Source organism: Lampetra planeri, chromosome 3, assembly GCF_965212315.1.
Source record: "Lampetra planeri chromosome 3, kcLamPlan1.2.h2, whole genome shotgun sequence".
Lineage (NCBI taxonomy): Eukaryota > Metazoa > Chordata > Hyperoartia > Petromyzontiformes > Petromyzontidae > Lampetra > Lampetra planeri.
This window is the reverse complement of record NC_136109.1, coordinates 15669422-15934066: the sequence shown is the minus strand read 5'-3', so window position 1 is coordinate 15934066 and position 264645 is coordinate 15669422. Positions and strand designations below refer to the sequence as shown.

The 264645-nt window shown below is 42.6% G+C and overlaps 1 protein-coding gene across 3 annotated transcripts; it reads left to right on the top strand.

Annotated features, from left to right (window-relative positions):
- The first annotated feature begins 23518 nt into the window (after positions 1–23518).
- SNCAIP (synuclein alpha interacting protein) lies at positions 23519–247129 on the top strand. Of its 3 annotated transcripts, none has more exons than XM_078621816.1 (13): positions 23519–23922; positions 127599–127697; positions 142827–143038; positions 177768–177846; positions 197394–198460; positions 209412–209591; positions 218530–218643; positions 221073–221198; positions 222310–222479; positions 224838–224933; positions 225272–226145; positions 226624–226691; positions 242856–247129. In XM_078621816.1, the coding sequence occupies exons 3-13, from the start codon at positions 142979–142981 to the stop codon at positions 242944–242946; spliced, it is 2925 nt and encodes a 974-aa protein (XP_078477942.1). In that variant the 5' UTR covers positions 23519–23922; positions 127599–127697; positions 142827–142978; the 3' UTR covers positions 242947–247129. The 3 variants fall into 3 exon arrangements, with proteins under 3 accessions (XP_078477942.1, XP_078477952.1, XP_078477959.1); XM_078621826.1 differs by having other exon boundaries at positions 142809–143038; XM_078621833.1 differs by lacking the exon at positions 226624–226691.
- The last annotated feature ends 17516 nt before the right edge of the window (positions 247130–264645 follow it).

Below are 264645 nucleotides of genomic sequence, written 5' to 3'. Positions count from 1 at the left end.
ATCACCCGGTGTCATCGAACAGCCCAAGAAGATGATATCACAACTGCAGGTCACCTCTATAGACATCTTTACACAATGGGGGGCCACCTTCCAATGCCTTTTTAAAAAACATGTTTGTTCTGTGTTCATGAAACCAGATCTGGAAGAAGCCAATTTCCTTGAAAAGCCAAATGATTGTTTTATTGCACATGGTGTGATTATGGGTGGCTGCCCAGATTCGAACCCAGTGTTCAGCATCCCTGAACTATCATTCACACTGCAGTGTTCTTACCATGTGGAACAACGTTAGCGGCTTGTTTTCCTCACTAGGCTTTGTTGTACAGGTTTCTCCTGCTTTATGTGGGAGATAATGCCCAAGAAAAGTGCTCACAAAGCAAAACTGCACAAAATGTAGTCCCATGTCCAACCGGATGCGTGTGGATTCAAACTGCGTATAGCAAATCTTGGGTAGAAATCGGTTAGCCGCATGTACACGGAATCGCACAAACTGCCCCCATGTAAAGCGAGGGAAACCTGTATTTAAAAATTGCCAATGAAAATTAAGTTTACATAAACAATTATTTAAGATTGCCATATATTAAGCATACATCTACTATATATTAAGCATTCATTTTGTTGTAACTGTTTGGTGTTTAGATGTATGCTTAATATGTATAGTGAAAACAGCAGTACATATACATTGAGTGCTATTGATGTTTAATAATGAGCTGCTCAACCTGTGTTCCCATTTAACTCCTTATTGGCTTTCCTTCATATTAAACTACAGGAAAGTGGAGTATTTTGAACATGTCCATTAAATATCCTTTTGGTAAATTGAATTAAATGTCTGACATGGACAAATAGTAAATCAATGTCTAATGTAATTGACGATGCTTTTCAAAGGCTTTGTAATATACAAAGTGTGTAGAAATTGGTCAGTTGTAAATATCTATATATGAAGATATTTAAAAAATGCTCGCAGAGTGTAAGTACAGAGCAATACATTTGCTTGCGTTATGCCCTATACATGATTTATTAATACAAAGGCTTGGTATATAAAGATGTTAAAATGTACAAACAGACATGTCGGGTCAGTGATTTGCTGCTCAAATGAGCATTTAAGTGGTGCTCATCCCTTTACGTTTCTGAGCCAGTGGTGGAAATTCCTTAAACCTATGCCAGGGCGAGTCTAAGATATAGTACAACCACTGTTAACTTCCCTACAAAGTGGTAGTATTTTGTCGAGCCTGGAGCGATGATGGGCTGAATCAACCCCCAAACCGGGGTTTGGACTTGGAGCCAAGCCACTCACTATCCCGCGGAACCACCTTGTTGTTTATTATAGTACTTTAGTAGCCCAGGCATCTTTAAAGTTCCTATACGAAAGTATACAAATATGTAGCTTGCGAAGAAACATAGTTTGGAGTTTATATTTGTCAAAACACTTGTACTGTTCTTCAGTGTAGGAATAAGAAGAATAACTCCCCGAGAGCCTCACAGAGTCTCAAGACTTAGGAGGGGTCCTGATTTGGGATGTTTTGCCAATCGCATTCATGAGTATTTACCACGTGGGAGGAAACTGGAAACCCCATGCATGCAAGGTTTGACACTCGGCACTACCAGCTCCTGACCACGTCATTGTTACAGGACTGCAGCGCCTGATAAGCCGTGTGGGTCATCCAAATACCTACCGGGCCTAACTCTGCCCAGCTTTTAAGGTGTGGTGAAAATTTGTGCATTTCAGTTTTTCCTTTCATGTTTTTTGTTTGTTCCCAGCATATACTCAACCGTATGCCAATATTTGGCTTTCAAGCTCTTTTTAAATCCTTTATATTAAGTTCGCTTGCTTGCTTGCGTGCTTGCATGCTTGCTTACGACCGTGCAAATCTTTCGGTCGTTTTTTAACCCACTTCCCGTGATCCAATCGAGCTGACATTTTCCACACAGACTCGTTGTGCGTGACAATTAATTTTCGTGAAAAATGTTTTCTAAAATTTTACACTGTTTAGGGAAACATTTTTTTATATTTAATTACCAATTGCTTAATGGTGGCAGACAATCATCTGACCCAGAGCTGGCAGCCATCTCAAGCCAGAGGACGAGAGGACTCTAGCCGCCACGCATATAAAGGATTTATAGTGAAAAACTTTGTTTTTACGGGTTAATTTTTTCTTTTTACAAGATATGGGGATTAAGTTTTACGATTTGTTGGACAGTCAGTTTCTGCTATAACGCGTGTTTTCATAATGCGAATTGGATAACATAATGAACGTATTAGGGAACATTTTTATAACGCGGATGCAAATTGGACAATGCGATTGAGTGAACGGAGCTACGTCACGCGAGTAGGAATAAGCGGTCGTTACGGCTGCCTTGGCATAGCATCGCACAAGGCATTGGGATACTGCTGGATGCTTCTCGATGCTGCCCACACGCCTCAGTCTTTGTGCAGCCTGCATACGCATCTGGCGTGTTATCGTGGACTGCTTTACCCCATATTATTTGTCGTCTCGCTTTTTGCATACAACCTTGTTGATTTTCATTACAATGAGTGGCTTAGTGACTAACACTGTAACATACCTTTTTCACTCATTTAATGTTTTATTTATTTAATTAACGAATTATATTATTGAACTAAAACAGTAATTATAAAATAACAGACAAATCAACAATAATATAACATGAAAAATGTCAGTAATCGTTGGTGTTTTCGAAATCTACTAACCCCTAACCCCTTAATTCTTCCCATTTAATTAATGGTTATTATAACGCGAATTTTCCAGAACAGACTTTATTTGGATTAATCACCGCGAGACGCAATATACAAATGGTAGTACTGTATACTTGGGTTCGAAAATATAAAGTTCAACGTAGTGGGCTCAATACAAATTTTAGCATTCCATATTTTCTAGTAAAAAGCTTAGACCGCTATTGGTGGGGTTTATTCTTTTCACTTCGCTTTTTAACCCCTTCTTGAGCATCATGCGAATTTGCATGTACGTCTTTCACAACCAGCTGTATCACGTGTGCCTTTATGCATTCATACATTACATGCATGTGGACGGTGGATACGTTTCAGATGTCATTTTTCGGATATGGGATTTTATTTTTAGATGTAATTTCAGATTGTATTTAGGATTTTTAAATTTTAATTAATGACATTTTGACAACGTTCAAGTTAACTATTGCATTTGTTTCATGGTTAACATTTTTGCAATACAAGTAGAATTTTACGTGAATATTTCTTATTTTAGTAATTTAACCCAAAGTGACACCACGGGACATAATTTGTACTTGACATTTTTTCGACGTTTTGTGTTTTCATTGATTCAAATGATCACATTTCACGCATAAGCATTTAAAAGGTATGAAAAGCAAAAACATTTCAAATGCCAAGAATACTCAGTAATATCTAAAATTGGGCCTCAAATTCCAATATCTGCAAAATGTCATTTTAAACTAATTCCTTATGCATATGCACATGTACTATATTGATGAATAATCAATGTAAATTGGTTATCACAGTTGGCTATGTACGGTGCGAAAGAAGTTCAACATGTTAATTGAAACCACAAATATAGTGACACTGAGCTCCACAAACATAAATTAATTATTACTGTATAGGGGATAAAGAAGACCATGTACTCTGAAAAACAATACATCTGTCAATACACAGCAATGTTTTCAGTTGGGGTGTAGATCTGCGTTTCATTGTGGTATGGAAAAGGATTATCCTTATAGATTTTTCAGACCCAAGCTCTGTCAAACACTGGATTATCAGCGGAAGATCTCTTATCCTCGTGGCATGTGACATGCTGTGAATAATCCTCATTAAAGAGTCGCCGCTTGAGCAAGGACCGGAGAGAGACGCTGCCCCGCTATACTCTCGCCCTAACGGGAAAGGAGAGAAGTGTTCACCATGTCATATATAAAGCCAATAAGAGTAGCAGTTGCTATAGAGACAACTGTATGCCTGAATACGGCTCTCGCAACTTGAGGACAGCACGGACATGCGTTAGGCCGTCAAAAAATACACTGGTCAAAAAAAAAATTCTGGCCTGGACTTTTGCAGCTGTTTTAGACTAATTTCAGGGTGCTGATTCCAAATCTCATCTCAGATTTGCTCTATCACATCTCATCTTTATGCTATCGGCATACCCCATTTTCATTGATTTTACCCGAAATTAACTCTGTCACTTATGATTGCAAGTTGTTGCGAGTCAGTGACTGCTTTAGTGTTAAAATATGGTGTTGTATTTTTAGGATAGTGTGTTTATAATATCATTTTATGCAGATATCCACATTTATTTAATATTTTTTTTCTGCAGTTTTAATTGAAAATGCAATATTTGATATCTCAAAAACCTGATGTGATAGACAAAACTGATACCAGATTTGGAACCAGCACCCCAAAATTACCTTAAACGCGTTGGAATACCTTATGCCAGAAAAAGTGTGTTGACCAGTGATATATACACGTTCCAAAAGTGTAATTGCAAGAATGCACTGTTACTTACGGAGAATAGGAAAACGTATGCCGAAGGACCCTGGGTGTGCAACCCGGAGGGAAACATTACGGACAGACGCGGCTGGTGTGCTTCTGTGGCATGTCCCCCTGCGTCACCAAGCTGTGGGCAGAGACGAGTGCAGACATCCACACTCACTACTCAGGAGGCAGAGCCACTGACGCTGGGTGTGCATTTCAAACTCACTTGTCATGGGCGAGGCTGACATTAGGTCTCTCTTGTCTTCTTTGTCTAAGGGCTGGTCCGTGACTCCAGCTTCCTCCATCCCATCCGGAACCACATCTTCATCTCGAAAACACCGCACTCCTGACTTGGGTATCTTGAGCCACAACTGGGGGAGGAGAGTCCAGGTGGCTTCCTCTTACCTGCCTCAAAAATGTCGGGGTTTTTTTTGGTGACGCCATCACCGGCTCGGCTTTAACATCGTGGCCTGGCTAATTAGGTACAGACACTGAATCCATGAAACCACAGTAGCATCGTACCAATTCAGGTGCAGTACCGTTTTGTTTTTAGTCTTGTTGTCCTTTGTCCCTTTGTAGATATAAGAGCTGTTTTCGCCATGAGTATAGAGCGCAGTGGCTTTTGGCTAACCATCGAAGAGACGCTCACTGCATCACAGGTTTTCAGATGCGCTTCTGCGGCCGTCTGGAACATTCACCCTTCCGATATTATGAAGCCATTGGAGCTCTGCACTTTAAAATCTAGATTCATAACGAATTTCTTTCAAATTGCTTCCTTTTATTTTGTTGTCCTTCCCCCCCCCACGCATCTGATTAGCACGGTTGGATACATACGGTGCAAAAGAAGTTTAACATTCTGTCTTGTCGTGTTTGAATTGTGACCCTGCAAAGACATCTTCAACTCATAAGTAGAATTGCATCATGTTCCGCATCAACTGGAGCAGTGTTCCAAGGGCAAAGGGGCTGTTACTGACTATAAATATCCCACTCCTACCTGTGAATGATTATCTCCATGTGCAGCAGTATTAAAAAAAACTGTATCTGTTCTGTCGTTCACAGCGAGAGTGATGTCTCTACAAATACTGTGCAGTGCTGTACTACATATGAATTTGCTTTTGCATCTCTGTGAGTGTTTCTAAGTAGCCACGTATGGTTATAACCATATTGTTAACGTCGCACGAAGACATGTTGTATATGAATGAGTATGTATGTTATCGTATACACACATAATTAATTTTAAAAACCTCACCACATCGGTCATTAACACCATCTACAAAGAGAAAAGCATAATTGCCTAAAGTTTCAGGCAGTTGCAGGAGATAGGTTGAATATATTTGACTTGCCTCTAGTAAATCACACTTTACACTAATGACAATTGTGATGATTTTTTTTCTATACATAAATGCAACATAAACTGTCCATGTTCAAAACACTCAATATAAATACGTTGATAGGTTCATAATAAGTAGGATTTCCATGCCATTTATCGACCCAGGAAAGCCACACTGAGTCTAATTTTTTTTCAGGAGAGTCCTGCATTGCATTGCTCGGTCAATACCGTTAATCATGGGGTTGGCATATGGAAGAAAACCGAAGTACCTGGAGACACCCCACACGCATCAGGGGACAACACGCAACACAATCATCTCCTGGCCACCTTGTAGCCCCATACCCACAACACCTTGCCTCACCCATCTCAAGCACTAACCGGGCTTCTCTGTCTTGTGTAGCTTCTGAGACTCGACAAGATCGGGCACAGTTTAACATCATTCGCGGGCCATACAAAATGATCAACTTAAAAATTAGCCTGTTATATTTGGTCAAACATTTCATTAACTCGCCCCTAATGTGATGGCTGGAACTGCTTCTCTTTGGTGAGGCGTGTGATGTTAGCTGGTATTGATGACGTTGCTACTCGCAACTGCTTTTCCAGGTTTGCTCATAGATTTATTGAATTTCGAGTCTTGCCTGCGGTTGCCTTGGCAGGGCCAGACCAAATGATTTCGCGGGCCTTACACGGCCCGCGGGCCGGACGTTCCCCACCCCTGGGCTACACGGAGCGTAAGACATTGGCGTGCTTTGGGGTTGCCTTGCCCGCTGACAAAATCCTACAGCTGTAGGCTGCCCTGTGGCTGAGGGCTCCCGCAGGTGATATACACGGGATGTTGACAACTGTACTTGTATTGAGATGCCCTTAAAATCTAAATTGTATTGTGGTGTCATTGCAATTGAGAGTATTTGGCTGCTGTACATTTCCAGCATGATAAGCCACTTCGTTGAGCCATCATTTGTGGCCAGGTCGCTTCTGAAAAATAACTATATAGCTCAGTGGGCCTTAGCTGGCATTTTTGTTTGTTTAAAATGAAAAAAAGGATTGAAAAAAAAAACAGTTTTTATTTTGTACCGACTCTGGACGTTCACATATCCGACCTTTTCACATTTTCCCAAATACCACACAGAGTCCAGGGCAAGTCGGATACGCGGCGTTGCACTGTAGAGGAACATGGAGAGTATTCACTGCCGCTACCGTCAGCATGTGCGCGGTTTATCTATCCTCGCTTCGCTGACAGAACACCGCGGTTTTATTTGTGGCCTGTGGCCGGGCATGGTATATTTATGACGGCTTCTGAGCGTGAAACCTATGCCGTGGACTGTAACGCCTTTCTGGAAGGCTGCTTGGTCAGAGAACTTCGGCGTATTAGATAGAGTGAAGCATTGTTAAATTTACAAAAAATTAGATATTTATAAACTTTACTGGCGAATTGCCCGATGATGCTGGATGCAATTACCAGCGAAACGTCGTACTCAAATTGTAAATGTTGTGGTTTCACGCTTCAACACACCGGTGGGCTAAAGCAGTGAACTATTTGTCTTTTGTCAACGTGACACTTTTTTACTGATTGGCCGTGTCGGGTGGTGGAGGGTTACGACACATTTATAAATAACGCGATCTCAACCCAAAAACGTTGATTATGAATAATATTGGTCGCGAAAGCCTACGTGTTAAACTGATCAGTGTAATTTATTACCATTTTGCAAATCTAATGCTGCATGCATGTACGTTTTCACAGCCGTTTGCCGCAATCCACTGCTGGATGAGTACCCTATCCATGCCATGCGGGACCCCCGGATTAATTGTCTATACTTCACCACGCTGGTCATTGCAGGTAGGTGAAGGTGGAGCATAGAAGTATAGTACAATGCCTTCTGCTGCTCCCACGTAGCCCTGGAGTCTATAACGACCTTCTGTGCACGGTGGGGTTGCCCATTCACACACACTATCCAGGCTCAACGCCGCTTCGCTTCTGAGATTTGATGAACATGCGTGCATTCAGAGTGGGTCGGTCATAGGCCATATCTTGTGTGTGCATTCGTTACTCAACCTTCTATTATGCGGCCCGCGTGATGCTGTAGCAAAACGCCAGTTTGGTGTTTGGGACTCGGCACCTCCTCGTTCGGGCGTCATTGTTCATACCACTTGATTAGAAGCCAACGACGGCGGTTGTCACGGAGAGTCTCACCCTCACCATACGAAGGACACATATTTGCAGTGTGTTGATGTGGCTTTCTCACGGCTCGATGTACGAGAAATGCTCTTAAAGGCTGCTCTTTTTGGGATAGCCGTGGCGAGCGCTGCTCCTTTATCACTCGCGACGTTTCGCCTCCCACGCTGGAGGCATTTTTACTGCCTGAAGATGGAGACATCGCACTGCCTGAAGATGCCTCCATCATGGGAGGCGAAACGTCGCGTAGGAGACAGGAACAACGCTTGCCACGGCTATCCCAAAAAGAGCAGCTCTTAAGAGCAATTTCCTCCAAAGTTCATGTTGATATGTCAATTCAAACTTCTTGACTCTAGCACTTGGCTCTTTTAAATGTAACTAGTTATAATTCGCAGCCCGGCACTATTTGTTTATGGACGGTGAAGGCTTCCCATACTCTTTGGACAATGGCCATCATCACTGCTGGTCTTCAGCTAATGGTCGGAATTGCTGGTGTCTATGCCAATACGCAATCTCGTCTCGCTGTTATATTTTGTATATATATATAATTTATTCCAAGCTTGATAGTGGAGTCATGCCGTGAGGCGATTTAAAACAAATCATCCAGATCTCTCACAATTAGTAGAGAAACATCAAACACCGTCCCAGGGGGATGGACCCCTACAAATATGGCATCATTAAACTAATTTTGAATCCATTTAAATAGCCACCACCTAGAATAGAGTAAGAGGTGAAGGTGCAGCCCTGCAATTGCTTGCCCCACAGCCCGATGAAGGGCCTCCACTAGAGAAAGCTCTGAAGTGCCCCTCTCGATGGGAAGTTTGGCCTACTCCTCCAGGTTTGTTAGGCATCTTGGACGATGGTGGCGGTACCCGCACTTTACCCCACCGCGCCCGCGACCTGTGATGTACCTGTTTATACCGCTGGTGGACAGAGGCGAGGGGTTCAAGAGATGTGTGTACCCATTGCTGTAACTGCCGCGTCTGACGACTACCTCTGGATTCTAAGCCCGGTGTGCTAATCCGTCGCAAACAACAACGTCACCGCCCGATATCGGACGGTGTACCCTCGCGTAAATGACGTCGCATGTCAAAGCAACATTTTCGGATTCTCAATCTGGTATATGACAAGTGAAACATGAATGTAATTGTGATTTTGTGTGTGTGCAGTCACTGGTGGCGGCGCTACGGTCGCCTAACGGCGTGCAGTGGCCCAGATCTGAACTGGTGATCTCGGCAGTGTTGGTTCAGTGCTCTGACAAGGGGCATTAGCACTCTGAGCTATTTAGCCACGTCTAGAACAGCCCCGGTCTATCCCTAAGCACTATTGACTTCCCATCAAGTGGGTGCTCTCCTGATGGCACTTGTCCATCCCAACGGGTTGCTTGGCTAAAGTTGACAATGACAGTCATCTCGTCGACCGTGTCCCTTCACCGGCTCGTTTATTTTGTGTGTGTGTGTGCGTGCGGGCGCATGTGTATCAGTTCAATTCTGACTAAAGTAAGTGATGACTAAAATTAAAATACCGTACGATAATATAAATAACAGCGGTCAATATGCAATTATGGTGGAGCACACGGGGTGATCAATTTATAGATACCCCACGAGCTTAGCTTGTGACATTGTTAAAGTTGTTTTTTTCAAAGCTTCGACATGCCTCCCATCTGTTTCGATACATTTATTAAATCTTTTAACACTCTTCCTGTCAGATACGGAGCCATCACTCTACAACATTCAGTCACCTGTTGCGAAGAGAGCCGTTACAAATCAGTGGGGTATCTATAAACGAATCACGCTATTTATCATCACAATAGGGAGTAAATATGTTTTTTTTCTTGATCCACGAAGGAATGCTCTCATGGCACTGGAACTCAGAACGAGTGCTGCGCCATAGTTTTACTGAAGTGTCCCTGTTAAAATAAACGTGTCTATGTTTCTTCCTTACAAGCAACGACATCAATGAATGTGCATTTGGCTTTATTCCCCACTCGATATGTTCCGGGAATGCTGCACGGCGAGCTTGGAGTAGGGATTATTTATCGGTAAGCAACTGAATGAATGTGCAGTGGCGGGAGGTTCCTGCAGTGGGCCACATATTGGTTTCAGAGTGAAACACGTGGCTTGTGTTCCGTTACAACGGTATCAGGAACCTAATCGCAAATTGGCTGGAGATTACACAGAAGAGGGCTGAGATCCTTGCTAAGTTTCGCTGGTGCAGAAGCGTTACTTCATGGTCAGAGGACACCTTATTTGAGTCTCCCCTCGTAATATCCCTTATATACGCCGAGCACCAAGATTATTTTAGGAGGGTCCTGCATCATGATCATTGGCCAATGGCAGTAATAAACATTAAATGGCATGTGGTATAAAACCACAGCCCTGGAAAGGGCGCTGTATAAATCCGAAAAAGAATAGAAAGCATATGCAGTAAAACCTTGGATTGCGAGCATAATTCGTTCCGGAAACGTGTTTGTAATCCAAAGCACTCGTATATCAAAGCATTCGTATATCAGTTGTGATCACGTGACGCTCGGCAGACAAAGCGTATACACGTACTACTCGTATTGCAAGACCTCGCTCGTTTATCAAATTAATATTTATTTTAAAAAATTGCTCATCTTGCAAAACACTCGCAGACCAAGTTACTCGCAATCCAAGGTTTTACTGTATTCATAAAAATGGGGTTAGGTATCATTCAAAGCTCCGCGCTGGTGGATTCAAGGAACCATCGATGTAATGCCATTCCATAGCCACCTCGCAGCTGAAGCCTCCAACGCCTCGCATTCCTCGGCAGCCTCCGGTCGAAGTACTAACCAGGCTCAACTTTGCTGGGTCTCGGCAGCTCATCATCTGGTTAAGTAAAGGATGTTGATACACACAACGACTGGGATCTCATTGCAGTTCCAACTGGAGACCACAAGTTATAACATACTCTAAATTAAATATACTTTATTAATACATATAACTAGGATAACCGGTAATACCCACTCATAGATTTATATAAAAAAAAACAAAGCAAGTGGTTCCGGTTGATTTTAGCAGTCAATGCACGGATTTGCAACACAGTATATGGATAAATAAAAGATAAAGGTGCAGTCCAATAAATTGCTTGCTCGCGACATTGCTGTTGGAAGGACCTCCGCTAGAGGGAGCTCTCGAGGGTGTTGGGTCTCCCTCCACTCGACCACGTGACCTGCCAATCAACTTGTGGTGCGCACATTTATACCGCCTGGGTGGACAGAGGCGAGGGGGGGCAGTCAAGGAACGTGGCTCTCATGTTGACACTGCCGCGCCAGGAAATGCAATCTAAAAGGCGACCTCTGGATTGCAAGTCCAGTGTGATAACCATAACACAGCGGCAGCTCCCTTCCTTTCTCAGCTAAGAAAGTAAACAGTGTGCCGTGTATTTATTGGTCGACATGTCTGCAGTAAATGGCGGTGCTGCGGTGGCGAGATGTTAGCTACCTCGCGCGGTATATAGGAGGTCGTGGGTTCAATCCCAGCCCTGACGCCTGCTGTATATTTGGAGTTTGCGGTGTCTCTCTCTCCCCGGAATGTTAACTACCTCGCCCGGTATACAGGAGGTCGTGGGTTCGATCCCAACCCTGACGCCTGCTGTATATTTGGAGTTTTTCGTGTGTCTCTCCTCGTGGTCGCATGGATATTTCCCTGGGTCCTCCGTTTTTTTCTCCACATTTAGAAACATGCGTTTAGCATATTTGGCTGCTATAAATTTCCACATGATAAGCCACTTACGTTGAGCTCTCATTTGTGGCCAGGTCGCTTCTGAAAAAGAGCTTTTTAGCTCAGTGGGCCTTATCTGGTGAAATAAACCTATTACCGTAATGTTCACGTATTTTCATGCGGTTACCAGTACAAAAACTAAAAAAATTACAATCCTGACATATTTGTTTTCAGTATGAGAAAAAAAGTATCAGAAAAACTTAAAATTGCCTACTTGTCAATGAATGTACCGCCTCTTTATGGATCAATGTGATTATTGTAGGTTGCATCAGTGGCTGAAATAAGGTTCCCCAAAAATCATAGATGACCTTTATTGGTAACCAGGTAAAAGGTCGTTGAGAGAGGTGTTTCAAGAGACACCTTGGCAAACCTCCCACAACTGGATGCCAAGGTACAGCCCTGCAATTTCTTCTTCACGCCACTGCTGACGGAAGGGCCTCCACTCGGGAGCCCTTCCCCATGCTGAACAGACGTCTTGTGGTGGAAGTGGGAGCACCCACACTTGGCCCCACCTCATGCGACCTGCCCTACTGCTGGGTAGGCAGTGGCTGGGAGGACGGGAGGGTTGAGTAAGGGGGGAGGGATGAAATTAATAAAAGTGCCCATAGTTTTAGGTGCCGCGCAGGGAGATCAAATCCAACTGGCGATCTCTGGATTTGCAAGTCCAATATGGCTATAGCCTGCGTGTAAGGACTGTACAGGGAAATGTATGAGCAGCAAAATAATCCACAGCTTCATGGGAATGCGTCGATCCTCGCCATACATTGACCAGCCACTTCATTGAGCTAACATTTATGATAGCCAGGTCCCTTCTGAAAGAGAGCTATGCAGCTCAGTGGGTGCCTTTTACCGGATCTATACAAATAAATTACCTAGTTGCTTTTGTATCTACTCCACATGCGTTCACGGCGTCGCCGTCTGGCTGCGCGTGTGCACGCCGCTGATGCTGCTCGTGTCTTGTCGGGCCCCACACGACCCTCCTCCACCCCCCGGGAAGTACGAGAAGGAGGTTGAGGTGGACAGTTTAACACGTAGGCTTTCGCGACCAATATTATTGATAATCAACGTTTTTGGGTTTAGATCGCGTTATTTATAAATGTGTCGTAACCCTCCACCACCCGACACGGGCCAATCAGTAAAAAAGTGTCACGTTGACAAAAGACAAATTAGTTCACTGCTTTAGCCCACCGGTGTGTTGAAGCGCGAAACCACAACATTTACAATTTGAGTAGCACGACGTTTCGCTGGTAATTGCATCCAGCATCATCGGGCAATTCGCCAGAATGGTGAGGCTCTGCTGTGTCTCCCGTTCTTATATAGAGCAGCAGCAGGGTGACGTCATCATTAACTCATTAACTCATCAGGTGCAAAGATTTGAGGGGGGAGTTATTGAGGTGGACAATGAGGAGGTGGTGGTATGTTCGGCGCGCAGGCGACGCAAGCCCGCCTGCAGGAGGCGCCCACACGCCGCCCGCATCTCCGTGTTCACGACGACGAGGGCCGCCGGCGAGAGGACCACGTGCAGGCGCTGCAGTGACGCCGACGCCAGCGCCTGGCACCCCGCGCCGTTGTCACCACGCAGCATCTTGAGCACGGCGGCTGCAACGAACGGCACGTTATGGGGGGCGAGTGGGTGGGTGAGTGGGTAAGGACGATGCAGATTCATTGCGAATGCGCTTGGTAGCGAAGCAAGAGGACCCCTTCCCCGAGCCTCGGGGGCAATTCAGGAGCTAGTACCGCCACCACTGCAAAAGTCGTCATTGCTTTGCTTCGGTTCCAACGATTCGGCTACCCATTCGGGTGACTGCCACCCAACTCTGGGAAGGGGCACGCCGGGCACCCTTTACCCATGGCCACCGGTTGGCAGTGGCCATCGACTGAATGTATTTAAGCAGACAACCCATTGAGATGCATTGCATTGTATGGAATTACAAATTCGGTGAACAATAAGTATAGCTCTGCCTTGTAAGATAAACAAAAGTATTGTATTTTTATGGTAGGGTGTCATTCAGTTTCAGTTTCATTTATTTGGTATAGCCCTGTGAGCCATTCGGCTCTTGAATCGGGTGCAACCGCAACAAACAAAAACCAAGAAAACATCTTAAAGTGACCATGCACAATTGCCTCATTTGAGGCAATGCCACTTCTTCGGAGCGCGATTCGCACGGTTGGTTACGTACGGTGCGAAAAAGGTTCAACACAGGTACATACATTCGCGATTGTGCACCGCTGCCAATGTAGACCCTTCGTTCGTGTGTTTACCTGGACACCTTTGCCAAGGTGCAGCCCTGCAGTGGCTTGCCCACGCCATTGCTGGCAGAAGGGAGTTCTAGAGCTCGGGAGGGAGGGCGAGCTCTCTTGTGACCGGGCGTCGACAACCTACGGCTCCGTGGCCCTTTAAGGGCTGCCTCGGGACACCGTCGTTTACTAAGGAAACCACCCTCTTGTATTCACCACTTGCAACGCGGCTCTTGAAATATCGATTTTGTTGTTGTTGTTTGTTACCGAATTCGCAAAAAATGCCTCTTCTCGTTATTTTGGTTGCCGACCCCATTCCTTGCTCTCGACTCGAGGTCAATCACAATTCAGCTCGTGAGAATTAATGAGGGAGGGGAGGGTCCACAGTTTTCCCACGACACGGAATTGCCTCCGACTACTTGCTCTCGACTCGAGAAGGTACAATCATCATTGGCCTACTCGTCCACGCTGGCCAGACAACGTTGTAAGAGGTGAATATACTCACAATGTACGCCCACCACACACGACCCGTGCTGTACCCATCGACTCCGGTGGATGGACAGAGGTGGGGACATTTAAGAAACTTGCCCCCGTTGTTTTAACTGCTACGCTGGGAGATATAGGGACTAATTTATTATTCTATTACTGAAGTGCATTTTTAAAATTTAGTTGTAATTTTCAAAAGTGAAAATTGCTCCGCGACACGCACACAATTTACACAATACACCTTCTTGTGAATGAGATGCATTGTACGTATTCATTATAACAGATACCATCGCCGTGATTGGAACCTTCTGCCATTAAGCCCCTGGGATTGAAAGCACTTAACCACTGTTATCATTAAACACTGCCTCGCAACCGAACACCATGAATAACGTGTTTGGGCAATGTCCCGTTTATCCGGAATTAAAATGTTGACAGCTTAAAAACAATGACATATGAACACACAACTGGTGCGTCATCTAGTCCAGGGGTCAGCAACCTACGACTCTGTGTGCACATGCGGCTCCTTTAAAAATATATCCTGCACATACGGCTCTTTAATGACTGCTTCGTGACGTTATTTATTAAGGACTATCTGGCATTCACATGCATTGCAGCTCTATTACCGAATTCAAAGAAAATGGCTCTTCTTGTTATTTTGGTTTGCCGACGATCAGTATTTGCAACAATGAAGCTGCTCCAAATGTCAGCGTTCTAAAGGCTCTGCTGCAGACAGCGCGATGTTAAATATACCCATTTTATTTGCAGCTGTGACAACACGGTGCATTTTTAATATGAGATATGTGCATATTGCGGTGCAGTATATCAAAAAATACGTAATAATGCAAAGCTTTTCTACATTGCACCATATCAATCTTTTTTAATGAACAAAGTTTTGGCACATACGCGGTGCAAACGTTATCTCGCGTATGAGTACCACTACACACGCACGTGTGTGTGTGTGATGGTTATAACTTACCGGATAGCAACTGTCTTGAATAGATGGAATCGCCAGAACGGATACTTATACGGGTCATGAACCTTGCAATAATCAAACATTCCCCCATTGCATGCCTGCTGCATGTTGTACCATACATACGGAGTGGGGGGGGGGGGTCACGACACCCCCCCTCCCTTACAAGCTGCTGTCAATCAAAATGCAGCAAACTCGCCGTTACAAAATCACGTGCGAATTAATGCGAGGGGTCCACAGTTTTCCCCAGTCTGTGGCTTATTCACGACCCAGAATTGCCTCCCGTATTATTTACCCATATCCTGATTTTGTTTTAATTATTACAGTACATACAACGCTGTAATATATTAAAGCACAATCCTCCACGGGCCTCTACGAAATACAGCCACACAGCAAGCGCATACTACATGCTTTAGCAGCGCAGCCATGGAGAATACTGGCGGAGGAATGATGTAAGCCATTCCTCCCTCCTGCTGTTGGAAATTTTAATCCAAGCCACGCTCTTGCGGCAAAACAGCTGATTTGTGAGCCATTCATCAGGCTCGCAACATCAATCCGTCCAGTCACACTGGGGCAGCATTACACTCGCTGATGTACAGCGCCGAATCTGCTCCAACGCACCGCGTGTATGTTACAGCTCGCCGTGGGAGCTGGACAACTTAATGATGTTTTAAACAAGCCTACTCACAAACCCCTCTCATTTATGCAAATCAGCCCTGAACGACCATATCAGCCTCAATGCGTCTGATTCTTAGTTAGAGCTCGTAAGGTAAGCAGGCGTGTGCCGGGTTTGCACTTGGTTTGGAATACCAGGTGCTGAAGAATTGTACTGTTAGGTGACCAGGTGATGCATGTACAGCAAAGGATTATTGAATCCATCTTTGTGGAGCTTTGGGGAGTTACCCCCTCTGGACACTCCAGTTTCTGCCACTTGCAGCCAAACACTGATTAATGGAAATGTCCAATGCTGGCTCCACATGAAAGAGTCTTCTGACTCGAGACGATTGTCTGGCTAAATAAGGTACATTGCATTATTATTTTGCATGCAATCGAGTCAACAAGGTAGCATATCTAGCAGTGGATGGATGGGGGACCGAGGTTACTGTTATTACGAGAGTGGAGCCGCGGTCACAGTGGTTACTGCGCCACGCTATGAACCCGGCCACTCGAGTTCCATTCCTAACCACGGTCTTATTGTTCCGTACATAGTTCAAGTACCGTACACCACATTTTCCAAGATATGAATAATAATGATTGACAGTCTATTTTCCATCCACTGCTGGATAAAGGCCCACCACGCCGTGTTGGAAGACGGTCGCTTGTGTTGTGATCGTAACGTCGTGGTTTCTTTTATATTATTTTTGAACCTAACTACGTGACTTTAGCGAAAGACCCAAAGAATATGGTTATGAGGGTGTTTGACCATACTGCATCATGCTGGTTAGTGTGGGTAAGCGATATTTGGCAGGAGGTGGGGGGCTAGAGTCGCTTCAATAGCTATCACGCGCCACTGATGTTTTTCCATGACCCTGAATCGAACTCGAGTCAATGGTTTGTATCGCACGACATGACGCAACTACTGCGTTCACAGCCCCACCAATTAATATTACATTGCGCGAAGAGTGGACAAATAAAACGTCAACACTAATCTTTAACTGTCGCGTACCACCGCCTTATTTTGTCCTTGTTAAATATCTGCATAAAACGCTGCAACATGCATCGTGTATTACATTTTTATCTTGCACAAATAGTCCCGTTCCCAGGCCCTCGCCGTCGTGCGCGTGTCTTTGTCTTCACCCTTCTAAAACCCTCTCAACATTTGCGTGTGCTCTCCCCCGCGAGGTGCCCTGATTTGCTGTTGATTTTGGCCACCAAGAAGTAATTAAGCCAAGGAATTACACGCACGTGGACGCGCATGTTTACTCTGAGCATCCAATCAACACTGGCGAGGAGGGCAAGTTCTGCCAGCAGCGAGCAAATGTGCAGGTTAGACTTGGAACGGCGCACGGAGGAGGAGGGGGGGTTGCGTAGGCCGGAACCAATGTCAGTAGAACTTGTCCCTCCAGGAATTATGTTGACTCACTACGCCCTCCTTTTGTTCTGTCGAGTCAATTTGAAAAAAAAATCGCGGTTTTTTTTTGTTCCCCGCGTTACGGATCTGTTTGTTCTCCGTGTTAAGGATCCGTTGGTTCCCCACGTTACGGATCCGTTGGTTCCCCGTGTTACGGATCCGTTGGTTCCCCACGTTACGGATGCGTTTGTCACCCACATTACGGATGTGTTTGTCCCCCACGTTACGGATTCGTTGGTTCCCCACGTTACGGATGCGTTGGTTCCCCGCGTTACAGATCCGTTGGTTCCCCGCGTTACAGATCCGTTGGTTCCCCGCGTTACGGATGCGTTGGTTCCCCACGTTACGGATGCGTTGGTTCCCCGCGTTACGGATGCGTTTGTCCCCCACGTTACGGATGCGTTGGTTCCCCGTGTTACGGATCCGTTGGTTCCCCACGTTACGGATCCGTTGGTTCCCCGCGTTACGGATCCGTTGGTTCCCCACGTTACGGATCCGTTGGTTCCCCGCGTTACGGATGCGTTTGTCCCCCACGTTACGGAAGCGTTGGTTCCCCGCGTTACGGATCCGGTTGGCGTTGTAGCGCACTGCACGGACACACATCGAGCAACGATTGCATTTACATTGATCGCACCCAATGATTAAAAATGTTTTTTTACAAAAATAACGGCAATTATAATGACGAACCACATTATTTACACGTATCCGCTTCGCGTGTTCGGAAGACTCGTGATAAATAAATAAAAACGTCCTCCATTGGGATATTGAATAAGTTGGAAGAAACAAGAAAACTCAAGACAGAATCGATGTGAACGAGGGGTTAACACTATCCTGGCCACATCGCAAACCAGAGCCGACGACACCCCTCAGTCAAGCCTTGATGGCCACCTATCCAAGCACTCGCAGGGCTCTGTCCGGCTTATATTCGGAAATCCGACGAGATCGGGCGTACTGCGGATGGTGATTCGACCGCATGCACTCGGCTGTCTTTGTCTCCGCCACAGCCTTTGTTGACCCAGACCCCGATCAGGTACTCATCCTAGGCTAAGTAGACATAGGTGAGACCCAGATCACATTAGGATGCGAATTGCTACGGACATGTGCGTGACCAGGATCAATCATGGGTCGTTCGCACACAGTGACCCACACACGCGCGCGCGCGACACGCAAGACGCACATTCCCCTCCTATAGCCACACAGACTGCTGGAGCAAATGCTATTAGCGAGCACCTATGAAGACCGGTACAAAATGAGGTTGGTGTGGTGACGCACACGCAACGAAGGATCCCTCTTATATAGCGTGTTGGGGCAAGTGCTGTTGGCGAGCACCTATGAAGACCTGCACGGCACACGAGGGGGTGGGTGGCCAGCAGCACGCCCGACCGCCTTTGTCTCCCCAGTGACGATATTTACACACCGCACCAGGTACTCATTTGAGGCTGAGTCGACCTAGGGGAGGCCCAGGACCGCTTCAGATAATCGGTGGTGGCCGTGAGCGGCAAACAAACACACGCGTACACACAAACGGTGACATACCCACGTGCGGTGCCAGTCCCGCACTCGCAACAAACACTAATGAAGCGAAAAACATTCCGACTGCGGAATAGCACACGCACGCACGGCTCCCCAGCACAACAAGATGTGCACGCGGGGCAGGGCCACATTCTCTGCCCCAGGGCGCCGCGTGCCCATGCACACGCACGTTACTCCCCGCTCGCATCCTGCAATGGGGTGGAAACCTTCCGTCAATTGTCGCCCACCGCCTCCGCACGGCCCCCTCCGTGCCAAGCGCCTCGTGAAGGCGCGCCTGCCGAGCACCTGGCACGTGTCCAACGAGCAGGATGACGAAATTGGCAACGAACATCTTGGTGATGGCGAGCTCCCGGCACGGCTTGCAGGAGCCGTGCACGCTGGCGCCGCTCCTGCGCACCTTGTGCACGATGTGAGAGTAGCAGTAGAACACCGCTAGGAGCATCAGGCCGGTGCGCGCGGGGGACTCGGCACGCAGCAGCGCGTCCTGCGCTGCGAGCGTGTCGCAGGTGCGCTCCGCGGGGTCGTACGCCACCTTGCTCCTGCCCAGGTGCACGTTGAGCAGCATCACGGAGGGCACCACCACCCAGACGACGGCGGTGCGCGCCACGATGAAGCAGGCGGTGTCCACCAGCGCGACCTCGTGCACGATCTTGAGGTACAGGGTCATGGCGATGCTGTGCGAGTGGTAGAACGCCACGTACTCGCAGCCCTGGTCGACGAGGCGCGTGGCCGCGCAGCCCGCCAGCCCGAAGCGCCAGCGGGCACCCGTGCGGTAGTAGTCCACGTGCATGGGCCACACGGACATTGCGGTGAAGTTGGCGGCGACGATGCTGAGCAGGTGGGCGAGTATGCCCGGCTTGACGCGACTGACCAGCACGCTGTAAAGTAACAGGCAGTTGCCGCTCACTCCCGCGAGGAACGAGATCGCTTCATAGGTGAGCACCACGCCCCTGGCTCCCAGGACGCAGCAGCGAGCGTGCGGGGTGCAGTTACTGAGGAGTTGGGCAGTGGAGTCGTTCATGGTTCGTTTGGAGCCCGTGGCCCTTTTTCTGGCTGCCACTGTCCGTTATTTCTGTGTACGGCGGCTGGTTGATGCTGCTGCACCTGCGACGTGTAATATTATACACGATGTGCCCCGGTCTCTCGTGGATACGGTGACGATATCGGTGGAGCACATCCACACGGCTCGCCCTCTCGCTCCCTCGCTGCACACGCAGCAAGGGTGCTTGAACCCACCGTGTTGCATAGTAAATCATGTTTGTGCAGGTGCGCGTTGAACAGGCCGCCCACCCCCCCCCAAAAAAACAACAACACGCGCATAAGTTGCATGGGCTCCTTTCTCTGGATCTCCGCTCCCATACCTACCACTACCTACCACTGCACATTAACAACTGCGTAATTGTGTGTCATTTTCCTGGAGGCAATTTCAATGTTCAAGGTTGCATGCGCGTTGCAGAGGCAGATGCGCAGAGAGAGGCGAAAATGGTGTTTTTGCTAAGCCCAAGAGCTTAACAAAGCGTCAACGCTTTACTTAACCTCACCTATGGTGGTGTCTCCCCAAGCAAGCCACGCCGGGTGCTTGAGAGCCATCACTCAATCTATGTGTGTTCTCACATGACAATTAAATAAAAGACATCAATCCGTTTTGACAGCTGCGAGCCGTTTACTAGTCAATCCGATTAAAGGGCAATTTAAAAATTCACATTGCTCCTTCGGTCAAGTTAACCATCGAGCACAAACCTAATGAGTGCTTTGTGTCCTTGCATTTCACGCTATCGTATTTCACAGCACTAATGTTATAAAGGTATTTAACATGATTATGCGTAGCGGAGGATCCACCTACTCCTATATGAAATCTAAATCCCAGTACTTAAGCCTATGCGCCTTTGAGATCGCGCAATTACGCAGGGGCGATTATTGGAGCAATCTTTGCCATTGGGTCCTGTTGAACGCTTTACATTTTTTATATTTTTTCAGTGCCACAGTGCAGCTTTTGTAAGCTTTCAGAGGGATAACGCCTCTTTAAACGTGTTACTCCTGGCTCCGCTAAGCATAATTGCTGTTCGTGTTTGATATAAATAAACCAGACCGTGGTGTGTCGCTTAAACGCCGTCAAAATATAGGCCGTTGGTCATTGTATTCTATACGATCAGCGCTCGCATCGAGTCGACGGTTCGATCTCTGTTGCTGACGCGTCGTTTTCGTGTTTTTGGCAAGAAGGTTGGTGTCACATCCCAAAATATGAGAATTATACCCAAAACTGAAAGCTGAAAAGACAACCGTTTGTAACCTAATTATTTCCCCCTGTATTTCAAGAGATATTGAATCTCAGTGAGTTTTGGTTAAGAACATTTGTTTTACTTTAGCTTCTTTTAATTTCATAAAAATTCAACCTCTGCTCACCTCGCCGGGTGACGCTGTTTCCAGAACACTCGACTCACGACAAGCTGGTGGCGAGGTTGGAGGCCAACTCAGCCCATCAATCTTCAACAAGTTCCACTTCAAGATCTCGTTGCCCTCTGGCTGGGTAGCCTGACCCACGCCTGAGGAACTTGTTATTTCCATTGCTTAGCTGGGGACCGCCAACATAAATTAGTGCCAACCCATTACAGTACTTGTTAACTTCGGGAGACAACGGTGATTTGAACGCCACGTCGGCGATGCGTTCCTGAAATGTCAAAGCGATTTACAGGGTAGGTGGAGGCGAAGGCTGAGGCAACGGATACGAGAAAGGACGAACGATGCTTTCAGCGACATAAGTGTGGGGGCCGAGGCGACGCAAATGAGGTCGCGGTATTAATAAAGCGACGACGTATTTGCGAAACGACGAAATATGGGGAGAGGTAAATTGGGGTATTGCTGTATTAATGCAAATTATTTTCCCATGATACACCCAAAAGCCGGCAGTGGCTTTGTGTGGTAGGCATCCGGAGTGCTATAATAAAGGGGTGATGCTCAGCAATGGAATTTCCTGGCCACATCGCAGCCCCAATCCTACAACACCTGGCAAGCCTTGGCGACCGCTCGTCCATGTACTTAACCAGCCACTACATGCTTAGCTTCTGAGATCTGAGAAAAAATAAGTGACATATTAGCCTACACTGTATATTTTATTGCACTACCCTTATAACACAACATACTAAGAGGAAAGACATTTGTAATCACAGATGGGTAGAATGTAATATAATTACTGTACACAAATGCACATCCACACATTCCCCCCATTAACGTTCAATAATACCCCATTAACATCACAATTTTTGGAGCCATCAAATTGCGCCTGGAATTTGTTTAATGGCACGTGTTATTTAGCTTTATAGGCACACCTCTCCTTCTCAAAACTTATTGACCACCTTCGTGAGTTTCAAAAAAATGCAATTGGCCAAAATCGATTGTTTCAGCTGCGCCTAGCTCCGAGCTGGGAGCCCAGGGGTGGTAGGGGTTGGTGGTTATGGGGTTGGTGGTTATGGGGTTGGTGGTTATGGGGTTGGTGGTAGGGGAATGGTTCACGGTCGATTGTGGTGTGGTGATGGTAATGGAGATGGAAATGAGATGTTGTGGTTGAAGTAAAGGTGGTGGTTTTTGAGTTTGGTTGCTTGGGATGGTGGTGGTTTTGGTTTTGGTTGCCTGGTGGTGGTTTGGGGGTTGTAGTTGAGATGAGCAAGGTGGTCGTGGTGGTTTGGGAGTTGTGGTTGGCATACTCGTGGTGGTGGTGGTTCGGGGTCGTGGTTAGTATTAGCGTAGTCGTGGTTTTGGGGTTTTGGTTGGAATGAGCGTGGTGGTGGTTCGGGAGTTGTGGTTGGGATGAAAATAATGGTTGTTGTTGAGGGTGATAGAATGAGGGTGATAGTTTGGGTTTGTGGTTAGCCTGAAGGTTGGCAGTTGTCCTGTGGTGGGTTGCAGTTGTGGTAGATGGGGTTTTAGTGGTTGGTGTGGGGGGAGGGACGGTTCGAATTTGGTGTAGCGGAAGAAGGGGTCTGGGGGTTTGAGTTGAGGTGGTTGGTGTTGTGGTAGTTTGAATGGGGGGGGGGGGGGTTAGAATGGGGGTGGTGGTTTGCATGTGAAGGAGGTGGTGATTGAGGTTGGTGTTTGGGGTTGTGATGATGGTTGGTGTGGTGGGAGGAGAGGTCATTATAATGGAAGTTGTGATTGCTGTTAGAAGTTTGGTTTGGTGGTTGTGGTTGTAGTGGTTGGAACGGAGGTTAGAATGGGGGCGGTGGTTGAGGTTAGTGGCTGAGGCTTGTTATGTTGGGTTTGGGTTGTGGTGCTCGGGATGGTGGAGAGGCAGTGGTTAGAATTGGGACGGTGGTTGTTGGAGTTCGTGGCTGCGCGTGGTTATATCGGGTTGTGTTGGTGGTGGTGGGGGGGGGGTGTGTGGACGTGGTTGCGCTGATTGGGATGCGGGGGGAGTTGGGTTCCTTGTGCCGCGTGTATTGGTCAGATGTCGATCCCGTACGGTCCGGTGCGTGGCGCTTTCCGCAGTCACTTTGCATACCATCCCCAGCAGCGCACCACAGCGCCTCGTTCACACACACACATACACACCGACCGACACACCGACACACACACACGCGCGCGATCTGAAGACGAGCTAGCGGCACCATCCGTGGCGCGAGCGAAGCAGCGGAGCTCCGGAGCGCGCCGTGTGTTTGTCGGGAGGCATCAGAGGAGGAGGAAGGGAGGGAGGAGGGAGAGAGGGAGGAATCATCATCCTCAACTCACGCTCCCCGCACGGGACGTGGCATCAGCCGGACACTACAGCGGTAGCCAGTAGCGGCGGCAGCAGCTCGCACAGAGCAGCACATCGAGACGCAGAGAGCAGCAGCAGCAGGGGTTGGTGGTAGCGAGGAAGACGGCGTCGAGAAAACACGGCCGGCTGACAGCGTGCGCTCAGACCACAGCGACCGAACATCGTGAGTCTCTCTCTTTCTCTCTCTCCCCTTTGCTATCTCAGCGGCTCTGTTTTGTTGTTGTTGTTGTTCTTTAAAGAAGGCTGGTTGTGTCGCGTCGGTTTGTTGAGGATGGGAGGGAGATGTTTGCCGCAGACTGCGCGTCTCTTGCCGTGCGGTGTGGGACTCCGCGTGCAACTCTGCCGTGTGACTCCGCTTCACTGTGGTGCTGTGCCACTGTGTGTCACTGTGTGTGTGTCACTGTGTGTGTGCCACTGTGTGACTGCTGTGTGACTGTGTGTGAGGCTGTGTCTGTGTCACTGTGTGTGACTGTGTCTGTGTGTGTGTCACTGTGTGTCTGTGTGTGTCACTGTGTGTGTGTCACTGTGCTGTGTGACTGTGTGTGTGTCTGTGTGTGTCTGTGTGTCTGTGACTGTGTCTGTGACTGTGTCTGTGTGTATGAGACTGTGTGTGTGTCTGTGTCACTGTGTGTGTCACTGTGTCTCTGTGTGGTGTCACTGTGTCCGTGTGTGTGTGTCAATGTGTCTGTGTGTGTGTCACTGCGTGTGACTGTGTGTGTCACTGTGTGTGTCACTGTGTGTGTGACTGTGTGTCACTGTGTCTGTGTGTGACTGTGTGTGTGTCTGTGTGTGTGACCCTCCCCGCCGTGTGGCTGCGCTGGAACTCGTCCCCTGAAGCGGCAGCGCAGCCACGCGACGCTCGCTGCGCTGCCGAATCTTCGCCTCCTCCTCCTCCTCCCCTCGTTCTTCTCGCTGCCTCTCTGGCCGTGGCGAGCACCAGAGCTGCCCCCTCTCTGGCCGTAACGAGCCCCCCAGGGTTCACGGGCGGACAGAGCCCCCCAACCCGTCCATGCCCGTGTGTGTGTGCGTGCCTCTAAGAGACGCGACGTCTCATCAGGTGCCACGACGCTCGCCAAAAGTCCCCGTTCCTTGAATCGAGACGCGCAAAGCCGCAAAGCCCCCGGCGGGTGCCGCTCTCCCTCTCCGCCCCGGCGCTCGCGAGAGGCGCCCCGCGCTGCGTTCACGCAGCCCTCGCCACGTGCGCAGGGCTCGGCAGGGAGCGATGAAGGTGGCGGTGGTGGTGGTGGTGGTGCCGCTGTTGAAGGTGGTGGTAGTGAAGGTGGTGGTGGTGCCACTGACGCTGTTGAAGGTGGTGGTGGTGAAGGTGGTGGTGGTGAAGGTGGTGGTGGTGAAGGTGGTGGTGGTGAAGGTGGTGGTGGTGAAGGTGGTGGTGGTGAAGGTGGTGGTGGTGAAGGTGGTGGTGGTGAAGGTGGTGGTGGTGCCACTGCCGCTGTTGAAGGTGGTGGTGAAGGTGGTGGTGGTGAAGGTGGTGGTGGTGCCACTGCCGCTGTTGGTGGTGGTGGTGAAGGTGGTGCCGCTGTTGAAGGTGGTGGTGGTGGTGGTGAAGCTGGTGGTGGTGCCACTGCCGCTGTTGAAGGGGGTGGTGGTGAAGGTGGTGGTGGTGAAGGTGGTGGTGCCACTGCCGCTGTTGCTGTTGTTGCAGCCGCTGGCTAAACGCTGCAGCCGGCGTGCTTATTGCAGGTTACTGTGTGTTGTGTGTATTGTGTAACATAATACACACACCACGGTGAAACCTGTGTGTGTGTGTTGTGTAACACACAACACACACACACACAGTGTAACCTGTGTGTGTGTGTGTGTAACACACACACACACACAGTGTAACCTGTGTGTGTAACACACAACACACACACACACAGTGTAACCTGTGTGTGTAACACACAACACACACACACACAGTGTAACCTGTGTGTGTGTAATTCACAATACACACACACAGTGTAACCTGTGTGTGTAATTCACAACACACACACACACAGTGTAACCTGTGTGTGTAACACACAACACACACACACACACTGTAACCTGTGTGTGTAACACACAACACACACACACACAGTGTAACCTGTGTGTGTAACACACAACACACACACACACAGTGTAACCTGTGTGTGTAACACACAACACACACACACACACTGTAACCTGTGTGTGTAACACACAACACACACACACACAGTGTAACCTGTGTGTGTAACACACAACACACACACACACAGTGTAACCTGTGTGTGTAACACACAACACACACACAGTGTAACCTGTGTGTGTAACACACAACACACACACAGTGTAACCTGTGTGTGTAATTCACAACACACACACACACACAGTGTAACCTGTGTGTGTAACACACAACACACACACAGTGTAACCTGTGTGTGTAACACACAACACACACACACACAGTGTAACCTGTGTGTGTAACACACAACACACACACACACACTGTAACCTGTGTGTGTAATTCACAACACAACACACACACACAGTGTAACCTGTGTGTGTAACACACAACACACACACACACAGTGTAACCTGTGTGTGTGTAATTCACAACACACACACACAGTGTAACCTGTGTGTGTAACACACAACACACACACACACAGTGTAACCTGTGTGTGTGTGTGTAACACACAACACACACACACACAGTGTAACCTGTGTGTGTAATTCACAACACACACACACAGTGTAACCTGTGTGTGTAATTCACAACACACACACACACAGTGTAACCTGTGTGTGTGTGTGTAATTCACAACACACACACACACAGTGTAACCTGTGTGTGTGTGTGTAATTCACAACACACACACACACAGTGTAACCTGTGTGTGTGTAATTCACAACACACACACAGTGTAACCTGTGTGTGTGTAATTCACAACACACACACAGTGTAACCTGTGTGTGTAATTCACAACACACACACACACAGTGTAACCTGTGTGTGTGTGTGTAATTCACAACACACACACACACAGTGTAACCTGTGTGTGTGTAATTCACAACACACACACAGTGTAACCTGTGTGTGTAACACACAACACACACACACACTGTAACCTGTGTGTGTAACACACAACACACACACACACTGTAACCTGTGTGTGTAACACACAACACACACACACACTGTAACCTGTGTGTGTAACACACAACACACACACACACTGTAACCTGTGTGTGTAATTCACAACACACACACACACTGTAACCTGTGTGTGTAACACACAACACACACACACACTGTAACCTGTGTGTGTAACACACAACACACACACACAGTGTAACCTGTGTGTGTAACACACAACACACACACTGTAACCTGTGTGTGTAATTCACAACACACACACACACAGTGTAACCTGTGTGTGTAACACACAACACACACAGTGTAACCTGTGTGTGTAATTCACAACACACACACACACTGTAACCTGTGTGTGTAATTCACAACACACACACACACTGTAACCTGTGTGTGTAACACACAACACACACACACACAGTGTAACCTGTGTGTGTAACACACAACACACACACTGTAACCTGTGTGTGTAACTCACAACACACACACACACAGTGTAACCTGTGTGTGTAATTCACAACACACACACACACTGTAACCTGTGTGTGTAATTCACAACACACACACACAGTGTAACCTGTGTGTGTAACACACAACACACACACACACTGTAACCTGTGTGTGTAACACACAACACACACACACACTGTAACCTGTGTGTGTAACACACAACACACACACACACAGTGTAACCTGTGTGTGTGTGTGTAATTCACAACACACACACACACAGTGTAACCTGTGTGTGTGTAATTCACAACACACACACAGTGTAACCTGTGTGTGTGTAATTCACAACACACACACACACAGTGTAACCTGTGTGTGTAACACACAACACACACACACACTGTAACCTGTGTGTGTAACACACAACACACACACACAGTGTAACCTGTGGGGAGCGGTGGTGTAGCGGTTAGCGCGCTGCGCTATGAACCCGGCGACCCAGGGTTCGATTCCTGGCTCGAGGCCAACACCTGTGACGATTATCTAAACCGGTCCTGGGCCTCTCCCCTAGGTCGACTCAGCCTGAAATGAGTACCTGGTGCGGTGTGTAAACATCGCCACTGGGGAGACAAAGGCGGTCGGGCGTGGTGTTGGCCACCCACCCCCTCGTGTACCGTTCCGGGCTTCATAGGTGCTCGCTAACAGCGCTTGCCCCTGCAGTCTGTTAAGGCTATAGGGGGGGAATCTTTGTCTTTGTATTGTGTAAGGGAATGTTAAGGCTGTTTTAATCTCCACAGCTGCTGGTGCATCACGGCTCCATTGCAGCGGTTCGAATGCTGACCAACACACACAAAGTTGGGGGGTTCTGGGCGCTGCAGAGCCCACGTTGAATCGTCCAACCTTCCGCACGCCACACATTGTGTGGCTGCTTTTGTTGTTGTTATTATTGTTGGGCAGCAGTGGCTTCTCAACATCGTTGCTGTCTTACCTTGCCATACACCTCCTCATATCCATCTTTGTTCGCGCAGTCCAGGTGCCAGTTGTCAACCACCGCATTGGGTGGTTGACAATGTGTTTGTCTTGCAAGTTGGTAGACGTGGAAATCATTCTTGACGCTGGTTTGCAGTCATCGGCTTGCAGGGAAGATGTAAGCTATACCCCCCCGGGTTGAGTTTTATAATTATTAATATTTAATTGGTTTGTTGCCAATACTTTGTTTTCCATACATAGTGCGACTAAGTCGTACAATTTCGTTCTTTTTTTTATAGCTTGCAACGTCCAAGTCTGATATATGACCGCTGGCGTTGGGAGTTTTCCTGCGTGAGTTGATTTTTTTTTATCCAAATGTGTTGCGTTATATAAATATATGCTTGAAATATCTGATAAAATATTTAGCCCAATCTAAGGAAATACTGTACAGTATTCCAATATAAACTGCACAGTACAAGTCTGCACAATGTACATTGTATTAAACAAATGTAGAAAAATATATAGAAAAAACAACCTTTTCGTTTATTGTTGCATAATTCTAAAGGTTAGCAGAAGTCTCCCAAGGAAAAAAAAATAACCAGGAGAAAGAAAATATTCTCTGCACATGATATATTGTAATGGTTGGCCAGTGTTTTAGTAATACTACAGTACGTATTCTCCGTGCACACAACTGTTTTGGAAGAACAGCCATAGACTCATGAAGGACTGCGGCTGAAATTTTAATTGGCTTACAATTTTTCTTTTGCAATGTTTATTCCCCTTGCATTCTCAGCTTCTTTTAATCGAATTGAATTCCAAGTATCATTCTCACTTTGCCTTAAATCTCGTGATGCCACCAGCAGTTGCTGTGCTCACTGCAGGGAATTCTCCGTGTTCACAAAGTGAATGTACATTCCTTTTCTCTAATGGCCACGACTATTTTTTGTTTGATTTAATAAATCAAGTACACAAGTAGAAACTCGAATGCATGTTAAAATAACCCTGCCAGTGGTCCATGTTCCCTAATTGAATTTACCACAATCACACAGATAAAAAAAAACATTTTCAAAATGTTAATTTTACATAGCAGAACAATAATAATCAGGACTGCATTTAGGGATTTATATACTTCTGCTGGAATGTCAAAGCATATCTTTGGCTCTATCTTTTATAGGATCGGCTATATGGCACACACACACATGGGGTGCATTATTCATGGCCCATATTTGCATAGTAAGAGGATTTTTATTGAATTTTATTTTCTCCAGTAATTTATATGGATCGTATGACTTGCATTGGTGAGTAAAAGCACATTATTTCCTACAGGTTCCTGTTTTCATATGTACATGTAATAAGCCAATACTTGTAGTTGCCTGTAAAATTTTATTTACCATTTAGTGATTTTGATAACTACCATGGTAACATTGCCAACTCAAGGATGAATGTGCACTTTACATACACTGTATAACCTTATCTATAGGTTTCACTATTGCACGGTATTTTACGTAGACCTTTCATTTCGCTCTTTATGCAAATATATCGCATTGAGCTGTGAGCTATTGCTGTCACTTGACAGTACAGTTCATACAAATGTGCTGTGGGGACATTTGCAATTAAGGTTTAATGATTTTTTTCTTAGTTGAGTTATTGGGTGAAACAGATGATGGTATCAATCAAAGCACGACATTTATAAACACAATCAACAGTAGACTCATATATATACTCTATGTTGATATGTTCTTTGATTTAATTCAGATGGAGTTAGTCTTTATGGGTACATTTAAAAAAAAGCATTGTGTAGGACCTTTATGTCGCAGAATGGCTTGCTTCAGTGTAAGGTTATTATTAATAAAGTCCATAGAGTGGTGCAATGACCAACGTGCTTATGACACTTGTTTAGCAAATAGCACCACAAATGTTGCACGATATGCAAATGTCATGCAACATTTTTGGACGCAAAATGTTAACTTTTGCAGTCGAAGGCAGCTAATTGGTAAACAGTATTATAAAAAAAAGAATCAAAATACATACTCTCGTTCGCTTGCACTAATACTCGAGCTAGTAAATCGTGAAACAATAAAATGATGGTCAGACGATTTCTGCGTTGAATTACAGCCTCTTACCAAATTATCTTGGAACGCACCTAAATATCATCACAGCTTGGAAGCTAAGCAGGCTTGAGCCTGAGCAGTCCTTCTGGCTGGTGACCACCAATGGGCCGTATGTTCGAGACTGCGGGGCTACGTGGTGGACAGCGGAGGGCAGTACAGGAAAAAACCGATTGTACTATACTTCTATGCTCCCACTTCAATGCTCCCTGCCTTTACCCCTGCGCTGAACAGCATGGTGAAGTATGGACAATTTCCCACCCGCATGGTGTGCGGAAGCCCGCGTTCCAGTGTTGGGTTAATCTCGGTACAGTCCAATATTAAGAGTATGTAATATTGGGCTGTAGTACCTTGCCGACATCACTGTAGTTTATTGTATTGCTGCAGGCAGTTAAAAACCAAACACATTTGTACTTAGGTATAATTTAAAAAAAAACTTACAGTATGATGTAATATGCATAGGATGCAAACCAGCAATTTTCACTCATCTGTCATGAACCTTTTCACCTCCCAACCTCAGAATGTAACAGGCACGCACAGTATTCAAGGGGAAGAGAGGGGCATTGACTTCTTGTTCGCACCACAGTCACAGCACCTTGCAGCCACGAGTTTACGAGCTTAATAGCAATAATCGTTTACAGCCGTTTGTCAATCCATTGCTGGATGAAGGCCTCGCCTCGGCGTGGGGGTTGTTTGAACATACTTCACTCAGGATCAGTACGGGTTGGTGTTGGTTTGTTTGCGGGGAGGGGGGGCACTCATATTATGACCCTGAAAAATGTTTGCAAAAGATGACATTCGCTATACAATAGTGTAGTGCTATGTGACATTTTCCTCACGGGCGTTCAATAAAGAGATGCTGCCATTGTGTAACGCTTAGCACACTCGTCTTTTAATCCAAATGTCCTGCCAGTTTGATCTCCCTGAGCAGCAGAGGGTAAGTTTCTTAAATCCCTTACACCAGTGGTCCACCAACGGTTGATCGGCAGATTGCATGTGGTTTGATAAAATGTGGGTAATCCCACCTCTTTCATGGAAGAGTAGGCCAAATACCTTCTATTGGGGTTCTCTAGAGCTCACTCTAGTGGAGGCCATCCCACTAGCAGTAGCATGGGCAAGAAATTGCATGGCTGCACCTTTACCTTTAACATACAATAAAACGTGATCATGCAAAATACAAATTAGGGTTGTCTTTAAACAAATATCCCGTACATCAGCAGCCTCTTCGCAACAGTAAATATTGCTGCAATACTCTGATGATAAACACCATTCTGCAGCAGCACTCAATAGTAGCACCAGTGCACATGTGTTGTTTATACCAGAGATGGCAATGACTTTGGCTGCAGCTCTCGGAGGCCGCTCCTGTAATCCCCTTGGTGGTTTTGGTGTGAGAGTGTCTCTACTTTTGGGAAGAAGAGCACTGTATACAATTTCCAGGTGTGCCTACGTAAACTAAAACAACTGTGCAGTGGTCACATGTGTGACAACCTTCAAGAAGCTTGCCCACACGGATGACGTAATGCTCACATCCTTCTCAGGAGGTGTTGATGTCTGAAAATGTATTTATTGTGCTGGTTTCATACTGTTGTCATTAAATTGTTATAGCCGCCGGTAAAACCAAACTATTCACAGTCGAGCACCTTATACAACAAAGTACAGCACCCGAGTTCAATGCAGCATATTTTCCACACTACAGGTACAGGTGCTGTATTTAAAATACAGCGGTAGTACCGTATACTGATTGTATATATTTCATCATCAGTGGAAGCTATTTATACAGCATCTCGGCCAGTCAAGTGTTCAGAAAAAAAAGAAATGAAAGGACAGATCCGCAGATTTGGTGTAATTTTTTTTTTTACAAAACAGCGTTTTGCAACAAATTGCGAGAACAATTTGGATTTTTTTGGTTCTCTCCGTACTCTAAAGCATTTCTTGTACACGGCACTGGAAAGTAACAACATAATTTGCAGGTGAAAGCATTGATGAATGATAGTGGGGATGCCAACAATTGTTTAGCACAGCACTTGCTGGGGGGCGCCAGGCAGTCACCAGCTACATTGCATAGGGGGCCCGAAGTAAATAATACGTTATAAAGCAATGTGTAATTGAAATGGCTTCAGGCAGACTTCACAAGCACCATGAGCCAAGGCCCTTTCCTGGCAATATAAAGACCCCCAGGCACTCTCAAAGGTTATGCCACTTGTAATGACCTTTCGCTTGGAAGTCCGATACATTTTTTATTGGATTCCCCCCCCCCCCTCTTTGTCTTTAAAAAAAGACAAGGGCATTATGTCACAAAGAAGTTTACAAAAAAGCAGCTTGTAAATAAATATGCCTTGAGCACAGTCATTTCTGTCAAAGACAATTTATGCAACAGACGACAGGCACATCACATGCACGCTTTGGAGTACAATACACTTCACGTGGCCTAACACATTCCATAAAACACCCAGCAGCTGACAGATAAGGCTGACATGTCCATGACCCCTGAGATAGAAATCCATGGACTTGTTTACAGGAAATTAACCCTGTTCATTTATTTTCTATGAAAAGCTGCACAGTGTTTGCTTTTTCTTAGAATTAGATTACGCTGAATTAATTTAGAATGAGATGGGGGAAGGAAAGAGGTTTACTCAGATTTCAAATATTATGGACAGTTTTGTACATTGTTAGAGGCCTGGTTTAGGCTTCAATCTGTCGAGGTTTAACAACCAAGCCCATGTTTTTTCCACATTTGTCTGTGAAAATGCATTCACATTACTTCAGTTTGTCACATCCGGTACAGAATATTTTGAAACACTGGATAGAGTCCCAGGTTAACTAAATGTAGCTTTCAAATTGGCTTTTCTCTGGGAACATAGGCAAAAAAGTGAACCACAGAAGGAATTTTATAAACACGTAAAAATAAGTGAAAATGAAAAGACTTGCATTTTGTAAATAAAATAGCTATTTTCCACGTACGCTTGTTAACTTAGTTCAAACAGTTTCCTGCAGGCTGAGCCAAGCCTGTAGTGAATGTGTTTCAGGAAAATTGCAGCAGAAATCTATGGCCATGTGTGCACGAATGTTGAACTTTGTTCGCACCGTACGTAGCCCACTGTGCTAAGCCGAGGTGCATCTTCGAAGTTTATTTTATAAACATGCATCAGAAAAATACGTTTTTGTACACTTTTCTTCAGCTGTTTGACTTTGTGTAATACCTTAAGGATGATAAAGGCAATCGAAGTTACAATTTTCTGAAATATAATGTTAATTTATGATACTGAAATTGGATATTCCCATATTGCTTTGCCAAGGCAAACATTTGTGAATGTTGAAAACTTATTTATTTTTGATCTAGACAATGTGATAAGGTGTGATCACTCATGATGGTCTCAACTAACTAAATGTGGTCTCATTCGATATAGATCTGGTATATGCTGGGCTTCATTTCAGCTGGAACTATACGGGGGTAGAACTCCAGAAATGAGTTATCTGGATCCAGGGCACCCTAGAAAATGTTCCATACGATATTAAGTCCTGGGTATATTCAGAGGCACTGGCTATTTATGACTTTAAATACATTACAAGCATACGGATTGTTTGTCACAGTTGTTAAGTGGAAGCCGGCGACAGAGAGAGTCGATATTACATCCCCTTCCCATATCTGTCTCTCCACATAACAAAACTACAAGTATTCCTTACACAACATAATGGCCCCACGGCCTTCTGAGAGTTCCGTCATTTCAGCAGTATTGATTCAGCACAAGCAATCGCTGTACCGGTTTTGACACATTGTCTAATTTTCTGAGTGAGGCTTGCTTTAATCAATGCTGGTGACTTCAGGGCGGCTTAAACACAGCAAGTTGGCACAGCAGGGAGCACAGGTGGTGCATCTGTCAGTCATCACAGTAACCCAAAACACCTGGGTCTGTCCCATGACCCATCAGTCATGAACCTTCAACATTTCATGTGGACTCAAAGTGCACCTAACCTGGCACAAGAACTGTGGTAATATCACTGCCACTGAGTGGCGATTGGCAGCTGTTGTAGGCAAGGATAAGGGTCCTAGTTTGATTTTTAAAAAATATTATGTAATGCATAACACAAAATAAGAATTTGCGTCGTTGTAGAGAATATGAATAACACGTTAAAATGAGTGTCGTTATGGATGTATGATGGAGATACTCTGTCTGCTTTTATATTTTGTTTCTTATATTCTCCACAATGACCATTACGATTATTTTGTGTTGGAGTAGATATTGTAGGTGAGAGGTGACAAGCTTTTGAGTTGAGTAGGGGATATGTGAAGGTGTTTAAGTAGATGTGGGGCGAGAGCTCCGAAGATGAGCTGTGCAAGGATATCAAGTGTGAATGAAATTGTTCTGTCCTGCGATGAAAAAGGTGGTCCCCGGTAAGAATTAATTTGAACGCTTTCCAACTGATGCTGAAATCATTAAATATTTAGCTACATTATTCTGCCTGTCTTGTCGTGGTGGGGCGATAATAATTTTCGTAAAGGTGATCCAAATTTAACAAGATTTTTGTACAAAATCTGTGTTACTATTAGAGACTTACCATACAGAAAACAAGGGTAAATTGAACCAAAGATTGCACAAAACGCAGAAATAAAACTTTAAATATAAAAAGCCTTTTTCTCACTGGATCATACGGTGGGTTCAAATCTATGCAAGTATATTACTTACCGACACCCTTGGTAATAGCTGTTGTGTAGAGACAAGGAGGGAGGTAACTCAAAGACGACGACGACGATTATGAGAATGTCTGCGAGTGTGGAGTCATTCGGGCCAAAAGCTTCACGCTGCATTCGAACAGAGCCAAATATTTACTGGGTCTCTATTATGATTTTGACAAAAGTAATTCTGTCTGGAATGAACTTGTGCTTTACTCAGCAGCACAAGCTGTTATGAAGCGAAGCGTTATCTCATTATCGTGTAAACAAAAATATATTTCTTTGATGCTACCTTGACCAAATGACAATAAGTGTTGTGATTGTTTTCCCAAGTACTGTACATTTACGGATTCAGTTTTCACGAGGTACTTAAAACAAATTATCTTATTATCTGAGGGGTTCTTTACGACATTATACCAACTGTTTTTTTTAATAGTTAAAAGTAATCAAACTATTTTTGTCCTAACCCAAAATGTCTTGGAAAATCACTTGTGATTGATGAAGCTGTTTCAACTTGTTGGGCCTCCAGCGATTCGTTACTTTCACTTTGTGATTTAGAGCATACGATGAATGGAGAGTACTGTCATCTGCGAAGGCCTGTGTGAGATAGTGGGCATGAGATAATAACAGATACGGCGGAATAAATGCTTGAGGGACAGTAGAGTTTATAGATAATGTGTCAGATTAGTTACTTTTTACTACTGCAGATGCTGTAATGACTATCCAAGTGACAATAGAGTTATAAGCTTTGTGACTGAAGGTCAACATCAGCTTGGCTTAGTAACGTACACTGCCAAACACAATGAAAAGCATCAGCGAGGTATCAAGTGCGATGATCATCACATATATATTTGCTAACTTCTGAAAACGAGAACTCAAAGGTGAGTCACGCATTCCAGCGGATAAGCAGTCGAGCGTGCCTGATGAAAACCACACCGGTGGTCACCCAACAGGGACAAATGCATCCAAGGGTTTCATTAGTTTTTTTTTTGCATCCATAATTCATGCATTCCTTTACACAACATTTACATCGCAGCAATTTGGTAAGACTTTCCTAGATGCAAGGAGTCTCCCATTTTTTTTAAGAACCGGTAGGATTCTAGAAAATGTCCCGGAACAGCGACACAGTGGACGTAGCGCAATTGCCTACTTACACCACCACCCTCTAGAAAGGCCCCTTCTAGAGGGTGTTTGGCCTACTCCTCCACGGTGGCCGGATGTCTTGGAAGAGGTGGGAGTACCCACACTTGACCCCACCGTCGGTGACCCGCTGATTGACTAACCCATGTACCGTATTCTGCTGGATGGACAGAGGCATGGGGATATTTAAGAACAGGCAACCAAGTCCAGTGCGCTGACCATTATACCACGGAGGTTATCGTTTGTGCAGGTAGTAGAAGAAACCTGGAGATAACTCATGGATACATACAGGACGGTATTTTAAGTACTATTCAAGGACTGTTAAACCATAATAATAGGGTTTTTCCCCTTACAAGGATTCATGTCTGCATTAACCACAATACTTGCAGTCAAATGCAAACAAAAACACACTATGATAATATATGCATTGTCCTTGAAACTGATTGGTCCACACCAAGGGACGGCTTTCTTTCGAGCCTCGACCCAATTGGTGCTCGACCAGAGGACGCCAAAAGGCGTACAGCTCAAAGACAATGCACTATCAAAGTAATGAGGGCTCGGGGTGAGCATCTACATTTGGTACTGGCAAAGGAGGTCTAATGACTGTTAAACCAATCAGGGCCGGATTACCTTGGTCTAACATGGCAGGGTAAGTACTGTATGGCACGTCGTATCTTACGTACTGTCGTTGGTGAAGGGAGTTGCTCTTAGGCAGAGTTTTGTACTGCTTTAGAACTCTCGACTTTTGTTCAACAGAGGAGCCAAAAATACAACGTTTTGCGTTTGTCTTGGCGTCGTAAGTTACCGAACAACTTTCCAGTGCTGTGCGGTGAAACGTTTTTTTTTACAAAAAGTTGCTGGAGACAGCCTTGGCAGGTGACCAGGAAATGTGAGAACCAATTGGACATGATGCTGCCCTCTCGAATTTGAGATTCATAAAATCGTGCCTGTAAGCTTAACCAGGGCTGTCATTGATCTTTCCAGGTCAAATCAAAAGTACTGTCGACTGTGTCTAATTCTACCAAATACGCTGACACCCCAACCTCCATCTAACAAGCCAGGGCCGGCACTAGGGAAACGCAGGAGAGGGCCATGCATGATCATAGTAACGTACCAATGTGCCCCGACGAGGAAAGTTTTCCATCCGTGTGTGTTACCCGTCAATGGCACGCGAATGAGAAACATGATCTTTAATAATGAAAATGGAATTAAAAGGGGTAAAAAAAAGTGTGCAAAGAAGCACGGGGGAGATGCACGCTTGGAATTATATTGAGAGACACAGAGAGGAACACGTGTGTGTGAGAGAGCATAGGCAGGTTAAGGGATCATTCAGGCAGCTGTGAATAGTAGTGAGTGGTGCTTGGACAGGACACATCGCGGCCGGAAGGGATGATGCCCAATGGTAAACAATAAGGATGGAGCGGCAGCCAAGGCATTGAAAACGTCCGAGATGACGTCCACCGTAGAGGTGGACCGACATAATTGGTTTGTGTGCAGGCCTTAGGTGTTTGATTAATATCACGGAATCGTGAGAGATGGCGGTGGCTTTGGTGACAGCTTCATCCAGCAGTGGATTAAATAGAGTCGATGATGACAAATAACGTTGGCTTTTGATCCGGATACTGTAATGAGATGACTTCACACAGCATGTGATGTCATGAACTGACTTGCCGACATCATCACCATGAGAAAAAAAAGGGTGTTTTTTTTATTTAGGCTGCAGTTTTATTTCTGTGTTTTTGTGCAATGTTTTGTTTAATTTGCCATTGTTTACCCAAGGGTAATTCCCTAATAGCAACAAAACATTGTTTACGATAATCTTGTTACATTTGGATCATATTCTACATAAGGAGCCATCCATTTAGTACGAACGCATGGAGCGGGGGGGGGGTTAACCCAAATGCGTACGCTTGCGTATGGGGGGGTCTACTGACAATGTGCGCATAGGGAACGGGGGGGGGGGGTGAAGCCTCGATAATAATTTGTCTACATTGGCCTTCAAATGAGTTAGATAGTCCGGCGGTGTGGACTATCTGTTTGCTTAAACACATTAATATTATTAATCCTTCATCGTTTCTGCGTGGATTAAATATCGGCCGTTCTATAGAATTTGGCGGGGGGGGGGTGCGTCAGGCGTACGTACTCAGGCGGGGGGTCAAAAGTCCGCGTGCGTATAGGGAGGGGTCAAGTTTTGACAGATTTTTTGCGTACGTACTGAATGGATGGCCCCTAAATGATGATCGGCCCCTCCACCACAGACAGGTAGAAGAATATAGATGATATATTTAATGGTTTAAGCATTAGTTGGAAAGCGTCAGATTGATTGATTTTTTTTAATGAGTGGCCCTAAATTGTGACAAATTATCTTATTGCCGGGTGTGTAAATTTATACATCTCTACATTTCGCCAGTAGTGTATGCCAACAATGTACATTTAAGTGAAACTAACCCCCCCGCCCCCCCCCCCAAAAAACCCTCACATGTTACTGTGTACGAAAATGGATGGTAGGTCCTAAAAGCAATCAAGCAACATGAATGGGGAAAGATCAGAGTTTTCTTAGACGAGATAGCGGCGGTAGGGTGATAATGATCACGCAGCTTCTCTGAAGCCTCATAGAAGACACCAGCCTGGGAAATAGCGGTTGTATTTTTACTGTGGAGGTAAAACCGCGAGTTAAAGGTTTATATCAATCACGAAAATTTTTTTAGAACATGGGGGGGAGAAAAGGTTTTCCTGAGGAAGGCGTGCACCAAGAAAAATGTCCATCTTCCTTCCACTATTGTCTGTTTGATGTAGCCCCATTTGCGCTCCTGTCGTCACAGCTATTTTCGTCATAATGGACCCCTGCTGTGAGTGTTATACTGGCGCTGGTCTGGGAAGGCCTCTATTCTCCCACCCGCACAAATTAAATGAAAACTCTGAATTCCAATGACGTTCTGATAAGCCGATATGTTACAATGCCAGTGCCGCAAAAATGTCAGAGAGAGAGAAAAAAGAGTGACTTTTCATTTTTTTTAAATTCATGAATAATAACTAAAAAATATATGTAGAGATACATAAAAATGTGGAAACTTTTTTCCGGTTGAGTGGCTGCCTCAGCTTGATGTTCTCTTTGCTGGTGGGAACAGCTAATGTGCTTAAGCTGCATGTGTCGCGTGTATGATTGGCACTCCACAATGATGCTGCGGTAAAATACGCATCGTGCTTCCAGCTTCCTTTTCACGAGAACAATACGCATGTGATCTGCATATAAATTACAAAAGCACGTGGCCCTGAAAACAAGAGAATTAAGACGTATCACGTAAAACCCCATTTTGATTTTATGTTAATTTCACGCTGTCCACTTTGCAGAGATTAACTCCAGTGAAGCACGTCTGCTCTTATGCAGGACATGTTTTTATTACATTGATGGCTCTCAAATAAAGTGGGCTATCGAAGCACCAGTTTACCAACTTCACTCTTATTATCTTGCAGCATTCGTGTGTGCGGGTCAGCTGACATTAATGTTGAAATGTTTTAACGGCTATCATTTTAAACACCGGCTAAATATACTTTGGGCTTGTTGGAAGTTGGAGTCATAACACTGATGTATATTGATATTTGATAATCCTGGCTGGTATGTAATAAGTCCTGTCGTTTTCTTGCTCCGGATGGGTTTTTTAGCGTGCAAATTTTGACTTTTCTCAGTTATACTCGGGCGTTATTGCACATTATGCATTTATTTTCTAACGCCATGGAAGCATCCATGCATGTGCTTGTTTCGCTTTGCCCGTGAATGTTCACGCACATCTGAGCACAATCACTTATCCAACAGTCGTTGGGGTCACGGCCCTGTGTGTGACTGCTGTGAGCCCTCCACGTGTTCACCCTTTGTGGTACCACTATTTAATTCAAAAAAAATCCTTAACTCAGTGTCAATTAATCACCTGCTGTTATTTTGTGTAATCAAATGCTACGTTTAGCGATGTTAACCGATACCTTTTAAATGTCTCCCAGCTTATTAATAATAAACTCTCATTCTCTTCTGTTGCCCCCGTGGTATGTAACTCCATTCCCCAATTTATCCATGCTGTTGACTCCCCTACCCCTGTTCACGAATATACTCAAGAACTTCATTCTTTGCCTCTGCCTATGACTGACTGCCTCTCTCTCTTAAGTAAATAAGCCCCCTGTTTTTCTAAAGTGCACCGAGATGCGGTTGCATTTACGCGCTATATAAACCCACATTGTATTCTATTGTAATGCTCCTTAATAATAATAATACCACGCTTGTATTCAAAGCCTTACCATAACCTCAATCTGAAAGCCATCATTGTGTGTATACTCTTTGAAACACTGAAAATATCTCCGGCCGTGGGCCATGTTCTAAGTTTTGTCTGTGAATCCCTGACTTCTAAAACTCCTCCCAGGGATGCTCAGAGACAGTTACTTATTTGGGCACAAACTTAACAAGTACAGTACTGTCAAAAAACAAAGGTGGATAATATAATAAAATAATGAACATTTGTGGACATTTAAAAAACATTATGAATGTTATTGTAGAACCAAACCATGGTTGTAGTAGATTGTCTAAACACGCTGTGTTACTGTTATTCAACTGGTCACTGCAACACCTGTTTCACATAACATACTGCAATCATTGCTGAACCACAGGGAATGTTTGCTCGCAAATTATTGGAATGGTAATAAATATGCAGCATTTACAAATTCAATTGCCGACTGTGCGTTTCAGGAGAACTCTGTTAGTTTTTAAAAGAAGGAATATTTATAACCTTCATTTGATTGTTCCCAGGCCAGGGTGTGTACGCAAAGGAATGATCCATAACATGTCTTGCCATTGGGCACGCAAAAGGCACAAATAATGGGTGCCTTGTGCACAAAATAACTTGGGAGAGATTTGATGCTTGCGCTTATCTGACGTTTTTTTTACTTGGCCTGCAGGTGGCCGCGTTTAAGTATTCAAAGGGTCGTTATTTTGCAACAGGTGTGGTTGGATGTGCGTGGGCATTCGTGTGAGATGCTTGTTTTGCTGTTCACCTATCAAAGGGCCTTTTTAATGTATCTTTTAAGTCGCGTAATCTCTGGGGCCACGCAAGTCTCTCATGGCTTCCATGTGTTTGCAGTCACGTGGTGGGTATTTCATCCCTTTCTCCACTCACCGCCGGGAGCTTTGTCTGACCAGCAACTGCCATTCCCATTGACCACGGCAGGCGTGAGAACTGTGCATATCCTTGGGAATGCGCATCAATTTTCCACGTGTCAACTTTGAGGATTATTTATGTCACATTGCTACCTATCATGGGGCCCTTATATCACTTTTGACTTATCAGATTGTATTTATTATAAATGTACTACCCTTTTTATTGTACGGCTCTCTATATCTTAACACTGAATATATATGTATATGTTTAAATAACTTTAGCAGCCATTTAGCCATATATGTATAATTTTTTTTTTAAATATCCTTTGATCTCGCTCATGAATGTTGAATGCTTCAGCAAAAGCATTACATTCCTGTGCAGTCAAATACATCACCAAACACGTGGAACTGCTAAAAGTACTGCGTAGCAAACGATTTTTATTTGTCCCTCAAAAGCCCTTTTGGGCATTCACTTGCTAAGCAGTGCATGTTTTTTTTTCCCAGAGAGATAGCCCAAGACAAATGGTGCAGTCACCACGGTGATTGGGTCAGCCCACTCCTCTGTCCACAAATGCCAGGGTCATCGATTGGGGTCGGGTCATGTGACTGGCCTCAATTGATCCTGCAGACTGTCCTGGTCATCGAGGAATCTGTTGGGTGTCTGCCGTAGTAAGCACGACCTTTTGTTTGGTTGCAGTTGATTGCGTCCAATTTTTAAGTTGCAGTGTCACTCTTTGCCACAGTCTATTTATTGAGATTTTTGTTGCAGAATTCTTGGGCATTCCTCAATGGCTCATATATGATAAATGTGTGCGGGGGCATCTAACTGCTTTGTGGTGAATTATTGACGATGAAGAAGAATGTTGTGCAATTTCCCACCTGACATTCAGAGCTGTTTTGTTTTCATACCATTGCAGATGTTTCGAGCTGGGCATTTCTTGAGCTGCTATTTGTTTCAAACAATGCCAAATGTAAAATAAAGCTGGGGGGGTTCCTTGATGTAAAAAGAATCTAACCAAACGTTCAAACACTAAAGTATGGCATTTAGGCCCAACATTATTGAAACATGATAGCAGAAATCACTGGAGATTTCAATGTTCTCTACAGCGCTAGCAGACTTGAGTATTTAACTTGACAGATTAATTATTTAACTGGCGTAATATTTTTTCTCTCTCTCTCATGACTTTGCTGGAGTTTTTTTTTTGCCAGCAGTGACCCAGAAACTAAATTGCAGAGAATTAAAATAGAAGCACTGAAATTAACCTTACACAGATTTTTGTGGATGTCTGCAAGTATGTGTAAATCCTGCGACTGAATTTTGTCATCTAAAGGATTGAATCAGTATTTGTTTGCATTTTTTACTCCCTGAAATATAATGGATTTGAAATTGGCTTCAACTTTGAGGTGGCAAACGGTAGTTCAACATTATCACTACAGACTGGTTGAGCAGCTGTATGCGAAGCTGATGACACAAGGGAAGACGTTGATGGGTATTTTTGGCAATACGACTGCCACATACCTCCTGACCTCTGAATTAGCAATGCGCTGCATTGTCCCAAGCGATAAGGCACACATTTATACCAGTGCAAACTCGTGCAAGATGTGTACTGCTCAAACTGCAAATTTAGACACATTTCTTGCTTGCATTAGTTTAATTTGTATTTTTAGCTATTTCACAACATAACTACCAGTGTAACATTTATTACAGAATGGGGTACCATAATTTATGTTTGGCCCATTCCAGCAATGTAGTGTATTAGAATGATAAGAACCAATTTTGCTAGTCTGGCCTTTTTTTAAAATCAAGTGTAAGTACTATTAATCATCTAATGGGTCTTTTGGGACATGCATACTTGAATACATTTCAGGCCAGTGGTTCAGCTATTTTTTAATTTACTGCAACATTAAGAATGATCAGCATTCCACTGGCGAGATGCCCACGTGCTAAATGTGTGCTCTGCGAGTAAATATTACACATTTGGAGAAGTCCTCGTGTTGTACAAGCATTTCAGATGAGTATTCCCCAGAGAGCCGGGGTGACATATTGACATATGGCGGGGTATTTTGCGTCTTCCACGAGGCTGACCTGTGTATGTACTCTTAATCTCCTTACGACAGCTGGGCTGTAATTGGCCAGAAGGTTGGTTAAGCCTCGGTTAGGAGACGTTCATCCTGGCTGTAATGAGGTCGGTGTTCCCAGATTAATTGCTTGGCTTGCAAGATTAAAGCACCTACAGTTTAAACTCCAAAAGTGAAGCATTTCATTTTAAGTTCACCGCTTATGAGTTGGATATTTTTTTTTAATATGCGTCGTCTATTTTACACGTGAAATCATATGTGTGTCCCGTAGGCTAAGTTTTAGGAAAAGTGGCTTAGGTGTCGTCAATTTTAATCCTCTTGCTGACAACGTTTATTTTCCTGTTTAAGCATTTTTTTATAATTCAATGTCAGTTTCAGCTGGACAACACGAGGCCTTGGCTGATGTACAATCAAGTAAGGAAGTGCTTCTGCGTTTATAATCCTACCAGAATTCAGTGTTTGCCAGTTTTCTGCACTCACATGTACATTTGTATTGTCATAGTGTATTTATTATATTCGTTTGTTGTGTTCCAAAAATGTAGTTTATACAACATTATTTTGTTCGATGCTAAGTTGTGGTTTTTGCTATTACTTGTAAAGGGTTCCAATAACTGATGTTTTTTTTTGCCTTGGCTCTAAACTAGCAGGTGCTCCAATTTGCAACTTGATCCATACAAGCGCCAATGTAGAAATATTTTGATAATATGTATATAAAGTGCACGTACTGGATTGATACATTTAATAGTGAAATTCTTTAAATATCCCAGCCTTTTGATATGTTTCTAACTAACCATTCTATGTATTCTTTTTTAAATTACGTGTACACCATTTCATATCCATACATATGTATGCATTATTCAAATAGTACATGTGTAAAGTAAAGTAGCCTGTGTGTTTGTTTTTTCAAAATCTCGGGAATGATTACCCATTTTTTTTACATTAATCGAGGGCATTTCACCTAAATAGTGTCACTATGCTCACATTTGTGTGAAATGGGTGTATTTAAAACTGAATTAAAACTAGTTTAGACATTTTAATTCACTTCTCACTTCTGTGATTTATCTAAATTCATCAATGAAATGCATTTAATATACCGTTCCAGACTAGATTTGATTCCAAATTAAGTTTTCCCTTCATATTACACCATTGGCTTCTGAATTCAGTCTCGCATCAGTGCTCCGACGTCCCTCACCATTTTCGTTCGCCCCGCAGCCACCCGTGCTGTCGACACCTCGCCTCTGTCTACGTCCAGGCTCCAAGGCCTTCCGCTTCTCTATTGCCTGTTACTGACTATCTCTTTTCCAAGAATATGCTCTTATATATATGTTACAGTCCACGTTATGCACCTGTAATACTGTTGTTGTACAGCATCTGGAGATGATGCAGTTATATTCATAGGTGGGACAAAGTCATTGTTATGCAAGTCCAAGTCGAGTCGCAAGTCATCAAATTCATGACTCGAGTCTGACTCGAGTCCAAGTCACATGACTCGAGTCCACACCTCTGGTTATATTTAGAATCTATATAAATAGGAATTGTATCGTCTTATAATACAGAGCTCAGAAATCGCTTTTATAAACACCGCCGGGAAAGTTATTAAGACATTTTACACAAGTACAAATATAAATTTTCCCGGCAAACCATTGCAAATATAATCCCGTAGGTTTTTGTAATCTTTCAAAGATACAAAACATAGCCGAGGCTTCATGAGTCAAGCTAATCACTGGCATATCAATGCCTGCATTGACATGCCTTGTCAGCATGTTGACATTTGGGTGTGTTCAGAGCAGAGGAAGGAAGGCTTACCTAGTGACGCCGTGACCAAATGTCAGTGGCATATGAAGCAAGTGTTGTCTCGGAAAACAACTGATGTGTAATTGACACCTATATTTTTGAGTTGCATGATGGGAATGGCAGTCGCATTAAAGAGAGGCATTGGTTGTGTAACCTCTGTGGCGTCTTGGCACATCCTACCAAAATTCTGGCCAAAAGCTGGCTAAGTCCCTCAGAACAATAAACTGGAAGTCAGTTGAATCGTTGCCAAGAGTAAAAAAAACGCTTGTTAGCTTCACAAGGTTTAATACCGCATTCACTATTTTTGGCAAGTGTTTTTTTTTACGGAAAGTACAATACGTTGTTGTTCGTCACATTTGTATTGCCATGAATTTTCAAAATGATGAAGCATCTCAAGATTTTATTGAGGAGTTTGTTCTGTGTTTGAATGTTGGCCCAATTCCTTGTTCCGATTATTTTTACACGTGGAAGGAAATCAGGTAATAACGTGCATAATACAGCACAGGGGGTTGTGAGAAAGGAATCAAGAGATGTTTTGTGTGAGCACGGTAGAATGTGATGTCTAAATAAGCAACTGTTCAAAAATGGAGATATCATCCATAATAGAGGTTTTTTGGGTTAGATCACGTTAATATAAATGTGTCGTTAAACCCGCCACCACCGACACAGCCAATTAGCAAGGTTTGTCACGTAAGCAAAACATGCCAATTTGTTACTAGTTCAGCACACCGGTGTGTGGAGAGTAGACCCACAACATTTACAATTACAAAAAGCCTCATCAGGCAAAAGCCGGATCTAACCCAAAAAAACACTATTATGGATAATATTGGTCACGAAAGCCCTGCTTCAGCAGTTTTCTTGCTGTGGTTGCCTCACCTGATGACGATTGCTTGTGTTGCGATCGAAACGTCGTGATCTATTATTTGTTCTACCTATGCGACTTTACCGAAAGAACCAAAGAGTATGAATTCCTGCAGTCACGAAAGCTTCAAATCAAGCCCGGAGATGTCAACCTTTGTATTATAAGATGCTTATTTGAGCCTGGAGTCACGTCCGTTTACTGATTTGGCCAAATAGTTTGTCTCAAATAAGCAATTTGGAAAACACATTCTCTGGCCTTTGGCTAAAGATGCTTGGACTTTCAGGGAAGTATAGGGTAAGCAACTTAGAAGTTGAAGAGAGAACATGGCCACGAAGTGTGCAGGATGGGGGTGGGCCGATTTAATTGAGAGAGGCATTGCAGTGGCACCCAGAGGATGACAATCAGGGAGAGACATATGTCCAGATATCAGCACCTTGTAAACGCAGGCCACGAAGGTCAGGGGGTGTTCTCATGATGACCTCTTGACTTTGAAGGAAGGCAGAGTGCCTCGAGAAACCCAAGCATATGAGGCTATCGCTTTTAAATGCCACACAGATATTCTGTTGGAAGCTTTCTTGATGTACTGCCACATACAGACACCTGCGTATCCTGCAGGTAGGCATCTTGTGCACATCACAGTTCCATATGCGCATTATTCGCCTAGGCTTTTACTCATTGCATGTGTGTGTGTGAGGGGTAGTGGGGAGCGGTAGTGCAGTGGTTAACACGCTGCGCTATGAACCCGGTGATCCGGGTTCTATTCCCGTTCACGGCCAATACCGGTGACGATTATCTGTACCGGTCCTTGGCCTCCCCTAGATCGACTCAGCCTCAAAATAAATACCCGGTACAATGTATAAACATTAACACTGGGGAGACAAAGGGGGGGTCGGGCATGGTGCTGGCCACCCACCCCACCGTGTGCCGTTCCGGCCTTCATAGATGCTCGCAAACAGCACTTGCCCCAACGGTATGCTAAGGCTATACGGGTGATCTTTGTATTTGGTGTAGCAGCCCCGCAATCTCTTGCTGACGCCACTGCTGGTGGAAGGGCCTCCAGTAGAGGGCGCTCTAGAGAGCGCTTCTAGAGAGTAATTTGGCCTATTCTTCTAGGTGGGAGCACCCACAATTTATACCACCACCACGTGTGATCTGCTAATCAACCAACTGTGCTGTACCTACTTATACTGCTGGATTGACAGAGGCGGGCGGATTCAAGGACTTGCATTTATTTGTACTGCCGTGCCGGGAGATACGACTGACAATCTCTGGATTGCAAGCGCAGTGTGCTAACCATTATACCGTGGCAGCATCGAGAAGTAAATGAGTAGAGTATGTATTAACCGTTTGCTGCTGTCGTATAGAGCACTTTTTCCCAATATGAAGACACAATGAAGCGTCACTTCGCAGTGATTTTGAATATAGCGTTATAACCAATGTAGGTTTTCTAAATTTGTCATTGCAAATATATGTGTAGTGTACTTATATTTCATGTCAGAAATTCACCCGTTACGGTATACAGATGCACAATGAGAGCAAAATAATAAATAGTGCATGATACTAATGCTTACACTTTTAAAGGTCACGTATAAAGTGTAATAGCCCTTTGTGACATGAGATGTAATTTCCCTTTGTGGTCATAAAATTAAGGTGATTTTAATTCCATTCAGCATGTGAAAGTTTGAGGAATTTAAATAGTGCACTGTAATGGTATTTTACCAGCAAATCAAAGTGTTTTTCTTACCTTAGAAGTATTCTTTGCAGTGCCAGCAAAAGTGACAGTCATGTGCAGCTTTCAAAAAAAATCCATGCTGCTCTAGAAGGGACACTGGTGACAATTGATTTATATTTAACATTGACACATTCCATTTCATTGATGGAAAGGACAAGTGACATTTTGAACAAATGCACTTTACAGTTGTAACTATGAGCCACGCGATACATTGTTGATTTATTTTGAAGTGCAATAGAGTACTGCATTTTAGTGAAATTCATCTATTGTGGCATCCGATATGTCAGTGTGGATTTATTTTTGTTAACTCGTAACCAGTAGAACTATTAAACCTACATTGCAAGAAATATGTTCAGTGTGTGCTCACACTTCGAGACATGTTTACTACCAATTACAACTCTCTTTAGTACTTCTTTGTGGGGCATTTAACATAAACGGCATCATGACCGTCAAAGGAAGGGCATTTAGAGACATTCCCACTACTTTGTAATGCAATTGTCACAGTTGATTGGAATTTATGTTGAACTTCTTTTGCACCGTACGCAGGTAACCATATGTGCAAATCGGAGGTGTGGGGGAATGGATTTCGTGTATAATTATCAAAACAAACTCTGTAAACTTGTTTTAAAATCGAGGTGTTTATTGGTGTCATTTGGGGACAGCATTAATATGCTTGATATAGCCTCAGGCAGGCCCGCCCAGACGGCAGGGCAAAGGGAGTAATTTGCCCTGGGCCTCACACCAAAGAGGACCCTCACAAGGGGCCTGGTTTTTGTTGTTGTTGTTGCTAATGCGTGAGGAGAGGCCCCCACGTGGCATTCTGCCCCAAGGCATCCAGGATACTCCGGGCGGTTCTGGTTTCCTCACGGTACGTTTCAAAATCTCTGAGCTTAAATTGAACGACAAGCCAGTAATGTATTCACAAGTATGCCTTTCATATGATTTATAACGTTAGAAATGTAATGGAAAAAAGCTGATCCCACATCGCCATGGAAGGGATGTTGTGTTTAAAAAATATTGTGGGATGTCCCTTCTAGGGAGATTTTTTGTTTGTGTTCAGCACCCAATCACCATCAATCATAGGCATCGTTAGTCACCAGCTTATGAGAACATTTTGAAGCGGTGTTAACAGCTAGATATTTTAACATTTGTACCCCAATATGAATGTAAATCGATTGCATGAGTAACGTAACTAAATCTGACAAACTTCAAAGCCTGTGCAAAATCCTTGATACGTAAATTTTTCATTGCATGGTTTTTCACATCATGTCCCTATATACATGCATGAGCATCATTTCCACTTCAGATCAGATCAATTATGTCTTGTTGCTTGCAGATGAAGGATAGTAAGATGCTGCGAGAAAGAGAGAGAATATTCAAAGATAAATCATAAGGGTGGATAGAAATATACGGGAGAGCGAGTGGTGAAATAACAAGCAAGTAAACACATTACCACGTAAATACACCAGTGTAAACATTTATATTGAAAGTTTGTGTGTAGGTTGTGTCATTTTAAGCATCAATGACAGTCTCTTTGGGTGTGCGAATACATAGGTCTCTGACCTTCAGGATAAATCTGGAATTGAGCGTTTGTCTGTTCAGTTGAGCCCGTGGGTCCGATTAGACATTAATCTCCTGTTTGTGTGCCTTATCACACCCGCCTGGAGGAAAGCACTCTGATGCTGCACATGGCCTTGTCTTTTAAAGGCTGGTGGCGAGCTATTGAGTGGGAGGTTTCTGGCAGTCTACCCAGCCGCCATGCACGGGAGCTCCCACCAGCATAACGTGAAGTCGAATTCCCGCAGTACAGTACTGTAAAGTCTAACGTACAGTCCTCAGAACTCCCCCCAAGTAAGACTCGCGGACTCTCCACGTTAATGTATACACAGCACCGAATACCATGGGCCCTCTACACCCACATCGGGCGTCGCAGTGGTGATATATTAACTACCTCACCTGGTATACAGGAGGTTCGTGGGTTCGATCCCGACCCTGATGCCTGTTGTATATTTGGAATTTTGCAGTGCCTTTCTCCCCTTGGCTGCGTGTGATTTTTCTCCGGGTCCTCCAGTTTTTACCTCCACATTTATAATCAACCTGTGTTTCTAGTATGTGGCTACTACTCATTTCGACGTGATAAGCCACTTCGTTCGGCGATCATTTGTGGCCAGGTCACATCTGAAAAAGAGCTATATAGTAGCTCAGTGGGCCTTACCTGGTAACATGAAAAATAGTTTTTTGTTTATATGAAGGCCTGCAGAGCCAACTAAAATACCTTGTGGCATAAACGGTTTCCTTTCTCAATTAAATCAGCTCATATGATTAAGCCACAATGTTTAGAAAGCCCATACTCTACTGCGTACATGTTGCCCATCACAGTGCAATATATTGTATACACACACACACATCCCTTACTGTAGTGTGCCAAGTGGGGCACGACACGCTTTTATGTGCTCATTTGGGACATGCTGCATGAAAATAAGCAAATCGTGTTAAATTTTCACAGTTAGCATTGATTTTAATTGCAAATGAAGATGTATAAATGTATATTTAAAACTGACGTGCTTTCGAGTAATATATATATTTTTTGAGTTTACCGATGTGCAAATGTTATAACAAGTATGATTATCTTATTTATGTATTCAGTTGCTCCACCAAAAAAAATTACAAAAATCATTGAATACCCATTGCTCAGCAGTATTCACCGCTATGTTCCTCGAGACTTGGCAACCAGATCAATGGCATCTTTTCTCTAAAACTTACTGCGTAGTATGATGAATTATGACAGCATCGTATTTCAAACAAAGTCGATGCTCAATGTTAAACCTAAGTATTTATTTATGTTCTACCTTCCTGTACAAAGTGCTATAATGCTCGCATAAGGTTTCAATCAGCATACATTGAATTATACAGGACGGACCAACTGCACTCTACCTCCCAGATTTTTTAAACATGTGCTGTACTGCTCGTGTGTGGATTTGCGTGGCTTACGTGAAACTCAACGTTACCGTCGTGTTTCACTTACACAACTATTTAAATATATAAGGCATGAGCTGAAACCCAAAATATGATTGTAATTTTATATTGTGTGCTGTGCTGTGTGACCAGCTGCTAAAGAATGTTTTTATATAGCAAGCCTGGCCCATTTCTGATTAAGGAATTAATGTTTTGTAACATGTCATTACTGCTAATTGTCTATATAGCTTGTATTAAAGTATGTGTAGTGGCTAGAAAATAAAGAGTTCTGCTCCATAAGCCTCTTGCTAAGCAAAAAAACCCCACATAGAAACGGTTTTATAATTTAAACAGCAAATTTGTGAACAGCAGTACAACAAGCGCCGCTTATGAGGCATCGTTACGGTCCCAATGACGGACTGCTTTAAAATACGACAAATGATTACGAGGCGCTTGTCAATATGAGCACAATTGTATTGTTATAAACAATATGCATTTGTCAAGCGTGTGGGGAAGGCCTGGTATTGTCCTCTTAGGTTCTCATGGTTTTTAAATAGACGGCTGACCTCTGAACTTCCTCTGGGTCCACGCTGAGAAGCCAGAGGGCCCTGTGCTTGGCCTCTCCCATTGTTTGAGGCAAGTCTACATCACCCTGCGGGTGTTTTTTTGTATCATTGTTGACTTAAAACGGATCACAGAACTTGTACAAAGCCTTTCTTTATTTGATACAAAAAGTACGATCAAGAAACATTGTACACATTAACAAAAACGGCTTAAAGCGGTGATCTCGATTACCGTATTGTGTCGGTCGTGGCGGCGAGTACAAATTGCTCCATGTGATTGCAAATACCGTGGCGTAAAGATCTTTGAGAGGGTGCTGCACGTTTTAAATGTTCCCAAATAATTATATTAGCCTCTTTGTACACAGTGCTGTATTTGAAAAAGGAGAAAAAAAAATAGAGACTATTTTCTGATGTCGAGGCTGCTGCGTGCACACCTGATTAGTGTCTACATAAACCGCCCCCCTGCTTTTACAAAGGGGTGGCTTTAACGTTATAGTTGTTGTGGTATGTGTTTTTTGTATGTTGCATTGACCATCGCCACTGAAATACAGTACCGTGTGTACACTGAATTCGTATCTGGAACTGAAATACAGTACCGTGTGTACACTGAATTCGGATCTGGAAGGACACGCATTGTGTTAAAGTGAGCCCTGTGGTGAAATTAGAATTGGTAAACAGGCCCGTGGCAGCTGGGATTGACTGCAGCCCGGGCTATCGTGCACATTGCATGCATCAAGGTTTGTGTGTGTGCGTGTATAGAGACCCGTATTGAGTTTCCCCAAACCACCCCTTAAAAGTTTTGTTGAACCCATGCCAGGTTCACAAAACACACACACACAAGGTGTAACTTTCACGCAAAAAAGGGGGCCTTGTTCAGGATAATGGCAAATCGTGTCTGTGCGGCTAATGAATCTCTGGTGAACTGAACACCTGCAAAATCTCATCAGACACAGAATGCACGATGCATCAGGCCAAAATTTCACACCCATTAGTACACCACTCAAGAGCAAGACATGGTTTAGACGTATTCCCACTGGCCTAATTAAATATTCAGCGGTCTTCATGCTTAATTGCTTAGTTTTGATTTACGGTTCCCACTAATTATTCATGAAAATGTTTAACTGCATCACAACATGGCTGCCTTTTGGATGAGATTGTCTTTGCTCTTTATTTATTTATTCATTTGTAGTGAGCTGTTTGTCACGATGCATTGTGTTCGGTTATGATAAACACATTTCACAATGGCCATTCTTTATTTGGAATTATTTAGAACAAGACCACTTTGAGTTCAGCTTCACATGACTTGTTTAATGTTAGTGCACCTCCAAACAAACAGATACTCCCACTGGGAGCACCGGGAATTTCGAGCGGGTGTCTGCTCTCAGTAAACCTTGCTCTGTATGGAATTTCATGGAATTTATTCTGCAGCAATGTACTGTGTTCTGCCTCATTTCAGCCAAGGGTAGCTTAATTAAATATTATTTGCTAATCAAATCCGTCGAGATTCATGACGGAAACATTAATTTAGAGATTACATGTACAGGTTGTAGATGTCCTGTGTATGGCACAATTAATAATTTTAAATTAGTTTAAAATAGAAAAATTCACTGGAGCATACCACGGTATATTGAGAGACATGAAAGGCTAGGCAGGAGGCAAAGTGGCTCAGTGAATTTGCCTTCCCCCAAGTAAAGCACAGTCGTGAAAAAATTCCCAGGCTTTGACGATGTCACGGACCCAGATAGCTCTGCACAAGATAGCTGGATTCCAAACACAGGACATCAATGGATTAATCCCGCCACGGAAATGTCTCCATTTACGTATTGCAGTCATTGAGACATGTGTTGTGTAGTAGATAGTACTGTAGTCTCTGAATTAGAAGACGCACTTTCACCCTTTATTTTAAAGCAAAAGTTGGGAGTGCATCTTATCCTCTGGTAAGCATGTGTGTGTGTGGTGAGATTTATATAGCTTTATTGACAACGGTTACAAATTTAGGGTCTGTATTTTCAGAGATCTTATAATTTGGAGAATTTGGCATGTAGAGCTTATGTGGTGAGAGCCAACAATGACTTTCGATATACTTGAAAATATATATAAGTGACTTGAAGTATTTTTTAAAAATAAAGCTTTCTGCGTTAAAGTATAATTCCTCTTATCCGCAGCCCCGTTAGTCAAGACTTTAATATCGTTATTATCAGTGGGGTCCGCAAAAACAAGCATTATCCCCACTACATTTTCAAGGTCGCACTCATTACACACAAAGTGCTTGCCACAAATGAACAACAATACCTTGCTGATCTCGTTAAGGAGCATAAACCATCACGCAAACTCTGGTCACGATCACAGCGGCTTTTGGCTAACCATCGAACAAAGATGGTCACTGCATCGCGCGCTTTCAGATTTGCTTCTGCATCCATCTTCCTTCCGATATTAGAAAGCCACTGGAGCTATGCGCTTTCAAATCTAGATTGAAAGCTCATTTCTTTAGAACTGCTTTTTGTGTTTAGTTTGTCGTCCTTCTCCCATACCTCCGATTAGCACGGTTAACTACGTACGGTTCGAAAGGCGTTCAACATACACACATACATACTATTCTTCCTATTATCTGCGTTTATCCGTATTTCCCCCTCTATCCTGAATTGCAGAAACAGCTTCGCGAATAGGTGGAGTTTTATTCACGGTTTTCTTTTCGCGGATACACCCGTGGATAATAGGATCGGTTTTGTCCATCCCCCACGACACCGGATAAGAGGATTTCTACTGCAGTTGTGGCATCGACATGTTAACTACCACGCCTGGTATACAGGAAGTCGTGGGTTTCGATTCCAACCCTGATGCTTGTATATTTGGAGTTTGCATGTTCTCCCCGTGGTCGCGTGGATTTTTCTCCGGGTCCCTCCACATTTATAAACAAGCATGTCGAGTATTTTGCTGCTTAAATGTGCATGTGATAAGCCACTTCGTTGAGTTATCATTTGTGGCCAAATCACTTCTGAACAAGAGTTAAAAGCTCAGTGTGGCTTTCCTGGTAAAACTAAAATGATTTAGTTTCGTTGAACATTGCCTGACCCAAACCCATGTTCACATTACACTTATAAAAAAAAAAATCCAACCACCACATGGCAGCTCAACCTCAACCAACATCACCTCACCTCGACCAACGTTTCAGGCAATGACCCTTTCCCAAAGCAAAACATCTTTGGTGGCTAAACATCTTTGTGTGCAGGTCCTTAAATCGGTGTGCACTGTTAAAATGGCATGCCTTTGTCGAATTATAAATTCTGGCATGCTTTTACGTTTGCCTTATTGCCTTCACCTTTAAGTTCCTGTGCATCCCTCCGAAATAAAGGGCACGCTGTAACGCCTATCTCATATACTGTGGCACTCCCCACCCCTCGCTCGTATCCACACAACTGAAATAAAAGCGGAGTGTAGAGTACCTCTTTGCCAGAGAAGAGGAAAACAAGGAATTCTTTGTGTTACTGAAGGTCCCATGCTTGCTTGCTCCAGAGGCTGCTAGGCATCCATGAATTGCTGGCCAACTCTGGAGGGAAATGACGGCATTATTGGGGCCTCGCTGCAAGTTTTAACTGAAAGATCACTCAACCAGCGAGTGAAAGCCCACCTCCTTTAGTCCCTACCCTTCCCACGCCGCCACATTCGCACGCGGGAGTTTAGCCGCAAGGGCCGGTGGTAGCTTCACTGTCGGCTTGAGTTTTCAATGAATAGGAAGGCAAGTCCATCACTACAAGATAGATTCACATCTGGGCGTGTACTATAAAAATCAGTATCATTGGATTACTTGCAACCATTTTGTTAATACATTTTAAAAACTGTTTTGTCATAGGCTATCAGTATAAATATGTTGCTAATATACAACTGATAAACCTCGGATACGTTGCTAGCTTCGTAATCCATTCAGTGCCGTGCCACTTGCGTGGCCATGGACACAGCGTCTCATCCTTGTGCAGTTTTGGTTCCTGAGGGAAACCCAGAATGTAGAACAACTAGAAATATTTGAACGCTTACAAACTATTTATGAGGCCTTTTGATACATCAAGAGCAGTACCCCGACAATAAAAACTAAAATCTCAGTCGCAAAATGAATCTCTCTCGTATACGCAGATATAGGGAGCGCTGTTCTCAGATTCCTTCGTTCACATTTATTCACGGGAAAGATAAAAAAAAAACCTCTTCCAATCCACGCAGACACCCACGGATAACAAGAGTGCGGATGATATGGTCCTGGGTCGGAGACGAGCTTGACTGTACTGTGTCATGCAAATTTGGAAACGTTGCAAATGAACCATGTGGAAATAGGTGTTATACCATTACATGTTTTTGTCCTCTCGAGATCAGATCACACTCAAAGAAACGAAGCTGCATTTTTAGAAAGGGTTGCTGACTTTTGTTTATGTATATCTCCGGAAATTTCTCATCCTTTGGACATTCATCTCCTCGAGCTGCGTGAGCAGAACGACAAACGTCTATCAAGAAATACATTTGAACACGAATGAAACAGCGGCAGTGGAAATACTGGGTGAGAAGACGACACCTCCCTTGCTGTTATTTCTCTGAGCGGAATCAGAATATTTATTTAGAGTGGAGGAATCTGATGAAGTGTCGAGGGCAGGTGGAGTGTATCAAAGCAAGCGTGCGCACACGGGCTGCCTAAAATAGGGCCGAGTTTGTTGGCAGGCTTTACTCTGGTCTGCGGCGTCTGAGTGGTGTGCCTTGTATACACTCGTGAAAGATTGCCATGTCATGGCTCTGACGAGCGTCGTCTTGGCTTTTAAACTTGAAAGGGCGACGTTGTCGGGAGTGCTAGGTCGTGGCCCAAGGATAAGAGGTGGTGAGTTCATTTTCACAACAATTTAACGTATTCTTGGTTCATTCGGTAAAGTCACTTAGAAGGGAAATAATACAATAATAATAAAAACGTCGTGAGAATGTAATTGTTTAATATTTTTTTTATTTTATTATTTCCCTTCTACGTGACTTTACCGAAAGAACCAAGAATATGAATCCCTGCAGTCACGAAAGCTTTAAATCAACAATTTAACATTTCTCTTCTTGGTTCTTTCGGTAAAGTCATCACGTAGAAGGGAAGTAATAAAATAATAAAAATAAAACATAATAAAATAATTTTCACGACGTTTCGGCCACAACGCAAGCAGCCGTCCTCAGGTGAAGACCAGATCTGTCGGGGAGACAGCGTCTGAAGATGAATCCCTGCAGTCACGAAAGCTTTAAATCAACAATTTAACATTTGTAAATTGTTTAAGATTATACGGTACTCAGCTCGGGACTGTTTACTCTGCACACACTTCCAGTGTAAGAGCATTCTCTGTCTGTGGCACTTGGTGTGAGCCCCTTTTGCAGTCTGAACATTTCTATTTGACTTGGATGAAATTAAAAATTGCACTTTTGTCCACGGTGGCGAGATGTTAACTCGCCTGGTATTCAAGAGGTCGTGGGTTCAATCCCGACCCTGACGCCTGTATATTTGAAGTTTGCATGTTATCCCTGTGGTCGCATGGATTTTTCTCCGGGTCCACCGATTTTTCCCTCCACATTTATAAACATGAGTTTCAGAGTATTTGGCTGCTATAAATGTCCACGTGATAAGCCAATTCGTTGATCGATCATTTGTGGCCAGGTTGCTTCTAAAAAGGAGCTATATAGTTCAGTGGGTCTTACCTGATAAAATACAAAAAATATAAAAGAAAGTTTAGTTTAGATACAAAGAGAACACACGTGTTTTGTTGCTGTAAGGTCTGGCTTATTTACATATTATTGTGTGGTCAATTTTGAAAGCAGTAATACAGAAGCTGAGTGACAGATAAGCTTGTAGAGAAGCAGAAAACTCCTCTTGTGACAACAATATCTCAACATTAATTCATCACGAAACTCCTTTTATCCGCGAATAAAAAAAAGGGTAACAGCATTGTTACTTCCATTATGCTAAATGTTACTTTCTGTTATCCATTTATGTTATCTACGGTCGGCTATACCGTTGCTATTGTACAAAATGTTGAGGAAAGGGGCATGCCAGCAGTGGTGACTGACGTCATCACCATCATCATCATCGTAATTCACAGTGACTTGAGGATGGCAGGATCGCTGCTACACAGAGGTAAGAGCGTTTGAGGGATGGCGACGGTTTCGAAAGCCCTTTGTCCAGCAGTAGATAGATCATGGGCACTGATGAGGAATCTCTCGTCCATCTTGTTTTTTGACTGAATTCACTGCTTGGAAGCTGCACAGCAGCGTTCGTACACCCAACTTAAGATAACTAATACACTTAAAACCAAAACATCACACCTGAAATCATTCCTTATTGATGTGTTCAAAAGAATGGCAGCATATGCAGCTGTCGTCGAAATGTAATAATAATTCCCCTGATGGACGGCAGATTACGTCTTTCAAAGCAGCAGCTGCCTGATGGCCAACCTTTCTGTTCTGTGGTCACACGGGAGGCCTCTGCACTTTGAATGGTGGCTCGAAGCTAAGACCGTATTGCGCTATTGGAAGAGAAACGGCCCGTGAGCTTGCAAGTCGAGTTGCTGGTCCCAGTCTGCTGTTTTGTGATGGGGAGGAGCAGCCACTTGCGGCCTGCTCCATCCATACCCGACGAAGGTTAGAGCCATTACTCGATAGTCTCGTGGCCACTTGGCAGGAACAGCTTCTGTTGTCGCACAGTCGCATGAAGGTGTTGCCACTGTCATACTGGGAAGTGTGACTCGATTCTAAAGGTTACACTTTCGTCGCCGTTATTATGTTTGTGTGACACAGTCATGCCTCATGGAGCACGCAGACATTTAACGCCGTGATGGAAAATGGTCTCCGTCAATCATGGTCTCTGGTGGTGGCTGTTTTTTTTTATTAAATACTGTACAGTACGCCGCTGAACATTATGAGAAAGCTCTCAGTACGCCTGTGGGGTGGGTTTGAAGACACCTGAGGATGAATAAAACGTTATTGTGCACTGGTCTACGAAAGAGAATATTGTGTGCCAGAGCACTCATTGAATGTGTTTTCCAATTTACTAGAAATGATAGCAGTGCAACACACAAAATGCAAAGGCCACATTGTAATATGCAGCCGATTTCATGGTACGCTTCATCGGTTATGAAATGTAAAAAAAATGAAAAGTCATTTTTCGAGGTCGTGGCTGTATCACATTCCTTTGCTCCAAGATGGGCTCTCTGCAGGCTTCACGGAAGCGGTGACCTTACTGATTTAATTGCGTTAGAAAAGAGCATTGCGATTGATTTAGGCTTGCAAATCAATTGTAAACAAGCAAATTAGCATTTGAAGCACTCTGTTTGTATTAAAAAAGATAGAATTACAAAGCATATTAGAGTATTTAAATTTTCATAGATTTTATTTATTTATTGTAAATGCTCAGTAATCTGTAGAATACAGGCTGTCTGTAATAGGTATCAATTATTATTAGATAGCAAGTTGAGCCATATGTTTAGACTATTCGAAAGTATCCCTTATACATTTCAGTTTTTCAAAGCGAAAAGCTTGAATGATCCTCAACAGCACGTAACAAGGACAATTCCAATCGGCCACACGTGACAATGTTGGCGAGTGCTCCGCGACTCTCAAATCTCAGCTTGGGGTATGTCGCCAACACCATGGCAGGCATGGTGACAGTTTCGAGGGATGAACCACATGCGATCAGATCATCTTGCTGCCAAGTGTGTGTGGTATGTGTATAGCTTCATCAGACCAGCTCAAACTGCCGTATAATTGTAATTCATTCAGAATGATATTGTAGACAACAGGGTTTGGCAGTGTACAGAATCCTCTTGAGAGTGGTGGTAAGAGCCCTGAACAGCTCAGTGACACAGGGCAGACTTGTAGAACCGTGCAGACTTGTAGAAATGCGCAGACGAGTTGCTAAAATGGCTTTTGAAAACTAATTTGTATTCAAATAGGGAATCTCACATTCAGAATTTAACCCACTGTTTCAGAATATAAGTATGCACATATATAAATAATTGTACACTGTCTACAGAGGCACCGATTCACATTCATTAAGCTCGTGATGCACGCATCGAATCACGGTTGGCGGATGTTGCATGCACTGCAATGGGTTCCATGCAACCTCTGAAGCCACTAGTGGCCGCTATATTTTCCAGAAAGTTTAGGAAATAATAAATGTTTGAATTGAATGCCGACCATGGGTCACGGTAAATCATAATAAAGTTTTTTTTGGTTTAGATCGCGTCAATATAAATGTGCCGTTAACCCACCACCACCCGACACAGCCAATTAGTAAGGTTTGTCACTTAAACAACATGTCCCAATTAGTTACTACTTCAGCACACATATGTGTTGGAGAGTAAACCCACAACCTTTACAATTTGAGTACAACGTTTCGCTGGTGATTACATCCAGCTTCAGGCGATTTTCCAGAAATGTGAAGAAGTCTTCATTCGGTAATTGATTGAAATGGGAGGGGGGCTGATTCGTTACACCCCTCATGCAGTATATAGTGTTGCCAGTGACGTACAACCACAATTAACAAACAAATCAACACATTCGCCAATAACACTGTGGCCTTAAAAAGAAAATAATAAATGGGTCACATTTTGGGCAATGGTTCTTCTACATGGCACATAATTTGTTTAATGCTCTGTGAATGTACGTGCTATGAAGAACGGCCATTGTCTGAAATGTCACCTCATATATTTTTCATTCTTAAGGCCACAGTGTTATTGACAAAACGTGTTCATTTTTTTGTGTGTACGCGAAAATGAGACAAGATTAAAACAATGTATTGTTTTCATCATAATTAGTCATGCAAAGTTAAGTTGAATGAGCGATTAAATCAGCTTGTGTGCAGGTGCTATGTGGATGATCACGTTGCTATGTCTTGGAGAGGCATTCATCCAGCAGTGGATTGATCATGGCTGCTGATAATCATGATGATAATTGCAAGCAATAAACTTTGTTAAAGGCGACAGCTCCCAGTATTGTTAATGCATTGATTACATTAAATTAGTAGTGCATTTCCCTTGAGACCTGAGTGACATCGAGATATTTAGAAAGAATCCAGGATAAAATGCCAAACTTTTCCCTTGTTACTTGGTCGTAGAGTACTTGAAGAGGCCAGCCTGTGAGTTACATTTTTATTTCTTTACATGCATAGCCTGTAGACCACAGACCAACTATTCCTGGTGTCACGAGGAGTGAGAAGGCTGAGTCTATCTCCACGTTTGCCACCGTGTGTGATGAACGAGGCGAAAATGTAATGCATTGTCTCATGATTCTTCGGAAGCCACGCGACCTGGCCAAGGGCCCATTTTCAGTCTAAGGTATTATGCCAAGTTCCAGTTATACATACCTTTATATAAATAATAGCCTCACTGGTCAGCCAGGAATACTAAATAAATAAATTGCCGAATTTTTGCAGCGTCTCTTCGTGGCTTCGGAAGATTGATGGAAGAAAAACCCAATTCCTACCGTTAACTTAAACTATTTTTTCTCTGCACCCCAAGTTTTCCCATACCACCTTGGGTTAAAAACAACACGGAAAAAATGGCAGCAGCACATTTTTTGGTGCGAGCACGATACTAAAATTCACACACAGTAGTAAGTATGTCAGACCCTATGTTCACAGGGTGAAAGTATGCTCTGTAAATCATGCTCAACCCCGCCGGAGATGGACGGTCTTCCACTTTGAAGGATTTTTTTTTATAACCTTTTCTTTCCTGCTGGCCAAATTGCACATTAGAGGGGGTACATCCACATTTTCATCATCAGCAGCAGCAGCAGCATCAGCAGCCAAGGTCAATGCACTGCTGAATGAAAGCATCCCCGTGCCGTTGCCATTCCCATATGGTCTCACGAAGTCACGATCCGTCTCACTGCTGCACATGAACTGATCTCGTCGCTCTGTCTCTACGCCGTTGGCCTCTTGGGTCTGTTTTCTTCTTTGGCACCCGTCTTGTCCGCTGACCAGCTTTCCTTCGAGTAATGTGTCCTGCCCGAGCATGCATCTCTTTGTCAGAATCCATGTTCATGATCAATATATAGTGCACAGATTAACCTATTAAAAAGTATTTTTAAGCAGATTAGTATGTTGTTGTTCATTCAGTTTTCCAAAAGGACTCCTTCCAGCTGTTATTCAAATCTTTATCAATTTGTTTCCCAATCTGCATTCAATAATTACCCGAGGTGTACATATTCTGCTGTGCTTTCCATTCATTTCTCTACAACATTTATTTTCGTTTGTTTCTCAAATTCGTTTCACATGACTTTTTGTTTTCCGCATATTTATCTTGAGCAGAACTTGGCAGCCTCTCTTTTTAAAGTTTTTCAACTGCCATATTTTTATTCCATGGTACATTTGCATTTATCTAACATATATTACAGTGTGCGCTTTACCACTGTATGCATAATGCAATCAAAAGTAGCAGCAAATATGTTTTGGTTGACAGGAAATATAACTGCATTTCGCTTTTGTATCCCATAATGCTGTTTATCTATTTGATATTTTAGATAATAGCACTTTCTTCTTGGCTTTGCTCAGTATATGAGTGATTAATACCTGGGCAGGTGGCACTCTGTTCTGAGTACCTGGTTCGAAGTTTCCGAGTTCAAATCCCAGTTTGGTGGTTGATTCCTCCTTAACCTTCTTCGACTACAGCTCTGTCGGATGTAGTTGTCCCATGGAAAATGTGGCCCTGGCCATGGGAACGTGGATTTTTGGACCACTGGCTCAGAGATATCAATGCTTATTCCAGCAGGAAGACACGCTGACGTTGACTTCTAGTTACATGCAACGTTTCAGTTGACCTTGCATTCACCTTACCTTTTATGTGCAGTCGATAATTACGAGGCTGATATACAGCATTGCATAAGCAAGTGCTGGATACCAAATCACAATTAGCATCAAATGAATTATTTACCATAGTCATCCGATATATTTTCGTAGTAGCACAACTTCTAGTACATGTTGTACTCGATTTTGTGGAAGTAAAAAAAACATCTGCAGTTTTTTAATGTATAGCTTTCTAAGTAAACATTTTCTTTGCCAAAAAATATGACTCTGTGTTTACACCTAATAGCCTGCACTTCCTCAGCAAAATGTAAAAAAAAAATCTCAAATACTCTATTATTAATTGTTTAAAAAATAATCCAACATGTTTTCAAGGCTGGGTAAAGTTTTATTCAATTTCACACAGTTATAGAGTATTTTTGCCATAACTGATAATGTTGCCTTGTTTATATATTACAATATTTATTTGTATTACATTTTATCTACTGTATAATATAATATCAAGTAAATTATGTTCTCTTTTTTAATTAGTTGTATATTTGAGACAAAAGGATATCTAGGTGTCCACTACATCTTCCTTAAACATCTTGAAGACTCCAGCACAATTCTATCCATACTCTGGCATTCCCTCTCATCTCTCGTAGTCCATACTGTGTAAGGGCTATCTTCCTCTCAAATCATCTTGCAGTCTTCCACAAGGCGCTGTCCTCATTCATCTTCTCTTTCTGTCTACCTTCTTTCTCCCTCTCTCTCAGAATAGTAGCTCTAATATCAATACTAATGACAACCATTGGAACACATTACTCCACAGACCCCAGCTCACTATCCATTTTATGAAGTCTGTCTCTTGACTTTGCTTCATTCTGGATTTTTGTTTACACTTTACAATTAAATGCACCAACAATAGGAAGCCTTTCTTTTTCAAAAGTCAGCTGTCTGTTAAGATGCAAGTCCTCATAATGTTCCTGCTAAAAACTCAAACTCTCAGAGCATTAGAAAACTTTCCGTCATCAATGATCCTGCACTCAATTCCTCTCAACTTTGCAGGACCTCCACCTGTGCAACATCACCTTCGCTACGTCTCTTCTTACCTTTCTCCTCTATAACCTCCCCCAATCCCTCATCCCTCAGCCTCCCAGCACCACATCACCCGATAAACGACTGCCAGTTTTCTCAACACTCACACCCACAAAAAAAAACAACATCAATACAATGCTCATATCCCTCTACTGGCTCAAAATCCAATCTTGGATCAATTACAAGGCCACCCTCACTCTCTTCAAGGTCCTTCGTGGACCTTGAAGAGAATGTAGTCGAGTCGTTTTTTTCCCTTCCAGCCTCGTACCCTCCACTCACGCAAGACAACGTCCCCACCGAAAAGCATCTCTTTGTATAGTTCACAAGATGCACTAATAATAATTATTAAGCCCTTATTTTCACATTATTTTGCAGTGTAGTCAAATGTTGAGTTATTTATACGTTAATAGTAAATGCTTTATAATTCTAAACTGTTTGGTATTTTTACTACCTATAAGTTTTATTAAATTTTGCTCTCGAACCTAAAATAGGGGATTGTGGCTACAACACTGGCACAGAATGGCTTACTCTTGCACAAAAAATGTGCCACAATAGCTTTGATACCTACTTGACTAATTTACTACAGTACAGCATCAGCAGATGTCATTGGGAATCAGTCGAAGAACTCGTGCTCACTCTTAGTGTCGCATTCAAGATGATTGCTAGGCTATGCAGCCACCGACTGCAATCATTTTCAACATCAGCAGCCATTGTCCATCTATTCCTGAATGAAGGCCTTCCTATGCCATCACCGTCCCTCACGGTCCCGTGAAGCCAGAATCCACGTCAACTCCTGCGCATTCATCGATTTCATTGTTCCATCTCCACGATGGTCATTCTCCCGGGGATAGCCTCTGTCTTCTTTTGGCTGCCGTTCTGTCGCCAGTTATTGTCCAATGGCCATCATCCCTGCTCAAGTGCACTTCTTTCTCAGCAGTCAATACGATGTCTGCTGATGATTACCATTTGTTCCCTGACCCCATGTGTTCAGCTATCTGTCCTTCAGTGTAATTCTAAGTGTGCTTCTCTTCCGTGCTTCTTTGAGCGTGGTTCTGATCTTGGTCAAGCATATACACTTATAATTGTTTTTAGCACTGCAGTACAATCCATGCGTGTCTCCAGCACACAGATGAACAGCGTGCTTAATTAGTGTTGAATTGTTGACCATGTAAGCAAGGAGTGAGTTTTCTGCATGCGAATGCTCTAATTGGGTCTGGGTGGAAGGCCAAGGTGTAATTGAATCAATTCCAAAGGGAAAAATGTACTTCTTATATTTAACCATTTGAGATGTTAAGCTTCAATTATACCAACAGCTCTTATCTTCAATCATACACAATTATTATTTAGCACATCTCTGTCACACAAACCTGCCAGGACCTCTGCAAATAACGCACTAACAACCGATAAGCATTTTCTAAGCACACACTATCGGAAATACCTCAGGGGCAGAGGCTGCCTTCCTCTGGCTGCAGTGGAGGTACCAACAAAGTGTAATTGTTCTCAGCTGTCTGAAATGTTAAGCTTGGAATGTTTTCTTTTCTATTTTTCGTATGGTGCAAAGGCTGGCTGCAAGTTTAATTGTCGCATGGTCTAATGCTTCAGAGTTCATTTCCTGCATGTTATAGGAGATAAACTTTCCAAACCCACAAGCGAGCGCAAAGGATGCTTTATATGATTGGAAAAGTCACTCCCAAGCCTGCCGCAATCACAGAAATGACGCAGGACCTACAACTATATATAAAAAAAAAGTTGTTTTTGCATGAGTTATCTCGTGACGTAAATGTAACTAATCATCTCACAAATAATGACTATTCACGGGTGAATTCTAATTGCCTTTATTTTAAAAACGTCAACAACCACATTTGATCAGAACGTCTCTGTATTGTGGAGGTATTGGCGAGCTTTGTGCCATGTAACAGCCAAGGTTGGAATATCCAGCCAGTAGTCCACAAAGCAATTGTGTTTATTGACTTTATAATTTATATTAAACGAATTCTCCGTAAATTACATTGTTTATTAACACAATACTGTATTTTACTTGCACTGTAGGATAGTAGTTTTTTTTGTTTGCATTCAGGCCACAAGTATTGTGGTTAATGCAGACATGATTCCTTGTAAAAGGTTTCAGTTTGGAGTTTTAACATCTTAAAACCTGTTTTGTTGCCAGAAAAAAGGGGAACACCTATTCTGAAATTTTGGTCCTGGCAAAGGAGGTCCCATGATATAGGAGTTCCACTTTAGCACACACAACTTGCTTGGTTTCTGAGAAGGAAAGACTGACATTTGGAAGTTCTTCATATTTAAAAATTGTCTTCCGTGTGTCTGAGCATGTGGCTGTGTGTGTTTATTTTTCTATAGCTTACAGTCAACTCTGTTTAATATCACAAAATAAGCAAACGCAGTAGATAGGCTGCTATGCACGAATGCATTTGCACCTGCAATATTAACAGCTGATTAAATCTTGCCATGTGGCACACAATTTAATATAAATATTTGGGTAAAAAAATCTACACAAATAAAGTAAGATACATTTTATCCAGCATATGGAAATTTAAGATAGTTTTCAGATGGAAAACTACATTTCTCAAAAGAGATCTGGGGATCTGACTGCGTGATAGTGCAGCATTGTAATACTTCAATTTCGTCTTGATTTACCAACGAGCATAACCACCAACTCCACGTAATTAAATTTGCATAATTCGACCAGGATAAATGTTAAAATTTAGAAATTATTCCGTGGAAAATGTTTAGTGCTAATGCACGTTGCCACTCACTCTTCTGAAAGATTAAAATTAACCCATGACTCCTTTTCAACGTTTTTTAAAATATTGTTTTCAGCGATTTATATGCACCCTTCTTTATTATATCAGCCCCGGGGGCATGTGTTAGATTAAACATAACAACACGCCATGTGGCTGACGCATTATAATTCAGCAGCAGTGTGCATTTACTTGAAATTAGTTGGAATGACACATGACTGTGAAAGGTGATTATTGTTCTTTATGGTGCCGCTTCATTTTTGTAATTCAGCAGCTGTTTGAGAGCTGTTCAAATGCAAAAAAAAACTTGCATGAAAAGTAATTTTCATGATTGATGATTTAACACAGTTGGCTTTGATTAAATATTTAAAGGGGGGGGCGGTGGAAATAGTGTATTCTTGTAGATCGATAGACTTATTTCTCGGAAAGATTACATTCAGTGGACGAAAGTGTCAATGCAGCGCATAGGTGTTGTTCCGATAGACACGAATTATAACCCACTGAGCAGCTGCCGAAGGTTTCCACAAAGGTAGATTGACTCCAGGTCAGCAGGGGTGGAAACCTGATCGCGGTGCTGACTGCTGCATCACAAGCGCAGCGTCGTCGTCGTGGAGTGCGACATCCGTCGCCAAGATCATTAAGCCCATTTTTCCCTTCAACTTGCTCACACAAAAAACTCCAAATCCCACGACGCTTTCGCCAAGAATAAGCAGCTGCTGTATGTTGGAGTCCCGACCAAATGAAAGTCCCGCGATTGGTTTTCCCCTCCACATTCAGAAACATGGTGATAAAAAGTCCGGTGTGAAAGTCAGTCGTAGGTAGTATTCCCGCACTGTGTATTTGAATTTACTCCATGAAAAGGTAAAGAGACGTAGAAGGGAAATAATAAAATAATAAAAATAAAAAATAATAAAATCATTCTCACGACGTTTTGGCCACAACGCAAGCAGCCGTCCTCAGGTGAAGAACAGGTCTGTCGGAAAGACAGTGTCTGACACTTTATTATTTCCCTTTTACGTGACTTTACCGAAAGAACCAAGAAGATGAATCCCTGCAGTCACGAAAGCTTTAAATCGAAAGGTAAAGAGAGGTGGCTGAGTGGCTCAGGGGTCAGAACACTGAAGCCAGCACTGCCGGGTAATCCTGGGTTAGAATGCAAGTTTCAGCCGACCGCGTTAAACTGGGTTTCCAAGTGCCGCGAATTGATGGCCTCAGCCCAGTCACAACTAAGCTAAAAACTAAACAAATTTTTTTTTTTACCAGGTAAGGCCCAGTGAGCCATAAAGCTCTTTTTCAGAAGAGACTCGCTAACACAGTACATGCCCAAAGACTGCATGGATAAATGGGGTATGCGTATGTGCGCGTGTACGGCCGGGCCATGCATGTGTGAAGGCGTGTGTTTGAGAGCAAGTGTGTGAACACTTGTCCCATGTGTAATCTAAATCAGATCAAACCAAACCGTGATATGCAGTCTCAGCACCGTGCATAAAAGACACCGCAATTATTTAATACATTGGCCTTGGTTGACTGCCAGAAGGATGGTGCTTTATTTTAGCAGCAACTGAGTCTGTTATATTTGTTCGGCCAAAAAACAAATATTACGTATCTGACAACTTCTATGTGCATTCTGAATAGATAAAATAGTACATGTACCTACTGCAAATAATCTTGAAATATATCAGATACTTGAAGCCAAACCAAGCCTGTATATGATCATACATAATTTCCTTCCACAATTTCGTGTGTGTTTAAAAAAAATGCATTTGATTTGTGTTAACATCACGTCACGAGATAAAGTTAAAAAAATTCGTAACTTTCACAAAGCAGTGCACCACCACACATGAAGAAGATATTACAGAACTACAATTGAAATCCCTTCATGCTGTGCTTCGACATCCACTCTGCTGCAGAGAAATGCTCTTTGCATGGCAGTCTAAGATTTTTTTTATATTCAAAGCTGGAATTTTGACATATGAAAGTGGTGGTATTCTTTGTGCAGTGGGAAGATGTTAACTACCTAGCCTGGTATACAGGAGGTCGTGGGTTCGATCCTGACCCTGACGCTTGTATATTTGGAGTTTGCCATGTGGATTTTTCTTCAGGTCCTCTAGTTTTCCCCTCCACATTCAGAAGCATGCGTTTGTGGCCAGATCGCTTCTGAAAAATAGCTATTTATCTCAGTGGGGCCTTACCTGATACATTTTAATTAAAAAAAATAACATCTACCAATTACCATGAGTACGCATCACCAGAAATCAAAGCCAGGATGCCAAGATTGCTTTACAGTTTGCGTCTCATGTTACTCACCGCTCTCCCCCCCCGTAACCATACACCAGGAATGGAGCGGTTCACCCCCCACCCACCCCTGCCCTGGAAATTCGATTCCAGAATTTATTGTTTAGAAAAAAATCCCGATGGTCAGTCGTAGAAGCTCTTGTGGCTACAGGGGTGACGTGAACCCCATGCTAACAGTGCATTCATATTAGGCACTTTGATTCGTATGAACGATGTTCCATGCATGTGTATTGCGTGTTTCTCTACCCTTACCACCGATACACATACCTTTGATTTACAGGCCCGTACACACTTTATCTGCGAGCGAAATCTTTCTTACAATGCACGCCGTTACGTCCTATCTCCTTACTCTATTTGGCCTTTGTATTAATGGCCGTGATAATTTCAAGAAAAGCAGCACCACATTTTGATGGCTGATTATAAACTAAGCAGCCACGAGTACACCAGGAATACATTACAGCAACCATAACGGGTGCTTATTTCTACAAGTGCCTTTCAATTCATGGGCATACGTGTGATTTATGGGCTCGGTTACTTGGTTTACTGTTAACATTTGAACTGGAAAGTCTGAGCTCCAGACTACAACCAGATCGGCTTGCTCTCCCTCACCCACATTCCCAACAGTGTGAACATTTTTTCCCTAAAGTTTCGTTTTTTTTTCTCTCTCTCCCTCACCGTGCCCCTTAACCATCTTGCCCGTGCCCCTTCTGCCAAATCGGAGTGTTTTCTCACTTGCAATAAATTGAGCTGGTTAAGATGTTTGACCCCCTTGATCCTGAGCTCTGCAATCCTAGCCAAGGCAGTCATAATCCCAGTGGCGAGTGCTGGCATGTCGCAGCTTTGGCTGCCCTGCTTTCGGCTGACAGATGTGAGGGGTGTTGAGACTCCGTATTGTGCTTGTGCAGGCCGTCTGTGGCATTTTTTTCTGGGGTTCCTTTCATGGAGGAGAGCCGTACAATATTTCCTCACTGCCATTTTATGTAATGCTACACTCTGTTTGTTGTTGTTGTTGTTACTCAGAGCCTATGGGGCTGTGTAACTGTCCAGGGTGGTTGCTCCTGTCAGCTGTTGCAGTCTTTTATTTACGTGTGCTCCTGCGTGTTTTCTGTGATTTAACTTCGCTATTGATCTCTGACTTTTGGGATCAACGGAGAAGTGTGCTTCTCCTGTTAAACAGTGGTCCATGTTCAGAAACCAAAGTGTTAGCGCTAAAAAGCTAAAGGAGTAATGTTTTCTCTGTCAGAGAAGTTCAAAAGTAGGTTTAACTACTGTATCTGTAATATATGGGCATATTTATTTAGTTTTACTTAACTTTCTCCTAAGTGTTTTTTTAATGTAAAAAATCACTATTTCAAGCGTGTGAATGTCATTAATCAGAATAATGTATATATACAAAAGCCAGGGTAGGGTATAAAGGGCATAAATACTTGCATTTACAGGGTTTTTTTCTGCAAAAGGTTACAATTTCACCCAATTCTTTTTTTTACTCAACATGTGCTTTTTATGTAAACTTCAATGCCGGCAATTTTTGGTAATTCCCACAGCTTAATGTCTCGTGGCTTAAATGTTGGTAGCTTGATATTCATCGTGAGCTTCTTTAAAACCTGCGGTCGTCAAAATATGTACTTAACAAACCACGAATACTTAGACGACCACAGTCATAACTTCAGGCCCATCACGGATGAAAGAATTGGCTCATGGCGTGATTAGTGCATGGACACACCTATTACTGTGGACCATAAATTGCATATTTGATTTGGCACATTTGGAAGTTTAGTAATAATTTGCTATTTTAGGTTTTATTTTTAAAAAAAATCTACGAGAACGTTTGCCAGAAAAAGTTGAATAAAAGTATAGAATTATGGGTTAACGTTTTTCCGTAGCAATGACAGTAATACTAATTTATAGCCATTAGTTAATCCACTCCTGAATTAAGGCCTCCGCATGTCATTTTGGTCATGGGGTGTTGTTTGGCCAGAGTGGGGAGTAGTTGTGTGTTGGTTAGCGCACTGCGCAACGAACCTAGCAACCCAAGTTCGATTCCCACTCACGACCAATAACGGTGGTGCTTAGCCTCCCGTAGATCGACTCAGCCTTAAATGAGTACCTGGTACAATGTGTAAGCATCAGCACTGGGGCGACAAAGACGGCACCAGGAATGCTGTTGATCACCCACCCCAGTCGTGTGCCATTCCGGCCTTCACAGATGCTTGCCAACAGCTCTTGCGCCAACACTAACTAACACTTCACCGTGCTAGTTAGTGCTGGTTAGTTGGTTGGTGAATAGGAGAGGGCCCAGGACCAATTCATTTATCGTCATTGGTGAGTGATATCAGGTATCTGAAAAAGTCTTGGGCCTACCTTCATGAGCTCACACTGACCAGTGTGGTGAAATTTCAACAAACAATCTGAGTCATTGACACGACGTAGAGACTAGAGAAGAATTTATCGAGCAGTGGATTGACATAGGCCTGTACATTATTTGATCATTATTATTATTATGTCGTTGTCTTTTAGTTATTCAAGCATAGATTTTAATTGCACGACATTTCATGTAAAGGTCTGTCAATGAAAAACAATCATATACAGCATATTTTGTTACCATTTACTATATGTGCTAATGAAAATCTATTCCCGATAAAAAATTCGGTTGATAATGTAATTCAATAGCAAAATCAGCTATCTTTAGCAAAACAACACTAAGCTTAACAAATTCATTGGCGATGCTACATTGGCATTGGTGCACAATCACAATTAACAAATAAACTCAACACACTCGTCAACAAAACATATTCTAACAAAATGTATGTAATAAAATATATATATATATAATCAACGGGCCATTGCCCGAAACGTCGATGATTATACAATTTATTTTAATGCAGTGTCGTTGACAAGTATCAATTGTAAAGCTTAAGAAAGAGTCGAGTGACATTTGCAGCCAGTATAGCCCGTGCTCGATTCCCTTCACGCATCAGTGTTGTAAGAAGTTTGTGCCGTGCATCATGTCTTATGCGCTTGGCTGTGCCACGCAGCAATGAGGGTAGGTAGCATTGAGTTCTGTGCCAGTGAACCCATCATTAAATCGCAAGAATGATTAATCTCGTCTGCTGCTTCTTTATCACAACCACAGTTTGAAAGGAGAGCTTACAAATTTTTTATTATAATTTTAAAAAATACATGTCGTTTGTGCATTTACACACGTTCTCTTGTAATGTTTATGTCCTATGTAGGGTAAAAAGGATCGTGTATCTGGGAGGTATTCTCATGTTAGGCTTATCCATATAAAATGCTAGATTAGATATGTGAATGTTGCAGTGTGGAATTTCGGATCATATTTTTAAAAATGTTTTTTTTGCTACGAAAATTTTGATCAAATTTTCTATTCAAGGTTATGTTTTATTTATTACATTATTTTCTTGAGGAATTAAAAGGGCAAGCTTAAGTGAGCTGGCAGTTACCCTTATCTGGACGACATGGCCACGAAAATCTGCATTTACAAAAAGGCCGAATTGATGACGTTGCAGATAGAATAATTTTAACTACCGCATTCTGATATCCGTTAATGACAAACACGCTTGTATGACACCATGTAATAGTAGCTACAATACTATTACACAAATTGGAGGCATGAAAAGTGTTTCTAAGCTCTGAGGTGGATTTTTCTGGCTGTGGAGTTGGGTTGGTGATCGGTGAAAGTAGGATGATCTATTTTAAACATGGGTGGAAAGGGTTAGAGGTTTGCTTGGCTTTTGGATGAAACGAACTCTCCGGTTTGCTTGAGATGAAAATAAACTACAATGTGGTATGTGTGAGAATAAATATTGGAGAGAGAAACATTTATAGGCAAAAGCCAATTAATAAAAATTGGCAAAAGCTTATGAATTTAAACGTAATTTTGTTTAAGCCTGGATGTGAACACGTGGAAGGAATCGGCAGCAGATACAACCAAGTGGAAAGAGTTCATCTTCTTGGTTCTTTCGGTAAAGTCACCACGTAGAAGGGAAGTAATAAAATAATAAAAATAAAACATAATAAAATAATTCTCACGACGTTTCGGCCACAACGCAAGCAGCCGTCCTCAGGTGGAGACCAGGTCTGTCGGGGAGACAGCGTCTGAATGAACACCACCAGGCTTGGCAGCGTATATTTAAGCTGGGTTGGGAGGGGGGGAAAGGGCGCTTCGACAAAATAATTTGCATATCAAGGGGAATTTAGCATATTTATTCCCCTTGATATGCATAATATTTTGTCGAAGCGCCCTTTCCCCCCCTCCCAACCCAGCTTATATATATGCTCCAAGCAGAGGTGTGGACTCGAGTCATGTGACTTGGACTCGAGTCAGACTCGAGTCATGAATTTGATGACTTGCGACTCGACTTGGACTTGCATAACAATGACTTTGTCCCACCTATGAGATGTGGACTCGAGTCATGTGACTTGGACTCGAGTCAGACTCGAGTCATGAATTTGATGACTTGCGACTCGACTTGGACTTGCATAACAATGACTTTGTCCCACCTCTGGCTCCAAGCTCGTGTGCTGTTTCATTCAGACGCTGTCTCCCCGACAGACCCGGTTTTCACCTGAGGACGGCTGCTTGCGTTGTGGCCGAAACGTCGTGATAATTATTTTATAATGTTTTATTTTTATTATTTTATTATTTCCCTTCTACGTGACTTTACCGAAAGAACCAAGAAGATGAATCCTGCAGTCACGAAAGCTTTAAATCGAAAAATGGAAAGAGTTCAGTCAATAGAGGTAGCAGAATGAAAGGTTTGACCTCGAATGTAAAGGAGATTCACATGCAATGTTGACAGGATGTGATTACTCGGTATGCGTGTCACAGTTCATCAAATCATTCATTAAATTTGCTTCTTTACGCTGATTATACGTGCATCAGATTGTACGCGCAAAATGATTATCAACAGTTTATGGAAATTACACAGAGATTAGTCGGTAATAGGGAGAACAAGACCGTGCATTCGACATAGAACAAATAAGAGATATGACAAAGCAGACAGCACACATTAGAATGAAATGATCTCTCTTAGAATTTAATCGCAATCACAGATGATTGTCCAATTTGATTGGATCGTGTGGGCGGTGGACAGGGGGTGAATTTTCCCCTGCGTAATAAATCAGTCAATCCGAGATTTGTTTCACGTGACATGTTCAGCAAACCACTGAAACGGAAGCGTGGATTACACAAAAAGAAATGAAACCAAATTGAACTCAACAAAAGAGAAAATAAATGTTTTTAGTCCGCTCTGAAAAGCACTGATTGTCACGGCTGGGCGGATTTCAGAGACTGTCCCAGACCACCGGGGCTGCAGATGAAAAGCTCCGTTCTGCTGGCCTAAGCCGAGTGGTTCTCACACACAGCGGCAACAGCAGGTCCATAGCAGATGAGCATAGGTTTCGTCATGGCACGTATGGGTGCTTGGCATCACTCAGGTAGATTGGTTGACTGGTTATCACTGCTATGAAAGCTAGTACTGCGACCTTGAACTGGACTCTCTAATAAACTGCTACCGAGTGCAACTCCTTGCCAAGATTTGAAGAGCTCGCGAGAAGTGGAGCCAGGCAAACGACCCTGGCGAGGAGCATGTTTTGTAGGCTGAATGCTGCAGCAAAGGTTGTGAGGAGGGCACTGGAGCCAGATGAAATTAAAGGGTTAAATTACGTAGGGTAACAACAACAACAAAAAACAGTGAGTGGATTACCCACCCCTATTGGACATCTGTGAAAAAGAGGTTCATAGCTCATCGGAATCGTTCAGTATGAATTAAGATTCTGATTCTGTAATTAATCAAGCATAGTTTTGGAAATTCGCGATGTTATCATAGTACGTAATGGTGGTTAACAACGCTGGTGTGATCTCCTGTGCAGCAGTTAGTTATAACAATGGTGCAAGGTTCGTAAATCCCCCCTGCCTCTGCCCTCCCAGAGGTACAAATGGGTACAACACAGTCGATATGCAGGTCGTGTGTGGTGGGGGAAAAGTGTGGGTTACTCACACCTCTTCTAAGTTGTCTGGCCAGCATTGAAGAGTAGAAATAGCCTCCAGAGGTGCTCTCTTGAGCTCCCCCTCAAGCAGTACCGTCTCCAACAGCGGCGATGTGCGCAAGTAATTTCAGGGGTGCACCTTTGCAAGTCAGTTGTACCTGAGGGTTGTGTGATGCATTCTCATACATGGGTGCGGATAGGCAGTGCATTACCGCCATTTAGGATAGCTGGAGTTTGAAGGTGAGGGGTTTGAAAAGAGGAAAGAGTTGCAATGGTAAGTATAAGAGATTAAGAACACAGATTTGCAAGGGTTTCAGCAGCAGATAAACTAAATGGAAGGAGTAAGAGATATAGGGAGAGAGGGCTCTGATTTGGCAAGTATACCAAGGTGGACGCTGTTAAATTTCGATTTAAAGCTTTCGTGACTGCAGGGATTCATCTTCTTGGTTCTTTCGGTAAAGTCACGTAGAATGGAAATTATAAAATAATAAAAATAAAACATTATAAAATAATTCTCACTAAGACTTTACCGAAAGAACCAAGAAGGTGGACGCTGTTCTTTGCGAGCTTGATATCTGCGTTTGGCAAGAGCACACTGGGAGTTAGATTGTTATTGAGAGCTGATATTGTGACGATAAGAACGACTTCCATTTTGGGTACATGTACTTGAAGAAGCTTTGAGCTAAGATAAGACAAGATAGCATCAATGCACGTTGATAGAACACACAGTGAGTCGTGGACCCTCGAGCTGATGTATACAGCATGAATTGTTGAGTGTCTTCAGCAAGCGAATGAGGGTAGATGCTGAAGCTGGATATAGGTTTGGCCAGTGGGAAGAACTATTTAGAAAGATATATGCTATTAAATATTTTTACAACGCTTTTTATGTAAAGGATAGTGTAATAAGAATGGATCTTCTGTTTAAAAGGAGAGAGCTGAGAATTAATCTGTGCAGATAACTGCAGATAATCGGCTTCTGAAAGGATGGCATTCTTTGTATGGAGACACAAAAGCAAAGGGATTAGTGGCAAGCATTTAACCCGGAGAGAAGTGTGCCAATCTCAAAGGCGTTTTAGGAGGATAGTGTACTCGATAGCATCATAGGCCAAGGTGAAGGCTATTAGAGAAAGGTTCGTCAAGATTTGAGGGGAGAAAGATGTTGTTGACCACATCTAGACAGAGAGGTAGAGTGTCATGTCGACCGTGGAGTGAGATATGCTTGTAGAACTATGCAGATATTATTTTTCGGGATTTTTTTTCTTCTCCTGAAAACGTTTGTAACGTCGTCCAGCGAAGATCTCTTCAAGGTAGAGGCGCCAGCGGTCATCTTGAGAGCAAGAGGGACATGGCGAGGAGATGTTGAGAGCTTAACAGGCCACGATGCAGGTGGATAAGGATAGACAGTAAAGGGGTTCTTGAGGAGGCTATGACGGAATAATTTTGGAGAGTTTTAAGCAGAGGTGACAAGAGCCAGTGATGACAAGTCTGCTTCTGTTTTTTTGCCGTACACTTTTGGAGAAACAAGAACCGTTCCCTCAGATTGAGAGAAGTATGGTTTTCGGATACAGGCGTTGTTTGTGTCGAAAATTGATTTGAGTTCTAGCATCAGTCGTTGATTTTTTAACACAGATTTGTTCTTTGCAAGAGGTCACTGGGGCAAAGAAAGCTTGCATATTCCAGCAGGCGAAGAGGAAGGTGCCAAGAGAGTATGGGTCGTAACGGTTGAAGAGGTAATTTCCAAATGGTATAAACGGGTGGCACTGTGAAAGGTATAGAGTGAAGGCGCAGCCTTGCAATTGCTTGCTCAAGCCACTTGTGGTGGATGAATCTCCACGAGAGAGAGAGAGAGAGAGCCCTGGAGACGTTCTAGAGTGTTTTTGCTCTCCCCTTCCACCCTGACCAAATGTGTCACAAGAGGTGTGAGTACCCACACTTTCACCCCACCACACGCGACCTGCCGATCGACTAATTGTGCTGTAGCCATGGATACTGCTGGATTTACAGAGGCAGGGGGTGTTAAAGAAACCTGCCTATTTCTTCAACTGCTGTACCAGACTCTACTCTTTGGTTCTTTCGGTAAAGTCACGTAGGTTCAAAATAAATTAAATCACGACGTTCCGGGCGCAACACAAGTGCCCATCATCAGGTGGAAACAACCACAGCAATAAACAATTGCTGAAGTGGGCAAAAGGAGGCTGCTTGTGACACGAGGCTATATATACGTAAGAGGAGAAAACGTACCCAGCGACCTCGTGGATTGCAAATGCAGTGTGCTCACTACAGCATTGCACCGTGGCAGCATCTGCAGTGGCACTGTCATGCGCAACAGATGGGGTTGTTTATTTCACCTGTAAAGATGGGGTCGAGTAAGAGTGTGTGTGCAACAAGAGAGAAGTGAAAGAGCGAGATGCACGATGAAAAAACTGAAGGTGGTGGGGGGGGGTGGAATTGGGAAGTGAGGGGAGTGAGTTTGGAGTCTAGAGTGCAAGGACAGGCCTCAGAGGAAGGAGGGCAAGCCACTTACTGATGGAGTAAGAATCAAAATCTTTATTTACACTGGAGGAATTCGATGAGCTATAAAGCAGGTCAGAGTTACAACAACAAACAATACGAAAAACACGATAGGAGTATGGGAAAGGTAAACAAGTCACGAGTTTTATTTTATTTTTTATCAGGTAAGGCCCACTGAACTGTATATTTTTCAGAAGCGACCTGGTCACAAATGATAGCTCAACGAAGTGACTTATTACGTGGACATTTATAGCTGCCAAATAATCGAAATAATCTAAATACATGTTTCTAAATGTGGAGAGAAAAACCGGAGGACCCGGAGAAAAAAAAAATCTACGCGACCACGGGGAGAACATGCAAACCCCAGTCTGGGCAGTAGAGTAAGAGTTTGGGCAGGACAATGGCAGCAGTGGCATGAACGGTGGCAGGTCATTTGCTAAGTCTTGAGGGAGTGAGCAGACAACCAGAGACATCAAAAACACATGGAAATCCGAGAGAGGAAACGGAACAGATAAAGCAAATAAAATCTGGAAAATCAATGAGAGAACATAACGGACTTATTTGAACAAAACATATAACTTTACGTCAATTAAGTAGCAAGCAAGCACCAGGCATTATCTAATGGGTTAAAATACTGTGCCTTGTCAATGTGGCATGAATTGGGGTGATGAAAAGAAACCGTTTTTTAATTCACCACTTTATCAGGCTTCGATATAGCCTCACTTGAGGTAAAATTATCAAATTAATGCACCTGAATCCTCCAAATGACAAGTGAATGTATATAGCCTTGAATAAATATCAAACGTATCGTATAATGATTAATCCAATTCAGTTACATGGCTATCGTAAGCATTCCGTTTTGATTTTCGAATAAATAATTCAAAACTAGTTTGGGTGTTTGTTAAACTATTTCAGACACAAGTGCATGACGTTCATTAAAGCGTGCTACTATTTCCACACTCTTATATTGGTAATGAGTAAAGTATTTAGCGGAAAACACAGACCACTTCAGGGGGATCCATGGCACATTACGAGTGATTTATGCCCTCCAAGCTGAGTATGATACATTGAGGTGTGTGTGTGTCATCTTGTAACGCTTTTTCTGCGCAATCGTCGGTGACCAGCATATGACCACAAAACATGCGTACACAACAGCCCTTTCAGATTGAGAAATTATTTTCTCACTCCTCTACCCCGTGAGTGCACAAGCGAGCTGTTTGCTCGGGGTATCGATACGGTACATTAGACCGGTGGTTCTTAACACCAAGCCTCGAGGTCCAACTCATTACTACTTTGAAAAATCAACAAACGGGAGTTTACGAATATCGCAGCCCATTGCAAGCAACGTGAGATCCTCCAACATGGAAAATAAGTGGTGCCTTTGATGAACAATGAGACATTAGACGGTTATTGAATGTTCTCCTCTGTTCTGAAATGGCCTTTCAGAACGTTCCAATGCTGTTCAAGACTCTCTTCACTTTTATGCTTAAAGAAAATACTTTCTATACAGTGTATAACTTAAGGCCCCCCCATGCCGTGCTGGTTACGGGGTTGTTTGACCGTACTTCACCACACTGGTCATTATGTGAAGATGGGGCAGGGTGGAACTGGTTATGAAATCAATTTTCCATTGATGTGAGCTGTGGCAAGGAATCAAACTAGGATCTCCAGGTTCATGGGGCAGTGTGTTTACCACTATACTGCTGTTACACTGCTTTATCATTGATTTTTGTCAAACTTGTCTTTTTCTCAGTCTCATATATGTTGTGTTATCTGATATTTTTCTTATCTCAGTCTCGTGATATTTAAACGTGCCACGTTTTTACAACATTAAGCGATACATTTGTATTGTGATGCCACGTGACATAAACCCATAACATAAAACTCATTTAACCATGTGTCGTTAAGGTAACTTTGTCATTACTCCTACGCATCAAAATAATTACAATCGTAGGAACATTTCACATTCATAATGTGTCTACGTTTTTTTATTATTTCAATGAAAACACATTCCTGCGGAGGGAGCTGGTAGTAACGTTGGGTTGCTCGGTCAATGGCCAGGGTCAACGGCGGCGTGGTGTATTCCGCAAATATGCCCGACTGTAAGGGCGGGCACAAGCCGGCGTGAGTAGGTTAAACGTTGATATAAGGGCACCACGGGGTGACCAGCCCCTCCCCACCCAGCCCCTCCCCACCGTCCCCACCCAGCCCCACCCTCCCCCCACCCAGCCCCACCCTCCCCATCCAGCCCCTCCCCACCCAGCCCCTCCCCACCCTCCCCTCTCCACCCAGCCCCACCCCTCCCATTTTTGGATGCACGACGGACGGACAGAATAATCCCCTGTGGGCTGGTGTAACCAAGAGGTTACTACCAGTATAAAGGATAGCCTGAGTAAAACTTCAGAGGGAACGAGTGCTAGAGGATGTGTAAGTGGGCACACCCATGGATTTCATTCCAGGCTTAGTGAGGGCTCTGCAAAGAGCGCACTTGTACAGGGTATTTCAGAATGCATTAAGTTGTGCTCCGGGACACCGTATAAATAAACCATTTTAGAATAAAAAAAACAATTAAAATGTGTAAAGCACTTTTGTTGGCCATTCTGTATGGTGAGAAACTATTTAAGGAAGCAAGACCTGTCACATGTGGAGTCTGATGTCTCTGGAGGTCATTCCTCAATAAGGAGCTCTTGCAACAGCCCAGCTTTGAATTATTTGGTTCTACCAAAGAATGAGGACGTGTTGTGTACATGAAATTTTAAACGTTGTGCCTTGTGGAAAAGTAGATCTTGTTAAATCATGCGGTCCAGAGTTGATTCGCTGCCGAAGGGTCTCTTATCTGCCTATTCCCATTTTGCAGATACGCTATTAAAACGAGTGTCCCTTTTTAAAGAAATGCAGTAAGGGTGATTATTAAAACACTATACATAGGAATAACCAATATATTTCGATTTAAAGCTTTCGTGACTGCAGGGATTCATCTTCTTGGTACTTTTGGTAAAGTCACGTAGAAGGGAAATAATAAAAATTAAAATTAAACATAATAAAATACAATTCTCACGACGTTTCGGCCACAACGCAAGAAGCCGTCCTCAGGTGTCTTTCCGACAGCGCTGTCTTTCCGGCAGACCTGTTCTTCACCTGAGGACGGCTGCTTGCGTTGTGGCCGAAACGTCGTGAGAATTGTATTTTATTCTGTTTTATTTTTATTATTTTATTATTTCCCTTTTACGTGACTTTACCGAAAGAACCAAGAAGATGAACCAATACATTATTAAAGTATTTAATAACTAATCCATTGATAAATTATTAATAGTTTAGTTAACAATTACCATAATTGTTTTTAACTAGTCATTCCTAAGTCCTCATTTATTATGGTATATCATACAAAGAGTGTTTTTGCAGTCCGCTGGTGATTGAAGGCCTCCCCGCACCATGTCGGTGCTGGGGGTTGTTTGATCATACTGTTGGAGACTTGGGGGGCCTCCTTGACGGTTAATCATCGTCCGGGGCAAGAGCCTTGGGCAATGATTGACTGGTAAGGAGGGCAGATGAGGGAATAAATTGAGAGTGAGAGCAGTGGGGAGGTCCGAGTGAAGAGTTGCTGGAGCGTGTGCTACCTGCTGTATGACCAGCTGCGTTACCTGGGGGTTATCAATAAAGAGACCTTTGCTAAACACTGCGTTAGCCGAATCCCTTCAATACTTCACCACGCTGCTAAGTGCGTCTTGCTAAAAGGACCCCTCGGGACTGGTTCTTGGATGTCAGTCACTAGGCAGTTATGTCAGCCGTGGTCAGGAATCATCCCTGCGCCACTGGCATGAACCGAGTGATATTGGTCAAATTCCTGGTCATGAGTCACATTCGTGGCGAGTGAACATCTTATCTGATCATCGATACCCCCCTCCCTACCCTTTACCGACCAACGTGGTGAAGTATTCTCGAACATCCTGTGACTGGCACGGCGTGAGGAGATCTTCGTTTCAGCAGCGGATTAACAAAGCGCTTTACGTAATGGTCACATTTCAAAGTCTATCTCACCAAGATAGGTTGTCCAAAGTGACAATTTTGAGAGTGGCCATTATCATTCATGTTGCAATTCATACTTTCATATTTGGTGTTCATAAATTATATTTTATATAAGTTATGATGAACAGTCATTCAAATCAATAAAGTAGACCATTGTATTTGGTCGGTTCACCAAACAGAGAAGGGCAGGGCAGATATGTAAACCGATTGCCGGACAACAAAGGTGAAGGAAAGGTTTCTCATACCAGTTCTCACGACCTCTTTTCCTTATTAACATTCCTTCCTTTATTAATTCTAACCTTACTCCCTCCCTTTGATACTGCTAATCCTGCATAATGCATGGGCATAATGACTTTAAACCCCTCGCCAAACCTACGCATTTCACAAGTAGTACTAATCGCATATCTGTATTTCCCATAAATATGTTAAATTCCTCTTGATATGCAAATTATTTTGTCAAGGCGCTCTTCGCCCCTCCATCCCAGCATAAATAGTCGCTCCAAGCCTGGGGCGTGCCATTCAGACTCTGTCCTCTCGACAGACCTGTTCTCCACCTGAAGACGGCTGCTTGCGTTGTGGCCGAAACGTCGTGAGAATAATTTTATTATGTTTTCTTTTTATTATTTTATTATTTTCCTTCTACGTGACTTTACCGAAAGAACCAAGGAGACCTCTTTTCCTGTTTACCAATCTGTTCAATTCATATACGTATGTATATGACTTATATGTATGTATGGTGCATTCTTTTGCACCGTACATAGCCAACCGTGATAATGGGTAGCGCGGGAAAAAATTACACGAAAAATAAAAATTATGCCACTACATACCGCACGCACCGGATAGATGGTAAACACGGAAAGCTGCACTGCGAGGGATTGCAAGGACTGAAATTTGAGAAGCACTCCTGTAGACTGTAAGAGAACATTGTGGTTTTACAAAGAGGCAGGGCAAGTTTAGAACAAAGCCATTCATATACTGCCACTGAATGATAATTGCGAGTAGACACGTATGGAATACGGTTCGCTTGTGCTCATTAAGTCACCACTTTCCCCGGCTTATAATTGTTGCAGACTGCGTGATGCTTTCCACCCTGCCAACTGGCCTGATTAATGACTGGGTGTCCTTCCCTTCCAGGGATTTTATTATGCTTTCATCACATTGTATAATATTTGGCATTAGTGTCTTGTAGGGTGCATATGCTGCAAAAATGTAAATGTATGCTTAATTGCGCGTCCTATCCTTTCTAGGCAGACTTCAGGACCAAAGCTCTACAAACTATATATAGTGCAGAGCTGCATTCGCAGGGACATTTAAAACATCGCCACATAATTAGCACCAATTATGGGACTGATGGCTGTCTTTTCTGAATGTGCTTGGCTTTAATTGATATTGATGTCAAACTATTTTATTTAGCTTGACATTTTGGGCCATTATATTTTTTCGCATTGCGACGCAGACACTTTTTTGGCTTGACTGGATTTAAATTAGCGTTAAGTGTGATACTATATGCTAAAATATTTTTTTCTGGCCATTGTTTGCATTTTAATGTGAATTAGAATAATCCTTTCCATATTAATAGAACTGTCAGATATACATTTATATTCCTGATATGCATATATCTCGCCACATTGGTGGCGAGATGTTAACTACGTCACTTGGTATACATGACGTCGTAGGTTCGATCCCAACCCTTGACGCTTGTATATTTGAAGTTTGCATGTTGTCTCTGTGGTCGCGTGGCTTTTTCTCCGGGTCCACCGATTTTTCCCTCCACATTTAGAAACATGAGTTTCAGAGTATTCGGCTGCTATAAATTTTCACGTGATAAGCAACTTCATTGAGCTATAATTTGTGGCCAGGTCGCTTCTGAAAAAGAGCTATGTAGCTCAGTGGGCCTCATCTGGTAAATAAAAAATAGTTAAACAAATCGTACATTTCATTTCTAGTGATAGCTCTACCCTGATGGGAAAAAATATATTTTTGTATGCAAGTAGCATTCAGAGACAATATGGTCATAAGGACATCGTGCACCTTTACCCAAGAACACATTCCTGCGGAGGGAGCTGGTATGAACGTTGGGTTGCTCGGTCAATGGCCAGGGTCAACGACGGCGTGGTGTATTCCGCAAATATGCCCGACTGTGAGGGCGGGCACAAGCCGGCGTGAGTAGGTTAAACGTTGAGTTTTATAAGAGCACCACGGGGTGACCAGCCCCTCCCCATCCAGCCCCACCCCTCCCACCCCCCACCCAGCCCCACCCTCCCCATCCAGCCCCTCCCCACCCTCCCCACCCAGCCCCTCCCCTCCCTACCCAGCCCCTCCCCACCCTCCCCACCCAGCCCCTCCCCACCCTCCTCTCTCCAGCCAGCCCCTCCCCACCCTCCCCTCTCCACCCAGCCCCACCCCTCCCATTTTTGGATGCAGGACGGATGGACACAATAATCCCCTGTGGGCTGGTGTAACCAGGAGGTTCCTACCAGTAAAAGCAAATGTGTAGCAAGCATGAGGTGGTGATTGTGCCCTTCCGCAGTCCTGAGCCAGCACACGTGCGTTCAGATGACATAAGTGCCATTGTCTGTGGCAATCATGAGACATCTGATTTCAGCCTTAATCAATCCAATGCTGGATGAAGGCCTCTCTTTCCAAGCTGTTGCCATCTCTCATGATCCTGCCAAGCGATAATCCACGTAGCACCTGCACACGCGATGCTTTCGTCGCTCCATCTCGTCAGTGGATGTCCTCTTTGCTCGCCATTTTTAAAAATTATATATTGTCCAAAATGTGGCAGGCGCATTTTATAAATGCTTGTGAATATAAACATGAGTATACGGTTAAGTCTACGTGTGCTTTTTACACAGAGACATTCAAAGTAAAAAAGCATCTCTCAGGCAATCCTGAGATTGTGGTGGAAATACTTCACCTGTAGTTCCAGACAATCTCTCCAAAGAAAATCATTGTTGATGAACCGTAAAACAGTACTCATTTTATGAACCGTTTGGCATGAGGAGTTGCTGTGTTGATATATGACTGGAGCTCCTGTCCTTGTCTCCAATGAGCGATTGCTTTCATGTTCTCATTGCAGGATGTATTTTCCTGAATAAGCTAAATATAATACACTAGCTTGTTTGCCTGTCCTAGGACGGAAGCTGTAATATTTACGAATTTTTTTAGCAGAGTATAATTGTATCTTGTGTAAATTTAATGGCAGTGAATCTTGCACGGAAGTATGTCATCAAACATTTCACTGCATTTCACTGTAGCACTGTATTAATGGCAGTGATTCTTGCACAAAACGATATCATAAAACACCTCACTTCATGTCACTGTAGCATTGTATATAACTGACCTTCAATTTGTTCAAATTCACTGCTCTGATACTTTATTCTCGTTTGCTTTCGGTCGCTGGGGTTGAAATAAATTGGAATTCGATACAATATCTGGAAAATCACTGAGAAATGTCTATTTTACCATAATGTAGAAGCATAAAATAGACTTACCGTTTGTCTCAAGTGCTGAAGAAATAAATGAAGACACCAAATCCACTTTGTTGCTGCGTATAATTAGAAAATTAGATTCACTTTAAAAAAGAAACGTCGACCTTTTGCGTGAGTGTAAAAGTCCACCCGCTCATGAATATTAATGACATGGGGGTGCGGCATGTGGAGTGACGTCACGCTCGTTACACACAAACATATTCTTGGCTCATAATAGTAGTAGTTTTTTCACGGATAACAGGATTTGTGGCTAAGATTACCATAAGTAATATAACTTCTGCAGTAACCTGAATTTAATAGCATGATTAGACCCTTAAACCACATACCATAGGATTACAGATTCTGGCACCTATAAACACAACATTTAGTTATAACCCGTATAAATTGACATGTTGTGGAATGCTTAAACATAAGAGCTCAACACTGTGCATGTGGGCCTATTAAGACACCCGTTTGAGTCCAGTGGACTCAAGTCACGTTCATTTGCTCAGGAAAAGCCAAGCCATCATCACATCTCTGCAAATAAGTGTCCGCTTGAGCCAACTGCATTGAGATGTTTGGCCTTGTAATAATTACTTTAACATGGAGCAAACATTTGTGTAAAGGTGAACCAATTCAGCTAGGTGGGGCCCCTAAATTTCAAAACCACTGCCACTATTGCTGTAAAAATATCAGACTATACATTTTTTGCAGTGTTTTCACCTAGGATCACCCACCGACTACGGTGTGGTTTCTAGAACCAAACATATTTCAGAACGTGCGGCTTTACCTTTGTCTCTGATGGATAGGGCATTGGAATTCTTTTGTTGTCATCATAGACGGCCATAAAGTCAAAGTGTGACTGGTCTCAGGAGCCGTATATATGCACTCAGACATGACGTTTTCTCACATTTTTCTTAATCTGACCGAAATGCGTTTGTGTCGCTCGCGTTCATCACCCTGGCTACGTCGCTCTTCCAAGTGGAGATGCCACCGTGCCGCGAATAGTAAGCGGTTAGCCTTGATAAGTGCCACTCTTTGCTCTATTTTTCTTAAACACAACAGGACTCCTAACAGTCTCAGACAAGGGGATTATAAACTACTGTGTTCTCAAGTGTGAGTGTGCGCACGCGTGTGTGTGTGTGTGCGCTGAGTGGGGAGTGGTAGCCACCACTCGGCTACACTATCAGCCGAGTGGTGGCTGATAGTGTACGGTGCTATGATATTGGGATTTTATTCCTTGCTACTGGATAACATCAGTGGCAAGTGGTAGCTGAACATATCCCAGACTCCCTTTATGTAGACTCGGCCTGAATTGAGTACTTGATGTGGAGTGTAAACATCAGGACGGGAGGATGGGCAAAGCAAAGGTGGTCAGGCATGGCGCTGGTTAGACCAACCCCTCACGTGTACTGCCATGGTGCCTGTCCGCCTGCTGTATTTTTTCACCTGAAGATGATTGCTTGTGTTGCGATCGAAACGTCGTGATCTATTATTTATTTTTCTACCTACGTGACTTTACCGAAAGAACCAAATTGTATGAATTCCTGCAGTCACGAAAGCTTCAAATCAAGATTGGGCAATCTCTGTTTTCATACTATATACGTCTGTTTATTTTTAGCCTCATACATAATGTTTAACTGTATTTTTTATATTAATATGCTGTATACGTTTCCATGCTTCAGTAGTTGGATGCATGCAATTTGAATCATTTCTACTTTGAGTGTCACAAATGTGTTCTGTACTTGGCCAAATGTGGTAAAATGGTCTTACGTTTGCAAAAAATGGAAATGTACACATAAAGTCAAGTTTCATTGCCCTGTAGTGAAGATTAAGTCACTTTCCTGTTTTTTTCACGAAGAATCTTGGAGAATTGAATACCTCATTAAAAGTGGCTTCTGGCTAACAATGAGCAGAGCCATTAAGCCATGTTTCATTTGAATGGTTGCTCACTAAATACGGCATTAACCACACTATTCTGTTAGCTATATACATATATAAATATTCCACCGCTATAAATTGCTGTATAATAATTGAGACTTACTATATTATTATTACGTGATGTATTCTCAGCCCTTTGTCATCCTCTTGCCGATGAAGACGTTGTTGAACCATACTTGACTAAACTCGTCAGTGGTGATTTGGCGACAAGGTGGGGGGTGCACAGGATTGTTTCGAGATATCCAGCACTGATGTTAGTCGTGGTTGGGAACGGAACTCAGGTCAGCGGAAAGCATAACGCAGTCCATGAACCACTACGACACCAATCCACCAATTTTCACTTCATAGATAAGTCGTTAAGGTGACCGATTATTCTCTTTGACGAGCTGTGCCTTATTTGAACAATTCCATGTTTTTATATATTTCCTTTGAAGGCGATGGTATTGCCTGCAGTGTGCCTTACCTGGTAAAATAAATAAATGGTTTAGTTTAATTTAAAGCTTTCGTGACTGCAGGGATTCATCTTCTTGGTTCTTTCGGTAAAGTCAGACCTGGTCTTCACCTGAGGACGGCTGCTTGCGTTGTGGCCGAAACGTCGTGAGAATTGTATTTTATTATGTTTTATTTTTATTATTTTATTACTTCCCTTCTACGTGACTTTACCGAAAGAACCAAGAAGATGGTTTAGTGTAGTTTATTGACGAACATGTTCAGTGTTTTGTTATTTGTGCTTGTGCACCGCTGCTAATGCAGTATCGCCAACTAATTCGATTGCTTTATTAAAATTAAAGTAACATAAATCTTACCACGCAGGGTTTGGAGAGTGATGTGCTGAATATGCTTTGGCTGCTGCTCGCAGATGAACGTTCAACTCAAGCTGCCCTCACGATCTTTTCTCGCCAATATTAATCATGTTTGCAATAACTGTAACACATTTTGATGAAATCAATGATTGAATGTAATCAGTAGTGCTAAGTACGTACTGCTGTTTTGTTTACACACTGGAAATAGGGTAATACTGGAATGAATACCAGTTACGTATTTTGCAAATATCTAATCACAATACACACCACGTTTCTTGAAACACATTTATCCCCACCACCGCCAAATTGCAAACGATACATTTGTGTTTGATTACACACTCGCTATGACCTAGAAAATGTAAATATTGTACACGTCACTACTGTATTCATGAATGCTGTACACAGCAGATGTGAGGCGTAAAAGCTTTGAGTTCCCTCAAATAACGCAAGAGTATTCGTTTTGCCTGAACTTTAAAATGCTTTTTGAAAAGCATAATTCTTGTTGGTGTGTTGGTAGGTGTGTCAAATATGAGTAGCATTAGCATTTACTTATTTTATTTGCGAAACATAGGTATTTTATGCAATAATTCATCAAAGCTACGATGAAAGGTACAAACAAAAATTCTTGGAAATTCCTGCCGGTGGAGTGTGTGACCTTTTTTTTGTAGGCTTCTCAGTGACCCATGCCACCCGGTAAATGTGTTTCTTGATTTAAAAAAAATAAGTTTAAAAAAAATTGGGCAAATCAAGTGCACATGCTTGAAAGGGACATTTGTGTCTGTCAGAGGCATTTCAAGCGATCGTCGACTTCCACTTAGTCGAACTTTGACCTTGCATAGGTATATAGTTTGGGCGCCACTGTGGCGAGATATTAACTCTCTCTTCAGGTTTGAAGGAGGTCGTGGGTTCGATCCCGACCCTGGCGTCTGTATATTTAGAGTTTGCATGTTCTCCCCATGGTGGTCGCGTGGGTTTTTTTCTGGGTCCTCTGGTTTTTAGCTCTACAGTGCATTGAGAAACATGCGTTGAGAATATTTGGCTGCTGCTTTAAATTTCCACGTGATAAGCCACTTCGTTGAGCTGTTATTTGTGGCCAGGTCGCTTCTGGAAAAGAGCTATACAGCGCAATGGACTTTACCTGGTAAAATAAAAAAATAATAGAAATCGTTTAGCTTTTGTAATAGAATTTGGTCCAGTTGATTGAGGTTACAGTAATGTGCGTCGTATGAAGCGCGCGTGTTTCAGAGTAGACATTCAATATGCTCTCATGTTGAAGAGCTGTCGTTTGGAAAATAAGCACGTCGCCTCAAATTAATTCTGACTGATTATAACCGATTTGCGTATGCATAATATGCGGACTATTGTTAATATTCTCATACAACACAGATTGTACTAATTAGGTCTAATTGATTGTAGCAAAAAATATATGACGATTTTTGCACGTGAAGGAAATGATAATATAATCATCTGTCACAAAATGGGCGCAGTGATCATTTCCATTTCCTGTACACTTATTTGAAAATTGCAGTAATGATTGCCTTTCATCAAAATCATTACTGATACGTATTTAGAATAATAGTGATCATTCGGGAACTTTAAAGTTGTGTCAATGATGCATATAATGAGCGAATTCACAGATGCAGAAGGTGCATGCGTTGACAGACACCGTTTCCCATTAAAATACATACGGGTAAACATCGACGCGTAGACCATGATGCTACATCCGTGGTTCAAAGCAATTCTTTAGGAAATATTTTTTAAAATTTGTAATCATGTAATTTCATGCAATTGTTATGGAATACAATTTAGTTGTTTATGAAAACCTCACAATCAACTACATTTTAGTTTGAGAAGCAATGTTTGGCCAATTCCTCGGTTTTTTAAGTGTTTTTGTTGGTGCTTGTGAGAGAATCAAATGACCAGACAGATGGGTTAATGAACCCATTTGCTCTAATACTATTTTCTGGCCAACTTGTAGTCGAGCAGGTTTATTTCACAAATCGATGTGATCCATCAACCATTGCCTCTACAGTGCTGGATTACAGGCATGCACCACCATATCCACCACGTATGCGCACACATTCACGTATACACATAGAGTGTATTAACTATGCATTTTTATCTACTCACATATGTACAAGAGGAAGCCACAGGAGCTATGCATTTTTAAATCTAGATTAAAAACTCATTTATTTTCATCCTTTAAATCTAGATTGAAAACTAATTTATTTAGAACGGCTTTTTTGTGTTTAGTTTGTTGTCCTTCCCCTGCACCTCCAATTACCACAGTTGTCTACGTACGATGCAAAATAAGTTCTACATACACATACACACAGGCTGGAAACGGAGTGTGCCGAGTGACGTTGTGAGCCATCACTAAGGATTATACGTGAAAGTGTATCTTCACACAAACATGTCCGCATAAGATGGGTGATATTGATTATGTCTATGCGTTTTACGTGAGGCTTCAGGTTTATTTTGTGATTGTGTATGCAATAAATGATACGCTAATCTCAGTGCAATGCCACTTTACTTTCAGCCATTATCGATACATTAGAAAAATAAATGTGCATTAAAACTTCAAACAAATTGCCAGTGGGCTTAAATTATAATCATTGCTGGCAGTGATTTCCTCTAAAGTCTTCCTTTAGTATTAAATTGCCTAAGTACTAATGTTGACACACACCACAACATATATCTACAATCTGCATGATTGAAGCAATCTCCGAAATTGGTTTCTACGTAAACAAATTTCATGAAGATTGAAACTGTTCCACATCTCATAGTGGAAATTAAGTTTGGAATAGAATTGTTTAAAAAATGCAGTTTAAAATCGTTCGTCTTTCTTTACTATTTAACAACATTATATTGTCTCTTAATATAATAATCAGTGTCGTTCATTGAAACTGCATCTCACAATGCTCTCACAATGCTGCACAAAACATACTGATGTGCAGTGTTTATTGGGTGTGATTTACACAATTGCTTGAATTTATAACCGAGATTATTCTGGATTGATTCAGGTCTCCCTTGGAAAAACTATGTCTAAATGGTCTGCAACCCGATTACAAATATAACACGTATTATGATGTTTAACATGCATTTGTCATATGCCAACATATGACAACATATCTACAAGGTTTATATTAATTAACATGGGGTATTGCACATAAATGAAATGTTTACAAAACATATTTTCCTTGATTCTCTACACTTATGGTAATGGTATTCGATCTTCAAGATCCCATCCAGAACGATTAAGTGTGGCACAAATATGAACTCTTTGCATTTATATTCAAACACTCCTGTTAAGGGTTGATGGTGACATGCCCACTGAATTGGAAATATTTATCCCCAGTTGAAATAACATTCACAACATTTAATGTTGAGCCACTGCCTGAAATTAAGGGGCTCCGAGAAGGAGCTTTTAAAATATAATTCTTATTTGATTCCAAACGTGGTTTCAAGATGACTCATCTACTAAGAAGTTCAAAGTTAATCTGCAGCCCTCTTGTTTCACGACTCCTAACATCGGCAACGTTTACTGGACATCATCTGTGAAAAAGAGCCTTGTAGCTCATCGGATTCCACCAATGTAAATAAAGATTCTGATAGAGATTCTAAAATTCAGGCAAATCTGCGACTCCTAATTAATATCCACAGATTGGGGTGTCTAAATGACGATTTTCAAGAGAGCCGCATAGACGACTGTGATGGTGGTGCAGCCTGTCGTTTCAAGAGAGCCGGTAGGAATGATGATGATGATAATGACAACAGTGGTTGGAGGGGATGGATGATGATGGCAACGATTGATGAAAATGACTGATAATGAAGCCGAGAATGATGAAGATAGCAATGAAGAACGAAGATTGGTGGGAGGGGACGATGTTTGACAATGTTAATGGTATCACCTTCTCCACTGCTGTCACAAGTCACCACTTTAGCTGCGAGGTACAAAAGCAGAACTGGCCTTGCGGAACATTTATTCCCGCCATCTATTGCCTCTATTTATTAACAATCACGCCACGCTGTTGTGCACTAAATTCATCTCATTATCCCTGATTATTGGCAATTTTTTTGCAAATTATCGGAGTTATTTCAGTAGACATCTATATGAAATCTCCCCTTATCCGTTAATGGTCTTATCTGTGATGGGGCACTCGCCAGCCATCTTGGCAAAGAGGAGTTCGTTCCACTGTAATATTTCTCAGTCGGATGTATGCTTCGTGAGTGCAACTTGAATAGTGGCCGCTTCCTTAAGTACAGCTCATTACGCACAATGCCAATAGTGGTGGTTCTGGGATACAAATAGGTCACTGGCCACAAAAGCGGAATTGAACATTGGAATTCAGTATATTACTCACTTTGCAAATCATTATTTTATTGCTGAGGGTATTTAGCATGCAGGGTGACTGGGAGGATTCTCTTGAGCAGAATAACCTTTGAAAGCACACATCCTTGTCTTTATAATTGATTAGTCCACACACACACACAGTGGGCCTATTTCCATTTTTCATCTGGAGAATCCGGCTTGTTGATTCCCTTGACCGAGCGCTTCAATCCACGGAGAGCCGCTCGTGCGGAGAGGGACCGACCTTCGCCGGATAAAAGGGGCAGTGACTTTTTCAAAGATTCACAGGCACTTATTGAGCCATCACTCGTCATCGGCTAAAGGTCCAAAGCATCGTCCAAATTAACCAATTGGCAATTCTGGCATGTGTCACGTTGCTCGGGATGTCTAGGGGTCCCTATAACAACCATCAGTGAAAGCTTGCCCCACTCTCCGTTTCGAATTCATTATCATTGTGACACTCCTGGTGGAACGAGTTACATTTTTTGCACTAAATGAATCCCAATAATAACAAATACACTTTGTATGGAAGCATTCATTCAGCCGAGGAATGAAAAACGTCTAAAATGATGTCCACAAAGGAGATTTAATGATGAATTCGTTTGTGTACAGGGGACTGGGTGGACATCTCAGGATTGTGCGAAGTGGCACTGGCTTGGGGAGGCCTTCATCCAGCTGTGGAATGACAATGGCCAATGATGATGATGATGTTATTATGTATTTATAAATCCTGAGAACACAGCACATTTTTCCAGAGGCATTTTGCACGTTGACACGAGCATATTTTGAAAGCTGATAATAATGCCTGGTAAATACCATATATGTGACCTTGTAAAAAAATATTTACTCCACCCCTGCTGAAGTTATGTCGGTTTATCAAAGAAAAAATACGGACCTCGTAATAAAGGACCTTTGAAAAAAAACATTAATTCGGTATTTCCTATGTATACATTCTTCCAACTTCAGTGGCAGATTGATGATATGTGTGTGTGCAGTGAAAAGGCCTACAGACTGAATATGCAGATGTCGCTGTTTGTTTGGGCTAGAAGGCCCACCGATGACATTTGACCAGAGTGTGGTTGGGGCCAGCAACAAATGTCTCTTGGAAATGGGCCGGGGCATTGGAAAGAGCTAGCTTCCTTTATGGAGAAATATTTATTTATTGGTTTGATTTGTTTGCTTCGCAGGCAGTTTGCATGTGAAAATGAGATGTCATAGCCCCCTGCCGTGCCTAAAAAGAGCAGTCGACACGCAGTGTGACAATTACAAGATGAAATAAATTCAAGCGTACTTTAATCTGCTTTTTGACAATCATTTATTGAAATGTGGTATCACTTCTTGCTTTTATAGAAGGCAGGGAGCAGAATAAACATCACTCGCCCGCCTCTCTCACGTTAGGCGGTATTCGTTTTAAGCTGTGGTGCATGGGGTGGAGGCATTGCAGTAGTAACAGGATTTGGGATAACTGTCAAATTGATGTCTTTTTGCAAGGAATTTCACTTTGGTCATAGCAAACCTTAAAATATCTTATACAACGCCTCTTTAGCAACTTGTACTGAAGGCCAGACACATACGCAGCTACTTGTGTAGGTACACACACACACACATTACTTGGTATTCGTTTAAACAATAATTTCTAAGTCACTCATATTTCATTATAATGGCACTGAAAATGCTATACTCATACTTTGATATGGTAAGACACAACAATGGTTATAGGTATTGTCTTATATTCATGTTTAAAACTTGTAAATATGTTGCCAAGATCTCATTCATACTTTGTTTTCCATTTCCAATGCCAAATTTATTGGTTCAGAGAAAATGTTATTGGCCCTAAAAAAATTAATAAGATAAAAAGCAACAACGGTGTATTGATTGAACAAACCTTCCTAACATTAACATACCCTAACAATATTTAAATATTCACGCCGTCTCTGGCACCTAATTATCGGTGTGTGAATTGCCAGATGCTTGAGGTGCATTTCTTGAAGGTGCAGCGGAGGTGCGAGGATGGCGCGCGTCTCCTGGTTTTTTATTTTCCACCGTTAGGCCCTTCGTCTCCGGAGGCCTCATTATCTCTCACCAGCGTGCGGTGGCTTGCACCGGCACCGGCACAGCCATCCGCGCTTGTGCCGCCATGTTACACCGCCAATTAGGGCCCCCGTGAGTGATCGCAACTCGGACAAGCCGAGCGCATGCCTCCATCCGGGAAGGCTCACCGCGATCAAACGCACATCTGCCTTCGGAATCCCGGAGCTGCCGGTGCTGCAAGTTTTTTTGCTTTGCTATTTCATCTTGAAATGTTAACAACACTTGCCACTTTTTGGGGGGGGGCGGGGAGGGAGGGGCTTTGCCCATGCGCAAGGTGATTTATATAATTGTTTTGTTGTTGCAAGCTTGATTTTCCAGAAAAGTGTTGGAAAAAGCCCGTTTGATGTAAATGATGTGAGATACTTTGGAATTTGATGCACGGAAGAATTGTTAATCAGATGTTTTGGTATATGCTACAGGTCAAACGATGTAGCCCCAACCCCGCTAACCCTACCGCCTCCCTCCCCCCCACACATGAATTGATAATTGCTGCGATATATTGTTGCAAAATTTAATTAGAGCATATATTTTTGTAAATATTTTTTGTAATTGTAACAACCGCTCGTGGTTGCAGGGGTCACGTAAACTCATTACATACAACATGAACAAGTAAAAAATAAGTTGATTCTTACTCATGTGATTCAATGCATGCATTGTGATTTCAATATCAATATAAATGGATCAATGCATTGTTACACCGGTATGTATGTTGAACTTCTTTTGCGCCGTAGGCTTTCGCAGCCAATATCATCCATAATAGAGGTTTTTGGGTTAGATCGCGTAAATATATAAATGTGTTGTTAAAACCCGCCACCACCCGACACAGCCAACTAGTAAGGGTTGTCACGTAAACAGAACATGCCAATTCGTCACTAGTACAGCACACCGGTGTGTTGGAGAGCCAAGCCACATCATTTACAATCAGAGTACGACGTTTTGCCAGTAATCACAACTAGCTTCATCAAGCGACAGCCAGATTTGTGGATAAGTCTTACTGTTTTGTTCCTTATATAGAGGCGTAGATGTGTTGACCACGCTTCTGCCTGATGAAGCTAGTTGTAATTACTGGCGAAACGTCGTACTCAGATTGTAAATGTTGTGGCTTGGCTCTCTAACACACCGGTTAGTGCTGTACTAGTGACGAATTGGCACGTTCTGTTTACGTGACAACCCTTACTTGTTGGCTGTGTCGGGTGGTGGCGGGTTTTAACAACACATTTATATATTTATGTGATCTAACCCAAAAAGCTCTATTATGGATTATTTTGTACCGTATGTAGCCGACCGTGCTAATCAGAGTATATACTTCACAATTACAGTATTTATAATACATGCAGTCTCTGCAACACTGTGAAATATTATATTTTGCCTGAAGCCTTTAGACAGGGATGAATTTTTTATGTTGTTAAGATTGCTCGAAGAAATGTTATCATAAATACTATTTAATATTAAAAAGCATTGTCGGTGCTGCAACCAGATGAAAGGTGTGCTGCTTAGGTAAAAGATAGAGCTGCTTTAAATTGTTTTTACAATGAATTGCAACATTTAATCTTGAATCCTACTTTTCATCTGAAGCATAATGTAGAATTTTTCATTACACAGACATGCTTTTAAAGCTTAAATGTAAACGAAATATATTATTAATTGCAAAATGGTAATACAAATTAGTAAGCTCGTTATGTTCTTTATTCAACAGAGTCATGCGATTGTCCATTCATCATTTTATTTATAATTGGAGGTTAGTCCAGAATCCAATAAGAGAGCTCGAAATTGGCTTTATCTCCTGAGCATACAGTATTACCACGTGCAAGAAGTTCGGAACAGAGCCGTGGTGAGGTCTGTTGCAATGTAAACAAACAAATGAGTTCGTTTTATTTCCCTCTATATTTCAAGATTCTTGCGCTTGCCCTCGTGCAAGCAGTGGCCACTGCCGCGCTGTGGACAGCCTTTCTGACAGAATGCGTATTAACGGAGGCCCTTATCAGCCCCATGCCCGAATTCCAGCGGGAGAGGGGGCCACCGATTGGAGCAAGTTAATCTCTTCTGGCTCAGCGCCTCCGGGTGTTGTTTCCATGTATACGGTGCGTTTATCCGCAGTGCCCCCTGCCACCACCACCACCACCCCCCTTCGCTCTCCCCCCCTCTCCAACCTTCATTCCCAGTGGAAAAATTTATCATATCCAGACGGCACCTACATATTTTCCTACTTCAAATGTCTGTCTTTCGCTAAAAGCCGGAGTGCCCCTTAGCTTTATTGCTCAGCAGCAGGCGTTCCTCATAGTGCAGAACCCCTGAACTGGAGGGAAAGAAAAACGTAATGTCCCTCCGAGTACAGAAAGGTAGACAGAGTCCAATAATAATAATAACGAGACATTTCTCTTTGTTCCACTCGTAAAGAGAGACTTTTATATTTGATCGGATCGTGTGCATATCTATACCCAATCTCGCTTCATCCACACATATCCAGAGATATGAGGTTTATATGAAAAGGAAGCTCCGGGGCTCCAGGTGTAACATGTGGAAATTCAAATCACTCGCAGATGTGGTTTTCAAAAGTTGGTCTTTTAAAAAAAATCCACTTTTCATGTGAGAGCAAAAGAGACGAGAATTTTCATTCTCAATGTCATGAACTGTATAATCATTTCACTGCTATTACTGTTAATCAAGTGAAGAAAGTGGGAAGAGAAACCTCTCTACTCCAGTGTGTTTAACAGCGGTGGTGTCACTCCAAGTTGCCCAGGTTACACCAGACTACGTTTAGAACTGTTACGATTCAGTGTAAAATTCAAAGGCTCCATCAGCCAAACTAAGGCAACTTGTATCAGATTCTCAGAGAAATGTGTGAAGCCACCCTGCGCGGCTGCCTTGTTTGAATGGCGTACTTGACGTGTAAGAAGAGATTCATATGTTTGGTAGTCTTTTTAGATTCTGTGGCATATATTTGGTAAACATTGAATTAAAACATGATTATTTCCTTTTGCTGAGAATACCCCATTAACGGGACTCTCTTTCTCACACGTGTGCACAGTGCTACTCAGTGTTACGACAGAACACTGTGACGCTTGTTCCACCTTGTGGTACCCAAACCGTGTGTTATTAGCAGTGGCGGGAACACGTGTAACTCGGTAAGTCTATGCTACCTTTGTCCTCATCGCGACCTTCAGCCATGCACTTGCATTAAACGCTGCAACCGCCACCACAAAGCCACTCATCCCTTCGGATTAAAGCCTCCGGTTGTTTCTGCCGTTGGACATAAGCTCTGTTGAGGATGCACTTTGCTGGACCAAAAGGTCAAACCGTTGTGTTTTTCACACTTAAACGGCTGCGAGGACATATTACTGCGCTGCTTTACACCAGCAGCGGGTGGGTTTTGGCGACGTCTGCATTGTAGAACGCACCCGTGTAAAGTGAACCAAACAGTGCCTCTATTAACTCAATGAGTCTGCGCAGACGGTCAGCATTAAAAGTCACGTGGAACCGAAGGCGGTGGTGAGGTTCAAGTATCGATGGCGTTTACAAGGGGGTGGAGCGATGCAATGATTTGTCGATTGAATGTTTGATTCGTAAAACCCGTGCTGCCTATGTAGAATTGCGTGTCTAACAATGCATATCAGTTCGTGTACATTGTATGTAATGTGTTCAAGAGACACATACGTCCACTCGAGGCACTACCATTCATCACGGTGCTAAAAGATGGAGTCGATTCTTGAATTGGTTTTTGACCCTGGATCCGGACAATTTTCCAAATGGGTTCGCACACACCTACACGCAGGTAAAGGTGAGATAGAGACGCAGCCCTGAAATGCACTCCAGAGGTCACTTAGCCTGCTCCTTCAATCTGGCCAAACACCTTGAAAGGCATGGGGATACCCACACTTTACCTCACCATACGCAACCTGCCTTTTTAATAACGGTGGTGCACCCTTTGGCTGCCGCGCCAGGAGATCGAAACGGCCACCTCTGGATAGGTAGCCCAGTGCTGTGACCATTTCCACCACGGTAGCCACTCGGAGTTAATGTTAAATGCGGGACTGTCTTGGAAATGCAGGTAACGTTTTGGTTCATCCATTTTTTTTATTGTTTGCTTTTTGTGCGATTGTGTCACCCAGATTTCCGAGCACAAAGAGCCACAATTCTGTGCAATTCTATGAGACACCATGAGGAATTTTATCTCTGAATGTAGTGGGACGTGATGGTGGTGGGGGGGTAGAAGGGAAGGTGCAGCAGTGGGAGGAGGGGATGAGTGGGGGGCAAGGGGTGCTGTGTACAAAGCCCAGCTCACTCTGTTTATCTGAGGAATTTTTTTTCATGAACCAACTGTGTAACGGGAAGCCTTTAGCCTGCAGCAAAGCAAGGGGGGAAAATGCTACCGTGCACCCTTCCTCTCCCCAATGCCCCCCCCTTCCATTGTTTTGCGTGACGTTGAAAGGAAATGTGACGCAGGGTACATGGGACATCCAGTACTGTATCTGCCATCTTCCTGGACTCTCCACAAAATGCAACCTCGCCCCCCCCCCTACTTGCCCATCTTCTCGATCAGTGGCAACCGCGATGGTTTTAGGGCACTTAGCAAGAAGCAATGTTGAGAACCGTGTTGGCATTGTGCGTTCAACAAAACTCAAGAAATGGTTCTATTAACTGTATTTGCGTACATAAAAAACAAGGTTGATAGCACGCTAGGCTACAAGCGAGTTTGATTCTGTGGGGAGTGATGGTGTAAATAGTGACCACACTCGTGCTGTGTGACCCTAGCCCTGCTTGAATTCTCCACCATGTCCAGAATACAGTAAAACAATTATGGCTAATCGCCTGATGAAGTTGGTTGTAATCACCAGTGAAACGTTCTTACTCAAAATTGTAATTGTTGGGGGTTTACTCTCCATCACACCGCTGTGCTGCAGTGGTAATTAATTGTCATGTTTTGTTTGCGTGACAAACCTTATTAATTGGCTGTGTGGGGTGGTGGTGGGTTAACGACATTTAAATGTACGCGATCTAACCCCCCCCCAAAAATCCTTTATTATGGATAAAAAGTTGCGTCTGAAACTGTACTGGACCTAGGTAGGTCGACTCAGCCATAAAGATTATCTGTTTCAGTGTGTGTCAGCATTAGCACTGGAAGACAACAGCAATTACACGTGGTGCTCCCCACACTACTACCCCTTGTGTGCCATTCTTTTTTTTAGGTGCTTACTATCAACACCAAGGCCTGCAGCGTGTTGGCGCAACATCTGTAATACAGCGCTTTTGAAGAAACGTTTGATAGACTGCTGGACTGTGAAGTTGCCAGTGGGTTTGCGATGACCGTCTTTGTACCCCCTTTTATCCAGTTGCTCTGGTTTCCACTCACATGAAATACTCTGCTTAGTAATTGCCCCCCCCTACCCCCCCCCTCCAAAAAAAATGCAGAAGCTTCCTTAAAAGTTGCTTCGAGACTCGCCGAGGTTCTATCGCATATATAAAGGACGTAATCTTTTTGTTCACGGTATTATTTTCTATCATTATTACAAGTGGGGGAACTTATAAGAGTCTCCTAGTGATGTTCATCTCTAGTGCGGGACCTTTAACAGCAGCCCCCCCCCCCTCTTTGTGGCCCCAGGCTTTTCAGAGTGGTAATATCATCTGAACTCTACCTCAGTCCCCTGCTTCCAATTCCCTGTTACCCCACCACCCACCACACCCTCTTTGTACCACCTCCCCTGGCACAGCATAGCAGCTGCTTTGATGTGATATCATTTTACAAGCCAATTATTTTCGAAACTTACCACATTATAATAATTACCTGCATGAGAATCCCATTAATTGTAAATTCTTCCTATTGTGGTAACTATTCACTTTGACCTTTGCAATTGCTGACCTGTAGCGTTGAAAAAATAAAAACACTAATGAATGAACAAGTAATTATGAACGTAATTCCACAGAATTAGTATAAAACATCGTCTAGAAGAAGATGTTTTTTTAAGTCTTGTAAGCTGCAACACTGATCATTTCACTGTTAAAAAAGAGGATTTTGCTTCGAGAGGTCATGGAGTTGGATGCTAAATTATGACTGTGTAAAAGGTTAAACTTGGCTTTGTAATGCAACCCCGTGCACTTTCTCACAATCGACATTTACATTCATTAATTTTGCTTCGGGGGGGGCGGGGAGAGAAAACAAGGATAAACCCCTCGCAGCACACCGAGAAAACACATTAAAGCAGAGTTATTAAAGCGCATGGCAGGGGGTGAAACTAAATAAAGTGAATTTCGTGTCGAGATGAATGCAGTGTACAAGAACAACAATACTTCTCTAATTAGGTCAAATGACGTCGCACGATTCAACAACACTGCACATAATGGGAAGTAATATGGATATAAATTGGGGCTTATATAAAGGGTCTTATTTTTGTTATAATCTAACATGCCAAAGGGCTAATTATATGCTTTTGAATGCATACGTGAACGATGCAGTGTGTGCGGCTCTTTAAAAATATACTTTGTGCTCAGTGGCCAATTGTCTTGAAAATAAATGGCGTTACCACGTGAAAATTTACCATGAGGCAGGGGGAAGCTATACAGCCCCTTCAGTTAATGCATTTCATAATGTGGGTCCTGAAATTAGGTAAATATTTTTAGATACGCAGAAATCTCATCATTTGATAATTAATGGGACCTTAATTGCCAGTATCAAAGTATGAACATGTTTAATACGTTTTACCCTTTCTGGCAATGAAAGAGGTGTTAAGATGTTCAAACAACAAACAGAAACCTTTCGCAGCGCATACTCTGGTGTTTGCATGTTCACCACAAGTGCGTGTGATTAATGCAGACTTTATGCTTTATGATATATTTGGTATTTGAACATCTTAACACCTGTTTTATTGCCAGAAAGGGTTAAACCTATTTTTTTTCATACCTCATTATTTTGTTGTAATTTTTTGAATGAAGGTAACGGGTGACAGCTCTGGTAAGGAATTATCATAACTTATTATTAAGACCACAATGGACTTCTTCAGGAAATGCTGATGGTTTATGTGCATACACACAACTGGCTGTGTGTCTTCTTGGAAACCCATGGTTTTCCGGCCTGCACTGTCATTCTGTTGTGATGGGTTGTTCTTATCATTCATGGATATGATAACTTTTTATGTGTATGTAAAATGCATGAGTGTTATCTAAATATTTTTTAAAGTTATTTTCAATGTGACTGACCGGTGTCTTTATGTAATTGAATATTACCAGTCATAATAATGATCATCATAATAATAAAGTTGGTTAGTGCACTTTGCTATCAAGGTAACAACCGAAGTTTTATTCCTAGCCGTGACTATCCTCACTGGCGAGTAGAAACTGGACTTCATCAACGCACAATGATCACATTGACCAGTACGGTGAAGTAAAGCAAAAAAACACATTCTGACAAACGTAGGGCTTCATCCAGCAGTGCACTGACAAAGAGTTGTATTTATGTATGTGTGTTGAACTTCATTCACACCGTATGTAGCCAACTGTGCTAAACGGAGATGCGGAAAGCCTCACTGAATCTTTTTCCCCATTTTTAGGAGGGACCTGCAAAGTTTTCACAGCAGAGTGCGATGTTGCAATGTGTAATCCAATTTAGTAATTTGCAGGTACTTTTTCAGCACTGTGCTGTTTTGGCGATCTAGCCACAAATGATAGCTCAACGAAGTGGCTTATCATGTGGAAATTTATAGCAGCCAAATAATCTCGCAAATATTTCTAAATGTGGAGGGAAAACCCGGAGGACCCAGGGAAAAATCCACGTGCCCACGTAGAGAGCATGCCAACTCCAAATATACAGGTGTCAGGGTCGGGATGGAACCTGCGACCTCCTGTATATTAGGCGAGGCAGATAACATCTCGCTAAACTAACCCTTCGGCTACTGGAGATGAAACAATGCTTCGATTCATCAATTAATATATTTATTAAGCTTACAATACATGCATCAAATCACATGTGTAAGAATCAATAATTTTTTTATTTGTATGTTGGAAATACAAAATCAATTCAGGTGAACCCTACAAGCACTGAAAATCACTACACTCACCACAATGTAAAAATACAAGAATTATTGATAATTGAATCAAATTATGACAAGTTATCAAATGACCAGGAAGGTGAATTGTTAATCCCATTTTGGCTTGCATACTGATCACGAGGCTGGTTGCTTGTGTAGTGACATAGAATTGGTCACTATGTAGCATAGCGCTGGCTGCTGGCAGGGAAGGGGATCTGCAGCTTGCAGCAGCCCTGACCGACAGCAGGCCACGCTGGCAGTATAAGAGGGGCCCCGGGCGGGGACCTCGGGGCTGTCGTTTGGAGTGGGATCCGCGTCGTCGTTGTTGCTGCTGAAGATCGTCACCATCGTCGCCGTTGTCGTCACCTGACATTGCGCTGCTAGACGTAGTTGGCTGTCTCGGTTCAGCACCGTCAGTGTCAGAAGGCTAGCGTAGTGTGTAGGCTAGCAACCAGTGTAGAGTTGCGTTTAAGCGAGAGACAGCAGAGTGTGTAACAGTGTAGGGTGTGTATTGTATAAAGTGTACAAAGTGTGCTCGGTGTTTAATTGAATAATTGCCTCCAAGAAGTTACGTCTCCAAGTCAGTCACTACACTTGCATTAAGCCTCTATTCTGCATCAGCTTGCATTCGCCTCAATGGAATTCGACAGATTATGAGTACTAAGAAAAAAAGCTTTGGTATAAAAAATACATATTCTCTATACATTTACAAAAAATATCCATTTACAAAAAATGTATAGTCCTTTTTCAATTCATCAATGAATTATGGCCTTCTACTCTACGTTGATGGTGGTGATTGTTTGGCTGTACTCTACCATGTTGATCAGTCCGGGTTGATGATGTGATGGCATAGGGCCACTGATGTTTGTCGTTGCCTGAAATCAAACTCAGAACGATGACCAATGGGCCACTGCTGCCCCCTCGGTATATACATATTGCCATGATAATAATACACGTGTTCTCTTATTTACAAATGTATTTTGCATTCTATTACATCTCTTGCCTCCTCATTATTTCCTTATTATAGCCATGACTTAAGTTTGTGTGCAATTAAAGGCTTAGGAGCCATAAACAGCTAAGGTTGAATCAATCTCAGTTACTTTTACCCTGAAAACACCCTATAATCATGAAAACTCAGAAATAAACACACGTGGGATATAATTCATATGTTGACTGATACTGCAGTTTCTCTGCCAACATTTGGTGAAAAAATTACCAAGCCACCACTATTAATGCCCATTTTGCATCTTTCCGCCCAAAAAAAATCATCAACTAACAAAATAATCGATGGAAAGCCCCCCCCCCCCCTGCATACCTCCTCCCTGGCTCTCCCCCGTCTTACCCTATATCATCGCTTGTCACAAATAGCTCTCTAATCACTACAGTAATTTTGCTGTGGCTGTTCCACCTGATGACGGAAGCCTGTGCTGCCTCCGAAACGTCGTGTTTTAATTTAGTTATTTTAATTTTTTTTTTCATCTACGTGACTTTACAGAAAGAACCAAAGAGTAAGTCTACACCACCAATGCATGAATCAGGTCATTCATATTTACACCTGCGTGGCCTGGAGCGGCACTTAAGAGGCCACACGTGTGTTCGCAACCAGCTTGGGGGATGCTTATTTATCATGCCTCCCCCTTCAGCCCCTCCCTTATAACATACTTGGACACCAGACAAACTTCAAAGGTCAAGAAATGAGTAAATACATTCGCATGTAAATAAATGCACAAACTAATGAAACTCTTGCGGCAATATTAGGCAATGTTGCTCTCACTTCCCATCACTCTTCCCAGGGAGAGCAGGCGCTTTGGCACCGCAGTGCACGAGTAAATACAAACATATCATGTAACTGTGAGCTCTCCCATATTTGTACACCAGCAGTCATATGCCGAAATGTCAAAGGTTAGTAATAAGCTGCTGGTGTAATAAATGACTGCCCATTTATTTATTTATTTCCGGCACATGAACAATGCTAGTAAATGTTCTCCGTAAGGCTGCCTACATGAAAAGCACACTGGAGCTAACTATAAATCCTATTAAAGTCTGCAGATTGATCCGTATAGTTTTTTTGTTGTTAAATGCCTTATGCTAGGTGCAATATACAAGCACATTTGCAGCCCGCTTTTCAATCCACTGCTGGATAAGGGCCTGCGCGCCGTGCGAGTCGTGAGGGCTGTTTGACCATACCTCACCACACTGGTCAGTGAGTTTGTGAAGGTGGGGAAAGTGTAGAACGACCATGGAATTGTGTTACACTGCCCACTGCTGCCCACAACACTTGGTTTATGCATCGTGGTCACCCATATATGCACTCTCCAGGCTCAAACCTGATTAGCTTCAGATATATGAAGAGATTGGGTCCGTTTCTGGTGATATGGTCATTGGCTCAATAGAGATATACCATGCAATCATTGTAAGCGTCAAGTCTTCTTTCTTATTGATTTCTACTGGACCAAGGAATTTGTTATTGGAGTTGTTTTTCTTTGCACGGAATTTCTAGCTTTCATCGTACATTGGCTGAGGTGTGAACAGTTGGCAGCTGATGTACATTCCATATGCTCTTGAACGGTGGGCAAATCTCGAGTAATTATTACAATTTTCAGGAGACAGGTCAACGTACAAAAAAATATCTTTCATTGGGATGAGATCAAAGAAGGCTGAAGGTACTTCATGCTTTTTAGAATCTGTAAAAAATGCACTATGTAACACAATTTTTATTCCTGGGTACTAAGTGTTATTATTTAATTGTTTATGCCTCAAAAGTATAGAAAATGGCTATTATTTTCCACAAAATTTTGCTTTTGTGACCAGGACTTTACGTGAAGGAATGATACAAATGCACATGCTTTCTCATTGAAAATAGGTACATTTCAAAATATCACTGTCCTGGTCACAAAAGCAAAGTTTGTGGGGAATAATAGCCATTTTCTGTACTTTTGAGGCATAAGCAATTAGGAAATAACACTTACTACCCAGGAACAATTTTTTTGTTACACAGTGAAATCATATATTTTTGCCATATGGAGAGATACCAACGTACAAAAATATACTTGTTTTTACTGGGAGGTGAGTACGAGAGCTGGAGGAGGTGGGTCAGTAGAAAGAATATCCTGTTTATCCTTTATAAGAATGTGGAAAATGTTTCCTCGTCCCTAAGGTACGCTGGGCCGCCCTATCTTTTATACGCTACCCTGATGCACTGCAGTTAGACACATGCATTATTAAAACACGAAGCACGTATTCAAAGAGCTGCATTTTGATGTTAGAGATTAGTATGTTTGAGAATTATTTTATAGCTGTGAGTTTGTTTGTATATCTGCCATCCTGTCATCAGAGGGAGCAATGCATAGCAACTCAGAGGTCAGTACTCTGCACTACAAACTCATATCTGACCAATAATATATTTGGGTATGTGAGTGAATATCGTACAAGTGAATATTATCAGTATATAAAACAGTTGACGATTTCTTCCCTCCCCAATTGGACAGTTTGGTGGTTGTAGTTGTATAGAAGTCGTTTATAAATGTTGCTGGGGACTGGTGGTGGCATAGTGGTTCGTGCACTGTATTCAGAACCTGATGAGTTTGATTCCCAGCCATGGCTATCAGCAGCGGTGAGTGATATCTGAGCCGGTGCTGTGCCCCTCACCCTATTCGCCAGCACACACTGATGAGCGTGGCGAAGTATGACCCAACCATCCTCTCGACCAACACGATATGGGTAGGCCTTCATCCAGCAGTGGATTGATAAATGGTACATTTTTAAAACTTGTATCAGAAACCTTATTGCTTCCGCTTTATGAATGCTGTACAGTTTCTTATACGAGTTCATCTCTGCATAGCCCAATCTTAATTTTTGCTTAAAAAGTGAAATCAATGTCTTAGTCTACCAAGTTCTTCTCTCAAATTGCATTAATGTATAGTGCACTTCAATATGCTAAATAATGTATACTTCGGAAATTATAGAGGGTTCCGGCGTGTTGTGAACCTTTGGACTTTGTGAATGTCCTGTTATAAGTATTAAACTATTAACCCCTCCCCCGTTCATTTTCGCTGATCAATGTACATGAATTAACTCTGCACGGCATGATATCACGCTCACAACATTGCCGGTGCTAATCCTGAACAAGTACACATGTGCCGTGAAAAGGCTCTGTCAAAGGTTTTTACCATAATCAAGTGATACTCGAGCATGTATGCCCATCGAGAATTAGCACATGCACACCTAGCCAGCACCCACAAATCATTGTTAGTACATCTGTTATGTGAACATTCCACAAACAGATGTATTTTCCAAATTTACATATTAGGTGGCCACACTATACATGTATACATACTTACACTCAAACCGAGAGTATTGTGCGTATGTACACACATGAGGCCGTTTACCGAGACAAGCATTGCAGTGGTGTCCACAAGCCCCAAAGGGAAGACTTAAGACCAGATGGCAGGAGACTGTTCGGGAAGATTTTGAAGATAGCGTGTCTACTGTGCAGCAGCTGTGGGATCTGGTGAAGGGTAGAAAGCATTGGCAATGAGGTGCGATGGCATCAACGGCTTTGGCCACAGTGGCGTCTTGATCTTGATGTATACACACAATGTGAGTCATCAGAGTAATTAACTTCTTATCTCTGGAGTAGGCAGGAGAAATTAACAGATGATCTCTGCAGGCCAAAATAGCAAACAGAGCTGGCCTTGCATGCCACACGTTGGAGGGAGATGTTTACTTTTTAATGGAAGATATTTCAGATGCTGTCTCTTACCATGATTGCAGTTGGTTTTCATAGCGGTCATCTGTGCCTGTATCCTCCACGGTGTTTTTTCATTACTGATTCTATTTGAAGTTACGTAATACCATCTCGCTTTTTTGACTCCTGGTATGCGGGATTTTTTCTCTCTCACATTTCATTGGTTAGCAAGTGGTTGCAGCGCTGTTCAGTTTTTCAATCTGGTCCATATAGGTCATTTCCTAGAAAATGTTGTGTCGACAAAAGGTTAGGCTTTGTGTTGGACATTTTCACCAGGCAACTCTAAAACGAAACTATTTTTTATTTTACCAGGTCAGGCATGCTGAGCTATATTGCTCTTTCTCAGAAGCGACCCGGCCACAGAGTCAGGATCGAACTTTCATGTGGAAATGTAGAGCAGATAAATGATCTTAAATGCATGTTTCTAAATGTGGAGGGAAAAATCAGTGGACCTGCATAACAATCCACGCCACCACGGGGAGAACATATAAACTTCAAATATACAGGCATCAGAGTCAGGATCGAACCCACGACCTCCTGTATCCCAGGCGAGGTTGTTAACAACTCGCCACCGTGGCGCCCCAACTCAATGGGTACTTACCTGAAAGGGTCATTGAAGCCTGGGTCGTTTGCGTGAAGATGACCGTAATTCCCATTACCTGCTCAAAAATGGCCCTTTCAGAAAGTGGAAATGAGAGGCTTTGTGCTCTGTTGCCTAGATACAGGTCAGATGCGATCGCACATTCGCAAAGTGGAACGTTGTGGACCCTTTTGAGCCAAGAGGCTTGCTCTGCGCGGCATACGGTTCTCATTTAAACAGGGCTTCAACATAAAAAAGGGGAGTTTAGCACGGGGCTGACGTCACACGCAGTTTAACCCAAGAATGTGGGCATAACAGGCAGAACAAATGCAGTGTGGAGGATTCAGCTGGGAACTGCAGCCAAGGCTTCTAAGGGAGCCCTTGTCTTTTCCCAGTCATCAAATCGGCGCCAGTTTGTGTCTCAAACTGCAAATGGTTAGCCTTTAACGTGAAGCCCAGGTAAGTCTGAATTCATATTCTGTTTTTTTTTCCATCATTCAATCGTTGTCGAGATGGGAATTTTTTGTATCAAATGGCAAGATGTTATCTGCATGAAAGAACCCATAAGAGCTCAAATTATTCACATGCGCTGTGCAGAGAAGACAATGAAAGTAATTCTTCTTTGCTTTTGATGAGCTTAACCTTCGGAGGCTATACGTAAACAAAATTGTACTTCTAAAAGAAATGTGATTGTTGTTACTCGGGCAGCTGCGTCATGCGTGCATCTAATTCAGTGGCACTTTGAGGTCACAGATGTGACTTAAAGAGCTAACTAACTAGCGCTGTGAATGCTTAGAATTTTAAACTGCTTAGAATGTGTAATACATTTTGTATCTCAGTGCTGCAGACACTGTCATGCCATGAAGTGCTCCCCGCATTATAAAAAATGTACCTCCGAACGCTTCAATCATTTTGCGAGATTGGAGCGGAAATTCATAAGGGGCGAAACCCAGTGAACTTATAACGGCTGCTACTGCGAATTTTTTTTTTCACGAAATGTCTTTTCTGTAAATCGCTCTCGTCATTTTCCCTCTCCACGTCCTGCTGGCTTTTATGGAAAAATGAGGTTTCAGAAGCCGCGCGTGACCCGGTAAGCCAAGCGGGTCACCACAGTTCAGATATGCTTCCGCAGTCACGCATGCTGCCTGCTTAGTACATGTGTGCAACAGCTTGACAGAGCTGCAAGCATCTTGTTTCTGCGTCGTAAAGATAATTAACATGTCGGTCAGTTTTAATTCGTGGTACTTAATGGTATGCCAGAGCAGTCATAATGTAGCAGGAGCAAACCTTTCCAAGAATGCAATGACAACATTTTAATGTTTCGACACGAGAGGCGTTTGTTTGTAGGCATATTTGGAGATTATCGGTTGTGCAATAGTTGAACGGAATGAATCCAGTCCTCGGCAAGAGGTGGTACATAATACTGGAATGTGTTGAGAATTTCAGTATAGGTTTATTATTGCCAAAAAAAATCGTCAATATGTGAAAAAAGGACCGTTCCTCAAAACGCCACCAATTGTATACCTTTAGGCTTTGGAAGGAAGTGTTATTGATGCATGTGTTGTTGAGGTGTTTGTTGTTTGTCCTTGTGCACCACCGCCAATACAATATCACCCAAGAATGTGTTATGTTATAACTCGTATCTTATGGATTCTTGCGGTTTTCTAGATGCAATATACGTTTTGTAGTAAAGCTAGTACTGTATAAAGTTAAAATTCAGTATTCACTCTGAAGCAATACAAAAGTCCACTCGTTAGAACTTAGTTGCAAAATATCCCACATATTAAAATATTTCTAGCACAGTATATACTTAATCGTCATCACCAGCTATTTTATATCAACTGCTGGATGGTGTCATGACCGTCCCTCACGGCTGATCTCATCAATACATCTACGCAAGCAGTTGCCCTCTCAATTATGTTTCCTTCTGCAATTGTGTCACCAGTCTCATCCATCTGCCGTCATTCCCTCCAGTGATGTTGTTCTACCAAAGCCCATTTTACTTCACAGTCAATATGTCATATTTTAAAAGATATTCGTTTGTTCTCTCCGATTCAAGTGTCCATCTTTCCCAGACTCCATTTGGAATTGTTTGTGGCCAATGGTAAGATACGCCTTTGCTACAAACAGCTTTCCCTTTGTCGATGCACCGCTGCACAAAGGCCTCCTCCTCATGCCTTGTAGGCCATGGGCGGTTGTTTCACTTTTCTGGTGCAGTGCAGGTTCGTAAAGGGGCTATACAAAACTAATTCAAATATCACTTGCTGCTTGTGTTAGCCATGGACAGGCATTGAACTCGGGTTTCTGGATTCATGGGGCAATGCACTAACTCCTGTAAAGGAAATATAGTATCTGCTGCCCCTCTGAATCGAGCGAGTCAGTGCTATTTGCCTCTGATACATTCTGACTGGTTTAGCTAATGTATTGAGTGGCAGATAAATATATAAGTTCTGGACCTGTTGTAGCAGGTCTCTGATATAAATGGCATAGTCGGTGTCATTTCAGATTTGTGCAATTCTTTAACTTAGGAAGGAACTTAAGCAGTATTTTTTTTAAATGTAATATAAGCAATATTTCCTGTGAATGACTTTGACGCAGAAGCAGGTGAAATATACTAAAATCATATGGCGATGCCTTGAGTTCATGGTATCCTTACAAAAACATTTCCCTAGCTAATTATTGTTGAGTAAAATGAATGTAAAGTACACTGTGTGTGCCACTCATTGAATATCCAAAGGGAATCCCGGGAACATCGTGAGAAAAGTTGAAATGTGTCTCACGGTGTGATATGAATGTTAAAATCTGAAGGGGGGAAAAAATACCGTCAATGTACAGAACACATAAACATTACCGTAAGCTGAGAACATGTATGACATTATTTAGTCAAATATAATCATGTTATATATTTTTAATTTGGCAAAAATTTGACGATGAAAATGTGCCCCTACTGTAATATGGGTAATTATTAAAACATGACACCACTTTGTGCAAGTAATTTTAATGAGAAACCGATTTACTATACGACGTGTCACACCGCTTGGGGCAATTAACATATGGGATTATTGGAGTTTTAATGTAATTTCGGAAGCTTAATAGCTCTGCGCTGCCTTTAAAAAAAATTCTACATCAGTGCTCGGACTTCTTTCTCGGGGTATTGTTTTAGTCATGGAGATCAGCGGCTACTTATCTTTAATATACAAAGAATGAATACCTTGACCAGGTTAAGTTTGGCAAGCATCAAAGACATTTTTTTCCCATTGAAGCATCAATCCAAAAAAATGCATGCTGGATTCAGACTGCTTTGAAGACACAAGTGTATTTAACAGGCGTTTCCAAATCGGTGCCGTCTAATCCCCAGTGATATACGTGGGTAAAAATCTTGGTACGTCTCGTGCCCCAGCCTCCCTTGGTAATGTCTGAGTCTGACAGGCACTCCGAGGCTGCTGGGAAATAGTGGAGGGGGAGGAGGAGGAGGTCAGGTTTCTGCGTTAGTCGAAGGTGGACGAATTGGGGAGTGGGTTTGGTGGGGGCAGGGATGAAGCTGTTGGGGGAGGGGAAGGGGGTTAAACGTTGAATTGCACCATCGGGATGAGATTGAGAGGCTGGCCGGGCCAGTCCGTCGCAGCACACGAGTGGGTGAGCAGTAAACGCCCGCACCTCCGATGAGAACGGTTGCCTATGTACGGTACTAAATAAGTTGAACATACATACATACACACACACGCGCACCAAAAAAAACTGCCGCTTATTTGCACGTATTCAGCTCCCCCCTTGTCCACGTCACTCAGCCACAGGCAATGTCGCTGACCAGCCGTCCGTCCGTCTGGGTGAGTTTATTTTGTCTCTGCTGCTGTTCTTGTGAAAACAAGGGCAACTAGTCATAACTGCATTTAGATTACACTGATTGAGTTTATTTGGAAAGCTCCTGATTCCTGAAGTGATGCAGACGTCACTTTTGTACGTTGAGTTTATTTGTTATGTGATGTGTTTGTTTTTGTATTCTTTTGGGGGAGTCTTTAATAAATGAATGTTTTTGTTATTTTCTATAACCAGTGTTTAAGTGCTATGTTGTTGGTGTTTAATTTATTTGGATAAAGATGATGGGGGGGGGGGCGTATTCTCTGGAGAGGGCAATAGTGGCTGAATTACATTTGACTAAATACATCAAGCATTAAAATGCATGTGAGCCAATGGCAATCCGCAACACAATACACGTTATATAATGTTGAACCAAGGGAGGAAAAGAGTTCGTTTTCTCTTCAACCACAATAGCACGTTTAGCTGCTTTGTGTGAATGCACTGCGGAACAACAGTGTGCCAATACCCATGCCAGGTTAGGGCACAATGTACTTGCTTGAATGTACAGGTTCTCAAGTATGCTTGTGGTTGATATGCCGAAGGGTTTCACACATCTTAACCGAAACAAACTTCAGCTGAAATAATGTACTTCCTGGCATGCGCTGAGACCTTGAAATGTATTGAAGAAATGCTAAACATACTCACTCAGAGTCTAGCACGCATGGCAAAAACACAGCAACTTAAACCACGCATCAACATCAATTTGGGTTTCTCAAAGTAGTGAACTTTTTGCCGTTCTGGCAACACGTTCCTTCACCCCGCGAAGTACTGACCTGTATCATTTACAGTCAATTTACAGTTAGCGGAAAGGTTGCAGAGAATCTTTGCTGGACCTATTATGGCTTTCACAAAGTATTAACGTCCCAGTAGCTTGCCTGTCATATGCAACACTGGATGTTGCTCTACACGTTAAACGATTTTTTTTTTACATTCTGTGTTTGCCATTGTACTAAAGGCATCAGATACAGATTATAGCCTTTTTCGATATCAGATTGCTCACTCACAGCAGAGCAACACGTCCTAATAAGGAACAGACGTGGACTGAATCACTTTTCTGTGTCTAATCTGTGGACTTTTAATACCTTTTCTTTATGCGACACTATAAATCTGCAGTAAAAACAACATGTTTGTTTTGCTCTTTAACAGCTTTGCACCCTCTTGTGATAATACAGCCAAAACCATGTGCAAATGTTTATTTTACATGGATTTTCTCTTTTCAGTCTTCAATGGCTAGGCTCAGACCAGAACACTATATGCACATCAAGAAATCTCTGCATCAAACCTCTGAATTGTATTCACACTGTGGCTGAGTGTCCATATACAATACAGTACTTGTGTAGACATTGTCTCCATGATTCATGTTACCATTGCAGGTGCAACGATGCATCGATACATTGATTCATATCATCCCTTAAGCTCATGATACGTGTATCAGCTTGTGCCTGTAAGACATTTTTTTTGTTCATATACTTTGTATGTAATTGCTTCACATGACCATTCCAGCCACTAGGGGCCACTATATTCTCTCTTCTCGTCTCCCATTCAGCACCTTCACAGAAGCCGCTGGGTCCACGAACTTGAAGCAGCATTCCCTTCCAACGCTGCCGATCGTATTCTCTCTGTCGCTCATGTTTCCGTGTCATCCACCACAATGTCAATCTGCTTTAATCGCTCCTTTAATCAAAGCACGACAATTCATTCAATCACATGGGGGAGAGGGGACGAACCGTTACATCCCTAATAACCATTAATTCACGGCTATCTGCCTCTTAAAATGCAAGAACTGCGTCACATTGAGTGGACACACTTGAAGAAAGCTTTGAGAGTATCTTTTGTTTGGAACCTTAGAGAAAAAAAAATCGATGAAAAGTGTAGTTTCTGCTGATTCGGGGGAATCTTTTGTAAATTCCACATTTTGCCTCGTGGGTGATAAGCGAGAGTGAAAGTTGAAGCGCCCCGTGATGGTTAGATCATGTCCTGGTGGCGACAGGACGAGCCGGTGCGGAGAGGGTGCGGAGGCGGTGAGGTTGTCAGGGGATGAGACACATTTTGACAGGGCTGTTAACGTCGGCGCGACGGATGAGCAACACTGTCATGCACCGTGAGGCAAGGGGCTGCAATTTCTTCAGCAGCTCATTAGCCCCGTGCAACGCTAATTAATTGGCAGCGCAGGGTGGCAAAGAGCTAAAAAGATTTGCTTTCTACCCGACTTCAAATAGAAAAACACATTAGTCCAGTATACTGTATCTACAAGATGTAAAAACGTGTTCAGTGAGGTGAAATCATAATGCCCACTAGTGATCTGGTTAATATTCACAATTCTTGGTCATGATTATATGAAACATTTTAGTTATTTTTACATTGTGGATAATGGTATCGCCTGTAGTGGCGACATGTGGTGAAGTGAACCCGTTGGTGTAGTACTGTATACAGTGCTGCATGCAGGTCTCTCTCGCTTTATGCGGGTTCGATTCTGGCGATTTCGGCTATTTCGCGTATATGCAGCTAACCCCTATTTCTACCAGAAATTCGCTCTATGCGGTTGGAATTCACTGACTGCTGCGTGCACTACGCGCTACTCGGCAGCCAGTTGTCGCTAGCGGTCTCGCTTTGTGCACCCATTTCTTTGGGAAAGTGTCTCTATTGCTGCCGTGTAAAGCCAGGGAAACATGTGCAACACGCGGTTGTTGAAATATACTGTAAAATAAAAACATCACGACACACTATTATCAACATTGATTCTTGGAAATTGATACAGGAGCTTAACAATCGATGTTAATTGATTATTCAAATGCACCGTTCATCCCATAAATATCGGGGTTACTATACGAGAGGTCAGCTGGTAAGATAAACTAATGCATTATACTTATTCTTGGTTCTTTCGGTAATAGTTGTTTTGTGAAAAAAGTAAGGACGAAAACAATATAAAGTTGTCAGAAAAATGCACACATTTTACAATTGCTACAAATATCCGTGACAGTTGTAACAAATATCCGTTACATTGGTATATTGGTAACGGTTATTTGACTCTGCTCAATTGAATATTGGCCGTGTGATTTTTTTTCACGAAATAATTATGAAAGGGCTGGCTGGGATTTTAGACTTCGGAGAAGGGATATGGACTGCAAGCCAAAGGCTGCTTGGGGAACTGTGGAGACACCCGAGGAGAAAGAGCAATGTGCCATCGTGCAGAGACTGATGGTTGCGTATGTTCCGGCAATGAAGTACCCTGTCCTCGGTTGAATACTGCATTAGTGCAGTACTAATGCAAGACATGTTTCAGCGCTCCCTGGGCACTGCATACGGCTCACGTGACTTTCTGCTTTTATTTTGTTCTGTGTCTGCAAACATCCATGTAAATATGCAGCGAACCAAGGGGTCGTCCAGAACTTGAGCCATCCAATACGGCTTGCCCTTTAAAACAGACACATGATGATCTCATAGCTAGCTGCAGGAGATATCCACGAAGATTAATTCGGTATACTTTATAGGGAAGAAAAACACAGATGTTTGATATTACAGCACGAAGGGCCTGATGTCCATTGTCTCTCGGAAAATGTTAGGCAATAAAGAAGTCGGTGTCAAAAATTTTACTTTTTTTGCAATTGGCTTTCGTTTCTACTAAAACAACTGCAATAGGTGGTAGTTTTGTGCGTAATTTCTGCGCTGTGCTCCGGACGAAATTGAATATTTGAAACAAATTCAGAAATACCGAGGGCTTTGCAGGTGCTCTGTGTGTCGTGCTATATAAAGGTTTATGAGTTCTGAGACACGCGATCGGGTAACAACAACGACGACGCTGGATGTAGAGGCACACAGCTGCGGGGATATTACCTTCAGCGCTGCACCACATGTTTTAATATTCTCAATGAAAATTCTGGCACGGTGCAACAGTACTGCGTAGCGTTTAAAATGCTAAATCATACTTTATTATTTTGATACAGTACCCTTATTGCGCCTCAACCAAAAACCACGCAGTCCTAACAGGAGCCGCTCCAAGAAGCAGGCAACCACTCAATTGAAAATTGCTCCCAATTTCTTTTGCATTCATCGAACTCTAAACCGGCACCTGTATTAAATCAAATGCTAACAATTCTGGGTTGTGCTGTGTTATTAGTAATGTGAATAATAGTGGTTGTGAAAATAAATAAATAACCGCTCCTTTAAAATATAGCGCAACTAAAACGATTTTTTTAAGGTCACGGTCCTGACCCTTTTGTAGTGCCAATTTACTGTAGATTTCTGCGAAGCACAGTCTTTCACGTTTACAGCCCTGTCTCAGAGCGCTCCGTGTGACATGCAGGGGTGGCTGAGTTATTGCCTGCAATATCCCCACTGGTGCCTGCACAGGGTTCGGGTCATCTGAATGAAAGGCGCCCCACACACACACACGAGTGCTCCGCAGTGGGGTTTAGCGTTGCCCGCAATGCGCGCTCCCCTTTCCTCCTTTCGTGTACCGCATGACCCCATCCGCGACACGTCACGTGTTTAGAAAAGTCTACCGCCACTCACCGCCGACATCGCAGAATGGATATTCGAGATGGCTTCTTGGTCGAAGACGCGTCTCTCACGTGCACTGGCATGCTGGAAGATGGATATAATTGCGAACGATAATGAAAGACAAATGCTACGAGAAGGCCAATGGCAAAACCTCTCTTTGACCTTTGACTGCAGCTAGAGTGAAACTAAGCACCAATAATACCCTTCTGCTAGTAAATCCTGGGAAAGGGCTGTCGTTCAAACGTACCCACAGGTCCGTTAGTGAGAAATGGGCTGAGATGCTAGAAAAGAGCACGCTATTGATGCTGAGCCAATTGAGTACGGCCTGTCAAATCATATGAGCAGCTCTCCATTATCGCCAAATGCATGCACATGATATTAGAGACTCGCGTTGGCAGCACATACGAGAGCTGGTGCTTCCATTTAAACATTTGAATATTTTCATAAAACTACTTTTTGTGATACACACTTTAAACTAGATTTCTCAACCTCTTGAAATAGCCAACAACATTTTCTTGGTTAGTTGTGTCATGAAAGTTATTCGCATTAGTCACAGAATGTGTTTAGCCACTGGGATCATGCCGATAAAATATTGTCAAGGTTTTGACAAACACTTGGATTACAATCTTGATTTGAAGCTTTCGTGACTGCAGGAATCCATACTCTTTGGTTCCTTCGGTAAAGTCACGTAGGTAGAAATATATATTTTATGAATTAAACTAAGTGCCATTTTACCTTTGTTATCACTGAGATTCACTGTCTTTAATATGTCCTCCCTCATTGTTTTCATGTAAATTAAAATATTAATTCCTAAACTATGTAACAATAACGAGACGTAATTCTGACAGTTTTGCTGCCCATTTGTCAATAAACTGGTCAGTCGTGGGGGTTGTTTGACCATACTTCACCACACTGATAAGCGGGTGTTGGTAAATGAGTGGTCGAGGAGTAGTTAAAATATTACTCAAATTGATGTTAGCAGTGGCTGGGAATCGAACTCTGGTCGCCAAGTTCACAGCGCTGAGCGCTAACCACTGAGCCGCCACTCCACACCCGGGAGAATAAACATCGGCGTCAGTTTTAGCAAGGATGCACACGTTCAATCTGAAGTGAAAATTATTCATCTAACTTCAGTTGCCTGTTTTACTAAAAACAAAAATCTAAAATAAGCTCCCACTGTGCCATACGTAGTCGGCTGTTCTTGAGACGGTTAGCGTTATTCAAAAACACGAGACTTTGAATTATTTGAGCATGTGTACTCTCACATTTTAAAAACAGGCTCTAAGGCCGTCGAAAGGTTTTCTTAAGCAATCATTTCTATCCCCATTCCCTGTCAAATGTGTGCCCAATAATGTGAGGTCTCTTCCTCAAGAACGCTGGCACAGTGAATGACAAAGCATTCATACGGCCGCACGATGCAATTGTTGCGGTCTAATTATGTCATTTTTCAGCAATGCCGCTGCAATTTTCCATTGAGTGACGGAAATATTATTGAAGCCATAAAAATTGCAGGCAGTCTCTGTAAATCCCGACACCAATGCAGATTATAGACAGCAGTAAAAGAGGTGGTTAAGATTTGAATGCATCATTTCAGATACTTCAGTGAATGCTGAAGTATGCAAATACATCATCACCAAAGAGATGGATTGCTCATATCACACATTCGCAGTGTGATGTGTTAGTCACTGTACGCATAGTAAATGTTTTTCTTTGTCTCCATTCACGTACTACTTTCGCACCTCCGATTAGCACGGTTGGCTACGTACGGTGCGAAAGAAGTTAAACAGTTTCCGGCCTGGTGAAAGTGTTTCGAATTCGTTTTGGGCCTTGATATATGTAGGTGAAGCTGCACGCACAGTCTGTTAAATGGTATACATAAAGGTGCAGCCCTGCAATTACTCAATCACGCCCCTGCTGGCAGAAGGCCTTAACTAAAAACTGTTCTAGAGAGATTTGAAGTTTTCGTGACTGCAAAGATTCATACTCTTTGGTTTTTTCGGTAAAGTCACGTAGGTAAAAATAAAAAATAAATTAAATCACGACGTTTCGGGCGCAACACAAGCGTCCTTCTTCAGGTGGGGACAACTTAGCGAAAGCACACCGCTTAAAAAGAAGCACTCTTGTGTTGCGCCCGAAACGTCGTGATTTAATCTATGTAAATTTTTTACCTACGTGACTTTACCGAAAAAAACAAAGAGTATGTTCTAGAGAGCCCTTCTTTCTGGAGGCTGTTTTGTATGTCTCTTCCATGCTGGCCAGACATCTTAGAAGAAGTGGGAGCACCCACACTTTTAACTCCCACCACATGCGATTTGCCGACCTGCTAACTGTTGCAGATCCATTCCTGCTACGGAGTGGGCAGAGGCAATGGGAATTTAAGAAAGTGGCCCATTGTTTCAACTTTTCGCACCATGAGATTGAACTGGCAATCTCAGGCTTTGCAAAGCCATAGTGCTAACTCATTACATCACAGCAGTATCCCACAGTGTCTGTGGTTTGATCGAATTTAATGTATAAGTTGAAGTGTATTGAATAAGCAGCACAGTGCACTCTGTAATATCGACTTGTTTTTTTAAAATTATTATATACAGTACATTTTATTAATGTATATATAGCCTTTATTTTGTTAGGTGAGAGCTCTTTTTGGAGACAACACATCTCTGTGAAAAGGGCAACTTCAGTCGACAAATGACAGCAGTGCATTCATTTTTTAATTAAGCCACTTCACCAGACATGATATGCATATCCTGCCACATCAAAGTAAGACTGCTGGCATAATATTAGGTTTCTCTCACATTGTAAATTGACCAAAAAGTAATCATATATGTGTGCAGTGCTCACTCACACATTGTATTACTGCGCCGTATTGTGTAATTCATAGCAGTCAGCTCATTAGATACAAGCCATAGCCAAACCAACCAAACCAAGTTTGGTTTATAGAGGCCAGAACATTTCAACATTCTCAATTATACGTTTGCTTTTTTTTAAACACAATTTCGGATAATGAAACACCCTGCATTATTCATATCTAGAGTAATTATTGTAATGATATTCAGTGCACAATCAGAGGTCGCAAGTTCAAATCGGCCATGGGTTGACTCAGCCCATCATCGTTTCAGGGTTGATAAAAAAAAACGAGCAGGCTTTCGTGGTAATTAGGTTAAGCTATTCTAAGAATGACTGATCCCTACCATGAGATGACATTTAGATGCATGTATTCTAATTGAAAGAATAGATTTCCCATTGATGATTTAATGCATTATTACATGCCTCGTAGTCATCCATTAACATCACCATCTTCATCTTAATTTGGATGAAATTAGACCCTCACTGTCGTCCTCTTCTTTTTATTTCGTGATATTACACGTAATGGGAAGGCCACTCTGTGGCTAATGTGGATCATCCAGGCACCATGGCTATTACGAGTTGCGGATGAAAAGGCTACAAGGGATGAGGGAAATTGTCTTGTCATGTAGTTGACTTCACCGAAGGGACCCCGTTACTGCCGAAAGCGCTTTCAGGGGTGCTGTGCTTGAGCTACTCAAGTTACAGCTCTTCGATTACTTATTGTATTGCCGATAACTCACTACTTTTAAGACGTTCAAGGGCACCGGTATAAAAAACGCTTTACAAAAGAAGCTAGGTCAGGGCTTCGGTTCTCTTTTTTTTAATGAGACGAGACCGACGATGATTGACAGGTTTAATTCAAATGCACTGTACTTGAAATTAAAAAAAACTAGCGCTCACCGAACTGAGCTACGGCATTGCCCGCCCAGTTCTCCTCCTTGAATTACACGTCCGATTGAGGCATTAACCTTAGTGCCCGCTCACTGTTATCAGGGCAGTGTTTAACTCAATGGGAAAAAAAGCACACGTACAAATATCGATATCCCAGACAAGAGAGGAGTCCATTTTGTTGCATGTCTTTTACCAGCACTACAAATGTAATACAAGGGACTAAATATTGCAACTGGGCGTGCGTGTGGTTGTCGATCCAGTGGGGAAAAACACTGTCATTTTTGGGAGTATGGAATAACAGGTAAGACAATTGACTAATGAGAGCAGTCATCCTCAGATCGTCTATAAAGATGATCTGAGGATGTTATGGCAATTGGCCGAGGTCACTGCATGTCACGGCACAAGTGCACCGTGGGTGGAAGGCGACCCGACAACATATGAACTTACCTCTAAGATCTCGGCTTAAAGCTTTCGTGACTGCAGGAATTCATATTCTTTGGTCTTTCGGTAAAGCCACGTAGATAGAAAAAATTCTAAAAAAGAATAACAATATCACGACGTTTCCATCGTAACATGCGCAATCGTCATCATTGTGTTGCGATCGAAATGTCGTGATATTGTTATCATTTTTTAAATTATTTTTTCTATCTACGTGGCTTTACCGAAAGACCCAAAGAATATGATTACCTCTAAGATTTATGAATACTAATGGCTGTTGTGAATGATGAGCACCGCCAGTCCTGTGGTTCCCTTGACGTCGAAAGATCTCACCAACTCAGCGTGGAGATTTGACATCACACCCAAGAATGGTGGGATTTTCATCTGGACATGCGTCGCTGTGGTAAGGCAGGAATTAAATAGAATGCTGTTTCTTTTTTGGACGCGTGTAATTTAGATGAGGTAAGATTCCCGTCCACGCACATGCACCATGTCTCAGGCACAGGAAGAACCTGAGTGTGTATTTAGTTGCCTTTACAGCTCAGTGAGCAAGTTAAAGAGGACACTCGAGGATCTGCGGTTGATTGCACCGCACGGCGATTACCTATCCACCTTGTTTCTCGCATCAGAGATAGAGAAACAGACAAGGAGAGTAAAGCAATGGCCTTCAAGAGACCGTAATAAAATTGTCCAGTCACCTGTTTTTAATTCACAGTAATTGAATGCAATGTGGAGATTCCTCTGTATACAGATTCAGAATATAAGTGCACCTTTCTAAAGCACGCTGCGATGTCGAGAAAAGAACATCACTGTGGATGCTTGTTATCCTTCCCGCCAACCTCTTATTGATACTTACAATCTTATATGAAGGTGTAAGTCGACGAGGTCTTGATTATACAAATAGATCAACCTCAGCTTAATGCATTGTGGTTGTCATCGGCATCATCATCCTCTGCCCCCTCCCTCTCTCCGCCCCCGCCCCCTCTCTATATTTAAGGCCTCGTCACAGAGACGATCTCTCTTTGTGCCGATACGTGTTCTCTCTCTGTGTATCTTTGTGATATATGTCTGCTTATATGTCTGTCTATAGTTTTCTGGTTAGATTTTTGTTGCTATTTCTTTTATACCTGATGATGATTGCTTGTGTTGCAATCGAAACGTCGTAGTATGCTATTATTTAATTTATTATTTTATCTTTATACGTGACTTTACCGAAAGAACCAAAGAATAATTCCTGCAGTCACGAAAGCTCCAAAATTAAGATCATCATCCCTGCTCAATACCGCTGCTGTACGAGAGCCTCCTCAACCCTCTCGCCATCTTTCACGATCTCACAGCTGTGGCTTCGCATTTTGTAATTCTATCGAGGTTATAGTTGCATATTCTCAAACCTCTGGTCATTTATTTTCAGTTTATCTTTTGGTTCAACACTGAACATGCGTGCGTGCGACAAGAGGGGTCAACATTGTTGAAAAGTTGATAGTTGCACTATTCTCGTAGATTTATTTTATTTAAGAGGCAAGTAGATGAGAAAGTTCACGGATGTAAAAGTACCCTCCCTCTCATACTTGCACTATTATGATAAATACATCATTGAGTGGTGCAACCTTGGCCTATCCACACAAGTAATAGTTTACCACTATTGCAAATAACGTGGGGACATGCGGATTAATGCGGTTTTACCTATCTGCCATGAAAAAATAGGCAACGTAATGAAAGAAATAGTTTTTAAAAAGTCAGTTATTTAATAAGGAAAGCCTCAAGATATATATTTTTTGCAAGCGGTTGCTGCTTTGGCATGTTTGTCCAACACCATTAACGAGTGTTTGACACGTGCAGAGAAACTGGGAAACCTGGATAAAACCAGCGAAAAAACACCTCCCATCACTTGGTCACATCGCAACCACACGTTTCAATCATCCGGCAAGCTCTGGTGGTTACCCAACCAAGTATGAAGCATATTCAATCTTGCTTAGCTTCTGAGGTCGAATGGGATCATGCACATGCAGGTTAATTTAACCATTGAAACATGATGCTCAGCGCCACCCTTTTATCTTGAGTATTTATTGGCCATAATGTGTTCAAAACTAACAGCCAGACGCGTTGTCAAGCATAATAAGAAATTATAGGAGCTAAAAGATGGTAAACTGTTAATATTTAAACTATAAAAACTAAGGGAACCTCATTTGCCAGTAAAAATATGATAATTGGTTCTTTACCCTTCTATCTGGCAACAAAAACTGACACCTTTTTACAAGGAGTCATGTTTGCATAGACCGCAATACCTGCAGTCATAATACAAACAAAAGAACATAACTCTGATAATGTGCACTGTCCTTGAAGTTGATTGGTCCACACCCGAGACAGCTTTCCTTAGAGCCTAGTCTCATATGGGTTGGACCAGATGACGCCAAAAGGCGCACAACTCAAAGACAATGCACCATCAGAGTATGAGAGCTCGGGGCAAGCATCTACACTATGGGAACCTCATTTGCCAGTAAAAATATGATAATTGGTTCTTTACCCTTCTATCTGGCAACAAAAACTGACACCTTTTTACAAGGAGTCATGTTTGCATAGACCGCAATACCTGCAGTCATAATACAAACAAAAGAACATAACTCTTTTGGCGTCATCTGGTCCAACCCATATGAGACTAGGCTCTAAGGAAAGCTGTCTCGGGTGTGGACCAATCAACTTCAAGGACAGTGCACATTATCAGAGTTATGTTCTTTTGTTTGTATTATGACTGCAGGTATTGCGGTCTATGCAAACATGACTCCTTGTAAAAAGGTGTCAGTTTTTGTTGCCAGATAGAAGGGTAAAGAACCAATTATCATATTTTTACTGGCAAATGAGGTTCCCATAGTGTAGATGCTTGCCCCGAGCTCTCATACTCTGATGGTGCATTGTCTTTGAGTTGTGCGCCTTTTGGCGTCATCTGGTCCAACCCATATGAGACTAGGCTCTAAGGAAAGCTGTCTCGGGTGTGGACCAATCAACTTCAAGGACAGTGCACATTATCAGAGTTATGTTCTTTTGTTTGTATTATGACTGCAGGTATTGCGGTCTATGCAAACATGACTCCTTGTAAAAAGGTGTCAGTTTTTGTTGCCAGATAGAAGGGTAAAGAACCAATTATTATAAAAACTAAACTTGTTTTTTTTACCAGGTATGGCCCACTGAACTATATAGCTCTTTTTAAGAAGTGACCTGGTCACAAATGATAGCTCAACGAAGTGGCTTATCATGTGGAAATGTATTGCAGTCAAATACTCTTAAAGCATTTTTCTAAATGTGGAGGGAAAAACCGGAGGACCTGGAAAAAAAATCTACGTGACTACGGGGACAACGTGCAAACTCCAAATATACAGCAGGCGTCAGGGTTGGGATCGAACCCACGACCTCCTGTATACGAGGTGGGGTATTTAAGATCTTGCCACCATGGTGCCCAGAACTTTGGACATTATTCCACCTGCTGTCATGTCCCTTCTTGTCATGTTGCAAAATAGGGATTGTGTAGCCAGTCCACATGGACTGACAGGGCCAAGACACTTTTGTTAAACTCTATTCTGCGTTTGCCTAGCAAACAGCACGGAGATGAAAAAAGACGCGTAAAAAAAAAGACGAGGAAGGAGTGACGTTGGTTGGGTATTCTGCTGCAGTGGAAAGGAGAGGCCTGTGGTGGGGGTGGGCAACAGGGAGAGAAGAGGGGAGTTAAAGGCTGCACGGGAGTGATTTCATGTTTTTTCAGCCCTTTTCAAATGTCTGGAAAACATTTCTTTGAGCACTGTTGCCAAGCCAAGGCTAGGAACGCTGGGGCCCCGAGCCGCGCTGACCTTGTATGGAGCAGCGCCGTGGTGCAACTTGGCACAAAGCTCACGCTGGATTTCTGATGGCGAGATTGCGAGTGTCGTGAGCATTGGTGCAACACGCCAAACAGCCGAATCCATTTAGAAAAATAATAATAAATTGCTTTAACCTTTTTTGCATTAGCTTGAAAGGTGCCGTTAAAAGTCCTTTCATGTCAGCAGCAGCTGCGCTGGCCATCCGGTGAGGTCGTGGCAGAAAAATAAAAACACCTAAATAGGGTATAATGCTTGTAGTCACGTCAAGGCGCGATCGGCCATAACAGCTGTATTCACCAAACAAATATTTTGGTGCTTGCTCAATCCTAAAATTCATCTAAATTGCAAACAGACATAAGTGTAGCCACAAAGGAAGGGAAAAAAATTGCAGGTATTGGAATTGTTTACCCCAGTGCATGTGCTGACAATTATCTTTATTTTTTGGCTAAGAATAACTTTCCATTAGGTTGTCTGAACTGTTTTACATCACAAAGTATAGCTACGCTTTCCAAAAAGTGTCAAGTTCAGAACAGAACTGTCCCGTCGATGCTTTTAGATAGATTAAAGTCTTTGAGGGTTGTCGTTATTAAATCTCTCGAGTGCTAGAAAAATAAAATAATTTTAACATGTATGAATGGACTCTTTGCAGAAGTCAGCCCTTTCAGAATTTAAAATTGCATTGAGGCATTTATAAAACCAATGAATGGTCACATTTTCTGGGATGAGCGTGGGCTTTTTGGTGGCACTTTGGAAAATGTCAAGCTCACGTCTTTATGCAAATTGGTGTTCTTATATTTTACGTCACTCATTTGGGAAACATTTATTTGATTGTGTATTGTTTACACCAGCAGCTGGACGAATGCATTACCCCTACTAAATGTCTTTTAAAAACACATTGTTGGAGTCCACATCTGTCCTAGACTTGTGCATTTGTAAAGCTATAAAGCTGTCGCGAGATTAATGAATCAAATGAGATGCTTTGTAAAAAAAAAAGCTAGATCACGACATTTTTCTGAGTAAACAATGATTTTCTTTAATACGAAGCAGTTGTAATGTTGTGGTAACGTCCACATCAGAAGCTTTTTTCTGCTTAGGCTAGCACCTAGCACTGTCTTGCGCTCGCACCAATGGGACTGAAACATTCTCGACTCTGGTAAGTCGAAGGCAAAATATAATCTCAGATGCATTCAATGTTCAAAGTAGATTGAAAGTTCAAGGCAGCTAACAGCTAACAGCTGCAAATGTCCTTGTGTATGTCTTATAGATATCTGTATAAAAAGCATTTTGGTGTTTCTTGATTTTCATGGAAGAAATTGATTTTCCAAAATTGTGATACTGGCATATTTTCCCACTTGCAATGTATACACCCTGCATTTACACAATGCAACGCTACAGCCGGTGTCTCTATCTTTTTGTTTACCCTATTTCACATGTCCAGTGTGAATAAAAATACGAAGCCACATTCCCACATTTGCCTCTGTGATATTTTAAACGTATATTATGATTATCAGCCACACGAAGAGGTTAAATTGCTAATTATTTGTACAGCCTGTTTGTGCAATGCAAAATTTAACACAATTTAAACTGCCGCCTGCCAGATGTTATAGGGACAGAACGATCTTTTCGTGAGTAGATTTCTTTGCTGTAATTGCCACCCAAGAGACTTTGATGGTTTCACGGCTATTCTACCCTCTGTATTAGCACCTGTGCACAAAACAAACAAGACACCTTAGAAGATACCAAGTAAGATTTCAGACACCAAAATAGCACACTGTTCTCATTGCATCAAAACAATACAATGCGACTTTAACAAATCATATCCCACTTCACAAATCTCAAAAACTGCGTAGTTATTTAGAATGGGCGATGCATTTTTCGAAGGCCTGCCATGGTGATGATATTGTTTGTTTTGGATTTTATTTGCCTGAAGAGAGCCTGTGGCCCCTGCAGGCATGCCTTGGATCAGCCCGTTTCAAAGCTTCACAAAAGCCTCATCCTCCAGGGGATATTCGAGCAGTTCATCCAGATTGCTTGGCTCAGAGAAATACGACCATGCTGGCTTCGGCCCAGGGGAAAATATGACGGTGATCTGTGTGGATTGTAAACGCTAAACATGAAGAAAGTGTTGCAACAATTATCGGCAGTGCAGCGCAACTGCACAGCTGTTTCGGACGGAATGTGTTATTCCATTGGCCAAGTGTGTAGGATAAATTCGTGGTCTTTAACTCAAGGAAGATTTGATTAGGTCTGTGGTAGATTAATACTCATTGGCTGAATATTGTGCTACACCCTATGTAAATGCAAAGCCGAGTTTTTGTCCGTTGCATCATTGTGCACTCTGTATGCCGACAGCATATAAGCTAACTGAGCACGCAGTTGGAATTCTTCCAGTCGCCGTGATATGAGCCATAACAGATTGTTCGAAGCCTGATGGGAAAGTTTTGGAAGGGTGCTCATGGAAAGCTCCAGGACTGCAGCGATACTTTGATTTCTCGAATGTTGGTTTTCTGTAAAGACCACACGCCGGTCCATGTTCAAATGCTGAAGTTCGTCCAAGTCTGACTGTGCGTGGAATTTGCCACATTAATTTGATTGGCCACACTCCACTTAAACATTTTTTTGTTAGCTTATGTGGGGATGAGCGGTTGGATATGAATTTCAGAGACGCATTCCATTTCCAGAACCGTGAAAGAAGTTGACACCGTTAAATGTGTTGAGCGTATAAAACTTACATCAAAGTGCACCTCGATGTCCGGAAAGAAAATATGACTAACAGTTGGTGTAACCGTTTTCCAAATAATTGAAAACAATAAAAAAAAACTGGAATGATAATCATTACAGAGCCATAGTTCACCAACGCACTGATGAAGTGTTCCCATAGCACTCCAGTTAGGTAGCGCAATACCGCACAGACCTTCACCTTTACAGAAGGGTGTGAAGGAATGGAGGAGGCAGGCAAATGGAACAGCTGTGACATTTCTCTTGATGTATTTGGCTAGTGATGTTTGCGATCAAGTCGTGTGGCCGAGCCACACATTTTGCAGGTTTCTTTGCGAGCAAAAATTGATATTGAGTAGCTGGGCAGCCAAGTGGTGAGAGCACAAGCCGCAAAGCCATTGCAGCGCAGAGTCATCGGTTTAAATCCTGCAGTAATGGTTAGAGGTGTAAAAAGGTTTTTTTCTATCTGCTGTAAGGTACAGAGGTGTTAAAAGTCATCTTATATTACTCACACAAGTAAGCCAGTGTTTGCCGTCATTACAATAAAGTATAATTATTTAAAAATACCCAAAAGTAAAAAAAAATCTAAATCTAAAACATCTGTCCCTTCCATATAAAATTACCAAACATTTCCTTCAAAAGCAGATATTATATTGTTCGTATTTGACATTTGTAAAATAAATGTTATTGAACTTAAATAATGTTGCTGTTTTTATTTTACAATGTGTAAAGTCATTTTTTGTAAACCTTGAATATTAGCTGTGAATGATCATCCAATGTATTGAATATGTATTAGGCAAATAATTCTAAAATATGTGCAAATATACTAATACTCTGTACATAGAGCATATTTGTCACAGTCGTGCGCAGGTGCTCGATTGATTTTTTCATCACCGGAGTGTCAAGAGATAGCGATGACTTTGGGAGGTCTCCATCCAACAGTAGCTTGATCATGGCTGATGATGAAAGCATATTTGTGTGTATGTATGCATGTGTTTTACTGGTAGGAACCTCCTGGTTACACCAGCCCACAGGGGATTATTGTGTCCATCGTGCAGGGAGGGGCTGGGTGGGGAGGGAGGGGCTGAGTGGGTGGGGAAGGGAGGGTGGGGAGGGGCTGGGTGGGGAGGGTGCGGCTGGGTGGGGAGGGGAGGGTGGGGAGGGGCTGGGTGGGGAAGGTGGGGCTGAGTGGGGGGTGGGAGGGGTGGGGCTGGGTGGGGAGGGGCTGGTCACCCCGTGGTGCCCTTATAAAACTCAACGTTTAACCTACTCACGCCGGCTTGTGCCCGCCCTCACAGTCGGGCATATTTGCGGAATACACCACGCCGCTGTTGACCCTGACCTAGCAACCCAACGTTCCTACCAGCTCCCTCCGCAGGAATGTTTTTAGTCGTGTCGTGGTTAGTGTGCTGCACTATGAACCCGACCACCCGGGTTTGATTCCCGCTCACGGCCACCACCAGTGAAGATTAATTGAACTGGTCCTGGGCCTCCCCTAGGTCGACTGAGCCCCAAATGAGTACCTGGTGCAGTGTGTGAACATCGCTACTCGGGAGACAAAGGCAAGCCCACCATGGTGCTGGCGTCCCACCCCCACGTGTGCAGTGCTGGGCTAACAGAACTTGCCCCAACAGTCTATTAAGGCTAAACAGGGGATCTTTGTCTTTGTTTTTAGGAGGCTGGCTGGCTGATCTGCAAAAACAAACTTCACACGCCAAGATGATGTCACACCTCTTCTCTGCTACCCATCAAGTCATATGAGACCCCACACTCGGTATGTTAATTTCGCAAGAAATGCTGCAGATTTTCACACGTAAGATAATCTCACGTACCTCTGGAATACAGTACATTTTCTGTCGTGTTCTTTGATATAGCTAGACAAGTAAAAGTCTCAGTTATTTGAAACTGTTACCTGTACTACATTTATTGTAAATGTCTTCCCACTTCACCATCAAATACACATGTTGTGTTGATTCTAAATTTGAAGTTTTCGGGACTGCAAGGGTCCATACTCTTTGGTTTTTTCGGTAAAGTCTGTTTTGATTGCAGATAATTTTGTCATAACTTTCACGTATATACAATCAATTAATCAAGTAAACATCTATATTACCATGGCAAAATAAAGCCACCACCATTGGAAATGAGCACCGCCATCAGAGACACTTTATCGACTATTACCCAATGATTGGAATGATGCCGTGGTGTAATAGTTAGCTCACTGGACATTTAATCCAGAGGTCGCCGATTCGATCTCACAGTGGGGCAGTTGAAACAATAGAGAGAGGTTTCTGAAATCCCTCCACCTCTGTTCACCCAGCAGTACAAAATTGGTGCACCGGTTAGTCATTCGCCAGGTCGCATGTCTTTAGATTATTGAAATTATTTGGCTGCTATACATTTCCACATAATTAGCCACTTCGTTGAGCTATCATTTATGGCCAGGTCGCTTTGGAAAAAGAAGCTAATAGCTCGCTGGGTCTTACCTGGCGAAATAAAAGAGTTTAGTTATATTTATTTATTTATGTGAGTGATTTGCTTATCTTTCCTATAATTTGCACTCCTATCGTCTTTTTCTATTTTGTTGTAACGGTTCGGACCTGCCCCTACTTGACATCTGTGAAAAAGAGCTTTATAGCTCATCAGATTTCTCCAGTATAAATACATATTTTGATTACTATTTCGAATACATTCTGGCCAATGTAGAAGAGTGGGCCGAGCATACCCTGCAGAAGGGCTTTCCAGACGGTCTCCTTAGAGCTCCTATAGTGGAGGCCCTTCCACCAGCAGTGGCTTGACCAAAGGACATTTCAGAGCTGCACCTTTAACCTATTACTTTAACCATTAATTATCACCAGTTTTTGTTCTGTACTTTAAGTGGAAGTGTAGATAGCTGGACACCCCTCCAAAAGCTTATAGACATCCCGTAATATATGTATACTCTATGAAATGACTGAGACATCCAATATAAAATGTAAGCAATGCATAAGCATTACAGCCATTCAATAATAATCTGTTGTATCCGGTCTGCTCTGATTATTCCTGGCTGTTGAAATGCCGCCTCGGCTGGAGAAAGTACTTGAGTTAGCATTGAGTATATGTTTTTGTATACACTTTTATGACAATATTCATAATATTTCTCATATCATATGCATGTACATTTGATACTTTAGAATATTGGTCGGCTGACACAAGCTTGCTAGTGGAAAAAATAGGTTGGGGAGTTATATATGTATACGTAATGCAGCAGTAATAATGTAAATACGTGATGTTTATGTAACACTGATTTTTTTTTCATGCAGCTTGAATATGTATTGCTCTGTTGAGCATTTTGGACTGGTTATACAGTCATGAAGGAATGAGACCCAAGGCAAAAGGCTGCAAATTGAATGCATCTTTGTTCACGATTTTAATGTACATATTATTTATGAGCATTGCCCAATACTGCGTTTTGTTAAAGTGTTGAAGGCAGAACTGTTTATTCTCTGACCACATTGGGTAACCTTCACACTCCACACCTTTTACACGTGTACGCAATAAAACTAATTTTGTTTTAAATAATTGATTGGCACTGGATTGTAATTCAGGTACATATATTTAATGCTGATGTTTTACCACATTTCATAACGGCATCATGTACGATACAAAGCGTCCATTTGTAACTCTAGAGAACGTCCCATGGAAGAAGGTATCGGATAACTACTTCTAAGATCCCGATTTAAAATCCACAAACTTGGGGCACACTTTCCCACGTGCCCTACTGCAGTGAAAAATATTCATTGCATAGCAGTCAAATGGTTAATCCCTTGGTCATCAAAGCAGTATTGTTTTACATAGAGCTGGGATTTAGACAATTCAAGTGAAAACCAAATTTAATTCGATGGGGGTTTTTTCCCCTCGTGCAGTCATTGATGAGTTATTTGTGACTGGGCTCAGACCTTCCATAATTAAATTGAAACCCCAGTTTAATCATGGGCAGCGAACACCTCGATTTGAATCCAGCATTTCAGCGGTGCAAGATAAGAGCCCTGACCCCTGAGCAACCAGACCACGTTGCGCTGATTTGTTATTGAGATTTAAACCAAAAAAACTGGTTGTTGTTAAGCATTTGGCAAGAAAAATAAACCATGTGGCGTTCAGGTGTTGCTTTTTCATGTTAAGGAATGTGTGAAAAGACAACTGAAACGTATGGTTTTGTTTTTTTAGACCAATGAAGCATTGTTATGGTAAGGCATGCTTCCCCGCAGGAACTGTATTAATAGAGTGCTGTTCTAATGCGGTGCAATAGATCAATCATGCTGCAGTTTCATGTGAGCAGCATGTGTGCAGCTTGGATGTTAATTTAAATATTGGCATGGGTGTGCATATTAGTCCTAAATATTCCACTAATTTCTCTGAACATAATACATATAAAGCAATTGTGTCTGCCATTTTTAACCAAAGTTTGAGTTAAGAACAAGGCCTCTAGCCAAAACCCAACTGGATCAGGATACTGTTGCGAAAACAATATGCTATTGTAGCTCTGTTGATCCGTTGAGCATAGTTTCATTACCTTATTCTTTACCATGACTTGCAAACCGAGGCAATGTCCATTCAATATCAATGCGGTGACCTCCGCAGAGCTGCCAGGGATTTTCTGCGTACAATTTATTTTAATTGTGGCAATTAATAATAACACAGGGTAGCGAACTGAACTTCATCGTTGGAGATAGAGGGCCCTTTTGAGGGAGTCGCCTTCCAGCAACAACGGAGGGCAGAGGAGCGATGCTCACAACAACGAGCGGAGCACCGGCCTGTTAAAACACAGCACAGTAGGGGGCACAGGTGGTGCATCTGCCAGTCATCTCAGTCAGTCAACCCATGGAACCTGGGTCTGTCCCGTAACCTCCTGCCAGCGGGCATTCGATAACTTCACGTGGCCTTAAAGTGCACCTAGTCTGGCACACGCGCCGTGGTGATGTCACCGCCACTTAGTGGCGAATGGTGGTTGTTGTTTGAAGTTGAGTATGGGCAAAAGTGGCTCTGTAAATGTTATATTTATCATATCAGTGATATAAGGTCGCAAGGAGATCACAGAGCAACCATACATCTTTCGAACTTGCAAATAGCATCGGTATTGGCGATGTATTTGCGGCGACGCCTCTGTGGGGAAAACTTAAAACCTCCGTTTCAATGTAACACAAATTAATTCGATTTGTTTTAATGTTTACATTATTTTTTTAGAAGGTTCAGTGTAATATTTATTAATTGTTCTCCCTCAACCACTCTCCCACCCTTGGCGCTCAGGCAACAACCCTTTGCCAAGATGCCCTGCTACCCAGGGCTCTCCGAGCTGCGCTCTCTGGCCGAGATGACGGCGTAGGGTGTTGTGGGATGGTGTAGGGTGTTGGGTGGGCTGGGGTGTTGCGGGCGAAGGGAACGGGTGTCAGCTCTCGTGCCAATTGCACGGGGACACAACACGTGGGAGGTGAGATCAGCCAGTCTTCCTGCCCTACAAATACCTCCTTTCTCCCACCTCATTGTCAAGGTCGTGGGGGAGTCTGTTGGAAGCAAAAGGGCAGCCTGTGAGTGGGATTTCCACTGTGGAAATCGCACTGGCAGTTTCTCGTAGGTGCAAAATTGTGGGCCACTTGGGAGCTTAACTGTGCATGAAAAGGACCGGAACGTACTCCTGTACACGTTGTGTCCCGTAATGTACAGCTTAACGTTTGCTTAAATAAATATACATTTATACACTTGCAGTGAGAACCCAGTGCGTATTAGTTCGCTATGCCTGAACTCATACGTATAAGATTTTCCAGCTGCTGCAACGTGAAACAAAATGAATCGCGCAATTTCTTGTATTTCAGTTGGCGAAGGAAAAGAAAAACATTCACTGTAGCAGCTGGCACCCACATTCGCTCAGTAAATGCAATACAATTGTGTGCCTTAATAAATGTGCCTATTTACTTTATGTTAATTCTGCCCGTGTGAAATATGTTATAATATCCCTAAATAGTAATATTGCTCATTAAATCCCACGACCCGAAAACACAATGTTCTTCCTATTTTTACATTTGAATTGATGACGAGTTCGATAGATTATCACGTAATGTTTCACAACACGAATACCAATGAATGCGTTTCTCCTCCATCTTTGTTGGTCAACTTTTTATTTACCTCTTTACAGGACCATTTTCGTGGATACTGCAGATATAGATGCTCTTGATACATGTCATGTAATTTAATAACGTGATTAACACATTTCAATGACGCTGCAATTAAGTATAATTAATGGTAGTACTGCTACTTGAATGGCATATGAATGTCTTTGCTTTTTTCCATTCAAGGAAATGTAAGCACTGTGCTGTTTGTGAGAGCCTGGTTCGTTGGGATTATAATTTTAAATGCATTAATATGTTTTATATTGTAACATAGCGCACCTATTTCACGTGAAGAATTGCGTCTTTCTTACGAGCAGAGCACATCTTCACACTGGTTGATTGTGAACAAAAGACATTGATGGCTGATAGTGAAAAGTAATTATTCGAATAATGGGTATTCAATGTCGATCCGCGCACCGTAAACATTCAGCGATGCCAGGGGATCATTTGTAACAAATATTTTGTGTTCTAACTCACTTCAGTGCCATTCAACAGTTTGAGGTGTCTGTTATTTCAAAAGAAGGATGATAATAAAATCACTGTGAAGAATATGTATAAGCAAGGGGGCACAAAGGGCATTGAGTGGAGAAAAGGGTTTATTATTCGCAGATAAATTATTGAAGCAAAAACATTTGTTTATACAGTTCATTGGGTTCTTGACAGAACCGTTTTATTAATTAACAATGAGATGTTGACTAATGACCTATGCATTGCGCGCAATGTAATTATCCTTTTTACGCAGGCATTCTCTATTTTGTGGTCAATAAATGGAAATCCTCCTTATTTACACATTATAGTGTTGCTAATCATACATACCTCAAACGTGGAATTTATTTACAACTTTTTTTCTCATCAGTCCCAAGGCAGTGTACATCCACAAGAAGATGCACATCAAAGCAGCTTTGTTTAAACAAAACATATAAAACTCCTCTGATTCTGAGCTATGAAATGTGGCCTATTGATTGAGTTTCGTCATTGTGTGCTCAATGTCATTGCTTGAACATTTAGCATAATTATTATGCTTTTCCATTTACGACTAATACATTTTGAAGATGTTAAGGATATAAATGACTTCTATTTAGATATTCTTTTTCTCTTTCCCCCCATTAATTAAACTTTGGTGTGGAACGGGCACTTCTGGAATTAGCATCATTAATCAACACTGTATTCCAAATGGGGGGGGGAATAAATATTTAATTAATGTTATACTAATGCTTATACGGCAACATTTATCTTCCAGCAAGCAGGTTGAAGGCGGTTGGCATCAAATATTTATATTAGCTTTCCTTTCAAGGCAGGTGAAAACCCATTAGGACAATAATACTCGTTATGAAGGAGACTGAGGTGAAATGTGTTTGAAAAACACAAAAAACGAATGCCAAAACAATGAATACCAGCAAAGAAATAGACTTTTAAAAAATCAGATAGAGGCTTCAAACAACGTAAGCAAAAATAACGTGTATGTACAGCTATACGAAGTGTAGTGTACACATGTCGATTGTGGGGGGGGAATCTATGGAATTGTTAATATCGGTTAGAAATTCGTCATGCTCCTTCCTCTCCGAGGGCGGCTCTAAACTCCAGAAAAGCACATGGAAGGCGATGGAACACGGGGTTTGTACATAGCTCATGCCAGGTGCGAACGATTGAGTTAAGGTGAAAACGATGGCTGGTGTGCAGTCTTCAATTACCGAAATTTGCCACACCTGTTAAGAGCAATGTAGAAAAACCAATGTCAGAGCTCTCAACTTCCTTACATGGATTTAACGTCAGCTGAACACCGATTCATCTTCAGCAGCGGCGCTTCTGCCCACCTCCGTGAACGCGGTAAACTGAAGGAGCAGGAATAGAAAAAAATAACGGAGGCTGTGTTCCTCAACATGAAATTACCAGCAGTGCAACTTGATCACTGACCTGAAGGTGAAGGCTCACATTACCCACATGATGAAAAATAAAGATTTCTTTACTCGCCATGTGAACTGGAGCACGTTGACCTCCCAGTATTGGACCGTTTCAGGGCTTATGCACACGACTCACGGCGGCGCAGGCAATCTTGTGTTGGAATGCATCTGAAAACAATTTAAATGTCTTGCAATAAGGCACGGAGACATTGCGAGACATAAAGTAACATGCATTCGTAAATCATCCCTGTGCAAAAAACACGCATATGCAGACGTTGGGGTGAAGCACATACTCCTCGCAAGAGGAGTTGTACAGTACATGGATAGGCCAGGTTCGCTCTGCTGTCCGATGTGAATTGAAATGTTGTTCATGAGTAAAAACAAATCGCGATACACGATCACGAGACTTTCCTGAGCACTCCCATGAGGCACTTTTAAGACAGGGTGTAGATATATATCACCACATTTATGTCATGATGTTCAGTGCACGGTAGGATTAGAACCTGGTGGGAGCTACGATTGTGTATGTATATATGTTTAACTTCTTTCGCACTATACGTAGCCAACCGTGCGAATCGGAGGTGCGTGTTACTGGCAATCTCACTGCAATTGGCTGCCAAGAAAAGCAAACTGGGGCTGGGCAGGACACGTGACTGGACAGCACGATGGCCGGTGGGCAAGACTAATGATGGAGTGGCAGCATAAGGAGGGAACCTCCACGAGAGAAATCCCACCGTGGAGATGGAGCGATAAGATCAGCTCACGTGCAAGCAGCTGGATGGATTGTTGCATTGCGAGTCCACGAAAGGTGATGATGGCGGCAGGGGACTTGGGAGGCCTTCAGCCAGCAGTGGATAGATCATGGCTGGTAGTGATGATGAAGTCGAACTTATGGTGGTGAAGGGAGGGTTCTTCCAAAATCCATGTTTGCCAAACCCCTCCCACACCTCTATATTACGGTCGGTAACCACCGCTCTTCTTCTGCCTTACTGCTGCTACTACTGAGTGTGAGCCAGATATGTTAATCCATGGGACGTAAAATCAAACACATGGTGGCTGTACTCTTTCCTGGGGGCTGGTTAGGTGGAGTTTCAGAGGCGAATCAGCAGGGGCCCCCCAATTGCTATGGATAACTTTTTTTTCTATCTAAATAAAATAGTTAAATCTTGACTTAAAGCTTTCGTGACTGCAGTAATTCATATTCTTGGGTCTTTCGGTAAAGTCACGTCGAGAGCTTCAAAGAAATTTACAAAAAAACCTACGACGTTTCGATTGCAACACAAGCAATCGTCATCTCATTTGTAAGCTATCTAGTTTTTTCATCTGATTTGTTATTATTTTCATACAATGTGGATAAGTTGTAATTGATTATTGTAAATGAAAGTTAAAATGTATTTTAATATGCAAATGTATTCATTCTGACACGCCTACTTTGTATATTCCCAAGACATTTAATTCATTTAAGTGACAGCAAAATCCCCACCTCTACAACCACACGGTGTTCTAAATCCATGATGGGTCTCAATTAAGCTCACTTTTGTCTGGTAGTTTATCATATACTATACAGTAAAAAAACACCTCATTTTAGAATGCACAAAAACACTCATATTTCTACCTCATCCTCTTATCCCCATCGCCATGTGATGATACGATTTTTTTTTTAATAAATTCGTTTTACAAATGTCCTTCAGCATATGTCGACAGCCCCTTCTTTTAACATCGACAGGGATGCCACCCTCTCCTGCTGTCTTACCATATTTCAGATGTGTTGCGGCCGTATGATCTCTAGAAATTCTTCTTTCTCTAGCTTTGCGATATTCTCATACTTTTACAAAGTGCTGTCCTCCCCTGCTGCCCGATGTGTCCATAATGGCATTGAGTCACGTGATTGCTCTCTATTTAATAGTTGGATAAACCAGATCTGTCATGCCACCAGGGCTTCCTTTGTCTCTGAATGTCGATTTTCCCCCTAACTGGTTCACACCGAATGTTCTTCAAACTTGTCTGACACCATAAGGCTGTTAACTATTATAGAGAATACTTTTTTTCTGTCCCATTTTTTTGAGAATATCTCATTTCCTCTGCCTGCTTCTGCCAATAATCAGTTCTCTATTGAGCCAGATTTTTCGTCTAATTTCTTTCCAATGCTCGGCTAATTCATTATGCAACCTCTCATTCTCTTCAATAAGCAGCCACTCCAAGTATTGTTAAACATTTTCAGCCGTATCTATGTCTTTTCGGCTTGGACACTTAACTGATTTCTTAAATGTTCATTACCAGACTGCCTCAACGATAGCTGTTTTAAACGGTGTTTCTGGTGATAATTTGTCTTATTTAACGTTTGCAAAATCAACACCTCATGGAAGCAAACTCTATGACTTTTGGGTAGTGAGTTACTCGGGTTTGTGCAAGTGCTGTGGTGACTAAGAAGTTAGTGAGCAGGTGCTGCCTTCTGAAATAAGAATTCAGGGCAGGGGTAAAAGTAAAAATGTAAGTGGCACTTTTCCAAACGAGGTCCTTTTGGCCCTCATTGGTTGGTCGACAATCATCTTTTCAAGTTGGGCAGAGATCTGTGTCAATGGTCAGTGCCACCATATGCCTACAATGATTGCACTTTTGGAACCAGACACCAATTGCCTCCTCAGTTTCAGGAGAAAACAACAGAGCCTGTGGCATGCACGTCTTTCCTTGTTTGGCGAAAGCTCCCAAGAGCAGAACAATCCACACGGGATAGAAAATAAATTATCCTATCACTATAATTAACTCATACCTGTTATGGCTACCTTATTCAGAAAGTATCTTGGCAATCAACAGACCGTAGGAGAGAAATAATTATTTTAGCGAAAGTATTAAAAAGCATTTCCAAGCTCCCATGAGTGTTGAGCTTCCATCACGATGAGTGTAGATCTGCACTCATCTTCGTCAGCACAGATGCTGCCATGGTGTGATGGTCAGTTCACTGGACTTCCATGCCAGAGGTTGCCGGTTCATTCGCCCTGCAGGGCAGTTGAAACATTGGTGCAAGTATCTTAAATGCCCCCATCCTCCACCGCCACCTCTGTCCACCCAGCAGTTTCAATGGGTACCACCACAGTTAGCGAATCAGCAGGCCACATGTGCTGGGGTGAAGTGTGGGTCGTCCCGCTTCCTCCCCCAGATTTCTGGACAGCGGTATACTCTCTAGAGCACTGTTCTTCAATTTTCAGAAGGGTCCACTTTTGCCGATAAGACATCAGTGTGAGGGTCGCCACACCGCCTGCATGGGGTGTTTCACGTTCGTGTATTGTCGGGGGGCTGCACTAAAGGCCACGAGGGGCTGTGAGTGGCCCGCGGGCCTTGCAATGAAGAAACACTCCTCTAAGAGGGACTCTCCAGAGCTCCCTCGTGTGGATGCCCTCCTTCCAAAAGCAGTGGCCTGGGCAAGTAATTGCCGGGCTGCACCTTTACCCCTCAACTGTACCTTGCATCTTCATTGAGAGCTCCTAGCTCGTAGTGGAAATTACACATTCGGTAGTGGAGATCGATTTTATATTTCTGATAGGACAAAGCGCAGTTGTTATTTTGTGCAATACTAATGGCTCGCCCATTGTTTGTAAAGGAATTTGTTCACGTTGTAGTCATATTAATTCGTGTTTATTTTAGTAATACGCTTTGACTGAATTTGTGCAGGTAAGAGATACGTTTCAAAAACATTTGATTATAAAGACTATTAGTAGAAGTAGTTGGGAATAACTTTTCGTTCATGGTAAATAAAGTATCGAGTTTTGATTTGAGGCTGTTTAATCATATATAGTATTTGAAGATTCGGCTGAAAACCCACCTATTAAAAAATACATTCACTCTCCAGTTTTTGATCTAATCTCTTTAGTCTTTTGCTCCCCGGTCAATTTATGACTTATTTTCCTCCTATTCTTAGGTTTTTTCGGTAAAGTCACGTAGGTAAAACATTAAAATTAATGAAAGTAAAATAAAATAAAAATCACGACGTATCGGAGGCAACACAAGTCTCCGTCATCAGGTGGGACCGTCACAGCCAGATTTGCTGCATCAAGTGAGGCAATGATTCAAGATGTAATCCCTTAAAAGCGAGTTGAGGGGGGAGGAGAGGGGGGCGGAGCTCATCAGAATGTGGTAGCCAATGAATGGAACGTATCGGGAGGGAGGGGGGCGGGGCTCAAAGACGGCACGACGTGTCACGTAGAACGCCTCGGGAGGGGGAAGGGGGGCGGGGCCAAAAGAATGCACGACGTGGTACTTTCATTAATTTTAATGTTTTACCTACGTGACTTTACCGAAAAAAACCTAAGAATATGAATCATTGCAGTCACGAACGCTTCAAATCTAGAATTATTTTCCTCCTCTACACGCGCGCTTGGTGCTACGAGATCCATTGCTTGTTGGTGCCTTGTACACCCGAATTTATTATGTCGAATGATAACTTTTAAAAAGTGTTGTCTGCTACCTGTCAGTATCATTATTGTTTGGAATAGACCGTTAGGCAGCCAGCTGTCAGGTTATCAGTCTCATCCTAAGCAAGGGCAGATATAATTGTTGATATATTCTTTTGTCTGCACATAACGCATTAAAACGCCACTCTTCATGCTGCATTTCTAAGTGCAGACATCTTATAAACATATCTCCCAAGTGCGTAGCATTTTCACGAGCGCTGTAATTTATTTTGCATGACACAATTATTGGACAGCCTTTTGTTTCATGAATGCCAACCATAAATCAGCGAAATGAACGCTTACGTGATCAAACAGGTATCCCTACTGGAGCAGTAAATTGCGATTCCAAACATAGAATACAATTTTCACGTTTTTTGGTTGTATAGTACACTCTTAATCATTTTACCAATTAATGTATTGTCTACTACAGATTGTTTTTTTTTTAACTCAGGCTCTCTCCCAACGCCCGTTGACATAATCTGGCGCAAAGTAAATTCAGCTTCTCGCCAAACTGACAAACAAGCCATGATGCATCCGGGGCACACACGCCATGGCTAACATGTCCCCGAGGACGACAGCAGAGCGAGCGCTGCTCCGAGTAAATTCGGGGAGCCAAAACGGGGTGAGATTTCAGCAGCCATGGTGACTGTGGCCGGCCCGCGAGCCATGCGTTACGAGGGAGCGCGAGCCGGCGCGCATGTGGTAGCGATTAAAGGAGCCACAACGCTCACCACCAGCCCCCGTCAGCCAAGCTCAGCCGCCTTCAACAGCCCCCACCTCTTAACTTTCCCTTAACTGCACTCGACTGCCCGTGCATACGAGGGACTTAAACCGCACGTAAAGCTTGATTTTTATAAATTGATCTTCCAACCAAAACACCACCACATTTTTATTTTTTATGGAAATACTCATAAAGTAAATGTTAATCTTGGGATTTCAGCAGATTTTTTTTTTAAATAAATAATACACCTTTAAAAAAATTAGGTGGAAGAACGAGAAAGAGCCTTGCTTCAGCAGCATGCATGCACAGCCTGGCTTCAGGTTATCATCATTATTCATCTTTATTTGGTTAAGTCCTTTAAGAAAAAAATACATTCCACATTCGGTAAAAATGGCTGAACTATTTTCCACAAATATTTACTTTCTTTTGTAAGTACTGCATGCCATTTTAATGTTTGTTATATATTTCTTTTCTAAACAACCTCAGTAGTTCTTAATTCCAACCACCAGGAACGTGGATGGGCCTCTATTTTGCCAAGAAACTTCATTTTCAGAACTTTAGGAATTGTTGCGAGCGCATAAAAGAGACAGGATGTGGCTCTGCCCCAGCCAGCGATGAGGCATTATACGTGTCAGTATCTCCAAGGATCAGTGTGTGAATTGTGGCTACATTTTTCACCACATTATATATTTCTGTCAAGCGGACAAATAACGGCGTATTTTCCAGAAAATTATGTACTTAGTGTGTGGCACTAGTTGCCACATTATGTTCCTAATGCAGTATTTCTTCATCAGTCCACACGGACTGACATGTTATTAAATCCTGGAACACCACTGAATGAACCATACAATTGTCCTGGTAACAGCATGTGTAAAATAAAAAAAATAACCTCACTGAATTAGATCCACATCTCCTATATTTCTGGGACAGACTTTTGTTCAGGTTTTTTTGTCGTGGTGTAACAATGTTCATGACAATCTTAAAAGAATAATACATTTTCCTTTAAATTAAAATCCTTAAAATATATTTCGGTCTTTCCCCCCCCCAAATGTTATTGACGATGTGTGCTGTTGGCATCATGTCAGGAGACAAAGATTACATTCAGAAATTCCACAGATCAATGCAAGTCCTCCACGCTTCTGAGAATGGTTGCGAAAGGTATTTTCACAGAACTTTTCAAAAAGCCTTCAAGTGGCATTTCCTTACCCACTAGTGGGCATACTTTCACGCACACTCTGCTGTGAGTTTTGTGTTTGTATAATGGCATTCAAACCAGATATTTTAAATCCCAGAGCTGCAATTTGGACAAGAATTACGTATTGAATCATATCACAACCGTGAATTGTGACAATTGATCACATTTACTGGAGGATGAATTGTTATAGCTTCAAGGTTTTCTTCTCAAATCAATAAGGGGTTTCTACTGAGGATTTCCACATTGAACGTTGAACATCGTTTGTTATAGAGGCTTGGAGGGGTGAAAAAACGATGCTTTAATGTTGATTGGTGTAGAGGACTATGTTTATTGGACAAGAAAATGTTGGGTGCTGTGGCACTTGACATTTCATTTTGGAACATGTCAAGCACCTACTGTATGTGTGATCAATGAATGCAATGTATAAGGAGAGTGCCGTTCTCTCAAATACGCTCTCTTACCCAAGCTTCGCAAAGGGGTATTGGAACTAACGGAGGCTGGCCTCCTCACACCGCACAGCTTTTGGGGGTTATTTGACCATACCTATCCACGCTGGTCAGTGGCAGCTTCGTGAAGGTGAGGGTGCATAGATGTGGGAACGTTGAAGTACATTACAACAATGTGGATCAGTGGTGGAGGACTGTTTATAGGACAAATAAATGTTGGGTGCTACGGCACTTTGCATCTTACCTGAAGCACCGGCTGTGTGTGCGCTATTCGTGAAAAGAAAGTATAAGTAGAGTGGAGTTCTCATCAATAAGCTCTCTCACGCAAGCCTGGCGAACGGGTTTTGGAACCACGATGGTGAATTCGGTTGCCCATGAACCCCGTTTCACCATCCCGCGGTGAGCCTATCAAGTCTTGCTCACTTACAAATACATTATGCACATACCGGCATTAGTGAAAGCATATGTGAGGTCTTACATAAGTAGTAGAAGCAGGTTCCAAATAGTTTTAAGCATCGGCCCGTTACATGTTTCAGGTTAATGCACGTGCGTCTCTTTTATTCATAATGCGCACCAGAGTCATTGTGACGTTTGTCGGCTTGCACGTAAGTAGAATGTTTCGGCGTTATTATATCGCCCGTCGACTTGTGCATATGCAGCGTGTGTACGTCTTTGTCTGTCGTCCTGGGTTTAGCTCCTCATTCACCAGTTGTTGATCCATCTCATTGATTATGTGTTTCTCCGCAAAACCGATGCATTAATTTAACATTTCGCAATGGCTTGCCGCATGGAGAGCACTTTAGATTGCCGGGATGTGGCAGACATATTATGACATTGTTGTGTAATTCTAGATTTGAAGCTTTCGTGACTGCAAGGATTCATATTCTTAGGTTTTTTCAGTAAAGTCACATAGGTAAAAATAAAATAAAATTAAAATTAATGAAAGTAAAATTTAATAAAAATTAAATAAAAATCACGACGTTTCGGAGGCAACACAAGCTTCCGTCTTCAGGTGGAACCATAATAATAAAAAAGGGGGCCTGTCCTAGCCCCCCCCCTCAACCAGTATATATATGGGGTAGTATCTCTTGTAATCTCTCATTTACTTGATACAGCAAGCGTGCTGTGACGGTTCCACCTGAAGACGGAAGCTTGTGTTGCCTCTGAAACGTCGTGATTTGTTATTTTATTTTTTATTTTACTTTACTTTCATTAACTTTAATTAAAAAATTTTACCTACGTGACTTTACCGAAAAAAAACCTAAGAATATGAATTGTCGTGTAAACCGTTTACGGGAGGCAAAAGGGCTGGCAGTACGAATATTCTTGTTGCGAGACAAATAATGCCCTCCGTGCGACCCTAGTGTCGTGGAGATGCGCACTTGTCTCGTGAGGATGGCTTGTTCAAAATAACTTTGCCAGCAAACTCTGCCTAGGGTCAAGTATGCTGGAGTGTCTCGTCACGGTAATGTCCAACTGCACTGCATTTATCTTAGTTTGAAAAAAGGTGCTAGGCAAAAGAAAAAATGTGTTTATCCGTCTGCACATTTCTTTGTATGTGTATTGTGTGGTGTGTGTGTGCAATTGTGTGTGAGTGTGTACTGTCTTTGTGTGTGTGTGCGCGTGTGTGTATGCTGCTTGTGAGTGCATGTGTGCCCGTCTTTTGTGGTGAATGGGAGGTGCATCATGGCTTGCAGATGAGTGTGCTGGGCACGCGATAGTGAAGCGGTGAGCGCACTGCTCTACGAACCCGGCGACACAAGTTCGAATCCTACTCAGGGTCAACACCACAGTGACGATTTATCTGATGCGGTCCTGGGCCTCCCCCTCAGTAGACTCAGCCTCAAATGAGTGCCTGGTGCGGTGTGTAAACATCGCCACTGGGGAGACAAAGGCAGCTGAGCGGGCTGTTGGCCACCCAACCCCCTCGTGTACCGTGCCTGTCTCCATAGGTGCTCCGAAATAGCACTTGCCCCAACGGTCTGTTAAGGCTATACGGGGGATCTTTGTCTGTGTCTTTGTGATGAATGGGAGGTGCGTCATGGCTTGCAGATGAGTGTGCGGGGCACGCGACAACGCACGAGGGAGCAACGAGGAGGAGAGTGACGGCCAAGCTCGCCTCTGTGTGGCGCCCAGCAGCACGGAGTCGCGGTGGTGAAACGACTCAAACGGCACTTAGGAAGCAGCATGTTTGTATCGGCACCATGGACAGCCCGGAGTATTTGGACTTGGATGCCATCGACTTCAGCGAGGAGGGGATTTCGGTGAGTGAACGCGGTGTCCAGCTTTTAGTGGCGTGATCGATGTTGATCTATCCCTTGCATTGATTTTACGCTTGGTGATAATTTCCTTTCTGCGACTCACATGTTGTATTCAAACTTTTAAAAATTTATCAATTTCATTGCATTCTTCTTTTTTTTGCCCAGAAATGTTGTTGCCTATTGACATACTAATAGTTTGTTTCATGGTACAATGGCATTGCTAACTTAACTTTTTGAATTAATACGTGGCAACTGATAGAGTCTGCAAAAGCTGATACATAGAAATGTTTACTCCATATGAAACAGCAATGTTTGTGTGAACAGTGAGATTAAATAGTTTTTAAACATACTCAATGCAGCCTATAACATAGCAGCCTCTAAAATAGGCTGCTTTCGATTATAATTGTGCATCTCATAAGTATATAAGAATTATAATTTACTGACAGTGTTTTTCTTGGATGAAATGCATGAAGGTTGTACTCTTTGTAATCAGTGTTGTTAAGTGAGATATTTCTTGCGGTCACATGATGCTGAGCTTGTGCGATTGAGTTTGCTATGACTGCTGTATCTGCAAATAGATTTTTTTATAAGGATGGCCAAGGTATTTCCATGGAAAACTTTTTTCAAGAGGTTTTAATGTTGGGAAAATATGTGTGAAATATGTGTGTTGTTTGTATACATAAGGGGGACGATGCATAGACTTTAATCACATTTTTATTGCTAGAGTTGTGCACTGATTTTTTTTTATTAATACATCAATAGATATGCATCAAATCGATTTATAATCGGTCCTCTTGCCATCGGAGATGAGTTAGATTTTTTTCTGCATGATAGCCCTGAATTTGTACCACGACTTGGCAATGCATCAAAAAGTTTCGGCATTTCGTGTCCGTATCATACCGAACGAATCGCTCTCATGAGCGAGTGACTGGGCCGCAGAAGGACTCTCGCTCGGAATTTGTAAGTACAATTTAGGAAGGCCTAAATTCATCATTGAGTAGGACGTGACTGAGATAATGTTACATATTATCACACGGGAGTTCCAGACATACACCAACTGTACAATCAGTGCCATAGCTAAGATATGGTAGTTGCAGGACAGTGACTTCCGCGTGGTCCACATACATTGTAAACTCGGTGAAAACAACCTAAGATCCATACTCTTTGGTTCTATCGGTAAAGTCACGTAGGTGAAAAAAATAACTAAATTAAATCACGACGTTTCGGAGACAACACACGCTTCCGTCATCAGCAAAAAAACAGAATTACAAAAAAACAGAATTACTGTTTTTTTGCTGTGGTTGACTCACCTGATGACAGAAGCTTGTGTTGCCTCCGAAACGTCGTGAGTTAATTTAGTTATTTAAATTTTTTTCATCTACGTGTTGTATTGTTAACGTGGGAGGCTATTGACTTATTAAACTTTACAAGCCAGTACAATCTAAATCAAATGGCTACTTCAACCACTAGACCCAATATATATAAAAGAAAATTCATATAGCTCGTCCATACTTGATATTCTATGAACGAATTCACCCAGTAAATGTTCAAAAGTGGGAGTCTTAAGTTACTATTTCAATTACTATGTTATTATCTTTGGTATTCAACATACACGAAAGAACTAAAACACCTCATAAAATCATGATGAAAAAACTGTCATTTCAAAATGTTGGCTTTCATGCATTTATACATGCCACTCTCCGTTTTGACTGGGATACGGTGAGCATAATCCCAGTTTTTGGCACTGTTTGGACATTTTTAAGACCAATTCCTAAAAATCATTGACAAAACATGCCCCCTTAAGTTCATAAAAAATGGTGATCATACACCACGGTTAGATCTGAACATTTCTGAGTTAATGAAAACGAGAGATATAGCCTGGAATAATACAAAAAACATCAAACAACCTTCCTAATTGGATTAGCTATAAAACACTAAGAAACAGATGTACTCGCCTAGTAAGAAATGCTAAATTATCATGATATCATAAAAGTGTTCTAAAGTCACAAAAAAACCCAAGACTCTTCTGATAAACATTGTAAACAAGGCAAAATGTTATACAAAAAAAACATTCAATATATTCTGATTCTAAAAATAACTGCTCACAAAACAAGACGTTATAAGTGGATTTAATTATCATTTTGGATCAGCAAAACGTTTATTTGACAAAACAGACCAGAGTAAATTTTCTCCAAATACACCACCATTCACAACACTCATATCTTCCCCTTCACACAATAACCCTAACAATGTTTGTGAAAGTCAATGTCACTACTTGTTATGTATTCCCATATCTGAACTGGATGTACAGTACTGCTAAAATAGTTTAAATTAAGACATCATCATCCATGGGAGAAGATGAGTTACCTGCTTTTGCACTTGTGGCTGTGGCAGATCTCATCTATAACCTCTCACTAACTGCTGGTACATTTTTTTTCTCTTCTTGGTTCTTTCGGTAAAGTCACGTAGAAGGGAAATAATAAAATAATAAAAATAAACATAATAAAATAATTCTCACGACGTTTCGGCCACAACGCAAGCAGCCGTCCTCAGGTGAAGACCAGGTCTGTCGGGGAGACAGCGTCTGAATGAAACACCACCACGCTTGGAGCGTATATTTAAAGCTGGGTTGGAAGGGGGGAAGGGCGCCTTGACAAAATAATTTGCATATCAAGAGGAATTTAGCATATTTATGGGAAATGCAGGTATGTGATTAGTACTACTTGTGAAATGCGTAGGAGGTGTGCGGGGGGTTTCAAAGTCATATTATGCCCATGCTGGTACATTTCCACAATAGTGGAAATCCCCTCTTGTTTGTCCACTATATAAAAATGGCTCCAAAGAAGACCCTAATCATTTTAGACCAATCGCTATTCTTTAACCAGTTACTCAAATATTTTAAAAAATACTTTAATCACAAATATACTGCTACCTCTAAAGTCACAATCTCTGGCACTGTAAACAGTTTGCTTTTAAAGAGGATTACTACACCACCAGAGCAATGATGGATATATGAAATGTTCTCTTCAGTAACCTGGATAAAGGCCACTACTGCTATGCACTATTCCTCGACTTGTCAAAAGCCTTTGATACTGCTGACCATGATATTCTACTCACAAGACTTGGTCATCTAACATTTTCGGACGGTGCAATAAACTGGTTTAAAAATTACCTCTCCGATGACTGTTCTCAAAAGGTACAGAGTGATAGCATCTCCTCCACAAATATTAAAATAACAGAGGGTGTTCCACAAAGTTCCGTGCTGGATTTAATTTTGTTCTCATATTTAACCAATCTTGGACTCAACTTAAATCACTCTGAATTAAATCTCTTTGCTGATGACAATGTCATGCTAGTATCGGATAAATCTCCAAGCGAAGTCAAGCAGAATCTCCAACATGATTTCGACTTAATTCAATATCAATTCTCTATACAAAAATTGCTCCTAAATCACCAAAACACGAATGTCATGCTCTTTTCTTTAACCAAAAATCCAGTTTCATTCCCTTCACCTATTGCGGATATGAGAAACAACATAATTGAACAAACGGAGTGCTTCAAATACTTTGGTTTACTGATTGATTCGAAACTTACATTCCAACCCCATATTGATCACATCTCAAAAAAAATAAAGAGATATAGATTTTTACAGAAAGACATTTGTTCCCATTCAATTGTGCATGCAAATTGGTGAAGCTATCATTCTACAACCTTTTGACTACTGTGATGCTGCTTACAGTTTAGCTGCTAATGAAACACTAAACAGACTAAATCCGCGTTATAATTTTCCTCTTCGATTTGCACTGGATGTACCATACAGGACCCACCATTGTGACCTCTACTTAAAAGCCAGTATCACATCACTTGATGCAAGAAGACATCTCCATTTGGGCCTGTTCATCCATAAAATCCTCATTGGCAAATCTTCGCTATACTTAGCTAATTCATTACCACCTTAGTCAAACCCAAGAAACCAAAGACGCTCATCTAATTGCCTTATAACTATCCCAGGAACAAGAATTGGAATGGGTGACAAAGCCTTTGCCATTTCAGCACCAACCTTTTGAAACAACCTTCGTTCCTCCCTTAACATTACAAATCTTCCTTCAAAAATATCCTGAAGCAGAAGATTGAATTCAACCACATTTGCAAGTATGAATTGGAGCTTTGATCCTTACCCGTGTATAAATAGTTCAATTTTAATGTGTAATTTTATTGAGGGACTGTGTGTTGTCTTGGTGTCTTCTGAGATTCTTTGTATTGTTGTTTTCATGCCTTGCCCAATCTTACATTTAGTGTTGAAAAATCGGGCAGGAATTTATGCAATTTAGACATATACTTTATTTACATTTATTTATTTTGCATGACTTACTTACCTTTTCTCAATTTTTCACTCTAATGGCCTTATTGTTTGTTGTTGTAACTTGATAGCTCATCAGATTCCTGCATGCCAATGAAAATTTCCTAATAACCATCATCGTTTATTATTTACACAGCGCCTCCCATAGAGATCATCTCGAGACGCCAAATTAAAGGGTTGCTTGAGATAATTTCTCAGTAAAGGTTCGAATTCAGACTAAACATATCCTTCGTGAACAATATAGTATCGACAATGTACACAACAAACAAGAATGCACACAATTTAAAACATGCCCTGGTATGCTTGTTTGCATGCGATTCTTGTAAATATTACTCCTCAAAGGTAATTCTTAATCTCGCATTTTTATCAAAAGAGGACGACAAAACTGTCAAGACTCTTTTGTCCATGTGTGCTCCTTCTCGTCACGGTGCCTGCGTCAGCTGTTTACCACGCTGCAGCCTGGAAGACGGACACTGTTTATAGACATACACATAATGCTTGGCCAGTGAGCCCGATCTTGGCAGCTCACGGCGTAACAATGCATCGATTTAAACTCTCAGACATCGATAAGCAAAAAGTCAAGGGTACCAGCTAAATGTAGGAAAACATTCCATCCCAGAACGATGGCTGTACATGTAGCAATACATTTTTTTGGTGACTTAAAAAATGGGAGATCACGTTCGGAGAAAATGTGCAAGAAGTGAATGTGATAACGAGGTTTCGCTATCAATTATAGGGTCCATGCTGTGCATGTGCAGCCCTTTTATTAATCAACTGCTGGATGAGGGCATCCCCGTATCGTGTGGATTGTGGGATTTAATTGAGCACACTGTACCATGATGCTTAGTACAGGTTGGTGGAGACAGGAGCACGTAAGTGCCTTCTGCTGCCCACCACACAACCCCACAAGCCATATGACAAACCTGGCATGATTTCGATTTAAAGCTTTCCTGACTGCAGGGATTCATCTTCTTGGTTCTTTCGGTAAAGTCACGTAGAAGGGAAGTAATAAATTAATTAAAATAAAACATAATAAAAAATTCTCACTACGTTTTGGCCACAACGCAAGCAGCCGTCCTCAGGTGAAAACCAGGTCTGTCGAGGCGACAGCGTCTGGGGGTCATCCATCCAGAACTACCCATGCTCAAAACCTGCTTAGCTTCTGAGAATTGATGAGATCAGGCGCACTCTGCGTGAATTGTCACAGGCAAAACCATGACTCATGCAGCAAATTACATGTGTAAGAATGGGTGTGTTTCGAGTCATGTATGTTGTATGAACTGTGATGGGGTCACACCCTCTAGCTACTAGTGGACACCACATTCACCACAATGTAAAAAAAAAAAATCCATTCTTGAACTGAATTGAATTGCCGGCGGGTGAATCGTTACACCTCTAATAAGGGGCCTTGTAGATAATTTATCTACTTCACTTGCCATTGTTTCGTGTACTTTGGAGGTAGGTGTTATGTACCCAGTTTTATAACTGGTTCTGTAATTGCCATCGGTGACCAAGAAGTAATGATTTAAACACGCCACTCGAGCAAACACACCCAGACAACCTGCAGATGTTTTTAATGACATATTTTTTGCTTGTCCATCACGAAACTTTAACCATGGCGCCCAGACATTGGCAAATCCAAAGACAGTACTTTCATGGGTACGAGTCTACCATCAGTCTTTACATGCTTTCTTTACGATAGATGCATAAACGTGTACTCTGGCATCGATGCATACACAAACGGATACCCACACTACATAATATCGCCCACATTTCAGTCCCTTGAACAAAAATCAGTACAATAGAACCTCCGCACTTATAAATATACAAACAGTATAATAAGGTTAAGAAAATAGTATATGAATGTACTTTGGGAATTGTAGGGTAATGTGTTTGAGATAATGAGCATACGGATAAATCTATGCTGGCCACAAACCCGACAGTAAGTGGACTATGTATCACACTTGAGGTTCACATTTCACCTAAATCACTTTATGGGATGTGTTTGTTTTAAAGGAGCCATATCTACAATTGCTGAAAGCAGATTCTAAGACCTTTAAGTGTCGTTAGATACAATTTTGGGTCTCAATTATTCACAGTAATTGTGGCACCGCGTGGGCAAAGCTTATGCCATTTTGAGCGATTCAAGTTTGAAAACGTAACTTATAAAATGTAAATGTTAGACATCATGTTTAATGATCTTATTGTCTCACAGACGTGGTATTTATAGATTGGTTATCTCCACATTCAGACCGTTTTCACATTGCTTAACACACACACACACACTGGTCCTCTTACATGTCATCCACCTGATTCCAGTATTTTAGACTAATTTATGAAGGATACATTATACCCCGTAGAAAAATACAACCTTTGTCAATGTACCAATAATGTAGCACAGTGTGGGATCGATTCAATGTTTGTAGTTGGATGGTGTTGATAATTGGAAAGTGGAAGTTATGACCAAGTCTTGATCACAATCTGGTCGATTACACTATTTCAAAGTAAAAACTATATAGTGGTTTTCCCTCAAAAGTCACATTAATTAATTTTTGTGTGGTGCAGACTTAAAATGTGGCCGTTGGTTCAATAACATCCTTATTACCTTTGTGATTGAAATCTAATGGATCTGAAATTCTTAATATCTGTTCTGTCCCGCTTTTTGAAGAGAATGATGACTAAGGAATATGTCTGTACATGAGGTATTTCATTTCTGCGTAAACATTTAGTAAAATAGGTCAAGTAATTAGCTTTCATGTCGTTGCAACAGCTGGTCCTGCTTGTTTGATAATGTTTGTGGTTAATTACATTTGGTACAGGAACTTTAATTTATTTTTAACGCTGCAAAGGATATTGTGGACATACATTCAGATTACACCGTCGATCGTAAACTAAACAAATGTTTTTCCTGTGAGACCCGATATTTTTCCTATGAAAATCAATCCAACATGTATCTTCTAGTTTAATGATTCTGCCTCTGTAGTGTGTTATGATTCAATCTTGGTCTCCTAAGAACTACCATTTGCGATTTACCAATCCACCTTTTTTACTTCTTTCATGCTCCCATTGTTTATTATGAGATGTTCAATCACGTTGGCATTTTGTTGGATGATTTTTTTTGTATTCATTTCCTAATGGTTATACAGAGGTCAGTGTGCTCTGTGTTTTGTTAGGCATTATAATTAGTATTATCTTTTCTTTTCTTGTAATTTTATATTGCTTGTTTTCTCTTAGATTTTTTTTTACTTTGATTACTTTAAATGTTAACAATCAGGTCATAGTGTCGTTGTGATAGAAATACTAAATATTTTGGTTAGACGAGTCTAATTTCTCCCACTTATTGAATACGATTTTTTTCTTAATTATCTGGTCTTTGCCTGAATTTAGATTTGTAGCGTTGAAGTGGAACTGGCATTGCATCAGCTTCCCAGTGAAGATGCAACTCTGGCATGCGGATGGCCCAACAGTTTCATGTCTGCTGGGTTGTGATCACTTCCTGTGTTAAATTTGTTGAGGACACAGGCATCCTTTGACTTGCTGGGCTATTATCCACGAGAGTGAAGTCGATTTGGTTTTAATTGCGCCACGTTGGCTTCTCCTTGTCCATTTTCTTTAGTCCCTCTTTCTGAAAAATGCATTCACTGTTTTTATTTCCCCACTGTTTACACAATCGCTCATTGATGGTCTTGCTCATGATCTCGTTCCTCTAAACTACATTTGCACTGGATGTACTAGATTCGTACATTGGTCCATGTGATTTGTTATCGGGGCATATATCTGTAGAGATTTTAGGGCTTAGAAATGCAAAAATAGTTTTTTTAATTAAGCTCCCTCCCCTGTACATAATATACTTGAGTAGAAACTATGATCAAGTTTTTGAATATGGTATTGTGACTAAAATGTAATAATACATTTTTTATACTCTTTGGTTCTTTCGGTAAAGTCACGTAGGTATAAAATAAAATAAATCACGAGGTGGGAAAGCCACCTGATGACGGATGCTTGTGTTGCGCCCAAAACGTCGTGATTTATTTAATTTTCTACCTACGTAACTTTAACCGAAAGAACCAAAGAGTATGGATTCCTGCAGTTGTGAAAGCTTCAAATCAATATATTTTTTGTAAATTCGCTACTGGACGAAGGCCTCTGCATACAGTGTTAGTCATGGGTGTTGTTTGACCATCTTTAACCTCAACGGCCAGTGGTGGGTTTGGTAAAGGGGATTTTCAAGACTGTTTCAGATATTGATCGCCACTGACGTTCACCGTGGCTATGAATCGAACTCGGTATGAACCACTGTGCCATCCCTTCTGCTATGTCTGTATTAGTAAGTGAAAGTTCAATCGATGGTTTAAGTGCAGTAATGAACCAAGTGTAATTGTAAGTTATCTCCAACAATTCAATGCAATTCCTCTGCTGTGCATTTTATGTTGGTCATGTGCACTGCCATTGTCTTGTAAGCATTCGAAAAAGGACTGTAGCAGTCGCATGAGCAAGCAATTGCTGTGATGCACCTTTATAGTTGACAAGAATTTGTTTTATCTAACACAAGAAAGCATTTTTCGATTTAATGCTTTCGTGACTGTAGGGATTCATCTTCTTGGTTCTTTCGGTAAAGTCACGTAGAAGGGAAATAATAAAATAATAAAAACTAAACAATAAAATACAATTCTCACGACGTTTCGGCCACAACGCAAGCAGCCGTCCTCAGGTGAAGAACAGGGCTGTCGCAAAGACAGCATCCGAAATATCGTGAGAATTTTATTTTATTATGTTTAATTTTATTATTTCCCTTCTACGTGACTTTACCGAAAGAACCAAGAAGACAAAAAAGCATACTCTTATCACGATTGCAGGCTGGATAACACAAGACAAGGCAGTGTAAAATTCATCTGAAATGGGGAATCATTAGTCCTGATAATCTTTCTGTTGACGGGGCAAGCAATAAAAATTCTGATATTTTTAAGTCAACTTAATTCATCATGATATTGCTAAGCATTAAGAGTGGCTGACATACTGCAGCTTATGTAAATATCGTGGCAGCCAAGAGTGGTGCTTTTTTTTGCACAGCTCTAACACTCTGTACTTTTGCCAACGGACGTGTTGCACTAATGGTGCCCCGTGCCGTGTTCTCGTGTCTTAGTGCCAACATACCTTGGGCCCCAAATTAATAATGAGAATAATACTGTGCAGGTGGTTAAGAGTACATTAGACTGAATTAGTTTTGCTTGCCACTTACTCTGTATAAACTCCCCGAACACCTGGGCTGAACTATAAAAACATTGGTTATATTAAAAAAAACATTAAAAAAAAATATATAATTTGGTACAAATGCAAAAACAAAACTTTCAATATTTTGATTGCTAAACTGTAAGGCCGTGTTTTTGAAACAGTGCCATCTGCTCAATATTGTGCATGCTGTAGCTTACCTACAGGGGATACACTCAAGATTGTATAAATTATTGTTTTCAATACATTAGCAACAATGCACATCGTTGTTGGAATAAATGAAGAAATAAAAATACCTGCTGTGGGTAATACCCTCTCCCAAATCAATCAATTGCAATGTCCAGCATGGTAAAGTCTAGTCACACAACCCCCCATAACGGAAAAAAAAACTTTTTTTCGTACAATAACAGCTCTGGCTGTGAGTGTCAGAGTGATTGGATGGGCCTCATAATTGAGGCTCACAATATGCATACTACAGTTACTGCAGTAGGCTTCTGTAGTACAGTGGCATCGTCACATTCTCATCTGGTCTGTAGTTGGGCAGGGAAATAGCACGAATAATGTGGACTGCTAGAAGCAATATTGTTCCTGTATGTAATCTGAAACAAGCTGTCGAGTGCCTTTGGTAAGATACAATGATAGTTGTATGGTAGACATGCCATAAAAGACCTTTCCACTGCATACATGTTAAGATTATTCACGTTACGACAGTGCTCGTGATCATTCCCATTTAATTTGGGGAAAAATGTGTGTTCATGTTTCACGAAAGTTGTAAGAAATAAATAAAAACAGCGAACGGTTATTTTTTAAAATCACAAATTCATATGACATTTCACGTGATGTAGACATTTATCCTAAGTTGTGTATTGTAATAATGGCAACAATGATTTTCACCAAAAGTTTTTAGATTCATAGATGTAAAAATAACGTTAAAATGCCTGATGGAGTGGGGGGGCTCAGGCGTCCTGGCGAGGAATCACAACATTTAGTTAAGAGATGTGGTGTCAGAGATACCAGAGAAGACATATGGGGAGAGAGGGAGAGAGAGAGAGAAAAATACACAGATTTGGGGAAAGATACACTCACAGAGAGGGAGCAAAGGAGGCACGGCAAATCCAGAAATATAGATACACAAGAGTAACTGGGACAGAGAGGTATACGGAGATGTGAGATGCAAAAGAGGACACATGGTGATGCAGAAACAGACACAGGGAGACAGATCAGCAAACATATAGATTCAGATCTATATCTATATATAGATTCAGATCTATATGCTGTCCTTCCCCCGCACCTCCGATGAGTACGGTTGGCTACGTACTGTGCGAAAGAAGTTCACCATACATACATGCAGATTGACAGAGGCAGACACACAGAGAATAGCAGAAAAACAGAGACACAAAGACAGCAAGCCACAGATAGAGCATGAAAGAAAGCAATCCTTGATATACAGAAGGATACATACAGGCAGTGGTATTAGTGATATTGTTTTTAGATCTGCACTGATTCACCACTGCCAGTGCAACTTCCTAAGATTTGTTAGAACACAACAACAATGTATTTTTTTTAATTATATTCTCTTTTCGACTCATGGGTAGGACCCCGGCTCACCCTTCCTCCTTTCTATGTGATCCTGCACCCCAGCCTTCACCTTGCAATGCCGCATTCCATGCTTAGGAAGCATAGTCGAGGTAGTTTCCTGTTGGCTTCCTCAACAGTGTTTTTGTAGGTGACACCATATGCGGATGCAGTTTAATGTCACGCCCAGGATGGGCTATAGGTCAATCTGAATGAACACAGCTGGGCTGAATAATTGTCTGTGCACTGATTTAAATACATTCCCCATACACATACTATGGATTAGTTCCAAAACTGCATTTAAATTTGAATCTGATAGTAGTTATTTGCAAGGTTAGCTTGTGTTATTTAATATGGGTTTTCAATCCGTTTTAAATGTATGTGTGTACAAACTATACGATGTTCGGAGTAAATATGGTTATCTAAACTGGATTTTGGGAGTATGGAAATGTGGAAAGACACGTAAACTATACAGTCATATATAGTGAGAGACGCATTGACACCCAGAAAACAAATGACAGAATGAGCCCAACAAACACACAGATACACTTAGATCGTCACTTGTAATACACTGGTTCCACTTGAAGTATGTAATTGGGCTGTGGGGGTAGGGATTCCAAGCGGGTGACATAATGCACGATGGAAGACCAATGGTGCTTTTTCCCTGATTGGTTATTTTAAAAAAATCAATACCCTGTGCACTGTACTAAACCAATAAAAGCAAATGAAATGAAATTATACATAATTGTCTAAAATCCCACTGAACCATAGTGCTTGTTTTGATAAAAAAAAAATGTTCTGCCAATGTGAATCTCTTGCTTCCTTAAATAAAACACAGACTTGATCCCACACCATAAGAATGTGGAATTTCCACAAATGGATGGCTCAGAACCACAAAAAACGATGAGCATCTCCTACACTCGTGTGAGTGAGCGTAGGATTATGACTTGAATTATAATTCAATTATAATTAAATTATAATTCAAGCCAATGATAATTATCAGACGTTGAAGCCAAAATGGGAGGGCACCCCAACTAGAGCTGGGATATCTAAATGTTTGAACAATTGGGTTAATCTACCGAATATCAATTCAATTACTCGATTATTCATCAAATTTACACAAAAATAGTTAAATAGAGTCTCACCTCTGTTCCCACATGTGCCACTGAATGGGCTGTGATGGGCGGGGGCTTGGTGATGGCATGAACAAAGTCAGCTGGGTCACACTGGGTGTGGCTTGCGGGGGTTTCCTGCTATCATCAGCGGCTGCCATTATATTTTTAAAGAGATACGGGAAATCGACCACAAAAAAGCAGTCAAATGCAATGTTTAGCCAATTAATCGACTTCTTCACTTTTTCCATCGAGAAGTTTTATTTGTATTGCATGGCAATCAATCAAAAAAGATTGCCGGATACGGAATTTTCCCAAATGAAGTGAAGAAAGTAATTTAATATGATGGGTTTTCTTACAAATAATAATAGGTGACCAGGCTGAGACGGTCAATGCACTTTGCTCATAGCATGGGTGCCTTTCTGTATTCGGACACAGCTTCTTGGTAGTGCCAGCTTCATCATTCTGAACCCCGAGTTTCTCAGATGTGTGCTATGCTGACGTCTGATTCCTGCCATATAAATGTGGAATTTCTTTCACTGGATTAGGACTGTTATCAAGATCAGTATGTCTCAGTGCTCATTTGTGTGTAAGGATACACTTGAACTTTTTTCAAGGTAAAGGAAAATATAATGGTTACTTTAATCTGGCTAAAATCCTGATTGTAAGTCAATATGTTCTGCTTCCAAGACAAATCAAGTTCTGTTGGATCATTTTCAAATTAAAGTCAGCTTGACTTAACTCTGAATGATATAATATACACAATACAGTGGTTTCATCTGGCATTGATATATTGTTTTTTTATCAGAAACTCTAACCACGCGAGCAAAGAACAACAACACATTTCTTTGCGAATTCTGGCCATTCTCCTGTTGCCGGTCACATGGTCAGTTGGCGGTAAGTCGTCAGAACTGTCAAGTGCCGGCAATGCCAACTTGACGAGGCAGCCAAGCTTACACAAGTGTGCCTGCTGCCGCATTTGTCCAGAGCAACTTCAGATCACACACATCAGGGCCCACAGTAGAAGGATGAGAAAAAAAAAGAAAGAAAAAAAAGGACAACCATGTTGTCAAAAAGCCTACATGCTTCCAAATAAAATATCAACCAAGGGAATTGTCAAACTATAATAATAATAATGAGGCACTCTAGAATGGCCAATGTTGGATTCTAGAACAATAAAGGTTGAATCAGGCTTGATTGAGTTGGTAAGAGCAGCTGTGATGAGACCACAAAATAAAACTGGTGTTCCTCGAGGTTAACAGCGCATACAATACTGTATGAGTATATCTAACACGGTACAATTACATTAGCACTCCTATTATCTGTGGTTATGTCGGAAGTCCGGCCGTGTTATTAGCAGATCATGTTATCAGTAGATATTTCAGAAAAGTAATGATCCTATCCATGTCAAAATAATCCCCGATCATTTCAGGGGACCTCCTCTTACCTGCAAATAAACGTGGATACAAGGAAGGCAAGGCCCATGGATAATAGGAAGATCTGCAGATCAACTCAGGTCCATGGATAATGCGAAGAACCGTTAATAGGGATATGATTAAGCGTTGCTATATTTAACAAGTTTTAGGTTTTTTTTTAAGCAGCACATTTCATGTTTAAGGCAAAATTCAACGGATTATCTACTTCTGCTGCGGGTAAAAGTGGTGTATCGCAACACAACAACTGTCATTTCCAGTTTCTTTGAAGTGTTCACCTTCAGCCTTCAAAAGCCAGTGCCGACTTTGCAAGTTTTCATCATTTTGTTTTCAGCAGAAGACAGACAGTCAAGGCAGATAGAGGTGGGGGGGGGGAATACTACCCTCTAACACTCGTTGAAATACCAAATATCAGAATCATGCCTCAAGCATAATTTTTGGCTTAGGAATTCAGTAGCAGTCAGAATGTGTATTCCACTTGTGACTGCTCTCATGGCCTCACCGGTGACTCTGCCTATCTCCTGGATCTACACGATGGCAGCCTATTGAAAAGAAAATGTATCGGTTAACCACATGGGCCATTGGCATGGCTCCTTCGTGCAGGCTCCCCAGGAATGCCATAATGGTGAGTGAAGCAGAGGTGGCCAAAGATAGATTACAGTGCTGTAGCAGATCAACGTATAGGTTCGTTAAGTACAGCCATATTAGACACGGATGTGGCAGTTGCATCAAAGCCATCTAGAAAAAAAAGTTGGCATATTCCTTGGGGGGAAAAGATGGTTTATTAAATCTACAAAGCACAGTTTTGAAGTTTCCTTCAAGATTATGAGCATCGATGACACACCACAAGTTGAGTGAATCATAACATTTTCCACAGCTCTCCCCAATCAGAGAATACTTAAAAATTACTGTCAACATGTCAGACTCGGTTAGACAAGGTTGTTGAAATTTTATTACAGAGAATTCAATGAACTTTTTATTGTTGTTTGAAGACTTGGTTTTCAGGAGCTTATTTTGTCTGCATTCTGTCAAAAAAGGGTGTCTATTTTAGGTAGGTTCAGCAAATCGCAGTACATGAGAGATGTACAGAACAGCATTGGGGGTTATTCCTGAAAACGTTATTTAGTATAGTCATTCCTAACAAACTTTGTGAGTTTCGTAAACCCTTTGAAGGTAAGTCTGGAGGATACTTTGAAACAGATGAAGCACATGGTACAATGCAATGCTCTTTAACAAGCATGTGAAATAGGGGATTGTGATGATCTGGCAAGTTTAGCAATTTCCCTCTGGACCTAATACAAGACCCATTCTTCACGTAGATGCTACCAATACAGAAGGAAATAAATGCTTCCATGTCAGGTTAATGCCCCAGTCAAAAATCTCCCAGCTGACCCAGGATTTAGACCTTGGGGGCTGGTCATGGGGAAAACGCAATTGACAGCTTTTTGGCTCACATGCTCCAACGCTCCTCCCCCTCACATCCTGTCTTAGAAAGGAAAAAGCCACCTGAGGGGGACCGCAGTCAACTATTCTTGAATATGTGAACCAGGAGGGAAGTGGAAAAAATGGTTCTGACAACTGGTGCTAAACTTGACAGGGGTGGCATCATCCACCCTGCGTTGGGACCGGGGCAGGAGGTCAGTTTTATTGGAGGTAACCCAGTAGCTCGGACGTGAAGAGCATACCAAGAGTTAAGGACCAGAAAGGGACTCAGAGGCTTTTTTACACTCAAATTTTCGTGGTTTAAAATAAGCAACAATGTTTTGGCTAACCGTGAAACTGCAGTATAACCCCAGCATCTTCTCTTGTGCAGAATAAAAAAAAATCTGAGCTTTTTTAAAACACAATCTTGGAAACAAGTCAGCTGCAAGAGACTTTTGACTTTCAAATTACTTTGCAAAAAAACCTGTTAACAAAATTTTTACTTTCATCAAAAGCTGCGATGGGATTATAAGGAGACATCTGCAAATAGGAAAAACTAAATATGTAATGTAACAATTTAGTTGGTGTGGCTTATTTTAAAATATTTTAAATCCTATTTCACACCATGTAGATAATGAAGTGGGGGGGGGACATGAGCAAGTTCCACTCTCCTCAGACTATTTACTACAAAGACCACTACAGATAACATTACCCTAATTGTCCATCCACACGCACTGCCAAAACATGCATGGCGATTCAGTAACTCCACGTTAACATCAGAAACGTAGCCACCTCTTTTGACACCTTGGGTATTCCCATGAAACCCACTTGACTTGTAACGTATGGCGAACAAATCTTGCCTTTGTCACACAAGCACATGGGAACGATTTTGAATTTGGTGGGGCAAGTAGTCATGAGGACCCCATGTGGAGTGGCTGAGGGGTCATAAATGGGACACAATTGGGGTTTGAAAGACTCACCCCATAGCGATTTGATTAGTTCTTGTGATTCAGTTGCAATTCAATTCAAAAAGCTATTCTTTTTTTTACTTTACATTGTGGTAGCGGGTCTTGTGGCCATACGGGTGACATGATCCCATTATAGATAACATATCCTAATCACAAAACATCTATTCACGCAGAAGCAATTCTGCGCGTGTATTGTGATCTAAAGAATTGACATAAATCAACGAATTGATGCATCGTTCCACCCCAAGGGGAACAGCCACGTGGCTTGCACACACCCTGTCCCAACAGCTGGAGGGGGACACCTGAGCCTCCCACCCCCTATGTTCCCCTTGCCCATGCTGTTACACACACACACACACGGCTAATTTAAACTAACACGAGCCCTTGCAATATAAGTACGTTTTTTTTGTCAAATCCCGTGCTGAAAAGACTCTATGAAGTGAAGTGCTGTGTCAGGCAGCGGGAGTGCTGAGGCAGTGATTTGTTTGTGGGGCAATTACTGCTTACGCAACCTCTCCTATAATGAGGAGCTACCTAAATAAGCATACCTGTGCAGCTTTCATCATCATGGACCAGGCGGAGCTCAATTTTCCCAGTCCTATATGTGGTCATTTTCATCATCAGCTATTGTCAACCCATGGCTGGATGAAGGCCTCCCCAAGCCAGCACCACATCTCAAGATCTTGCATTGCAATACAGTCATCCTGTGTGTAAGTAGGATTTTTTCTTACAGTTTACGAGCCACAGGCCCAAAAGGACACGATGCAAAGTGGTCAACAATAAACAGCGCGAATGATAATTATATACGCGGCTAGATATACATCATGTTACGAATTATCCACAGGAGGGCACATGCACAAGAAGACTCCCACTGTGGAGATCTCGCGGTGAGATGAGCTCGTGTGTAGGAGCGATGGGTCGTTGAACCACGAGACTGTGAGCGATGGCGTCAGCTGGGGGAGGCCTTCGTCCAGCATGGCTGTTGTTGATGATGATGATGATGAATTATCACGTTTGTTGAGTTGAGCAAGGTTATACGCACTTGAGCAGAGGAGACAATGGCAGAGAGTTCAAAATGCATGCTGCAGCAGGAGGAAACGAGGAAGAGAAATCTCGTGAAAATAATCAATTCTCGATCGCACGATTTGACGCACGTATCGTGAACATTGTAATCGATTTTTATCAATAAATCCACGCATTTTTGCTCCCCTTTTGTACGCGATATTTGGAGGTTTGTCAAAAATGTTTGTGTAATGTGAAACGGTAAATTGAAATTAATAATGTTCTATTAAATCCAGCAATGCATATTGGGAAATAAAATGTGTATTCATTCGTCATATCATTATGCAAGTGTTATTTTATCAGTGTATTGTTCTCATTACCTTTTACTATCTTTTAATTAAATGCATAAAACAAACAATACGCGGTAGGCAAGCAATTGTTTTCTCATATAATGTTTGAGCCAGACATGATGGCACAACAATCGCCCCATGTTTCTAGGCAAGGCTTGGGAGAACACGCATATTTGTGAAACTTGCTTGGCTGTAGTGAGGAAGAGACAGCAGTGCGACAAGTAGGTTATTGAAGCCTTTTTTCACTGTCATCCCCTCATTTGTGTGGGGTTTCTCTCAGTAATAATTTCTTCCCACATGCAAAACTGCTGTTTAAAAAGAAAAAGGCTAAACATGCAAATGTAGTACCCTTCAGAAAAGAATATTGAGACTCGGACACGTTATTATTGTGTTTCACGGTATATCATGATTGTTCTCATGAAGGGTGGGAAGTTGAAGAGAGTATGTTTAAGTTTAATATGCAGGCTTTTGCGACCAATATCATCCATAATAGAGTTTTTTTGGGTTAGATCGGTGTAAATATATAAATGTGTCGTTAAAACCCACCACCACCCGACACATCCGACTAGGAAGGGTTGCCATGCAAACAGAACGTGCCAATTCGTCATTAGTACAGCACACCGGTGTGTTGGAGAGCCAAGCCACAACATTTACAATCTGAGTACGACGTTTCGCCAGTTATTACACCTAGCTTCATCAGGCAACAGCCAGATTTGTGGAGAAGTCTTGCTATTTCGTTCCTTATATATCCCAAGACGAGCTGAACACTGTCTAAAGAACGCTTACTTCTTGTGGAAAGGTGACTTCTATAAACAAAAGGAAGGAGCAGCATTGGGCTCTCCTTTGTCTCCTGTGATGGCGAATTTGTACATGGAAGATTTTGAAACAAAATCAATAGCTTCAAGCACACTAAAACCATCTGCTTGGTTTAGATATGTGGATGACACCTTTGTGTTCTGGCCACACGGCAAAGATACACTGAACACATTTCTAAATCATCTCAATCGCAAAACCCATCCATCCAGTTCACCATGGACGTGGAAGCTGACAGAACTCTACCATTTCTGTATATTCTACTCGAACGGGAGAGAAATGGTAAAATAACACACATCGTGATTACCGAAAAAAAACGCATACTGACGCCTATCTGAATGCAGAGTCACACCATCACCCCGCACAGAAATCTGCTCTTATGAACACGCTCATTCATCGAGCTAAGAAAGTGTCAGATGGTGACAGTCTGAGAAGTGAAATTCAACATGTTAAAGAAGCGCTGCACATGAACGGTTACAATGATGCACAATTCAACAGGGCATTTAATGCAAAAAACAAATCAAATAACACGAGCATTGAAACTGCCCAAGTAATTAAAATGATCAAAATGCCGTACATTGTGGGAGTAACTGATAAACTAGCCAGATGTTTGGAAAAACAAAACATCCAAGTCAGATTTGGCACGGTACATAAAATACAGAATTTAATATATGGTACAAAAGATTATTACCGAAGCTATCAACAGAAGGTGTGTACAAGATTAACTGCACGTGTGGTAAATGTTATGTTGGGAAAACAGGACGAATGAAATAACATCAGAGAAATACTAAATTCTCCCAAATACAACTGTCAGCAGTAGCAGAACACGCGTGCCAATAAGGACACTCAATTGATTTTGATAAAGTTGAAGTTCTGTGCAAAACTAGCTACTACTGGCCAATACCATATTTAATGATATATATTTTAAAACCTCTATGTTATTTTGATGTTCATGTTTTTTTAAAGTTATTTCAATAATACCCACAAGTTGGTATAGCTTTTCCTGTGGCTTGTGTCTCCAATCAGTGATTAGATATGTCATGAAAGTCGCTGAGTGTCCAAAGCAGCATGCGGGCAGTGCAATATATAATCCTGGGTTCTGTAGCTGCTTGTGCTTACTTTATGAAAAAAACAAGTTCAGACTACACTGGAATTGTTTTCAGTCGGTTTGTAAAATTGAACAAACGAAAGGCCTTGGGATTATTCACAATCATGGTCAAAGTATGAAGGTTAGCTAGGCATGAAAAGAATACATGATGAATCCATTGCAAAGGGTTTCTGAACACTACAGTAGTTTCCATTCACCTATGCATGTGTTTATTATTGAAGCAGCAGAGGCCGTGTGGCATGGAGGAGTGCGGTGTAGGCAGCATGTAAATAACCAGTGAGTGTGTGCACATTACATTTATATATATAACACTATGGGGGGGGCTCATGTGTTTAATTCTTAATTTATATCAATAGGTATGAAGCATATTTATTAACAATTTCCACAGAAAACCAAAAATGGGACATCCTAAGCACAAAAGAGGGATGGTGGTGGGACATCGGTTTAAAAACACACTGCACTATAAACACGCCATCAGTGGTGAGTGATATCTCAACCGGCCCTGGCCTTCGCATCTTGCACCCTCACCCCTCACCTCCTTTACCAACTTGAACTAATCAGCATGGTGAAGTATGGTCAAACAATCGCTGTGACTGACAGTATCGGGAGGCCTTCATCCAATCGTAGATTGAAAAAGAGCTGTAAATGTTACTTCAGCAATCAAGAAATCAAGAAAAACGTCACATAATGTCCTTGAAAGCTATGATTTAGCTGGCTTAGCCTTGATTTTATGGCACTAGAGAGGAGAATAGCCAACATCATATTTGTTGGCAAATACAATTTCAACAAAAGCATATTACAAATATGTCATAATGTTGAAGTGAAGATACACATTTTTGTGGGAACGTCTTTGAGGTGAAATTATCAAATATAATTTGGAAGCTGATGAAGACTTGTATTGGCCCAGGTTCACCTGAAGATAATTATTGTTGCCGATGATTATTATGGCGTAGTGCTTACAATGTATGTCTTACTAGAAAGTACAGCATAATATGTGCACCTTGGGAAGTTTGTGAAGGCAGACCAGGATCAAATGATGAAATAAAAAATCAAACGAGAGCATGAATAGAGTATTTAGAAAAATGAATGTTGATAACGCAAAGCAACGTACCATTATGCTTAAATAAGAACCTATCAAATCGGTGCATATTACCTCACATTACATTGATTGTAAGCATGGACTCTGACAAAGATTATGTAACAAAAACTGAGGACACAGAAGCATGGAGAGGTGCATAATTGGAATTACACCGGGAGACAAAAATAGTAACACAAAGCTCATGGTTCACCCTAAATCGCATCCGCACAAACCATGGCAGATGCCCAAATGTAAAAATTAAAAACTCTCCAGTGTGTGACTCTGGTCATCCAGAACAGACCGTACAACATATAATGATGCAATGCCCGCTCCACAAATACGAAGGAGACATCACAGCAGTAAACTCCGCTGCTCCTTATGCAATTATTTGGCTTGACCACCTGATTGTGAAATTGTTAGTTGTTGCTCTGCATCTACATCAGCCATATGAAAGAAGAAGATAACAAATGCATAACAGATATCATATTATAATAGTAGGTTTTTACCCTTTCAACTGGTACAAAACTGACACCTTTATACAAGGGATCATGTTTGCAATAACCACAACACAAGCAGTCAAAATGCAAACAAAAAGAAACAACTATGATAATGATATGCACTGTCCTTCAAGTTGATTGGTCCACACCCGAGACAGCTTTTCTTAGAGCCTAGTCTCCATTGGTGTTGGACCAGATGACGCCAAAAGGTGTACAACTCAAAAACAGCGCACTATCAGAGTATTGAGAGCTCGGGGTAAGCATTTAAACTATGAGACCTCCTTTACCAGTGGCAAAATATAGTAGTAGGATTTTACCCTTTCAACTGGTACATATTGACTGCGTGCAAAAGAAAGTGGGGCTTAGGCAGGTCACGTCGTATCGCGAGGAGGTTTGACAGCAGATGGTTGAGAATGGTTGCTGAATGGCTACTCAAAGCAGCAATACGCCCGAGAGGATGGACCACTGTGGAGACGGAGTGGGGAAATCGGCTCGCGCACAGGAGCAGCATGGATTGCCGGGCATCGCAAAAGCCCACGAGGGATGGCAATGACACGAGGAGTCCTTCATCCAACAGTGGACGGAGAGAACAACTAACGATGCTGATGATCAGTTGTATTAAGAAATCTTTACTGCGGTGTCTAAGCTGGGGATTAGAGTTTTGATCACTTGACCTGGGGGAGTCTATCGTAAGATAAGGAGTTAATTTGGAACCAAATTAATGGCGATGGACGCACTTAAATTTTTTAGTGAGAAAGATTGCTTTTCGATTGCAAAGGATCAGTGGAAATTGTGGATGGGCATGCTAAATACCTGACTTGAACACTTTCCCTCTGGTCCATATTCACGCTCCTCAAAATTACTGCGTGTGGGTGGTAAACTCCCCACAGCGTTAGAGGTACGTCAGCACAGCGTGGTGCAGACCGAAACTGAGTAACCGAATGAAATTCCCGTTATCATTCATCATCCATCATTAACCAGTCATCAGCAATCATCATCATCATTGTCATCCATCAAATAACCGTTATCGGTATGGCCTCGATTAGTTATGAATCAATTTTCAATCATCTTCCTGATCAACATCATCACAAAAATACAAAACACTGTACGTGCACTCTACAGCTTCAGTCGCAGCATTTCCATCAAATGGCGTTTGTCAAGCAGATTGAAATGTGGTTACTTTTTGCCAAAATTGCCCGCGTGTGTATATGTGCTGGTGCTGGATATCAACGGCTATTGAATTATAGGGAAACACTAACTGCAATGCCACTGGGTCAATCCGAAAAAGTAATTTGCAATTTCAAAATGATTAAATAAAGGCGAAATTCCACATAAATTAAGTAATTGCCATAATGACTCAATGTCATTGGTACATAGTAAACCAAGGTTACATGTAAGCTTCTTTCAGTTATGGGATTTAAAATTGGTTGTCTACTATTTATCTCATTATTAGTTCCAAATTATACTTGTTCTTCACCAAGATCTCCATTACATGCGTCATTATTATTTATTATTTGTATTATTTGTTATTTATATTCTTTGGGTCTGTCGGTAAAGCCACGTAGATAGGAACACAAACAATCACATGAAGACGATTGTTTGTGATAGTAGGTTTTTACCCTTTTAACTGGTACAAAACTGACACCTTTATAAAGGTGTCATATAAAGGTGTTATATGACACCTTTACGATTGTTTGTGTTGCGATCGAAACGTCGTGATATTATTTTGATTATTTTTTCTGTCTACGTGGCTTTACCAAAAGACCCAAAGAATCTGAATTCCTGCAGGCACGAAAGCTTTAATTTTCTTAGGTTTTTTTATTCCTTGCAGTCACGAAAGCTTCAAATCTAGAACGAAAGCTTTAAGTCAAGATGTATTTGTTATTATTCATAATCTGAGTGGGAAACTTGACAAAGAACTTGACAGCATCGGTACTTTAAGGGAGAATCTGTAAAATTAAGCTTAAGTAGAAATTCTGGACGTTATTATATTTTATGTCTTTGTGGGTGTCATGAATCAGCAATTTGAAGACTAGAATAAAGGAAGGATAATCATGCTTCTCTATTATTTTTTATTTAAAACTGCGTTTTAATCTAAATTAGAAGTATTTGCCCACTTCAGCAATTGTTTCTTGCTGTGGTTGTCCCACCTGATGACGGACGCTTGTGTTGCGCCCGAAACATCGTGACTTAACTTATTTAATTTTATACCTACGTGACTTTACCGAAAGAACCAAAGAGTATGCATTTTAATATTTATTAACTCGTGAAGTGATATACATATATTTTTTTAAAGCAAGCATAATAAAAGTAAATATTACGTTTGTTTTCCCAGGAAAGACTCACTGAGTCTCGTGACTCATTCTCAGGAGGGTCCTGCCAAGTGTTCGCAATCGGGGCAATGATTGCGGTGTATTTTCCAATTGAGTGATTTTGAAGGTTTTCAAATTTAGAAATCTTTGGCCGTGACGCCAGCACACAATGGCCTACTTTCACGAACGACCTCAACGGGATCCTTATTGTCCACTCTAAAGCACGTATATTTATGGTTAACATTCCCGCATTATTAACCATGGCGGCTGCTGGATTTGAACCGTTAACCTCTGCAACAATCGGCGCACACGCTTCGACAAGTCGCTGCCGTTGAAATCTTACTGATAATAATACGACGACAGCATTCCATAATTACATCACTATAAATTGCACATGAATGTGCCATCTGTGGAAAAAACCAAATGACAAGAATGCAAAAAAAAACAAATGACTTAATTCCGTGTATTGGACCACTAGAAATTCCACTCGTGCACTTAAGATTCGTTATACAAAGGCCGTGTTTACATTAAGTGGGTTGGTTGCTAAGTGCCGCTGCCTTTACTTAAATGTGGGAATCTTTTGTTCGTCGCATATTTAGCATAAAACAGTCTGACCTGGGAAAACAGAGCTGCACGCTCAATAAAGCCAGAAAATTCTTATGCTCTACTCTTTTTTTACATGGTCATATGTCACATTGTACAAATGTGTTTCTTTGTCACAGCTTGTATAACGTAAAAAAAAGTTTATTTTAGGCATGCGCATGTGGTTCCAATTTAACCAATGTACTGTTTTGAAAGTATGCACAGTGAGGTATCTGTACACACATATCATTTGTCACGTATATTACAAAATCCTATTTCATACAGAAATAACCGATTGTATGGTATATTAAATGCAGATGTGTTCAAATATTCATGTTCACATTATTACTGCATACTTCATTATTTCAGTATTCAGATAAAATCTAGCAAAGGTAATCTTTGTGGACAAGTTCAAATCGAGCTTGTGTGGGAATATAGTCTATTCTAGCTAATGCAGTGTGCTCTTTGTGGCACCTACAATAATGTAATTGCAGATGGAATTTCCTTGGAATAAACTCATAATAAGCCTCACTGAATTAAAACTACTCATTCAGGTAGGTCCTACGATGGAATGTTTGGTTCAAATCCTTGTTATGGATTGTTTCATGGGAAGAAAGCAGAGTCCCTGGACAAAGCCCATGCTAATGAGGGATGGCACTCATAGATCCACATAAATGGCTCACAATGTCAATTTCGCCGAGATAACGGTGCTAGTTGTGTTTAAGGTAATACGAAAGCACGTAACATTGCACTTCTTGGCTTTGACATTCCTCTGTGTAGCATCAATTGCATCAGAACATCAATAGGCCAATGCACACATCTCCATAAATACAACACAAATTAAAGACAAGCCACAGTGTGACTGGCCATGCAATTCAAACTATATATTAAAGCACTGTAGCCTGCCCTCCTTCAATGGAGGAGGAATAGCAAAACCACACAAACTCTCTCCTGAAGCCCTCTCTCGTGGCCAGCAGACCTCGACATTGGCATTTTGCTCCTGAACAAATGGCCACATGCAACAATAAAATAGAATGGGTTCACGAACCGATTTGCTGTACTACCATCTCGTCTCCTGACGACCTCACAGACCAGTTGGCTGTTTGGACGTTTCAGAAGTCTGCATGATCAACGAATAACTTGCCTTCATGCTCGCCTAGCACGTCCTAAAGTCGTTGGCAGTTTGTGTCCATTAATAGATGAAAAGCATATTTAGGAGTGCTTAGAGTGGCTCATAAGCAGACCACTCACGTGTTTTTCTAACCTCAGGTCTTCATCCACTGTTTAAATCATTTTCAAGCTCAGCATTAACATTCAACATGTATATTTTTTTGTTGCCATCGCAATGCAATTAATTCAATTAATTAACATAATTCCCTTGATTTAAGGTGGGGAGACAGCCTAGGGGTCAGGATGACCACCACAGAGCTAATTTGTTCAGACTTGATCGTTCTACCCTTGCAGCTACTTAGCGATGTTTATTGTGGAAGTTAACAAATTATGTTATCTACTACAAAATGGAGGTTAGCTGCAGCATAGTAACATTCTTTAGAATTTCTACATGCATTTGTGCCTGAGTTTGATAGCCACATATTATAAGTGAGAAAATTAATTAACCACGACTTAATGGGCTACAGCTTGTGTAAAATCTAGGGTATTTATTTACATATTTGTTATTTTTTGTTATTTTTTTGTGAATTTTTTTGCATTACACAATTCTATCCATGTGCTAATTTTACACCGTTAGCTGTAGACATGCAATTCAGGAATTGCATTTTCATTGCTTCCAATTTTTTCTCGGATATGAGATGGAGATTGCACAGGCACGCTTCTTTTGTAGCATGCCGTACTCGTCAATTCACGGGGCTAAAGTTAAATATATGACCAAATTGCATCAAATTATAATTTGACTGTGTGTTTGTGGTAGGTGATGGATGGACAATGGACACCTGATTTTTATACACGTCTCTCTGTATGGTGCAGTGATAAAGATTCCCAATTTCAATGCTTATTTTTCTCCACTATCCAAGCAATGCGTCCAATGCACATTTTAGAAATTGCCAACTAAATGCAGAATATTGGCTGACATTGAAAGCTGGATCATAGTGGGAGTGGCAAGAGAACTGGAGTTTGGCAACCACTGTCCTAGGCAGTGACATGGCCTTGTCCAAAAGGAAGTTATTAAGTAATAAAATTAGATATCCTTGGCATTTTGCCAGACCATGGCCATCACTCCCTTTTTTAAATGTAAATTTGTTTTCCCCATTTCATTTACGGGTGTATGGTTCAGGACTAAAGGGATGTGATTGTCTAGTTCTACGAGGGTCAAATACAATTCTGAGCTAATATGGTCCGATATTTTATATGCCATCGGCCACCAGCAGATTATGCTATTGAGATCAGGTTTAATTTGCGGCATCTTCATCTTTCGTATGAATATGGAGTCACAATTATACATCCATACCTCGGTTGGAAATCCAACTGATGTGTTCAGAGGACAACAAGTGTCCGTATCACTCGTGCCCTCAGAAACCGCTCGCAGCGGATGTGAGTCGTAGTCACATTTTGGTAATTATTTTATTTTCCGTTTGTGGAGTAAGTGATTGGACCTGCCGTGGCTAGTTCGGATATGATTAAAGGTAGCCCACTGCTTGTGGAGCAGTGAGCCTTCTGATGGTTGTATTGTGGAATTCGTGATAATTTGCCTATTCAATTGTTCATCCCCCAGTCTTCGATGTTACCGGCGTGTCTGCAGTGTTCCAGAATGGCTTTATCGATTTCAGATGCATTTTTTGGGAGGTTGTCCAGCTCTGGCTGGTTGGGTTAGGTCTTTGTGTTGGTAGCAGATGTGTGAGTGTTGTCATTTCACCACGGAGGAGTGCTGGTACGATATGGGAAAGCACTGGCCACCAAAGCCATGGGACCCATTTTAATTTGTCAGTTATGATTCTTGTCGCTGAAATCAATTGGAGTTCGACATTCCTCATGTGTGAGCTGGAAAGCCAAACTAAGGAACCAGTACACATTCGTGAAATACACCAATGTGAACAATATCGTTTCGCGCATCACCGTGTCGACAGGAGGCCCTTGAAGATCTGCTGCACTTGAAAGCCGCAGAAATTAATGTCCAGAGTCCTTCTCGCCAGCTGTTTGTTCAAGTGGAAAGGTTGAGATGACGGTCTTGCTTGAATCCAGATGAAGCAGCCAGTAGTGGAAGTATGCCTCTTGTGAGCATCACCTCGCCTTACAGAGGTCCGCGCTAGCTGTGTCATGAGAGCCAAGTGCTCCACGTAGGCAAACCTGTGCGAGGTTGTATCTGGCATGTCGCTGGTGTACACATTGAAATATGTCGGTGCCAGCACAGAGCCTTTATGTAGACCATTGTTTAGGACCCCATAAAAACTTTTATTGTGGCCGAGGAAGATGCATAAATTGTGATTGTTCAACATGCTTGAGAGCAGCCGTATTGTTGTGTGGTACTGGATGATCCTTGGATAATTATTTGAAGTAGAAGGCCATGTTTAAACATGGTCTGATACACGGATGTCAGGTCTACGCACGCTGCACCCGTCTTAAGAAAACGTTGATAACTTTCCTTGATGTGGTGTTGGAGAGCCACCACCTGGTCCTAACAATCACGTCCACCTTGAAAGCCCAATTGCTCCTTTGGATTGGTGGCCTCTGTTGCCAAGGCGAGCCTCTGAAGGATGAGGCGCTCCAATACCTTGCAGCAGATGTGAAACAAGGAGATGGCCCAAATAACTGGCTGCCTCAGTGTTGTATTTTTCCTCACTCGAGAATAGTGAGGACTTTGGATTTCCTCATTACTGTCAAAATGTTCGATGTAGCCAGGACACTGGAGGAAAATACTGTCAACCAGTGTCTTTTCTTTGGCCGAAGATTTTTTTTAAATCTGACAATATGCAATCGAGCCTGCCTGCGGCTTTGCTGGCATGGGCTGTGGCAAGGGCATCGCCTATTTCGGCCTGAGGTAAAAGGGAGCTGAGCATTGAGATGACGGCGGTGACAAGGAAGGAGATGGAGCAAGAATTCACCGTGTTTGTAGGCCTGAATGTATTGTATGAGAATGTTTCTTGCAATGCTGTTTCAACTATATAGCTATGTAAGCATGTGCAATTGCCTTTGTGTTAATTAGGTTAAAAAGAAAGTAAGTATTTCCGAGTAAACGTTAGTCAATACGGCGTAAGGAAGGCATCTCACATTGTGTGCTGTTAAAAAATATTGGGAATCCTATGCTTTGATCTGTGAGCAGAGTCATTCATAGGATGGTCGCGAGCACGTGCCGTGTGTATGCTGTTTGGCAGGAGGAATGTATCGGTGTGGAAATACAATGTGATTTAATATAGTAGTGTAATCATTAACCTCGTGCTCTATAAATGTAATGCTATTCACAGTTATTGTTTAGAAAACATATCTTGAAATGCACGCAATTTGTAATAGGGTCATCCACTATCCTTGGATGCCGTTTTGTTGATGATGTGCATAACTGCATATGTTACGCTCGCACTTATTTATTTGCTTTACAGTTACCTCTGATCTTCACATAAATGTTTTGTCTCTCACCTGGCCTAATTAATGCCAAACTGATTTATTGCTGAAACATAATGTGCGTGGTACTTCAGTTAAGCATTGATTTAGGACCCACAATGAAATAACTTGGCCTCGTCTGATTAGCACTGCATATTTCTTTGCTATTTTCAAGGAGCCTGAGTTGTGGATAAGTTGAGCAGGCTTTGAATTTAGCCCACAAATTAAAACGACGCTATGTTCCTCGAAACCCTCAGAGTCATCGTTTCAGAGCATTCACTCACACGTGTGTCAACAGAGGCGTCGATGATGCTGGGTTAAATAATGGTTGTCCTCCCCTCAATATCTATAATAGAGAGTAAGACATCATACCAATCACGTAACCATTACCAACAACCTTAGGGCTGGACCTCTGTCCAATACGGAAGGTGAATCGATGCCACTTTGCTTCAACGAGCGTGCTCTTTTTTAGGGGGCGTCCATAAATGACGTCACGCGATTTTGGACGGTTTTTGACCCCCCCCTCCCTCGTCACACAGCGTCACAAAAAGTCAGACCCCTCCCTCAAAGATGACGTCACAAATCTCTGCCCCCCCCCCCCCCCAAATAAAACATGCTTCAAATCGCTTTAAACTAGTGTCATTGTAGTGCGTATTTAATGTGCCGCTGCACTCTGATGTTGTAGGATTTTTTGTTTATCAAAAAGTCTATTTAATTAAGGAGAACGTGTTGTCTATATTTATTTAAAGTTGCGCATAATTTGTGGCGCACCGCTCCATTATGCGTGTGCCGTAAATCCGCCTCTTTTTTCTTAATTCTGACGAATGGCTGAAGATGCTGGTTGTAAGTACCAGTGAAATGTCGTTATCCAATTGTTAAATGTTGTCGAGTGCCCTCCAACACACACGGTGTGCTGAAGCAGTATTAAATTGCCACATTTGCTCATCGTGTGACAACTTTATTAATCGGCTGCGTCAGGTGGAGGAGGGTTTACGACACACATTCTACTTACGCAATCTGACCTGAAAATGAATTATGAATCAAGATCGCTTTGGTAACTGGTTGGCGTGATTTGGTCAAGGACCCCTGGAATGTACTCCTTTTTGCAGTGTATCAAGCAAACTTCTGGGTGCTACACCACTGTACCTTGTCTTTTTTTTCTGAAGCTTACTGTCAAGGATTAATAATGATGACATTTATACACTTATATTTGAACTAATGTTCTGAGTCCTTAGGGCTGAAAAAAACTAATGCCAAGAATAAAATAATCCCAACGCGAGATATTGAAGACACAGCCTTTGTTCATGTGAGCAGCTTTGGTCTCAAAGAACTATGCCCTCAGCCACAAAACCAAATCATTTCTTGTCAAAGGCTGTATATCTGTCACAACTCAACACAACGTCGTACTAATTGAGTTCCAGCTAAGTTGTATTAATACAGAATTTGTAATGCCACTGAGTGAACGAAACAAACCAAAAAGCGCTTTTAAGTTGCATAGCAAGACGCTCATATGGACACTGAGCCAGATAGGCTTATAGCCACTGTACGTATTAAACTGCGGCTCAGGGAGTTGGCTGCCAAATAGACGAGCACCAGTTAATTAGGGCAAGCTTATTTTCAGGGGCTCGGACGATCGGGGTGGCTGGACCCAAGAGGTGCGTTATTATGTGTTGGATTTAAACTGACACCTTGGAGGACCCAAGGTAGCCGTGTCTCCGTTTAGGAGACCATTAGGTTGACACAATGTTACGAGTGCATCTTAACAGTTTTCCCGTTTCAGTTTTATTCACGTGTGAAATAAAGTATTAACAACCTCCAACCATCGTATTATTAAACAGCCCTTAAACTGCCAATAGGCATATTTTACTTCCGCAAACACTGTAGCGTAAGGCTGCGATTGTGATGTGATAATTGGTTTGTAATATTAACGTTTTTCTGTAACAACATGTTCAAACATTAATGCCATGCAACTGCAGTTTGACATTCGGTGAAGCAATAATCGTGTTTTTTTGTGTTTAAATCTTGTAATGGGATTAGCACCCACCATTGTGTGCCGAGTGGAAGGTGCAATCATAAGCAAGATTGCGTGCTCGTTACCGAGTTTGCACCCAAGGTTTTAACAGCATCCAGAAACCCCGTTCGCGGTGTTGATTGCTACTATCCCTTGAGGCCTCATTACATAAGGGTGACTTCGCTCGAGCTGTCATAACAGCTGGGGTCAGTCGTGGGTCGCTGCTCCAGAACGATGTTTCGTAAGTGTCCAACGCCAGCAAGAGACGCCCGCTTTTATTAATAGCTTAAAGTGCCGCTCACTTGTCCGCGCACTGAGTAATTCGAGGGACATCATTTCATATGCGCAATTAACAGGCACACACCACAAATTGATTTCCGTTCCATTTTGTCTATTATCGTAGGACCGCAGGAGAAATTTATGTTCAGTCTTGAGTTAATTACAACAAAAAGCCACTTCAAAGAGGAATATTAAAACAAATATGTTATATCAAAACATGATGCATGCAGACAAATGAAAAAACAGTATATGGTGTGCACTGAATCATGATTGTAATGTCTGTAGAATTTATTTGGCTTTTAATATTGTTAATCAAAGTTTATTTTATTGTTTTAATTTCTGAAAAGAATTATAGCCACCATGGCAATGTTTATAGTTAACAAATAATTGTATCTTTACTTAAAGCATTCGTGACTGCAGGAATTCATACTCTTTGGGTCTTTCGGTAAAGTTACGTAGATAGAAAAAAAATCTACCCACGTGACTTTACCGAAAGACCCGAAAAAACACATTCCTGCGGAGGGAGTTGGTAGGAACGTTGGGTTGCTCGGTCAATGGCCAGGGTCAAAGGCGGCGTGGTGTATTCCGCAAATATGCCCGACTGTGAGGGCGGGCACAAGCCGGCGTGAGTAGGTTAAACGTTGAGTTTTATAAGGGCACCACGGGGTGACCAGCCCCTCCCCACCCAGCCCCACCCCTCCCACCCCCCACCCAGCCCCACCCTCCCCACCCAGCCCCTCCCTGCACGACGGACGGACACAATAATCCCCTGTGGGCTGGTGTAACCAGGAGGTTCCTACCCGTATAATTGTATGTGTAATGTAGTAACTAGTCGGGAGACGACCTTACGGGTAGCACACTCTTTATTAACACCAACTTATATTACACGGGTGGCTAACTGCAGCCTAACCCACGGGGTTCCCCTGGCTACACCCACACGGGCTTTTACGCCCCGTAGCTTCTCGGAACCCACCCGGCTGGGGTGTCCGTCTCGACTCTGGGTCCCACAGCCTCGTCCCACATGGACGTCAGACCACGGGTCCCACAGTCTCGCCTCCGAGCCACACAGGGTCCCGGCCCTTACAAGGACAGCGGGACTAGGGGTCTCAGGGCCCTACCTCTTCAACTCCGTCTTCGATCTTCAACTGGTTATCAACTCCCCGAGTGCTCCTGCGCGTCCCCCTTTATAGTCCTTCATGCGGACGTCGCTGAGAGCACCCACACCAGTTGACCAATCACTGCGCGCTGCCCACGATCCTATTTCCCACCTTGTGTCAGCGCGCACAACCACGCACCCCGCGCCGCCCCGTGATCTATCACTGTCGGCGCGCGTCAACACCACCACTACATATGTACTTGTTTGTATGTACGTGCTAGTTAAGGAAATATATGCATTTGACATACTTCATTAATGAATAAAGAGCAACCTTAATATTTGACCTTCATTTATTTAATTATTATTATTAATACAGCTGCAACAAAGGTGCAACTAGCGATGTGGACATTTTTACTGATCGAGGGTCTGACAGTGCAGTTGGTTCATAGCAAAATAAATTATTATTGGCAAGATTCCATCCAGTCGCAGGTCATGCCACTCAACCTTCAGGTGACGTGCACAAGCATTCTCTTGGGGCCACATTGCTCATACAAAAGCACATAATGGGCATGTCAAAAAGTGGATTTAATTAGTTTGCAGCTGTCTCTTCTTTCTACCAGCTGAGCTTACTTTAATTATAAAGCAGGGGCAGCATGCTGTAGGTCTCGTGGCCCCAAGGCTTACAGTATTACTGTATTTGTTTTACATTCAGACATGTTCTTTTATACATACTGTTTACATTAAAATAAATGCTGGAATATCAGAATTTTTTGGGGCAGGATTTAAGCTGCTTATGGTTTAAAACCATATTCTCTTGTATCAGCAGAATTAGGTCAGTGTTTTTAATGTCTTGTATGATGAGGATAGCATATGTCTTAGGGGGGAGCAGGGTAGTCGGTAACTATGTCTGTTGTTTCATCATAGTTTTTAAAAATAAATTACACTGAGAATTGAAAATGTAAGAGGTCGACAGATCTGGTGATACATCTTCCTCCCCCCCTTGAGAAGGGCAACTGGAAGAAATGTCAAGCACACTTTGGCAATTTTGGTATTAATTAAGCACCCGCTGTTTTGGAAGATTGCATAGGTTATGATTGGTTTTATAATTTGATATTATATATACACTATTTTCCAGTTGCAAAGTGGGTCATATGCTGCGCTATGAACCTAGTGACCTGAGTTAGATTGTTTGACGATGACTAACATCAGTGGCAAGTGATATTGAACCAGTCATCGGCCCTCGTCTCTTCACAAACCCACTCTTGACCAACATCGTGCAGTGTGGCTATACAACCCCAATAATTGACATTATTTTAGGGAGGTCTCCATTCATCAGTGGATTGACAAAAGGCTGAACAAAATTGTTATTCTAAATTAATGTACCAAGTTACCACAAATTTGAAAGCACATTCTTGTTTCATGAAGTTTAGAAAACATTCCCTTTCCAAAGAAATGTATTCATCGGGCCATGATATAAACATGGTGCTGATATGTTTTTATTTAGCCATTTTCTTGTTTAATGTACTGCAGTGGCTGCTTGCTTTCCAAGCATGAACAGTTAATGTGGCATAAACTTACGGTAAAAATAGCATTTAATTGCATGCAGAGCAAGTTCAGAAACTGGACAGCCAAATGGAAAATGTTTCGCCAAAAAGTGCACGGCTGTGTGCAGGTGTTTCAGCACACATGCATGATTACATTAGTTCAAGTGAGAGTATGGTGCAGAGGATCACGGTGCAGAGGATGCTAAGGTGATGATGTTGAAAAACATCCAGCAAACTCGATCCTGACATAATAGGGTGCACACCTGATGCTGTGAAACACATGTTTAAAATTATACTCTCATTTTTCAAATTATGTACAGTGCGTATATGTATGCCCCTGAACAAATTGCCGGAATGTGCCCGGAATTTCCAGATCTGTGAAGCTCAGCAGGGTTGTGCCTCGATGGTGCTTGGATTTGGGTGACCACCATGCATAAAAGGTGTTATAGGAGGCAAGACCATGAGATAGGCCACAGAGTGGAGTGTAGCAAAAGTCAACCGTGGAGCTGTACTCATATGCTCCCGCATTAATCCTCCACGACTTCACCAACACACACTGCCCAGCATTTTGAAGTATGGTAAAATAGCCCCATGAACCTGTGGCCCTCATTCAGCAGTGGATTGACAAAGGGCTGTACATGTACACATATACATACAGGGGAGGAGCAGGTTTGGAGCATTGCATTATGAACCCGGCGACTTGTTTTTTTAAATCAAGCCACGGTTAACATCAGGGGCGAGTAATATGTGATCTGCTCCTCGTCGATTCCCCAATCGGCACAACTTGCACTGACCAGCATGGTGAAGTATGGTCAAACAACCCCGATGACCAAGAGGCATTGGGAGGCCTTCATCCAGCAGTGGATTGACAAAGGTCTGTAAATGATTATATATGTTACAAACCTGACATCGTGGGTGTGATGCCCAGACATAACGTTCGATGACAGTATCCGAAGCAGCTTAAACTGTATTTTAAAAAATATATATACAAAAATATTACCTGCACACATAATGGTAGAATACAACCAAGGACGTTAGTTGAGGAGATTGAACAATGAAAATAAGATTTTATTCGGTTTCCGGGCGGATTATTATTACTTCGCAGGATTGTGAGAGATGATGGAGCGGCTTCATGAAGTCCTCATCAGTGGATTGCCCATGGTTGATATTGATGATCTAAGAAAAAAAACACATTAATAGGTCGTGGCGTAATGCACTTTCTAGCATTCATCAGCATACATAGTTACTGCCTTTTCAAACTCACGTATGTTGCGGGAGGAGTTTTTTAAAAATGCTTTAGCTACATACTGCATGATGAATATTGTTTTCTTAGAACTTGCTAAGTGAGCGGAAATGTAGCCTCTAGTGTTCTGAGCTGTTCCCCTCTCTGCACTGTGTTGTTGTTTCCCACAGGATGCCGCCTCAGTCTGCGACAGCTCCTCAGGAAGACCCTGTGGGGAACTCGGCTCCCCAAGCAACAGCAGTGTTTTGGGTAAGATTTGACACCACTTTCTGTCACTTATAATCCCGCTTCAGCGTTACGACTGTTGGAACCCGATCGTGCAATTTTTTTTTTTTCTCCTGTGACACTTTTTTTATAATATTTTTACGTTATTATTTTATTTATGGCGTTAATTGTAACGTGTGCGCGAATATCACAGTCTCTTTTTAGAACAGTCAGTTAAATTATCACATCGTATCTCCCAGAATGTCTTTCCGATGACCAAAAAGCGGGTGTTTTATCAAGCTGAATGGATTTAATTTCAAACCAAACAGCCAGGAGGATGCCACACTTCTCCACTGCTGAAGTGAACGATCGTGCGGTGTCAGCACTTCTTTTCCTTGCAGCTCGTAATCGCTTGTGGATCTCCGCATATTTGTGAAAGTTAGTTTATTGGCTGATATTTTCTATTTTTCTATTTCGTTCCTTTCGATGTCCCACGAAGAAGGAATCCCAGAAGCTACCTATGATATCCTGTATGCCGAGAAAATGTTTGTTTTACTTTTCATCACAAAACTCAATCATTTACGTTATTAATTTATCATACATAACACTGCAGTGTCAGTTAATGTCTTGGTTCAGCACTATCTAAGCTATATACATTTGTACTGAGTTCAACTGAGTCGCAGATGTACACTTGGAGGCAACACATTTATTTAGCACCAACACACGGGGTAACTGCCCCTTAACAGAATAACAACCTATGGTGGTGACCACCAGGCTAACTACACTAATTACGACGTAGCTAGCTACTTTGGACAGGGACAACAGCTTGGGTCCAGGTCCATGTGTTGGACGTAGATGAAGGTTTATTCAGGATGAACAACAACGCCGGCCCCTCTGGAGGACCCGGCTTATATTTTCTGCGGCGTGGCTGGCTCCGCCCTTGGCCACGACCACCTTCCAGAATCCTCGAGCAGGATCTGGACCCCGGCCACGTGACCACCCCTAGCCCCCACTTGGGGCCCCTTTGTAGACTTAACTGGTCACGTGCCCTCTCGGATCAACCAGAGTGCCATGGCCTTTAGTAACCTCATTCCTACAGCCGGCACTCCCACCCTCTATCCTGTAGGGGCTGGCACTGCACGCCAAGCGTGGTGTCATCTAGCGCTCACCGGGCCCCTCTAGGGCCGGTACTGCACCCACACCATGGTGGTGTCCGCGATGTCGCTACACCGCATGCCGTGCCTCTCTCGGGCCGGCACTACACAGCAGAGGTGTGGACTCGAGTCATGTGACTTGGACTCGAGTCAGACTCGAGTCATGAATTTGATGACTTGCGACTCGACTTGGACTTGCATAACAATGACTTTGTCCCACCTCTGAGATGTGGACTCGAGTCATGTGACTTGGACTCGAGTCAGACTCGAGTCATGAATTTGATGACTTGCGACTCGACTTGGACTTGCATAACAATGACTTTGTCCCACCTCTGCTACACAGTGACATCCCGTGATGTCACTATGCATTTAACATATATATAAAACACACATTTTTTTTTTATAGTTCATTTGATTTTCTGCTGCTTTCTTGCTTATCCACATTTCAGATCAATGAAGCTGAATTGACCAAACAGAACATGCATCACCGGACCACCGTTGGTACAGGTGGTCTGCGAGGCACTGATCCAATGCAGGTTGATCCGGAAATAAAAACAATGTTTATACCATTGTTTTGGACATTCATTAATATTTTACTTATGATAATAATTAAAAATAAGTTAGGTAAACCTATCCTGATTAAACTACACTAACAAAAAGATCTAAATGCCCCCCCCCAAAAAAAAATCTTATAGCTGCGTTTTTTATGTTCCATTAATATAAATCACTTTGTATTACTGGTATTTAGAGATTAGTGAATGCGTTTTGCTTCGAGGAATTGGCGGGGTTGTGTGGTCCGCAAATATTTCCACGCCGGCTCGGTGGTCTGCGGGCCAAAAAAGTTCGTGAAATACTGAACTAGAGGGGAGACCCTTCTGACAGCAGTTCCATGAGTAAGAAATTGCAGGGCTGCACCTTTACCATGTCATTCGTTCCAGCCTTCTATCAGATTCCAACCTTTTTACAACATTGACACCCGACCTCCAAATCATGCCCTTATCAGAAACCCATAATTTGGCCTTAGGTCTCCCCCTTGGTTGCCGACCTTTGGGTTCCCACTCCAATGCCTGCCCTCGGTAATCCTGCCCCCCTCTATCCTACATACGTGTCCCACCCATCACTCCCTCCTCCTATTCCTCCTGATCATGTCTACAGTGCTTTCCTGTCACGCTTTTATAGAGCAAATGCTATCCTGCCATGAAATACGTAGTATCCTGTCCATGTCACCACTATCATCATCATCGGCCATGATATATCCACTGCTGGATGAAGGCCTACAACAATCAAAACTGTCTCTCATTGCCACACGAGCAGCTATGTTCAAGGGCTAGATGCTTCTTGTGTAGCTGTTCTCTTGACACTTTACTACGACAATTATTACTCCTGCCTCAAACACCAATCTCTTAACATGAACGTTGACCTTTCAATACCTTCAAGGTGGTTAATGTAGTCCATAAAACCCCACTCTGCTAACATAATGCATCAGTTTAACCTCTTGCTTATATCCCCCTCCACTTTACTACCTAAATACTTATTCTGGGCTATCTTCACATGGCTCAAGACCACATTTGAAGACCATACTTTTCACAATCTTCCTTTACTTTATTTCAATAATAATATATTTAAGCTCTGTTAGTCATTGGGGTTTAGTTTAACCATACTTCACCATGCGGGACAGTATGGGATTGTGAAGTGTAGGGCCCAGGACTAATTCATATTTCACCGACCACTGACATTAGCCATAGCCAGGAGGCCAACTCAGGTGGCCAGGTCCTGAGCACAGTGTGCTAACCACTGCACCACTACCTCTGCCTTTTATTAAATATTTAGTGGATTCGTTTTTGTAATGTTGATCCTAACGTGCAATGTTGATATGTTTTTTTTACGATTTTCTCTGAAGCTACTGTTACCTCACACATTGTCAAGTCCAATTAAATGGTAACCATATGAAAAAAAATTGCCTCATACTTCTGTTGAATTCAGCCAATTGAATCAATTGTTGATAAAAAAAAATTCAAAAGCCTTTTGAAAATCCATGACACATTTATGCATGTCCATTTTTCTACTGTAAATCAAAGCTAATATCAAATACCTTTCTTCTTCTGCAGTAACCATTCCATTTCAAAATCTCTACTTTAGTTACCCTCAGGGCAAAACTTTTACTTCTCTATAGTAATGATGCTGAAATGTTTTGACGTGATTTCCAGCCTGAGGCCTTTAACAACAAGGTCCTAAGAATAAAACCGTTGGTTTATTGCTCGCGGGTATTACACTTTGTCACTTTGGTTTTTAAGACAGCTCTGGATGCATTTAATTTTAGCATAGATGCAAAATACGGAATCATACTCTTACCCATAAGGTGTGTATTTGTTTAAAATTGTGGATGGGCTAATGCAGGGGTCGGCAACCAAAATAACAATAAGAGCCATTTCTTTCCAATTCGGTACAAAATTCAGTATTTCAAGAGCCGCAATGCATCTGAGTACATACTGTACATACGTACATATCGTCAAGAAGCAGCCCGTAAAGAGCCGCATGCGGCTCCGGAGCCGTAGGTTGCCGACCCCTGGGCTAATGCATTAAAACGCGTGTCTTTTCTTCCCCATGGAGCACAGCATTCACATTGCCAGTTCTCATTGGACTGTATCCCCAGCATCTTTGCAATTCTCTCGCATATTAGTTCATCAACTCATAATGAATCTCAAAAAACGACTGTTGTAAATAGCATTCGAGGGTGACGACGAGACCTGTACAACTCATTGGACATGAAACGCCTTAAACAGCCATAAGGAGTGGAATGAGACACAATCATTATCCTTCGGGGAAGATTTGAAGCCAGGTCACAGATGAGCTGTCTCGGATGCCTGATGAAGGGATTTGACCACGAAGCCACCCATTCCCTTAAGATTATTGACACTGTGTTTTCATCAGAGGCAGAAAAGGCATTTGGGAATTTGCCAAGGATTCATTCTTCTTGCTGTAGTTTGAGTATTTATGGTCAAAGCAGGGGAGAATTTTTTGTGTGTGTGGTACGTCAGAGCCAAATTAACAGCTTGCAAGAGCCTCATGCCTTCCGGTGAAGCTAAAGCATCCCTCTAAACAAGATATACTATATACAGATTAATGGGGCTACTCTGTATAAATATAGTATTTCAACATCAATGCATGCAAATAAATTTGCCCTCATTCCTAGAGGCCTTCTGCTGTTCATTTGGCAGTCGCCTATCGTAAAGGACATTCCTCGGCTGCCTCTACCAACGTCCCAAGCTGCTGCGCTGTCTTTGCTCGCTTCAAACTACTTGTTTTGGTTCATGTTTGCCCTCTTCAGTTTATTTTCGGAAAACAAATTGAAAAATGACGTCAGTGCCTCATGCGTATCATTTAAAGGTGTGAAGGTAAAGGTTCAGCCCTGATATGTCTTATTCATGCCACTACTGGCAGAAGGGCCCTCCCTAAGAATGAGTTCCCCTTCTACACGGTATTTCGACCTACTCTTCGATGCCGGGATAACTTTTGAATTGCAAATGCATTGTGCTGACTATTAAACCATGGCTTCATGTAATATATTATTTTATTTAAACTTAATTTGGAGCTTTATTTTATTTAGTTATCTGTCTTATTTTTTCGTTGTGCATTTGTTTAGGAATCATCGTGCGTGGGGTTATGAACTGGATTACTGCATATAACAAACGTTCAATGGACTTGCTCTCTTGTACCCCCTTGCCCTGCCATGGCCAAAACCACAAACTCATTTGCAGACAACTGTTAACAAAATATGCGAACAATGTTTGCATCCCAGTTTTTGTTTATAAAGCATGACAATACATAACCAATAAAGATTAGACTTTATGCACACTTCTTCGTAGATGCTTAATATAATTTCCAAACTGTACGCATTTATAATTATAACAGATGGTGCGGCTTCCAGTAGATGTTTAATTCCTACAAGAGCAATCAATCTTAGCTAGCCAAATGTTTTAGTACCAATAAGTTTGGATAAAACCACAAAAGACATTAAGCAAATTATAGACTCAAGGGTCTCAGACATTGGTTCATCCAGTGATGGCCTTTAGTCAGTATGAAATAATCTTACAAAATGTTTAAATAAATATGCATTATTCATAAAGGCAAGCAGTGCATTAGTTATAGTCACGTGTATGAATGTGTTATTTAATTCATGTACATATAGCTAGAGTATACGACAGTAAAATCGATTTCAATCATTTTCAATCCACCAATGGACGATGGCTCTTCCATGCCTTGTCAGTCTTGGGTGTTTTTCAAATCATACTTCACCATGCTACTCAGTGCAGATTGGTGAAGGAAGGTGATGCAGGACTGCTTCCGACATCACTCGCCGCTGGTGCCAGCCATGCCCGGGAATTGAACTTGTATCACCGGGTTCAGAGCACAGCACGCTGACCACCACACCACCCCTCCACTCCTCACCTCCCTTGTTGCTCTATATTGCGGTGCAGTGCGACGTGGATCAGATAACACGGCCTGCAGATCACTTTATTTGATCTGAAGGGAACTCCTCCTATCCATGAATTCTTATTAGTGACCCCCATCCACCAACTCATTCCAGATAAGGTTGAGTCATACTGTATAAGAAATAATTAGGTCGGTCAGTAGATAGATTTGAAGAAACATGTTGATGTACTTCAAAAGCACAAAATGTCATTATTCCTTTTAGCTGCAGTTTTGTTTTTGTTCTCCACAAGATATAGTTTTAATGGGATTTATTTTGGGATCGCCATCATATATTGAGTCTCATTATTAGAGCGCATATTTGTTTATAAACAGTAGCCAAGGGAATTGGTCAAGCATCACAATGCAGAATCCTCCTGAGCATCACATAACACTTGAAAATATATAATGAGTTAAATGTAAATGAATTATGCATCTGCTCATCGCTGCATTTCATTGCTCATATAGTAGCAGTAATAATGATAATAAAACATCTGCAGCCCTTTGTCAATCCTCTGCTGGATGAAAGCCTCCCCACGCTGTTGTCATGGGGGATGTTTTGGCCATACTTCACCACGCTGGTCAGTGCTGGTTGGTAAAAGGGGCAGACTCACGAAATATTACGTACCACTGTTGTCAGGCATAGCTGGGAATCGAGCAGAGGTCGCGAGGTTCAAAGAGTAGTGCACCTAACCATTGCACCACCGCTCCCCTCCCACCAGAAAATTATTCGAATTAAATTGATTCAGAAACCTCAATGCAGCAAGAGAAATGTAATTGGTTAGACGTGGCTACATCACCTTCATGCCTTGAACTACAGTACTGCCCTAATGAGTTTTAATTTCACAGACTAAAATGTAATGAACTGCAATATGACTTGTAAAAGTCTTAGATTATATATCCATTTTGTAAATGGATATTAATTTGCGTGGGCTTTGTGCCCATGCAAACATTAAATAAAGTCTTGTCTAGATCTGTCATTATTAAAAAATATTCAGCTGAAATTAACTTTGGAGCTTTGGGAATATGTTGAAAGGAAGCTTTCTGCACTTGGCCATTGAATCTAATGGCTATCTGTCAGCAGCTTGGCATTAACAATCACACCGTTTCATTTCACTGTCTGATGCAAGATGAGTCTAAAGGCATTTTCCTACATATGTCAGGCAGCCTCATGACCCTCCTACTGCTGTACGCAGAATCCTTTCATGAGAAATAAACACGACTGTTTAAATAAAATTTAGAGACACAATATTTCCCCTTTCTGATTATTACGAACATTTCGGTAGGCTTTCACCTAAATAGAACACAGAGCAGATACGACCGACTCTTGTATGAAAACAAATTCTGCATTTACACAAACAGTCCTTTAGTGAATCCACTGCTGGATGAGGTCACCCCAATGTTGTGTGCGTCAGAGGTGTCACTTGACCATACTTCACGCTGGTCAGTGCGAGTTTGACGCAGGCAGCACGTGTTGTCTTGCCTTTTGTCGAGTCTCTGGACCTGGTTTGAGCGCCCCTATTCGGCGTAGCTCCTGTGGTCTGCTGGCCCCTTGTAGGACTCCTTCCTCACGTCAAATTAGGCGACAAATCGTACAGGTGTCCGTCCCTTTACGCGGGTTCTGTTTGTGAAATTTCGCGATCAGTCGTTGGAATACACTCGCGTGCGGCTATAAGGTTGGACGTGGGTGCAATACCTTGTGTGTCCTATTCACACTACTTAGCAGGCGGCCGTCTTGTTCGGTGTCGCTTTGTGCACCACTGTTTTCTTGGAACGCATCTACCGCATATTGTGAGGGAAACCTGCATTGTTATTTATTTATTTATTATTGTTTACCTTCATAAAATAGGGTAATGACATAGAATGTCTCCTCTGCTTTGACTGGACGTTAGGGTAATTGGTTTAATTGCGGACAAGCTTGTGGTCACTTTGACACTGAGTCACTAACCTAGGACAAATGAGGAGCAGCTTATTAATTACATAGGGGAGCATGGGTACGAGGCATGAATGAGCACGGCTAATCTGCAACCCAGATAATTGCCCAAAAATAGCTGAGAATTCACTGTCAAATTATTGAAGAATTCTTCTTACCGTGGGTTTTCCCATGTTGCTGTTGTTTATTTGGCTTTTGGCAAATGTGTTATACAAAACAATTTCCTGTTTTAACACAGCGGCGGCTATTGGCTGTGCTTGACCCACTCGTTTTTAACAATTCTTAAATGTATTAATTAAATGTCGTTCACACTAAATTTGCAACAAGTGTGGAAACTATGCTAATTATCACATTCATGCTCAGCAATGGGAATTTTACGGTTGCTAAGTGACTAGAACATTTACGTCATTGCGTATTTTTTATTCGGATTTATTTTCTATTTTTAACCTACATGAATTAAAATATCATGGACAACATTCCTAAATAATAAAAAGCAGGAGTTAAAAAAAATAGTTTAACCTTTTATATTATGATGACTGAAAATCCTTTGTTGGCATACCTGTTATCCAAGTGGCGTTTCCTCTTATTAATTACTATATACTTAATTATATATTGTTTAAACATAATTAAAAATGCATCCAAGTTTACCAGAAATTATTCCGATGCATCTCATATTTATGCATGTGATGCATTTAATATTTCACTTGACAGCATTTCGAAATAAACTTTTTATTGTTGCACAATGTAATGCTATGTTTAAGGGTGGCGAAGTGTTAACACTTGTGCCTCAAATCAAGAAGGACCTGGGTTTGATTGCTAACTAGGGCGCCTTTCTGTGTGGAGTTTGTATCTCCCCCCCCCCCAAACCCCCGTTCTGCGTGACTTTCCTCCTGGTTCTCTGATTTCTTCCCATAGCTAAAAGCAACAGCAACAACGAAACATTCAAAATACAATATCATTGGTGTTGGTCAAATATCCAATGCAGGGACTCTCCTGAAAAATAGTACTTGGGCTCAATGTGACTTTCCTGAATATATTAATTAATAAAGGACACAGTTATATGGCAGATCAAAAGGTCTTTGAAAAAAATGTATCCTGCCCGTTATCAGCATAAACATTTAGACGTTTCAAATGTACATCCAGTCAGTAAGCGCTATCTGCAAACTACTGTGTAAACTACTGGCTTCATAAATTATAGTGCACAGATGCCAGTGGGTTGTCAGGAAAACACTTCCCTTACACAGCTTATACGAGTGAAAATACGAGCAAATGTGGTTTGAATGTTTACATGTTTCAAACTCCAAAATGTAAACACAACGAGAGCTTTATTTCATTAATTCATTACATTTCTTTTTTTTAGTAAAAACTCGCCCCCATTACGGAGAGCATCGCAATACTTTACAGTGTAAATTAAACGAAGGTTGTCAAAAATGTAGATTCACATAATATCCAGACTTCACTTCAAACACAGATGTGTTCCCTCAATGGGCTGTCTCTTGGTCTGAGTGAAGGATGTGAATCAAGCACATCGCAGCGTGTAGACATATGAACTTTACAGGATTTTTCTGTTGCGTGTAGTCACTTGAAGATTTACACTATTGAAACCTCACTTGCCAGTAAAAAATATGATAATTTTTTTTTTACCCTTCTATCTGGCAACAAAACTGACACCTTTTTTTACAAGGAGTCATGTTTGCCATAGACCACAATACCTGCAGCATATATTATCAGAGTTATGTTTTTTGTTTGCATTATGGCTGCAGGTATTGTGGTCTATGCAAACATGACTCCTTGTAAAAAAGGTGTTAGTTTTGTTGCCAGATAGAAGGGTAAAAAAACAATTATCACTTGAAGATGTTTCTTGTTCATGTTTTTGTTTTGTTGCGGTTGCGCCCGAATCAAGAGCCGTGTGGCTCACAGGGTTATACCTAATCAATGAAACTGAACTTAATATCACATCTTCACAAAGTTATTTTGAAATAGGCCCTCATATTTAAATGTTGCACTTGGATTCATCGACACCGATGCACTCACCAACCAACATTTGGCAAACAAAAATTTGCGCAAAAAAAGACCTTGTGATGCAAAATCTAAATATTGACAATGAACACATGCTGTCATGTACTGCAGCAAGTGTCTAATAGGGTGATGCTTATCTTCGTTGGTGAGACGGTGGCGGACATTACAAATGCCCATAGCAGGGGCCAGTCAATACATCGAACAACTTCATACTATGCTATTTCATTTACCAGCTAGCCCACTGAGCTATTAACTCTTTTTCAGATGTGTCCTGTACACACATGATAGCTCGTTGAATTGGATAATCACATGTGAGAATTCATAGAAGCAGCCTAATAATCTCAATGCATGTTTATAAATGTGGACAGCAAAAGCGTAGGACCCAGAAAAAAATCCACGCAACCACAGGGAGAACCTGTAAACTCCGTATATAGTACACATGTGTCAGGTTCAGGATCGAACCCACGACTCCCTGCATGGCAGGTGAGAGAGGCAACATTTCACCCCTGCAGAGCCCCAACCACTCTTTAATACCCACAAAGTGGTCCTTAATTTATCACTCCAGAGTGATGATAGGTTAAGTCGACCCCTGACGAGGATTTGAACTTCATGTTCTCAAACAATCTAGTCACAGCATCTCCCAGATGACTGTATAGGGACGGATTCTCATTTATATGGCCAAACACATGACCTTGGCGACTTACCCCGCTCTTGGTACATTTTTCCAAATTCTCTTGCAAAGGCACATTAACCATCTTACGAATCACAACAACAATGTTGACATGTTACTAGTATTGAACATACATAATTTGAAAGCAGCTTCATCAAAAAGTCCTCCTATGTGTTTTCGGATCGTACCACGTGTTGTTTAGCACGATGATGTCTGACCTTTCGCTCCATGTCCCGAGAGCTTATCCAGTCATTCAGAAGAAGAAGAACCGAATCCCGAATGAGCTCCTCGTACGTGGAACAAAACGTCAGGCATCCTGCGGAACGACTCTTGGTAAAGACCGAAAACACATCGAGAGCGATGGAGCACAACTGCGAAAACATCTGCTTTATTATCACGTAGCAGTAATTCCTTATTCCATTCATATGCCTAATCGTTTAGAATGTTGCCATTACACAGTTATTCATTACCTCTGGGGCCCAAACTGTGTGTTTCTCAGCTGGGTGCTAGTGGCCGTTAGAAGTTTTCTTCAAAGTAAAGAGCTCCGCGCTGACGGGGAATGATAGGTTTCGTCAGAGTAAGTCCATCTGTCAAGCCCTGCGGACAGGTTGGCTGTAAGCCACGCACGTGTGCTGCCTGGTGAGCCTTTAAAAGGCGCATCAAAAAACTTGGCCGCCAAGCACAGGGGAGTTTGGCCCTCGTTAGATCAGAGAATGTCCGTCTTAACTTCGTTTCTTGCCAGGCTGTTGTATCTTAGGTTCAGTGGGAAATGCAAATGTCAGCGCACTTTGGTGTGTGCACTGTTCACCATGCTTCTCCATTAAGCAATGCTAAGGCTGGCCAACTGCAAGATCTATGTTGATCTGTGTTTCCTTTTCAAGACAATCAATCAATGACGAGATCAATATGTGTTTGTCTGTGTGTATGTGAGCGGTAGTTCAGTAGATATCACGCTGTGTTTCCAACCCGGCCACCTGGGTTCGATTCCAGTTCACAGCCACCAAGACCAATGATTATTAACTGAACCGATTCTGGGCCTCCCCTAAGTCGACTCAGCCCCAAATTAATACAGGTATCCCTCGATTTCTGCAAAAAAAACGCGTAAAACGAAATTTTGTCAATCGAAATGGCTTTTCCCATTAATTGAATACAAAACGTGTGGGATTTGTTTCGGACAGTCATTCCAACTCTACTCCAAACCTAAAAATACACACCTATATCACTTTTCACGAAACAAAAACAATAAAGAAGATACATATGAAAACGATAGAATAATAATCAATTACATGTATTTCATCTTTTTTTTTGACAACCCACCAAAAGAATCTGCATGTTGGAATGACTGGAAAGGTGACGTGGAGGCGTTACTGTTGCACTGCAGGGATACCGTGACGCCGTCACGTCAGGATGACGCAGCCTCCCCGGTGTCTTTTTTTTTATCTCATGGCGTGTGCCGTGCAAAATTTTGTGATCGCTGAAATTTTATTTCGTTAATCGAAAAGTGTTCATAATTTGTCAATTGCGTGAACGTGACATTTTGTAAATATAACGTTCGTAAATTGAGGGATGCTTCTACTATACCTGGTATGATATGTAAAAAAAAACATTTCCATTAGGGAGACAAAGGCGGCAGGGCATGGTGCTGGCCACCATCCCTTCGTGTGCCGTGCCAGCCTTCATAAGCACTCGCTAACAACACTTTAAGTCTGTTAAAGCTATACTGTGGATTTTTGTTTTGTTATAAGTTCATGTGGATGCATTTATGTAGGTGCATGTTATTTTTAGTGTAGATTAAAAATATATATAGTTGATGTTTTGTGGTTATTAATAATTCTGTATGGTATTTGGTATTTTTTTCCCCACACCTCATATTCATGCATCAGATGTACACATTGATTACAGCCAATATATTGGCTGTGTAAGAAAGTAAGCGGGATTGGGCACAACCATCAACCAGTGACAGCCCCAAAGTTTGTCCTCCATGGAGATGGAGCGATAAATCAACTTGTGTGTAGGCTATAAATGGATTGGCACGTCACAGGACCATGGTTAGATGGCGATGGTTGACAGAGGACTTCATCCAGAAGTGGATTGATCATAACTGACGATGATGATGACATAATAGAATGATTTATGTTCGGTGTGAACGTCAGTGCTGGAGAGATGTAAGCAACCAGGAGTGGTGTTGGCCATTCCATCCTCTCAGCAATTTCTGAAAACCACACTTGCCCCATAGTCTGTCAGGCTAAATATGGAATCATTTTTTTCTGTTTATTGTATTGTTGTCCACAAAGTCACATAGTCTGCCACGCAGGCCAGAGTGACTTCACTGTCACTTATGGTTCCGTCGTAGTGAATGGTAGCTGTCCATAATACAGGTATTATGGATGATATTGATCGCGAAAGCCTACGTGTTAAACGGTAGCTGTGCTTGTTGTGTGTAGCAGAGTGGTTAGCCTCCTGCACGACAAGCCCACAGCGATCTGTGTTCGATTTCCAGCAATGCACCATCAATGGTGTCCCGATTTGTTTCTGATTGACTCCAAATTAAATGGCTGCCTAGTTGAGTGTGCGGACATCGGAACTGGGAAGGAAAGAGCACTTGAGTGTGGTGCTGGCGACAACTCCACCATCTGTACCGCAAGAATGTTTTTTTGGTCTTTATCCCCAAATGCATGTTTTTGTACTGTCCGTGTCACATGTCACGGGATGACATGTAAACTTGTAACTCTCGCAGAGCGGTACATCACCCTTTGTTAAGCGATGGCCTGTGGAAGCAGATATCACAGAACTACTCCATTAGCTCCTCAATCGACCTCTCCCCACACACCGTGTGTGACAGTAAAAACAATTTTTTTGTTATTCTCAAGATCTGCATTTGAAATAAAGCTATTTTATTGTTTATTTAATGCATTCATTTTGATGTGGTCATATGCGAGACCACAACTCACTACCCTTGAGAACGCAGTTTTAATCAGGTTGGCTCGCAGTGGTGCAAGCTCAGCATTCTGACGCTTGAGCCACCCTGCAGCCTCCACAACGCCAGACTGTGTATGTATGTAGCTTATATTGCCCCACAAAAACAAACCTTTAAAATATCAAGGCTAATCACGAAAAAGTAACACACTCGCAATCACAATAAAACATACCGACAATGTATATCAAAGCCAATGTGAATAAGCGTATGTGTCTTCGGCAGGATTGCAATTAAAATGCCGTTAAAGATGTTTCTGTTAAAGGTGATCATTGCTAAGAAAAATATCTGGAGGTGGTATCAAATTTACGACGTAGATACCTATCTGTTTCTAGAATGTAAACAGCCATGCCAGCATATTGAACCTAGCACATGGAAGTTTATGTTGCTTAGCAATTGGTATTTATAGGAGTGTGTGCCAGTTCTGTTTAGCGTAACTACAGAAATAAACACAAATAAATGCGGCTTTTTCTTGACGAGTATGCATGCAGCACATGTTTGGACTCAGAGCACACTGTAATAATTCGTTGTGTAACAATTCACCTCTGCTTGCAATTTTATGAATTGTCATTTGGGATCACAATTGGATTCTATAATATACATTCGTTTTTTTTTTACACTGTGGTAAACGTTACATCTCCAATGGTTTTTAGGGGTCGCATGAACCCATTACGTGCAACATATAAGAAGCCAAAGGTGTCCCTTTGAAATATTAGGGATTTGGGTTAATTCCCAAGTCTGAGAGCCATAATAAGGAACTTTCCAGATTATTGTGTTTCAGGTTTAATGCCTTAGGCAGACTAAGGCAACATATTGATTATTGTCCTTATCTTTGTTATGTGCGTGGGCTGTATTAAAATGATGCTGACAATAAAATGAGAGGCTAGCTGTTTAATATAAAAAGTACATTATATATTTGGATTTTTTTTTATAACACAACTGTTCATTATAGTATTTCAATCTGATACAGTGGTTATACGGGCACTAAAGGCGATCAAATAATTCGTAGCGGTGTTTTATCTTAAAACTTAAATATTCTGCATGCTTTTCCTGACCTACTTTTAAAAAAATAACTCCACCAAAGTCAGCCCTTGGATATAACCCTTGCAATGATCTTTCTAGAGCGGTGAGAACGTGGCCCTCTAATTAATGCTACTCGAAAAACCGCCGGAGGACGTTAAGGGTGCCACACATTAAAGAACATCGCACCCAGCTGGGGATTGACTGCAGTGAAGTAGGTTGAACCTCAGCAGGTGTTCCCCTTGCCGATCGTTAAACCGTCTCTCTAATACAGTTCGGTGAAAAGACTGGAATCTGCTGACAATCGTGTACAGTTTTCAGTGCCCCCCCAAAAAAAAACGGATTGTAATTGTTGTATCTGTGAGATTCAATCTGCGGCTGAATCTAAAATAAAGTGACCTTGAACAGGAGTCATCCCGTATGACCACGAGCGCCTAACGTATTCTATATGATTCGTCCTGCTTCTCCCCAGAGGGTGTTAGATATCTCGGCCTCATCTCCCTTTTCTCCCGCGGCTGCGTTACGTTTCGTGCATATCCCCCCCCCCAAGCTTGGCGAGGGATTCAAAACAAAGCCCTTTAAAAAAAATCTGAAGTGTTTGAAGTTAAAGAGCCTGGTTGAATGATCGGTTAGTGGCCAGCTTATAATGTGCACGTGCTTGAGACAGAAGGCGTGTGTCCAGGGAGAAAGTTGAGTTCTTCGCATCCACTTTCTGAGTTTTCCACATAACATGCTACTGATTCTCAATCAGGTATCCAGGAGTCAGACTATGTTCGGTGGAATGTGTTTGCTGGGCAGTAAACATTCTCCCAGCATGCAGTGTGCACGACAGAGATTCCACTTCACGTCGGGAGATTCATTTACTTTGATTAATTATTTACACAGAAGTGCTGCTTGAATTTATTAGATCAGATTGCAATCCTTTTGCAATTATTCCAGGAGCTAATTATTGCTTAAAAGCTGAGAAAGAGCAAAGAATTAAAGAAAAAAAGGAATATAAAAAATAATACTTAACAAAATACAACAATAATTTCAGAACACTCCGATTTTCAGGATGTTAAATTACATTCCCGGTTTGTTTGTGGCTTAACTTATCTCGATAAATTCATCTCAATAACTTATCTCGATAAATTAAGGTACACAGTAAATGCATGCTTATGGTAATGCTATTTGTATGAGGAAATGAGTCATAGATATTATAGACCGTGATGATGATGATGGCAATATTGAGGATGATGTGTTAAGAAAGGTTGCTGTAGTTAAGGTCACCACAATATCTAAACCTCTCGTGATGATAACGATGATTAAAGTAGAGCGGTACATGTGCCCATGTTTCTTTTTCAAGTCATCTCTTCACATCTTGTTCTGCACACTAAACTAGATCACGTGTTAAATATGGCAAAGGCATTACTATACTTTTCATTCGTAAGATTAAGTAGCCCATTCCTGCATCTTTATCTCAATTTTAGCAGTGACAGGTGCGATCAGCAGAGCTGAAGGATGTGCCTTGCTTCTCGTGACTAGAGCACCGCACGCGCATACGTGCACCGACATCCGCTGAATGAGTTGCGCGAACAATTGAGTGAACAATTGAGTGAATAAAGGTGTCAGTTTTGTACCAGTTTAAAAGGGTAAAAACCTACTACTATATTTTGCCACTGGTAAAAGAGATCTCATAGTGTAAATGCTTGCCCCGAGCTCTCAATACTCTGATATTGCACTCTGTTTGAGTTGTACGCCTTCTGGTGTCATCTGGTCCAACACCAATGGGGACTAGGCTCTAAAGAAAGCCGTCTCGGGTGTGGACCAATCAACTTCAAGGACAGTGCATATTATTATCATTATCAGAGTTGCTTCTTTTTGTTTGCTTTTTTGACTACTTGTGTTGTGGTTATTGCAAACATGGTGCCTTGAATAAAGGTGTCAGTTTTGTACCAGTTTAAAAGGGTAAAAACCTACTACAATTGAGTGATTGGCCCAACCCGTGTGCTGACCCATGGCGTTCCCGGCGCTGTTTTCGGCGGACGTCTCCAGACACAATTACAGAGAAAGCCGAGGGAGTAGCCCACACTTTCTCATTTGCTCCCTACACCAATGCCCGGCAATGCGAGCGGGACATCGTACCGACCCCCTCCCTGCCTCAGTGGTGGGCACAACGACTTCATGCCTCGCTGATTTCTCCAGGACGGTGAAAGAAAAGTTTAAAAAAAGACCTTCCCCTGGCTCCTTTTATCGACAATTCCCAAGAGAAACGCTTGCGAGTCTCTGTTCAAGCAAAACAGAGACCTAATTATTTAGACCAGCTGTCAGGGGACACCATGCGTGACATTCCTTCGTGTGTCCATAAAGTGTTAGGAAGATTTGTCCTCTTATAAGCTGCTTTTTTTTTACGTTCGGGATTGTAAATTGGTAGCAATTTTTTTGAGACGATTGGCATTGGTGTCTTGTGTTCTTTCTAATTGCCAAGCCCGGTGTGAACGTGACCACAATATGAAAAGCCAACTGTCCAAAGAGCAGCATTAACTTTATATGAGTGTCTTACGTAGAATGTAATAAACCGTGGCTCGTATGCTGCACCCGTTATGGTCAGAGGGGCCCCCTTGTAAAAAGCACTGGCGAACATAAATACGCGCAGCTGTACATAACCGATAAGATTGTAGTTTGAATTATTTTGTCGTGTCCAAGACCATGTGCTCCACATGTGCGTGCAATCACGTATCTGTGTGAAGTGTGTGTACGACTGTCAATCGTGACATGAATTGTTGTTGCCTCAGCAACTGTATATTGTTAAACCAGTCGTGAAGAAGAAACCATTTTCTTAACAAAAGACATCGTTGACGTTGACAGTAACAACAGTGCTTAACTGACAAGTAACATTTTATCCAATAGAGATATTATCTGGTTTTAAAATTGTACGGTGTTTGTGCATAAAGCTGCCTCTATGCTGTATGTCTTCTTACGAGAGCAGTATGAGTGAGGAACGGTAGTGTAGTGGTTAGCACTTTACGCTATGAACCCTGACGACCCGAGTTTGAGTCCTGCTCACGACCAATAACAGTGGCGAATATCTGAACTGGTCCTGTGCCTCCCCTAGGTCGATTCAGACTTAAATGAGTAATTGGTGCGGTGTATTAATATTCGTACTGAGGAGACAAAGGTGGCCAGGCGTGGTGTTGGCCACCCACCCCTCTCATGTAACATGCCGCCGTCCATAGGTGCTCGCTAACAACAGTCTATTTAACGTTATACGGGTGGGTCTTTGTCTTTGTTTACACTTAAGTTTCACATCGCGGCAACAGCATGAAGGGCACTGCACTTCTGTATGTTGACAGAGCAAAAGGGCCTTTGGGTTATGTGTTTGTGCCAATTATGTAATTTTCTGTTTGAAAGCGCATGCGACGATTACATGCTTTTGTGCGCATGTACCCTACATTGGCATTACACGTTTACAGTTGCAGCTGAGAGGGGCTTGGGCAAATTATTTGGCGATGCTGCTGCCGCGTTGGTAGTCGTGCACAAGCAACGAAAAACTCAACGCACTCGTCGACAACACTGCATTAATGCACAAATATATATTTCATATATTTCAGTGAGCGATGTTACGAGCAGTGGCCCCTCCTGCACATCAACAGAGAGGCACAGTGAGGTAGATAGATTTCGTGAGGATTTTAAACTTAACACCACGGGGCTTTGACGTTTTATTTTATTTTCTGATGACCGATGTTTAAATGGGCGTATATATAGTTACCTTAAAAGTGCATGTGAATAGTCTCCAACCCTTATTTACTCTATCTCTCTTGCCTCTCTGTTTATGCACTATTGAGAATGGCCATTGCCCGATACATCGGCCAATTATATAGATATTGTCTTTGAAGGCTGTGTTGTTGACGAGTGTGTTAAGTGTTTTGGCAAATGAGGGTTGGTCAAGAAGAAGACAACGATCCGTATTATGCGCCAGAAGCCACCAGCGTACAACAGCATGCATGAATTCATCAATGTAAAATTAAATGTGTTTGTGGTATAACGATTCATCGCCGGTGACTCTAGAAATGGTCACAATTCTAGGTTTCAATTTGATTTTTTTTTTATTCCCCTACAAGCGATTCATGTAGCAGCCTCCAGTGGCTGCAAGGGTCACGTGAACCCACAGAACATGAATTATGATCGATGCATGTATCGTGAACTTCAAGATTATATATCAATATGTGGATCAATGCATCTATACACCCATAACATGGACAAATGTGTTTGTGTAAAAAAAACATCAATAGGTTATGTTGTATCTTTCATGTGTTCTTCGAAAACAGTTTCAACAATGCCTCCGCTCACTTTGTTGTCAATCTTCTAGTTGAAAGGCCGAGAGTTTTTCCTCATCAGGAAGATGCATCGGTTACCATGGCTATGGCCTCGTGTGTGTCCATTTTAAATGGACAACTCGAAGATGAATTTTGTTTGCAGACCTTCGGTAAATTTAACAGAATGTTTGCAGCTACGAGGGATACAGCTACATGTGGTTTCTCTTGGTGCATTCTCTTTTGGTTCTTTCGGTAGAGTCACGTAGGTATAAAATATTTAATCTATTTTATTTTATACCTACGTGACTTTACCGAAAGAACCAAAGAGTATGGATCCCTGCAATCACGAAAACTTCAAATCTAGATTCTCTTGGTAGATTCTTAATATTCCTCAGCATTGTTGCGACTCACTGCAATTTCTAAAGCAGGAGTTACACAGGAATCTCTTCACTCAAATCTTTACTGGGAGATTGGTAATTGACAACATTTCGCTGTTTGTTATTTCCACATGCCCTGGTCTTCAAGGTTATGGTGTTTTTTCAAACGGCCTTCACGCGCTATATTGTTATACCACAAGGTCTGTGATTTTGTTAAAGTCTGTCTTTAAAAGGATGTATGTGTACTAGAGTACATTCAGATGCTGTGCCAAAACTATGATGCCTACTGGGTTGTTGTGATACTGGCTGAATTTTATAAATCCATCTTGCCAACACCAATAATTCAATACGACATTTTTATAAAATATTCTGTCAAAAATGACAGCACATCAATTGTACAACTTTTTTGAAAAATGTATTTATTTTTTGTTACATGTGGCATATTTTTTAAAATGAAAGTTTGAACTCCGTATGTATGGGTCGACATTTGTCGCATTCATTATTATGAATTTCTGTGCCCAGACTCTACTCTAATGCAGTCAGAGATCACAACAACTGCTCCCTTGTGTGCCCTTCTTATAAACCCTGGATACGCCACCGAGCGCAAGAAATAACTCTATTCTGACTATAACGGAGTGTAATGAGCCTGATGCATATTGTTATTATTGTTCATGTTTCAGGTGGTTCACTTCACAAGCTCAACCCAGCCGTGCCTGGAATGTTCTTAGAAAGCAAATACCGGCCTGTGAAACGCGTACCCCCTCTCACCCACCAGCCGCCGGAAACTGGCCCAGCTTTGCCTCTCAAGCCTCAGCATCCTGTCTCAGCAGGGCACAGTAGCTCGTCGCTCCTCAAGCCTCAACACCCAGCGGTGACTGGGAACGTATCAAGCCCTCTGAAAAAGCACGCATCACAGCAGCCAGGGGCTGTGCAGCCTAAAGTCCTGGCCCAAATTGGGCACGATGCACAGCTGGGTATGAGCATGGGCAAGCAGGGTGGTTCAAGCTTGTTTGCGGATGCCAAAGTGGACCAAAGCAAAGCCACGGACATTGGTGTCAAGATGGGGCTCATCGGATCTCCAGAGCGACAGAGCAAGGCCCGGGCTTCTCCGTACAGCTTCCAATTCTTGTGGAAGTCCCTTGGAGAACTGGAACACTACGATTTAGAGTTAGATGAAATTTTGGACGTTCCATATGCAAATTACCAGTCAGCTGCCATGGACACAGGCGAGGAGCGAAAGCCCGAGCCTCAGTGCAAGCTTGACAGGACACAGAGCTCGGGTCTTTGTTTGTCTGCCACAGAAGCTCAATGGGACCCAGTGAACGGCAAAGCTGTGACGAGCCAGAGCCACACGGCCCCACAGACCAAAGCGGACGTGCACACAAGCTCAGACGAAAACGGCAAAGGCAAGGACAGACAGGGATGCACACAACCGCACGAGATCGACGTACATGAGCAAGACCTCTTAGAAGCAACGACGACAGGTCTCACGGTTGGCTCTTCATCAGGTGGGGCATTCAAGTGTCCCGAAGCAGAAGTAATCAGCCAAACTCTACCCAGGGTTCTGAATTCCATCTCGGAGTGTGCGGAGGGCGAGGAGGAGAGAGGGGCGGCTTGTCAGAGTGTTACGAAGGAGCATGCCGCTCGCGGTGCGATGGGAATAGAAGTTCTGATGCCCCAGCCAGAAGAAATGACCAAGGCAAGGAGCATCATCACTGCTATTGCGGAGGGCCATGTTTCCCTATTGGTATGTACAGCTTCATCGATATTTTAAAATATTTGTTTCATAATGTGCAGTAAGACATGTCACCTTGCTTTAAACGGTACTTCAAACAAGCCGTTTTTTTATTCTTTGGTTTTTCTTACATGTAGCAACTTTCATGGTAAATATAATTACATGATAGAATATAATTGAATACAATTTTAAGAATATGTGGCCAAAACTGCAGCTTGTAAAATGTTAAGCATGCCTAAACACGTTTTGAAACAAAAAAAACTTACATTTCATATCGCATAAGTATTGGAATTATTTTAAAGCAGCCATCTGTGTTTAATATTTCATATTTCATAGCAAAAACAACTATATAAATTGGTTGCCAAAGACCATTCTTTTAATGAAGCCCATTAACTTAAAGCAGCGTAGTTTTCAGGTAAAAAAATAAACCAGGTTTCCTACAGAGTAAGCCCTCAGGAAGAGGATATTCCTTTCGCCTGACCTTGTGACGGATTGTCTCAAGTGCTTCCAATGCAGTGTATACAAGGGAAATCATTGCGCGCAAGTTTTTCTTGTTGAAATAAAGTCCAATTTTGTAAGGACTTTATCCGTGCGTGACAGCCCATCACTGCTTCATATCCATGGAGGGATTTGCAGCCAAATTGAGCTGCTGCCTCTCTTGGCTGGAGAAAGGCACTGATACTGGGGTGGGAGGGGGGAGTTATGGGGTGGAGGAACAGGCCCGCTCTGTTGTCTGGACTCCATTAGTATTCACTGTCGAGCGTGGCAACGTGTGAGAACGGGAGAACAACTCTCACACCATTGGTGGCTGGCAGCGAGAGAATGGACGGGCCGTTGGGTTAATCAGGCCTAGATCTCCATCAATGGCCGCGCTTGGAGGCCAGTGGAGTTTGTAAAGAAATTTTCAGTATGGCTGCCAAATAAATTCTGGGTTTCCCTTGTGACCGTAGATCAATGTTGGCATAATTAGGCTGCTGAGAGCAAACAGTAAAATGAAGATACAAGGGCGTTTTGCCTGAGGGAGCTTGAGTGCCAAACAATTCCATTTTTTGTCACTCAAGTGGCGATACCAGTTTGGGAGATTCTGTAATTCGATGCTATAAAGTTTTATTTGCTTCGTGGGAATTTTTTTGATTAATTATTAATGAAATACAATCATGCAAAATTGTTTCCCTACTGCTTAAAATATGAGAAAATCATATATGGGTATGACTGCAGTTTATAAGTGCAAAGCAGAATTTATGTTTCGTGTACGTTAAGTATTATAATTTGAGACAACCTCGCTTCCACATTAATAGATGAGCCATTCGCAATGTAATTCCAGATTACATTATTATGCATGTTTTGCCATTCATAAGACAGATTATGTAGATCACAGATTATCATTTGAATCTTTGTGATTTATTTTTTTACAGTATAATTGCAGGCATTTTTCTAATATGTAAATATTCATAACACCGTTGTACAGTGATAATTTTAGTTAATTCATCAATGCAGTCCCCATGCTATTTTTTTGGCACAGGAACCACTGTTATTTACCTCGACTCATTTCTTATTGTAAACAAAGGGGCTCTAAACCAGTGCTTAAATAACATATACTTTATAATTCTACATAGAACATAGTGAGGTGGCCTTGTTTTTGAGTTAATTTGTGTTTTTCAGCGATGTAAAAATGTAATATAGTGCCTACATTATTTACATGGCTACCGTTGGAATGTAAAACAAAATACAATTTTATGAGGCCAGGTTCTTTCTTTATCTCGTACCCAGCATCAATAATTCTTCATAACTTACAATGATTGTAATAAATCATATAGTTAAAAAAACTGCTGTCTTTTCATGCCTGGCAGTTGTGTGGCAATCTCAAATTTAGTACCTTTCATTAGAATTCCACGAGAGTTTACTAAAACCAGGAGAAGCTTCAAAGGGACGTCAAAATGTTAGTTCCACTTCACTGTATTTGCAGCATTGGTGGTTGGGCGCGAAATTGTTGTAGCCATAAGCGGTTCTCAGATCGAGTAATGGCCACTGCACCAAGAGAGTGGGCTCTGCTTATATCGGGAGATATGAAAATGCAGAAACTGAAAAAAATAAAAGTATTCTTGTGATGAAAATTCATAGAATACCATTAGGGACAATAACGGAGCTTTGTGATATGACTTCCTGCTAGCAGGGAAATGTTCCAGCACATATTGGGAGCGATTTGATTGGTGTCTGCCATGAAGGGCAATAACTCACCCTCTCTGCAGGCAAGCAGCCTGCTAGCACGACGAGAAAAAGATATTAGGCCACAAAGGGGATACATATCCAGGTTCATTTTTATGCTGAAGCCAGCTGAATGTACAGTATACACAACGCATTGGCGGGATAATCAGGCATTAGAGTGATAATTTTGTAAAATAACACACTGGACTATGCCGTAACTTGCGTGTTTTTAGACCACCCTAGTTTATCGCTTTAATAAGATTACTACGCTGTGTATGCCGTTAAGAGATTGTCCATGTTTTTAAATGCATACTGTATGTCCAAGGAGGAAACGGTAGACTTGTAATGATTCACCATCCTTGTCATTTGGTGAATCGTCAACATTTTGGGGGGTTTTGTCACTATTCAGCAGAGGTGGGACAAAGTCATTGTTATGCAAGTCCAAGTCGAGTCGCAAGTCATCAAATTCATGACTCGAGTCTGACTCGAGTCCAAGTCACATGACTCGAGTCCACATCTCATAGGTGGGACAAAGTCATTGTTATGCAAGTCCAAGTCGAGTCGCAAGTCATCAAATTAATGACTCGAGTCTGACTCGAGTCCAAGTCACATGACTCGAGTCCACACCTCTGCTATTCAGTCCACACATAGAATATACAGGGTTTGAATGATTAAAAGTACAGTATATACAAATATAATGGGGGGGGGGGGGTGGGGGGGAAACACCCTGGTACTTGGGCATACTTTTAAAATACACATCATGTAGTTGTGTCAGGGGCAATGTGAATCCATTGCATAACAGCATCATGATCAGCCTTGATCTATCCACCGCTGGATGAACGCCTCTCTCAGCCGTTGCCATCCCTCCATCAAGCTCTTGCCCATGAGCTGGAACATCTGTGAAAAAGAGCCTCAAAGCTCAACGGATTCCTCCAGTCTAAATAAAGATTCCGATTCCGATGAGCTGATCTCATCGATTCACCTCCACGGGCGTCAACCTTTTGTTGCCATTCCATCACCAGTTCTGTCCATTGTTCTTCATGTCCTCTTGCAATGGGTCCTGCCCAAGCCGACTTTTGTTAACAGGCAACACTAAGTCTTATACCTGTGTGTGTGTGTGTTCTCTAATCCATGTGTTCCGTCTTTCTGTCAGTGTATCCCCAACTATACACCTCTACGTGTTTATTTTCACGCTATTCAGCTTACGTTTCTTTCTCTTGTTTAATGTTCAAGTTTCCAATCCGTATGACATTTGGCATGTAATATACAATGCTTTAAAGTGTTTTTCTTCAGGGACAGTAACATGTTGAATTTCACAATTAGTTCAGTTTTACAAAACCACTCCCATCTGCTCTTGTACGCCTTTTTGTATATTACTTTTCATCCCTTGTCAATCTTCAATAACTGCCCTAGGTATCCGTGTGCTTTTCAGTTGTATTTCTCCAACAGATATCTTAAATTGTTTATTGAGGCTCTTGTACGTAACATTCCCCAAACAAATACTAAACATTTCAATTTAAAGCTTTCGTGACTGCAGGGATTCATATTCTTGGTTCTTTTGGTAAAGTCACGTAGAAGGGAAAACAATAAAATAATAAAAATGAAACAATAAAATTCTCACGACGTTTTTATTGCAACACTTTACCAAAAGAACCAAGAATAAGTACTAAACAATTGAAGGTACTGTATGGCTCTCTAAACACCCTCGTTGCATCTCTCAAAAATCTTCAACGTATTGCAAGCGAGGATTTTAACACCGCTTTGTTCAAAGGATCTGCATCATGGAGCAAAAGAAACAAAGACCCCCCTGTGAATGAGCGTAAACAGACAGCAGCCTTTTACTCTCACACCAAAGAGACAGTTGGTGGCGATGGGGGGGATTCACAAATGGCAGCCTCACTCAGGCGTCACGGCATCCAGTCCGCAGTGTCTCCAACAGCACGAGATGATACAGGGAGCGTGCAGGTAGAGCCGCCGAATCTGAGCCTCAGCGAGGTGAGAATAAACAAGGAGTGAGGCACACAGAGAGAGGAACGGAGACACTGTCACCAGCACGAATGCGCTCAATGAAGGGGGGAATGCATGGGGTGTAGGTTTGCCACCTCTGAGGTTTACACATATCACGAGAAGCAGAATGTCTCGCAAATAGTGCCGCTGCAAGGGCAGGATGGGCCGGGTTTTGCATGGCAGATGGGGCGGGCAGGGCTTCTCCCGGGTGTCCCTCCCAAGGGAACACCTCTAAAATCGGGAGCCGAATACTGTAGTTGGAAACAAGCAGTAGCTTATTGGGGCCGGTGCTGGTGGCAGGGGGGGAGCTGGTGAGGGTCGTGAGGATGGCACCTCGCCATGGCAGCCAGAAGGTCTGGCTACGGGTCTGCTCACAATACCAGAAGAAGGGGAGAACTACATCCAACTGCATTTTCTCAAGTGGTGTATTATTATTATTACACAACTTACAGAAACCAGGACTTTTAGTGTCTGAGGAAAACTGACATATTTCCCAGGGCAGCTACCTCCAAAAGAGCAGAATTCTGGGAAAGTCAGCACAGGTGGCAGTCCTAATGGAGAGGGTCCGATGCTCTGCACGTGTGGTGGTGGTGTGATGTCCTCTTGAGTAGTGTCTCCTGCCATCTTCTCTTCAAGGTTGGACCCATCAACGTTGAGAGTGAATATGCTGAAGTATGCTGAGTGTGCCTTTTGGCGTCATCTGGTCCAACTCATGTGAGACTCGGCTCTAAGGAAAGCTGTCTCGGGTGTGGACCAATCAACTTCAAGGACAGTGCATACATTATCAGAGTTGTGTTTTTTGTTTGCATTATGGCTGCAGGTATTGTGGTTTATGCAAACATGACTCCTTGTAAAAAAGGTGTCAGTTTTGTTGCCAGATAGAAGGGTAAAAAAAACTATTATATTTTTTACTGGAAAACTAGGTTCCAATGGTGGAATATGTTGGTTCTTTAGGTGAAATATCGAGATAAGGACTGTGTAGCCCCCAGGTCGGTATTTGCTTCCGTTGCCTTGGATAAATTTTGAAATGCCAATGCAAAATGAATCATGAGGTTTTGTTCTGGATCAAAACACATTCACCTCATGACGGTTACATTCCCTTCTGGAAATGTCAGGCACCCTGGTTGAGGAACTGTTACAGTCACGCAGTGAAGTCTTATTGCCGGGCCTAGATGGATTATGGGTGCATATTTGTCTACATTTTGTTTTAATTTCATTGTAATGCTTTTTGTGTTAGCCTTTATTTTTATTTTTTGGGAATCATATATTCAGTCTCATTACCGACAGCACGAAGTTGACTGATTGTAGGCAGCTAATGCAAGTAAAGTAATCCTGTATTGTTTTTTTTATCCATTATGGTTACATCAACAGCTTATGATGACTGCATAAAATACAGTAAACTGTTGATTATTCGTGGTTATGGAAGAGGCAACCTAGATTAAACAAAAGACGAATATTGGAAAACATGTATATTTGGCTATAAAAATGCATGTGCGTTTTGCTTACACATACATTTTTGCGGTTGTCCTGATTGGTTTCTTAGATTGTCTTTGGGTTGTGCCACGTGCTACTACATCAGTCGAACAACACTAATAACAACCCGAAAACACATCAGAGATATGGATATCTTGTCTACCTGCGTAGAATGTTGGGTGAAGATGGAGAATATGTCTTCTGTTCTTATTGTTTATTTAAGCAATTGCTTTACTTGTGACTGGACTCTGAGTCTCTGGCTGACCAATGGCTAGTGAGGAGAAGCTAATAATTCACTATGTAACACTTTTTTTTATTCCTAGGTAGTAAGTGTTATTTTCTAATTTCTTATGCCTCAAAAGTATAAAAAATGGCTATTATTCCCCCACTTACTTTGCTTTTGTGACCAGGAATTTATGTGAAGGAATGACACAAATGCACACCACGTTTTCTCATTGAAAATAGGTACATTTCAAAATATCACTGTCCTGGTCACAAAAGCAAAGTTTGTGGGGAATAATATCCATAGAAAAAGAACACTTACGACCCAGGAACAAAAACAAATATGTTTTTGTTACGCAGTGTATATAATTAAACCAGCGTGTGTGTAAAGCTATATTCAATTTGCTTGCCGAAAGCATGGTTATGCCACAACCCCCTGGATCATAGAGAGTTAAGTCGATATGATATTGCCTTAGCCTAGTAAATAAAGGGACTAGTTTATGATTGTTGGGTTTGTAGCGAAATCTCTCGTTAAAGAAAGTTTCTGACATGATAATTTTCCTCTACGCGCTTTGGGATTGTGTCTCAATTTAAAACAATCGAGTAATGTTGAAAAAATACCCATCAACAGTAAGCGTGGACGTCATTTCACACGGTAAAAATAAGTAATGTCGTGTTCCCCGGGTTATAAGACGCGCTAGAAAGTAAGACGTTCCAAAAACGTGTCCCTAATGTCAATAACATTATAAAAATCTGGTTGTATCACACACTTGCACACCTATCGGATTATAAGATGCATCCTCAACTCTTTCTTTAAAATACAGGTCAAAAAGTGCATCCTATAATCGGAAGATATAGGTGATACACATTGAGTGTTACCTACGACTATTAATCGTATTACAGTAACGCATTGCAGTAAGTATTTAAAATGCACAACTCTTGCTTCCTAACACTGCACAGATTAAACGTTAAAAGATGAACAATTAAAATAAAAAAAATTGTTTTTTATACCTCAAGTTCCTTGAAGATGATACACTCTCTGCCTTTTCTAACCGTAGCAAAAACGCTTTGTGATGTCACTCACAGCGCACCTTTGTGACATCATTGACCAGGGCACACGGCATATAAAGACTGCATGTAATGGTGCTCCATGGCTATTTTTACATTAAATAAATGGAACCATATTTTATTACATTCTACCATGTAATTATTTATTTCTCAAAATGTTTCTAATTATAACTCACCTCTGAAGAAGCTGCGTGGTTTTGTTGGAACCATCTGAGACAACCCGTTTTTACTGAAACGGTTTGCATCACATATTTACAGCTTATGAAATAGAACGCCTCATGATTTATTAAAATATAATAATGATGCCTTGTAATAATAATAATAACTTCTGACGATTTAACAATTTTCACATTCGTGCTGGTTGAACATTTTTTTCACACATCGCAAAAAATATATAAAATGATACTTTGTGCCAGCTATTGTTAAAAAAATATATATACAGTGTATCTAACATTCAAGGTCAAGAGGTCATCATGGCATTACAGGCAATGTCTCTGATGCCACCAGACCTTGCCAATGCTTCCTTCTGCGAAATCTCACAGCTTTTGTTCCAACGACATTCGATCTCCAAAGACACACAGTACCCTAGCCTTTGGCTTAGCAACAGAGTGGTCAGAGGTTTCAAAAGAATGAGTGAGGACCAGGCTGAACTAAAAGTGAGGTCTACAATTAGAGGTCATAGAGTCATTGCAGGAGAGCAGCCGTGGTGGAAACCATGCAGAGTGTAATGGGTCACGGGGACCATTAACACAGAGCTATTTGGAGAGGTGAGAGAGAGAAGATAACCCCTTCTCAGTCTTTTACAAGAAAAATGCATTTTTAGACAGAGGGATATTTTCAGTCATTAAGTGGTCAATGTGGGTTTGTTTTATGCTGTGCGCATTTTTTCCATTGTTTTATTAATGTTCACGTTCATGAACCATATTTCATAGCAGGTAGTATGCGCTTGATATTGCATGCGGTTACATTGAGAGACACAAAGAGGACACATGGATTAGGAAACATACGCAGGTTAGAAGACATAATTCTAATTGTTAATAAAAATAAGCGGAATTGGGCAGAACACGTCATGAGAGGTGACGGTGGCCAGTGGTCAAGAATAATGACAGTGGTAGCCAAGGAATGGAAGGAGTCTTGGGAGGAGATCCACAGATGCGATTGAGCAATGAAATCAACTATTGTGCAAGTGCTATTTGGATTATTACATTGCAGGATCACAAGAGATAGTGGCGGCTTTGAGAGGCCTTCATCCAGCAGTGGATTGACCATTGCTGATCATTTTTTGGATGGAAGAGGCGGCAGCAATCTGGGGAATGTACTCGAAAAGATGTAACAATCCTATGTTGAAAAAGCTGGTCATGTTTAAAGAACCACGACCATCAAAAAAACTCAGATGTTTATTTGAGGTCTATCTGCTAAAACTCACGCGCAATATCTCTAATTTAGGGCTCGCTGAACACAGCTAACTCAGCGTTATATTGTTAAACAGTTTGTTCAGGAAGCAGCACGCGCCTCATGTCAACCCATTCCCTTTACGGGCTCCCCACTCCAGCACCGGCCTCTTGCACACACGCACACAGGCACGCACGCGCACACGCACACAGGCACGCACGCGCACACGCACCGAATAAAATCCTACCCCGTACTCCCACCCACACAGGCTCAGTACCCAGGTTATTCCCTTCTGGTATCCCCTGGGTGATTGAGAATGAAAGTTATCATCAAAAATATGCAAACGCTGCAATTCTCACAAATAAACTAAAACGGCATTGAAGATTTTATTTAATTATAATTTCTATATATTTTGGGGGCTTTGCAATACTTGTTTATTTATTAGACGGACGATCCAAACATTTATCTTTCAACGCGTTGATAATTATAATCATGACATTCTCCGTCATCGCTACATCTTCCCACCTTGAATTCTTGGCACGTAGTGATTCAGCCCCATACGATGTAATGGAGTGTCACGATTCAGGGTCACAATTTAATCCAGGAATCTATTGTTTTTTAGCCTATTTGTATTGTCTCAATTCCACTCTTATGTCACACTCGTGCCGTTTTATTCATCAGCACTGACTCTTTTGTACTATTTGTACCGTCTCAATGGCTACTGTCTTTCGTGCTGTCTCCTTTAGATTCATTCAAGCCACCCGCTGTGACAAGTGTTTCGTAAAATAGACACGAATTGAAAACATATTGATTCTTGCACACATGATTCAGAGCATGTGTCACGAACGTCAGGAGCAATTTTAATTGATGAATTGTCACGTGCCTCCTGCAAGTTTTTGCTGCTCTTTGCACGGAGCTTCATTATTTTACTACTCGACTTATGTTTGCAATCAAATCAGGCGAAAACAGGGGGCCCGTCATGCATCAGCGCAGGTGCACTTTTTAAATACAGCTACATTTTAAAGTAAAATTCTGTGCAGAAAAACAAAACGAGGACTTATCATTCAGAAGGGGGGAAAGCAAATTCTCTTCATGCGCATGGCAATATGTTCAGGAGCCAAATGCCAATGTCGAGGTTTGTAGTCTTGATATTCCTCCATTGAAAAGGCAGAGGCTACAGTGGTTTACTACATACAGGGAAGCATAATAACTGAACGTGTATCGATATGCGCGTTGTATTTCCTTTCGCTGATTTCGTAATTTTTAATTGAAAGAAATGTTACTCATTTCGTGACTGCAGGGATTCATATTCTTGGTTCTTTCGGTAAAGTCACGTAGAAGGGAAGTAATAAAATAATAAAAATATAAAACAATAAAAAATTATCACGACGTTTCGACTGCAACACAAGCAATCATCATCAGGTGTGATGATGATTGCTTCTGTTGCAGTCGTGAGAATTTTATTGTTTCATTTTTACTTGTTTCATAAAGATACGTTTTAATCATATGAGGCAGGTAGCTATCAGATAACCTTATCTATGGAATGTAATATATGATTATAGTTTCGAATTAAGTGTAAAATTTTGGTATTGTAAAAAGCAGCGGCATGCTAGAGAGAATATTTTTCTTATGCTTAGCCGTAAATTTGCAATGCAATACAGGTTTATATGTTACTTTATTACATTTGCAGACGTGGAATTGCCAGCATGTTTATTGTGATTTATGGACAATCGTTTAAGACTGGAATGCTACATTCAGCTTAAGTAAATGATGGAGATGTTATTGTGAGAATTAAACCTATGCCGTGAAGGTAATAATCTGAATGTATATCTTGGTCTAGGGTAGCCTGCCCATGTGGGGCATGGAATAATCTAGTTTTGGAATAAATCCAACAGTTTCATTGGGCCTTGTTTAGCTCTATGATATTAAGTCGAATTATAAAACTTAATAATTAATACCACAGCTTTGCTCACGGTATTATATATGCTGATGATGGTAAACACACACCATGAACTAGGGATAAACATCCGGGTGGTTTTGTGGAATTAGAACTCTTAATTGAAACTTGTTATTTCAAATTGCAGCCAGTCAGTGTTTCATCCATCTGTAGTTCACAATATAATGATCACTTAATGGGGAAGTCAACAGCCGTCGTTTTATTGAATAACTAATTTGCAACATAAGCATTTGGCCTTTTTACCACTTGCTTATGAACATTGTCCCATGATTTTTAGAGTAAGAAGCCAATAATTAGTATTTTAACCAGTGAATGTAGATATTGGAACATTTTATCTTACCCATATAACTTTGTTGCAGACTCCCAAAAGTCCCCTTTTCCATTTTTGCTAAATGTATACAATTTGCATGCATTTCAGATGCTTAAGGCAGCTGTGCTTACATAGTGTTGGACTGTTTGGATTGCCTTGACAGGTAACGGTGAGTATCACAAATAATACAAGGGATGACATGAACCAAGCGGCTGTGACATCGGTGAGGAAGTTATGCGTCTTTTACCGTCGTCCTACGTTATTCCCGTAAAGGCACGTGCCCCCTTCCTGCTTGCAATGTTAATGATGCACGGCTCCTGTCTCCCCAGCGCAAGCAGCTGTCGGAGAGCGCGGAGAGGATCCGTGACGAGGGGGCAAACAACGTCCTGCACATGGCAGCCACCAGCGGGCAGCTCGAGTGCCTGCAGTACCTGGCCTCTGCCCTCCCCGAGGACGGGCTTTTGGAGCGGAATGCAGAGGGCCTCACACCCACGGCCACCGCCATCAAGGTCCATCATTAGCACACGCCCCCCCCCCCCCCACACGCATGGCAGAGATCCACTGCTCGAGCCGTAACGCCGCCCGCTGTGTCGAACGTCTCATCCTTCCCGGACGTAATTATCTGGCAATTAAATTAGAGGGAATTGCATGCGTGGGTGGCGGTGCTAACGCACGAAGCTCAAATTGTTTACCATCATCGTTGGCAAACGATGATCCGTGATTTTCTGCAAGATGTCCTCTTACAGTAGGTGATTGAGATAAAAGGGCACCCATTTATTTTCTTCACAGAGCATCTCTTTGGACCTGTGCAATTGCTTCTGATAATGTCCATTTCCAGGTTTATTGTGGCAAAGAGATATGTCAATGAAATCTCACAAGGTGCTCTACTTTGATTCTGATCCAAATGAAATGAAAAAAATGTAATCAATATGTCGCTCAATATCTATATCAAGATCAAGAGGTCATCATGGTCAATGGCATTGATGGCACCACACCCCCACATCACACTTGCATCAGTCGGATCCTTCAACTCAGCTTGGCGTAACCCTTTTAGAAAATAATTAATTGCAGTATTGTTCTTAAGTAAAACTATGCTATGGGACAGTACAGTTTACATCAGCTATTTTTTACGCCCTTTTTTCCAACTAGTGCTCTTGGTGTCATGTAATTAGAAAATATAGATTTCCATTCAGAAATGTGTAGCTAGCTTTGCATCATACTGTGCCAGAGAATGGCTATGGAAGATGATATCAGAGAACTGCTTCTGAAGCCAATAAACCTCCTCCTCATCCACACAAGGGGCACACATTTAATACCCTGCAAAGTATTTTGTATTGCATGTAAATCAAACCAAAATGTTAAAGTCTCAGAGCTGGAATAAGCAAAATAAAGTCATTGGTCACCAGACTGGGACCGTCAACTTTCTATACGTGAGAGCAAAGTTTGCATACAGGTGGCTGCCAGTATTTGAGCCCAGTGTCTCAGCAGATCCGATCGCCCAAGGACTACGTTATCAAGTCGCACTCATTACACACCAAGTGCTTTCCACAAATTAACCACAATACCATGCTGATCTCACCAAGAAGCATAAACCATCACACCAACTCCGATGATCCTCCCAGTGGCTTTCCAATGCGCTTATACAGCCATCTGTAAAGCTCTTCCTTCCGATATTAGGAAGCCACTGGCGCTATGCACTTTAAATCTAGATTGGGAACTCATTTGTTTATAGCTGCTTTTTGTGTTTAGTTTGTTATCCTTCCCTCCGATTAGCATGGATGGCTACATATGGGGCGAGAGAAGTTCAGCATACATACATTGGTAACCAGACTGGGACCATCAACTTGCTCCACTTAACAACAGAGTTTAAACACAGTTGGCTGCCAGGGTTTGAACCCAGTGGCACTAGCTCAGTGCTAGGACCCCTGAGCCATATGACAACATTCAAGCTTTACTCTTCTACTGATAAATAATTAATCAGTCATCAATATGCAAAAGCCTTAAAAAGCAAGCGCTTTAATAAGTGTGCATTATTAAGACTCTGTTATGGAAAACATATTGCTATGAGTGCCAAGAGTAAATCTCATGCGTGCCGTAAATGGTTTCTATTGGAGGCCAATGAATCAGCACTCTCTGAAGTGACCGGTGGGTACAAGTCCAACAATATGCCATCAAACAGGCCACAGAAATAACTCAAAATTACATCTCCAGCAATCGCAGCTGCATCTTGCTTCGAAAATATCTACTACAAATCACATCCATTACATTGCCATTGTCGTGAATTGCTGAGCTGTATATTTGGGTTGAGTTTTGTAAACTTATGAATACAAATTACACCACAAGCACAGCAACATTTTAAAAAATTACTGGGCCTAATTCCAGCTCCACTCTTGACATGTGGAAGCTATCACGTTTTGGAAAGGCAACTTCATCCAGTGACGCTAGGCTGTTTTAATATTGGAGCCTTCGAATTAAAATGCTTTGATATGTATATTCAATTTACATATCACTTTGGTGATGAAAACTACATTAACCACACATCATTTATTTTCACAGCACTTACCAACTTTAAAACTTCGATTCCTCTTGACTCAGATGTGTACTTTCTGAGCAAGCGAGTATAATAACTGACCTCTAATCACCATAATCTCTGTTAATTCTATCAATATTTGTATTCATACCTGCTCATTATTGGATGAGCACCTCAGTTTCACGTTGAATATCTTTCTGGGTAATTAATTTGAGGTATTGACGATGAATGGATCTAGATATAACAGTGCTCTCAGATCTCTCAACTTTGAATAAGGGTCATTGGCTCACCATATTTACCTACTATATATGTATTCTTTGGGTCTTTCGGTAAAGTCACGTAGATAGGTTCAAAGAAAAACTACGACGTTTCCATCGCAACACAAACGGTCGTCATCAGGAAAAGGGGGGTTAGCTTCGAAAGCAATAAGGGAGTGTTAGTAGCTATGATGAGGCATTTTCAGAGTCTATATCTGTACACTATCGCCTTTAAACTTTCATGAATACTAAAAAAAGCATCTGAGTAAGTTTTGTTCATTCTTTATATGAGAATGATGTGGGGAGCGGTGGCACTGTGGTTAGTGCACTGAGCTCCAAACCCAGTGACCTGAATTTGATTTCCGGCAACAGCAAACACCAGTAGTCAGTGGCATTTGAACTGATCCTATCTCCACCCACTGCCTTAACCAACCCACACTCACACGGCCTGGGAAGTGGATTGTTAAAGGGGCTGTGGACTTTTTATTATTATTATTAATATTTGGATACAAATAGCATCAAGTGAACCACCAATTCTCCAAACATGCCAGTTCTGAACTGCATGCTGATGTTAATGACCAACGAATGTTATGCTTGTCGTATTGAAGCACAGTATTATTGGCCCTGCTATGTTGAGACAAATTATTTGGCGATGCCGCATTTGGCAGTGGTGCACAAGCACAGTCAACAAACACAACTCAACACATTCGTCAATAACATTCATTTCTAGGCAGTGTTGTTGACACATGTATCTGCTATGTAAGGGTATCTTATTTTGACTCTCATAACCTGTGGAATTTACATGAGACTAAAAAAAGCAATACCTGGCTAACCATGAACACACATGTAACCATTCTTGGCAATGCAGGTTTTTTCCGTGCAAATATTACATTTAGAATGTGTAAATGGATAAGATGTGATAGGGTGTGCAATGAGGACTACTTGAAAAGTAAAATTTGTACCTCTTGCTGGCCAGCATTATCTTTATAGTTTTGTAAGCTATGTCAGGCTATGTCAAGTACCTTGAGTGAAGATGCTCTATGAATATAAATTAGATCCGATTATAACCAGTGACTAATATGAACATTTGATTGTGTACAGTTCTCCTGTACACTGACACGTAATAAAGTGGCATATGGAAGTGTACCACACGTAGTTGATGTCAACAGGGTCAACCTTTTTGGGAAACGTTTCCCTTTGTGACAGATAATTAAGCTAATTTAGCTTATTGACCCATTCGCTGCTTATCAGCTCTACCATGTACAATAACCTGGCACATGACATGAATTCCTTTTTCAAAATATTACAACAGATGGGTCACGTTCCATTGGCGAGGGGGGGGGGAAGCCATTCAATCTCAATGGTCTTCCCGTTTGTAAATATTTTCCTAGTTGTGCCTATATGTGTAGCCTCACTGTCTAAGCATCCCATCATGGTCTTTTAGTGAGAGGCAATTCTTTGTGCAGGTGGAGTAAGCCATATATTTTTATTTCATCATCATCATTATCATATATTTTATCATATATTTGTATTACATGATCCCATGGCAACAAACTATTTGTTTCATACCTTTGCTCTAAAATTCGCTTCACTATCTTTAAAATCTTTGAAAAATGAGGCCGGTATACATATTTTAATTTGTGGTATACCAAGAGATTACTGGGTGGCTCTGCAGTCAGAACACTGAGCTGGCAATGATCTTCACGTTAAAACCAGGTTCTTAAGTGGTAGACAATTGTCTTAACCTAGACACTAATTCCTGCTCAACGATCCCCATCATTTAAAATTAGATGTTGGCCTTGTTTTGGCTACATGACTGCTCTGTGAATTAAATGCATCGGTTTCACTTTTATGCGACCATCTCTTGGCAGAGTGTATGGGAAAGTGCGCCCCCTACTGTATAAAGGACACACACGAAGTTTAGGTGCCGTTTTGGGCAATGGACCTTCTGCACACTGCACAGCGAAGAAAGGCCACTGCCCCAAACAGCACCTAATATAGACTTGTTTTAAGGCAGTGTTATTGATGGACGAGTGACATTATTTGAGCTTGTGCGCCACCTCCAACGTAGCTTCGCCAAAGGATATACTGTATAAGCACTTGAAGTAAGTTTTTGTACATGTGTAGTGACGCAGATCGGAGACAGTAAGACTTGGATGCACTTGTTTTATTTAACAAGCACCATCGGGACAATACACACCCTACGTGGGTGCACACTATTATAATAAAGACCGTCTATTGTCGACAGCACTGCTTAGTTAGAACAGTTGGTAGGCTGTCTGACTAGCAGTGCCCCAGGATGGTGAAGACGGAGACAATGACGAGGAGATGGTGACGACGTCGAGATGGTGACAACGATGATCTTGAACAGCACGACGGGGATTCCACTTCCAGCAACAGCCCCGAGCTCCCGCTCAGGGCCCCCTTTTTATACTCCCAGCGTGCCCTTGCTCCGCCCCGGCCACGCCCCCCTTCTGGAACCTACTAGCGGGTTCCCGGGGCTTCCCGATGGGCCACTTCTGTGACCTTTCCCCTAGATGTCCCCCTCTCGTATATATCGTGGCCTTCTAACGCGAGTACTGCCGTACACCGCAGTTACTCTTTTCCGCCAGCAGCCAGCGCAATACCACTACACATGTACTTATGTTGAACCTCTTTCACACCGTATGGAGGTGCGGGAGAAGGGCAGAAAACTAAACACAAAAAACAGTTATAAAGATGTAAGTTTTCAAACTATGAAAAAAAATATTCTTTGGTTCTTTCGGTAATGTAACATAGATAAAAATAATAAAATGAAAACCACGACCTTTCGATCGCAACACAAGCGGTCGTCATCAGGAAAAGGGGGTTAGCCTCTAAAGGCAAACTGTTTATAAAGGTTTAAAATTGGAATCCTGTGAAATATCTTATCCGTAGGCAATTCTTTGATACAGTGTGCACTGTTCCTTTAGATTTTTTTAAATTGATTTGTTGTCGAATGAATATGATACTGATGCCACAATTGAAATAGATTGGCGGGGAAAAGGACCCAACAATTACAAACGAAAGTATGGTATAGTGGTACATGCATATTAGGTGGTTTGTATTCATGTTTATAGTGCAGTGGAATGATTGAGATAGAACTCCCATCAGCTATATTTGGTCAATCCAAACAAACAACTGCACAATGCTTGTGTTCTCGTATATCGAGAAAAGTGATAACGCCTTGTGTATGTAGTAAGACCGAATTAGGTGCACACACACGCAGCTTGGAGGCAACACTATTTATTAAACGGTAAATAACATAACGCTGTACATGAGGTGGTGACCACCTTCCTCAACTCACTAACACTCTGGAACGCGACACAGACTGGACCAGGCAGGCAACGGCCTGCCTGGCCCAGGACTACGACTCGGGACTTGACCGATGATGTCTTCACTTCGGAGTACAGTACAACAGCCTCGCTCTGCGTTCACACCACGCTTATATCTGGTTTGGCGTGGCTGGCTCCGCCCCGGCGTGGCTGGCTCTCTTCAGGCCACGCCTCCCTTCCCAGGACACGCCTCACTTCCCCCACCTCTGGGAGGGTCCGGATCCCTCCAGCACGTGACCCCCCAGGCACCCCCTTGGGGCCCCCAGCCCTCGTACAGGCCGACACAGTAGTGACCATTCTATGTCACTACATGTATATTGACGTATCAAAAACTTTTACAATGCCATTTTCAAAAATTACGAAATTAATGTACCCTCATTAGCAGTTTCATGAATTAATTTCAGTACATTTTTATGCAGCTTATATCTTTTTTTGCCTAAATGATATACATACAGTGAAGCATGTTCAAGACTCGGCGTTTGAATGCTGTGCCTTTAAATAAACCCGGCCATGTGTGTCACCTTCAGCAGATGGCTATTACAACCAATGCATTTAATAACCCATTTACAATTGTATTTTTAATCCGTGGTAAAATACGGCAGTATATAAATAAACAAATGCACATATATTTTTAAAGCCCCTGTTAACAAAATCGCTAGTCATTACTTTTTCTTATTACAATCATTAATCTTTTCACCTGCAGCAATATATTATTTGTTAACTGCATCCCATCATACAGAGGATTTCAGACAATTGTTGAGGCATAATTAATAGCCTGTGTTTGCACGGCACCTTTTGCATTGTCTGCAGGATGCGGTATTTCCAGCCGTTGCTGGAGGCTCTAGACTCGTTAATAAAAAGGCTGCTGAAACCCACTGTCACCTCGTGATACAGCTTGCCGCAGATTCTTCACTCCTCTACACCAAAGGATGGTGGATGTGAAAGGGTTAAACGATCCAAATTGGTATTACGCTAAAGTCCGAGAAATCTGCTCTCCTCTCAAATGTGTGCTACACTGATAATGTCCAGCGTGGTGACATTCTGTATAATGCTAAATGCTAAATGGAAATTCACTTGTTACAGTGGTGCTTAAGACAATGTAATAAATTTCACGGCTGCTTTTAAAACAGGGTTACAAGAGCACCCTAGATCACACGCAGCGGTCGTGCGTTAACTGTTTCACTATTGCACACCTATTCTTTGGTTCTTTCGGTAAAGTCACGTATAAAGATAAAATAATAAATTAAATAATAGCATACCAGTATGCTATTATTTAATTCAGCTTTGGGATTGTTACGTATAAAGATAAAATAATAAATTAAGTAATAGCATACCAGTATGCTATTATTTAATTTATTATTTTATTTTTATATGTGACTTTACCGAAAGAACCAAAGAATAATTCCTGCAGTCACGAAAGCTCCAAAATTAATATTGCACACCTCACACGGGTTTGTCCAATGTTCATTAGTAAATTGTGAACAAATTTGCAATTCTATTTTGAGCCAAATTCTTAGTTGGTTTTCATTTTTACATGTAACTAACAACTGAAATTGCATCGACATGAAATTCGTTTTTTTACCTCTGACATGATGCAACAGCTAATTCAGCTTTGGGATTGTTTAGCATAACTACATCGTCATCCTGATCCCTCTGTTGATGTCTAAGCCACGTTTCCATTCACTTGTTGTGGAAAAATAATCAATTAAAAATAAGATTATGGATTTTCAACTAAACATTTGTGGAAAGTACATTTCCTCCAGCACGGGATATTATTAACATTTTCATATTTTGTTAATATTTGAAACATAGCAAATCCTTTCTCATATTTATACGTAACGAGCACTGTCCGCGATTTAAAAAAATATATAACTTCCACCGCAGCCTTGCCCGGTTGCGTGTCCATTGCATAAGCATTTGGCATTAAGAGCAATCACCTCATCATGGCGTCATTCAACCCTATAAGGTGATGTCACCGCGCCCAGGCTATAGGCGTTGATTGAGGGACGATGACGTCATGTGGAACGGATTTAAATGTAAATCACAGGAAACTCAACTTACAGACGATTCCACCAGTAATACGCGAGTCACTCATCCAGAAGATTGTGGCTCCCATCGGTTTGTACTGATGTTATTTTTCAAAATTTTGGGAGGTAAAATGTTGTTAATTTCGAAAGGTTACAGTTTTGCAGGCACGTCTTCGCCAAGAGATACACTTTGTTTAACGCGTTCTTCACATGACGTACCATTTGGAAAATACAGAGCATGACAGACGGACACGCGCATTATATATGATCGTTTATACAAGCGGGACGAAACCAGAGCACCCGGAGAAATCCCTCGTGTGCGAGGGGGCAACACTGTATCCCCATACAGATGGAAATGGATGGCAATTAGTCCACTTGCTGTACTGCCTTCTCCATGGCGAGCCAGGGTATGGCACCTTGACACCCACGGGAAAGGGAGAGTCACTACATTTATGCAATCCACCAACCCTCACTGCCTCCACAGTGCTGGATTACAGTGCCACGTGCATAGGCACCACCGCCCAGCTATGTGTTTTATTTACGTAAAAACATGATTTATGATATTGTTTGGTATAGCGATCAGATATACTATTAGAATCTCTTATTGTACCATTTTCTGGCATAATCAAGCGTATATTCTATTAGCATTCATATATTGATCTTTAATCGAGGCAGTGATTGTCAGTAACATTCATATTTGGAATTTATTGAAAACTTATATGCATTAGAATTGGCTAGTTATTAGAAATGTTTTTGGCAAAAGTAGAACATTTGTAAAAAATTATAATTACAACTTCGATCCTAAATCTGCCTTATAGTGGTACACCAAAGGGCACCATCTGCAGTAAAGCATACACTAGGAAGTATAGTATGGAGTAATTTGCAAGAGCATTCCACCCTGTACCTAAATGACAGATACTTCATTCAACTGTTATGCATGTCACAAGATTAAGTGTAGTAATAATATGAGTGCATTCCTGGTATGTTCAGCTAAAATTTGTTTTCTCATATGAAGGTTCATATATATCGATACAATGACATGAATATACAAACAATTGAATCAATTATTATTGTTATAAAGTTATTAAATTCAATTACTAACATCGGAGAGAAGAGGTCATTGACCAAAACGTTGCTTTGCTTTTTCTTCCATCACCCTCTTTGAGGCGGCGCTGTTGACGAACGTGTGTCGCGTTTGTGTGCTTTCGTTGTTTGTGCTCTCGCGCGCAGCTGCGTCGGCAGCGTTGTGACAAGTTGTCTGTCTGCTTTGTTTCGATCAGAATGGTCATCTGGAGAGCGTCATGTGGCTGGTGTCGGAGACCGAGGCGGGCGCCGAACTGAGCGTCTCCGTGGAGAGGCCCGCGCTGATACACTTTGCGGCACGCTTTGGACAGGTAGCGCAGCGCGTAGCGCCCGAGCCCACGCTGTGCCCTTCCGCTAATGTCATTACGCGTTAAATCGGGTTGCGGAGACATCCTAAATCACCCGGGGCTTTGGACCTGCCAAGATGCCCCCTTTGGGGTCGCAAAGCTGTCGCCGGGTTTTGATCGCCATCGTTTTGTTATTTTATGTGCCGAGGCGCTCGGTCTCGCTCTTTAACGGAGCCTGCGCTCGTCGTGCATACAGATGAGAACGATCTGCATACCTTGAGCGCTCGGCTGCTCCGAACACACTATCGTGCATTACAAGTGCATAGGACCAAATTGATTTTCTCTGCGCACTTGTAACGCATCTTCCATGCATTGCTCGTGATTTTTATCGTCACGCAGAAACCTCATTTTCCTTAAATGTTGATAATTAAAAGGATCCTGCTTTTCATACCTCGTATTTCTACACAGTTGTTTGGCATTTTTTTAAATGCTGAAATGTGCCTGGTCTGACCAGAGTTGGGAGAATGGTAATGTTTCAATTAGGCATTCGGATGAGACATCCAATTATTGAAAATAGATTTTCATGAAATTATTCCCGACAAGTATTGTGTAAATGTAAATAATTAAATAACACCGCATGCCTTCAGATCAATGAATAATTTCTAAATGTCCCTCGACAATGAAACCTGGTAGCAAAGTAACCATGTATTCAATATTCATCAATTTTGGTGGCTTCTGGAGCTAATTGACATGACATATTTTCATACTGCTTCACTGTTGCTTAACTCCTTCAGCAATATCCGCCTGAATACAGGGATAACCGTTGACTTAAAATCAGGGAAGGTACAGTAGCTTGACCATATATCTTAAAAATTCACCCAGTCAAATACTGATGTGAACAGCATTAATAACGGGACATTAACCTCGACCTACCGTGGTAATCATTTTGTCATATCTGACTTGTCATATTTCCGCAAACATTTGCATGGAAAATGTTGCACGTGCATGTAAGGGTGTATGATGTTCAAGTCTGACCGTTGAAGAAATGGTTAATGGATGTGTCAGCGTTCATGCATTGAATTGATCATTCAGGACATAACTGGGCTATCATTACCGTGATAAACGAAGACATCACTTAGTTTCACTGCACACTGGCAAAGAAGCCCTAAAGGCAGGATGATTATTGTAATTACAGGACAACTAACTCATGGGAATATTACGGGAAATTGCACCTTTATTAGACAAAAAAAGTCATTGTTTTTCTCTCCTTTTTTTCACAACTTGTGATCAAGACACACGTAGCGCACCATTCAAGCTTGTGAAAGGGAAGGGAAGGCAGTGGTATTTTTAGTGCGACTTATTTATTCATCTGTAGGTTTTTTGGGAAGTGTTGATACTCTCTTTAAATACATCAGTAGAAACACGTGGTGCTGACAAGTGTCTTTAATAATAATTGTACTTATGCCAATACACACATGCATTAATGCAACAGGGAAATGTTCTATATTAAGAGATACTTGTTGCTTTGCTTAGCATGAGACAGAATATCTGACATCCATTTCATCTTCTCCATGGCCACAAAAGCAATACTCATCTCAGGCTCAGATCCCAAAGGGTATTCTCTTCATTAGACGGAGTTTAATTAAAAATGTGATTATGAACCCTGCAGATTGAAATACTGATCAACAAAATGGAAATGCAAAAAAACTGCTTAATCATCGTCTCCTTTTGGCACAAATCATTTTCAACATTTAGTTAAATACGTATTGGAATGGCTGACAGGATCAATCTGCAGTGACTTGTTACTGAGAAAATTCTCACAGAGCACTGCTTCCCAAGGAATATGTCATACTGTCACATTTCAGCAGCACATCCCCCCTTAAATTGCACTATTTGTTCTGCCACCCAAAAATCCCCAAATCGATATCAATGGATTTCATCCTCGTTGGCGAATATTTTCCAAAAGGTAAATACAGTGCAATAAAAAAAATTAGGAACATATTCCTTCACCAGCTGTATTGGGAAACTCTGCGATAACGTGTAATCTTTTAATTCGAGGAAGTTTTCATACAGCAAAAAATATAATTTGCTGCCTGTCACGCAGATTCAGACTGTACATGTAACCATTTTAGTTACTCAAGGGGGTAGAGTGCTTTCACAAATTCAAACCGTCCACCACATCTCCACATTCCTGTTGCGCGCAATGTTGTTCGTGCCTCCAACAGTGGTGACATTAGCACTTTCAGCAGACGTGTCTCGTGCAGTGATGGTGACGATTACCATTAAGCCTAAAGCCGCTCAATCCCCAAAGTGCGAAGTTTAACCACCGGGGCTCCCCAAGGCACACACGTTCTCGAAGTTCTGCCCCACGAGTGTACAGACAGTTTGTCGTCCAGCGTGACGTGCACATTTGTATCCTGTCACCGACGGCCTCCCACCTGACCGTGGCACAGGAGCGGATCCTGGTGTGGCTGCTGCAGTACATGCAGGAGGAGGGAGTGTCCCTGGACGGCCTGGACCCGGACGGAAACAGCGCGGCGCACGTGGCCGCTCGCGAGGGCCACCTGGCCTGCTTGCAGGTGCCACAGCTCCTCCTCCTTGCCTCGACACAGACCTCGGAGACAGATGCACTTATCCACCGCAAACGCTGTGTCCGCGGCTGGTCTCGCAGTGCCATTTATGGAACATCGGTAGAAGCCCCGTAAATTCAGTTGCCGTTCAAACAACATTTGAGCCAGTCACTCGTGTTCTACGGCTGCGGTGTCTACAAGAATTACATCTGAGGAGCAGTAATGGGGTCAGGTCCATTGCTGGTGGGAGCACATTCTCTAAAATGGTAATCACTGTCTCTGGAATCTCAAGGGCACTGGCTGGAGAGTGTTGGGGGAAAATTATTTTCCACAGGGGATTCTTGTTCTAACCACCAGTGTGAGCTGTGACCTGTGCACAGATGCTTAATTTTTGTATGCGGGACCAGCCAGAGCAGGTATAAATCCGCCATTCTTTAAATTCATCTGAAAATGACATAGAAAAGGCCTGATACATGTCTGTGAGGCCTGTTGTATCAAGTGCTGAACTCGCTCAGGCTGATTTTAAACCTTAATTCCATTGCCATGTAAGCATCAAATACATCCCCATCTGGCCACAAATCTGGCCACAAATGTGGCTGTCGCCTGATGAAGCTAGTTGTAATTACTGGCAAAATCTCGTACTCAGATTGGAAATGTTGTACTAGTAAATGCTGGACTAGTAACGAATTGGCATGTTCTGTTTACGTGACAAACCTTACTAATTGGCTGTGTCGGGTGGTGGCGGGTTTAACGACACATTTATATATTTACGCGCTCTAACACAAAAAAACTGTATTATGGATGATATTGGTCGTGAAAGCCTACGTGTTAAACATTTCTAGTTAGTGCAATTTAGCCTAACTGCATCATTGACATATCATTTACATGTCATTTGCATGATAACAAATATACTTTTATTGCTACACACGCAATTCGATCACGTGTATCATGAGCCTTAGCAATCGATAATTCTCAACTCATCAATCCGTCGTTACACTGCGATATTTCAGCGCGCCAGGAAATACGGCCTGTGGGAGTCTGCTGACTTTCTGTGCTGCGTGGGAGGTGCGATATAAATAATAATGACCATGTGAACGACGGCGACCACTTCTGCTTGCAGACCTTGGTGGAGTACGGAGCGAGTGTGACGACGCTCAACAAAGTCGGGCAGAAGCCGCTGCAGTGCGCAGAGAAGCACAGGCACCCGACGTGCGCTCGCTACCTGGTGGTGGTGGAGACTTGCATGTCACTGGCATCCCAGGTGGTCAAGCTTACCAAGCAACTCCGAGAGTGAGTGACCATGAGCTCTCTCACTTAATTCTCCTTGAAGGGATGAGCAATCCCATCTGAACGTGGGTCCTGTCGTATCGCTAAAGGGATTCAGGAACTAAAGGAGGCTCTCTAGCTCTCTTCAAATGAATGCTGAGCATTTTACCCTCTAATCAGCATTATTAGCCATTCACGTGCACCAGTAATCACAAAACTGAATAATAGAATAAGACCCCAAAATAATCCAAGCTGGTAATGACCTCTGATGGGTTACAATTAAGATTTTGCCATATAGGGTGCACAAGACGATACTTCTGGGAAAACATTGTATATGGGGTATTATTAAAAAAAAGGATAGGGCACATCCTGAAGCCATGTCCGTTTTTAAGTAACCATAATTTCACTGCCACTTTCGTATATGTAAGTGCCCTGATTTTCTGTTTTATTATTCACTTGGATTTTTTACAGTGATAATTGTAATTATAGACATAAAGAGCAGAGCTAATGTAAATAACTACCAAGGCTTACAGTTACAGACCTAATTTTTGTTCATATACTAGAAGAAATTCCATTAATTTCCTTGCCAAATTTGTAATACTATACACATATGCAATTAGGCATGACTTTTTATCATTCCTGTGCATACTTTATCACACCCACATTTGTGCTTTGTTTCATAATGAGCTTTTTGTTTATTATGGTCAAGCAACATTGATAAATGACTATATATTGGACGATTAAACATTGAATGATTACTGCAATTTCCATATGTAAGTGCCCTTTAATTTTCAAAAGAAACCAGCCGCTGTGATGTTTTTTTTTATCTACAATAACACCAAAGTCAATATCAGAAAGTAGTTTTCAACTTGAAATTATTCGAATAATTGAATCTTGAATATAACGATGATTAATGTATGATTCGAGGGTAAAGGAAAGGAGGCTTGATGGTTACCAGATTACAACATCGCACATTGCTTGTACGAAAGACTGAGCTGTATCGCTGAGACATACTCACAGTTTAATATTTTGCATGGCAATGATCACGAACACAAGGTAAAGCCCGAAATGAAGCAGGATATGCAAACCACATCAGCAATTGTTGCTGTAAAATAAATTTCACTTTGAGCACGCTTTGTTATGACGTGAGGCTGGATTTTTTGTTTTACATTTTCAAGTTGAGCCTCGGTTTTGTCGACATTTCTTTTGCCAAGGTGTGTGGTGTGAGAAGGAAACAGGGTGGTGGGTCAGTGATTGGTGGTCAATGAGCAGCCACGATCAGCCCGTGGGCACAAACGTTGAATAAAAATATACATGTTTATTTTACCAGGTAAGGCCCACCGAGCTATAAAGCTCTTTTTCAGAAGCGACCCGGCCACAAATGATAGCTCGGTGAAATAGCTTATCACGTGGAAATGTACTGTAGCCATAATCTCTGAACGCATGTTTCTGAATGTGGAGGGGAAAACCGGAGGATCCGGAGAAAAATCCACACCACCACAGGGCGAACATTCAAACTCCAAATATACAGGCGTCGGGGTCGGGATCGAACACATGATCTCCTGTATACCAGGCAAGGTAGTTAACATCTCGCCAACGTGGCACTGCATTCGACTGGACACCTGGGTGGTGAATAGTCAAAAATAAGTCCTCATGGAAATAAAGGCAGACCTTACTCCTCCCTACACCTTCCTTCCATTGGATCCGGGCATAGCTTCAGGGTTCATATCATGGTGATAGGCGTGTGGTTTCGGGTGTTTATTAGGTTATGCTTGTAATCGGGTGCTTTGCAGGGCCAAACATAGATACAGGGGGCTTTCTTTGTTCTACTACAAAGCCACGTGTGTGGGAATAACAGCACAATTAACTCTGTGAGGGCATTTTGTTAGGTGCAAGTCAGCTCGAACTCCGATACAGCCTCAACCCGAGGGACTGGCTGGGCTTTTTCCCAGTCATTGCTGTCTGAATCCATTCATTCACATGATGCTGTTTAATGTAAATGCGTTGAGTTGTTGGAAACTTTAGTTAGAAACATAAAGTACACATGTGGTTTAGTTTTTATTATTTAGTGCTCATTAGACGCTTGTCAGAGTTGATAAGATTAGTTGTGTCTCTGTTTTGTAAGGGAATATTAAAATAACAATTGCATATTATGAAAACATGTTATTGTATTACCTGTCTTTGTTAATAAACATTGTGTATGGAATTTTAATGCCAATTTTTGAAATTAATGTAAAATTATACCTATTTTCAATAATCAAATGTCCCCTCTTTTAAAACGAAAAAGCACAAAACATATTTTGATTTGTTTTAACTCTGGGTATTAAGTGCATGCTGTGCAATGAGGGGAAACTGATAGAATTTCCATAACATTTATTTTAGGAAAACGTCTGAAATTGTGAAGCTGCAGAGCCAACTGCAGGTCCTTACGGGTGGGCAGGCATCGGCCAGCATTCCAGACAAGGTCCACCCGGCACGGTAACAACATTGCACATCTGCCCACTAAGGGGAGAGACGCGTCGCATACACACACACACACACCGCTTCACGTTTAAACGTAAACAGGAGCTCACTTTACACACAATCAGCACATTGCTCAATTGCGTCTTTTTAACATTCACCAAGGAGCGCTTTAATTTGTTCTGCACGCGCTTTGGGAATTCTCCCTGGGTTTGTTTTCCTAAGATTTCAATTAATCGCATGCGGCATTGTAATTGCATGCAGTTGCAGAATAACAGTTACGCTGCGTAATATAAACATTGTGCCATGTGCCAAGGGTTTTTTTTCTTTCTGTTACGGCATCTTGATTTTGCCAGGTGGTCTGGATCGTCGCCTGATTACAGCAGGAGTTCGGGAAGCTCTCCAGAATCTACGCAGCTCAGCAGCGTTGGCCGAAGCGCATCACAAGAACTTGTAAATGCAAAACCCATTGGCGGCCAGACGGGCGGGCACGGCAGCCATCTACCCCCCAAAGCAGGCCAGGGATTGTTTCAGGGGGCAGAGGACACCGATACGGTGCTCAGAAACCTCCTGGGTGAGGAGATCTCTGGACAGATGCTAAAGGATGAGAAGCTGTCACTCGAGTTTCCGGATAAAGACAAAAAAAGATTCATCCAAAGGCAGCTGCACAACAGAAAGGCAGCTGGCCCTGGTGCTGGCAGGCCGGGCTACGTCGGCGGCAGCCCCTCGGACGGGAGACCTTCAAGCAGCTCCAGCACAGACTCCAGCTCGCCAGTCAATCAGCAGAGGCCCAGGCCACGGCCCATCGTGGAGAAAGGCGAGAACCTGCACTTTGTGCTCAAAAAGCACGCCTTCGATGGAGGCAGGGCCCAGAGCTCCTCGTCGCCAGACAGCGCGGGCCAGGGAAGCGACCCTGGCGCCTGGTCCGCCCCCAAGATGTCGCGCTCCGTCTCGCTGGACAGCGGCACGGCGCAGACGGAGGGCGGCTCGTCGTCGAGTGCCTCCACGCCCGAGTTGCGCTCGCCAAAGTCGGAGCGCCGCTGCAGCCCCAAGAGCGCCCTCAAGTCGCCGACGTCTCGGGGCAAGAGCCTATCGGGCACCAAGCTGCGCGTGACATTCGAGGAGCCCCTGGTGCACGTGGCACCGCCACCGGAGCCGACGCAGCCGTCCACCGAGCCGTCTGCGGACGGTGGCGCGGGCCCGCGGGGCGGCGGCTCGCCGTCACAGCCGGTGAGCCACGTCGTCGTCTATTGGAGCGCTCGCGCCGTCGGTGCACGTGGCGGGTTTTTGCGTCCGGCCGTTTTCGACGCTCGTTTTCGGTGACAGCAATGGCATGGGCCTCGTCGCAGTAGGAGTTCAGCGCTACGGCCACGCGCGGAAAAGAAGTGCGCTTTAACTTGCTTATCACGAAAACGAATTGCCAACAAAACGACATTTGTGCAGTAATTAAGCTCTTGCATGTTCATTCCCTTCATTTAAATAGTATACGTAATTGCTCTTTGGTACATCTCAGAACTCCGGAGCTAAAATGACTTGTCAAATATAATTACGCCACTCTTTAATGCGTTCTTCGCTGCGCGATAACTTGCATGCACGTTTATGCGATAATTGCTTTTATGCAAGGTACTTGCTTGATTGCACCAGAAATGCATGCTGAATTCTGGCTGAGCTTTGTGGAGATAACAAGCCCTGTGTGCTGAACTTCCAGGCTAATAACATCTACTCTGTCAGTGCATGCCGCATGCTGGATCAGAGTAAATGCTCGGGCGCACAAAGGTGAGTGTGGTGCTGCTTCGGTAGCTTGTTGCAAAGTAAAATTCACTTATTTTCATGAACAATCAAAACAACCTGTTTTACCATGGGTATTGCAATATAGTTTGATTGCTAGTACTCTACTTGATAATGTGTGAAGATGAATTGCAGAATTTGTTCACCTTGAAAAACGCAAATGCAAATGTTACACAATAACTGTACACGTAGCAGTGCCAACATACCGTGACTTAAAGGGTATTCGAGCTGCTTCTGTGTACCAATTTGTGTCTTTGTCCATAGCTTTCACGTAAATGAAAATAACCCATCACAGTTTAATGAGAATGTGCGTTATACAGTGGCAATTAATAAAACATGAACAGTAGAGAAAAAGAGCGTACACATTGAGAGCGGGTAAGGTGAGGGGAGAGAGGAATCCAAATAAACAAAATGATAAAATCTAGACGGAAAAAAAACAGTGAGCAGAGAGAAGGCAGCGATTTGACCAAAGATGTAGAGAGGACAGATTTTTAATATTCCAAACCTCAGCCTTTGAAGAAAAGAGCATGGAAGAGACTATAGAGAGAGGAGAGATGCAAGTGATCGATCTGCTGCTGCTGCGTACACTATTCACGGTGCACCTCGAGGTATCATGATTGCCATAAGATATCATGTCAGTTGTCAGATTATTTGAAAATGTCTTGGAACTGATGTTAATGTTATAACTAGAGGTGAAATGTGGACAGTGATTTAACAATTTTCCTTTTTGTTGAACGAGTCACATTTCTGGTTAAGAGGATGTACTTGAAATCCAGGTCAAGTTTTGATATCTCATGGCATGCAACATTATCGCGTTTAAAATAATTGTTAGTTCTTACACATGCAATGGGTTGCATGTTTCATAAGCTTAGGAATCAATGTTAGTCGATGAATCTATGCATCATGGTCATCACGGCGGCGAGATTCTATCTCCCTCGCCTGGTATGCAAGAGGTCACGGGTTTCGATCCCGAGTTTGCATGCGCTCCCTGTGGTCGTGTGGATTTTGCTCCGGGTCCTCCGGTTTTTCCCTCCACATTTATAAACATGCGTCTAGAATGTTTGGCAGCTATAAATTTCCACGTGTTAAACCACTTTGTTGAGCTATTGTTTGTGGCCAGGTCGCTTCTGAAAAAGAGCTACATAGCTCAGTGGGCCTTACCTGGTAAAATAAAATAAAATGGCAGAGAGATTCAATGCATCAGTATAGGACCACCTCATCGACGTTAATTCAATGTAATTTCATTACAAATCACACACCATTGCATATATGTATATGCACACTGAGCAACATGTCAGAGAGATGCTTATAAGGGTAATTTCAGAATGTAAGTCCGCCAATATTATCTACTGTGAAGACAAAACAAACATGTAAACGTTACAACCCTGCCAAAATTAGTCGTGTATTATTATACATGTGGTGCTAACCAATAGAGAGTACTTTAGACGATGGGATGTCACCTGATAACATTTACTACTGCTCTGTGATGCAAATATTTTTATTTTAGTACTCCACGCATCTCTATTTAAAAATTATCAATTCAAGCAGGTGTCGCCTATGGGCAGTAGGCGGGACCAATATTAGAATTGTGAGTGGGCTCTGTGTGGGCGGGGCTAGCGGTGGAGTGGATGTGGTAGTATGGCAATGCAGGTGAGCGTGATAGTGTAGCGGTTAACGTGCTTGCGCTACGAACCTGGCAACCCGAGTTTGATTCCCGCTCACGGCCAACACCCAGTGACGATTATCTGAACCGGTCCTGTGGCTCCCCTAGGTGTACTCGGCCTCAAATGAGTACCTGGTGCGGTGTGTAAACATCGCCACTAGGGAGACAAAGGCGGCCGGGCATGGTGCTGGCCACCCACCCCCTCGTGTACCGTGCCGGCCTTGATAGGTGCTCGCTAACAGCACTTGTCCCAACAGTCTGTTCAGGCTATACGGGGGATCTTTGTCTTTGGAGGGAGTGTGGCTATAGAAATGCGGGTGGTGCTGATAGGAGGGACTGAAGCTCACCATGAGCCTGCCATAAAATGTGTAGCCTAACATGAATTCTATTTAATAGTTCGCAAGGATTATAGACCTATTAACTTTGTCAAAATTATCTTCAGATTAATCATATTGCACTGCTTATGGTGTAGATTATAATAAACACAGCGAAATAGGGTTACAATAATGAAAAGTAATGTAATTACTCAATGGAGATGGATTAGTTATTTGCTTAAAACGTCACAACTGTTCTTCGTGAATTCAACATGGTTAGTGTATAGAGTAATCCACACTGACCAGCGTGGTGAAGTATGGTCAATCAACACTCATGAGAGACATGATGTGGGGAAACCTGAATCCAGCAGTGGATTGAGAATACAAGCTGTACTTTACTCTAGCACAGTACAGATGTGTTTTTAAAATATATTCAATGAAAATACATCTACTTTGTCAACACATTTTACATTTCCTCTTCATTCTATGACACCAGCAGATGTGAGGGCAGAGGAGCAGAGGCAGCATCGGCGTGTGCGTACGGCTCAATTGAACCTCCGAGTTTTCTTAACGACCACGATTATCGTCAGTGGAAAGTGACACGTGTCCTGGGATCCCTCTTCACTGGCCTACACTGACCGGTGTGGGTTGATTTTGTCATAACACCAACATGACTGGCATAACGTGGAGATGCCTTCCTTCATCCAGCAGTGAATTATTCTTATTTCAGCATATGTACATTTTGTACTAACGCGACCATACACGACATGAACAACTGCCACGAGGCAGAAAAGAAACACGTGACCGTACTGCAGGTGAATTCCTCAGCACGAATTGTGATTGAATTGCAATCGCCGTAAACAAAAATCAGAGTGTGAAATAAGCAGGTGCTAAACGCACAATACCGTAAAGAAAAAAGAGAAATCGACTCCTTAGGCCTCTTTTATATCTTTTTTTAAAACCAAGGTGCAAGTCACAAAGGAAGGCTTTGATGGTGCAGGTGTGGCTAAGTTTCTGCATGGCAACACCAACTGAGAGAGAGACACGAGAGCCATCGGAGATGGAGAAACGGCTGCCAAGATGAGCGCAGAAAGCGTCTCGTCAAATTGCGCTGTGCCAAATCTCGAGAGTGGACGTGGTGGTTTAATGGAACGCTCACATTCCTTGGAGCAGGTTGGTTTCTGTCAGCCGCGTATAGAGTCTGGTGAATGATTCTTTGGAAGATAAATGTTATGGCACACCATCGCAGTAATGGCTGCAGCAAGTGGTGTCCTAACCGTTGCCAAGTGTTTTGTTTCGCAAGCTGTAAACCCACCCCAATGATACTCTTTCATATCAACAATGCTTCAACCATATATCGCCACAAAATAATGATAGTAATAAACAAATTCCTGCGGAGGGAGCGGGTAGGAACGTTGGGTTGCTCGGTCAATGGCCAGGGCCAACGGCGGCGTGGTGTATTCCACACATATGGCCGACTGTGAGGGCGGGCACAAGCCGGCGTGAGTAGGTTAAACGTTGAGTTTTATAAGGGCACCACGGGGTAACCAGCCCCTCCCCACCCAGCCCCACCCTCCCCACCCAGCCCCTCCCCACCCTCCCCTCCCAGCCCCACCCAGCCCCTCCCCACCCTCCCCTCCCAGCCCTTCCCCACCCAGCCCCTCCTCCCCCTCCCCTCTCCACCCAGCCCAACCCCTCCCTTTTTTTGATGCAGGACGGACGGACACAATAATCCCCTGTGGGCTGGTGTAACCAGGAGGTTCTTACCAGTATAAAGATAATTCTCAGCCATTTGTCAAACTCACCACTGGATGAATGCCTCCACCAGCATGCCGTGGCGGCCATGGAGGTTGTTTGATCGTACCTCTCACCACGCCGGCCAATGTGGGTTGGTAAAGTAGGCCTGGATGAGAACCAGTTGAGATATTTCTGTTAACCTGGGTTGCAGGGTTCACAGCAGTGTGTGATTACCATCGTTCTACAAATATCTACCGTGTCGTCTTAAAAGAATCCACTTGCACCATAATTACTACATTGCAGAGTCCATTGTGATGTATTCATATACATTGCGTGAATGCCTATGTTATATCCTCTGCCAGTCATCTCAGTTAACCCATGGCACCTGGGTCTGTCCCGTGACCTCCTGCCAGTAGCGAGTCTACGACTCTTCGCGTGGTTTCACTGTCCACCTAGCCTGGCACAAGTGCCATAGTTACAACTCTACCACATGGTAGCAAATGTCATCTATGGTTGTTGTTTAATCTCATGAATTGCAATAATAATATGAATTACTTACATTAATCGCTTAATGTCAGTGGTCATATAATCTGATGTTATTGAATTGATGGTTGTACAATATATACAACGTAAACGCTTATGGCTATACTCATATATGAAATTCATGAAAATCATTGACTGTTATCGCCTGCCAGGTAATCTGCTCAAATATGTTTTTTGGGAAATAAACACTTAATTTATTACCTTAAATCTGTAGATGGACAATGTCTATAAAATATGAGAAAATCTTTAAATCGGAAATTATTTGCAAAATTAATAATCCATAGTGTTTTTATCCCGTGTATGATATAGAATATTGCATATAGAGAAGTAATATCAATGTTATGATAGTGATGATAGTAATACAGGTACACCAATGTAATATTGCGTTTACGCTTTAGCTCCGTATAATATTCACCTGCGATATAAAAGAGTTTGGCTTGACAATGCAACGTGTCTGAATGTGAATGCGTCTCAAGATCTAAACGAATGGGCGACAGGCACACATAGTAATGACTAAAAAAAAACACGAGAAGGGGCTTCTTTTCTCGTTTTTAAGAATTATTCCAGAGGGGAGGCTACAGGGCAGAGAGGCGGAAAGAGATGACGGTATTTTAAGGTGCAAATGAAAAAAAAAAGCACGACAAACCCTCGTGCATGTACTGTACCAATTGCATTACCTATACAGAGGCAGCTGTAAAGCAACCCCCGCACACACGAGCGGTTTATGCAGCAAGAAAGGCAATAAAAGTGTGAGAGCGCTTCATATGCGGGACATTTCCGTTGCTCAGTGGAGATTCCAGTGCTTGGTATTCAACGGTATTTCCATTAAATAGCCTTAATAATACATTCCTCATCACCATATTCATCCGACAGTCATCCACTGCTGGATGAAGGCCACCACAAGCCACTGCCCCTCCCCCCCGTGATCCTACGAGAAAAAACACATTTCTTCATTATATCCTTTCTATTTTTTTTATATTTTCCATAACGTTTAAATCATGTATACAAGTATGTATATATACACACACCCTGAATGCACATATTGTGCCGTGCAATACGAAACCTCTTTTGTGTTTTCCACAGAGGCCTGTGTGTTGACGTACACATTTACCTTTTGGGTGCCCTGGATGTAAAAATAACATCAAATTGTGGACACACAAAGGGGAGAGGCATTGCGGCCAATCAAAAATATTGTTGGCTGTTACAGTGAGGTCACTTCCAATTACCCTGCCGGAGACGGTCGCCGGAGCTAATTGAAAACCTCGTGGTATCACGTAGAGCAGCCCCTGCAGCTTTGCATTATGTTTCCCCCGCCTGCCTTGGCAATCATTTTCTTTTTATGTTTCTATTTGTAATTATTCTCGTCTTCGAATTATTGGAAATTCTATGTGAATATGTACTGCATTTTACAGTTATTACACTGTGTAACTAAAACAACAAGTTTTTGTCCCTGTGTTATTTCCGAATTGCTTATGCCTCAAAAGTCCAGAAAATGGATATTATTACCCACAAACTTTGCTTTTGTGACCAGGACAGTGATATTTAGATATGTACCTAATTTTCAATGAGAAAACGTGGTGTGCATTTGTGTCCTTTCTTCACGTAAAGTCCTGGTCACAAAAGCAAAGTTTGTGGGGAATAATAGCCATTTTCTATACTTTTTAGGCATAAGCAATTCAAAAATAACACTTACTACCCAGGAACAAAAATCGTGTTACATAGTGTTATCATATGTGACTATAGACACAACACACACACATTCTCCTCTCACTCCTGTATCGCCCTCAAGACCGTAGGTGGGCCTACCTATTTAGTACTTGTGTAATGCGGGCGTAAGCGACCTTCCGGATGTGACGTCACGGGGGGTGGAGTCATGTGACGTGGGGGGAAGGTTCGGGTCCTTAAGCGGGTAAACCGGAAGGGGAAGGGAGTCGGGGTGTGAGCGGAAAAGAGTGAGGCCACGCGGGCGAGTGTGGAGAGGGGGGGGCGCCGACGGCCATCGGGAGCCAACCCCGAAGATAAGAGGAAGCTGCGGAGTGGTGTGCAGCTGCAGAGGAGACAGCCAGAAGGGCTGCGTGTTAGAGGCAGCGGTGTGGCTGCCAGGAGGAGCTGCGGAGAGAGAGAGAGAGAGGGCTGCATGTTAGAGGCAGCGGTGTGGCTGCCAGGAGGAGCTGCGGAGAGAGAGAGAGACAGCAAGAGGCTGTCAGAGCTGCGGAGGGAGAGGAGTTGCAGCGAGTGCAGCCAGAGGGGGCTGTGTGAGAGAAACAGCAGCGGAGCTGCTGTTGTGGATCGGGCCGACATTGGAGTCAGCACCGTGGAGAAGCTACAGAGTAAAGACAGCCGTGTGGGTGTACAGCACGAACCGAATAAAGGACACTGAGCCAGACATCGTGGTCCAGTCGTTTATTACACTGGTGTCGGAAGTGCAACGGCATGTCGAAACAAGTGAGGAAGAAAGTTAATCCGGCGCCTGCATCGGCTTCTTCGTCCGACGACGACGAACTCCCTCCAACCACGGATCCTGTTGGGGTGGTGGAGGAGAGCCCGGCTGAGGCGACCACGGGAACGGGAGTGGAGGATGTTGGCGCGGTGGCGGGTCCGTCGACATCATCAGACGCGGATCAACGATGGCAAGCGATGGCGGTACAACTGGAGGCACTTAAGGACGTCCTGGCGCATCTATGCCATCTCGTCGCGCCAGGGACGATGGATGATGCAAGTGGTGCTCCGCGGGCCGCCACGTTGCCTGTCCTGCCGCCGCCATTGCCCACGCGGCAAGAGGCCGCCATTTTGCGCGCTCCGTGGCGCCAAACCGCCATTTTGGCCACGCCGCGGGCCGACGCCATTTTGAATTTGCCATCACAACCACCACCATTGGAAGATGGCGGGAAGAGGAGTCGGAGTCGCCACCTTACAACGGTTAAAGAATTTTCCGTCGGTGGGGACTGGAGCGCGTTCGCCTGCCGCTTCTTGGCGGCGGTACGCACAGCAAGATGGACCGATGCGGAGGCTTTGGAGGTGTTGCCGACTCTCCTGGACGACGAATCTGTCCGATTCTTCCGTTCCATAACGACCGATAAGAAGGCAACTTTATGTGGTGTTTTTCAAGAAATGGCCGATGCTTATGAGCCACCAGATGATGCGCATCGGCGATTCGCTCAACGACAACGAGCACCAGAGGAGTCGCCCGTGGCGTTCAGGGGTGCGGTGCTGGAGCTGGCCATGGCAGCTTATCCTGAGACGCCACAGGACCTGCTCGAGCCTCTCATATTAGGGAAAATGTTGGAGCTGTCTCGGGATCTAGGGATCCCCATGCCTGTGTGTGGGCATGAGAAGCTAACTTCCCGGACGGCTGCTAAGTGTCTCGATGCGCAATTCAACCTCCGTCGCTGGAAACAAGTGACGGCGTGGACGGGGGGGCCCGTCAAAGAAGGGGATGCGCTGGGGTGGAACCCTGCGCAGGCTGTCTATGTTCCGGATGACCGGGGCCCTCAACAACTGACGGCCGCCTCCGCTCCATGGACGGGACGCGGCGGGCCGAGACCGCGCGCGGCGCTACCAGAACGGGGCCGTCAGGAGGCGAGGCCTGCGCTTCGGCGCAACGAGGCCGAATGTTTCCGCTGCGGGCGTAGGGGCCACTACGCCAGAGACTGCTGGGCCCGCTTCCCGGCTCCGCCGCAGCAGGAGGCCTCGGCACCGGTCAAGTCGGCTAAAGATCCTCCGAAACAGGCCGGCCGTGACATTGCGGGGGACGAGGGGCCCTGCTCGGAGGACGCCTGCCAGGTCTGCGGGACCTTCGAGCCCTGCAGCCCTTCCGACCCAGCTGCGGGCACGGTCACAGGACAAGCCCAAGACTAACTCTTTAGAGACACGGGACGGCGGTGGACTTCCAGCTGCGACAGGGGGATTACCCCCTGTCGTTCCTCGACTTTCATCGCGTTCCCGTTCTGCGAGTGGGCCGCCGACCGTCCGGGACGGGCCGGCGACCCGCACACGTTCCAAATCGCTTACGTTTCGTTGATTGTTGTTGTCTTGTTATTTTTTTCTTACAGTTGTATTTATTGCATGCTTTTTGTACGTTCGTTGATGTTAATTGCGTTGTTGTTGTTGTTCTTGCTGTTACATTGTATGCTTAGTGTCCTTTAGGGGGGGAAGCTCGGTTCGCCGCATTACGATTTGCTATTGGTCAGCCGAGGTCGGCTGGGATTTTTCTACGGGGGAGGGTGGTGTAATGCGGGCGTAAGCGACCTTCCGGATGTGACGTCACGGGGGGTGGAGTCATGTGACGTGGGGGGAAGGTTCGGGTCCTTAAGCGGGTAAACCGGAAGGGGAAGGGAGTCGGGGTGTGAGCGGAAAAGAGTGAGGCCACGCGGGCGAGTGTGGAGAGGGGGGGGCGCCGACGGCCATCGGGAGCCAACCCCGAAGATAAGAGGAAGCTGCGGAGTGGTGTGCAGCTGCAGAGGAGACAGCCAGAAGGGCTGCGTGTTAGAGGCAGCGGTGTGGCTGCCAGGAGGAGCTGCGGAGAGAGAGAGAGAGAGGGCTGCATGTTAGAGGCAGCGGTGTGGCTGCCAGGAGGAGCTGCGGAGAGAGAGAGAGACAGCAAGAGGCTGTCAGAGCTGCGGAGGGAGAGGAGTTGCAGCGAGTGCAGCCAGAGGGGGCTGTGTGAGAGAAACAGCAGCGGAGCTGCTGTTGTGGATCGGGCCGACATTGGAGTCAGCACCGTGGAGAAGCTACAGAGTAAAGACAGCCGTGTGGGTGTACAGCACGAACCGAATAAAGGACACTGAGCCAGACATCGTGGTCCAGTCGTTTATTACACTTGCACAAATAAGGGGCTGTCAAAACATTATTTGTATATTGTGTATTAAAAGTACAAACGTGTGTATTTCCCTGCCCCCCCCCCCGATCTATTTAAATGAAGGAAAAGATATCCAACCATAACCGATATTAAGGGAACCCTACCTCTATGAGATGCAGACAGTTAATGGCCCTTAAGAATAATGCAGTTGCATTAGGCCTGGCTGAAGTGAGACTTGGGATGTATGGTGGAACGGTGTTGATCATTGTAATTACTAAATAGTAAAGCAATATTGCATTGCTTTCGCAGTAGACGCTGTTGTGTCATCTGATGCAGTTTATAATGTACACTACATATTTTACAGTTATGTAATGGCCACCAGCATGCACTCTGAGCACATGCTATTGCCATTTTTATTTACTGATGGAATGTTATGGAACATTAATTCTTTGGGGCCATTCCATTTGCATTAAAAGGAATGCTAAGGAGTATTGTTTTGAGATGCGTACATACCAGAATTAAATTCTCACGGGCTGGAATATAACTTAATAGAGCACAACATGAGTTTCAAACAGCTGAGGAAAGTTTGTGAATGTTACAGGCGCCAAGCTTATGTCTCTGTGTGCTTTGTGTGTGTTTACGTAGAGATATATATATACAGTACATGCATGCGTGTACAACTGTGTTTATGCATGATGTGTTGTTCTTCGTGTACGGTTATCAAGACCAACATGTGTTAAGGGTAGCTGACTTCATAATCTTCGTCAATATTTGTATTTCATGTATGTGAAATCACAGTCTTTTAAAAATGTTTTATAAAATATCCCTGAGCTCTGAATTATTTGCTTATCTCCAGTTTTCCCTTCATCACACACCATTCCCGTCCTGCCCCTCATGGTTAGAATGTCAGACCAACATTGGCAATACAACATTATACTCAACTTATTTTCAAATCAAGAATGTACTTCCAATTGTAATTCCAAATTACTCAATCCCAAATGAGTAATTTACAGGTGATTTTTCAGATTCGGGAAGTTTCGTCAACCAGATACATTATTATCATACGATAATATAAAAAGGTTTTGCTGGCTGGTTGGTTGGAGGGATGGATGTACGTACGTGGAACCTTCTTTTGCACCGTACATAGCCAACCGTGCTAATGGGATGCTGGGATGATGGTCACGCCTAAAGGACATGTGGGCTGCTCGTATATAAACATATATTTTAGCTGTGATATGACAGCAGAGAACCCAGAGAAAACCCATGCAGAACACAGGGTGAAAGTACACACTCTACACGGAAAGGCGCCCGAATCCGGAATCGAACCCAGGTCCTTCTAGCTGAAGTGTAGAGGTTACCACTGCTTCACCCTTCCCCCAAATGACGTGGGTCTCGGGTGGGCTATCACCACGCACAACATGTTGTTAGAGGCTTAGGGGCTGCATGCTGGGCAGTAGAGGGCAGTGCAGCATAATGCATCATTATCTGTACATCTATGATCCTCGCCTTAACCAGCCTGCACTGACCAGCGTGGTGAAGTATGGTGTAATAACCCTTTACGATCCACTCAGCATGGGGAGGCCCTCATCCAACAGTGCATTGACTAAAAGGGCTACATATATACATCACAGGCAATGCAAAATAATGCTCATTTAAAGACGGGGTCACATTCCCGTGATTTTATAGTAATTGTTAAAGTACAAATAGATCAAGGTTATTAAAATTGTATGCAAAGAGCAAACCTTCCTTACTTTATAGAGAACGGTGCATTCCTAAAATATATTTAACACATCAATCATGCATTATGTTTTATAATTGACATATTAATTCGATTTTTTCTCATTATATATTTGCTTTCATTTTCACTGAATTTAATATCGTGCTTTCAGCTCATCTCCATGGAGTTCACCAATTGAATCCAGGCAGCCCAAGGGTGCATGCACCATGACAGGCCGAGAAAATGCTTCCACCTTTAATTTTCAAAGTGTAGAATTTCCAGCCTGATATTAAGCTTCAATACCAAAAATATCTCTGTTCACAGAAAACAAGTTTAACTTTTATGTAAATCAATTACGTGCCAAAGCTAATCTAGAATTTTTTAAAGAATGTAAGGTGTTTTGGATTTCAGTTTTATGATTTTATTTGTGTTTATGAAATTTCGTAATATGCAGTAAATTTGCCAATATAAAATCCATGAAAATGTTGTCAATTATAATGTTTTGATATGGTTAAGCTTCAGTGTTATAAGTACCGTAATTGACGTCCAATCTAGCTAAGAGCTTTATCAAAGTAAGTTGCCGCCGCAGTGCGTTTACCCATAATTGTTGTTTTCTGGACTGCGGCCGACGTCAAAAATAAACATCTTATACAGGACCCTACCATCAAACCTCCCGGTTTCAACCTTATACGCCGCTAACAGTCGACCATCAACCGAATCGGGACCGGGCATGGCCGATGCGGCCACCTGATGCACAAATGGTGCATCAAAGTTTCGACGGCCTGCGAGTGCGGCCACAAATCCCGCACCATCGACCCACATCGTAAACACTCCGCCGCTGTCTTCACTCCTTTAAAGGAGGAACGGACGAGATCCACTCTGCATCTGAAAAGACAATTGAGTGGATAACAAATCTAAAATTACATCTTTAATCCGCTGTTATTAATCGATACGAAAGAAGAAGTTGGCCAGATCAGCCATGGTGGCCAGTTTCCAATTTGCTCGCCAAAATTGTGTAAAGTACACACTTTCACAATTTGCCTGCTCTTAATCAGTGCAGCTAAAATCACTCACGTTCACTTGACAAGCTCTACAAAGCAGTGTGGAGTGTTTTCAATGTAACATTGTACTCTGTATATTTTAATAAATCAAATAATGTATGGGAACCTGCCTTTGTATAGTAGGTTACATAGACAAAATATACATTCCATGGACCGCTATTCTGTTTGTCTTTATAATTCCAACTCTCCAGTCTCGTAATTAAAGATGCCCCCATCGCGAGTGGGAAGTCCATTGAAGGCGCAGACTAAACTGACTCTGTTGACTTCGAGTGTAATACAACTAATAACAAAAACATTACCCTTTAGTTACCCAGGACCATTCTTAAACGAGTGTCTGTCGTGTGGGATGAACTCGTAGTACGTGGAGAAAACCCACAGATAAGAGGGAGTGACACTCAACGCTCTCAAGAGAGAGATATTCAAGAATCTATTGCTCCATTGACATCTCCTGGCCATCTCACAATGGATGTTGAGCTTTCCAAAAAAATTAATGGCTCTGGAAGGTTCGTTGTTTCCTGGGTAATTGTAGATTACCAATGGAAATAATCAATCTTGGAGGTCTGGTGTTTACTGCATCAACTGCCGGATCTAATAGGGTTGGGCGCGTTGGCAAGATATACTCGCAATCATGTCTTGATTTCGCTCTTGAATCTTGAAATAAGTATGCAGTAAGCCTCTGCTTAGCATGACTGGCTACGTACAGTGCGAAAGAAGTCCAACATACATACCGGCCAATAGCAGCCACAGCAGGACAGTGAGACCATGGGTTGTCAGCATTACCAAAGGCAGATGAGCCTTCAGTAGGCTAATGCCATCCACATTAGGGCAGTGCGACTCTGAGTAATCATAGCCTTGGTTAGCAGAGGCAGGTGAGCCTCCAATTAGTCAATCAAACTCACACACGTCGGAGATGAGTGGCTCCCGCTCGATGTCCTTTCGATCACTAACTCCAATACCGTGACATGAGATAGAATTACATTTCTATCGCCTTGATTAACTCGGCGATGGCTGTACGGAGTAAGCTGATCCAATCTTCACATTTGGAGAATCAGAGACTGGTGACAGGAAGTTGGCCTAATTGTTAATTATTAATCCAGATTAATAATACGATGCTTTGCGCATCTGTAATGTTCTCGAAGGAGACGTAGACTTCTTAGAGGCCACACGCTTTTATTCACTAACAGTTACCACATCTTAACACACTGGGGAATGGCCCCCCTAGGTTGTGGGGCGTGTGTCAATCCTGACCACCACATCCGAGATTAATAATTAATTAGGCCAATGCTAAGTTCACACTTGGCACTATGCAAATTCTGTACCAAACAGGTCAGGCAAGTAACTTAGCCTTAAATGCACAAAATTATAATCTGCGTAGCCAGTGAAACAATATGGATTTATGAGGGAGCGTTGGAAGTTACTGTATGATGACAGCCTCAGGAGTAGTGGGTGAAAGAATGGGGCATCAACATGCAAGTATACGGGTTGTCATCAGAAATCAGGTGGCAAAGCATTGTGAATGGGTTGTTATTACAAGTTCAAGTTCATTTATTAGGTATAGCCCTGTGAGCCATGTGGCTCTTAAGTCGGGTGCAACCGCAACAAACAAAATATGAACACAGAACATCTTAAAGCAACGACGAGTAACAGAAACATCCTGGAATAAACCAGCAAAAATTTAAAAAACGTATTAAACGCTGTGTGCAAAAATCCCAATGTGGTGCAAGTCAACAATACAATGGGCTTTGAGCATTGCGATGTGGGAGTTCAAGAAGCCTATCCACAAAATGGGATTGAAGATTACGTCTTGAAAGCAACATTTATAGAATTCAGTGCATTGGGTACGATACCCACCCATGATGTTCTCTTTTTGGGAACGTACTTGCGCAAGTAGACACCACCAATGAGTAGAAGATAACTCATCAACCATGACTACAGTACTCATTAAATCTATTCTTGCAGGAATAACTAAAAGTGTGAGAGTGTTAAAACTGAACGAAGCAGTGTTCTTCCTAACAAGAACAACTATTGATACGATGTTTTGTGCATCGTTCATGTTATGAATCGCACGTGAAATGTTACGTTCGCAAGTTCCAAAGGAATTCCTATTTGGTGTATTCAAATCGAAATCTCTCCTAGCGGCAAGCACACTCAAATCCTTAATTGGTAATATTTTGGGAAGCATTGGAATCGATGGACTGTTTTGTAAAATAAAAAACAATAAAGGTATGGTAGTGAACTGAATTAGTCAAAACAAGCAAAATAAACGCGAATTTAGAATAACTATCACATGTGGTTACTCTGGAACACAAACATTGTTTCTGATTGAGAACCTGCCTCATAGTGCGTATGTGGAATGCATCTGGCTGGTTTAAACTATTAAAAATATATTTATTTTAACAGGTAAGGCTCACTGAGATATATAGCTCTTTTTCAAAAGCGACCTGGCCACAAATGATAGCTCAGCGAAATGGCTTATGCAGAAATTTATAGCAGCCAAATACTCGAAATGCATGTTTCTCAAATATGAAGGGAAAAACCGCCGGACCAGGAGAAAAATCCACGTGACCACTGGGAGAACATGCAAACTCCAAATTTACAGGCTTCAGTGTCGGGATCGAACCCACAACCTCCTCTATACTCAGGCGTGATAGGGACCCTGATGTGCTTGGGGTGTGTCACTTTTATGTGAACGCCACGTGCACACTGCTGGAAATGCAACGTGTATTGTTACTAATGTACAAGATAAGGTGGTAGAGGGAAAACCATTTTCCGATTTCAAACCGAGCAAGAAAAGAATACAGTGGTCTTCCTCGTTGTCGAGCCTTAGGGCGCTAAAGCGAAGGAGTAGTTTATATTGTAAAGCCGGTGTGGGAGGGAGGGGAAGCGTAATTCACTGCTGGGAGAGAACGGGGCCTGTGTGATTTGTGGGAGAATGGGAGAGGGTTATTAATGTGCAGAAAGGCGCCTTTAGCATTGCCCATTGGCTGAACTAACACAGGAGGGAATGTGTCTCTCTCTTCGAGGGAGGAAGCACAGATCTGAGTGACTTACAGTGGGAAATCTCTCTTACAATGTGAAGTCCACTAAAGCGGTAAGGTTCAGTGAGGACTGCATTCCAACCAAACCACAACAGAGTCGATTTAAAACCGGCTCTGTGTATTATTAAAAATAGAGAGTGAATCTTCACTCATTGGAACTGGCTTACCAGCTCGTTAAACTCACCACACCCACCATCGTGTTTATCCTTTCACATGTATCAGTATATTTTAGGACAGTGATTGCAGCGCCACTTGCGAGAGATTTTTTTGTAGGGGGGGGGGTTGCTATGGTCCAAAAGTGCACAATATAGCAATGTCCTGAGTACAGGTTTGAGCATAAGTGTGGGGAGAAAAAAAACAGACGGGAGACTTCCAGAGACTGTCATTTAATTGTCGCCCCGCACGAGGCTGCGTTGTCAGTAGCGCGGTTGAGTTGCCCCCCGCCCCCCCCGGATGGCACTGTGTTACCAGTCGGTTCTCAGCAGTGCAGCAGCCACATGGTGGGTGTCTGCGGAGGCCTGCACCCCTCCCGAATCTTCTTACTTTTACTAATTTTAATTTTTTACCTACGTGACTTTACCGGAAAAACCTAAGAATATGAATCCTTGCAGTCACGAAAACTTCAAATCTAGAATTCTTACACTGGCTTCGTGCCCCAAAAGCATCATGCCTTTAAACTGAGACTGACATTCTGGCAGGACAATCGCCATTCATGTGTTGCAAGTGTCGTATAATGCACACGCACGTACTCTACTTGTGTGGTATATATACTCGTGGTATAGTTAATGCACGTGCAAATTTAAGTTGCAATGTTTATAGCGTATTACTTGTAGCCAAATCTGTAATTTGTAAATTAAAAAAAAACGAATTGTGTAACCGTGCGTGCAGATGCTTGTACGTAGCGTGTTACCTTTACCTTACCGTGTGTTCATGTGCCCGTGGCTGCACCGTGAATCTAGGAATTCCCTTAATGAAACGTTCTCGTGATTTACGTGGTTCCGAAGACCCCCCCTCCTCCTCCCCCCACCGCACCCCAACCACACTCTCTTGCCTCCCCCAGCACCTAACTCTGCACTTGTAACACCTGTGTGACCTTACTGAGCAAGAAGCTCTGTGTGCCAAATTAACGAGCCGTAAAAGAACATTCGCTTTCTGACCCTTTTGTGTGTGGACTATATGCGGCGTTTAAATATATATTAATTTATTCTAAAGCATGGCAACATCCCTTTTGCGTGGGAATACGTGGGGTTAATGCTGCTCCCCCACCTTCCTCTGTTACAGTTGTGAAAGCTCTCACGAGGTGGAGGAGGTCATCCGGATAAAAGCTGGGACAGACAAAGGTCCTGCTGAAGCCCAAGAATTCTTCTTGTGAACGTTCTCTACAGAGCCTGCCTGGTTTCATCGTTGAATGCACTGCTAAGCCATGACACCTACAGTCATTTGGTCTTCCAAGTGGAGATGTCTCATGGAATTTTAACATCTCAGTGGCTAAGTTATGAAAAGAAACGACCACGGACTTGTAAAAAAAAATTTCCCGGAGAGATTGAAAGCACATGTTGGGTGACATTGACGATGTTTGACAATTGCATTGTTTTCACGCCATTAACAACCCCACAGTCTTCCCAAAGAAGTGGTGCTGTACATAGAGCGCGTACCAAAGTTTCCCAGAGCCACTACATTCAAAAACTTCCGTCGACACAACGATGTTTAGATTCATGAACTCTGTGACCTGCAGAAACCCAGGCACTCACCTGGTGACACCATGGAAATATTCATTTTGAAATATGGTACCTGCTATGTGGACTGCAATTTTAAATGACACCGGGTTTGCTAGGATTATGAGAGACTTCAAATGTACAAAGAAATGTAAAAATAAACCCACAACAACGTTTAGACACTTTGTAACATAAATTGTGTTTATTTTTTACATCAGGTGGACTTTTTTTAACTAGGTAATGTTATAGCTTGTTATCTTTTTCTAAGGCTTCTGATGTAACAGCACTGCAGCCTTACATTTCCCGCTGCAGTGTCTTTTTAAAAATGAAAATTCTAACAAGGACGAAAAGATCACTTCATCGTTTTTATTCTTGGCATGTGATGCAATGCAACATTTTTTTCTAACTATATTTAACAAAGGACTTCAACTGTATTATTAAATGTACGTCTTTTTTTCCTTTCGTTTTAATGCTTCCTGACTACGGTTGAAAGCATTTATACTTTATTTCTGTCAGTCCATCTGTAATGGGAGGGGGGAGGCATTATGAATCTCATGAAGTTGATCCAATTCGTATGAAATCTTACTTTAAATTTGCCTCGCTATTAGCCACCTAGCCTGAGAGAAATCCGGCTAAATCGATCAAAAAGGGGCTGACCAAAACGTGACGATAGAAAACCAGCGCAAGAAGGTTGATCTGTGCCCACCAAGATGATGATGTCACGTGTGATGTGCGCGCACCTTGCCCCTGCTTCCCGACGGCACCATTAAGTGTGATGCGACGTCACATGACATGCGACGTCACATGACGCGTGGCTTGGAATGTAACGTCATTATCGCTAATTCAATACTCATGAGGGCAAACGTGTGTTTGAAAAGCGCATTCAGGATCCATGCGCATTCATGATTTTTCTTCCTTGTATGTTTTCTTCGATGATGGTTCACTGGCCATGACAGATAATTTGTGTAGAACATACTTTTTCACCAATGGATTAATGTACTTATAACTTCCGGTATAAAATCATATATTTTATTATGTTAATTAGCCAACATGATGAACTACATCATTTTTCTTAGAAGATAATAATTTATTATTTTAAGAAATAGCCCATGATTGCAAAGAACAAAAAATGATGGAACTTTTAAGTCTACTTGCATTTTACATACAATAATTACTTTAATTGGGTTAGTTGCAAAGTGGTGACATTTTTTCTTCTAGGTAATGAAAATAATAATCCACTCCCGAATTTATATTGTGCACTATTCATCGGTGGCCATGGTGTGTTCATCATTTCCATCTGATAAAGCTGCAAAGATCCAGGTAACAGCTTAACACCTTCTAATTTTGACAACACAAAGTGCTCGATTAGAGTTCGTGGTATGTTTGTAATTTCATCGCCATATCTGTAATCCAACATGTTTTTAATGATTGCCAACAAATTCCTGTTGTCTGCCTCTTCGTAGAAGCATCGCTGTATTTGTTGAATGTTTGGCTGCTGTGAGTGCAACACACAATCATTTACACACGACTGCTCTTTCAAAGATCAGAAGGCCTCAATGTATTTGTACTTGTGTAATACTTCACAATGCACTTAGGGGGTCGAGCCTCAAATATACTAATACCTAGCCGCCTGATGATAGGTTTTTCCCTTTTTATCTGGCAACAAAACAGGCGTTAAGATGTTAAAACACCAAACTGAAACCTGTTACAAGGAATCATGTCTGCATTAACCACAATGCTTGTGGTCAGAATGCAAACAAAAAACATACTCTGATAATATATGCATTGTCCTTGCAATTGATTGGTCCACACCAGAGACAGCTTTCTTTTGAGCCTCGTCTCAAACGGTGTTAGACCAGAGGACGCCAAAACCTAGCCGTCTATTATTTTAGAGGGTAAGCTATGGAATAGATTTACTTGGAAATCTTCCTTTTGACACTAATCCCATTTAATACCACACAACAGCCTAACCTCCATAAGCCGGAGCGTATGACTCGGGTTAAAGGTAGAGTACCACTTGTTCATGTTGGTACACCTAATCCCTTGTTAGAGCCCAACCTGTCAAGCCGGTGGGTAAACATCAGACATCAAGATACAACATTAAGTGTTTGTTATTAACATTTTGAATCCTTTTCTGTTACAATTTTCCAATTTACTGCGATGCACTGACACACGATATTTTACAGATACGTTGCCGAGATACGGCTATGCTCAGGTCTACCACCAATCGGCTCGCATTGCAGTGCGCTGTTGCGATGGCACCACGTGCTGCAAATGCGGTTTGTTTTCTCTAACAGATATCTGTGGCTCGTCGTTCATTTGCGTTTATTGGCAGGCAATACCAACTCCAGCTTCGCAAAGTTCACACAACCAGATAGGTAGCACCTGGAATACATCACGTCTATTTAATAATATCGAGTGCTGTCATGACGTTTATGGTTTATGTCAACACCTTATGCCCCATCTTCAATCAATTTGGGGGCAAAGTCACAAATATTGCTCAGTTGTAATTGTGTTTAGCAGCTTCACTTAGATCCAGGCAAATTGATTTGAACTGAGGGCAATGAGCAATTCTTTGTCACACCTGCCAAATTTGTATTTAATGGCTAAATCTGTGGATCACCATTTTTCTAATTTAACTTACCTTTCAGTTCAACATATAAAGCAAAAACGTTGCAAATCTGAAGAGTAGCTTTTGTTCGACCGCTTAATCGCACATTTAATCTAGCTTTGGCCAGCACATCGAGCATCACCTAGTCATGTGACAGGGATTTATCCCGGTGTTCAATGTAGTTTCCAAGTTAAAAGCAGAATTGTTCGACAAACAAGCATCGTTCAATATATCAACAGTAGCATAATGATGATGAACATGGGAACAACTATATTTCAGTAAATTAACACAATTATAATTCAGCCATCCGTGATTAGGTGTCTATTTTGACAAATTACAACCGATTAATTAAATACAATTAATGTGCTGGTTCTCCAAGTCAGTTGGCTTCCTTTAAAAAAATTAAATACTTGCATTTCGAAAAGGGTTTTTTGTTTTCTGCTGTTTGGTATCGTTGCTCATCCTTCACCACGTTTGTTTACAGAGTTGAAGCGGAATGGCAACCATCTTTCAATCAATAAGTTGTGGTTTGGTGACCCTGCCTTTTCCCAATGGACACAATGTGTGCGTACAAATAACTGTTGAATAGCAAACGTACGTTCAATATTTTATGAGCTTTATTTTTCTAGTGGGAATAAAATGCCACTTCTCATCTCTGTGTGCCCTGGCCTTAAAAAATGAATACAATACAAGCGCCATATTGAAATGTCATTGCCCAGAAATGGTGTAAAAATTGTTACTACATAGAAGTAAATTATTTGTATTGGAAGTAGTTATGAACAGTTTAAATTATAGAATTTCTGAAAATATCTTTGAAATTTTGGCCACATTTAAGAATAGCATGTGTTACGAATTTATTGAGACAAAAAAACTTAAATTGACTTAAAAATTCAAAAAGGTCAATAAACCAAACGTTATTTTTTCCTCTTTATATCTAAATATGATTTCTAGACACAAGTGATGTTTGAACTACGGTGTTGCTGTAACACAATTGAACACGATCTCTTAATATAACCTTTGTTTTTGTTAATCCTGATAAATTGCCCATAGGTATTTGGATTATATTTATCAGTGGATGTGTCTATGTGCTAGCTCTACAGTTCCCTAAAGGCAAGCCACAAGGTGCATGTCTGCAGTTTCTAAAAAAAACAAGCGAAGATGCTGATATGTGTTTTTTTGACTTTCCACCTGTATATGTATCACATTGTAAAATATACTGTTAAACTGCGCGCGTGCTTGCGTGTTTCATTCTTCATGCAGTCCGTATATAAAATGTCGAAAGTGAAAAGTCCAAAATATCACTTTTAATATTTCAAAGATCAAAGTTCAAAATCAGAGATCATGGCCAATGCTATTGATACCACCCCACCCGGCTATCATTTCTTTCTATTTGACAGATCCTGCAACTATTGCAAATCAATACCAGCCTCCGAGGTAACCATCCTCCTTCACCCAGCAAGCCAGCAAGCACTTTCGCACCGCCTATGCCACAGTTATAAATAATGCTGGTTCATTATGAGTGACGATAGAGTGTGCTCCACAATAGAATGCAACTCAAACCCTGGTGGGAGCCTGGTTCGAAAAGGAATCCTAAGAGGCAGAAACATCTGCCCATGACCTAATCGGCTGGAATGCGCCAGGTCTTGTCATGTCATTAATTCTAGATTTGAAGCTTTCGTGACTGCAAGGATTCATATTCTTAGGTTTTTTCGGTAAAGTCACGTAGGTAAAACATTAAAATTAATGAAAAAAAACCTAAGAATACTTGTCATGTCAGCTCAGCAGGGTTGTAACTTGGAAATTGCTTGAAGACCACCATGAAAAAACAGGTTGCCATGTGGCTTGTGGGGCTACATGGTGGGCAGTAAAGACAAATCCATCGATGTACAATTCCATTGTTTTATACTTATATATGTGCCGATGGTGAACTTGTTTCGCACCATATGTAGCCAACCGTGCTGTGCCTGTCACCGACCCGCACTGAATAACATGGTGAAGTATGGTCAAGTAACACGACCCACACAGATGTGGCGTGACCCACACCCAGCAGCGCATTGACAAAAGGGCTGTGCACGTGCACACATCTACCACACTCGCTAGCCATGCTCAGAAAGCACTCGGGGCAGTGCAACTCACCGTGGTATCTTCATGGCCAACAGGGCATGGGGCGAGGTTTTAATTCAGCAGTGGATTGACAAAAGGGCTGTGCACGTGCACACATCTACCACGCTCGCTAGCCATGCTCAGAAAGCACTCGGGGCAGTGCAACTCACCGTGGTATCTTCATGGCCAACAGGGCATGGGGCGAGGTTTTAATTCAGCAGTGGATTGACAAAAGGGCTGTGCACGTGCACACATCTACCACGCTCGCTAGCCATGCTCAGAAAGCACTCGGGGCAGTGCAACTCACCGTGGTATCTTCATGGCCAACAGGGCATGGGGCGAGGTTTTAATTCAGCAGTGGATTGACAAAAGGTCCGTAAAGTAATGTAATTTTACTAAATCTACTTCGCATTTAATATTGATATAGCGCCTTAGCTCAAGGCACTTCACGTCACTTTTAAAGCGGTAACACAAATCGAGTGATTTAGATGGCAGGGGCATGCAAAGGCCGAGGAATGAGTGACCTCAAGAGAGGACTCGTGGGGGTCACGAAAGGGCGGGCGAGGGACCGGACGGAGTGGAGGGGCGAGGGGAGAGGAAGGGAATGGGCAACGGAGAAGAGGTGAAGCTTTGAGAGAGAATGGAACGAGGTTAAGGAGTAGGGGGCTGCTCATGTACAGGGGAAGTGTATTCCAGTGTAGGGGTGCAAGGAATGGAGAATGATCAAACACCAGATTGGGCACAGGGAGGAAGGACAGAGAGACGTAAGATTGTGAACGAAGAGGATGAGAGGTGACATAAAAGAGATGAGAGAGGCAAGATAAGGTTGGTAAGGCCATGGAGACATTTAAAGACGAGTGAAAGGTATTTGAAAAGACAGCGATAGTAAACAGGAAGCCAGTGAAGTTGAAGGAGAGGTAAAGTGTGAATTAAATATGAGTTTGGAACGGAGTGAGAGTGCAGATAGGGAGACCAAAACATAGTCCAGGCATCATCAGAATATGTATTTATACTGGAGGAGGAATCCGATGAGCTATGAAGCTCTTTTTCACAGACGTCCAGACGAGAAAAGAGCACAGCATGAACCAGGAGTGAAGTTAGAGGGCAGATTTTCAAGATATTAAAGAGAGGAAAGTGGCAGATGCGAGTGCTTTGCGGCAATGTGGGTGGAAGAAGTGAGGGGAGAGTCAAAGAGGACACCAAGGTGGAGGGCAGAGGAAGCGGGAGAGAGGGAGAAAGGGGGTGAGGGAGAGAAAGGGGGTGAGGGAGAGAGGGAGTGAGAGGGAGTGAGGGAGAGAGGGAGTGAGGAGGGAAGGAGATGGTGGGAATGGGAGGTGGAGAATGTGAGACCAGAAAGACAATTATTATGTTTTTGATGGGTATAGTAGGATGTTGTCAACTGTGTACAATATTTCCTTGAGATATGTATTTATAAAAATGTATATATAAAAATATATATTTCGTTCAGGTAGATAAAAAGAACGTTAAAAAATGATAATAAATTCCAATACTTATTCGGGCTTATATCAATTTACAGCATTGCCACGCTTTTCTGTTACAAGAATAGACATTTAGGGTCATCGTCATCATAATCATCATCATCGGCCATAATTAATCCACTGCTGGATGAAGGCCTCCCCAAACCATTGCCATCTCGCATGGTCCCGCGATGCAGAAATCTTCCGTGCTTTTGCCCGTGAGCCGATCTCTGATCGATCCGTCTCCGCGGTTGTCGGCGGATGTCCCCTGCGACGCGTGCTCTACTGCGGCTCTGCCTCTCCATCGTTTTTCTCGCCCACCGGCGTCATCCCTTCGAGCGACGTGACCTCCGAATCGGAATCTTTATTTTCCCTTGAGAAATCCGATGAGCTGTGTAGGTCCTATTTTTTTCGCAGACGTCCACTGGGGGCGAAAGTTACAACAAACAATGGAAAAAACGATAGGAAAGGTAAACAAATCACAAAATAAACGACCAGCCCAAGCCCACTTCATTTCTAAAACAACCAAAAATTACGTCTTGAACCTGTTTTGTGTGCCCTTGAACCTGTGTGTGTGCCCTTGAACCTGTGTGTGTGTGTGCCCTTGAACCTGTGTGTGTGCCCTTGAACCTGTGTGTGTGTGTGCCCTTGAACCTGTGTGTGTGTGTGCCCTTGAACCTGTGGTGTGTGTGCTCTTGGACCTGTGTGTGTGTCCTTGAACCTGTGTGTGTGCCCTTGAACCTGTGGTGTGTGTGCTCTTGGACCTGTGTGTGTGTCCTTGAACCTGTGTGTGCCCTTGAACCTGTATGTGTGCCCTTGGACATGTGTGTGTGTGCCCTTGAACCTGTGTGTGTGTGCCCTTGAACCTGTGTGTGTGTGCCCTTGAACCTGTGTGTGTGCCCTTGAACCTGTGGTGTGTGTGTGTGCCCTTGAACCTGTGTGTGTGTGTGCCCTTGAACCTGTGTGTGTGTGTGCCCTTGGACCTCTGTGTGTGTACCCTTGAACCTATGGTGTGTGTGCCCTTGGACATGTGTCCCTCTCCCTCTTTGTATCTCTGTGTAATCCCAAGCATACACCCCTCTATACTTCGCGAAAATGTGTAGCATTTGTTACGCCTGCCACCACCGGTTCGCACCACTGCTGTTCGTGGGACGGTGACACGGCCCAGCTCTTGCGCGCTCGCCAATTGTTGCAGAAGTTCACCGTTCGAATCCAAACGGCCGCCCTGATTACAACTGCGGGTGTATTAGTCATTTAAAACGATGCACGCCTTCCGCTTCACTGTGGTCGCGTTTACGACGTCGTTCGTGAGAGGAGGACCATTGTGCGTGGCGACGTCACCGGATACAGTTCCCAAATTCTCGAAAATTACCGGCATCGTTACTCAATTGGGACTTCTTCTTTCGCGTGCCATTTTTGGCGATTGCAACAGATTACAATTTGATGTCGAGATGTGATATCCACTCGACTGCTTCAGGATTTTTCTTCCTAGGTAGTAAGTGTTATTTTCCAATTGCTTATGCCTCAAAAATATAGCAAATGGCTATTATTCTCCACAAACTTTGCTTTTGTGACCGGGACTTTACGTGAAGGAATGACACAAATGCACGTTTTATCATTGAAAATAGGTAAATTTCAAAATATCATTGCCCTGGTCACAAAAGCAAAGTTTGTGGGGAATAATAGCCATTTTCTGTACTTTTGATGCATAAGCAATTAGGAAATAACACTTACTACCCAGGAACAAAAAATAAATATGTTTTTGTTACACAGTGAATGATCGGATTTGGGCAGTCGTTCACGATCTGTTGCACGGTCTGAGACGTCGCACCACAGTCACAAACTGGACTCTCGTTAATTTTCCAATTGCGGAGAAAGTGTTCACATCTTCCATGGAGTGTCCGGATCCGATTCGCGGAGGACCAGATCTTCCTCGGTAGGTCAGATCCGGGTTGGAGGATTGTGGTGTCGCTGATGATGGATTTCTGCAGCAGGTTGGTGTTTGCCCGGGCAATGGGAATACTCAAAGCAGCAATCATCACGCCCTGCTGGCAGACTAATTCATGTTTGCAGGCTAGGTGCTGCGTTGCCTTGTGCCCACAGGAACAGCTGCCACCGGGGGTCCTCTTTCAAGTGCTTCAGATGAGACACGAGGTAAAGTGCTCTGTGACATCCTGGTGCTCAAACACAAACTAATCATCATTTTAGCCATGGCCAGGAACCTAACTCAGGGTATTGGTTTATATCGTCGTGCACGAACCATTGTATCACGACTCAACCACTCCGAGTGAAATGCAGTACGATACTCTAGTCTATTTGTAATGCATTGTGCAAACCTTGAAGTCAATATCACATAATGATTCAGATGTTGGACGCTACGCAGGGTGGAACCTGGTTTGTATTTGGATGGATGACCATTAGCACTTGGCAGGTGTAGAAGGTACTGGGCTGCGATGTGGCGAGGCGATGGCAGTGCTGAAGGTGTCACACTCTCACGTGTGTGGGGCTTCTCCTGGAATTCTGGCGTCCTTTCACAAGCCAAACACTGATTAATGAATGGCATTTGCAAATGTCCAATGGAGGACTCGCTGCAGACGAGTCTTGAGAATCAGTGAGGGTAAATAATTGCCATTACATTAATAACTCGAAATAGTGAAGCTCCGTTACAACTATCTTATCCGCCAACTAGTTTGTGATCATCTGTACTTTGAAAGCTACCACATCTGTGCGGCCAGATGCATGGACCATTGTAATTATCATAAAGGAGTTGCTTTTTTTTTCAGGGAGGTCGCCAAAGCCCTTGCAGACACTTCCGTTCCTGGCAATGTTGACCACGTCCCTACGTCAACTGCGAGTGTCCCCTGCCAACAGCTTTCCCCTGGAGGTCTGGCCGCACCACAGAGAACGTTGAATGTTTATAGTAGGAGATCCCCAAAGGTTGCATTGAGTTACAGCGGATGTGCGAGTTCTGGATCACAAAGAAGGGGGCCAAGGCCAGGATGTTTCTGGGGAGCGCAGAAGAGGCGCAGCATTTCTCCTAAATGGGGCAAGTTTGTGGCTAGGTTCTATGGTGGCGTTTCACTTGAATAAATCTCATCCTCCTCGCGTGACCATGTTGTCATAATTCGAAATAGTCTCACGCGTTATTTGCTGTGGCTGGAACGACTCGGCCCCAACCTCGCCCCACCGGCAAAGCGATGGATTCTCGCCATGCAGAGGTGGGACAAAGTCATTGTTATGCAAGTCCAAGTCGAGTCGCAAGTCATCAAATTCATGACTCGAGTCTGACTCGAGTCCAAGTCACATGACTCGAGTCCACATCTCATAGGTGGGACAAAGTCATTGTTATGCAAGTCCAAGTCGAGTCGCAAGTCATCAAATTCATGACTCGAGTCTGACTCGAGTCCAAGTCACATGACTCGAGTCCACATCTCATAGGTGGGACAAAGTCATTGTTATGCAAGTCCAAGTCGAGTCGCAAGTCATCAAATTAATGACTCGAGTCTGACTCGAGTCTGATACAAGGATCCATGACAGTTGCCTGCGCTGTACGGTGAATGCAGCGGTCACGAGTAGATGCCAGAGGTCATCATTATCGTCGGCCTTGTTGAATCCACTGCTGAACGAGGAACTCCCCAAGCAACCGCTGTCTCTCGCAATCCTGTGATCCGCTTGGCACCTGCACGTGGAATGGATTTCATGGCTCGATTTTCTTGGTGAAAATCATCTTGGACGCATTCCATCAAATGAAGCATTCATGTATCGAAAAGGATTCTTAAGTATTTTGATACTTGTATTTTGAGAACAGGGATGGATATCAATCAATGATTCAGTGCATTGCTACACACCTCATTATTACATTTTGTACGTGGTATTTTAGTGTAAGTGTAGTGTCAACGATTCAGAGACAGAGTTTCTAGGAGGCACGTTCTTTATCAACAACTTCCACGGCCTCGTTCGCACACTCTCCACAGTAGCTCAGTCCGGCCTGTACACAACACGAGCCGTCTAACATTGACGGTGCTGACTGAGATAGCCAACTACTCTCCTTCGTAGCGCAACATCCAGCGGAGACGTTTAGCGACGACGGCGACGAGAAGACAGCACGACGAGACGAGTCCACTCTCAGAACCGGCAGCCTCGAGCCCCCCGCTCACGACTCCTTTTATGCTCGCAGCGCGGCCTGGCTCCGCCCTGACCACGCCTCCCTTCTCGAACCCGCTAGCAGGTTCCAGGGGCCTCCAGACGAGGTCCTCCGTGATCCTTGCCCCAGTTCCTCCTCCTCTGCCCGCACACCGTGCATGCCCTCACCGGCGTGTGCGCTGTCTGTCCACCACAGTTGCCGCTGCTGTCCACCAGCCGGCTCTATTACACTACATAAGTATGATGCTACGAGTGTAATGATAGTAATAAAACACGGGTAGTGTGATATAACTCATGTATACTTAAATGTTGAATGACGTTTTCGCTCTTTGTCAATGCACAGCCAAATGAAGGTCTTCCCACACTGAGTTAGCCATGGTGGTGGTTTTTTTGGGAATACTTCACAACGCTGGTCATTGCGGTCCATGTGAAGGCAGTGCCCAGAACCAGCTCAGATGTTACTCACCATGTCATGTTAGCCAAGGTCGGGAATCAGACTCAGTTCGCAGGGTTCACCGAGCAGCGAGATAGACACTGCACCACTGCTCCCCGACGACATTCAATGCTGTAATTTAAAATTTGGAGGTCACACATATCTGGTAAGTAAAGGATATCGACTAAAACTTTGCTAAAGCCCTCAGAAAATTGTCAGTGTAAGCAGTCTATGTCTTGTGGATTCGAAACAAACTCATTAAAAATAGTTTTCCACTCAGAAAGAGTGGCTTAAAAGTTTGATTTGCAGAGCAAAAATTATTCTCTAACCTACACTGAAAAGTTTGTCTAATATAAACTATTTTAATAATTAAGCAGGCTGTAATCACATAAGTGATGTACGAATGTTGATGTGCCAAACCGTAATTCAGGTTATTTCATCGCACCGACCAGTGCGGTGAAGTATGGTCAAACAAGCTCCATGACAAACACAGAATGGGGAGGTTTTCATGGAGCAGTAGAATGACGAAGTTTAGCAACTTTTTTAAAAAATAATTTCTTAGAAAACAAGGTAAGCGATGTTACCTTGGATGTCCTGAGATGTTGATAACCTGAGCATTTCTGACTTCTATGAATGACCGACAGTGTGCGTGTAACGTTGACAATATTTGCATTCAATGAAACGCATATGAGACCACACCGGCATTCGTATAAGCTGCGCAATAGTTTACTTTATCAATAAGACCAAAATACATCGTAGAAAGCACAAACATCTGCACATGCAATGTTAAATCATTTTACAAAGGAAAATTCCTCATTTTTTTATTTGAGGTTTTCATATTTCCTGAAGCTTCCTTCCTTACGTATCTGATGCAAAAAATGTGCTTTGGAAAGAGTCTTTCCACATATATTTGTATTGGCATCAATGCGCCTGATCTTATCTGAATGTTTTTTCCTCCAGTGTCATTTTAACAAAACCTCATCCCAATGGACGCGTGGGTAGGGATGTAGCTGTGGCATTCTTTGTTGCAAAGTATGACTCTTGCAGTGTCAGATGTGTCAGATTTAATAATGATGTCCTCACCATAACTCTCTATTCACTGTTGGATGAGAATGTGCCCAGGCAACCTATGCAGCCATAATAGACAACTCAACTGCATGTGAAACCCGGAGCCTAATTAACGTAAGGGCTGTAGCCTTAGGCATTGTATATATATACTGTTTTTATAATGGTTGAAACACTATACTGCAGCACTGCTACATTCTATATGTATACTGGTAATTAAAGCCATGGTTTCACTATGTGTAGAGTAACACCAGCTATGTGCTGAAAATAAAATAGTTATTGTTCGTGTTACTCTGATGTAGCTGTGCAATCCATACATCACATTTAAAAACTAGAACTGATATTATCAAGATAAATAATAATAATGGAGGGTTTGGCATTGGACATAGGTGGTGGTAAATCAGGAAAGGGAAGGAATTGGATATACAGAGAGGGGCCCCAAAACGATAACAGCCCCGGGCCTTCCATCAAACTTAACCTGACCCTGGTGGCACGAATATACTGTGGCGCTATGGCTGATAGAGCTGCAATGCTTATTCAAGGCTTCACTCCGCGCTCATGAGTGCACTGGGCCTCCTAGCTGTAGCCGAACCTTCGACGAATGCTTTGGCAGATACTGGGGCCACAATGAAGGCCGTGGAACGTGACTCCACCAACACAAATGCGTGTACGATGGTCTACTCGAAGCGACGACTGAAACTGATCGTAAACCTGTATTCCATCCAGCTCTGTCACCCGCTGTGGGTTTTCCAGGATCGTTCTCTTGTTAAGGCAGCTCTCCTGGGAAATATGACCGTTAAGATTCCCGGTTGTCTGTCAGTTGCGTAACAATACGCCACTCTGGACAATGCAATTACACGCAGTTCCACACTCTTCTGCAATTGTGAGATATTGTTCTTCCCATGATACGTCCAAGTTTTTCGGTACCTCACAGGCACCAACCCTTTACCCTCCCCTACGTGCACACACCACCCCCAACTGACCTGGCCACACGGATGATGCTAATGATCAGGTTTGTAGCTCGTCCGAGTTTGATGCTGGTCATTACTTTTCACTGGACCCTGGGCACAGCTTGTCTATGTTAGCATGTCAAGGGTTGTGGGTTCCAATAGCTAAATATAGCCAAGGATATCATTCGGGGTTAGCATAACAACGATAACTCGAAGTTGTAAAATTCGAGAGAGCAAACAATTCATAATATGTCTATCACAGCATGCATATTAAGTGTAAACAAAAGATGGTAATTTCAGCGATGGATCCCAGTCATCATCACATTCATCAGCCATGATCACTCCACTGCTGGATGAAGGCCTCCCCAAGACACAACTATCTAAAATGGTTCTGCCATGGAACAATTCACCTAGCCCCTGCACACACGCTACAGGTCCCAAAACAAGTTCAAGTTGAAATAAACGTTTCACGGACAAACAAAGCTCGTGCGTTAGATCGTTATGCTGACTGATATAACAAAGGAGGGTCCCTTATATATATTAAGGGTCTGCACTGTTGGCAGGGCACACACAGTTCTGGAAATGGGGACTTTGAAATCAGGGAGCTTGCTCAGTGTGCCACCTCTCAGCCATAGGCAACGCCGTGGCTCTGTGGGGTCGAATGAGCGGACAGGAATAATAGGATCCCGGCAAAAACTGAAAAAGCAATGCGCACACTTTGTATATATTTTGCTAGAACTGCACGGGAGAGCTGGTCTTGTTTGGTTGACATTCCTTCGATGCTCGAGTTCCTAGCCAAAACCAAGCAGCCAAAGTATAATTCATATTTTTGTACAAATAAATCTTTAGTACCGGTTAATTTGCGCTGCCTGCCCGTGTGACTTGTCAAACGCGTATATGAGGTCTCTTTTTCTTTTCAGATATGCGAGTGTGTTAGACGTGTGTGCTTCTTTGTCCCACGGCAGAAACTTGTCTTTAATAGCAAGAGCAGTTGAGAGAGTTTCTCCACTGTGTGTGTGTGCGGTAGTGTGGGAAAACGAGGTGTATTTACATGCGAGATTAATAAAAAAAAGTGCTGATGTGCACACAAATGCTGGTGCCGTGTAGAGTGTGAGAATCATGTTTTGTATGTGGGTAGGCCTTAGGTGCACAACACATTTCTGCGGAGGGAGCTGGTAGGAACGTTGGGTTGTTTGGTCAATGGCCAGGGTCAACGGTGGCGTGGTGTATTCCGCAAATATGCCTGACTGTGAGGGCGGGCACAAGCCGGCGTGAGTAGGTTAAACGTTGAGTTTTATAAGGGCACCACGGGATGACCAGCCCCTCCCCACCCAGCCCCACCCCTCCCATCCCCCACCCAGCCCCACCCAGCCCCTCCCCACCCTCCCTTCCCCACCCAGCCCCTCCCCACCCTCCCTTCCCCACCCAGCCCCACCCCACCCTCCCCTCCCCACCCAGCCCCACCCTCCCCTCCCCACCCAGCTCCTCCCTCCCCTCCCCACCCAGCTCCTCCCTCCCCTCCCCACCCAGCCCCTCCCTCCCCACCCAGCCCCTCCCTGCACGACGGACGGACGGACACAATAATCCCCTGTGGGCTGGTGTAACCAGGAGGTTCCTACCAGTATATTTAGATGGTGTAAGTTGGAGCCCAAGCGGCAGTATGGGCGCTTCTCTGCGTGAGAGACCATTGCGTGTGCGGCACTGAGTGTTGTGCTGTCATGGTTATTTTCTGATGTTCACTGCAACATTAAAGATGTTGCTGGTGTGACGCTTAGCACACCGGACTTTGCAATCCAGAGGTCACCGGTATGATCTCCCGGCACAGCAGTGAAACAAAGGGCAAGTTTCTTAAATTGAAAAACCACATGGTCGCGGAGTGCTTTTTACACTTTCTACACATGGTTAGCAGAGCGCTTTACGGCCGTGCTGGCGCATGCGGATTGACTGCAGAATGCCGCATCCGACCGTGAGAAAATTAGAGCATGAACAGCAATCCGTATGGAGTCGTTTTGTTTATGAAAAAAATATATATTTATTACTTTTTGGCTAGACTCTCTGCTTTCCCCTATAATACGGCTTAATCGAGTATGTCTTTGAGAGATTTTCTGTATTAGTGAAATCCCATTTTCAGTTCTACTTTTGAGCCTTCGCTAGCACAGAAACCAACATTTGCACACTCTCCTGCCAAAGCCACCAAAGTGCAATACAGCGCCCGAGTGCCTGGCTGCCATTGGAACGGTCAAGGTCCTGGAAAAACAAGGAATTCTATTTAAAATAAACCACACATTTTTTTCTTCCATTTTACCAGGCAAGGCCCACACTAAGTTATATAGCTCGTTTTCAGAAGTGGCCCGTCCACAAATGATAGTTCAGCGAAGTGGCTTATCGCGTGGGAATTTATGGCAGGCAAATACTGTAAACGCACGTTTATAAATGTGGAGGGGAAAGAAGCTGGTCACTCGGAGAAAAATCCACGCGCCCAAGGGGAGATCATGCAAACTCTAAATATACAGCAGGCGTCAGGGTCTCGATCGAACCCAAAACCTCCTGCATATCAGGCAAGGGAGATAACATCTCGCAACCGTGGCACCCTTATACCGGGGGTCTATCGCTACTTTAATATAAAACACACACATGGTCACCATGAGCAGTACAACTGGATTCTGCCAAGGCCATTCGACAGTGACGGCTCACCTACATGTGATGATTGATTACGAAACTGAAATCTGCACAACCCGCGACCTCCATCTGTGCTTCCACCACTGCTTTGAGCCATCTGCTAGTGAGATCCTTTTCAGTGTTGCAATCACGCTGACTTGACTCCTGCAGTTTTCTCCCCCGCCCCCCCCGTAAGCCTTACCAAAACTCCAGACTTTTCACCAATGCCCGTAAACGAGACCACGTCGCTCAAACCCTAAGATCCCTCAAACTAGCTCCAAAACGAAGCACTGGAGCAACGACGTACAATTGAACCCTTGACACCATCCAGATTCTCCATGGACTTACTTCTGCGCAGGTCTATTCTCTCGCCCCACTCTCTCGCACCACTCTCTCGCCCCACTCTCTCGCCCCACTCTCTCGCACCACTCTCTCGCCCCACTCTCTCGCCCCACTCACCCCACTCTCCCCACTCCTCTCTCTCGCCCCACTCTCTCGCACCACTCTCTCGCACCTCTCTCTCGCACCTCTCTCTCGCACCACTCTCTCGCCCCACTCTCTCGCACCACTCTCTCGCACCACTCTCTCGCACCTCTCTCTCGCACCTCACTCTCGCCCCACTCTCTCACCCCACTCTCTCGCACCACTCTCTCGCCCCACTCTCTCGCCCCACTCTCTCGCACCACTCTCTCGCCCCACTCTCTCGCCCCACTCTCTCGCCCCACTCTCTCGCACCTCTCTCTCGCACCACTCTCTCGCACCACTCTCTCATCCCACTCTCTCACACCACTCTCTCATCCCACTCTCTCACCCCACTCTCTCACACCACTCTCTCACCCCACTCTCTCGCACCTCTCTCTCGCACCACTCTCTCATCCCACTCTCTCGCACCACTCTCTCGCACCACTCTCTCATCCCACTCTCTCGCACCACTCTCTCACACCACTCTCTCATCCCACTCTCTCACCCCACTCTCTCACACCACTCTCTCACCCCACTCTCTCGCACCTCTCTCTCGCACCACTCTCTCATCCCACTCTCTCGCACCACTCTCTCACACCACTCTCTCATCCAACTCTCTCACACCACTCTACTCCTTATCATAGGTGCCCTTCATTGCAGCAACCAAGGTCTCCCATCAAAACCCAAGTCAAATTCTGTCCAATGGGTGGTTGCTCATTCTCTGCTACTGTCCTCAGTATCTGGAACTCTCTACCCCCTTGGCCATCCAAGCTCAACATTTTCCTCTTGCCTGCCTACGGCTGTCTTCACTTTAAAGTGCTTTCAACAGCACCTTAAGTTACTCCTCCACCTTTACCCGCAATGTGTTTGTCCCGCTTCGCTGCATCTGAAAACAAAACATCTTTCATTGCTCCCTTTCATTGCCTATGCCCCCCCCCCCCACCACGCCCGTGTCCAATATCTGGAGGTGCAGTCGCTTACAGAGCACATGTACATCCAAGTGATAAAAGCTTGTGGAGACCGAGCTGCGTTGCCAACTTCATTTGAACTCTGAACTCCCGGGGAAAGAGAATTGGTCCGGCGTCACAGAGAATGAATGTACGTCGGCATTTTCCTGCCTTACACGAAAGCCTCTTCTGCGGTGGATAATTCAGTTAAGGTCTGCTGCCAAGTTATTTTGAAGGGAGCCTAATTTAAGTGCTTGCCTGTGCGTAACAGCATACGACAGTCAAACCACAACGACGTCATGACGAGGTTATAATGGTTGCACGCTGCTCTATGTGACACAATTCGGGGCAGAGCATCACAGGAAATGTAATATGCAACATTCTTTTGGTTCTGTGCTACAGATCCAATTAGTTTATTCTTTTTCACAAATAACCCTTGTTAAACGCTGGTTTGTATTGAATCGAATGACACATATTTCGCCGTAACGTAATTGTTCTGCTAATTAATCAGGATGCTTTTGGATCAGCTTTGTTCTCAAAGCCATATATTATGATTAGTCGCAATACGTTTTATAATGCACATGGCATCACAGAATCACCCATGTGGAATACTGTAAATGACATTGCAGCCCAGAGGATTACAAGCAGCTTAACAGACGCATATTACCATAACAATCAAAACACGTGGCAGAATTCAAACCATGAATTCATTAACGCAAGACAACAGATACATCCCGTCTAATTGATGGCTACGTACACTGGCACAGGGAGTACATGTTGCACATATTTTGCGCACATATACAGCACGATATGTAAAGCCGTGCGGCATGAATATGCATAAACGAATCCAGAAACATATGCGCGCATCAATCTCAGCTCTTAATTGGGGTCGGACAAGGGGTTGAACGGATCAAACCAGGGTCAGGGGAAATACAAGGGCGGTCACTGCCTGGCTGCCTTGGCAAGGTCGATGTTTGGCATTATTACTAATTTCTGAGAATTTACATTAGGTCTCCCTGTGTCGAGTAAGTGACAGGATGGGCTGCTATCTGTCTAATGAGTGTCCTGACACTAATGTGCAGCTGTAAAGTCAATGCACAGGAATGGAACTTGTCAGAACTATGGTGATCCCTCTTCCCAACTTTGGACCATGTAAAACATTGAAACGCATTCAGCCTTAATCTAAGTTTGTTTTCTTCCTCAGAGAAGTACGATTTTAAACTTTATTTGAACCTTTTGATATTTACAAAACAACTTTTGAAAAATATATATCATTTAAAATAATACATTCCTAATCCCCCCCCGTGCCACCTCTGGTCAATAAAGAACAAGAAAAACGTATTTCAGTATTTAAGGCAGAATTTACACTCCTCGTGGACATTTTATTCATAAAAGTGGCGCTAAATATTTCTGGCGGCATCAGTGTGGCAAAAGAGGTCATTACTCTCTACACTGCGGTAACTCTACATGTGCTTATCTCATTAAAGCCCGATGCCATAATGTGAGATAAATGGCTAATGGGACGACATAATTGCCTGAAATATGGTTCATCAGCACGATAAATTTGACCATCCACTCAGGAGGCAAAAGCAATTTGTTTTCCAATTCAAAATCGCTGCAGGGTTCTTCCTTTTGGAGTTCCGGATAATGTGCTGCCAGAACAAAGTGTTTTCTTTGAGCACACAAAAACAATTAGCTCTGAAGTCGAGTGAACGTTCTTCGAAACGTGTTTCCGGCGCTTGGCTTAAGTGCCGATTAGTTCCCCACTCACAGGATAATCTTACCCTTCGTTGTTGTTGTTGTTGTGTAGAGATGCAGTTCGACGTTAATTTAACTTTTCTCGATTGCAAGACAACCCCCGAAGATGAAGGGGAATTCAGGAAAACAATTGCTTTGGCGGATGACCTTTAATTGATCAGGCAGGCAGCGGGCTTACTATTTGCAAGGGAGGCCCACGTCTGATTTGGAAAAGTATTTTTAGATAATTATTGCAAGAAACAAAACCCTTGTTTCTCTTTGCAAGTGTTACTATCGATGGCTCAGTAAATGAAACCGCGTGTGTAACTTTTACAGAAACAGACAGAAAGCCCCATACGGTGTTTAATGAGGAAATGAAAATTCTTAAGTATTTTCAGTGTTGTGCTCCCCCCCCCCTCTCTCACAATATTTATTCAGCAACAAAACACGTTGTGACTGCAGCTCTCCCAGCGCTTGTGCTCAGATTACGGCTGCAACACATGTTTTTAACTCAACTAAATAAGCTGCCAGTACACAAAAAAAAATTGGATTAAACCTACCAGGCATTTGAATAAATCCCATCACATTGTGTTAATTCTAGTCCTTAGGACCTTTGAAGAAGGCCACTTATGTACAATATATCGTGCTTAGATAACGATCAAATAATACATCTTGACGATGTGCGGGCTTATCTGCATTCACCGAGGACCCAGTAGTGACAACATAATTGCGCACTTAATTAAATGTCACGAGCTGTATAAAAACGTTTTGTGTCTAAACACGCTTTAAATAAATGACTTATTTATTCTTTACTAACGCACATACAGCAGAGTTGAGAGTCAGCCTTACGGTAATCCTAAGAAAACCTATTGTCATCAACAATAATTGTACATTATATATGTGTATATTTAAAGATAGCAAAAGCCGGTCACGACGTTTTCTTTTGTTATAATACTGTAAGCAGAAACAAAAAATATTGCCGATGTATGTTCGCGTATACAATTCTTGCACTGCAGAACAATGGTGCTTTATAATCAGCTCAAGTCTCCCAGAAATCGCTGTGTGGCAAACCCCACTATAAATCCCTCCCCTCTCCCCGCCCCCTGTGAAAACAGACGCTGCTCTGTAGAGCAACAGAGGGCTTCATGCAGCATCTTCCTCTCGATCCTAATCTTTCATAACTCTTTGCTCCCGCTTCTCCATTCTGTTCCCATCCTTTTCATTTTATTTCGTATTTTTCTTTTCTCTTTGCCATGCCTTTCCATCACCATTAATTACATCCTAGATTCTGCTCCCCTTCCCGTGGCGTACCACGGGTAAAACATTGCGAGTGGTTGCAATGCTTTTAGCCTTGAACTTTGAATTTAAAAAAAATTGTCGTGTAAAAATAGTGTAATTGAATTGTTGAAAACGTTAATAGGGTTATTCAGAACGCAATACATGATATCTGGTTCCAACAATAACCAGTATAATTTCTAATACAAATGTTGGAGAATTAGACATTTCTAAATTCAATATCTAGCTAATGGACTTCAAAGGAAAGCAATAACATGCATTGGCAATAATTACATGGCTTAAAAAATTCTACATTTTCAAATTTCACCTAAAAGCTGTGGGACCTTTGTCATTGTCTTTTTGTTTAAGGGAATGCGCTTACAAAAAATTGCCTGTCATATACAGTATACATTATGCATTGTATATGCGCATAATTTCCACGATGCTTGCTTTCAAATAATGCTCTCCCACATTGTTCGATTAAATTCATAAAACGTGTTCTAGTTTAAAAAGAGTTACAGGTGGCATTACTCGGTCACTAATCTGAGATATACGCATAGAAGGAAGCTCTGCAATCCTCATTTCAATTACAGAGCATTTTAATTGGCAAGGATGGAAAACCATTAGCCACTCTGCGTGGGTTTAAGTGAAACACGGTGGTTTAGTGCTCACACAAGGCTGGCTTTCCATGCGTAGCCTTTGATACCTCTCTACCTTTCGGGAAAATCTGAACAAATTGGCACATGGCCTTCAAAATTCATGATAACTGCTGTCCTCACTTGGACAGCAGAGATGTGATCACTTGTAAGGAGTAAAAAGAGAGGGTGCTCTCATAAGCCTGAATTAAAAGCCACGTGATCTTCAACGCGGGACACCACGTCGGTGAAATGACTCGGTTGCACACGGAGTGACAAAATGCTCTACAATGATTGGTGGATGACTGTGGACTTCTGCTGGACTTAAAACACATTCCTACGGAGGGAGCTGGTAGGAACGTTGGGTTGCTCGGTCAATGGCCAAGGTCAACGGCGGCGTGGTGTATTCCGCAAATATGGCCGACTGTGAGGGCGGGCACAAGCCGGCGTGATTAGATTAAACGTTGAGTTTTATAAGGACACCACGGGGTGACCAGTTCCTTCCCACCCAACCCCACCCCTCCCACCCCCACCCTGCCCCACCCTCCCCTCCCCACCCTGCCCCACCCTCCCCTCCCTCCCCACCCAGCCCCTCCCCACCCTCCCCACCCCCTCCCAACCCAGCCCCTCCCCACCCAGCCCCACCCCTTCCATTTTTGGATACACGACGGACGGACACAATAATCCCCTGTGGGCTGGTGGAACCAGGTGGTTCCTACCAGTATAAGAACTCCTGAACCTCAAGGGATACTCCCAGCTTGATAAGTCCATACTCAAGACAAGTTATCAGATTTAAATATATATATATTTTAATAAAAAACAAAACAACTGGCCTCATTTAATTGGTAATTCTGGGGCT

What these genes read in the sequence shown, in the direction of transcription:
- SNCAIP (XM_078621816.1), top strand. Translation starts at nt 142,979, where the DNA reads ATGGACAGCCCGGAGTATTTGGACTTGGATGCCATCGACTTCAGCGAG. An exon ending in TCAGCGAGGAGGGGATTTCG is followed by an intron (nt 143,039 to 177,767) that starts GTGAGTGAACGC and finishes TGTTTCCCACAG; the next exon opens with GATGCCGCCTCAGTCTGCGA. An exon ending in AAATGCTCGGGCGCACAAAG is followed by an intron (nt 226,692 to 242,855) that starts GTGAGTGTGGTG and finishes CCTCTGTTACAG; the next exon opens with TTGTGAAAGCTCTCACGAGG.